Genomic DNA, 288,358 nt, shown 5'->3' with positions numbered 1-288,358 from the left:
CTTCACCCAGATTTCATTGTCTAAATACTCGTCATTATGACAGATGAATCATTTACAAATTCCTTAACATCTGGTAGTCATTTGCAGAGTTAGAAATCTCATATTTTTAAAAATCTTGTTAAAGACACACATGATCTCCCTCCCTTGCTCTTTCCCTCACTTTCTTTAAAAGCCTGTTCACAGATATTGCGTTTGGGAGTAGAATATAACAGTGAAGCTGTTGGAATTTAAGCTCTTTGACATGAAGGAAACCTGTAGTACAGCTTTCTTGTGTTGGTTTTACCATGTGCCTTGTGACTTCCAGAAGACAGAGTATGTTAACTCTGTCTTCAAGCACTGTCATTTCCAAGAAGGCTTACAAAATTGAAAAATATATAAAAATGAGCGACTAAAAAGCATAGTATACTACAGTGGGCCTAAGTATGTGCTGCTGTTTGGTTTCAGGACCCGCCCCCCCCCCCCCCGGAAGACTAAAATTGTTGAATCAGCAAGTCCAATTATATAATATGTAATGACATAGTAAAATATATAATATACCCAAACCAAAGTTTTCTTTTTGGAATTAATCCCCCTCCAGTGCCCTAGAACAGAGGTTCTCAAACTGTGCTCTGGGGAGCCCTTGGGACTCTGGGAGAGGTGCTCACCTTCTCTGGGGTTTCTGCTAGGGTTTTTCTACTGAAATATTGTTAAGTTTATGTTGGTTAAAATTGTTCTTTATTTTAAATATTGTATTTTTAAGGGTTTTTTTAACAATGTGAATTAGTTCACACAAACACACCCCATCTATCTGTCACTGGCCCGGCCCATTCCTGATCGATATACATATAATATATATGCACATTTTTTGAGGCTTCATAAGACACTTTTGCTTCAAAAAGAGTTCCATAGCTGAAAAGGTTTGCGAACCCCTGTCTTAGAATGCTTGAATCCATTGATATATAATTCATGAATGTGCAGGCCTAACTGTACTAAGTTATTTGATACATTTATATCCTCTTTTTCTTTCTGTGGGCTATATGAAACATCTCTTCTTTTCTGCTTCATCCTTAACAACAAACCTATGAGATGGGTCAATCTAGGGGAAAATGACTATCTCTGTAGTTATGCAGTGCATTATCTTACTCTTTAAGTGATATGTTTTAATCATGAGTCTATGATGGTGTTGACTAGTTACAGTTTAATGATTTTTATAAGCCATTTTTGGGGAAATGGCAGTGAGGTGATGGTCGTGTTTTGTTTTTTTTGCTCTGACTTTTATCTGAAGGGTTGGTTTCAAAATACTCCTCGTAGAGAAAAATGTCTAACACATTGACTGTCTGAATTTTTGGCATCTGTCATGTGTATGGAAATTGTATTTAAATTGGGTTGCTGTCATGTTCCTATGAATGGAAATTGGATGTGGCCCTCCAGCCATTCTTTGTTGCTATTAGCTATCCAGCTTTCTGTCCTTTCTTGCTCTTTGTTGTTGCTGTAATAAGCACTCATGATTGTTTTGAGAAGAGAGTGGAGCCATTGTCCATGTTTGGAGCTAAATCCTGTAAATCACATATAAATACAAAGTATATTTTCAGGGTTTAAGCTCTGTTATTTTTTCTGACCTTGTGCTTCATGTGCATGTTTGGCTAGCTGATCTGACGTAATCTCTCATTTCACGTCTCCAGATGTTTAACAGATCATGGCATTTTTCAAGGAATGGAAGAGGTTTGCACTGTAATTGTGCTTTGAAGGTCAGCAAGAAGTTCTAAGTGATGAAGCTGAAGGAAATGTGTGCTGAGTGGTGTGTGTATATTTGTCTGTGTGTGCATATGTGAGTTTTTGAAACAGATTGGGCTCAAAGGAGAATTTTATGGAATGCAGAGTTTCATCTGTTTCTATCAAAATTTGGTGTTCTGATCTCAGGCAGTGAAATTTTGGCTATCATGAGAACACAGGAAAATTGTTATCTAATTTATTATCAATGTTTTTATTGCCTAGCTGAGAAGGGAGAGTACTTTGTATTAGGTGCAAACATAGTTTTTCTCAGTTGGAGTGCTTTGACTTGAGACAGCACAATGTCTTTGACACCCTTAGTTTGGACCTTGAATGTCAAACATTTTAAATGATTGTCTTAACACAAATACTGCGAATTGGTTGGTTGCAGCAACTGTTGCTGTCAGAAGAGGAGGTCTAGATGGAATTTGTGTAAGATGCAAGCCCTGGTCAAGTGCAGGTTTAGGAGATTTTATGAGTACTGGATGCACATACACCCCTTCAGCAGCTTTTGGAATTTGTATATTATCATCAAGAACAATGATCAACAAATGTGTACTCTAGGGAACCATTAGTGGGATTACAATGGTATGTTGAGGTATGTTTGTATGTTTTGTGTGTGTTAATGCATTCTCATTAACTTGGAAAGTATATTTAAGTCCTTGACAGAAGACTGGTGTTTTACTTGATCTCTTGACTGTATAGGAAAGCTATGATTGGCTAATATTTGGAAAACAAGAGGGAAAATGCTTGTGGTTTAAACCTTCCCTGCTGAGATACAAATGGAAACAACACTTGGAATCTGAAATGGATGAAACCAGTTCTAAAATGAAATCTAGGAGGTCTTAGTTGTTTTTCCTTCCTTGCTACAAGGCTCCTTAGAGATCAGAAAGGAAGTGCTTCAGCTGGAGAGTGATGGTTGCTTTCAACAAAGGATGATGTGAGATGTGTGTGTATGTAACTGCACTCACACATGTACATAGGCAGGTTATTTCAAACAGACTAGAGTTAACTAAGTGTTAAACAATGAAACTTTAAAATGTGTTGATCTTTCATAGTTGTGATTTGAGCTATGGTCAAGTCTTTGCTATGCAGATGCTAGATGGCCCATTGCTCTCTTTTTCTGTAATATGGGAAGACTAGAAACTAGCCTACATTAGAAAGTCATTGGAGCATTGAGATTGTATGCATAGCAATTCAAAAAGTTTTTCACACTATATAAATGCCAACTGTTTATATTTTTGTTCCTAAGTGAATCAATATCTATCTTTGATGTATTTTAGAGAAAACAGGAAAATTTAATAATTCTATCCAGCTGATACTGTTTGGAAAAGCTGTTTCCACCAATAAAATGTGGGAAGTTCTGGGTATCTTTAAGTATTGTGCATTTCTGATTTTTTTTCTCCTTAAGAAAATGTGGAAATAAACTTGTTAATGTTTCTGATGCTGGCAGATATAAATACGTTGTTGTTGAATTCTATGTTTATGATTGCGAAATAAATTCTTTAGTGACCACTTTAAAATAGAAAATACCCTGAATGTTTTGTTGGATTTTTCTGGCCCAATAACTAAAAAATTCAGGCCTTGTTTCCTGAGGCCTAGTCACCAAGAGATCCATCAGTGGTTTTTGCCACCTTCTATCTGTTCAACTCCTTGAAGGAGCTGGGGGTGGTGACGGCCGACAGGGAGCTCTGGCGTGGGCTGGTCCTTGAGGTCACGAAAAGTCGGAGACAGTGTAATGATGTCACAGTATTGGCAGTGTAATGATGTCACAGTATTGTGTGGAGGCAATTGGTTTTAAAAGTAGGATTTCCTATAAAAGTCCATATACCACGGTGCCTACACTACAGCCAGTGCAGTAGCATATAAATCTTCGTTAAGGTAAGAGTTGGAGGCTTGGGGGTATCAGTGGGAGCATAGATTGAGATTTTTTTTATAAGGAGTTGTTTGAATTGTAAATGCACAAGTGTCTGTAATTTTATAATAGCTCGTAATAATAAAGCTGTAAAGTGTTCTTTGTTTCACACGGAACTCCATTAGGCGGGATAGAATGTTCATTTCAAAAAAAAATCCTGTCTAGAGACATGGAACAAGGTCTTTAATATACTGATTGCATATTAATGAACAGCCAAGCAGAGATGATGGTTGCCAAAAACCAGCAAGTAGGAGAGCCAACAATATCAGTGCTATGAACTTTGCACTCTGCAAAGTGTGAAGTGATGTTGGTGAAAGGAGTTTATTGCACAAGTGGAACGACACAGCTCTCTTTGATGCCTTGGCTTCTCATCTGTTGACCAAAAAGCTGAGCAAATCAACCAGGTCTTTCCCCTCTGCATTCTCGGACATCATCCAGTTGTAGTGCATTGTGCATGTGTGATTTCAACCTGTGTGAAGATCCTGACAGTTCTCCCATTGGGTGTAGAAAGCCATAGTGTCTTTTTAAAGTGCTCAGGACTCTAGCTGGTACATCTGGTTTGGATCACCTTGAAGTATTTATTATTATTATTATGCAGCTATAATATGCAGACAGGATTCTTTTCTGTCTTTAGAGGCTTGTCTCAAAATATCAGGTAGACCAGAATCAGTCTGAAATATCTACCAAATGGTTTAATATAAATCCACTTACGTAATATAAATGCAGTGTCTGTTGTTACCCAATATGGATATAATTTCCCCCCTTCAATACGAACTTTAATTTCACAACTCTGGGCTAGCAGATACAATGTTAACAAATATTCTTCTTGAGCTCTCAAGTAGTGATTTTTTAAAAAATAAAGGAATTGTTTTCAAACTTTTAAGTTAGGCTTTATTTGTTTTTCATCTTCCATGGGCATATTTTATTCAGGACTTTTTCAGTGTGTGACAAATAGAGTAGAGTATGTTGTAAAGATGTCTGTGTGCTCGAGTGGATTTTAGGGCTGAGATTTGTCTGCGGCTTTTTGTCAGGGATCTGGAATTTGGTTTTGTGTTTGATATGAAAGGTTTGATTATTTCCACCTGTTGAAGTGTATACCTTCTAACAATATAATACTTGAATCCACATATTGGAGATAATATTAAAAAAGTTAAAAAAGACAAAAGCATGTCAGATTCTATATCAGTTATGACTTAGTAAAGAAATTGATAATATTTTCAAGTAGAATGTTTGGCTACTGTGTCGATCTAGATGAGGGCAAACAAGCTGAAGATCAGTCCCGACAAGACAGAGGTCCTCCAGGTCAGTCATACACCTGACCAGGATATTGGGTGGCAACCTGTGCTGGACGGGGTTGCACTCCCCCTGAAGGCTCAGGTCCGCAGCTTGGGGGTCCTCCTGGTCTCAGCGCTGACATTTGATGCTTAGGTGTCGGCGGTGGCCGGGAGGGCTTTTGCACAATTAAAACTTGTGCGCCAGCTGTGACCATACCTCGCGAAGCCTGACCTGACCATGCTGGTCCATGCCTTAGTTACTTCTAGATTGGACTATTGCAATGTACTCTATGTGGGGCTTCCCTTGAAGATGGCCCGGAAACTTCAATTGGTCCAACGTTTGGCAGCCAGACTTCTAACTGGGGTGAATTACAGGGAGTGGTCAACCCCCCCCCCCTCTTTAAGGTGCTCTATTGGCTGCCGTTCATCTTCCGGTACCAATTCAAGGTGCAGGTCATCACCTATAAAGCCCTGGACGGTTTGGGACCCACCTACCTTTGTGACCGCAGCTCCTACCACAAACCTGCACAATCTCGTTGATTCTCTGGAGAGGCTCTTCTCTCGCCCCTTCCTCTATCACAGGCTCAATTTGTAGGAATGAGGGAGAGGGCCTTCTCTGCTCTGGCCCCCCTAGGGAGATCAGGCAAGCCCCTACTCTAGCTGCTTTCAAGAAATATCTAAAAACTTGGCTCTTCTGATGTGCATTTGGCGAGTGACCACTCAACCCATCTGGTTGTTTTCACCTACAGTTGCCCACAGAATAAAGCACCTCCCCCTGCCCCCTATAAAGGGCTCCTCTCTTATGAATGCACTTTTTATCCCTATCTCGCCCAGGATTTCAACTTTTTAACATTTTACCTCATACATCTGGCCTGCCTTCTGTGTCCAATTTTATTATGCTACTAGCTGTACCCTGCCACACGTTGCTTTGGCCCAGTCTGGTGATCTGGAAAATAAAGTAATGAGAAAGTATTGGTTTCTAATATATGTAATTTTTTTATGCTTGTGGGTAAACAGTATTTCTTGTTGTTTATTTGTCAGTGTTGATGTGGAGAGTGTCTGGTTTGCCTACTCTGGAATATGCAACATATCATAGTCCTTCTTTAGGGGTCCCTTTCAAATCTATGATACTATCTCTCTCCCTATGTGTCAAATCATATCTATCTATATCTATGGCTGGATGGCTCTTAGATTACATTTTCTTGCCCTGGTGAAGAGAGTTGGATTGGATGGCCTTAAATATTTTCTGTTGGTCATGGGGGTTCTGTGTGGGAAATTTGCCCCAATTTTGTCATTTGTGGGATTCAGAATGCTCTTTGATTGTAGGTGAACTATAAATCCCGGTAACTACAAATCCCAAATGTCAAGGTCTATTTTCCCCAAACTTCATCTGTGTTCATATTTGGGCATATGGAGTATTTGTGCCAAGTTTGGTCCAGATCCATCATTGTTTGAGTCCACAGTGCTCTCTGGATGTAAGTGAACTACAACTCCCAAACTCAAGGTCAATGCCCACCAAACCCTTCTAGTGTTTTCAGTTGGTCATGGGAGTTCTGTGTGCCAAGTTTGGTTCAATTCCATAATTGGTGGAGTTCGAAATGCTCTTTGATTGTAGGTGAACTATAAATACAACAACTACAACTCCCAAATGACAAAATCAAAATTGTTTGAGTGAAGGACATACATTGGGTTGTTAGGTGTATGCTATCCAAATTTGGTGTCAATTGGTCCACTGGTTTTTGAGTTCTGTTAATATAGATTTTATATTGTTTATTTTATTTGTTATTTCATATTTTTGTTATGATGCATTTTCTTGTTATTTTGTGTTTAATTATGTTGTATTATTTTGGGCTTGGCCTCGTTAGCTGCCCCAAGTCCCCTATGGGGAGATGGTGGCAGGTTATAAATAAAGATGATGATGATGATGATTATTATTATTATTTTACAACTAGCTTTGTCCCCATGATGGTGTAAACTAGGCATGGGCAAACTTCGGTCCTCCAGGTGTTTTGGATTTCAACTCCCAAAATTCCTAACAGTCTGGTGGCTCTTAGGAATTATGGAAGTTGAAGTCCAAAACACCTGGAGGGCTGAAGTTTGCCCATGCCTGGTGTAAACAGTGAATTTATGAGATACATAGATGGAAGGTTTTCTAGTGCCACTCAAATCTTAATTCATCGTGTGGTTGATCCCTCACAATAATCACATGCTGGATTAGAAAAAGCCTTTTTGTTGGAATTATTGAGAACATTTCTGAAATATCACCTTTAATTTATTTATCCTGAGACTATGGTACATTTGAAGAAATATGCTTACAATTACTAAGAACTGAAAGTTTTTCGCTCCAGATAGGTGACACTCCTACATGTAGGAAAACTGAGCTTTTTTACTAGTTGAGTAAGTGGCATGAACATGAATGTAAAATCCTTACTGAATTCACACATGCAGTGGTGGGTGCCTGAGCATAATCCAATAGAGACCTGCAGCCAGTATCTTCTTTGAAAATCTAAATATGTGATGCATCTCTAAGAGGGGAATGAAACCTACTGTATTGTCAGGAGATCAGCAGAGAGACAATAGCCTAAGACAAGACTGGACAAAATGCAGTCAGTGTTATTGGACCGTGACTCCCATCATTTCCCTTCCCTGGCTATTCTCATTCAAGTTGGCTGAAGGTTGCAGTTTGGTAGAAACTAGAGGCTTTATTTTACCCAGCTCTGTCACAAAGCGTGTTTTGAAATGGACACTAGAAAGTTAAAGTGACAAGGTTATTATGAACATAAGTCACAGTGCACGTGGGGAAAACTTTCTGCATATGGTAGCCTTTCCAGTTCAGCAAGCAAGCTGTACATATGCCTCCTTGAGTTCTTCATGGTGCCACACTTCTCCAGCAGTTTCAGGTCCAGCCCTCCCCACCACCTCTGCCCTTGGGGCCAGCTTGCTGTTGCTATTGTGGCTGCTTCACCTATAAATTAGACGGCTATGTTGTTCTCAGGCCTATCTAGCTGTAGTAAAGTAATTGCTCTGGACAGCTTTACAGTAGGGGAGGTGTGAAGGGCCTTCTGGCTCTCTGGGCTGCAAAGAAGCAAGGAGGGAAGCCAGAGGAGGAGGGCGGTGATGATGGATTTCCAAATGTCCGACAGTTGAGATACAGGTGGTGGACTAAGATAACTAATTGGAATTGGAAACCTGTTTGTTCCTGTCCTGACAGAATGAATTAGGGAAGGGAAGGTTGCCTTAGGATTTTTTTGAAGCTTTGAAATTATTCTGCAGTTTGCTGTAGTGAGCTGTGTGCTAGCCAGAAACCACACATTCTATGTTTGCCCCTCTAGAGGTATAGTAGAGGGAAGAAAACACCTATAGGTAACACATTACCAGAAAGATATAAGGCACCTGGAATAATTTCTGTAGCCAATGTATGAGCAGCAAAATTTATTTTTATCTACTAGAGATAAGGAGCTAGAGGTAAGTTGTTTTGTTGGTTAGAGATGTAAAGATTCTAGAAGGTTTGGATTCGGAGAGGGATGTGTTTTTTTGGGTTTTTTTTTAACACCACAGAGAACAACAGAAATTTAGTAGAAAATTGAAATACATACAGTACTTTTTATCCCATAAGATCTAAAATTATTTTAAATGCTTCGTCTGCTAGTATTTGTAATGACACTATTTGGCAAGTTGGATTCAATTCAAGTTGGGATTAAAAAATTGCATATAGGCTACAGTTTTAGGATCATGTAGCGGATTAAAAATATAAATGTTTACATATGCTCTATACTTGTTCTTGACTATCTGTATCCAATATAATTTCTGAAAAGTCCAGGAAATACACAAGTTTTATGTATAGAATGTATTTCCTGTTCCTGTTAGAACTTTTGGCTTCATTTATTATATTTATTGTGCAAACACATGAAACTTGATACAAACTACAGTACTTGTTGCAGTAGCTGGCTAGTTCCACTCACCTTTCTCCACATGTGTACACATAAACATCCATGTAAACTGAAAGAATACATACTGATTCATGTTTGTTTCGACTCATATTGTTCAGTTGGCTCTTCATATGCATGGGAGATTGGTTCTGGGAAGCATCACAGATACCAAAATCTGTGGATGCTCAAGTTCCATTATATACAATGGCACAATAATGTGTCCCTTATGTCAAAAAAATTGTAAACAAATGCCAAAGAGAGCTTGAGGATCTGTGAAAAGGCAGGAGGGTATAGCATGGACACCCATTAATCCGCATAGTATTGGCACAATCAAACTTTACAGTTTAGTTATTTTCCCCCTGAAAATTTTTTAGTTGCAGTTGATTGAACCTGCAGAGCCTATGGATACAGAGGGCTGACTGTACTATGACCTTTTTGCTCTTACGCAGGTGTTCAGCTAGTATGAAAGGGCCGAACAAAGTGCAGGACAAATATATAAACAGTGTCTGTATTATTTTTAAAAAAGTAGCCTTAATACCACACAAAAAGTTTAGGTAGAGAAACCTCCTCACAAACAATCCTTTGCAAATAATTTAGTATAGTGGCCTTTCCATTCAAATTCAAAAATAATAAATGAAAAATTCCAAAGAAACTATCAGAGCCAAATAAAAAGATGTGGCAGTAGTATAACAAAATACAGTAGTTCCTAATAAGTGGATCAGGGCTTTTTAAACCTTGTATTTAATTAGGTAATGTGTTTGAGGAAAACGTGTTGACATTTATAACTTGTAATGTATGGCACCAAATGAGTCATTTCCAAACCCTGCTGTCATAGAAAATAAACAGTACTTAAATGCTGAGGGAGCAAGGTCCCCCTTCCCTAAGAGGCTACTCAATGTGTATCAAATCATTAGGGTTGTGAGATTCAGGTAAACCACAATCTGTTTCGTTGTCCTGGTTTTTGGTGGAGGTCCCAATTTGTTTTTCAAATATGAGAGGACAGAAACCCATTTTCAATCCAGGAAGCTAAAAGGATTTTTAAAAAAATCTGGCCCATTGGCGGCAATGGGGGGAACGGGACTCCCCAGCCTCCCCATCCCATCATTTTAGGCATAATTGGTCCTTATATCCTTCATTAAGATACCACTCTTTCTGCCATGCTTTCCCTTCTGTTTTTCAAGAAGAACTGGGTTTAAGGCAAGGGCTTTCTGGGATCCTTTCCCTTCTGTCTTTCAAGGAGACCAGGGACCTCTTCACACAGGGCGTTTTGCCTCATTTTGGCGCTTTTAACTATGGCAAAAATGGGGCCTGCTGTGCACCATCATACGGCAGGCCCTGCCCACTTTCCTCCCAAAGTGGAGGAAAGTGTAGTTTGAGTAACTCTGACAGAGCTACCCACAATTAACCTTGAATTTCCCCTGTGATCGCCAAAAAAGTGGTAGGCCAAAGTGTGTTGCCATCGTTTCTGCCATCTGATGAGGGGAGGGAAAGGGTACCAAAGAACTCTCTCCCATCCCCTCCATGTTTTGCTGGCTATTGCAGCATGGCGAAAGGGCCACTTGAAGAGATCCCTGAATTTAAGGCAAGAGCTTAAGAAAACACCCCTTCTGGGGTCCTTTTCCTTCTAGCACTTTGCCCAATGTTATTTATTTATCATATCAGGAGCGAACCAAGGGCACAGTTGTAATGTATATTTATATTTAAAAACACAAAGTTTAGAAGCTTGGCATTATATTAAATGTTCTTTGACCAGCAGCTGACCAAAAGTGACTTGCAGCATTTGCCCAAGGTAATCCAGTGGGTTTCTAAGTGTGAATTTGAACTGTATTGTCCTAGAGTCCCAACTCAATCCACTGTACTATGCTGACCCTCCCTACTATGCTGGCCCACAGCATGCATATTGTTGTTGCGTGCCTTCAAGTTGTTTCCAATGTATGGCAACCCTAAGGCGAACTTATCATGGGGTTTCTTTGTCAAGATTTGTTGAAGACGGGGTTTCCTCAGAAACCGAGAGAATGAAAATCCAAGGTCAACCAATGGGTTTTCACAACTGAATGGCAGTTTGAACCCTGCTTCCCTACTGTCCTAGTCCAGTACTTAAACTGCCATGTCATACTGGCTTACCTATTTGAAATCATAAGCATATCCAAATTAAGATCAATAAATGAATGGGGTTCCTTAACTGAAATAATGACATAATTGTCCACTTGTGAATGAGTAGGATAATTTTGTAAGCCACCCCAAGTCCCTTTAGGGAGATGGGGCAGGATATAAATAAAGTTATTATTATTTATTACAATTTTCTACAAACAATTCTGTTTAGCAGGAGTGTCTTTGTGTTGATGTTAATAAGAAAGTGGGATGAGAAAAATGATTGTTGGAAACTGTACTCTTGTCAAATAAATATAGCTTTTCAGACTCAGAGATGAAGGTAGTTTGGTATTAAAATGAAGGTGAAACAGGAGTTCAGGAGTTCCAGTTCTTCAAAGTTAGATCAGCCTTCATTTTCTAAAGGAAGCCTATGAATTTTTCAACAACACTAGTATTCAACAAAATAATATATTGCCAAAATAATGTATTGAATTCCTGTGTAGGTTGTTTTTCCTTGCTCTGAGGTTTATGGTAAGTAATGTGTGAGGTTGTTTTGCACATAATGTTTGTTAGCCAAGTTACTATTGTGTATGTTTGCTTAATTAGTTGGTTGCATCAGTTTTGTCGCTTGAAGCACTTGTTTTTTCCTTGCGGATATGAATTTGAGAAGGCTTTGATGTTAAATGTGTTCTCTTTGCTTTAACTTGACAGCATAGCTCTCTAGAGAACTATTAAAATGAGCCACATACTCAGATAGTGTGTTGTATTCAGTGTGTGTGTTGAGGTCAGGGGGAATGTTGTTCATACTTGGACATGTGGTACAATTCTGGCCTACAGTACTTCGGATGCATTTTTTAAAAAAATCCTTCAGGTTAAAAAAAAAATCCCTGCTGAGATTTTGGAGTAGCACACTAGAGTTCTCTCATTGTGGTTTTGAAAAGGGCAAGGGTCTACAAGTGTTGGTTTGGCTTTGTGTGCAGTTGTTGTTTCTAGTTGCCACCAGTTCCTTGCCCTGCAACACATATCCAGTCAATATGAGATGGGCCTTCCATCTCCTCCCAGACTTTCTAAGGCCTTTCCTAAATGTTGACTAGATTTGACTTTTCAATTGTTGCTTTTCCTTTAGCAGGTGATGTTTTTATTATTCTTAGTCTTGGGAGTAATATGGGAGGCCGAGTTTCTTTGGCACTGAGATGAGGGACACAACACAAAAACATACCTCTCCCTAAAAGCCTCCAGACAGTATTTAAAAAGTCATTTGCTAGAGAACTTTAGCTCCAAATTGGCCAGCTTAGTTATAACTGATTTTGGAGGACAGTTTTCTTGTTTCCTGGAGGACTTGGTGACGGGGCTGGAGGTGCAGGGCTGGAAAAATGGGACTGAGAGGCCTCATGTGGTCTGCAGACTGCATTTTCTTGCATGCTTAGTTTTGAGTGAAGGGTTTTCAATAGTGTAATGTGCTGTTTTTATTTCTTGCTTTTTAATAGATAACTTTTAACTTTATCTTATTTAAAAATTATTCCTTGGACAAACTGCATTTTCACAGTAACTTTTTAATTTGTTTTATTCTCTGTAAGAGTGTTTGATTGTGTCCTTTTAAATTTTTGTTAAGCAACTTTGAGTCTGAGAACTAGGAATAAGTCAAGAGTATACTAAATACTGCTACTGCTACTAAAAGGGACTCTAAAATAGATCCAGATTAGAATTCCAAAATTATCTAACTACACTTTATTAAAATTATATGCCATGGGTATATTCCATGAAATCCAGGGAACTAACATCCTGCTGCTTTTTATTTCAAATTTCCCAGTCCTGATCAGATAGCAGAGAACAGCTGCAGTGACAAATGATCTGTTAACTAATTTATGCTTGTGATATTTACACCCACACACAGGTGTCTGCCTCCCTTAAGGTATATCTAGGTTTCTATATTGCTATCGATCAGGATTGAAGTTGTAATAAATAGATGACTCACTATCAAAATGGTTGCATTTAAAGTTTTCAGGTGATATTTAACTTCTTGTTTTAAGTTGATTTATCTAATCCTCATGTATTGTTGAAGGTTTTCATGGCCAGAATTATTTATTTATTTATTTACTTTGCTTATATACCGCTGTATCTCAAGCCCGAAGGCGACTCACAGCGGTTCACAAACAGTAAAAACAGTAGAAACAGCAGTGGTTCCATACAACATATAACAATTGACTTAACACATTATCCATAAATTACCAATAAGCAATTACAATGCACAATTATTACAAAAAACAACCGTACCCAATCTTCTCATCATCCAAGCGTAGTCCAGGTTCGTCGTCCATTGTTCCATTCCTATGTTCCATTACCAGATTGCACTAAATTACTCAAACACCTGCACAAACATCCAGGTCTTCACCTTTTTGCGGAATACCATTAGAGATGGTGCTAGTCTAATGTCCGTAGGAAGAGCGTTCCACAGCCGAGGAGCCACCACCGAGAAGGCCCTATCTCTCGTCCCCGCCAGCCGAGCTTGAGAAGCAGGTGGGATCGAGAGCAGGGTCTCCCCGGAAGATCTCAAAGTCCTGGTGGGTTCATAGGCAGAGATGCAGTCGGATAGGTAGCTTGGGCCCGAACCATTTAGGGCTTTAAAGGCCAACGCCAGCACTTTGAATTCAGCCCGGTAGCAGATCGGTAGCCAGTGGAGTTGGCGCAACAGGGGGGTTGTATGCTCCCTGCGCTCCGCTCCTGTTAAAATCATGGCTGCCGAGCGTTGGACTAGTTGGAGCTTCCGAGCTGTCTTCAAAGGCAACCCCACGTAGAGAGCGTTGCAGTAGTCTAAACGGGATGTAACCAGAGCGTGGACTACCGTGGCCAAGTCAGACTTCCCAAGGTACGGGCGCAGCTGGCGCACAAGCTTTAGCTGTGCAAATGCTCCCCTGGTCACCGCCGAAACCTGGGGTTCCAGGCTCAGCGATGAGTCCAGGGTCACACCCAAGCTGCGAACCTGCGTCTTCAGGGGGAGTGCGGCCCCATCCAACACAGGCTGTAACCCTATGCCCTGTTCGGCCTTGCGACTGACCAGGAGTACCTCTGTCTTGTCTGGATTCAATTTCAATTTGTTCGCCCTCATCCAGACCGTCACAGCGGCCAAGCACCGGTTCAGGACCTGGACAGCCTCCTTAGTAGCAGGTGGAAAGGAGTGACAGAGTTGGACATCATCTGCGTACAGATGACACCGTACCCCGAAACTCCGAATTACTGGGTTTTTTTTTTGTCATGTCAGGAGCGACTTGAGAAACTGCAAGTTGCTTCTGGTGTGAGAGAATTGGTCGTCTGCAAGGACGTTGCCCAGAGGACGCCTGGGTGATTAGATGTTTTTAGCATCCTTGTGGGAGGCTTCTCTCATGTCCCCGCATGAGGAGCTGGAGCTGATAGAGGGAGCTCATCCGCCTCTCCCCGGATTTGAACCTGCGGGGTTTAACTCACTGCGCCACCGGGGGCTCCTGTGGGTAATTCCCACTGGGTAATTCAAATGTGCTTCCAGAACCCAGTAATCCTAATGCGTTGCCAACTTTTTGGCATTGCTTTGAAAATTTCATATAGTTTCACACACTCCACACTTCTGCCCGTCGCAAGCTATTTACAAATTTGTTTGGGCTGCAATGAATCATTTAAAAATAATAAGTAAAGATTGTGATTTTGAAAAAGTTTAATATTTCAGAGTTGCAGGTTTGTTATGCTGATGTATTCTCCTGATGCTGAGTTGATCTCAGTTTTTTTCAGTGACTTATGCAGCTAATTTATGCTGTCACTTAGTTGATCACACAAAGACACTGTCCCTTGAAAATATAAAGCAACAGCTGAGAGAGTGAGTCCTGAGCAGTCATCCAGCAAAATGATTGATGAAGATATGAGTCAAAGATCATGTGAGATGAGAATTTCATTCAGGGGGATTGGTGCTCGGAATGCTAGATGCAGGTTGTTTGCTGTCTTCCTGAATAAATAATTTTATAAAGCTAATGATATATTAAAACAAATGGGAGGCTAAGTGTTATTACCTCGCCACTGCTGTCAACAATGTATGACAAAAGTTGGAACTACAGCACACATTTAGGTGCTATTTCTCCAGCGTAACACTATCTTTTCATGGACCCTTCTATTTGTAGCACTTTTATTCAAACTCTTCTGAAGGGGAGGTTGGGGGAGAGGCAAATAAAATTTCTAAGTTTCTTCCATTTGCCAATGTTGAAGAACCATTAAATTGCTTGGGGTTTTATTAGAAATAAAATCTGACAGTGAATTTGACTAAAGAATTGCCCATTGATTTTTTAAAGAAAGAGACAAGGCATGTAGTTATAGAAACTGGATACCTGCATTTTAAACAATCAAACAAATGAAAAACCACCAAAACTTTCTGATCCTAAAAGTTCTGTTGATTATTGTTGCTCCCATGCTTTCAAAAAGAAGGGAAAAGAAAACCAAAACAGCACTGTTTTGTGGTAGCAAAAATACAAGCCTTCTGTTTTACAATGTTGTTATCACATCATACAAAAGTTTAAAATATAATTAAACTATCAATAGAAGTAAAAGCGGCGAACATGGCTATTAAAAAGAATGAAGAAAAGGAAAGAAAAGAAACTCTAATGTACAACAGGTTACTACAAGTGATTTAGTACCTGCAAGTTTATGATACTCCCGGGCAGCATGAAGGTTTCTGCGGTCTAGGATATGACAAAGTCAGGCATATGCTCCAGACATCTACTATTCTTAGATTTTGACTTAAGATAAGTTAAATCACCCAAAGGAATTGTGTATGGAGGGTGGTGTATGTTCCAAGTTCATTTTGTAGTGATATCTTTATTATACTAACAAAAAAACCCACACAGAATACATAGTGCTGAATTTTAAAGGGCCCATGCTTCTTACAAGGTAACATGCAGGAAAATGTTACGTTGGAATTTTCTGTTGTGTCAAAAATTTTAGTTGAATTAGTAATGTTTAGCTCTTGACATTGCCAGGGTGGAGGGGGTGGGTTAGAACATTCTGAGCTCCTTTGTTGAGCTCATTTCTAGTACAGTCTTAACCTCCATCTCATGAAATGTTAAGCTAATACCTTTGGAGGTAAAGTATGTAGAAATCTGATAGTATTGATGATGGTACCCAGACGGAGGAATGCCGTCTACAATGAGGCTCCATTTTGAAGTTGTCCTTTGTCCATGCTTTCTAAAGATTGTTAAAATTATGGCTTTTATCTTTTTTGTTCCAAATTTTGGAAATGAGTTTTATAACAGTTTGGTTTTAATATACTTGCATTGGCATAAGCAAGCACGGTTTATTGGAACATTCCAGTAGGCTCATGAAAAGATTATTTTTACTGCAGGCCATCACAACCTGTGGCCCTCCAGGTGCTTTGGACTTCAGAATTCATGACCATTGGACAACCTGGCTAGGACTTCTGGGAGTTGGAGTCCCAAACACCTGGAGGGCAGCAGATTGTCCCAGCCTGCTCTAGTCCATAACTAATGACCCCAATCCAAATAAAGCTATGCCCACATTTTGAGTGATTAACCAAATGCTTGGGTAACCAGGACAGTCATTGGCTAGTACTGAAGTGCTAGAGATATCTCCAGTAGAAGAAATGTCTTCAGCCAGGATGCAATCACTTGCAAAGGGCTGCCTTCTTGGCAGCTGCCTACTCCAACATCACTCTGAAGATGGTCTCAGCTGTCACATATATTGAGAATGCATGCAATTCATAGCTATCAATTGAGAGCATGTTTCTCTCATAAATCTGTTAATGATGATGATAACAACAACAACAACTATATTTTTATACCCCGCCACCATCTCCCCGAAGGGACTCAAGATAGCTTACAAATGACAAGCCGGAAAATATGGATTAAGCACACACAATAAAATAAAAATGAAATCAACAACATAAAGAAACACATTACAATCTGTATTTTATCTGTTAAAGTAAAATTTCACAAATTTTCACCTAAACTGTCACTAAGATCATCACTTTTCTTCGCCTATGTGATGTTAACATCTTTGTCTGGTGAAGAAACCAGTGAAGCGTCAAAAGCTTGCATGGTGGGCTTTGTGCATTTTGGTTGACTGACAAAGTTATCATAGTTTTGTGAAATTTGTATTTTGTTGTATTTGGCTGCATGGCCAACACAACTGACCCTGAATAATTTTCACTTTGATAAGAGATACCGCGGATTCTGAGCTTTCCAAGGTCACTGTTTGTTTGGATGGCTCCTCATTTTATTAATTGTTAAGTAAGAATAGTTGGGGGGAGAGAAAGAAACAGAAGCTCGGAAAGATGAGTAAACACTCCTAGTAAGTACTGTGCCATAGGCATAATAATTCATTGTCTTGTGGTTTTGCTTTCACAGAAGTGAGCAGGATATGTTCACTTGGGACCTAAATAGAGCTTTTGGTGTTACACAGCACTCATTGAGGATAGTGGTTGACTTGCCAGAATTATTTCAAGAATAATAATACTCTTACTTATGAAGCAGGTGGTTTTGTCTCTCATTCTCTCTACTACCCTCTCTTTTTCCACTCTTTTTCAAATTTAAGAGTAAGAGGTCAGACTTAACTTTGGGAAGCTGGAGATATTCAACTGTTAATTCAAATATCACTCAGCTCCTATCTCTTTTTCCTCCTGATCTGCACCATTGCTGATTATGATGCAACAGTGTGCAATTTGGCATATTTGAGTTATTGTGGTCTGAAAATAAGAACCTTTGTGAAGTGAAACAATATTGTGCATGACCTCAGATCACTTAAAGCTTGTTCAACATAGCTTCCATAGAATCTCAACAGATTATTAGAACGGATTGTGCTTCTATTAATGCACTACTAGTGGACTTCATTTGGCTGGGATTGACCAATCACTCTGATTTCCAGCTACAGCTGCCACACCAAGGGAGTTCAGTTTGTAAGGGAGAGGGTAGTTATTTGTGAGATTTATAAAGGCATTTGAACCTACACCTTCCACCTCTTAGAAGGTTGTAGTAGGTGAGCCATAATGCAATGCTGTTGAAAATGGTATTCTGTGGACTAGTGCAAGCTAATGGAATCTGCAAATGATCTAAAAATAAAACATTGTAGCACAATGCACAAAGCACAATTACGCTGCTACTACTTAAAGTATTTGGAAGAAAACACCCTTTAGGTTTTCTACATCATTGTTATAATATTTTTCAAATGATCATTAATTTAGATATTTTTGTTACAACAAGTGATTCTAGAACAATATCACCCTCAAGGACTTGATCAAAGGCCAGTCTTTCCCCCACAAGTATCCCCAGATCATACAAATACTTTCTGGGTGGGTAGACATAATCCGAAGCAACTTTTGAGCTGAAGCCTCTTGTTGCATCCATGTGTTTTTAAGAATGCCTCTGGGGGAACTGTAAGTGTTCTTCAAAATAAAAAGCCCTCTAGTTATTAAATACACTGTCAAAGTGTATGCATGTGTATACATAGGCTGTGAACCGGATGGATACCAAATGTAGTTTTGTAGTAGCATTTGGAAGCATCATTTTGAGAATATTCTATAGTTAGTTATATATAAAGGAATCCCCACTGCTGTGCAAGGAACCTTTTATTTTATTGACCAGTGTGATAACAAGATACATTTCACCTTTTTATCAGCCAGTATCTTCCTTCATGGATCTAAACACATGCACACGTTTTCTTTCTATTGAATGCTCTTTTTGGTGGGACCTGTCTGGCTCCAACATTTTGGTATTTTCAATTTCTGGTTAAGAGGATTGTCTACTCTCATTGATTGTTAGAAAGTTTTACTGTGTACTTCCAAGTAATTTCTGACTTCTGGCAACCCCAATGTGGACGTATCATGGGGTTTCTTTGGCATGATTTGTTCAAGGGGAGGAGGTTGTCTTTGCCTTCCTGTTAGGCTGAGAGAATATAACTTGCCTTAGAGTACCCAGTGGTTTCCATGGCCAAGTGGGGATTCAAACCTTAGTCTCCTAGAGTCATAGTCCAACACCCAAAGCACTACTACACTACACTGGCTCTCTGATAGAAATTGGCTTTAGACTAATTACTTATCCCTGTAGTGCATTCAATGTAGTTTTATATTTCATTCTTTTACTTTTGTATATTTTGAGAGATGCCTTTATTCACTTTCTTTAGAATAGATGTTGAAGACTGAAAACAACTGCAAGAGGAATTAATAATATGTTTGTTGATATGTTCTCAAGAAATGTAGCAGGGAGATTTTGAAAATGGTATTTCTTTATTAGCTTTGTTAACAAAAAAGCTAAGAACAAATGCTTTACATCCACCTTGCCACTCATCAATGGGTGAATAGAAACAATTCCCTTTAGGCTGGCCAGATTTAATAGAAACAACCATTTTTTCACTTTAGTTTCAGCAATTATGCACTAGGACATTAAGCATGGTCAGTGTATGCCTTTTCTTGTTGCACAATGGAGCCTTTTGACTCTAAACTGGTTTCTGCAGCAGAGTGTGTGTCATAATAAAATATCATTTGTCTTGTGCAATTTAATGACAGCCTATTTGAAGTGAGTTAAATTGTTAGCAAAAAATTAGAGATCTGAGTTTGTTTGTTTGGCAGTATCTTCTCAACCCATTTGTTCTGATTTGCCATCAAGTCAGCTTCAACTTATGGTGACCCTGTGAATCAGAGCCCTGATCCAGTTCAGTTCTGCTCTGGTGCTCAATTGGATCAACGTATCAGTAATATGGTCTTCCTCTTTTCTACTGCCTTTGGCTTTACTGACATTTTCCCTACACAACCACAAGGATTTGATGATTATACCCAAAGTACAGTAACCTTTTTAGTCCTTTTGACTTCTTTTTGAAGATGGGCAGCCAAACCTAAAACCAGAGCACTACACAGTGTCATTTTCAAGGGTTTCAGCTCAGGTTGTGTAAAGCCAGACCATAATGCAGAGACTTGATCTAAAGATAGGTTTGGAGATCACTTAGAGATGCAGTAAATGTGGATCATGTCCCCCTCCCCCATCCATTCCCTTCCCCCTGCCCTTGTGGGCAGTTCCTAAGTTGCAGACACCTGACTTACAAAGACTCATAGTTACAAACTTGTCTAAGACAACAGGAAGTGAGAAAAATCTACTTCTTCGAAGGAAAATTCAGACCTGAAAGAGGTATCATGCGGAAAAGGTGTTTCTCCAACAAGCCAGATTTTTCAAAATCCAATTATCAAAAGGCAGAAAGTGAGGTGAAATCTTCTGAACAGGGATATAGACAGCAAAACAAACACTATAGGAGTCTTAACCCTTCCTTGTGCTATCCAAAGCTGTCATGACTTAAGAACAAATCTACAGAACTTATCTTGTTCATAACTTTGGGGACTCTCTCTCTCTCTTGCTTTCTGTGTGTGTATATATAATTCATTGCTGTTTTGTGTACCATAACATTGTTTCTTACTAAAGGTTACTCTAAGGTTAACCTGTCACTAGACTTTCTTCACAAGTTTTGAGTCTTTGCCTTCCACTGATGCTGAAAAAGTGTTATTTGGCCATGGTTACCTAATGGGTTTCCATGGCTGACAAGGATTTGAACTCTGATTTCCAGAGTCATAGTCTGTTGCTTAAACCACTATACCACATTGTCTCTTACGTAGATAAATATAACTTTCTATTTTTTTAAAATTACATTAAAATGGTAAATAGCTCAAATTCTCCAAAATTGACCTATTATATTTTAAAGTATCTTGCACACATTAGGTATTTCAGCCCCAAAATGTAATGGCTGCTGTTTGCTATACTTTTGCAAGTAATGGTGTATGATGTGATCTCCTGATTGCTCACATAAGTCGTGAACTAAAAGTGATGTTGTTGTTTGCACTATGTCAAATCTAATCTCTAACTTTCTGAATGGGTAATTAATGTAACATGTACATCCATCCCAGTCAGCAGGATTCTGTTCTCGGAATCCTGTTCATTGAATTTTATGAAAAAAATCTGTGGAAGCCTCTTGTCGCATCCATTTCCCCAAAGATGCACTCACTTTTGGAAATACTTTGGGGAAATTGATCCCAGAGTCCTATAGCTTCCTGTTTCAGCCTGTATCCTGCAGTGAAGTGGGGGAAGTAGATTCATCAAAGCCCCCTTAGACTGTGAACTGGTTGAAATTCAACTGTGGTCTATTGAAAATCTGTACTTTTTTTGTGAGAAAAGAGTCCTTGCTTGTTTTCCACTGCATACTGGCCCTTCATAAGCAACTCGGTGGCTTTCTTTTCCCTATTCAGGTCCAGTCATGTGTGCATGGTGCTCTGTTTTGCCATGCTAAAGCATCTGCAGAAATTTCTTGGTTTCGGGCGGGGTGCCTATTCAGTAGGCTGTAGACTAGGCAGCTATCTTTCGACAGATTAGCCAGAGGAATTTCTATTGCAAGATTTTGATTGTTCAAGGCTCTTGGTTCCTTTTGTGTATGCAACGGTGAAAAGTTGTGTTAGGACAAAAGCTGACAAAGTGTTTAATGAAAGCCGCATTTGGCATTAACAGGCATTCCTAGGCTTTCTTCCTCTCCTCTTTTGCTGTCACTCTTCTGCCTATTAGTAAAAGGTGCCAAAACGTTTTGCACACAGTGTGCTGAAATGTGCAGTGACAGGTAAATGTTTGCAGGCTAATAAAAACCTTCAGCATGGTGAATAAAACACTGATCATGCTTTGTGTTATGGATCCTTTTATTTGTAAGAAATGAACGTAGAGTTATCTGGGAGCACCTTGTATGTAATGCACTAGTTGCTTTTAAATGTGTGAAAAATCATACAGCTTCATGTAGGGTCAAGTCAATGGAGAATTGTACTGAAATACTTTGTAATTTACTCATTTTGTAAGAATTATTTTTAGTTGAGTTGGTATTATTTCCATTTTACCAATTGGATATGTTTACTGTCATAAATGAAGCATAAATCTGAGCCCATATTTCACAGTGTAATACAGTATAAGCCTAGCAATTCATCTTAGTAATTTCAACTGAGGTAGAGATAGAATTATTATCCCCATATTTCAAATGCAAGAGGAGAGCTGAAGCTTAGAGGATCATTTTCAAAGGTCCATATCTTGATGACAGAGCTTATACTTTCACATAGAAGGTTTCAGTTTTTCCCCATTTTGGAAGTAGGTCTGAGTTAAAATCTGTTTGATAAATGCTACAGTTTTATTGCCAATAATAGCAGAGCATACTGTGCTTAGAGATATGTAAAATGTTGAAAACTGTCTGCTAGAGAGTAATTATAGCCAAAATGTCCAAAATGTCCAGGAGCTCTTTGGAGCTCTGTGTCTGCTGCAGCAATCACATCCACTAAGGTAAGGGTGGCCAACTGGCCATCTATCAGGACTGAACAGATATGGGCCCTCTAGAAGGTCAGGACTTCATCCTTCCACTGCAATGGAATGGAAATGGACAATGAAGCTGCCCCTAGTGCTTGTGAAGTACCAACCCTGGACTTTCCTGTCTTTGTAGCTGTATCCATGGCTGCCATAAGCTGACTTGACAACAAATAGCAAAAGTCACAGTGCTAAGTAAGAGCAGCGAATTAGCTAATTTAAGCAGTTGTGTCTGTCAAAATAGTAAATAAAAAGTCTAACCTAAAAAATCACTATCCCTTCAAAATAAATGTAAATGCCAACTAGAAGTGAATTCTAGTCACTTTGGGATCACCGAGAGCACATCATTGTGGCCAAACTCAGTCCTGAAATCGGGCATTGTCCTAGCACAGATGTCTACTTTTTAGACGTCAGGGCTCTATTCATTATTGGCTGGAGAGCTAGAAGGTACAGACACAGGTATATGCACAATGTCTTATATGTACACACACTTCTGGAAAAACTCAGCATGTGTGTTCACAGACTACTTATGTGCCCCTTACATGCTTCACATATTTGTGCTCTTCCTAGAATAATAACAATAGTGTGCTCCAAAATCCAACATTCTCCTTTGAGATATTTGTTCATCAGTTATGGCAACATGGATCAAGCAGCAGTTTTGAAAGCCATAGGGCAGTGGGGCTGAAGGGGAGAAAGAGCAGCTTTACACTGGTCTTGGGGACCACAAAAAGGAGGAGCCAAAAGCCTCATGTTAGGCACCCGATTATAAGTCTAGCTTCTAAGGCAACTGATTAAAATGTCCTGGATGGTGTAGTGTATTTTTTATTGCAAATGGAGGCTCATTTTAGAAGGGAAATCTTGTTTGTGTACTTTCAAAACAACACTGCAGTGCATTTGAGATGTGTTTGTTTGTCATGTTTGATAAGATATATTTGTGAAGGCAGAAAGACAAAGTATAGCTGAGGTTGTAACTACTAGAGCTGATAAAATATATTACTTCGGCTTTCTTTGTATCATTATGTGGATCAACACGTTGGCAGTTTCTTAGTTGATAAGGTTCTGAGGGTAACTAGTTTCATTGTTTATCTCTAAATGTTTCTGTTGGCTTGTTTGTCTAATCCCCAGGTTCTTAGGAGTTTGACTTTTCAAAGCAGTGGTCACATTGGTCTGTTGCAGCAACACCAACAAACTGTTACGAAACCTTGGGAAAATAAGATGCCCAGATAATGGACAAAGTATAAAGTAAAAAAGCAAGGACTTCAGCTATTTCAGTTGGGTAGCTACTGTCAAAAAGAGTAGACCCATTGAATTAATGGAACTTACATAAGTATACACTTTCCCAACTTCCCATAATTCAACGAGTCTATTGAAGTTAGAATTAGCAATTTAATTTAGGCCTACATATTTTGACTTCTGAAAGTACAAATAGATGCTTAAGATACCCAATGTGTTTCTGCGCTATGCACTTAAATTTGTTTCATACCACTTTAATTGCCATGACTCTATTGTATAGAACCATGGGATTTAGAGTTTGGTGAAGTACTTAAAATGATCTGTGCATAAACACTAGAGCTCCCAAGCAGAGGATTTTAAATTACAAATCCCAGGATATATGATGGAGCCATGACAGTTGTGATAATATAAAATTGACACAACTGTGTGGTGCAGAAACACCCTAGGACATTTTAAAAACCTATATATAATTAATTATACTTGAATATTTAGATTATAAAATATGTAACAGTTGACTTCAGTTTCTCTAAGGACCAATATACGAACATCATGTGTCTGTATTAAACTTTGTGTTACATGTATTAATATATGTTTTTTATTTTCTTTTTGCACTCAAACTTATTATATAATTCTCCTTATAAAATGCTGATTATCTTGCAGTGCAGTCTCCTAATAATTAAGACTGCCAAATTCTGCTGAGTGCAGTGCCTGTCTCATGCTGATCCCACTGTCTCTTATTTTTAACAGAAACCTGAGCCACAACAAGTTGACAGAGATTGATCCTTCTGCATTTGCGAAGCTGCCAAACCTACGGGAGGTGTAAGTACTTCTCTCAAAAGGGTTTTAATCTCAGTTTCTCTCCATTTCACTTCCATTCTGGCTGGGATGGCTATAGGAAAATGTATTCAGTTTCCCATGGCGTGTTCCCATTTTATTGCTAACTTGCATTAGCACATTAAATCTGAGCAACTGTTTTTCTTTCATATGCTACCTGTGTGCTTTTCCTTAAAAAATTAAACACTCAATTAGTAGAACACAACATCTCAATTAAACTGCAGTACACTTATTGGAAATCATTGGTGTTTGACTGCTCCTTTGTTTCTGTCTCTCTGCCTCTGCACTTTGTATTTGGAATTAGAGCCAGAATAGTTCAGGTAAGCACACCTGCCACCATGGATACACTTTCTTCCAGTAATGAGGAGTTGATTCAGCTGTGACACCTGATGCCAGCCTTGCCTAATCTTGCAGGAAACAAAGGTGCAGTGTATTGTACTGAAAATACTTAACTTGTGCCCCTCCTATCTTTTTTTTTGCTAGCTGGACAGAGCTGATGGAGATTTTAGTTTGAACAGTTTGAGAAGTAATTGGTTTGCACTGGTTGTGATAGCTCGACAATTTTTTGTCACTGTCTAGCTGTGTTTTTGTGGAATTGTGCTGTGAATAAGCAATTTCTACTATTCTTCCATGATACTGACCCTAATGTTTTTATGGCATTTTCTTGAACTCAGTATTTTAATAATTTATGTTGAACAGAAGTGGCAAAGTACATGCTTGGGCAATTCCTTTCCCCATAGTGTTAACAGAGATGACAATATTGGTCTAAATGGACCAATCTTAAAAGGAATTTTTTATCTCCTTTAGAATTTTCAACTGTAGATTTTACACTGGCTTGCATGGCTTGATTCTTATTAATTCAAATGATTTTTCATCAGTACTCCCCATAATGACTCAAAAAATTGAAATCATTGCTCAAGATATACAAGTACACAGCTAAGAGTAAGACTAAAAACTTGGGTATAAGCACTGCAGTTGAAATGTCTGAATGAATAATAATATTTTTAAAACGGTTTTGATACTAAGGCAATATACATAGTGCCAAGAAAGGCCTTGGAAGACCAGAAGAAAAGCATCTCAATCTCTGGACAGGTACATGTAAGAGGAGGCTATAGCAGTGCCTAAATATAAAACTAAAATCAAAACCTGGCATAATGTAAATTAAGTTTGGGCTTGTGAGCTTGCTCCTCCCTATCCAGCTCCAGCCTGGAAGAGATTTGAACCGATTGCTAGGGTTTTCAGCTAACCATTATTTCTTATCAGATATGCACTTGCACAAAATGTGATTACCTTTAACTGTGGTTTGGAGAAACAAGGTTGCTTCAAACCATAGTATCTTATCCTGGCATGTTTTTCTGAATCATTGCCAAAACTGACCACATTCTGGCTTCTAATATAACAGAGAAGCATGGTCAGTTGAAAAAAAAATCCCGAAACCTTTACTTTTTTTTTTTTTTTTACTTTTCAGCTGTGTTAGAGTGAAGTGGGGCATTTTGCATGTATTGCTAAACTTAGTGCAAAGGTGTAAATTGTGTGGGTGCCGGGGCCTAGAGGTCAAGTCTTCTCCTCAGCCTCTCCCACAAGCTGCACTACTTCTACAAGAAGCAACATCTCTGTGTTCCTGTGCTGATCTCCAAACAGTCCCAAGAAGTAAATCTGCCACTCTTCTTGTGCCACATAGTGTAGGAAGATCTTGGATGTTTGTGCAAGTGGGATGAGACTATTTTTTGCGTGTTTTTGTGCATTTGGGGGTGCTCTCTGAGCAATTTTAGGACAAAAAATGCCTACACTCTGTGAAGGTTTGTTTTGTAGAATTCTTTTTATATGCATGGAGAAAAATAGCAAAGAGGTAGGAGGGAGGTCACAAAAGTTGGGTTCAGGGGACACATATGGCCTAGAGGGCACACTTTTTCCACTCCTGCATTAGCCCAAGGCTACTGGTATTAATAATATGAAAAGTTAAGATCAACAAGTTGTATTGATTTGGAAAAAGCCTGAGAACCAGTAAGTTTGGTTTATAATTGTTGTGATGTATATCGTATGTCTGCACAATCCCACTTAGTAAACTCAATATGGTATTTTGTTATCATTATAGTACTTTCTGAACCATCTTCAAAGGAAAGTCTTTGTAAAATCCATCATAGTAAACCAGATTAGACAGTATAAGCATACCCTAATTAACAAAGCATTTGACAAAGAAGCATCTTTTAACAAAAACTTTTAAAATTTTAAAGTCTTCTGATCCTGATCCTTCTTCTGTCTAGCTGGTAGTTTTTTACCTTGGGAGGATGGTGAAGGATATTTTGAATCAGGTTGTCTACAGTAAACAGTGTAATAGGCAAAACCTCTGGTGCTAAAAAGCAATATTCTCTTCTAGCCAATCATGGTGTATCTGTCAACAACAGGGAGATTAAAGATGAGATGCTTCTAGATTCCCTTATTGACCATACAAGGAACAGCAAAAGAGGAAAAATTGTGTGGGGGCGGGCATCGTTTCCTATGGATAGTATAGGAAAAGTGCAAGCTAATAAGAAGGAAAAAACCCCAATTCCTACATGTATTGTGAAAGAAGCCTTCACAATGGTCTCTAGAAGGTTTGCAATGTTGTTGTTTACTTACAAAGGTCGTCTAATATGGACAATTAGTTTTGAATAAATACTTTTTGGAAACATGCTGAACTGCCTCCGCATCTACAATCACCATGTTATAGGAACCTGCCTTTTTCTTTCCATGTTATTTCTGCCTCTTTTACAAAACGTTTTGTTAAATAAATCATGCCCAGGAACACATCTGAGGTGCACCTGTACTGTAGATGCCATGAGTCGAGTATTAGCCAAAGCTATAAAAGATGCTTTTTTGGCACTGAAGATTTAGGCCTCTAAAAATAGAATCACACCTCATAGCTCCAAATCTGAGTGGTAATTTAATGACAAAGCACTTTTCCCCTGTAGTGATTTAAAGGTCTAGAGCTCTGAAGAGTTTATCGCAATCTGGGGTGTGGGGAAGATCCTTCTCTCATGGCACACACTTCCTAACCTGTTTCTTATTCCAAAATATTGTACACTCTTAGATGCTTTTTCCACTGCCTTTCTTTTTTTTTTTTCAGATTCTTTTCTTTCCTCTTTCTATGTTGAAAATGATTCTCATCTTCATGGTTTGCTTTTTGGGTCAATTGAGCATGCATTGTTTTCATGGGGTGATTTGGCGGGGGGGGGGGGGTTCTGCATATCTGCGCGTTCTCCCAAACATGCAAAAACATTAGTAACAAATGTCTGTCCAAAAGAAAACAATGTGAAGAAGGGAAAAATAAATATTTAATTCTCACCTTGGTTTTAGTACTCCTGCTTTCAGACTTGATATGGGAGACTGCAAAGTTGTGAGAACAGATGGTGGTCACAGATCAGAGGCCTATGCCCACACTAGGCTCGCAATGGGAAACAAAGCAGTGTTCACATAGAGGCTTTCCACATAAAGGGTATCCTATTTGGCTTGACTGGGTTCATGTTCTTTTGTATGTGTACAGTTGTTACATTTTCTAGAGTAGAACAGAACATAAATGGAATTTCTGCATATGAGCCCTTGTTTAGTTAAGAAAAAAGGGAGAGAAATCCATAATTTTTGCAATAATAAAGCATAAGTTCTATTTCACATTCTCCAACTTTTGTATGTATGTGTGTGTGTGTGCGCGCGCGCACATATAGTTGGATAAATGAGTTAAAAGAGTAGTTTCCTTCTTTATTGATAGATTTTTCTGTCAATTTCCCAGACAAACTTTTTCTTCATTTTATGTGGTCTTCAAATATCAAAGGCAGATTTAGGTAAAAACGTGCTTAGATTTATTTGTGTTCTGTGTGAAGAAATGAAAAGTATGCCACTTGAAATAAATAATGTCATAAAATAGTGCATTTACATTTAATGTTAATGGTTCAAAGAATGTCTGGCCGAATGATAGGCCCCCATACATTTTCACCTCACCAAATCTGACCTCCTTTGCAAAACGTTTGGATACCCATGGCTTAATATGACCCCTTTTCTGCCATGCACACAGTGTTAATATAATTTATATCCCACCTCTCCGCATATACATGGCTCCTAAAAAGGATCACCTAATAATAATAATAAAATCAGCACAGGCTTGTTAAAAGTAATTCCTATGTTAAAATCTTTAAATATAGGAAGAATTTACTCTTTTAACTCATTTATCCAACTAAAATGTAATATATTTACAACAGTTGGAGTATGTGAAACAGTAGAACTTATGCTTTATTATTTCAAAAATTATGCATTTCTCTCAATTTTTTTTAACTGTACAAGGGCTCATATACAGAAATATTACCAGAATCACTCTGCCTTTCATATTTGAAGACCACATAAAATGAAGAAAACGTCTGTCTGGAAAAGAAGCTTTCTTGAAGAGGAAACATATTTAGGTTCATTTGAAACATTACATATTGTTCACTATTAAATGCTCACTGTAAACTTCTAAATTCAAAACCTGTGAACAGGAAAATAACGCTAACAGTTATCTTATTCAGAAGTGCAAAACATTGAGAGCCATATGAATCTGTGCATCACTCGTTCTTTCATTTTTCAATTTACCATCAAAAACTGATAATTTGTTATTTAATTTTGAAACTGATATCAAAAATGAAAAGACACTGTTTTTTCATTATTTCGTTATTTAGGCAGACACAGTTGTTTTATATTTCAGGGGAAAATACTCCAAATTCTACTTATCCTGTCACCTTAACTCCTAATATGATTTTAAGGATGTTTGTGATGTAATGTGATGTTGGTGCATGGGTGGTAAGCAACTCACACAATGTGATGATTTCATAATAAGGGTTTCATAACAACATAACAAGAGCTGTACTGTATCAGACTAAAGGCATATGCAGTCTAGCATTGTTTTCCCACCGTGGCCAGCTAGTTGTCACTGGGAAACCCACAAACATGACAGAGCTCAGTGGTGCCCAGGATTTGTTTTGTATAACTTCTCCAGGCCTGTTGCTGGCTAAGGACTCGGTACTAAAGGAAAAAAGTTAAAGATTGCACAGACACTTTTCTGAATCCCTTGATGTTTCTGTTATCATCAGCATTTTATGTGTTATTTGTGTAACTGGGTAAAATGCATGGATTAGACTGATCTCACTGAAGTTGCAGAGACTTACATATACGACTTGTGGGATGTTTGTACTTCGCATCTTGATTTCCATTTGTTCACATCATTTCTGTTCACCACTTCAAGAATACTTCACACCTGTACACAAAGGGCCCTCTGTTTTTGGAGCTATGCCCAGCCAATTTCTCCAACCATGGTAGCACCTGCCTGTGCTTGTTCCCTAGCTGCTATTCTCATACTGGAGATCAGTCATGACTAGTAGAGATTGTTTATTTGTTCTGTTAGGTGTAGGTGGGATATGCACATATTAATAAATAAATTGCTCCTCCCCCATTTATTTGTCAAATGTTCTTTTAAAGCCATTCAGATTTAAAGCGGCCTTGCTCTAACTTGTTGTAATGAATTCTAGTGCTTGAATGTTTTATGTCTCCTTATCTATTTTTCTGGTGTTTTTTCTGTCTTTAATTTCCAACTGTTTGTCTGCACTAAAGGAGGAGAAAACTACCTCCATGGTTTTTATAACATGACAGTTCTGTCATGTTCCTTGTTAATTCTTCTTTCTTCTAGTCTACAAATCTTCTAATGTAACCTTTCCTCATAGGGAAGTTGTTTTAGCCCTTCATTTATTTGTGATGTCCTTTTTTTGCATGTTGAGGATCACTAGATATGTCATAAAATTGGAGAATTAGTATGAGGATAGGGGTCTCACACAACAAAATTAAAGCTCTATGATTCCACTTCAACTGTCATATTTCCAATGTAGGGAATTCTGGGACTGGCCATTGAAGTGACATTCAGAATTCTCCATGAAGGGTTCCAAGATCTCAGCGAAATGAAAACCCCATAATTCCATAGTATGTTGAACCTAAATACCCAGAAGGCAGCAAATCTAATCTGATCTTCAAAGTTAGTACTTGGATGAGCCGATGAATACCAGTTCTAGGCTATATTTCATAGGAAGGAACTGGCAAAACTATTTCTTGAGCATTCCTTCCCTTTTCCAGGAATGTGTCTACACTGTAGAATTAATGCAGTTTGAAACCACTTTCATTGCCATGGCTCAGTGATATTGAATCCTAGAAGTTGTGGTTTGGTAGTTTGAATGTGACAAAGACAGCTAAAGACCTTGTAAAACTACAATTCCCATGGTTCTACAGCATTGAGCCATGGCAATTAAAGTGGTATCAAGCCGTATTAATTCTACAGTTTAGATTAGTGGTTCTCAACCTTCCTAATGCCATGACCACTTAATACAGTTCCTCATGTTGTGGTGATCCCCAACCGTAAAATTATTTTTGTTGCTACTTCATAGCTGTAATTTTGCTACTGTTGCAAATCATAATGTAAATATCTGATATGCAGGATGCATTTTCATTAACCTACAATCAAAAAGCATTCTGAACTCCACCAACTATGGAATTGAACCTAACATGGCACACAGAACTCCTATGACCAACAGAAAATACTGGAAGGGTTTGGTGGGCATTGACCTTGAGTTTTGGAGTTGTAGTTCACCTACATCCAGAGAGTACTATGCACTCAAACAATTATAGGTCTGAACCAAACTTGGCACGAATACTCAATATGCCCAAATGTGAACACTGGTGGAATTTGGGGGAAAATAGACCTTGACATTTGGGGTTGTAGTTGCTGGGATTTATAGTTCACCTACAATCAAAGAGCATTCTGAACCCCACCAATGATAGAATTAGGTCAAACCTCCCACACAGAACTCCCATGACCAACATAAAATGCTGTGTTTTCTGATGGTTTTTGGAGACCTCTCTAACACCCCCACCCAATCCCCCCAGGGGTCCCGACCCTCAGGTTGAGAAATGCTGGTTTAGATGCACCCTATGAAAACCCTGTGAAATTAATTGGGTCACCATAAATTGTCAGATGCATTGAGGGCATCCACACATACTCAGTGTTGTATACAGCACATCGTTGTCAGGCAAAGAACCCATGCCCCTAATGTCTTTTCAGGCATGGTATCTTGTTTTATAGGAAAAAAAATCTGATATATAAAGTGTATGGATCTAAATATATTATATTCTACTACCATTTTCATAAGAAATAAGTGGTAAGGTTTGTTTGCCAAACATCTCTTTTTTAAAAAATAAAATAAATTCCAAGTGCCTTTTAGTGAATCCCGAGAGAACTGAGCTATTTTTGAGCAGGATCCATTTCAACATGACATTAGCCTGGCAACTGGGCTGTAAATATTTTATATTGAGTGGCATTCTCCTCTCCTCACCACACAAAGTAGTATGATCAAAGGATAGAAAGGGAGCTTTCAACCAAAGAGTGCTCACCTTTGCTTGCTTTCAGGGGAAGTTCTAGATCAAATGCCGGAATACCTTACCCAACAGAAACGAGCAACTACCCATATTTACTGGAGTTTAATGTGCCATTGAATCTAATTCACACCTCAATTTTCAAAACCTTGAAACCGAAATACAGTATTTGCTGCCAAGTGTAATGTGCAGCAGCAAAAAGTGCACTCTCTGTAATTTGGCTAAAAAAAGGTGTGAATTGCAGTGCTGCATGCTTAGAATTCCTTCTTTAAAAACAAAAGTGTTATAGCACCAAAGCTTCCAGCAATGGAAAATAAAATCTTGGGATATATTTATGCTATAGAATGAATCTACTTTAATTGCCTTTGTTCAATGCTATGGCATCATGTGGGCTGTAGTTTTACAAAGTGTTGAACCTTCTCTGCCAAAGATTTCTGATGCCTCCCCAAACTACAAATCCCAGGATACCATAGCATTGAGTGCTAGCTATTAAATTAGAGATGATGTCCCTCAAAGAGGAGCTTCATTTGCAGCTCCTGAAGCAGCGTCCCCTTTTGCTTGGGCTCAGCTCTAAGATTACCATATTACTGAATCTTATGTGCACCATAATTTTGGCAAAGTAATTTTTTTGCTAAATTAAGCCAAAAAAGGTGAACATTAGATTTGAGGATATACATTTATACCTTTCAGAAAATTTTTTTATCAAGAACTAGTTGTTCAGATTTTTAGTTTTGATCGTGTTTTGGACTTTCTTTTTCAGATTGTTGTTGGAAAGTACCAGATGTTGATAATTAAAACAGGATTATTGGCTACAGATTCCTGTGATCTGTTACAGCTAAGCTTTCTTTTTCTACCATATTAAGGGGAAAACCTTTACAAATGAAAGCATTCATTACAATCAGAAATAAGTCATGCTCTGACATTTTATATGGAACTTCTCTACAAGTAGGTTTAGTTCTTCATATTGAATGCATTGTGTGTGGCTGCCTCCAATAATAATAATAATAATAATAATAATAATAATAATAATACACTTTATTTTCTGCTCTGTCTCCCCGAGGGGACTCAAGAGCGAATTACAACATACACAGATAGGCAAACATTCAATGCCTTTAATACAGTGGAATAATAATGACATACAAATACACAGAACAAAGGTAAAGGCTTCCCCTTTCATCTCTTTCTTTCCGGAGGCAATGCTCCACTCTGACCATGGGGAGGTGCTCTTGTTCCATTTCCAAGCTGAGGAGCCTGTTGTCCCTAGACACCTCCTGGTTGTGTTGCCAACATGGCTGCATGGGTGCCTTTTATTACCTTCTTGTCGACGTGGTACTTATTGATCTCACATTTGCATGCTTTCAAACTACTAGGTTGGCAGGAGCTAGAGCTAACGGTGGGACCTCACCCTGACCCTGCAGCTTTGAACTGCCAACCTTTAGGTCAAAAGTTCAATGGTTTAACCTGTTGTGCCACCTCTATGAGAAAGACTCCATAGACGAGAGGAACTTTATGTGCAAAATGTGTCAGGATAATAAATAATAATAACCCACAAGAGAGAGTTTAACTGGTGACAATCTATGCAGAATCTATGGTCTGCAAAATATTTTTCAGGTTTTTTTATAAAAAGTGGGTCTGCCATTCAAGCCCCTCATTACTTCTGACGTGCCAATGGTGATTCTCGAAGCACTTTGACTTAGAATATTTGCTAAAATTAGTCATGCCTCAAAATCCATGTTGCTCTTATGTGATGAATTTTAGAACGTGGTGAATCACCAAGAGTCATGGATGCCTCCATACACAGTGTTCCCTATATATATTTTCCATCAGAATTATTTCAGGAATCATTTTGTTTGTTTCTGTAAAAAGAAATTGAAACCTGAAATTCTTGTAGAATCCTTCCTGTTTTAGATTGATGTTTCTAAGTAGATAGGTATTATACTAGATAAATGTAATTATAAGTTATTGCATATACATTTCTCTTTTAAGAATTAATTTTGTGTTAGTTGTGTCCTAGGAGCAACTCATTGAAATAAAATAAATGGACTTAAATTCATTGTAACATCAAGATCTGTTCATTTCATTGGGTTGTCTCTACGTTTATTTATTTATTTACTTTATTTATATACCGCTTTTCTCAGGCGATATCAATACAAGTGCAATAAGTTGGACTTAAGCTAGATGTAGACAAAATAAATAAACAACCTGTGGGAATTGTAATTTGCTGTAATTTTAAAGAAATCAGGGGTAACTAGTTGCATTTTCCTTACACATTTTGTTGTTTTCCCCCCTCTTGTATGTTTTATTTAAATCTAAATAAATAACTAAAACTTAAATCCATCTAAATAAATAAATAGTTTTAAAAGTATGCTCTTCTGAAAACATCAAGAGTAAATAAATGACTTTTAAATTTCTGTATTTGAATTAGAATCACTTTCACATTCTGAAGCAGGAAGTAGCAGTCTTTGACCTGATTTCCTCTTTTCCCGCCCCCCATTTAATTGCTAGCGTTAGGGTGAAGGCCGAGCAAAAAGGCCAGGAAATTAGGCAGTTTCCAAGTTGCCAGACAAGCAACTGTTATTATGGTAATTAATTGACTAATTCAACATACAAACAAGGGCTCTTTAAACCAAGAAGGAAGCATGCTATGTGACCCAGATCAGTTTTCACTCAGAGCCAGAATTCAGACATTATGCAATAGAGAGAGTGTGCTCCTGAATCTGATAGCATAGCAGTGGGACAGAAAGTAGTAAAGCTTCCTTATTAACATCCCCTCCTTGTATTTTTCTCCTTAGAAAAGAATTGCCTGTTGAAATATCCACTCTTTTGCTGCTCACTTTAATCCTTGCTTGGCTTTCTTTGAATGCAGATTTTTTTTTTAGAGTTCTGTTTTCAGTAATGGAAATTAAATATTGGTAGCATGTGTTTTGATGTTGCAATGAGCCAGGGTTTTATGGAAATTCTGGCATATCGTAAATGAGGTAGCAGGCTGGTGCCTACTGCTCTGGTTGCTCATATGCAGGTTAGGAGCAGCTAAAGAAAGCACAGAGCTCATTTCCTTAATGTGATATCTGAACAAGAACCCTGTCTTCTTTCTGTACTCTGATAATCTGGAGTAATAACCTTCTATTTATTGTTCCTTTAGTTCCCTGGCTTGTTGAGGGAGAAACAAACCAGAATGATGTTTTCCTATTTATTTATTTGCCCTATTTATACCTGTCTTTCTCAACCCCGTAGGGGATTCAAGGCGGCTTACATATATAGGCAACAACTCAATGCCATGTAAACATACATACAAAATAAAATAAATATATTAAAACTATATTTAAAAACATATCAAACCTTAAAACACTTATTAAAATCACATTATCCAAAATCATAATCCATGGCCATTCCAAATTGTCATTGCACTATTCCATAATTCTCTAGTGGGTTACTAACAGAACGCTTGATCCCACATCCACATCTTTAGCCTTTTCCTGAAGGTCAAGAGGGAGGGGGCTGATCTGATTTCATTAGGGAGGAAGTTCCATAGCTAAGTGGGCACCACTGAGAAGGCCCTGTCTCTCAGCCCCACCAATCGCACCTGCAAAGGAGGCGGGATCGAGAGCAGGGCCTCCCTAGACAATCTTAACCTCCTAACTGGCTCATAGAGGGTGAAATGTTCGGACAGGTAAACCATGTTATGATAATCATTGCAGAGAGTGAGGATGGTTTGTTATATGCTTGTGTTTGCAGTCAGAACAGTCAGGCAAAGTTTATCTATATGCTGCAAATTAACAATAAAACAAGGTTCCCCATGACCCCATAATTCCCTCTCTCCTTTAGCTAAGATATGAAATATTTGATGCCCTTATTTCTCAGAAGTGTTGTTTCTGTTCTTTTTCTAAGTCAAAAATGGCAACTGCTGTGCAGTGGTTGCAGGGGCAATTTCCCACAAAACTGAGCTTTGAGGCTGTATCTGTCACACAGGCTGTTAGCACAGGGTTGAGAATGGTTCCTGTTAAGTCCTTTGCCACAATGTTGTGTGTCATTCTTGTATTGTCGCCAAAACAGCAACAGGACAACAGCTTGGAGTTAGGCCAGCCACTAATCAGCAACACTTGATCTCTTGACTTGAATGAGGTCAGAGATAAAGACACAGTAGTTCTATATAGATCCAGTTCTCTGTGAAGGGCTGTGGGCACGCACACACATAAACCTAAAGCGAAAAAATTCTATTTTAATCATGTTTTCAAAATAATACTATTATTTAATTATTTTAAAATGAATGTTTCAGCTAATTTTTAAAACAATATCATAAGCCACCTTGAATCTTATTTTGGGAGAAAGTCAAGATATAAATTCAATAAAAATAATAAATATTTCAATTATATCCCCTTCTTCCTTTTTGGAGAATAGGCTATACCTCAGTGGTAGAATACATACTTTGGCTAAAAAAGCCCTTACTGATTTCTTCTGCCTGAGATTCCAGAGAGCCATTTCCAGGTTGAGGAGCTAGTACTGCACTTGGTGGGTCATTAGTTTCAAGTGATATACTGTAGAGTGATATCTTGACTTTAATTCATTCCATGACTGAACTCTTAATTCAATATACTTTTATCTCAAAGTGAATTTTCCCATCAAAATCTGTTCTGGCCCCCCAACCTACCTCCTATTTTGTTATATGTTTTCATGTACTTTATAAATAACAAACAATGTATACATTCACATAAAACAATAAAATGAAAGATCAACTTTAAAATGGTAGAAGCACAAAGTTGTGGCAAGGAAGCACAACAAAATGTGTGTTGGCTAGTGTAATAGCAAAGCATGGAACAATAAAAAATAAAGATCAACTTTAAAATGGTAAAAGCACAAAGTTGTGGCACAATGGTAGAAGCCCAAAGCTCAAAGTGAAGACGCAAATGCATCATTTTCTTCATACTGTACTCACTCCAGCCTCCCTCCCTTTCTTACTCTCTCCCTTCCTCCCTATTCTCATGAAACCAAACAGTTCTTTCTCTCTCTTGGACATATTTTTTTACATCTCAGGGTTTGTGGTGCTGTGGAACTATGCAAAACTGTTGTGGAGCATCACACAAAAAGTGTGCTGTGGGGTACAGTTGGTCACAAAATGACTTACTTCTCAGGCTTTTTTGATGGTCATTCTATCCCTTTAGTCCTCCCTTTAGTCTAAGATCAGAACAGAATACGATGAAGAAGGGTAAAGGAAGGGGTTAAAGAGAATATGAAAATGATAGATGAATAAAGTGGTGGGTAAGGAAAGGATGTTATCCTTCAAGAATGGAGGTGGGAAGTATACAGTGTGCAAATTATCATATGGGGGTTCAGTACAACCCTGGGAGAACTACTCTTATTGGCCTCCCAAATGCTCAATGCTCTCTACATATTTTTCAGTCAAAGGACTTGCAACTGAATAAACACTTAATGTATGTTTCTGAATGCTAAATGTTGGCAAAAGAGTGTTGTACTGGAGTGGGAGCTACTAAAATGTAAAAATCTCTTCCCCATATGACTGGGTGTGACACAACATCACTTCCATTGATCTGAAATGGCAGTGACAATAGATAGATGTGGCTCTCCAGAGCTTTGCAGGAGCCCAAAATGCTGCAGTGCAGCCCTCTGTACTCTGGAATGTTCCCAGGGTTGTTTTGGACTCTTCCAGCCTACGGTACAGCTGAGCAGCAGCTGGTTTGGGGCAGGGAATGGAAAGCCTGTTACCCAGTAATTAATTCATTAAATGCAAGTCTTTCAAAAAACCAGTAGGAGGGAACAGATGCATGTTGTGAAATTCTGTGCATGCCTAGTCAGAAGTAACAAACATGTGCTTCTATCTCCCCTATATCCATGGGGCTTTCAAAAAGTGGGTTGTGAGGATTATATAGCCAGTGATGAGTACTTCAAATGTGAAAGCTCTGATTCTTTGGATGCTGAAGCCAGTGTCTGGGATCAAATTGCATATGTACAGGACACTGTAAGAGAGATACTGTATATAACTCTGCCAGCTTCTTTTTTTATTGAAATGAAGGCCGATTGTACAGTCCCATCCTTGTGCTCCCACCCAACCAGAATCAGTTCATGCTTTCATCTTTCCATGAACCTTGTGAGCCCTTTCCTTCCTCAAGGAAGCCTTGGGCCAGCCGTGCTATTTTCTTACTATTGCAGAAGTTAGACTATGTCTGTCATCTCTTTCACTAGCCCAACTGACCCTGGGACAGATCTTTAGTACAATAATCAAACCCAAGACTTAATTCTCTAAATAGAAATCCAATAGCATTTAGAGTTTTGTTTTAAAAGGTGTGTATTTTGAATAATCCCAATACTTGTCAGTCACTTGTCTGTGCATTGGCTGTAAGTACTGCTCTTACCAGTTCCTGCTTAGCATTTAAGCACACCAGTGAGCTGCCTTCAGCTATACAACTTGTCCAAAATAAAAGGGAGTGGGGAACAGGACATTGGCATGTGTAAGACTGGGTCAGGTGTTGTAGTGAGTCCTCTCTGGAAATTGAATGTGTGTCTGTAGTTTGACCACCCTTGATGATGATTTGGAGTTATTCTGCTGTTCCATAAATATGTGTTAGCAATAACTAAAGTAGGCATGGAATGTGCAGCTGTGTTTCTGTTACAAGTGTTCCTGGCAGAGACTTGGCTGGAAAGTTGTAGAGATACAGGAAGTACTGTACAGATACTTTCTCCCCCAATTATCAGACTTCTAGGCAAGTCAGGTTGTTAATAATGATGTTGTTCTTCTAACAAAACAATAGTAGACTTGTCGAATTTCTATACCTGTTTTTTAAGTTCACGATTTCTAAGGTGATTTTTGTTTTGTTTTTTGTTTCTTCCAGGAGACTGAATAACAATGAACTGACAGCTATTCCTTTTCTGGGAGCAGCTTCAGCCCACATAACTTCTCTGTACCTGTAAGTCTCAGTTTCAGCATGCCTACCAATATACAGTATTTTTCTTTTCAAAAACTTGTGTGCTCTGCATGTGTCTTTCATATTGTGGCTTTGGTGCAGTCCAACTGATATATTCAATCCCTCTAGGAAAGCTTGAACTTTCTAAAAAAGATCTTGACCTTCCCCCAGAATTTTTCATTGATGAGGTAGCTTAAATGGAAGAACCACTGCTTTCTAGTCAGTTCCTCAGACAAAGGCGTAACGTTCTTAAAATTGAAATATGCCTTTTAAAGTTAAGTCAGGTTTCTGTTTTTACGAAGGAGAAGTAGGGAAGTGTGCTAGAGACCAAAATAACCCAGGTGTAAGATTTCAGATGTAATACTATATAAAGGTTTCTGGGGTGAATTTTGGCCTTGCTTTCCTTGGTAAAGAAGATAGTTTAATCTAGTGTCTTTATGATACATCTGGTTTCTGAAGCAATATCATCAGTCTGGTCAGCTGCTTATCCAGGAAGACAAATCCATGCTGGCAGGATTCTTCTTTTAATAAGTAAAATAGTCAGCGTTTCATCTCCCCCAAATCTCCAAACAATGGTTTTAAATATCAAGAGCTATGGTGAGAGCTGTGTCTATGGGGGGAAAGTAATCATTACTAAGTCTGGCTGTGCCATCAACTATCTCTGATTTTTCCCTTCGGGTATCAGAATCTTTAGTATTGAAGACCAGAAAAGTTAAGACTACAGTACCACAGGATGACAGTATAACCATACCACCTCTTCAGCAAGGCTATTTTAGCAAATATGAAGAATTGGAATTTATAGTAACTCAGTACAAGCAGTCTCCAAATACCTCACTACCTCTGAGGATGCTTGCCATAGATGCAGGCGAAACATCAGGAGAGAATGCCTCTAGACCATGGCCATATAGCCCGAAAAAACCTACAATAACCCAGTGATTCCGGTCATGAAAGGCTTCGACAATACAGTCCCCAAATAGTGTTTGTTTTGCTGTCTGTGCCTCTGTTCAGAAGATTTCACTTCACTTTCTGTCCTTGAGATCATTGGATTTTGAACACTTTGAGTCCTTGGGGAAACAAGATTGGTGATAAAGCTTCAGCTGAAGTACCCTTTCCCCATGATAACTCTTCCAAGAGTGAATATCCCTTCCTAGGAGTAAATTTATCTCACTCTGTTGTTTCACTTCTATTCTTAACTATGAGTCAAGTTGGATGTTTGTAACTTGGAGACTGCCTATATTCATGTGCTTCTACAGGATTCATTGTGTTTCTTATGAGATTCATAAAAGCTCTTTGGGTGTTAGAACTGACATCCAGCCGTTTCTCATAGGTGCTACTGTCAGTGTTAAAATTAGTAGGAGGATGTGCCTGTTAAGCAACTAGAGCTTGGTTGTATGTTCTTAATATCAGAGCTTCAGCGTTTCACTGCTGGTGAAGTGGTAACGACGATGGAATCAGAAAGTGTTATCTATACTAAAAAGTTAAAACAGTTGGATACTATTAATGATTTCATCATCCAGAATCCTGGCATTTGTCATTTTGTGAGGAATTTACAATCCTCTGCTAGAGAACTTTAGTACGTGCCTCCTGCCCCCCCCCCCCCCCCATTACAAGATCACTTCTCTCTATAAGAGAATTCTGAGAAGTTTGCCAAATTCAACCTGCATTACACAATCAGCATGTCTATAAGGCCTGAGGATTGGTTCACAAACTTGACCAACGTGTTCACCCAACAGGCTGTGGAAAACATTTCTGTATTTGTATATGCTTCCTATTCCTGTGATCAATTACACAGACATATTTATTTCTCTCTATATAAATTTCTCCATAAAATAATTTTTTTTGATGGAATCAGGCCTTGTTTGTTTACGTGTTGTTATGCTGTGACTCTATCACTAGGCTTAACTATTGCTTTACTAATTGTGGGTTTATACATTTGTTTGTTTAAAATGCAGAGGTATTTTTTCTGAAACAAAATCAATAAGAAGGTGAAAGTTAACACGGTTATTAAAAGAGAAAAGCTCTTAATATGATAATAGCATCACAGTGAGGTTGTCTGCGTTGTGGCGTATTTCACTGCCCTCTCATTACTAGCTGCTACTTTCAACTTTAGTTTTGGTGAATACTTTATTTGCTGGAATGTCTTGTCTTATTGCTTCCTGCAGTCTGGGCAGTTTTAAAGTGACCTTGATATGTTTAATTCCCTCCTCCTTCCTTCTATGTGGAGTACATAAGTGAGCAAGACAAATTGGCTGCAATCCTATTTTTCCATTAAGATTGTGCTAAAATATGGAAAGCTGCAGAGCTCTGTCATTCAAATCAGAAATTGGCAGCTGTGACCACTTCTTTTTTCCTGCCCAACCCCCTCTTTCTGGTTCGTATTTCAAAGAAAACAAAGACAAATCTGAAGGGTCTGCCATTTTTTTAAAAGTGTTTTTCATCATTCATCCTTAATGCCACCATCAAAGGGTCAGGACCACTATTCAGCCTTGCCTATATTACAGTTGAAGAGGAGTTGAAGTAATCAGTTATCCCGCTTGTGGTCACAACTGCCTTTCCTACCAGTGGTTAAGGAACAATATGGTTGATATACAGAGCTGTTACTGTGATTGCATGATGACCTAAACTTCCTATACAAGGCCCATTTTCTACCATAGTAGGCAAGCAACTAGAGAGGTACTCGGATGTCTCCTGCTTTAGATACTCAGGTTTGTACAGTTTAAAGTACTGGTGTATCCAGAGTGGGGCACAAATCTACCGTTTCCCTTAGAGTTGTAGTGATCTTATTGTCTACATAAAGTGGAGTGGCAATTTCAGTGGATCCTCTAAGCATGTCTTCATCCTTACCCTGGCTGAAAACAACAGCAGTTTAGAATTAAAGAGGAGCTTACTTCTGGTATTAAAGGGGTGGTGATATTTCAATATTGCTAAAGCAAAGGTTATGTGGAAAAGAGTTCTCATTCACAGAATCTTCTAGAAATATGATTCTTTCCATTTTGAAGGGTTTTTTTTATTATTCAATGGTGGTGGTTATAATCAAGGTAGATCTGGATGTTTATAGGGAGGAGGGGCACAAAAAGAACTGAGCAGAGAAATATTAGATGTGGTCTGTGGGTTGTGGGCTGACCAGCTCTGGTTTGCATTGTGATTTAGACTTGCTGCTCTTATAAAAAAAATTAATCATTTTGTGCAAAGGGAAACTTGAATACAAGCTTCTGTCTGCTGGGAGCAATTTTTACCATCATTTCTAATGTTTAGTCCTTGTGCTTACTACTTATTAATATTATGGACATTTTATAAATGAAGACATAACACATAAACAAGTTTAATTCCTGAAAAAATTAACTTTTTTATTTATTTGCACTTTGCTGTCCCAAATATGAACAAACAAGAGTTTTAAGTCAAATCCCAGTGATAGACTCCACTAGATTAGGATCACTGAACTGAATCAGCTTTATGAGGACTATTTATGTCAAGTTGATTTCCCTGGGTCATCTATAGCTGGGACTGACACTGGATTTAGCTCTTTGAACAACCTATTCACTCTCTAGATGAGATTCCTCAATCAATTTCTGTAATTTATTTTGTATATAGATTTTATTTTCAAATTGTTGCTGAAGTACAGGTGTTATAGCTGTAATCATTGAGTCCATGTGCAAGAGATCATCAGTGCCACATTACAATATTAGTAGAGGTTAAGCCTGAAGCATATTTCATTTTAATTATTCATTGGGGAGCAAATTTTATTTTTATTCCTTTCCACTTTGAAAACATTGCCAAAGCAGTTCATCTGCGACACCAGCAAACATTTGGGAAAGATTTTGAATGGAACAGAAGAAATTAATTTGTGTATGAGTTAATCAAAAACAGACATGCAAAGACATCTACATGCTAACAATGGCTAAATGTAATTCAATGACTGTTCTTCCTCAGGAAATTTAAAAGTGTTGATCTGAGTTTTATATCTATTTATAGTGATTCTAAAGTTCTGCTGAGATACATTTTCACAGTGATTTATTTAACCAGAATGTGTGGCATAGAACTATGGGAGTTGTTTACAATTGTTTGTGAAAGAAACTTGACTTTGGGATTCTCTTCTTTTGCCAATGTGTGGGTGAGATCAATCAGAGGTTTGTTTTTTTTTTTACTGTAGGCTACATAAAACTTAGTTGTTTTCTGTAGCCTACAGCATCTGGTGTTCAGTAGCAGTCTCCCATCCAAGTACTATTCAGGGCCAGGCCTATTTAGCTTAGCAGCAGGTTGTTTAGCCCCTGTTCAGCGATAACAGTGAAGAGGCAAAACACAAAGGAGAAAAACAGTGAGAGGAACTTTATCCCAGATTTTTTTGTTATGAGCCCTTTGTGTTTCTAAAGACTTTTAAAAAATGAAAATGGCAGGAATTGAATTCATCCAATTGTGGGTTCTTTCCCCCCAGAAAACACTGGATAAGCATAAGGATTTGTTTCTTATATTTTCTGTGTATACCTTAAAATGATGGTTCCTGGGTGTGCTTTCCTATTCAGTAGAAAACTGTCAGATAAATCAGTTCCCCTCAGTTGTAGCGGTTAGGTTTAGTATAATTATGTATACCAGAAGTTGTTACACAGTTATAATAAAATAGCATTGACTCTCCATCTGTTTTTTTTTTTTTACTTTTTTTTAATGGATGATCTTGCCTGGCTACTATTGTAGCGACAAATTGAGGTCAGTGCATTGTTGCTTTCAGTGGTGCTGTAATGATGGTATGTGCTGCTCCTGTAAAAGCATGATCTGGGCACCTGGGGGGCTTGGTAGAGGAGGCAAGATGAACAGAGAGGGGAGCACTTGGTTTCTTACAAATTAGCAAGCAACCAGTCCAGAAGTCCACATGAGGGTCCATTTTCCACACATGTGCCTATTTGTTGTTGAACAAAGTACCGTTTTACTTCTTGAAGAATGTCTCCCACCGTGTATTCCTTCATTCCAGCTTTCTCAGCCAGCAGTGGCAGCTTAGAGAGTTCATTGTCATTATCGTTTATGAATGTCAGGTTGGGGACTTTGAGATGAGAAGCAACCATCCACTGGAGAATCGCCTGGAGCTCTTTATTCACTTGACTGTTATCAGCATTCTGGTTGCCCACTATGACTTCAGACTCAGTGAATTGTTCACCAACGTCTGGGGAAGCAGATATTTGCTCTTCGGAGAAGGAGTCACCGGAACCATTTTGTTTGTCCATTAAGTCATCAGTTGCTGTACTGGTTCCATTGTCATTAGCAGGGTTCAAGGACAGCTTTGTTACTGATATTGATAGCTGATTCTCGTTTGCATTATCATGTGCAACTGTAGTATCATTACTTTGTTCTTCTACATCACTGTCAGCCTGGGTCGAGCTCTCAGGAACAGGAGAGGGGGATATTTCTCTGGAGTTGTGAGGCATATTGGCAGTAGCTTCACTTTGTAACCTTACCCAGGTCTGTAGAGTTTCTCTCTCAGCTGAGCAGCTTTGATGACTCCACTGGACTTAATGTAGACTGCTCTCTCAGATGTCCATGCTCTTAATGCTGGCTTGCTAGGATTTTCACTTGTGTAGATACTTGGTTTCTATGCCAACAGTGACATCATAAAAGACTTATTATTATCCTAAACCAGTGATGTGTTGGGAATGCTATAGTTATATGTGTGTTAAACCAACCCCTGAGTAATTTGGGGCAAAACAACATTTAGTTGCATACTTTAAATAATAAAATATATTATTAAATTCAGTGAGGTATAGTGGTTGGTAGTGGACAAGGACTCCAGGAAACCCGTTCAGCTATGGAAACCTGCTGGGTGGCATTGATCAAGTCATACTCCTCAGGGGAAAGCAAAAATAAAACCACCCTGCCAAAAAATTCCATACAACAACAACAACAACAACTTTATATCTCCCCTAGGGGACACTGCAGTTTCCACAAGCAAACATAAAACATACAGAGTAGTCATTGAAATGTAAACAACTTATAAACACAATCTTAGGCATTTACACAACCGATTCCACATTATTCCATTGTGCAAATGAGGTACCAATGGCCCTACCTGCATGTGGGCTTGACAGTTTGAAGGGCTGGTCATGGCTCATGTAATAATATAGGCTGGGGAATAAATGAAGTGCAGGAAGTGGACCTAATTAATAGTCAGAATCGAACCTGGGGCTACTTATTTCCAGGACCTCCTGGCAGTTTTGGGTGTGAGCCAGGGCCAAAACCACAAAATGGAGGAGGAGTAGTGTCCACTGCTGGGGCCAGAATTACATCCCCTGGATCTCTGTGACTTAGATACTATATCACCGATATAGTATCTAAGTCGGAGCAGATCTGAGTTGTGGGAATAAGCTTTGTGCCCCACTGAAATGGCATGGAACATGTGCTAACCAATTTCAGGTAGTGACATCATCTAGAAGAGAGGGCCTGGTGACAGAGGACTTCCTGTGTATTTAATAATATTCAGGAAACACTTTGTTGACCAGTTGTTGTTGTCGTTGTTGTTGTTTTTTTTAAATAAGTCTGTATCTTAAGAGTGGAATGTACCTGGAGACAATCTTGCTACCAAACCTAATCCTAAAATTATCGGAAACTAAATAAAACCCAGTACAGAGAGCATAGATGACATGTGCTCTGTCCTTGACCTAGTTAACTGTTTAATGTGTCAATGTCTCTGGGAATAGACAAATGATGCCAATCTTGGTTTGGAATCTTTATTTTGTTGTACAACAAAGGTTGCATTGGCTATTTTGCCATAAAGAAAACTTTGCGCCAAATGAAGGGTTGATTAGCATTGCTTGCAACTCACAATATCTGATTGCAAAGCAGCCTCATGCTTGACTTGTAACAACATACAGGAATACATTCTACCTGCCAGAAGATTGTCTAATCTAATCTAAATATCAGCTAGGGCGAACACAACAAAGAGAATTCCTGTGCAACTTGCTCATACTCTGGGTGGATTTCTAATGTGTATTACTATTTGAATTATAATGAAGGTGTTCTTTGTTGTTGCTGCAGATTTTGGAAATGGGAATTCATTAGCAGCTCTATGATTTGATATCGCCATAGGCAAAAGAAATTTCTTTCCTAGGCAGAAGCTTACAATTCCATGGCCAATATTTTTTTCTGTCATAAAAGCACCAAGAATCTCTATATTAATAACAATTCAGTTTGGTTTATATCTAAACTTAGTTTATATCTAAAACTAAGTCACATATCTGCATTAAAATATAGATAGCAGAGACAAACTTACATAGCAAAAATGATTAAGATATCATTGATTGCCCACATAGCTGTCTTGTTCTAAGAAGCTACTATTAGTTCTGCAAAAAGGGATTTTGAGAAAGCATGTTTACACTGTTTACCCAGTATTTATTATGCAAATATGATTTTTAATGTTGGGGTCTATGGACTGTGAATATTTTTATTGGAAGAAACATGTGAAACTATTGGCCAAACTCGAGGGCTTTCCATGCTTTTATATAAACAGTTTCTTTTCAGGATTCTTGTAAAGAGAAATACAAGCAATAAATAGCAAACTGATTGAAAGGAATATGTTCTCTGTCACAATGATACTTAATATTGAATTGATTGTTAAGAAAGCTACTTCTTTCTTTGCTTCCAAAACCTTATTTCTGTTTCACCACTCGAGGATGCTTTGATTGTGTTTCCCCTCCGTGGCAGAAGGGGGTTGGACTGGATGGCCTCTGGGGTTTCTGTTGTTGTTACAATGGCTGGGTGTCCATCTGTTGGAGAGTCCTTGATTGTGTTCCTACATGACAGAAGAGGTTGGACTGGATGACCTCTTGAGGTTCTGCTATTATTATTCTTACTACTACTACTACTACAAGGGCTGGATGGCCATCTGTTGGGATGTTTTTCATGCATGGCAGAGGGAGTTGGACTGGATGGCCTCTGTGGTTTCAGCTGCTGCTATTATTATTATTATTATTATTATTATTATTATTACTACTACTACTACTACTACTGCTACTACTACTACTACTACTAAAATGGCTAGGTTGGACTGGATGACTCCTGGGGTCTTCCACCAAAATACTGTTTATGTTGGTTAAAATTGCTCTTCATTTTACATATTGTGTTGTTCTTTCTCTTCCCCCCCCCCCCACCCTATTTTTTTGCACTGTGTGAATTAGTTCACACAAACACTCTCAATCCATCTGCCACTGGCCCAGCCCATGCCTGGTACATATACATTATATATAATATAATATATAATTAATCTATAAACATTTCTTGGGGCTCCACAAGAAATTTTGTTTCAAAAAGAGCTCCACGGCTGAAAAAGGTTGAGAACCCCTGCCCTAGAGTAATACTAGTATCTCAATTCTGTGTGGACATATTCTGCATTACCATGTATGGATAGATTCCCAGAATGTGTAGGAATCTTTAAAACCAAAAAAACCTGGAAGCAGATGTACAGCCCTTTGTGCTGTAAACCAAAGTTATACTATTATTTTGCAAACCCATATCTTCTATTAGAACGGTTCTAGAAATTACAATATATACTTGTTTGCTTGAATACATGTAGAAAGTATCTCATATGATTGTGGGGAATAAACTGTGGTCTTACTCCAAGATATATGGCTTTATAGCAATTCCATTTCCTTTTTGGACTGGAGACAGATAAAGAAGTAATTGTTTGTAGCTGTTTCAGAAAGATTTTTCCATTGGATTAGGCTGCTTGTCCTTACCATCTGAAAAGGTCTTCATGGAGACTATTTGTTATAGATCTGGCTTTCTATAATTAGTTATTGTTCCTCTCATTCTTGACTTTCTTGGAAACCTTTCTGTGGTCTATTTTGTGCAATTGTTAAAAGGATGTTAATTTTTTTAAAAAGAAATGTACATTTGTCATTCAAGTGCCATTTAATCAATTGTCCTTCTTGTTCAAAGATTTTTGAGAGGTTTCCTTTGGAAGTCTGAATGGGTAATGGCAGAAGTGCAAAACAAAACAAAAACTCTGAAAAGGTGTCCTGCTTACTCTGTAAACTCTTTCTTTTAACATCACTCCAAGATAAGCCCTTTCAACAGCCTGTGAACAGGCTTCATGCTCTGACTGATCAGTCGACCACTCTTTATCTTGTATGCTTTGAAAGTGTGTTAACAGAAGTCTAAAGTGATCAAGAAGGTATTAACAAGGCATCAAACACAGAGGTAAATCTCTCGCCGCATCCACACCACTTCCTGCCCATCATAACATGTACTGTTACTCACAGAGGCGGTGATCTGTTTCTATAAAAATGGACAGTGTTGCTTGATTAATCTTTGAAATGAAGAATGTATTTTGGCCTTCCTATTTCTTTAAGGGAGTGATAGTAAAAAGTACTGCAATCCCAATTTTTTAAATAATCTAATTCAAAATACACATCCCTCCTATGTTCATGTTGTGCAATCAGTTTGGAAGATTAATTCAAATGGATCAACTATAGAATCAATAGCAAGAGATGACACAGTAGACCCATGGTTGTCTGATCTGTGAGTATCCGAATAATGTTGGCCTACAACTCTCAGAAACATTCAACATAAGCAATACTGTCTAAAGGAGTTGAGGTCTAACGAGGCTCAAGGTTGTTATACTTCTACAGCTTGCCATAATAGAGGCCTTGTCAATGAGGTACGTAACATGTAGTTGTACAAATCCAGAATGTAGAATGGTGCTCGGAAGCAGATATCTTTCTCTATCCTAGTCAACTCCCAGTAAGAGTTTTGTGAATCCTGATCTCATGATAGAGATACTCAAGGATTTTGGTTGGCCCACATTTTAAAGTGACCTCAAGGTCAAATGTGCAGGTAAGAACAACTTCCCCAGATTTTGAACTTTCCCAAATATTACAGCGTAGGTTTTGGTTCCAGACACATAACAAAAGGCACAGTATAGAAATGCAGTCTGAGATTATTCATATAAATCTGTGAATGCATATTTTCCAATAAGCCCATGCAAAATCATCTAAATATTTTTCTCTTTTATTAAAAAAGACTCTCAAAATTATTCAAAAGGACTAACAGCTGCCAAAGTTTACACACTTATGTACCGCTGCTTCTGTGCATATGGTTGGATTGAATATCCAGTGCAGTTTTTCAGCAAGTCCTTTTTTCAGCATAGCAGAACTACATTTCTCTTGAATTATCTTTTCGCTACGCCTGATCCTAGTAGGGTGTCAAAAATAAGATAAAGGTTCTCTAACCACTGTTCTTTTATTGAAATTCTGTGACCTGTAAGTCTAGCTATAGTTTTCAGGTGTAATAAATTGTGATAGTAAATATCGGAGTTTGCCTTTAATGAATCCTGAGATCAGAGGCCTATCTCTCTAGCACAGCAAATATATTTGGCTTCAAGAATGTCTGTCTTTTAAAATGTATCTTTTACTTACAAAGCAAGAAAACCCGCTTAAGTATTCACAATGGATTCTCTCTGTGGAACATTTCACACTCCCTGCCCCGAGTCCAGTTTTAGTATCTGTATAAGAGTATGCATGCCTGTCACAAGAACCCTGTCTTCATTATTTTGAGTGAGAAGAGCCAATATTTTGTTGAACGGAGTTGTATGTAATTGCTTTTTGAGCTTGCAGAATTCCAACTTTTAAAAGAAATGTAGATTCCTGTTCACTGGCATGCCTCTGCAATTTATGAAGATTTTTTAATACTAGTGTGCAAAAGTTGTCATTGGCCTTTTCTTATAAATTCACAAAACAATGCCTTTTATAGGAGCCAGGAGTAGAGCAAACTTTCCAAAAACATTAAACTTGGAGCTCCAATCTCTGATACAGAAGATGGTTAGGGGATAAGATTGGGGCCTTTGGGTTAAGCTTTTGCTTTTGATCAGTGCATTGTTGACATTTCTATGTAACCTCTAGCTTGGCGAAAGAAATGGTGATTGAGTAGTAAAGACACTTGATTAAATTCCTAGAGGGTTATGAGTTGCTTGCATAGAGATTTGTTTTCTTGAGAAAGGCTGCTTTCCAAAAGCCCCACCCTGTCCAGGGAGATACACAACAGGGTTGTCCTCAATAAGGTTGCTGTCATGAACATTTTTCAGGTGTGAATCCAACTGAACATAACAAAATGTAATGCCCAGGGATAAGTGCTTCAGATTGTGCTATAAGTATTCAGGATTGCAGCTTTAATGAAGAAGATCCAGTATAAGTGTACCAGAGTTTTCTATATCCTAACCTACTAGACACTGGATGCTTCTCATCTCTCCCCTAATCTACAGCATCCTCATGGTGAGAATGCAGCATTAGGTTTTCATTCTTTGGTTCCTTCTAGTGCATCTTTAATACTGAAGTTAGAGGGCACACGTGCAGTCAAGAACTAGTTACCAATTTTCAAACTGCTTCAATATATATATATTTAAAAATCCTGCCACTTATCTACTCCAAGATCCATCAGGTCCCCCCCCCCCTCGCCCTTGCATTAGAGCAATGGTTCTCAACCTATGGGTCCCCAGATGTTTTGGCGTACAACTCCTAGAAATCCCAGCCAGTTTGCCAGCTGTTAGGATTTCCGGGAGTTGAAGGACAAAATATCCAGGAACGCGCAGGTTGGGAAACACTGCTGTAGAGGTTATGGAAGATCCCGCACCATAAAATAAAAGGAAGTTCTAGTCTTCTTATGTGGTGAGTAAAAAGGTATCTTAAGAAAGACATGCGAGAAGCCTCCCACAGAATGGTAAAACATCTGTGCACCTCCTGGGCAACGTTCTTGCAGATGGCTAATTATCTCACACCAGAAGTGACTTGCAGTTTCTCAAGTCGCTCCTAACATGAAAAAGAAAGCCATGTTAGATTGAGGAACAATGACCCAAGAATGCAGAACTCTATATTTCATATGCTAGAACATGTGTCTATACAAATTGATATTTTTCCCAGCCATATATATTGGGATGTAAACAGAGGGCAGGTGAAGATACCTCATTTAGTCCTTCTGGAAAACATGTCAGATTCTTTTTTCTTTTTTTGTATCAAACACATAAATTACAGAAATTTCAGCAATTGTATCTTATTCTGGAAATAGGAGGTACTGGAAGAAGCAAGGGTTAGTGGGCAGTGCACTGTAGCTTAGATGCCCTTAATTTGATGCTCAATTCTTGTAACGGTGTACAGAAATCCACAATATATGCAGATTTTTTTCAGGATCTACACTATGTAGCATTATGTTCCTTTTTGAACAGAAGTAGATAATATGATCATTGCAGTAACAGAGGGCCATGCTTTCCAAGCTAATGTTGAGAATTAGCAATTAGTGTGCCAGGGACTAGTGGCATAGTTGTTCCAATGGGCTACAATTGTTTCATTTTTTTTCCTTCTTGGAAACTCATCATGGATCAACTGCCTATGACTTGCAAATTGTCATTGGTCCATGGACATCAATTCGACTAGTACTGATGTAGATTTAAGACATTAAGTAGGCCTCTGTATCAAGAACCTGTGTAATAACAGGGGATGTTGGTGACATGGGACAGATGGAGGGGCAAAAGGTTGCTCACAGCATATTTAAAAGGACAGTGTTGTTTCCACGGTGCTAGTCAGCTGTTGCAGCTGGTGTTTATCACAGGTCAAATGAGCAGGTGCACCTCTCCTGACACTGGCCTAATACAGAGAGACAAAATGTTCCTACATCGTTCATGGAGCCATAACCTCTGTTGAATGTAGTTGGATAAATTGAAGCGGGGAGGCTAGGAGCAGAGTTGCTCAGTTTTATTACCCAACAACCAATCTGTTGTTTTAAGACTTTAGGGCTCTATTAAGGCTGAATAAAACATCCTCAGCACCCGATTTGTCTTTTAGTTAACATTGATCCTGAAGGGAATCATATAATGGGACAAAGAAGACTGGGTTCAGAAAGACAAAGGAACATTTTGCCAATCCAGTGACAGAATTTATTCTCACTCAAAGTTTTAAGCCTCCTGCTGGAGCTCCTGATGAAAATCTCAAAAGATCATTCCAGTCAGTGCCTTGGAAAATAATGAAGCCATAGAGTTACTGTGACACAGGGGTGCTGAATGTCAAAGAGGGTGGCAAACTCCTCCCCTGTTCCTTCCTGTAGTTTTATTTTGAATGGTTTCACCTGTTAGAGCTATTGCATTCCCAAAGCGTCTGTCTCTTTCTTTCCCATCCCAAATATTGAAATTGTTTATGAAGAGATCATGAAAGCATAGTGCCTTATTATGTAATTAAGTGTGCATCCTTAGAACATCAGACCTCTGCAAATAACTTAGTTTGTAAAACTTAAGAGAAATAGAAATAAATAGCTCATGCTCCCCCCCCCCCCCCACACAAGTATAGTTTCTGCAATCTTGATTGTACATAAACTCTCTCCTAAATGGGCTGCTGGCTTGCGGGATTCTGGGAGTTACAGTAACCAGTGAACAGGGAGTAGTTAACTTTGCCATGCTTTAGAGTGAATTCAGACGAAAAGCAAATGGTTAGTAATGATTTGAGTCTCTTAGCTTCTTATTAACTACAAATGTATATAATAGCCCTAAGAACTAAACCTGACATTGAAATCTGCTATGAGAAGCAATAAAACTGATATGATAGGATCTAAACCCGACACCTGTTGGATGTGAAAAGAATCATGTCACGACTGCAGTCTCTGAAAATTAAGGTGTGTGTGTACGTGAATATATGTGCATGGGAATGTTTGGATTGAACATTGAAGAAATGTATAATTTTGAATGCCTCTTTTTTCTTTTGCAAAGAGTTGTATGAAAGATTAAAATGTATTGAGTGAAATCAGCCAATTAATTCAAATTTATTCTTTCAGTCTTGGCAGTGTTCCCCTCTTTTCTGTTTGGACTGTGAAACTGTCAATTTAATATGCATTCTGTTTTGCTGTAGTCTGTCGCAAGTAGTATAGTCAGATGTTATTATGAATTAGTTGTGGAAGAATAATTGCTGTTGGTACTCACTGATTCAATTTGTTAATCTTTAGCAATTATATGTCACCTTGTAAAAAGATAATTGCTCCATTCTTTATCGTACTTTATTCTTGCAACACTCTGTGAACTGGGGGTAGATTGACTTTTGTAAAGCTGTTCACAGTAGTTCATGACTTAAGCATGTTTCCTGTGTCCAAACAGAACATTCTGTCTACTCTATTGTATTACCATGAACTTTATGTGGATAAACATAGAAGTATATCACATTTATTGAAGATTCCAGCAGCCATTGTGGAATCATGAACATATATGTTCTATTTTTAAATTGACTTTAAGAACTCCACTCCAACTTGTTGGTGAGACAGAAAGTTTGTACTTTCGTACATTTTTTTTAACAATTTGACACAAAATTTGACACTAGCTGGGGTTCAGGTAGTGTTGTTATACAATAGACATTTGAAGCATTCTAAAGTATTAGGATTTTGGAAACTCTGGTTTTAATTCTACTGTTACTCCCACTTTAAGTTTACCCATTGGATCAGTGGGATTTATGTAGGTGTTATCACACCATGCGCCTGTTGTTTCAGTGGGTTTACTCTAGTTAAGACTGCCACAAGAATTCAGGCCATATATTTCTACTGATGCAATTGATGTTTTGAAGTTTTGTGTACATTTTAGATTTTATGATAAGAGCCTCATGCTAAAAGATTTCTTATGGAGACTGAAAGATGGTCTCTGGAATACATTGCTCTGAGAAGCCTGATGTCAGGCCAGACATACTGAAGGCCTATTAAACAGTTGCCCGTTGCACTTTGATCGATGGGCAAGGGATCGAGCCTTGCTTGCCCCCACTGTCACTTACATCATGTAGAAAGCAATGTATCTGAAGAGGAAAAACTTCTGTTTGGTCAGAGATTATCCATACAAACAATATTGCTAATCTTCTGGGTTGGTGTTCGTGCAGATAGCCTCCTTGTGAAAAGTGAAAATTGACCTCAATTTTTTGGTAAGCATTACCAGTAGAAGTCACATGTATTTGTGAACATGAGCAGAAAAAGAGGGTGCGTGTGCAGAGATTTTGTAGAATGTCTATGTCTTTCTCTCGGCATTATGTCTTCACCAGCTTTGAGTAACATTCACCAGAAGAGCAAAGTTGAACTTCAAAGCTTGTGAGCACCTGTTAAAACAGAGTTTATTTTGGTTGAGATGATGTTGACAAGTCAGTGGGATGTCAACAGTATTAATACAGATTCTTGCGTGATGGTTTGCCACATTGGTTCTGCTACAACATGTAGGTTGCAAGCCTCTGAGACAGATACCTGATGGTTACTGTGTTGGCTTGTGATGAAGGCTTAGGTGATGCAACCCCTAACTGATGAGCATAAACATATGCCCATATTACATACAGGAGTTCCATTATGGACTAAAGGAGATGAAATGGACTAGAAATAAGAATGAGCATTTGGTTACCATTAGCAAAGACAAGTGGGCAAATAGTGCAAAATCAATTCTTATTTATGGGCCAAGTAATTCTTATGCCATTACTGAAGAAGATAAATTGGAAAAGATACTGACATCTGGCAGTGTGCATTGGTATTCAGATCCGATGTCTAACTTGAGATGGATGGGTGGGCATTAGTGTGCTTGCAGGAGACATACAAAATGACAAGGAGGAAGTGAATTGTGTCGAAAAAGGATGTCTTGCATAAAGGACATGAGCTGTCTGAAATCCTAATGCCTAGAGAGTAGTAGAGATTTTCACCATTCTGAAAGAGATCCCTCAGTCATACAGTGTACACCTTTGATACTGACATTTAGTAACTGAACAGACAAAAGCCACTGTGTGCATGCATGTACATGTATTATGCATATAATCTTATCTTGAGATGGTTTGAAGGCCTTTGCATGCTTGGAAGCCTTTTGCAACCTTACACCATCAATCAACTTTAGATAAAACAAAGCTGTCAGATAGCTTCTTTACTCCATTTCCTAACTTTTGTATTAAATGACTAGTAATGATTTCTGCTGGCCTTTGCTCTGGCTGAAATACAGTATCTGCTCACTGACCACTGTTTTGTTGTAATGAACTAACCAACCAGTTTACAACTTTCCAGTTGCTGGTCCTGCAACATAAGTGATGGGGGATCTGAATTCTGTGCCATTTCTCTGTGTGATGCCCTTTAGCGTTTAATGTCATTCCACAAGGCACACTAGCAATGAGTTGCTTATTACAGTAGTATTCTCCTAAGGAAGGACTTGTCAGTTGGGATGATGCAACCTTCTGAAATCTTGCAAGAATTATCTCTTACTTATTTTGTTAGTGTGAATACTCCTGATGCAACAGGTGTGAGGAGGTATGAAATATCCTCAGCTATCAAATCACTGGCCTGAATTTCCATTTCCTGTTAGTTCTTGTCTTACTACTTGTTTCCAGCTCCAGTTTGTGTCCCTCCATGCTCATGATAGAAACTTTGTATAGCCCAAAAGATCCTTCATACAAAAATGGATTTTCCTATGCAGTTGGTGACATTTGTTCATGAAAATGATGTTTGTTTCAACATAAAATCAAAGGCTATTTGGTGAGGTGGCTATGTTGAAACAAATATTGCAACAGTTCTTGTGACACTCTGAGGCATGTTGGGTATTGTACAGCCCTCCATGTGTTATTGTACTACAACTTGTTTCTTGCCATTGGCCACACCTGTTAGTGCCACTTGGAATTTTTAATGACTATATATTCATGTATAAGTCTACTTCCTGTATAAGTCAAGGACAAGTTTGGGCGCTAATATTATGGATTTTGATATGACCCATGGATCATTCAGTACAGAAAGGAAAGCACTACTGCTGCTTCAGGGGTCAGCTGTGCCTTGCTGTCACTGCCATTTTTCTATTGAGGTATTCAAAAAAGCCATAAGCAGTATCATCTTGGTGAAAGTAGATGGGTTGCATGTGTCTTTTAGGTTCTCCTGGGATGGATTAAACTCTTGCGTTTTACTACTCTACTCAGAGAAGAGCAATGAGTCAACCAGGGTTTTTTTTGGTTGATTTTTGACTAGGATTTCTAGACTTATACACAAGTATATAGGATGTTTGCTCTGATCAGATTGTATGATTCTTTTGCTAAGAAAGGGTGAAAGTGTTTGTGACTTTCCCTTTTCATTCTAGAAAGAAATGTGTCTTTTAGATAGGATGTTGGTGTGGGAGCTGACATTCTTCTTTCTATTTTGTTGCAAAGCAAGCGTATAGCTCATCTTGCTCCAGGACCAGGACTGTAACTAATTAAGAAGTTGGTGTATACAGCTTATGTTGATTTTAACAGTGGCTGACCAACACATGTCAGGAGTACATATCTTACTCCTGGACTGTTCTTGCAATGCATTTGCTCTCCACCTGAACAAACAGTCTTTGCAAGAGAATTTGCCAGACATTATCTTGGGAACTAGTGCTTCAGTGGCCTCTGAAAAAAGCTGAGGGTGTTTTGATGGCCACTCACTTCCTGCTTGAAGAACTTAGTTACAATCATCACAGTTTGCTTTATGAAGCACAACATGATTCCAAAAATTGCCAAACACTCAGTTTACATCAAGAACCATTTTTAACAGGGATTTTTTAAACTAGAAAACCATGCTCAGATTAATATGAAGTAAAGCGTATGCTGATTTATTACAGCAGTTGCTAGGGTACACATTTATTTATTTATTTAAAACACTTCTACCCCGCATTTCTCAACCCCCTAGGGGGGACTCAGGGCGGCTTCCAGCCGGCACATATTTGATGCTACAATTCAATACAATAAATAACATAACAACAATAAACACCAATAGTTAAAACATTAAATTAATACAATAAAATCTCCTAAAATGGCAATTTGCATCCATAAGTTGACCAGTCCAGCTTGCTTCCTTTTTTCATTTTATGGCAGACTTAGGTGCAAAAGCATGGTGTAGAGGCAGAATTGGCTTCTCTCTGTCAAATAATATTGCATCATCTTACTTTCCTTTTGAAACATAATGAGCTGCTTTTATTTGGTCAGATTATCAGTCCATCTAAATTGATAGATACCATCTGTGACAAATATGGTGGCTATGAATACTGTCCCCCACCCTGGTGTTTGGAGATGCCAGTTACGCCACATGGGATACAATCACAGGTACATAGATTCTCACTGTGTGAGAGTTATACACACCGTGATGCATTGGGATCAGGTTTTATCTGTGCCCTTACAGATGATTCAAGGCATCTCTTGGGCATTTAGTGAAAGTAAAGATTTTAACTTTACCATAGTCCAACAGACTGATAATAAAGACAGAAGGTGGGAAGGCCCATGCTTAACAGCAAATGTGTATTTGTTTTATGCAACCATCTCTTTTTGATATAGCTCCATAGACAGGATCTGGAATGCATCCACGAAGACTTTGCAAGCTTTAAATGTTTAAATGTTGCTTTCTTTGTACATAAACATATTTGAATATTAATAGAATGAAAAGGGATGTGCAGAGATCCATTCCTGTTTGAAGCTTAGTTTTGTGTGTGATGCTTATAGCAGGTGGTGCCTTAATAGAGTTTTGCTGTATTAACGTTTCTTTTTCTCAATTAACAAAGTCTGGCCAGTACTGTAAGTTGATACTAGATGAAGGTCAACCGTGCAATTTCTCCCTCCTCCCCATTCTCATTTCAGGAAAACCAAAAATAACTTCTACCATTTGGAACAAACATCACCTCTTTAGCATCAGAAGGAGAGTCTCCCCCTCCTACATCTAGTTGTGAAAAAGCCTGCTGAAAAGACTTATCAATAAATATTCACAGAGAGACATTTAGCACTGGCCTACCCACTGGGATTAAGGTGTAACCTTACCTTCTAAAGCAAACTCTGGTATTCCTGGAAAAGCCATGATCTTTTGAAGTTGCACCACCTGTTTTATTCTATCATTTCTCACTAGTGCATAGAGGGGGAAAAAACAGTGTCTTGTTTTCTTCCTAACTGCATTCTTGGCTTAAATTGTGAGCAATGATTGACAGGTAGCAATCAAGACAAGATTTTTTTTCCCCAGATTGGCTGTGTTGTTTCTCTATGAAATAAAATTTAAGACTAAGGCCCTGGTTCTAGAGTGTTATCTGAGATTAGTAGAAACACTGTAGTGTTATGGTTTGAATGGTGGATTAGGACATAGGAGACCAGGGTTTGAATCCTCTCTCAGCCATGGAAACCGACTGGGTGACTTGGACAAAGCACACTCTTCTAGCTTCAGAATAAGGCAGGACAAACTCCCTTTGAACAATTCCCCAAGAAAACCCTGTGATAGGTTCTCCTTAGGGGTCGATATAACTCAGAAATGACTTAAAGGCACGCAACAACAACAAAGTGGAGTGTAGGAGCCAAACAATATATTTCATTATATGCATTATATGCATCCTTTCACTACTCAGGAAGAAATTTGTGTGGGTCTCGTTCTCTTCCCAAAATATCCCACCCCATGACAATTGAAGAAAGACCTCCATTATACCAATGAAAGCTGCTTCTATTTTTAAATGAGGGAGTTTTGGAAAGTATCAGGAGAAAGAAGGGTTAAACATTCACTCACTCTATGTAGTGACATTATCTGATGGAGATTTTGCATGCTTATTTTGGAGAAAAAGAAAAAGAAGAGGAAAAGTTATCTTTAGTTATATTGAACTCAGCGAGGCTCATTATTTCAAGTAACGTGTGCAGACAAGTTGGGCATTTTGAATACCAACAGGATATATCCCTCCTCCTAAGTTTGTATAATTAATACATTATATGTTCAAAGGAATTAGATAGGAAGTGGCAGAAATAAACACGAGCTTGTGATGACAATATCTTTGAGACCTTTAATGTATCTTTCAACTTATACCATTGGTCACTTTAAATAACATCACCTAAATCAATGTACTGTCCCAAATAAAATTCCATTTTTATGCAACATAGTCCAGCCCCCATCATTGTAATGTAATTTTTTTTTGTCGTGTCAGGAGCAACTTGAGAAACTGCAAGTCGCTTCTGTTGTGAGAGAATTGGCCGTCTGCAAGGACGTTGCTCAAGGGCCGACTGGATGATTTTGATGTTTTTATCATCCTTGTGGGAGGCTTCTCTCATGTCCCCACATGAGGACCTGGAGCTGATAGAGGGAGCTCATCTGCCTCTCCCTGGATTCGAACCTGTGACCTGTCGGTCTTCAGTCCTGCCGACACAGGGGTTTAACCCACTGCGCCACCAGGGGCTCCCTATTGTAATCTAATCATTGTAATGTAATGAGCTCAAAAATTACTAATAATATACATAGCTGCCAATATTTAATGGGCATACTAACATTACAAACACATCACATTGACATGTGAGCACGGAGGCAGGTTGCAGGTGGTGGATATATTGAAAAATCACTTTAGTTTTTATATACAGGCGGTCCCCAAGTTACAAATGACTCATAGTTACAAACAGGGCTGAGAAAAATCTACCCCTAGGAAAGGAAATTCACTCCTGAAAGAGTTATCATGGGGAAAAGATGTCTCCACAGAAGCTTTATCACCACTCCTTGTATCCACAACAAGCCACATTTTTGAAAATCCAATTATCACAGGTACAGATAGAGTGGTGAAATCTTCTGAACAGAGGCACAGACAGTGAAACAAATACCCCAGGGGTGTTAACTCTTTCCTATGTTATCAAAAGCTCTATCTATCTATCTATCTATCTATCTATCTATCTATCTATCTGGATGGCTGGGGTTACACTTAAAAATGTGCCTGTTCCGTCTTACAACAAATTCAACTTAAGAACAATCCACAGAATATATCTTGTTTCTATTTTGGAAATTGCCTGTATTGTGTCATTAGATGAATCCATTCTTAAAATCATTTGGCATCAAATCCAACACATTTCTGAATATGTGGAGGGAGGGGAAATGTTTACTAAACGATGTTGTCATAAATAAAGTTAGTATGGCCCCTTGATTTCAGAAATTAGCTTTGCTATACTTTAACTTTGCTATCGCTAGCAAGATACAATTAATGGAAAATAAAAAAATACTCCCCCCCCCCAAAGGACACCTGTTGGGAAGTTCAAGGGGAAAACTAGAGAACATGCTGGGTGATGTTCATATATACTGCTGGATTTCAGTCATCATTCCCCATCTTGTGTTGGGGTAAAGTGTCAGTCTTGCAATGTGAACAGATAACTGTAAAGCTTTCTTCCTATTCTATCCAGTGGATAGTTCTGTGTAACTTGTAAGTTTCTCTATTCCATTCTGTTGATGGATATTACTTCATCTCATTTTAAGAATTTCCAGTAATTTTATTCCCTCTCTCCTGAACATTAGCCCAGAGCCAAATCAAAGTGATGAGATACTGTTTCTGTTGTTTGTACTTGTTTTATTTTGCAACCTAAGGAGAGGAAAAAGTAGATCACGTCAGATTCTTCTCAATTTTGCATTATAGGAATCGCAACAAGATCCATAGCATTGAAGCGAGCCAACTGGAGCCTTATGTTGCCCTGGAAACATTGGATCTGAGCTCAAATAACATCACAGAAATCCGAAGTGGCTGTTTCCCAGTCGGGCTTCGTATTAAGGAACTGTAAGTGCGCTTTTTCTATAAAAAAATTATGGGAAAATATCCATTTGTACAGAAAGGACTGACATTAAGATACTTCGACTTGTGTTGCTCATGGGTTACAATAGACAATTGACGCCTCCCCTTGAGCTTCTGTTTCACATCTGTGTCCTCTGCCCCTCTTCCAGCTACTGTTTGGCCTTTCTTGGCCATCAGTGGGGTTTTGGATGACCTTGCGATCTTGAAGCCTGCCTATGGCTTTTTTTCACATCCCTATGAGTAGACTGAAAGTAATTCCTATTTAATAATTAGAAATTGTGGTAGAGAAAAGCTGCTTTAAACCCCAGTGTTCACAAGTTGTGCCTGTGGGGTTGCAGTGGGCTTTCCCCCTTGTTATTGTTATGGATTTTTGTCTAGAGACTGACATAGAACATATAAGCTGTTGATTCCTTTGGGATATTGAAGATTGAAAATAGGCTTTCCCTCTTCCTTTGGCACCATTTAGGCAGATCATAAGAGAACCCTTAAGATACTATTGGATTATAGAATCATAGAACCTTAAGAGTTCTCATATCATTGTGCTTTTGATTAGACAGTTCCCCAGATAACTCTGCGCCCCCCCCCCCTTGCCGGTATGACCCAAAACCTAGTCCTTGCACTTTACTACTGTTCCCCATCTATAGACGTAGTTCTCTACCTCATATTTCCCTCTATTCCTAATTTTGTCATCTGGCTTTTGCACTTTATCCATCAGCCCTGTCCTTACAACTGACTTGCACCATCCTGCCCACCTGACTCCAGAAACTGTTTACTATATCAGGCTATTGATTGTTTGATGGTTTTTTTTATACTGCATTATGATGTTGGTTGTTTTATGTTGTTTTATGATGTTGTTTTATGAAATTTATTGTGTTATATTTTAAACTATGTTAATCAAACTTGTCCCCATGTAAACCGTCCCAAGTCCCTTCAGGGAGATGGAGGCGAAATACAAAATAAAGTAGTTATGATTATTTTTTTATCAGCTGCCTAAAATGTTCTAAAGGAAGGAAAAAACTTTTTCTGATCAGCAGTGGAGGGGGGATGCAGATGTGTTGTGTCTATTATTGCTCAGCCACTCAAATCCAGAATGACTGACCTGAGACCTCTGACATAACCGTTTGGATGTTCTGTGATGAATTTTTTTGCAGCTCTCTGGGGAGCAACAGAATCAGCATCTTGGAGACCAAGGCTTTTGATAGCCTGTCGGAATCCCTGCTAACACTTCGCCTGAGTAAAAACAGGATCAGCCAGATTCCTGTTAAAGGATTCAAGCTGCACAGGCTAATGCAACTGTGAGTAGAAATGTGCACTTTAATTATGGCTAACCAAGGTTTATGGAGACAAACGTTCCCTAAGGACATACTCACCAAGTGCAATCATTCTTTCACCCTGCGCCTGTAAAACATTGAATAAACTATATTTTAATGGCCCAATGGCGGCACCTAATAAAACAAATCAGAAATAGGGAGGGGAGATTGGTGGTCCCACAGGCACATCACACTCTTTACAAAACAACAAAAATCCTTCAAAATTAATTATTGCATTAGTTATCTCAAAAAGTATCATTTCTGCCCCCATTGCACTCAAAGTGAATATTTTTCTCGCTTCTTTTTATTTTCCCCTTTGTTTTACAAAAAGACAGTGAATGCAAAGCAGGTCGGCAGGCTTTCTCAGACCCTGATTTCAGGACCACACATGTGTCTTTATGTAGTAATAAACTTTAACCAGGAAAGGCCATTAAAGTACACAGTTGACATGTAGATGGACAAAATGGTGCTTTTGATGAGTTTGCACACACTTTGTTTCTCTAGCTAGGATATAGCACCAGATTGCATTTGATCATAAATACACATTTGCATCTGTAAAGGTTCTTTATGTCTATATAATTGACCTTTGCCTTTGACATTTGCTTGTTGCTTTCTAGAACTTTGGAACCTGACTCAAAGTCTAGTTCACACAATTTGGAATAGAATTTTAAGAAAGAAGGAAAATATGAATTGGTAGGAAAAAATGAGTTGTTGAAATGTCTGGGTCCTGCTTCAATTTTTATTTAGATTTTAAAAAATCAGATCCATGGTTGTTATTTATCTCTAGCGTTTGAACTGATTCTTTGTGTAGTTGTAAGAGACATTTAAATTTTGTATCTGAAAACCTTTGTAGTCTTCCTCACTTAATAAATATAGTTATTTATTAAACATGTTTACTGTGTGAATGTCTTGAGCTACTATAGACAAATTTAAAAGTCAGAACAAAGGAAAGGCCTGGTTAGAATATAATGTCTGTGAATATGTTGGATCAAGATTGAATTTATTCAAAAAGCAGCCCCCAAGATTACTCTCCCCACTTTCGCAGGCAGATGTTGTGGGAATGTTCAATGCCTGGCTGTTGGCTGGTGTGTTTGTGAGACTGAGGGCACTGTAAAAGATTGGATTAACCAATATATGTGGATTTTTTTTCTTAAATTTTAGAGAACTAAACCGAAATCGCATTCGTCAGATAGATGGCCTGACATTTCAAGGCCTGGAGAGTTTAGAAGTTCTGAAGTTGCAGCGTAACAACATAAGCAAACTGACTGATGGAGCTTTCTGGGGTCTGGCCAAAATGCAAGTTCTGTAAGTTGAAACACGGTTATAGTGATCAAATATAATCAATCTTTTGGCCATTTCTTTTCCAGACATGAGTAATCCTACCATGTAGTAGCAAAGCTGTAAACAACCGAGATTTGTATCTGAAAGGTGTAAATATAGTAACATCTTTTTGGAACACTTTTGTACACATATATCTTAATATGGTGGGACTTAGTACTTGGTATGCATGCATAGGAAATATGCTGTTACTTTAGAAGTTAGGAGGAACAGTAAGAAATTGAGGGATAGTAGTCATAGAATCACGGAGTTGGAAGAGACCTCATGAGCCATCCATTCCAACCCCCTGCCAAGAAGCAGGAAAATCACATTCAAAGCACCCCGACAGATGGCCATCCAGCCTTTGTGTAAAAGCCTCCAAAAAAGTCCTCCCTGCAGGGGATTTTGTAGCATTCTAAGATGATGTACATTGGCTTTGATGGACAACAATTCAACAAACACACCAAGTTATATTGCAGAGTTAGAATACAAATTATGAATAGAAAGATCAACAATTTAATATATGCAGATTATCAACAATATCACATTAGAGTTCTAAAGCGCAGGTCTCCATTTCTCAATTGCCTGTTTTGCTCCTGCAGAATTCTGGGAAATGTAGTTTAGGGAAGCCAAGGACCTCTGGCTGAGAATTCCAAACACAGACTTGAACTTTAGAGCTCTAATGTGATAACATTGTGTCATATTACTTGCAAAAATAGCAAAGATTTAGAATGATTCTTGATGTAAGTTAAATAAATAAGTGCAAAAACTGGGTTTCATTTGAATATTAAGAACAACAATAATGAGATTATTTACATAACTTTGAAGTGGGTAATAAAGGCATTGAAATAGTTAATTTTTGTATATTATCTCATTCTTTGAACAAAACTGAGACTTCAGTCAAGAAATCAGAAGTCCAGGACTCAAAGCTACAACTATGAAGGAACTAGATAAGATTCTGAAGTCTAAAGATACACCACGGAATACCAATATATAGTTCTTCAGTGCCATAGTATTTACAATTTCTGTGTATAATAGTTGAAGTTGAAAAGTGAACAAATGTGATAGGAAGACAATTAACTGATTTGAAATATGGTGTTAGAGGAGAGTTCTAGAGATACCATTGACTACTGAAAGAAAAAAAATGGTTCTAAAGCAAATTATGTCTGACATCTCCCTGGATGACTAAACTATTGTACTTTGGACATATAATGAGGCAGAGTGAATCACAGGGAAAGAGGAAGACTGTATCATATACGGAAAGAACCAAGGAAGACACAGCTATGAGTTTGGAAGACCTGAGCAGACTCTTGAAGGTTTTTAATTCATAGGGTCACCATACTCCAGAGTTGTCTTGATGAGAACGAAGAACAAGAAACAAGACAAACAATAGCATGCTAAAACCAGTGGTAGGATGAGGAGAAAACGACAATAACATGTCCTTGATTTAAAATAAACTAATGAATAATAGAAGGAAGACACTGGATAGAATTGTTTTTATAAGAAATTTTTCATTGGATGAGTTGTTTTAAAAACCACTGTTAGCTTTGGGTTTATGTGTAACCATCATGGTCTTCTCCCTAGCCACCTGGAGTACAACGCTCTTGTAGAAGTGAACAGCGGCTCCCTGTATGGCCTTGCATCTCTACAACAGATTCATCTTAATAATAACTTGATATCACACATCAGCCCTGCTGGATGGAACTTCTGTCAGAAGCTGACTGAACTGTGAGTTGACTTACTTGAGTTCCTATATTGGGAGAGAGGTGGGATAAAAATTGAATATATAAATAAAATACTTTGGGGTTAACGGTCAAAGTATTCCTGCTATGGGCTATTCATCAGACTGTATCTGAAAATGTTTTGACTGGTACTGGTGACCCAAATTATATCTCACCAGTTTTCAGTTAACTTCGTAGATTGCCCCTTTGTTTTAGGACCCAATTCAGAGCTTACTTTTCCAGACACTAAATAGCATTGGAGTCACATATTTTAATGTGGACTTTGCTTCTGTATCAACCTACCAGTTACATGAAGGTCATTAGCAGATATCCGTCTCCAGATGTAGTTTGTTTCAATGTGAGAGAAAACTGTCTCACTACGAGGCTCTGCATAGGGAATGCTCCCCCTGCTCAGAAATTATGCATGGCACCAACTTTATGTTCTTCAGATGCCAGACAAAACCTTTTCTACTTTTCCAGGCAGTGTAAAAGGTTTTACTGTTTTAAATATTTAAATCTTTTATTTTTAATTGTGTGTTAGGGTATTATGTGTTCTTTCTGTTTAATTTTTGTTGAACTGCCTTCAGATATTGCCTAAAAGTGTGTGTGTGTGTGTGTGTGTGGAGAGAGAGAGAGAATAGATAGATAGATATAGATATAGATATAAATATAGATATAGATATAGATGGACTGGAAAATACTAGAGTGTGAACTCTTTTCCAGTGGTTGTTCTGTCTCAGATGTTGTATACAAAGTTACCCATTACTTGCATATGAAAACAGTTCCCTAACAATATTAATAGTTGGCATCCTCATTAGTTTACATGGGTGCATCTGCCTAAATGTGTGCAAGGTCATGCATCTTTCCAGTCACTTGCAGTCATATTGATGGATACTCTGAAATTGGCTTTTCCTGCCAATAGATGATGTCAGAAAAGAAACATGCCTCTGCCAGTTCTGACAGAAACCCCCATGCTGCGTATCAAAGGAAATATTTTTTCCAGCCAAGTTTAGCATTACCTGTTTGCATTTGATTTCTCCTTCTCTTGCAACCACCTTGAAAATTCTTTCATCACAGGTGAGGACATAATTTTGACTAGGTGCCAATTCTGCATAATTCAATGCTACAGCCTTTTTGAAACAAATGTGTGCTGCCCTATGCCTTCTTGAAAGCCATTAGTCTCTTATGAATTTTTTGCAATGCTTTTACTAGCACTATTATCACTTTTGTTCACATTTACAAAAGATATAGAGTATGTTTGCCAAAGAAACGACATTCAAAGTACTTGAAAATGTGTCCGTTTTGACTTGGACTCTAACATGTGCTATTAACTTCCATGTTTACCCTTGATGTTTTTCTCACTCATAGCACTAAAAACATTGGTTAGAGCAAAAACTTCAAGAGAAATATGGAAGTTTAGAAGGGAGAAAATTATATATAGTCTCTCCTGTTACATTATAACAGAAGCTGAATAATTCATGAAACTGTGGTGTCTGCTAGCGATGTTCTCTTCTTTATACATTTTTTATTGTCTCCCCACACTGAATTGCTCTGAAGAAACTAAGCCATAACTTTACGAACCACCACGAAGACTTAAGGTTTTCTGTGGAGGCCCTGCTCTTGGTCCCACCATGGTCACAGGCACGTTTGGCAGGGAAGAGAGACAAGGCCTTCTCAGTGATTGCCCCCTGGTTATGGAACTCCCTTCCTGGCAATATTAGATCAGCCCCCTTCCTCCTATCTTTCAGAAGGATGGTGAAGACCTGGCTGTGGGACCAAGCCTTTGGGGCAGTTCAATGAGGCAATAATGGAAATATGTCCTGAGATGGTTTTTAAGCAACTGATTTTAAAGTGGATATAAGTGATTTTAATGTTTGTGTATGATTATGATTTTATGTCCCTGCATTGAATGTTTGCCATATGTGTGTTGTGCTCCGCCCTGAGTCCCCTGCGGGGTGAGAAAGGCAGAATATAAATGCTTTAAATAAATAAATAAACTAATCAGTTGCAAGTTCCATAGTATAATAAAGTTTCAGAATGGTGGCTAATGTAAAATAACGTTTTACAAGACAAGTGTTATAGTACTTGAAAGAACCCCAAATTCGTAAGGTCTGGAATTAAACAAGAGCCCTTTTGTACCTCTGGGTCAATAGTGCTCTCACTGATGTTGTGCTGCTCAGAGGTTTCCGTGGAGAAGCACATTCCAAGATCAAAAGTGTGCTATCAAAAGTACACCTTCCCTGAAGGGAAAAAAGATTAGAAAACTGTAATTGCTTTCACCTCATAATTAGTAATTCGCTCCATAATTGGTGCTCCCCTTTGTTCTCTTGGGTAGAAGAAACAAGTGGAGACTACAAGCTGGCAGGACTGAGCAGTAGAATAGCATCAGAAAATATCTGCTTCATTTTTTTTCAATGACAAACCCCAAGAGAGCATTCTCTCAAGTGCCTTTGTTTAATAAGCTTATATGTATGCGGAAAATGACAGCTTCTATTATTCCATGTGCTTAGTATGAGGAGATGATGCTCAAAGGTCCCCAGAAAGCAAAGGAATCCACTGCAACCCTACCCCCCCCCCCCAAAAAAAAAAAAAACCCTGGAGGCATAAAAATGGTCAATTGTATTTTCATACCCTCTTGGAAAATGTGGTGATTAGTGATTTTAAAACAACCCACACTGTTTAATGGTTTGATGTGAGTTTTCTGGGCTATATGGCCATGGTCCAGAAGCATTCTCTCCTGATGTTTCGCCCACATCTGTGGCAGGCATCCTCAGAGGTTATGAGGTCTGTTGGAAACTAGGCAAGTGAGGTTTATATATCTGTGGAATGAATGTTGCAATTGTCCACCTTGATTATATTTAATGGCCTTGTAGCTTCAAAGCCTGGCTTAGTGCTGCCTGAGGTTCCTTTGTTGGGAGGTGTTAGCCGACCCTGATTGATTCTTGTCTGGAATTCTCCCCTTTTTTGAGTGTTGCTCTTTATTTACTATCCTGATTTTAGAGGTTTTTTTAAAATACTGGTAGCCAGATTTTCTTCATTTTCATGGTTTCCTCTTCTCTGTTGAAATTGTACACATGGATTTCAATGGCTTCTCTGTGTGCAAGGCCGTTATATGCTAATCAAGGTGTATGTGCGGGGATTAGAAACATTGCACATGAACAATCTGAGATTCCTAGAGGAACTGCTTGGGTTATAATATAAATATTACAGTAAAGTAATATTCTCTCTGGTTTGATGTCATTTGTAAACACATTCCTGCTTTGAGAATATGTATCCTCTCTATAGTGAAGATGACAGTGAGATTAGTTGTGTAACAAAGTGTTGCTGCTGGGAAGTGATAACGTAGAACTTGAGTTCCCAATCTCTGTATTTCTTTTTTTCCAGGTCGTTGTCTTATAACAACCTAACGAGACTGGATGAAGGGAGCTTAGCTGACCTGGGAGGACTACAGATACTCCAGCTCAGCCACAACTTCATCAGCCATATTGCAGAGGGAGTTTTCAAGGGACTCAAAAGCTTACGTGTTTTGTACGTGTTTCAGGTTTTCCTTTTTTTTTTTTTTTTGGCCAGGTTGGCCTCTAGAGTATTAACAATGATTGATTTTGATATTTATTTCTTAATAACACCAAAATTTAAACTTGTGGGTGAAATTTGAGAGATGACTTCCGCCCATTGAATGACTCTCCTCCCATCTTAGAAAAAATCCTGTGCCTGGTTTCCCATGCTTGATGTGACAAGGGAAAACCTCCCATTGTTATACTACTACTAAATTATTTGTCTTCAGTTTGGATGTAAAAGACTTCATGATGATGTAGTTTCTTCTTCTTCTTTTTCCCACAATTTATCTTGGCTTTTAATGCCTTCAGAGTATGCATGCACAATTACTAATCCCCCAATGCCTTGAAATTCTTAATGCTAGTTTTCCAGTGTGATTTTGCAGCTTAGACGGTGTACATGTGGAATTTTCTTTTTGAAAATAAATAAATTAAGGTAAATGAGCAACACTTAATACTTATATATATATAAATAAATAATTGATACAGCACTTTGTTTGGAGTTTGGGGCTTAATTGAAAGGAAACAAGAGTGTTGCTCCTTAGTTACCACACTGGGCAGTTATTTATTCTTCCCATTGAGCTGAGGGAGGAAGCGCTTTATGTTTCTTTGCCTTTCCCAGAACCACTTTTCAATCCCATGCATGCTTTCAGAAAAGCTCTTCTCCTAGGCAGCAGGCACAGAAAAGAACGAAAGGCTTTTCCAAACCAAAAAACTGTGTTTGGATTGCAGCTAATTCTGGGTCGCCTTTTGTATTCAAGGGCCCAAAGAGCAAAGGGAGGGTGGAGAGCAAGTTCTAATTGAATCAAGAGGAAGGCCCATCGGGTCCTGCACCTGGTGAAAAAGAGCTGGGCATGCTTTAATTATGCCCTATTGTTGAGGAGCCTTTGGTGGGTGTGAAACTGCTGAAATGCGAAGCTATTCAAATAGAGGTCAGGGCCAGGGACCTCGCAGCAGAATGATTAACAAGGCAGTATGCTTTCAGGGCCAGCCATCCAGAAAGAATAGGAAATTGGCAACAGGGGCTGGGAGAAAAGCAAAGAGAATGCAAAGAAAACTGGACTAGAATACTGAATCCCTATACTTTTTTGTGTGAAAGTATGCTTTGCCCCTTTTCCTTGGCATTAAAAGGCATCTCAGGCTCCTTTAGAAAGATTATCGTAGCAACCAACTATCCTTTCTCTTTTTCTCTTCCCCCCACTCATAGGAGATGTAGTACAAAGCTCAGTTGACAAAAATAGATACATAAATGGTATAATGCACTAATGTCACTCGCACATTATATTCCCATTTCCGGAAGCATATCATATCTTGGTCCTTCAAAGATTGATGTACAGGAGCAGAACTGGGCGGGAAACTGGTGAAAATTGCTGATTTAACACCAAAATACAAAATTATCAAAAGAGCGCATTAGCCAACCAAAATTCACAATTATATCATGCAAGCTTTTAAAGCTTCCCTGGCTTATTTCATCAGGCAAAAGATATTAAAAATTAAAAAGAAACGTGACAATAGTAGAGTTACAAGCCTACATTTTGCATTGGGTGATGTTTGTATTGTAGTTCAGTTGTTTTGGAGGGATCTCAGTGCAGGCAAACACCACATCCCTTCTTGACTGCGTTGGGTTTAGGGACAAAAGGCAATAAAAGGCAGGTAATAATATTTCAACTCCATTAGCAACAGAAAAGTAACTTTCCTTGAGATCCAGGTTGTCCCTGTCCAGTACAAAGCTAATTACTCATTTCTTAAGAAGAGAACTGTGCTGAGCAACAGCCTGTTGACTAGGTTGGCAGCTCCCAAGGTCCTTTCCAGTTATAGTTACAATGGCATAAATTGCTCTTTCTCTGATTTCCAAGTAATTGGAATAAAGCCCCCTTTCTTCTTTTGCTGTAACACCGGAAGGAGAATTTTTTTTTTTGGATCTAGCCAACAGAAGTGTCACTTTAGAAGTTTTCTTTGAAAGGAAACAAAACTGAGGAGTACAGGTCTAGTCAGCCAGAGTTAATTACCTTTGTTTTTCCTACAAGGACTGGGTAGTTCTGACAAACGCTTTATGTTGTAGAGACAAAAGAAGGAGGCCTTTGGTAAACTCTCCTTAAAGGTTACCCTTCCACTCTTTTGACTCACAAACTGGGAAACTGATTGGAAGCTTTCTTTTGTCTTCTTCTCTCCAGGGATCTGGATCATAACGAGATTTCAGGCACAATAGAAGACATCAGTGGAGCCTTTAAAGGCCTGGAAAACTTAAGCATGCTGTGAGTATCTCAAATGTTTTGTGTATTTGAAAGGGTTGTTAGTTTTTGTTAAAAAAAAAACCTTTCCTCTTTTTTTCTTTATGTACTTCATTCAACATGTCTTCTAGTTGTCGGATCATCAAGTTGAGAAATCTGTTGAAGCCATGCGTGTAGGTTTTTTCAATAAATGGAGTGTGTAACTACTTTTTATTAGCAGGGCATGTCTCTGTATCAAACACAGCATTATTTCAGAGACCATCATATAACTGCTGCCTCAGTCTTTTGAACTAAGTTTTTGATGTTAGAGCATAAAGTGAGATGAGTTTTGGGAGTCATCCTGGATTCCTTGGTGATTGTTTATTAGGGCTTTTGAGGAGGTATTTGTTTTGGGCCATGTCCTCGCTCAGATCACATGGTCTTTGGGGGCAGGGCTTCTGCTGAGTCACCAACTTGCTTGAGGATGGAGCCAACAGCTACTAACTCTGTAGCTGAATCTTTGATACTTTGGCTTTTCAGTTCAGTCTCTGATAGCCAGTGGTACACATCTTGCAGTTCTATCGGTTCATTGAACCAAGGCTGTCTTAACGGACAAGACCAGTACACATTTTGCATGAGTGTTTAGCGGGGGAGTTTTGAGTATTAAGTCTGGAGTTTTGCTCTGGTGCTTACTTAAGACTTCTGAATATGTAAGGCAAGGGAACTGCTGTAATCACCTACATCAGCTGATGCATGTGTATCTACTCTAGTGTATCAGGGAGCATAAGGTTTTCTTAGGCAGATTGGAGCAAGTTGCCTTAGATGAGGAACATGTGAGATACTCCTGAGGAGGAGTTCGCTGCCAAACACAGGAGATTGGAGGAATGTTATACACGGAAATAGAAGGACCAGGGATCATTCTCTACGTTTGGAGTTACAGAATTGTTTTGAAGCTCTCTCTCTCTCACCTAATAACAATGAAGAATGGCAACTAGAACAATAGTGTCCATCCTCAGAGAATGTGCAGGTGACCTTAGAAGATTCAGCACATGAAGTGACCCTTGCTAATCCTCAGAGAAGATGCGTGGTTGTGGTAGGGGCTCCCTGTTTAGGGGAACAGAAGCCGTGGTTTATGGGCCTGGCAGGATGGCCTGAAAAGCGTGCTGTCCCCTGGAGTAAAACATCTGTGATGTAACAGAGAGGCTGACAAGATTCATCAAGTCCACTGACAGTTATCCCTTCTTTTTATAAGTAACTATCATGAGTTGGATTAGAGAGAAAGAAGGGGCCAAGCCAGCCTGGTGATGCTATACAGAGGGAAGCTCATATTATGGGAGTTTGCAGATTGATATTGAAAAAACAAAAGAGAAAGCTCCCATTACTATCGTTTGGAATGTATTTTTTTTCTCATTAGGTCTTTGTATCCTTTTGCTGGCCTTTTGGGAAACAATACATCTTATTTTGCTCCATATTGAAAGGATGGAGCCAACAGCTATGATATTCTAAAGCAGTGGTTCTTAACCTGTGGGCCATGGACCACCAATGGGCCGCAAGGACAAAAATCTGGTCCCTGAGCCTCCTTCCTCTTTATTTTATTTTATTTCTTCTCCTTTCACCCCATCTGCCACTCCTTCCCTGTTACTGACCATGGCATATGTTCTGTATCAGAAACTAGAGCTGATGTGGTCTATCCAATGCAATTTTCTGAATCAGCATCCCAAACCGAATGTAAAGTTGACTAAAAACTGATTTGTAACCTTTTTGGGACTAATGTTGGAGACTGGTCACTGGTCAAAGTGGTCCCTGGTCAAAAAAAGGTTGAGAACCACTGTTCTAAAGCAATGACAAAAGGCTTTGACTTTTCTAACTACAGAGGTAATTTCACTTTCGCGGAATAGACTGATACTTAGTAATGCTAGAAAATGTGTAATGATCTTTCCTCACCCCCTGCTTTTGGTGTAGAAATCAGGAGCTGGGGAGGAGTTTAATATTTCACTTAAGTCACCAAAAGGTAAGTTGCTGTTAGTAGCAGCTCGCACTTTGGTGAAAGCTCTTTCTATTTAATTTTTAAATGCATCTGATGTAATTAGACACACCACACACACACACTTTTTCACTACTTACTTTAGACCATAATTGTATGATTATTGGTGTTTTATTGCTCAGTGCATACCACCTTTCATTAAAAAGTCATCAAAACCCAACTTCCACACTTTTTGTCAGGCAGGATTCTGTGTTTAAACTGTCAGCCCAGCAGGCATTTAACTGTATTAGCATAAGGAGGGAGGAGGGGTGTATGTGTGTGTGTGGGATAGACACTTAGGTGGAAACCTTCAAATGAATTAATAATTACCCCAGTGCTTTAGAGATTGCTTTAAAAGCTGTTCCCCTTTTGATCTGTTGTGGATAAGCTGCTGAAAGGGTTTCGCAAAGAGTACTGCAGTTCCTTGTTCAGCATATTGAAGGTGTTAAACTGGGAGAAAGGGGGCAGGCCAAGTCACTAGCCTTCTTTGAATTATAGATGAGGTTTTCCACAATAGAGAAAGCCGGCCTAAATTAAAACATTGCTTCTGAAGTGATAGGCGAACTACACTGGCACAAAACTGTATGAGTGGAATCACTGGGGAACCACAAGCCTCCCTCTCATCCCACCTCCATATTAGACATTTTGTTTATATATATAAAATATTAATATCTCTCTTGTTAGAGAATAAATTGACTACTACAAAGAGATTAAATACAATTCTATTTTTTACAGAAAATGAAGCGTGGACTAAAAACCACATTGAAATTACAGCTGAAAGCTGCCCTATGATTTAAATGTGTTTCAAATCAGAAAGTGAAATTACAGCCAGATTGAACAAAGTGGATTTCTCCCCCCCCCCTCAATTTTTAAATTAGGTTTTTAAAAAATACAACTTAAACCCCACTCCACAGAACCTCCCCCTCCCTTATAACCAACCTTTTAAAAATACAAATAAAATACAAATAAAAATACATTAAAATACATTAATAGCACACTTGACCTTTCCCTGCATCAAGCAAAAGCATCTATCAAAATTGTATAATGTCCTTCTATTCTAATCACTTTAGCTTACTAAATATAAAGAAATATAGTTAAGATTAATACCTATCACAAAGCGGATTTCAAGTGAATGCCCTCCTTTCCTCCTTCCTCGCCTTCTTTTTTGTCCTGAGCGACATTTATCAGTAAGATGGGAAGACCTGAAATGCATGGCGCACCAACCATTTAATTGCTTGAGGTAGAGTGGATTGGTGACAGCCATTTTTAATTAGTGCTTCCTGCAAATGCTTATTTGCAGAGAGTTCTGTGGCCATTTTTATTGGACCTTACTGGAGAAGCTGTCTGCCCCCATTAAAAACAGCCACTGTTAACGCATGAGGGTCAAATTATACACATGTATATAATAACTGTTTCTTTTTCATTTTACTTTTATCAGCATTATCTAACTTGCCTTTTCCCATTCAGTTGTGTAAGGGGTGCTACTCCTTTCCCCACTTTCTGGAAGTCCTCTTCTTTTAGGGAATCCTGAAAATAATCGACACAAATGCTGAGAATTCTCTTGTCAGAAATTCCTCTCTCCCACAGATTTGCAGTTCTCAATATTCCTGTGAGGAAAACTGTGATAATTAAATAGTTTTTAAAAGGACATACAGTATGTACAATGATGTCACTGAAGTTCAGCTTAGCTCTGGAGCAAATACAATCACCTCTTCTCCAGACATTATCTTTCTCAGAAATTGGGAATGGGACTGTACCTCCCAGGAACTACCAAGTGCCCACCAGAAGTAACTTTTCTGTGTTCGGATCTCTCTTAACAACAACAACAAAATTGTTAAAAGAATATAACACTGGACTGTACAGTTGATTTTGAAGGACAGAAAATTAATTTATTAAGCTTTTTCAAGTTGCTCCTTTTGGGATTAACCTGAGGAGCAGTTTGAAGCTCAAGCATAGCAAAAGTTTGGTTGGTTTGCCCAAAAGAGCTGATTAATTTAGCCAAGATACAGTTTTTTAAAGTATTGTTTGATAGCTCCTTCATCTGTTCCACTAGCTTTGCCTGGGTGTGACTGGCAACCAGTATGCGGTGAAAGACATTATCTCAAGGATAAAGGGCGTGATCTTATTGAAATTGGATAGATATGCAGAATACTTAATATAAACTGCTGAAACTATTTTTCAGCTTTCCTTACAAGCTGTTTCAACCGTTATTCACAGCTCTCTAAACTGTGTGGATCTCCAACAGCGCTGATATTATCAAGGCCACTGACAACCAGCAAGACATTTTTGGTTGTTGTTTGCCTTGGTAAGGGAGATTTCTATTACATTACTGGTATTTGTGCACCTTAAGATGACACAGAATCAAGAATGATTTGTCAGACAAATGTTGGAGAGACTGTAATAATTTTGGCACATTGGAACATATGTATTTGTTGTGCTGGAATAATTCCATTTTGGCTCAAGTGTTCTGAATGGATTAACAGTATAACTAATTCCCCCCTTCTCTCTCAAAGTACTTTATAGATTTTATCTATTTATGAAAAATATAATGAAAATTTCCTTTATAATTATCTTGTATTTAGAAATAGCAAGAATATGCAAGAATATATGAAGTTTTTATACATTCATTGCTGCTTAGCTAGAATTTGGTCTCTTGCATTGTTAGGGAAACTGACACTTAAATTTCACCTTGCCAGAAGCATAATAATTGGAGGCACTTTCAAAACTACTTGGCATCCATTTACTATCCGTCTTATTCAACAAATATGGCCTGTTTGACTATACAGTATATTTTGAAACTGTTATGATCAATACTCCTTTGATTTTGATTATTGTCTGTCGCTATCATTTTTGTATATAGGCCCCCTGGTGGTGCAGCAGGCTAAACCACTGAGCTATTGAACTTGCTGACTGAAAGGTTGGCAGTTCGAATCAGGGGAGCGTGGTGAGCTTCTGCTGTTAGGCTCAGCTTCTGCCAACCTAGCAGTTTGAAAACATGCATATTTGAGTAGATCAGTAGGTACCGCTTCTGCGGGAAGGTTGTGGCACTCCGTACAGTCATGCCAGCCACATGACCTTGGAGGTGTCTACAGACAACGCCGGCTCTTCGGCTTAGAAATGGAAATGAGCCCTACCCCCCAGAGTTGGACACAACTGGACTTAATGTCAGGCGAGACCTTGACCTTGACCTTTTATATCATTTTCCTAGAAATTGTATAATTATACAGTATTTTGAATCAGGAAATGTCTGTGTTGGGAAGAGTAGGAAAGGGATTATTATTCTTGTTATTGTGTTATGCATTTATACCTTACGTTTCACCCACAAAGGTGGCTAACATATTTTAAAGCAATACAATTTCACTCCTTTTTAAAAAGCACCACACATTGTTCACATTGTGTTATGATCCGGATGAAGCTGGTTTGACTTCTTTCTTTGAGTGGCTTGTTTATGGAGGTTGCACTGGGTTGAGCAGCAACACTCCATGGTGTATTATTTTCCATAAGAACAGATCTGATTGGTGGAGGCTAAATATTGCCAATCTGAAAGATATTGTGTAATGTGAATTTTCAAAGCTTCACAGGCTTCTTCATTAGGCAGACATGGCACAATAGCATGTGGTGAAAAGAAAGGTCCCTGTATCTACATTTACCTTGGTATTATTGGAAGTATTTGTATACTCAAGGTCAGGTCACTCCATGGCAACAAATAAAGAAGGAGCAAAGGCAATGTAATAGAGGCAATATAATTTAGCATTTCAACTTTGAAATATCCCCCCCCCCCCCAAAAAAAAAGTTTTTGCATCTATCCTCAGGCCACTATGATAGAAGAGCACACAGCTAGTTTCTTGAGAAAATATCTGTATTGCCAGATATGAAAACAAACCTAAGTATTGGAACAGGTAGAGTACATCAGTTGAAGCTGTATCAAGTTGCTTTCCCTGGTTCTGGAGGGATTAAACCCTCAGAAGAAGAAGGAAAAAACCAGCTCCTTATATATGAAGAAACATACTCCACTTCTTTATGTGTAGGATCCCACTGTTTGCTGCTAAATTAGGTATCTTCATACAAAAAAATCATTATAGACGTATTTGCTTTTAAACCAAGAAAAAACAAATCCAATATCCATCTTTGGGTAGTCCACTTTTTTTGAATCTACCGAAAGGGTGCACCATGCTACCTTTTGAAGCCTCACAGATTTCTTCATGAGTCAAAAATTGTAATAAATAGTGTAGTGGAGAGAAAGGTATACTGTAATCTTGGCATCTTAATGTGATTCATTCTATGGTTCTGTGAATCTCTGTGTTGTATGCTGTTTTCAGTACATTGCCTACTGTGCAGTTTTGTTTTGAAATAGTTACATTTGTAAGGTTTCCAGTCCATTGAGGCAACACTTTGAGATACTGCTGACCTTCCTAAAGCGCTGCCAAATACAAATGATTCCACAGATGAGTATCTTCGAATACTTGATGAGATCTATAGCAAAATAGAGCACTATACCAATAAAAGGCAGCTTTGCATTTTGTGAGGCAATAATTCACAAATATATTTCTGGACTGCTTACCTGTAGTCCCAGTCCTCCATTGTAGGTAGTCGTTCTTAAATCGGGGGGTTTTACTGACCCCAGGATATTCCACATTCTCAACACATAATTGTGATTTTTATACACTGAAAAGAACTCTTGAGATATTCCTCGTAATGAAAATTGAAATGCAAGAAGGTTTTGAGAACTCAGACATACCTTTCTAAATTAATTTATTTTGGAATTGGAATCTCTTCTGTCATCAGTACTCAGGAGGGACAACAGCACATTTAAAAACAAAATAAAACACCAAGGTAAGGACCAGAAATTAGAGATAAATAATACGATAAAGTCTTACAGGGCACCTTGAACAAAGGATCTTCTGTCCAGTTTAGCCAACATAGCAGGGAAAGCTTAGCACATTTTCAAATTGGTGAAAATCCTTGATTTGATTAGTCTAGATAAGTTTACATGACTAGGACATCCATACTGCATTTTTTTTATGTGCAGAGGGCAGAAAGAGGAACAAATACCGCAGGATAAATTTTCCCGTTCCTTAAGTACAAATTGGTTGACTTTAAAAAAGAAAAGTTGACCTCTTGCTGCAAATAATATTGAGGACATCGCAACAGTATATTTGAGAGGTGAGAAAAGCAAAAATAGAGGAGGAAGGCCCACACATAACCACTTTCCAAATCATGTGACTTTTGAGGACCTGTGATTCATGATGTTGAACTAGAGAAGCCAACAATACCTGGACTTGGTCATCGTGTCTCTCCAGTCTCTGATATAATAGGGCCAGAATTGTCATGCTTTCTGGTAATCCCAAAATGGCTTTCTAAACAAGTCACAGATTCCAATTTTGGCTCTGTTGTGGGTTCTATTGGGAAGTGATGTGTCATCTTCTAGTTGTAAGTGTGTTCATGGGCATATTGTGGAAAAATTCTCTTTCTAAAACCACTTCCCCATTATGTGCAGTGTGGCTACAGAAATATGCATTCAGCTGCCAAAACCGACTCATAATTAAGAATAGAGTAGGGTACCTACAAAACACAGAGTGTTACACTTTATTCAGTACTTTACTAACTTATTGGAGGGACAGGTGGAACATAAACGTATTAAGCAGCATGCATTGCTTTCAAGCACCTTTCATTGCTGTATGTTGGGTAGTTATTAAGTGCCTTAAATGACAATAATTTACAGTATAAGTAAAGATGTTTTGACCTTCTGATGCTTTTGGAAATTTCTTGAAAGAGTTCTCCTCTCTATCTCACCCTCTTGCTTCCATGGTTTGGAAATCTTATAGGGTTCCCTAGGTACTATTGGCCTGTGTTGTAAAACATTTATTACTAACTGTGAAAAGATTAGGAGTGAAATGTGTTGAGGCGAGTCCAGTGTCTCCTTTAAACTGCTTTCTGTCTGATAAGGGAAGGTCAACCCATATTCTGACTTCCATTTCCCAGCAACCAAAGCAAACCTGCCTTTTTTAATGCAGTACAGAGTGTCCTGTGTAAAGCTATCATCGCTATTAAGTTCTAATAAAGATAAACGTATTTAATTTCAGTGGAGGGGAGAGGGTATGCATACTTTGGCTTCCTTAATCTCCACAGATCGTATTCCCAGTGCCTTATTTGGGGATGTTTCATCAGATAGAGCCATGCTAATTGGGGTCTTTTCATTTTCTTTTATTTTCCTTCCCCACCCTCCCTCCATTGCTTATCTGACGCTGGGTGTTTGGAAACTGCAGAACTCTGTTTGGAAACAAGATCAAGTCTGTGGCCAAGGAGGCATTCTCAGGCTTGGAGGCCCTGGAACACCTGTGAGTAACCCACAATGCTTTGCAATTCTGAAGAAAAGTGGCTGGGTTGGGGGGGGGGGGGGTGAAGCTTGCCAGAAGTGGCTGCTGGAAAGGGCTGCAAGCAATTTAATAGCATCTTTGTAAGCTGAGAAGCCAGTCCATTTGTGAGAGCCAGCTGCTTCCTTCTCATTATAAGTCAGCTCCAACTTTGCCTTTTTCCCTCCTGCCTGGAAGAGAGTTATAGGACACATGGCCAATTTGCATGCTCTTAATTTTTTTAAAGAAATGTGTACTGTGCAGTGCATCTTATTTATTCAGATATTCTATCTTAGTGGGAAGTATATCCTATTTCCTTGCCCATGCATTCCATCCCTCCTCTTTCAGTGTCCATTTTCCCTCCCAAACTAAACTTGTTGTATATTCAGCAAAGGGTGAGAAAGCAGCGAGCACATTACTACTACAAAAGTGGGTCACTGATGTTCCTTCTCTGCCCCCCAACCCAAGTGGACTGCCTAAGTTGCTGTTTTTAGCAGTCCTCTTCTTCAACTGCTTGAAATGAACTCGCAGAAAGGCAAGCCAAATTAGGAGAACACGGGTGGCATATTTGGCCTGAATCCATTTGCCAGTCCCAATTGTAGACTCATTCAGTTATTTGAATTTGCCTCAGTGTTGACTTATCATTCCGGCAATTATTTCAATGGCTCTGTTCCAACTGGGCATAAAAATGGGGTTTAGGCCTTTGTCTTCATTCCCAGCAGATCACAGAGTGAATTGTTACGTTGCCATTTTCAGGCTAAAACTTTGACAAAGATGTTCCACTATGTAGCTTGCCCTTTGTTTGCCATCTTTAGCTGTGAAAGCAACATAGTTGAAAGCAAATTGATATAAAACACCCCAAAATAAAGTACTGGGATTATGGGGGAAACCCACAAGAAAGTTCTGGATGCCTAAAGTAGTTAATAAAGTAGGAGTTTTTTTTTTATTGCAAGTACATTCAAAATGTTCAGGTTATAATTGCAGCATCAGAAGGGCTTCCCATCCGTTCTGGAACACTGCTTGCATGAAACATGGAAATACCACCTAAAATGGCATCATGACTTCTGTAGTGTATATATTGCTTGCACAGCATTCCCATAGGCTGTTTTCTCCTTCCACTTGAGCTGTGCACATACAGCCAGTATAAAATACATTAGGAATTAAGGTCTGTAAGGGTCTCCTATCATATGCAAATGCTCCAGGGCATGTATAATGCATGTATCATGTTCCTGAGCCTATATAATATGCTTTGAAAAGACTGGGGGAATTGGATGGAGGCATAGATTGTATGCATAGCATCCCAGTTCATCCTAATAACCTGTTACATTGCTGTGAATGGGCAAGTGGTTTGAACAGGACTCTATAAAGAACACCCCAGGATATTTTGAGAAAAAGGACTAGGTGACGTCCTCTTTCCAGTCCACACATGAGCTTATTGGACTGGCAGTTTAATCTTATTTCAATACTCTACCACATTTGAGTCTGCATGCTAGTTTATGGGGCCTAGCACAGGTTTTTTGACACATATATCACTACTTTCTTCAGTAGAAAAGGAGCTACTAGAGTATTGATAAGTTTAGTGGTGAAACATTACCTTGGTTGCCTTAAGTTGTTTTTCCAAATGGTGGGGCCAGCACTGGCTCTGTAAATGTCCCTGAAGCAAACTGGTAGTGTTCAAAGCAAAAATGTGCCTTTTCTAGAAGAATTATTAAATGGCTGCAGAATTTTGTGTTGTGACATTGTCCATCAACATGTGTGCATTAAAAAAAGAAAATGCTTCTTTTTTATAGGAACCTTGGAGCTAATGCCATACGGTCTGTTCATGAGGATGCATTTGCCAAGCTGAAGAACCTGAAGGAACTGTAAGTAAGAGTGCTATTAGTCTATCTTGTATCTTTAAGCTATTGTTATGACACTTGCCCCTCCAGCAGCAGCCAATTCCCCCAAGCACACTCCTACCATTTCTGCTCCCCACTCACCACCCTTACAAGCTATTTTTACAGTAGAGCAGATGTCAGGGAATCATCTCGCAGTCCGTAATGAGTGAAATTGGATCTTCTCAGCATCTTCTTTCATTGGGCTGCATCTGTGCCCTTATTCATCTCTGTTGAGGAAATCTAGCCTCCTGCTCTCTAGTCTTACAGCGCATTCAATGACAGACTCAATTTCTGATGGTAAATTTGCCTTTCGTTTTCATACCTGCGTTTCCAGTGCCCTGACATTTAGAGTGATAAGCATGCTTTGAATTTGATCCTTCCACTGACTAAGTTTCAGGATGGAAAACTATGTGCATGCCAGACGGTTTGATACTTCAGCTATGTGAGTGGGCACACTAAATAATAGGCATCTGATCTTTAGATGCTTCCCACATTGCAAATGCTCCTTATGTTGTACTATAAAAATAAAATTGCTCATTCTAATTTTCTATTATAAAGAAATGTATCCATAATTCTGCACCCACCAGAAATCAGTTGTTTCCATTATGTCATACCATTTAAACATTGAAATTGAGCCTGAATCACTCTTAATGAAAACATTTGTAGTTATCGGAGGGTCATTTTCATGTAATTGCTGAAAAAGAGAGGTGAAGGGAGAGATAAGAAGATCAGTGAAACGAATTCAGAGAGACAATATTTTCGGAAATAGTTAAGTCTACAAAATACCTGAGGCAGGGGGATCAGTGGCGTCTTTTTTTCTCCCCGGCAGAAGAAGTGTCTTCCATTTTTTCTTGGAAAGTTACCTCCTCCTCTAGAGAGGGCCTTTAGAAATCGCTTTCCCAGTGGCACTAGCATAGAGTGACCATTGAAAGTTCCTCTTGGAGCATGATGGGAGTTGAAGTTTCATTCTGTGTGTGTCTCTCAGCCAGTAAAAAGCCTAGTGGTGTCCATGCTCTGATTGGCTGAGAATGGACACAACTGGCAACTACAATTCCCAGAACCCTTTCTTGCAGTTTGTCTTATTTTTAAAAAAATGTTATGTTTAAAACTTAAAATAATTTTTTAAAAATCTATAGATTTGTGAATTGTTTTGAAACTCGACAGGCCTGCAGTTGTAAATGAGGTCTAAAGCTGAGGCAGGTTTCATGCAGATAGGCCTTAAAATGGCTGAGGATTTAGCCTTTAAAGTTTCCCATTGTAGCCAATGGGCTGCATCTCTGCTGAATGAAACGGAAAACACTCCTCCCCTTCAGATAACTTTCTGGTAAACAAAATGAGGGGTCAGACGAAAACAAACCCGAAAACTGTATGCCTTTTGGCCTGAAGGCACATGACTATTAAATATAGCTTAAGATAATACCCATCATTCATGTGAACTGCATTTGGCCAGTACATGTGTAATCTTTATTAGAGATTATAGAAAGCATGTTCATTCTGTTCAATATACTGCAGAGACTACATTCCTGCATGTGATGGACATGAACTTTGAATGATTTGGTGGGGTGTTACATAAATTGAAATAAGATAGATTTATGAACATCTGTTAACTGTGGAGGTTGTGTGATACCTCAAAGTTCAAATACTTTTAGAAAAGTTCCTTTTAACAACAGCTCCCCAAATCTCCCAGCCTGTATGCCCTTTTGGAATTCTGTGAGTGACAGACCTGAATCCTATTAGTTCGCCCCACCTAGAATCAACTCATTGAATCAGTTGTTGAATGGTGAGTCAACACGTAGGTAAATCCCATGGATTTAGTGGATTTATTCCAGTTGGGTCTTACTGTAGTATTCAGGCCAGAGTCTCAGAAGGTAACTATTCCAAGCATTGTACTGAATAGCAATGGCTAGGGATCAATTGTGAGAAAGAGGTGTTGGCTGTCTGCCCTGCTTGGGAGGCGTCTTGTTGGCGCTGTTAGAAAGAGGATGCTGGACCTGATGAATTCTTGGCTGTACTTAGATTCTGATCTGTATGGTATTTGTGTAATCTCTACATCTTTTGAATAGCTATCTGGTATTTTTGATCCACACAATATTTAGCGAAAGATACACAATAGAGTTATGTTTTTCATCCGGCTTTGTTCAAAGCAAATCAAATTATTGCTTCAGAAATAATGTCTGTCTTGACTTTGCCATATTAGATTGGGGCTCTCCATCTTTGAGTTGCTGTATAAATATGTATTTACACATTTAAAGGAAGAAATGAACACCTGCTGGTATCACCTTGACCCATTTGAAGATGGATGTTAGACTCAACCCCCTCCCCCCCAGTAGTCTTTATACAAAATGTCCATGCAAGAAAGATATGAATGATTAGGAAACAAATCTTTTGTTTCCAGGTCCACTTATACTATTGTTTATCCTTTGTGATAAACAATTGACCTGAAAAAAAGAAAAAATAGCTATGTTTTAGGTTAGAAAAGATTTTCTAATTTTTCATCTAGAGATCATTCTTACTCATCCTTGGTGACTAGCCAAGTGCCTCTTTACAAACTTGCTATGTAAATCACTTCATAACATTACATAGCCACCTATTTTTTAAATTAACTGAAGCAATATCAGTTTTGAATCTCATTGTCGAGTAGACCCGTTGAATGAACTGTTGTACAGTGAGTCAACACATAGGTACTTGTTGATTCAGTAGGTCTACTGTAACCAGAATTAACAGCTGGATTAACCCTCTGCCTACAGTAGTGAACACAGAAACCTGGTTTGTTTTCCACTGTTCCCTTGTTTGCTGAGAGCTATGAAGTCTGCATTTTACTGAATCTTTACTGATACTGCTGCATTTTATTGAATCATTGTAAGCTGCCTTGAGTCCCCGTGCTGGGGTAGAGAAAGGCAGATATAACTATGGCAAATAATAAATGAATGAATAAATAAATCTTTTAAGTTGGCAAGGGATTGTTTATGATGTTGTATGTAATTTGTTTATTGGATTGTATTGTTTTTGTGTGAATTTGTTTATGTACTTGTTGTATTTTATATGTTTGCACTATTGAGTGCTTTTGTGAGCTGCCCCGAGTCCCTTTTGGAATGGTGGCGTGGTATAAATAAAGGATGTTGTTGTTGTTGTTGTTGTTGTTGTTGTTGTTGTTGTTGTTGTTGTTATTAAATATTACTTTGCATCACTGTATGTATGAAGATTCCCATTAAGGACTCCTTTATTTCTTTTCCCAGTATTTGGATTTCTCATTATCTTAGTGTAAAGCCAGTACGTAAATGTTTGTCGGATTCTTGTGCTTGGGTTTTATAGATGACTTTTTTTTTCATTTTGTTTTCTCCCCTCTAGCCACATAAATAGTGAGAGTTTCCTGTGTGATTGTCAGCTCAAATGGTTGCCGTCGTGGTTAACCAAGAAGGAGCTGCGACCATTTGTGGAAGCTACCTGTGCCCACCCAGAGTCATTAAAGGGCAAAAGCATTTTCGATGTGGTGCCAGAAAGCTTTGTGTGCGGTAAGTCTGGGCTGCAGCATGGTAATTTTGAGGTTGCTTTGGAGGGCAGCCCTCACTCAGGAATGTGTATGCGCCTTGTGGCCAGCTTATTTCTGTGTATGCAGTGGAGTGAAGTAGTTCCATTTGTATGCTCACATGCATTCATCCATTCCTTTATCTGTTTGTTTGACTAGGATGTAACAATGGCTTATGCTCTGACTCTTCCTTGCTTAAGAAAAGCTTATGAAAAATTCATGGGGGTCTCCATTAGTCCACAGGCGACTTGAAAGTGTGCATGCATTTACATGTTCTCACACATTCATATACTAAGATTTAAAAAAAGATGCGGAAATAAATACGATAAGTTATAGTTTTTTAAAAAGCATGTTCTTTCTTAAATGGTTATACGTTCACTCCTGAACAGCTAGCTAGTCATTGGACAGAGTTGATCAGGGCCTGAGTAACCATCAGAAATCACTGAAAATTATGGTTGTGCTAGAATGGCAATTCCAGATATTGCTGAACGGTATCCCTTACTTCAATATACCATAACCTGTTTTTTTCAACTTGAATGAGTTTGCCTGGCAGATTATTTTCAACTTGTCTCTTTAGCTTGTGTTTAGCTCATTAGTTTTGTGTGTTCTCATTGCTGCTATTCTTCCCTGTTTTTGTTGCCAGCTGAGCAGCTTTATTTATTTTAAGACTGAAAGGTAGCTAAAATTATTTCAACCCATCATTCAGGTGTGGGCAGATGCATGTCACAATTTTATTTTAGAACTTGTAGTGGCCATCTGTTGAAAGGCCAAACCCTTTTGAGATAGGCCAGTGGTTTCCAATCTGTGGTCCATAGACGACCAGTGGTCCACAAAAACTAAAATATGGTTTGCGGCCTCACCGTTACTGTTGCAACGGGAGCGACTGGTCTTGCGAAACCCTCTTATAGTGCTGAGGCTTTTTAAATATGGTTTTCTGTGGGTGAGCAGATGGCTACTACTGGATGGCATATATCAGAAACTAGAGCTGATGTGGTCCACCCAATGTAATTTTCTGAATCAGCACCCCAAATAACCAAACCAAATCTAAAGTTGACCAAAAATCGACGTGTAATCCTTTTGGTACTAATGTTGGCGAGTGGTCCCTGGTCAAAAAAGGTTGGGAATGACTGAGAAAGTCAAAGGGCTTGTGTCCTGTGTTGCCGGCCTTTTTTGCATGAGAACCATTCGCCATCTTTAGTTAACTGTAACATGATGGCAGTAGTTTAGTTAACTACTGCCATTTCTATGGCTGCTGTAATGCATAGGTGGCAATCGTTGACCCTCCAGAGGTTGGACGACAATTCCCACACACTATACTGACTGGACTTATGGATGAAGGACTCCAATAACATCTGGAGGCCTTCCTTCTTCTACTATAGCCCACACAGGTCTCGCTGTGAGATTTTTAAAAACGTGAAAGGATTGTTATGATGTGAGGATTAGCATTTTTCTTTTGAACAATCTATTCTTGGTACTTTTTAATGCTACCCATTCAGGGAGCCATTCTGAACCAACATAGTTAAGAGATGAACCAACACAGAACAGCTGCATAATGTTTTTGTTGTTGTTCTTTTAAAAAGGGATAGTTCAAAAGTTTAAAGCTACAGCCAAAGTTGCTCTTGTTCATACTCTCTTCCCCTTAAATGAAATGGGGACTGATTTCCAGGAACTTGCTTTCCCCTTTGTTCTGCTTGCTTGTTGATGTAGAATGGAAGCTGTCATAATTAATTAGGTGCTGCTAGTTTTGGGCAGAGAATGACAGGACTGGGAAGATCCCTCAACTGTGTTGAAGCATAATCTATCACTCTTAGTTGGAGTATGTCCACAGAACACACTGCAATCAGATAGGCACAGAAATCCAGATACTTGTTCAGAATACAGGAACACCTCCGTTGCATTGATGATCTCATTATCCAGCTGTGTGTGTGCCTTTGTCTGTATGTTTAAGCTTGTTAGGAAATCCATAGGCAACAACATAGGTAAAGCTATACTTCTGCCCAGCATAGCACAATTAGTGGTGGAAGCCACACCTTGTTTATAGTATGAAGCTGGTTGCATTATGTTGAGAAAAAGCAGCAGTGCTTGGGAAACCAAGTCATGTGTCACAACAGAAATAGGAGGAGTTGTGCTCCCCAAAAAAGGACTATAATACATTACTCCACTGTTCAGCAATGCAGGCACACCCTTTCGTTCTGAAAGATGAATTTACTCTGGGCAAGCACATTGAAAACTGCCTGTCAGAAGTGGGCACAACTATACTTCAGATTGGGTGAAAATCATATCATGGGGTTTTCCACATTATTATTTTTAATTATGCAATAATACAATTATGAAGAAAGGGAAACAAAACCAGAAAAAATAAAAGGGAAACATTAAAGATAGAAGTACAGTAATTGAATAAAATCCTATATATAACTTTCAATAAGACATATGTCAGGGTCCGAAAAGGCTATGTGAAATTATCTATCTGTTGCACATTTAAATGTTGAAAGTGTTGTACAGTTCTCTTAGTCTTACTGAGTAATAGAAAGTAAGTATTTATCATTCTAGTACTGGAGTATAGGTCATAGCCACAAAAAAGACATGAAGAATGCAGCTGATATCCTTCCAAGTCTAATGGTACAATCCTCTCATTGATTCTGTTTCCTCATACTATACATTAATGTGTATTTGAAAGCAGGGAATTAGAATCATAGAACTCAAAGAGACCTTGTGGGTCATCCAATCCAACCCCCTGCCAAGAAGCAGGAAAATTGCATTCAAAGCACCCCCAACAGATGGCCATCCAGCCTCTGTTTTAAAGCCTCCAAATAAGGAGCTTCCACCACACCCTGGGGCAGAGAGTTCCACTGCTGAACAGCTCTCACAGTTAGGAAGTCCTGCTAATGTTCAGATGGAAACTTCTTTCCTGTAGTTTGTTAAGAGTATGGCCAATTTATTCTCCTTCCTAGTCATCTCATTTTTTGGTGATGAGTATAGACGTAGATTTCTCATGTAGATAGTGCCTTTCTACAGAAAGGTTTTTTATTAAATCCCACCATTGAAGTGCTTGGAAAATATCCAGCTCATAGCAACATTTTTCTTTCTAATAATAGATCACCAGTTGCAGTTCCTCCTCTATGCACATACCAACGTTCCTCTCCTATAAAGAATGTTAGATACAAGCTTGTCAATGAAGCCTCGAAATAACTGCATATGTTTACTATCCCTCCTGAGCCAGCTCAATGTCATGGAAACATCAGCTCACTTAAGTCGTCTTTTGACTTTATAGTACCATACATGGGTCAAGGGGTCCTAACATGCACATAGCTGGGAAAAAGCTAAGAAGAAAACATTATACATGCTAGCTTTCCATCTGCCTGCTCCACATAGTAGATTCTGGCCACAAGTTTCCCTACTCAGGTGGAAGCAATGCTGTATATTTTATACTTGTGCCTTCTTTATGTCTTGACTTGGTTTTCCATCTGGCATTGAAAATACTTTGGCCAAGATACCACTACAACGATGCAGTCAGTCAGCGTTGTGCCTGGAAGATGTCTAGCAGCCATTATATTATATAGTTGGGAGAAAGGTGTTGAGCAAAGATAAGCCTTGTCCAACACCTCATTCTTGCATTTCACGATTCTTTAATTTCACAGTGCATCTTTTCAAGGGCAGATTTTATCAGATCTAGTGTGTTCTGATTTGGTTAGTAACCAAGAGGTTGGTATAACTGAGAGCTATGCCGTATTCATCACCAACAGATTTCTGATCTAAGTCTTGAAACCTACATGAGATTTGGCAGCAGCCTGGCCATTTTGAGTTTCTTCTTTCCATTACTATGGCTGTAATTTAAGGGGTGGGGTTTGGGAGCATGCAGACTGTTTAACATGAAAAGCAGAGATGCTTTTGGTGTGACTAATAAATTAAGCTGCCTGGAACTCGGCTAAACCAAATAGGCTTTGCTGTTGGGGCCCCAAGAGCAGAAGCCTTTGCTTTGGAAGAGTGACAAGCAGGTCCATCTGCCATTTCCTTTAGTGCCCTTGTGCCAGGATACTATCCCGCCTGTCAGCACTTGTCATTCGTGACATTAATTGCAACAGTTGCTATAACTCTTAACAAATTAACAATGTCAGTGTGTGGTAGCAACAGTTGGAGGCATCTCATAGTGACCAGCCAACATAAGGAGGTGGCAGTAAGGTATATGTAATTAATTCCGCATACCTTGGAATTCTTTTCCTCCCTAAAATAAACTGGCCAGATGGATCAGCTAATCAAGTCACTCAGAAGAGCTGGCATCTCCCTTTACCAAAGCATGTATATAGCATTCTATTTTGCCACAGGCATCTGTTTTCACATCATATCCAGTTAAACCTGATTATCTAACATCCTACCTGCACCAGGAAATCATGTGTTGAATTCTTCCTCATGTTGTGTGTGTATCCTATTGCAATTCAGATTCATTTAGTCAAATAATTTTGGGCAAAAGAGTTTCTGCCAACCCAGTTGTTTTCACAGTTGATAGTTATAGAAAAACACTGAGAATCATCAAGTTCTTTATGTGAGAAATTGTATTGCTGCATTGGAAGTTGGGGGTCCAGAATGAGGTGGGGTGCACCACTCATAGCTCTGGCCCCTGAAACTTCCTTAAATGAAAATGTTGGCATTGTGCTTTTTTCCAGAGGATTTCCCAAAGCCCAAGATCATTGTTGAACCAGAAACTACAATGGCTGTCCTCGGCAAGGACATCCGCTTCACCTGCTCTGCTGCCAGTAGCAGCAGTTCCCCCATGACCTTTGCCTGGAAGAAGGACAGTGAAATCCTACACCATGCAGAGATGGAGAACTTTGCCCATGTTCGGGCCAGTGATGGGGTGGTGATAGAGTACACCACCATCCTCCACTTGCGCCATGTCACTTTCTCCCATGAGGGCCGCTACCAATGCATCATTACCAATCATTTTGGTTCCACCTATTCTCACAAAGCTCAGCTTACTGTCAATGGTGAGTCTGGACAACTTCATAGTGTCATAAATTGCTGTGACAAAAAATGGAAAGAACCTCAAATAGGCAAGCGAAAATATTGCTCTTCCTCAAATGAATGTGCCAAAATACTCTGTTTATATTAACTATAGAAGAAAGGAGCCCCCAGTGGTACAGTGGATTAAACTTGTTGACCAAAAGGTAGGTGGTTCAAATCCAGGGAGCAGGGGTGAATTCCCACCGTTAGGCCCAGCTTCCAACCTAGCAGTTCAAAAACTTGCAGATGTGAGTGGAATGATAGGTACTGCTCTGGCGGGAAAATATCAGCTCTCCATGCAGTCATGCTGGTCACATGACCTTGGAGGCATCTATGGACAACACTGGTTCTTCAGCTTAGAAACAGAGATGAGTACCATCCCCCAGAGTTGGAAACGACTAGACTTAATGTCAGGGTAAAACCTTTATCTTTTACTACAGAAAAAATGTTGAGACCTGAAATTGATAGGTCACCATAAATCAGAGTTAGCTTGAATGTATATAATAAAAACAACAAAAAGCTTATATATTTATGACCCCAAGTATGTACATTATTCATAGAATTTTCTGAAAATTATATATTTTATAAAATATAAAATACTAATTATATACATAATTATGTGCTTGCATATATAAATATGTCCATAATTGTGCCACTTTCCACTCCCTTGTTAGTGTGTTTCTTTATTGGTGTCACTTTTCTATATTAACACAGTTAATTTAAACATTTCTTTTATGAAGCTTTGCATTTTAGTTATTTAATTTCACAAGGAAGACATTTCTGCAAGGGGAGGTTTTATAAGGCCTGGTGTACCTAACATACAATGCAATATGAAGTAGTAAAGCTCTGGGGAGATAGATTGCATCAGATTGCAGTTGTTGGGATGCACTCCTACTACTAAGAGTGAAAAGTGTCTGAGGGTCAGGGACCATACCACAACCTTTCGCTCTTTACAGTGTGGGTTGTACCATGCTCGCACAGTCTTGGAGTGGCAGTTCTTACTGAAATTTGACACTAGTTCTTGAAACAAGTGGTATATCCCTTATCCATAATTCCTAAATCCAAAGTCCTCCAGAAATGCCCCCATTGATATTTGAGATAGCAACACCTGTGCTTTCTGATGATGCAATGTATGCCAACTATGTTTCATGCACAACATTATTTAAACATTTCAAAATACCTTGAGTTGTGCTTCCAGTCTTAAAATCACAAGTATAGTGCTACCATTTGAGAATTTTAATGATTTTTTCTTCACATATGTAGAAGAAGCCTAAGTCAATGTCTCTTCATGTCCAGATAAATATGAGAGATACAGACATATATTGACATGTAAATGTGAATATTGACATAGTCCCATAACTGAAATGCAATTTTCAGACCAAAGTAGGCCTTTCCACATTTTGCAGGGGTTAGGGGCACAGGACCCCTGCAAAAGTAGAAAAACTATAAATATCCCTCTCACCTACTCTTTTTTCTACCATGGAGAGCACTTCTCAAGGAAAGTGATATGGTAAACTTTCCCTTCCTATTTGTTCAATAGTTCATTGTGTTGTCTCCAATCGGTGACAACAAATAAGCGGTGTCACAATGCAGTCCAAATTTTTGTAGTGGGATGGGAAGATATTGGGGATGCTACCCTTAGCATAGGGTCTTGTGGCAGCAAGGAATAGGGTCAGATGGTCGTTTACTTTGAAAGCATGACCAGTGTTCTTGACAAGTCCTCCTTTCAAGTCTCCTTTTTGTCTTTCCCAGTGTTGCCCTCCTTCCTGAAAACTCCTTACGACATTGCAGCCCGAACAGGGACAACAGCCAGGCTAGAGTGTGCCGCTGGTGGTCACCCCACTCCTCAAATTGCTTGGCAGAAGGATGGAGGCACTGATTTCCCTGCAGCTCGTGAGCGCCGGATGCACGTCATGCCCGAAGATAATGTTTTCTTTATCACAGATGTGAAGATAGAGGACATGGGCATTTACAGCTGCACGGCTCAGAATTCCGCTGGTTCTGTGTCAGCAAATGCTACTTTGACAGTGCTAGGTAAGGGAGTTTGCTGCCTTTGAGAAAGACCAGAGGCCCTTTCATGCTTTGCAGTTATAGTTCTAATATTCCACTTTAATCTTCCTGGCTGCATCCTATTGAGTCTTGGGATTGCCTTGTTTGGTGAGGCACAAGAAGAATTCTCTGGCTGAAGACTCTTAACTATTCCTACCTAAACTGCAAATCCTGAGATTTCATAGGATGGCCTGAAGGGTGCTTTAGCACACAAAGTGATTGCAATGTGATTCCATTTTAACTGATTCCATGTTAGCTTCATGGGGGTCATAGGATTTTTTAGTTTGTTGAGGTGACACACTACAGCTCTCCAGCTCAAATTTCTAAATATTCTTAAACTCCAAATCCCAGGATTCTATAGGTTGTTGTCATATATTGAATCAACTATTTTTCTAATTGTATAATGTAAAAGAGCCGTTGGTGTTGGTGGAGATGTTTAGCAAGTAAAATAATTGTGTATAACTCCACCTCCTCCTATAAAGCTCTCTAGCTCAAATTTCTAAATATTCTTAAACTCAGAAGTGGTGTATCGAGCTTGTATAGCATAAAGCTGTACATGTGGTTGTAATAACTATTATGACCAGCCTAAATTTTGTTGTCAGACCTGCATAAAGTAGACCCATTGAAACAATCTATGTGTTTACTTCAGATTGAACAATTAATTGCTAGTTGGAGTCAGCCAAAAATCTTCCAATCACCATTTATACATAATGAGTTACATATTGATTGCGCTATATGACCTTGGTGTTGCATGAATGGATCCACAACTGATATAGGTAGTGGCACTGAAGTAGGTGATGTTAGCAGAGGCATAAGTGGCCTATAGACTGAATTTCAGAACTTTATGGGCTATGATATCAAAAAGTTCAGGGTTTTTTAGCTTTATCAGTAAAATTCCTGTAGGCTAACCTACCTTTCTGTGTCCTCGCAGAGACTCCAAGCTTAGTTCATCCCCTGGAAGATCGAGTTGTATCTGTTGGGGAAACAGTGGTTCTACAGTGTAAAGCAACAGGAAGCCCACCTCCGCGCATCAACTGGCTAAAGGGCGATCAGTCTCTAATGCTCACTGAAAGGCATCACTTTACCCCTGGCAATCAGCTGCTTATTGTCCGGAATGTCATGATGGAAGATGCTGGAAAATACACTTGTGAAATCTCAAATACAGTTGGGACAGAACGGGCACATAGCAAAGTTAGTGTCTTGTCTTCACTGGAATGCCAAAATGATGGAACGACTGTTGGGATCATTACTATTGCTGTAGTATGTAGCATCGTGCTGACCTCTTTGGTTTGGGTGTGCATCATTTATCAAACCAGAAAGAAGAATGAAGAATACAGTGTCACAAATACAGGTAAGCCTAGTGTTGATCTGTCACTCATTCACTAACAATGAGATCCTGATTGGTAGTGGGAGTTACTAAAGTTTTACCCTGAGATGCTGTTGAAAAGCAAAGCAGCATAATGCTCCGCTACTATGGCCGAAATCACACTCTGCATATGCAGCTCCATACCACTCTATCCCTAAAACAGCTGCCTAACCCTTTCCCTGGACTCACTGGCTGTGAGGAGAACTGAGAGATTCAGGTGACAAGAAGAAGGACAAGTGTGAATAGACCTGATTTCTCTTGGCTGGAGTTACTGTTGAGTCAGGCAGCTTAATGGTTGCTTGACAGCTCCTCGAAGGGATAGGTTTTGGACAGTGTGTAAAGTTTTATATAATGCGAGTTACTCCTTCTATACCACATGTGTCAAGCGCAAGGCTCACAGGCTGAATCCATCCCACCACATATTACTGAACTTCAGCTCCCAGAATCCTTCACTGTTTGCCATGCTAGCTGGCACTTTGTGCCTCCATGTGTTTGGGACCCCAACTCCTAGAAGCCTTTGCCAGCTTGTTCAGTGATCAAGAATTCTGGGAGCTGAAGTCCAATACACTCGTAGCTCCCTGAAATGTCTATCCCACCTGATCCTGTAGCAAAAGCACACTTTGTGCCATGAATTGTGTTCTTTTTTTGGTTTCATCTTTAAGTGTTTTTCACCTTTCCCCTCCTTTCCTGGCTTTCCAGATGAGACCATTGTACCCCCTGATGTGCCAAGCTATCTATCCTCTCAGGGAACACTGTCGGAACGGCAAGAAGCAGTGGTCAGAGTGGAAAGTGGCCAACAGCCCAATGGGCACCTACAGAGCAATGGTATGGCTGAGAGAAAAACAGGCATCATTTTTGCTTCGGTTGAGGGATGTAGAATGCATTTGGCAAAAAATCACATGATATGGTCCTTTTTGAACTATAAAAGATTTTTTTAAATAATATTGTTCCATCACATAAACTTCACTGCACATAGAGAACTAGTTGCATGTCAAAGGTAGGCCTAGCCTTTGAATATCTCTTCCTAAATCTCTGGTTTCCTACATGCAGAATTTTTACTGCTTTTAAATGGAGGAACATATTACCAGAAAAAGAGAGTGCATGAGAGGTCTGAAATAGTATAAGTCTTGAGGGACTCTATCATGTACTTTTTCTGAATGTGTAAATCATCTTGAAGATATCAATAACTAAAACATGACTTCCTGAACAGATGTTGGCTCAGTACTCCAAATCTAACCATGTACGCATGGAGTCTTCACAGATATTCTAAGGCTAAAGATGTCATTGTTTCCAAAGCCTGAAATGGCCATTCTGGAACCCATCAGCCTTTGAAAATGCTAGTGGAATGCAGGGATGAAAAAGATTGAGTTCCACTGAAACATTTGGAGAGCAGACCAGACTGGCATGTCATCTCTAAGGGTTGTCTTTTAAAGTTTATTTGAGCTTGGAGCTCTCATAACTATGTACTTGAGGACTTTCTGGCACCTTAAAGACCAATAAATTCTATTTGGGGGTGTGTGTGGGGTGTGTGTGTATTTAGGGCAATGACAGCATTAAACAGTAAAAGATAAGTAAAACATAACTAGGTATTTGTGTATAGTCAGTCTCTATCCATTGTTTCTGCATTCATGGATTCAGTCATCCATAGATTTCAAATATATTTTAAAATTTCAAAAAAGCAAACCCTGATTTTGCCAGTTTATATAATTCATATAATTTGCAGTTGTATATAATAGGACTCAAACATCCATAGATTTTGGTATCAGTGGAAGGCCCTGATATCTCAAATGATATCAAGGGCACACTGTATAAAGCTTGTATGGTCTTCTGCCCACTTCATCTGATTGTAATAAATTAATTGTATTCAGTAGTTGTAATATGTATTCTGGAAAATATCTCAACCTAGGAAGAAATAGAAAGCATATGTTAAAAGCTTTGACATGTGCAGATGTGACTAGAAATAGGTATTGCATCTTCATTGCCCCACAGCAAAGTCACTCCACCAGTCTTCAAAGTTAAATATTTGTGCCTGGTGATGTCTGGCTCTGTTACTTAATGCTGTGGTCTGTCAACAAGTTTATTTGCAATTCTTTCTGTAATAATAATAAATAATAAACTTTATTTATATCCCACCCCCTCTCCACAAGGACTCGAGGTGGCTTTCTGTTATCTCTCCCTTGAATCTTCCAATCACCAGGACCCTTGCCTCACAATGTGTCCCTAGCTGTATTGCACATTTGTGCGAATTTTAATTCTTAACCTCCTCAGCAATCAATGTTAATTGAAAAGCATGCTACAAGAGGGTTGTTTTTAAATGTTTCTGGGCTTACAGATCAGATTTGTAGCTTGCTGCAAGAGACTCAAGAGAATAGTTTTCTTAAGAAACCAAATTTTCTCCTTGGCCCATGCAAAATAAATGCACAGTTCATACAGGAAAACAAATGATACTCTTACATCTATAGTTTTGTCACATCCATATTCACATTGTTTCCTATGTTCTTTCTGCCCTATAACAAAAGACATTATCCCAGAGCCTTCAAAAAGTTATCTCAGACTTGATGACCCTTGTGGCCTCTTACAACTCTATGATTTCATGGGTTTTTCTTTTACTAAAACTCTCCAAATTCCCCCAACTAGACCACTAATTACGTGGGAGTTGGAGTAAATAAAAAGATAACTTTTCCAAATTCTGGAAGTGTTTTGCTTTTATTCTGAGTCACTCCATGCATGGAAAAAAACAAACAAACTGGGAGATAGATCATGTGGTTAGCAAGGTCAACTATTAAGATGACCCAGTTTTATGCTTCTCTAGTTTACCTTTTCAATTGTAGTGTATCTGCTTATGTGGCATACCTGCTCAGATCAGCATGTTAGTACATGTTGCATGTTTGTGTTTCAGGAGTTTGCCAGACTGATAGAGGGAGGGATCCAGAGGCCGATCCTCACCCTGTTGTTTACCGGCAGCCAAAGCTATGCTTAGGATACAACAAAGAGTCTTGGAAAGGAGAAGATCTAGCTGACAGGATGCTTGTTGCAGACAAGACAGGTACAGAGCTTTTGGGGAGAATATTTTGCATTCGTTCATTCTAATACAAACTATCTGTGAATCAAGATAGCTTTATAAGGTTTTCAGGGATGTGTATAATTTTCTTGCCACTATTATTCAGAGATAGCATAAAGCAAATGGTTTTGGAAAGCAGCCGTTTTATCAGTGCAGATGAAATGTCTAAAGAACAAATCCTAAGGGGAATTCTGCTGTGGCAAGCCCATGAAAAATAAATGATGCCAGGGTATTCTCCATGCTTTTGTGTGAGTCCCAGTTAGTTTCTTTAGTGCATCTCTGAAATTACGTCCCAGAATAATGCCATGTGTAATTTGTTCTTATCTTTTAATATGCACCGGCATTCACTCATCACTACCCTTCCATTCTCCAGATGTGTTGAACTATCTCACTCCAGCATAACAATGGGCCATGCAGGCTGGGGATAATTAAATTTGTACTTCAGTACATATGGAAAGGGCATTGGGTTGGGAAAAATAGTCTTAGTCATAGAAAAATCAGACCAAGTTTATGGTTATCTGCTCAGCTAATAGCTTCACATTTTATTAATAACAAACTCAAGATGTAAACATTTACAATTTGCATAGTTGAGGTAAAACTAGTGCTGGTGGAAATTTGGGTCTCTGGCTACTTCAACACACTAGAGAATGAATCCACTTTAAATGCAGTTTCTGCATCCTGTAGAATTCTAGGGTTTGCAGTTTAGTGAAGCTGTTAAAGGCTCCTCCCTAAACTACAAACCCCAGAATTCTGCAGGAAGTAGCAACCAGATTGAAAGTGGATTCAATCTCTAGTGTGATGAGGTAGGGTTGCTGTGAGTTTTCTGGGCTGTATGGCCATGTTCCAGAAGCATTCTCTCCTGAAATCTCCCCACATTCATGGCAGGCATCCTCAGAGGTTGAGAGGCTCAGGGGTGGTGAGCCCGGAAAACACAGCAACCCATTGATTCTGGCTATGAAAGCCTTTGACAGAACATTGAACATCTCTACGGGGAGAAACTGTTCCAAGACACACCTCACAACCTCTGAGGATGCCTGCCATAGACGTGGGCAAAATGTCAGGAATGAATGCTTCTGGAACATGGCCATACAGCCCTAAAAACTCACAGCAATCCAGTGATTCTGGCCATGAACGCCTCCAACAACACAATTGAGTCTCAATCTGAGCTGTGGCAAATGGCAGAAGAGGGTGGTAGTTGAAATATATCAGCCGCAGGCAGGAGACACTGTTCTTTAAAAAAGTCTTCTGCATAACTTTCCTTCCTGTAGCTTACTCCCCTTTTATGTATGTTGAGCCAGATTTTACCTTGGGAAAGAGATCCTCCTCACTGCTGCATTTCTGATTCAAATGACACTCTTGCTATGCCATTTGCAGCCATCCAGCAGAGAAACAAGCCTCCAGATCTTAACTGAAGATCTCCCTGTTTGTTAATTGTCGTTGATATTTTTTATGTTGATGTGCTAAATATCCAAATCCTGTCTTGTGAAAAGCTGGATACTCCGGCCTGCACAATGCTTCATTTATTTTTCACAATTCATTCTTCCTTTGCTAGCTATATGGAACAGCATGGAGCTATTTCAGAATGCTGTAGCCTCAGCATTCTGAGAAATTGTGCAATAAAATTGATGAAGCTTGTGTTGCCTATTCTGCATGAATTTACTGTAGTTGCCCCAAATCTTAAGCCTTGTTTTCTTCCTGCTCCCCCTCTCCAGGCTACGGCCTTCCCGCTGTCTACACTAATTGCAGTGGCAGCACAGACAGTATGAGTGTCACCATTTTCCCCAAGGATCTGGATTATTACCCTTTGCCTGCAGAAACGATGCCTCCAAACGCTTCCAAGGAGTCCAGCAGGGCCTGCGACAGCATCCCTGGAACTAACTGTCCAAGTCCTCCAAAGTGTAATGGAAGTACGAATACCAGGAACAACTCCTATGTTGGTGACACTATCTATCCCAGTAATCATGACAGGATACCAGTCACAAGCCCCAGCATGTCACCTCACACAGACAGCAAAGGTGTGTTTGTGTTTTTATATTTCTTAAGAAGTCGACAGATTTGGCCGAGATCATGTGTGGGAGACGTAGTTCTGATTTGTCTTCCAGTCCAGCCAAACTTGCCTTAAAAGCCAGCCAGCTGCACCAATGGGAGGCACCGAGAATAACAGGTGCTGTGGTGCAGTGAGCAACCACAAAGAAATTTGTGGGTTCCTGTTGCACTGATGCACAAGAGCTCACTGGTGGGAGAGAGCTAGACAGGCTAGACCCCTCAGCACCAATTTGCCACCAGGTGGGCTTTACAGGCATTTGTGATTGTTGCATTGGGGCCACAATCATAAAGGCAAATAGCAAAATGTGCGTGATCAGAGGGGGGGGGGAGGTATGGCACCATAAATATTGAACAGGAGATTAGTTTTTATCTATTTATAGATAAGATATGATGCAAGTAATTTTCATTATTTTTAGAAAATATCTGTGGCGCTCACATCATTTTGCAGATAAACCACAAGTGCTGGTGGTTATTATGTATGATCTCTAAATTATCATGGAGAAAGTGTGGAGAAATAGGAGATTGGAGTCACATTTGGCTAACATGCCCCAAAGTAGAGAGATTCTGGGAGGAAGTTCGATCATGAATAAGCCAAATAGCAGGGGGAAATAGTGCATTTTAGGAGTGGTTGAGTACAGAAACTGATGGTTTCTGTACTCAAAAGTGAGAATAAGGATTTGGTAACTGTAAGTCTTAGGCTGTTCATGTTATGTGCCACAAGACTCGAAATAGTCAAAACTTGGGAAATAACTTAAGAGAATTTGACAGTAAATAATTGGTTGAATAGGACATGAGCTATAGAACTATTAGAAAAGCTAACTTAAAAGCAAAGATTATCTAAAGGAGAAATAGAAGATTTGTTTGATGAATCATGGAAGCCATTGTGTGTAAAACTAACGGTGATTTCAAATGCCCAATTGAACAAGAAAGATGAACATTTAGAGAATATATTGCAATAATGATATGTAATGGATGAAACTAGACTAAGTAGTCGTATAGAACTGACAGAGGGGGCAGGGGTGCAGGGAGTGTAGATCTGGGAATAGATGATGTAATAACACAACTATTATGAGAAATCTTTTGAAATTAGTAAATAAACCAAAATAAACTAAAAAATCAACACACAGTGAACACGATATGATTTCTCTCTGTATATTTACACACAGACCTGTATGAAGAGACAACTTAGGGGTTTTTTTAAAATGCTTTCCTTGAAACCCTTCTGTTTTACTGTCCTTTCAGGTTCTTCACCACCTTTAGGAAAACCTTCTGAGCCTCATGGCCTCTTGTTGCCTCCTGAGGGGTCACTTGAGCCCCTAAAAGGGAGACCTGAACTCTCTCAGACTTTAGCAGAAGAGGCAGAGGCGAAGCAAAGGCTCCTCCTTCTCTCCAATGGACACTTACCGAGGTCATGTGACTCCCTTCATGAGTCAAGCCACTGAAAAGATTGCCACGCTTGTGTGCAAGTGGAATATGGGACATTTCTAGCGAACCTGCAGGATCTCTTTGCACGGAACTGTCTAAGGCTACTTCTACCTCAAGTTCTGAACGAACGGCTTGTCAAAGTAAAAGAAAAAAAAGGAAGCGCCATGAGGTATCGGAAGCAAGCTTGCGCGGGGTTACAAAGCCTTGTCTAAATGGTGCCCACTTGTACATAAATAGTTTTTAAAACTTCGTTGAGAAGTATTTGTGGCTCACACGTTGGCTTGCCTATAAAGCACAGAAATGCAAATGGCTTTGGTGTAAAGTGAACAGAAAAAAGTATTTGATAACAAAGTTTGTACATAAGAGTTTTCATATATGTAAATCTATCTATCTATATTATATATGTATATCTTTTAACAGAGGCTATTTTATTCCCTTGGTGCATGACTGAACTGAGTGAAATGATGCAATGTGGACAGTAGACATTATTTTCTTGCTATAAGGTGGTTGCTGGGATTTTGTTTTAACACACACAACATACACACCAGGAACTATTGTGATGCCTTAGATGGAACTTTAAGGAAAGGCCCATCCTGTTTAAATAGGAAAGACTTTGTTGGTGATCCCTCCTTTCATTAGCAAGTACTGGATTGTTGTTAGCTAGGATTTCTCCTCAGAAATGCCACCTTTGGAGCACAGTCCTCTTAACAGGTCCACTCATCTAGTTCCATGATATTTATTCCCAATGTGCATCATTTTAGAAGTTTAGATGAATACATTATTTCAGCAGAGCTTGAGAATTCTATTTTTTGGGATGTGATAGCTTCCAGTAGTCGTAAGCTAACAGGGCTAGCCAAGCTGTTGTCTGGAAAAGTAACCTTTCCAAGCTCAGGGCCAAGCTTATGCAAAGTGCTCTTGGTTTCAGTAAAGTTGGATCCATACCAGGTAACTTAATTTCTTTTAAAGTAGTGTTTAAATGTTATAACTCCCAGTATGGACAATAAATAACAGCCATACGTAACTTCAAACCATATTTTAGATCACAACCTAGATCTATTTAAATGCTAACCATTATCTGAACTAGGCAATGATGTGTGCCTACCTGCAGAACACGATTAGTTGCTATATATACTTCAAAAAGAAGCAAGCAAAAGACTATTAATGATTGGCAAGCACTTCTTAATCTCTTGAAACCCCCCTATTTTCATTATGGCATCTGCCCCATTCTGTGGGGATATTAAATTATGTCACTAATATTTAGGTTTTCCTCTTGACACCATATTCACCCAGAGATATTTCTTTTAATTCTTAGAATCCAGAATGTTAGTGAGCTTTCTTTCTGGATTTGAAGAAACCTCTCTGAATTATGGAAAGACTTTTGATTTATGTTCCTCCAAGGAAATAGATTTGGGGGGGGGGGAGCTATTCAAAAGGTTAAAACAATAAAGGCTACTATTTTTATTTAATTTCTTTTTGATAAAAAAAAAGATATTGTTATCAGTCGCAGAGAGCTATCAGTTACCTAAGCACTATTACAATGCAAACAAACAAAATGCAATGTGAACACACACAGGAAAAAGCAAGTTTGATATGGAGCATTTTATTTATAAGTTCTGCTTCTTTTCTTAAATGTTTTTAACTGTGTAAAACAAACAATTATGAGGGAAATTGTTTTTTAGATCAGGCATTAGAAAACTTCAACCTTCAGGTGTTTTGGACTTCAACTCCCACAATTCCTAACAGCCAGGAATTGAAGTCCAAAACTCCTGAAGGGTTTGAAGTTAGCCCATGTCTGTTGTAGATCTAAACAGAAAACTGTTGAATTTAAGTTATGACTTGGGCCAAAATGGCATTTCATGTTTTCCCCTCCCATGATGTAAGAGTTAAGATACACCTGAAAGTTAAGAGAGCTAAAATGGTGCAGTGGTTTGAGTGTTGGATAAGGATAAAGGGAGACCCGGGTTCAAATATTCGCTCAGCCATGAAAACTTACTGGGCAAGCTGCATCCTCTCAGCCTCTGAGGAAGGCAAAGGCAGGTATCTTCTCAACCCAAAGCGTACCCAAGAAACCCTGTGATAGCATTGCCATAAATCAGGAATGATTTGAAGGCACATAACAACAAAGCCATGACTTAAAGGCCATTTTCAGAGATGTCAAACTAGGGTCATAAGAAATCTCAGTTCAGAGCAGTGTAAGGAAGAGCTTGCTTAGAGACTCGGGGTTGCCTATGGGACAGGCTCAGTCCCATTCTCAACACCGGTGGAAGCTTTTAGTGGGCCTGTATCATGCTTTTTCCACTTTTAAGTAAGGTGTGAGTATTGCTTTATATCACTTTGTCTCAATACCTCTTGTCACTAAATAGTGGCAGCATGAGGCCAGGGTAGGATGCATTTACACTGCAAAATGAATGCTGTTTGACATCACTTTAACTGTCATGGAATGCTGCCAAAGAGTGCTAGTGCCTCACTAAACTATATATCCTAAAATTCCATATAGCATTGAGCCATGGCAGTCAAAGCAGTGTCAAACTACTTTCATTCCACAGTGTAGATCAGTGGTTCTCAACCTGCTGGTAAACTGGCTGGGATTTCTGGGAATTGTATGCCAAAACACTTGGGGACCCACAGGTTGAGAACTACTGGTGTTGATGAACCCAAAGTCACTCTTTGACTCCGGAGTATATATTTTTCTTCTCATCGTTGGTACCACTGTACTACACTTGAATAGAAAGCAACCCATAGTTTGGGTAGACAGCCATCATCTATGAATGTTTCACCCTCTTGTTTTGAGTTCCTACCAAGTTTTCCTGGATCAAGAAAGTTGGCAGGTTTCACACATTTCCCCAACGTTGGGTAGAGCCTGTATTTTGCACCTCCATTAAAAGAACTCTAACGTCTCCCAGCTCTTTGATGGAGGTATGCAACTGTAAAGCAAAGACTCAGTGCAGCATTGTTGCTTCTTGACAGGAGATGCACTTGCACTTTCTGGTAGATGGCTAATTTTGTGAGGTGCCAATTCGTAGCTATTCACTCACATTAAGGCTAGTAATAAATGACTGGTCATTGGGGAAAAAACAAAAGGGTTCCGGGTGCCTTTCCATCAAGGTAATGTAAAAAAGGGAGAAGGGAGGTGTGGAATTAGGTAATAAGCTTTTTAAGAGTGGCGAAGTAGGAGTTTTAGGTTGGGGGTGGAACATCTACACAGAGAAACATAGGAAAAAGGTATCACCATTGGAAACATTAAGGATCAAGCACACTTGCCACCTAGACATTTTTTTTAAAAAAAATATTGTATTTTTGGATATGGTTAACTGTTCATTCTAATGTTACTTCCACTAAATATGTGAATCTGCTGCTTCTGAGAGGCAATGTGAAAGAGGAAGTATTACTTTTGTGTACAAAGTTATTTATTTATTAGAAAAAATTTGGTACAATGTTGTACATTGAGAAGTACATTGTAAAAATATTGAAAGTGTCTAACAAACGGCATTGAAGTGTCTTTAATAAAGGTTCATTTATAATATCATTAGTTCTGTTCTGGCTCAGAACTGGTTTTTTTTTTAGTGATTTTTGTGAAGGAGAAATACTGGAAGGCTGCAATCTCATCCTGAATTATCTAGCAGCAAATCCCACTGAATCTTTAGGACTTCTGCACAGTTGTACTGTAGATGGCCTATGAAATTCCTATTTTTGAAGTCATTCCATTATACCGTTAGGGACATAGTGTAAGCATGCTACACGGAGAATTAATATACAATACAATCTCCCATATATGCAGAGGAAAAGTTCCTGGAATTCACCTGGATACAAAAAACTGCAGGTAATAGTGGACCCTATTGAAATGAAGGACTTTTAGTCCAAGAACAGCCTTGCTGGAAGAACTAGAAAATGCCTTTTTGAGAGGATTAATGAAACCATGGATCGAGAGGTTGTACTGTATTGTAAGAGCCAAAGGATAGTCTGTTCCAACTCCCTTTCATCCCTCTCCCGAATCCTTTTCTTCTATCCCTTCTCCTTCTACCAGAGAGTGTTTGCTCTTTCCCTCTCCTTGATGTCCTCCCCAACGTTTCTCAGGGGGCATGGTTTAGTACAACTCTTTGAATGAAACCTCCAGGCTGTGTGAAAAAAACAAAATATCTAAAGTCTGATGATGAATCAATTGTTTTTTTAAAAGAGAAAATAACATGATATTACATCACTACAAAGTTTAGGCTCATCTTAGGCTGCAATATTTCCAAACACACTTCCCAGGGAGTATGTATCTAAATGTTCTATGAATGGCGATGATTATGGAAATTTATGCAGAAGGCTCTGGCACCCTGTTCCTGACAGAGCCGATCTCATTGGGTTCAACAGGTGCACCATAGGACAAGTGTATCATTTCCCCACTATGCAGACAACAATGAACTCAGATTAAATTCTTGTAGTTGAACGATACTGCCTCCAGTTTGCCTTCCAAATCATATAGTACCGCTCTACCATTAAAGAATTGTGATATTCATTCACTCTGGTTGTGACTCAGATTTCGTTTCCTTAGGAACAGATGGACTACTACAAAGCAGTTTGTTCCCATTGGCACCCAGACTAAATAACCCTGGGACCTAATGGGAAGTCAATTTAGGCCAATAATATTGATGCTGACTGACAGCACTTCTCTTGGGTTTAAGATTCTAACCCTAACCCTAGGAAAGGGACATGAGATCTTCCTGGTTGGAAAGCAGTTGCTTCATCACAAAGCAATGTCTTCTCAGCATTACATCCAGTACATACATTGCCACATAACAGCAGACAGCTAGAAGAACTACCAGACCAAAATATCTGGAGGATCAGATGTTTCCACCCCTAAAATGGAGGATTGGACCATAGAAGCATAGAATCATAGAGTTGGAAGAGATCTTGTGGGCCATCTAGTCCAACCCCCTGCCAAGAAGCAGGAAAATTGCAGTTCATTTTAGTTTTAACAACAACTGTAGAGAAAGGGCCCCTAAAATTAGGACTTGTGCACTGAAGCAGAGTACTTCTTTCCATCTTTCTAAAGCCAAAAATCATTGACACCCAGGGAAATTGCTTGGTTCAAGCCCAACAGTAGGAAATATTTTTCCAGTGCCTGTGAAATCCCATAAGTTACATATACACACCTTGCACACACAAAGACACTTTGCCCATGTCAAATATTTGTGGGAAGGCAAGAGTAAATTACTGGAGACAAAATGGACACCATTCATACTTTAGTGGAGAAAATGATGAGACATGGCAGACAAGCCATTAAACCAGCTTGAGATAATTGTAGGAATGGTTTTAGCCCTCCTTCTTGTCTCACTGGCATCCTATGTTTTCCAGCTTTGTTCCAAATGCTGCAAACTACAGCTGGGATTCATTGGGGACTCAGTTCTTTGTAAATGGACTTACATCTGCAGGAAATAGAATTGAAATTTTTTGCAAAGTTTGTTGTCAGCAAGGGGCTGATAGTAATGTTGCTATGGACAAGATATAACAAACCGACTCTTGCACATTAGGATGGTTGCACACTGGGACCCAGTAACTAACTATACACAGTTCGAATGATGTCCATCATTACAACTAGTTGGGAAGTCCTGATGCATAATGTCTCCACTAAATAAACCTTCATTCTGAAGAAATGTTGATAATGTAGAATGTTAATTGTACTTGTGTCTAAAGGAGGAGAAAACTTTGTCCTGCAACAGAGCAATCTCAACATTTAAATGATGTGATTTTCCAAGGGGTTGAACTGGATGGCCCATGAAGTCCCTTCCAACTCTATGATTCTATGTCCTCTCTGGCAGAACATTTTCTGCACATACATGTATATCTCAGTTAACAAAGTCTCTGACGAAAGAAGCTCCTTTTTTTTTTTTACAAAGCTTAACTATGCTTTCTTTTCCTCATCCTTTGTCTTCCTGAATGGTTTTTGAGCAGCATCACCATTTGAAATATAGTAAAAGACAGCTGGAGAAATACAGACTTTCAGTTACTAGGTTGCAAAACTATATCTCCAGTAATGGAATAATATAATGGAACTTAAAATGAGGAAAAAGGAAGTCTACCCAATTTTTGCTATATTTGTGTGCACCAGTCCACAACAGGCAAGATAAACAGTTTCCGCCAGAATCCAGTACTGACCATACATCAAAGGCAAAAAGAAAAAAACTGATAAACTTTCCCTACCAGCTCTATCTGGAGCATTAATCCCTAAGTTTGGCCACCAAAATGTAAATCATAAGAAAGGTGGAGGCTGGATATATTTTGGAAGAAGCTTTCAAGTGTTTTCCAAAAGGTTGAAAACGCTTTTGTTTACTTATGTAAGGCTTATTTGGCCAGGTTGTTTCATTTCACATGTGCTTGTTGTTAGTTCTCTATAAACAGTTTGCTGAACTTTATTAAACTGCTCTTCTTTTCTTCTCTCTTTTTTTGGGTGGTGTAGGATCCTATTCCTATTCCTTCCATCTTATTTCAGCCTCTAGTAACAAAGTTTCTTTCGAAGAACACATTGCCTTCATTAACTCAAGTATACCTCTACATCTGGATCAGTGGTGCAGCAGAACCATGGCTCATGAAGTCAAATGCTATCAGTAGAAACAAGGACATCATTCTTTATCCTACTCTTTCAAGACATCCTTGTTCCCTCATTCTAGCAGGGGAACAATATATTTGGTAAAATCAGACTATTTTCCTAACAGGGAATGTGAAAGGAGAGATTTGAGTGACCATGTTGTTCTGTCCAGGCTTTAATTTCTTATTCTCCTCTTTATTCTGTTCATGCTCATAATCTGTTGCTACCACCACTGTTGATGTGGCTTGAAATGGTCATGACTTATTGCATAAACGCATGTATAGGTCGACTTTGTGTATAAGACAAGAGCATGTTTTAGGGTGAAAATTATGGACTCCATGGATAAGATGAGAATCATTCTGCAGACAGGAGAAAGCAACAATGACATCTGGGGGGAGATCAGTGGGCCCTGGCCCACACCAGTTCACCAAGGAGAACACAGAAAAACAAACAAACAAACTTAAAATCCTAGAGTTGGAAGAGACCTCATGGGCCATCCAGTCCAACCCCCTGCCAAGAAGCAGGAAAATCGCATTCAAAGCACCCCTGACAGATGGCCATCCAGCCTCTGCTTAAAAGCCTCCAAAGAAGAAGCTTCCACTTACTCTATTACCCTGAAGATGACAGCAAGAAACAAAAAAAGCATACCACCACCCTTCAAGCACCCACCCACTCACTCACTCATTCAGGAACAATGCTATTGTGGTAAATGTTGCTATCCCAGAAGCAAGGCACTGTGATTCACAGCCTTTCCATTCAAGTGAGGAAAAACATCCTTCTCCGATCCATTCTTCATTCCCTCCACCCCCCAAATCTCCTCCCCCCCCCCCCTTGGTGTGTGAGGCCAGGCTGCTGTAGAAGCAAGGGGTGGGAAAGGGAGAGAGAAAAAAGGAAAACCGGGGTTTTGTTTCTTTTTCATAGGCAACATTGTCAGAGAGGAAAACAATACAACATTGTACTTTTACTGGGGAAATCTGAGTCTAATTAAAAAAGGCAGCCTTGCTTATCCAAGCAAGAATGCTTGCTATGCACCTGCAGGTATGAACAGTGGTCTAAACTTTCCAAATGGGTCTCAGACAAGAAACAAATGGCCTTTTCCCCTTACGTAGACATTTTTGAAAAAGAAACCTACACCGGAGCCTCTTCCGCCTGTCCCTTGGAGCATAGCAGGCCCGGCCTTTGGAAATGCAAACAGGGCAGATCTCCTCTTCTCCGCTTCCTCCTCGAGGCCATGATTCCGGTGCCACAGAACGAAGGAAGGCTCCTTTGACTCCTGCCATGCTGCGGGGCCCATGTTCTTCTCATTTGCACATCATTCCCCCTAAACGAGTCCTAATAACGATGCCTTTCAGGCACAAGGCTGGAGCCCATAAAAAGAGTCGCTTGCCCCCCAAAATGTGCCTTTCTTGGCAGGCTCTTTCCAATGAGCTCACCGCTAGAACAGGGGTTTCCATACATGGAAATTTTATATTAGGGAAACGGAATTAAGGGGTTTCTTTTTCTTGTTTAAGGAGCGGGAATAGAGTCCAGGCTGTCGAACAGCTGCGAAGCCACAGGAGGCAGGATGGAGGTGGGATAGTGGTGGGAAAGGGAGGGGGAGATTTGTGGGAAAGCAAATGAACAACTTTCTTTTCTTCCCCCTTTCAGGAACAGGGAGAGAGAGCAGAGCAGTTTCTCAGCTGTTTGCTTCAAGTCCCTAAAACATTTCACAAAAGCAATCTGCGGATCTTGTCATACATCCCAAGGAAGATAAAGCCTCCAAGGCTGATGGCAGACATTCGTGGGACAATGCCTGCAAATAACCTGGAAAGAAAAAAAGGGAAAAAATGGGGAAGAAAGGGCAGATTTATTTAAACTTACTAGCTTAAATGAATATATAAGATCCCATCCCCACTTTTTTTAGATGAGCTTGGAAAAGGGACTGTTTTGGATTACAACTCCTCAAATCCCACAGCACAAAGTCCAAAAACATAAGCTCTGGAAAATCTTTGCTTCTTCCTGAGACACTCTTGACATGCTTGACTTCTGGCACACCTATAATCCCTCTCTCTTTTGTAAGAGAAAGAAGACACCACTCCAGAGACTGGAAAAGTTACTTTTCTGGACTATGATGATCGTAATTTTCCTTGCTAGCATTGCCAGTTTATATAATGGACAGAGATTCAGGCGGCTGCAACACTAAAAAGTAACTAGGGGTGATAAATTGTTTTTAACAGCCTTTTAGCCCCCAGTGGTGCAATGGGTTAAACCTGCAGGCTGAGAAAGGCAGTATACAAGTATAATAAACAAACAAACAAACAAACAAACCCTTGCGCTGGCAGGACTGAAGACCAACAGGTCAGAGGTTAAAATCTGGGGATAGCACAGATAAGTTCCCTCTATCAGCTCCAGCTTCCCATGCGGGGACATGAGAGAAGCCTCTCACAAGGATGGTAAAACATCAAAACATCCAGGTGTCCCCTGGGCAACATCCTGGCAGATGCCCAATTCTCTCACACCAGAAGCAACTTGCAGTTTCTCAAATCGTTCCTGACAAAAAATCTTTTAAACTACAACCTAGTCTTTTAAGAGGCAGTTCCAATTAATGCTGTGCAGTAGTTTAATTCTCTTAATGTTCACCTTCCATTTGTATTTTACTGCATTTTTTAAAATTGCAAGCCACTTTTATTTCCAATTTTGGGAGACGGGCAAGATGCCAAATGGTCATTCAGGTGGAAAATAAAAGGTTTGCATCACAGGATGTCTCTCTGAAATATAGTCAAGGAAATCTCATTTTCATTGGAATGTGAGAGCGATCTGGCTGCGACATCTGTCACCCCATTGATCGCCAGGGTTGATTCAGAGGGCCTTTCCCTTCCAGCACATGTATTCTGGATAAAATGTGAGCCCTGCCATGCTTGTCCAAGAAACAGGTATCAACCATACCCTCGCCTCCCAAATTTCAAGTGACCCATGGGTTTAAGGGCTCTCTAGTGGCACAACGGGTTAAACCACTGAGCTGCTGAACTTGCTGACCAAAAGGTTGGTGGTTTAAATCTGGGGAGCAGGGGTTAGCCCCGGCTTCCACCAACCTAGCAGTTCAAAAACATGCAAATATGAGTAGATCAATAGGTACCACTTCAGCGGGAAGGTAACAATGCTCCATGCAGTCATGCCGGCCACATGACCTTGGAGGTGTCTATGGACAATGTTGGCTCTTTGGCTTAGAAATGAAGATAAGCCCATGCAGACTACAAATTGCTTCCTACTCCACAGGATACACAATGATAGTCACCCTTGTCCCCTTCTTCCCCAACTGAACTGGCTCAACTACAGATTCTCTTCAAATTTCACCTTCTGCTATTAGAGATAACAGGGAATAGGTCTGATCTATGACAAAAAATCAGATACATGGAGACTGTAATTATGTCTCCCCAAATCCTCTCTTTTTCAGGCTAATTATACTCCACTATTTCAACTACCCTTCACAGGATGTGGTGTCCACATAAATTGTCCTCCTAGTCAGTCTTTTTCATTGTGCATATGTGCCCTATGAATTTCATAGGGTCATCTTACTAACGAATACTGTGAAGAGGTTTTAGCAGTTCCCATCTCTGAAATATAGCCCACAGCACTTGATACTCTGATAGACACTCCTTAATTTGTCCAAGTCATTTTTAAAATATGGCACCCAGAACTAGGCAGAGTACCTCAAATGAAGTAGGCTTCAAGGAGAACAGAAGCATTACTTTCTTTAGTCCTGTGTACTAAGCTCTTTTGAAAGCTACCCAAATACTGCATTCATTTCCTCCTCTGCTACTTTACACTGCTGACTCATATTTAGTTTGTGGTCCACTTCAAGACAGAAAGGCTCATCTACTACTCTCAAGTGAGCTCGCCCCCATCCTGTCTCTTTGGCCTTGGGTTTCCTTAAAAAAAAACCCCACATTTATCTCTGCTGAATCTCGTATAGTTAGTTTCAGTGATAACAACTGGTGGTCCAGATGTCTTTAAGAGGAGATTACAAGGAAAGAAGACAATATTCATAAGGGAAAAGCCTATCAATAGCTATTTGTCACAATGGCTATATGGACCCACTGTGTTTAGAAGGAGTGTCAAGTAGATCTTGATAAAGAGAGAAGAATATTGCCCTCATGTCTTGTTGGAAGCCTTCCTAAGACATTTGGTTGTCTACTATGGGGAAACAGGATGCCAAGCCTGAGGATGCTTTGGTCTAATCCCATTGGACTCCTCCTATCTCCTTATGTTTGCTTTATGGCAGTAGTTCTCAACCTGGGAGTTCCCAGGTGTTTTGGCCTACAACTCCCAGAAATCCCAGCCAGTTTACCAGCTGTTACAATTTCAGGGAGTTGAAGGCCAAAACATCTGGTGACCCACAGGTTGAAAACCACTGCTTTATGGCCAATTTTAACAGTCAGATGCAGGATTACGTTAACATACCTAAGTAATGTTAACAATGGAAACACAAACCAACCTCAAAACAAATTCAAAATCCCGCTAAATTACAATTAAAATGATGTCCAATTCTTTATATGCTGTGTTTTTGTCCCCAGATGCCTGTGAATCAGGAACCACAGTTTCTGGGGTAGAAAGTATAAAAACGGAGTTTGAAAAAGTTACTTTTCTGAAATACAGTTTCTAGAATTATAGACTCTTAAGAGTTAGAAGGGGCTGCAAGTCCAGTTCCTTGCCATGTATACGAGTCCTCCAATAATCCTCAAAGATGACTGAAAGTAGATCTGAGTTACATCTGCAAGTGTCTTTAGTATACTTGGATGCAGTTCATTCAGCCTTGGGGCCTTGAGTTCATTTGCACTATGAGGAATCCCATTACTATCTATTCCTTTACTATTTATCTTAACTATTTAGCTATTATGTGCTGCCATATTCTTGTTGCATAATTTGTTTTATTTTTACCTGTCAGAAAACTTTTCCTTTTTGGAAGAAGGCTGAGAAAAAAGAAGATATTAAACTTCTCTTTGTCCCCTCTTAACATTTCACTGACTTCTCTACACAGTGGCCCTACTACTCCTTTAGTTTTCATCTTGCTTTCTTGCCAGTAGTTGTATTGGCTCATGAATTCTGGGAGTTGTGGTGAAAAATAATAACGTTTCCAAGCTCTGTTGTATTATCACATAGAGAAAATAGGAGAGCAAGCATAAGCCATCTGTCTAGCAACCAATTACTAATTTCCTTCATATTTTTGGCCAAATTCCAAATGCAGATGATTTTTACATTTCAGGACTGTTCCATTCCCTACACAAATGGGCTAGTCCCTGTCCCTTGACATACATAATGTTTCAATCTACACATTCACCAACTGAAACCAGGGTTTCATCATTCCAGCAGAAAACTACCATTCATCAAAAATCTGTATGGATTTTGCAGCCTGATGAAGTGTCTCATGTATTCCTCTACTGAGGAAAATAATACATATGGACTGGCTCTAGGTTTTTCCCCCTGCAATAAAGGAGTATTTCTGAAACCTGTCACATTTCTTGCTAAGGCCAAAGCCCCTGGATTAATCGGTAGGCCTTTGGCAGGCTGGTGCCAGCTCTGCAACAGATATTTATGGGTTCTCTCTCCCTTCCTCAAATCACTATTTACTTAGATTCAATGCTCCGTTAACCTCTTTGCTGCACTTGCTCTAGTCTGTGGTAATGAGCTTAGCTTCAGGGCTGCGGCAGGCAGATGGAAATGTTTTATGGTTTCGCTAGACAGCAATTCTCTCTATTACCATAATTACAGCTTTAAAGCCAAGTAATTTGTAACAAGGCAAGTACTGACAGAGCATTCCATGGATAGATCTGGCAGTGGAACATCATAGTTTGTGACACAAATGCTGTTGTCTTTATCGGATGCTGAGATACTTTCGTTGGAAGAGCCCAACATCTTCAATTGACACCTACTTATTGCCAAAGTTGCATTTGACAAATGAACCACGCACAAACACATTACCCACATGCTAAGCTACTTACAGTATCCTGTTCAATCTCAAATCACTCGAATATAGGTGATTCTCTCTTGGCTTGTATTCCTTTCAGTCATGGGTTCACAATAATAACCTTCCCCATAGGAAAAACAGGAAGCCCATCTTAAGATACTAAAAAGATGGTCTTTGCATTAATTGAAAATCCAGATGTGCTATGAGTACTCTTAAGACCTTATCCAAGTCTTAGCATCTTGAGATGTGTATCCTGTTTCTCCTATGGATTTCACCGGATAGTTTTGTTGGCTTCACCTTCCACGTAAGATAATTATATCAAGGACATGTCTTAATTTTAAGGACACCTGTGAATTCCCTCCAAAGCAATCTGAATTCTAATAGGATGTTCACATTTCCTCCAAAGCAACCTTATTTCCACGACTCAACTCAAATTTCCTCCAAAGTCAACAAGGGAGGAAACTCCAATCTATTTCATATTTTCCCTCATGCTACACAACTGTGTCTTCTTCCATAGGCCACAACAAATCTCTAAAAGAGTTAGTAGTTCATGTATTTAACACATTGATTCACCTGATACTAAAGCTTCAATGTTTGGGTATTGCTCTCCTGGAAACTAGAATGTGTTGACAGCTTCTCACCTGGACCACCAAGTTTAAGCTACAACATAACAGAAACACTGTCTTGCACTTCTTGGTCTGGGTGGTTCTCAGAATCTCAATAGAGAGATATGAAAAGATGCATTTGAATACCAGGTAGTCCTGACACTCTAGATGTCATCCACATGAATAGGGCTCCACAGTCACCTATGTATCCACTGCCAAAAGACTACACTTGAAAAGCTATCATACTCAGACAGCAAGGGATCTCCTAAGTAAGTAAGTGATCCACATGAGTCCTTTTCCCTCAAGATACAGTTCTGGTGATAATCCAAGGCAAACCTTAATCCATGAGTATTATTTGAAGGAGATTAGTCTGCAACCAATATGCAGATATGCAGTTTTGTTATGAATGTGTCTAGCAACTTCATTTTCTAGCACTAGCAATCTATAGTCTTAGCAAAACTGCAGCCGTGAATGCTATGGCTGCTAGGGTAAGTCAACTTAAGTCTCTATGTACAGATGCTCAAGATCCAGGGCAAAGCTTTACACATTATCTAAGAAATCAATTTGTTACAATAGCACTTATTTCCAAGTATGTTGGAAACTTCCAATATGAATCTAGCTCTCATTCAGCATCCTGTCTACAGTCATCATCCATTCTTTCGTGCTGAATGAAGTGCCTAATATCACACAAAATTTGCAAAGCCCAGTCATGTCTGATTAGCAAAAGGTTAAAAGGTGTTTTATGTGGATTTAAACACAGCTGCAATGGAGGACTGAGAAAAGCCAAGGTATACAAAATCAGGAAGATACCGATTTGAAAGGACAAAAGCATGCAAATATGTAATTCATGAATTAATCTCTCCTTAAAATCTCCCGTTATACCATTGCCAAAATTCCTACAGGGTGGGATGTTAATTGGTTCGCGTGTAAATCCATGGCTCAGGTGCCAAAAGAAACCAAAATGTGCCCTTTAGTTTTAATAAGGTAGCAATCTGCAACACAGATCTGTATTTGTTTTTGTCTTCTTTTGTTGTGAAGGAATGATTGATCAGACAAATCATTCATCACTCTCGATTTCAGGAAGCACAATGCCTGACACTTTTATTGTTCTGAGTAATAGATTTTTTTTTGGAACCAGCCCTGGCAGAACTCGTCTTGAGTATTTTCTAACCTTCCACTAAGACTTAGAATCATAGAATCATAGTTAGAAGAGACCTCGTGGGCCATCCAGTCCAACCACCTCCCAAGAAGTAGGAAAATTGCATTCACTTGCTGTGAATTTTCCTCAGCTTGCTATTCCTTTCTTTCTACAAAAAAAATCTTAATTCCCTTTGACTAATTTCAGTAGCTTTAAATAAATATATCCATCTAGCTACCCATCCATTCAAAACTAGGCACTGAACATTACTAAGTGGATTCATTGGTTTCCCTAAACAGAAAGCTGCTGTTCCTGCCCCTTGTAAATGTCTTTGCTTACACAAAACTGTGGATTTTTCTGCCACAAGATGCAGAGATAGCCACTAAATTCAGAAAGTTATGAGATTAGATAAATTTATGGAAGATGAGGCTCTCAGTTGCTAGTAGCATTGATTGCTATTTATTCTTCTTGCTCACAAAAAGAGGATTCCTCTCAACACAAACTGCTGGGAAGTATAAGGGAGAAGGAGATCCTTCATTCCTCAATGTTTTACTTATTTATCCTATTTACATCTTGCCTTTCTTTCTACATGGGAACCAAGGGACCACAATAGCTAAAGTTTTTTTTATCATGTCAGAAGTGACTTGAGAAATGACTTCTGGTGTGAGAGAATTGGCCATCTGCAAGGATGTTGCCCAGGGGATGCCCGGATGTTTTACCATCTTATGGGAGACTTTTCTCATGTCCCTGCAAGGGAAGTTGGAGCTGACAGATGGGAGCTCACCCCATCTCGTGGATTTGAACAGCCAACCTTCAGTTGAGCAGTCCAACTGGTGCAAGAGCTTAACCCATTGTGCCACCACTGCTCCTTAACTAAAGTCAAAGCAAAACACAACACTGGCCAACACACATTTTGGTGCCTCAAATGTTAAACCTGTTACTGGGTATATTTGACCCGCTGATTCCAAAAATGACACCACTTTTCTCCCATCAGCTCCAGTTTTTGAGATACAGAACATATGCCATCTACCATTGCTTTTGTGATGTCTTATACTGTTTAATGTTTTTGTCTATTATGTTTTATGTATACTGATTTGTTGGAAACCACCTTAAGTCGCCAATTGACTGAGAAAGACAGTATACAAATACAGTAAGTAAGTAAGTAAGTAAGTAAGTAAATAAATACCAGTTTTCATCTGCTCACCCATAGAAAACCATGATAACCATATCAAAGAAACTAGAGTGGTCTATCCAATGTAATTTTCTGAATCAGTGTCCCAAATAACCCCAGGAACAGGCCAAAAAGCCAAGACACCAAAAACCTTTTTGTTGGCCTGTGTAATTGATACACACCAATTGTAAACAAAATGTTTCTTAAAAAAACCAAAACACAATTACATAAACAATTCCATTAAATTTTCCACAAATTCAAAATATTTTATAAGCATTTCAAAAATATCTATGAAAATAGAGGTACGGCATACCCACCCTTATTAAAAGATACTTCTGCAGTACCCAAAACCTGGTTCAAATAAAAGGGCCAGTTTGTTGGAAGAAGGACTGACTTCCACAGCCTGGGAGCTACCACAAAGAAAGTATTCTCATGTACTTTCATATAGGCAGAACCCAAGCCATAGAACAGTGGTTCTCAACCTGTGGGTCCCCAGATGTTTTGGCCTTCAACTTCGAGAAATCCTAACAGCTGGGAAATTGGCTGGGATTTCTGGGAGTTGTTGGCCAAAACACCTGGGAACCCACAGGTTGAGAACCTCTGATCTAGAAGATATATGTTTTCTGTAGCTATTTGAATTGTGCCCAGAAAGTCTTGTAGTGATGATCCACTAAGCAGGAAGAAAAAAAAATGGGACTATGGATACTTTTTCAGTCTGATCTGAAACATAGCTTAACTTTGTATCTAACGAAGTCCTAGTGTGTGCTGAATTATCAAATACTATTGGTGAGTGAATGTCACTTTAAATTTCATAAATTCTTAGCATAAATAACCAGCAGGCATTCATCACATTAATCTCAGGAAATACACATGACAAATGCCATTTGAATTGGGTGTAAAGAGTAAAATCCATTGTTTCTAACATGCCATGGTGACATGTTTTCACTACTAATCTGCCCTCTGAGCCTTACCCTGATATCCCTTCTGCCTTCCACACTCCATGCAAAGCTGATAATACATCCCCACTTGCAGTTCTGGAGCCAGTCTGTACAGAAAGAGAAAGAGAGACATAAACCTATGGAGTTATTGTAAAAGTCAACTGCTGGGCCATCTTGTTTAGTACTGTTTCTATTCCAAATAGTCATGCACAAGGAGTGCATGATGGTGCAATGGGTTAAACCCTTGTGCTGGCAGGACTGAAGACTGACAGGTTGGAGGTTTGAATCTGGGGAGAGCTCGGATGAGCTCCCTCTGTCAGCTCCAGCTCCCCATGTGGGGACGTGTGAGAAGCCTCCCACAAAGACGGGCATCCCCTGGGCAGCGTCCTTGCAGATGGCCTATTCTCTCACACCAGAAGCAACTTGCAGTTTTTCAAGTCGCTCCTGATACGGAAAATTGCACAAGTTTTATAAAAGTATTAAAAACAAAGATGTCAGGGGAGGGATCTCAGAAATTATGCCTGAAGTAAATCAACAGACTTGGAGGAGGAGGAGGAGGAGGAGGAGGAGGAGGAGGAGGAGGATTTTATTTACCTTCCCCTATGAATTGAGGCAGGGAACAATAGATTAAAATACAGCAACAAAAGGACGCATGATATAATTAAAAACATGAAAATCGATTAAAAGGAATACAATCAGCCAAAAGAACATCACCACCAGCATACATGTCAAAAACAATCAATTCAGAATTTAAAATGAATTCATAATCTGAAGACCATTTGGATGGGTCTGCCAGAAGAGATTGGGCTTTAATGCTCCTTTAAACACAGACAATGTATCTAGCTGTTCAATTCGGGTAGATCATTCTACAATTTGGGGGTGGCTGAAGAAAAAGTTCTCTGGTTAACAGTTGCCAACCTAGTCTTGGTTGATGAAATTAATGTTCCTTAGAAAGCCTGACTGTATGGGACAGATTATATAGGAGAAGACAATCCTATAACTACCCTGGACTCAAACCATATAGTTCAGGGGTATGAAACTCATTTTCATTGAGGGCCACATCAGCCTTATGCTTGCCTTCAAAGGGCCATGGATGGAGAATCCGTGGATACAGAGAGCCATCTTTCTCTCTACGCACACACACACACATACACACACACACACAGAGTGGTCAGTGCTCTTTAGTTTTCACCCAATTTGGGTCCCCAGATGTTATTGAACGGCAGCCCACATAATATTGCATTATCCCCACATGGACTTAAGATCATGGGAATTGAAACTCATCAGAACTTCCGGCTCTGAAGTTGGGGAAAGGTTAAAGGACATTTTAGAGTCAGACATCATATCCACAAGTCTTGTATCTCAATGCAAATGCCACTATCCCGACTTAACAGAACAAACTGCAGCCTTCCATATGTTACTGTTTCACAACTTTCATTAGCTCTAGTTGTGATGACTAATGATGAGTAATATAGGAGTTGTAATTCAACATCTGAAGGGCCACATAAGATGACGTGGTGGGCCCAGTTTTGCCCACAGGCCTTGAGAATGGCATATGTAATAAAGGGTTTCAAATACTTTATATCTTTCCTGGAACCTAAATGGCAGAATGATTTTTCTCATGTCAGAAGCAACTTGAGAAATTGCAAGTCGTTTCTCGTGTGAGAGAATTGGTCATCTGCAAGGACGTTGCCTAGGGGATGCCCGGATGTTTTACCAGCCTGTAGGAGGCTTCTCCCATGTCTCCGCAAGGGAAGTTGGAGCTGACAGGCAGGAGATCACCCCATCTCGTGGATTCAAACCACCAACCTTCAGGTCAGCAATTCAGCCAGCACAAGGGTTTTATCCCATTGCACCACCACAGCTCCTTGGCAAAATGATGATTGTTTACTTTTTAAACTCTACCAAAATTGTCAACTGTTATCTGTGGTATTCAGAAAAAACGTATCACAAAACAATGTAGCATTGAATTAGAACTGGTAGTTATGGCATATTTTCAAGACAATCCTGGGATTGTTCCCACGATTTGTCAAAGTCGTTTATGGGTGAAAGAAACAAGATATATGTCTGGTGGCTCTATCCTTCACTAAAGTGCAAGTTTCTTATTTTCATGAAGGTTTTTGTAATAAAGCATTTTGGCACTATGATTATTTCTCCATAAACTCTTAAAAAAGATGGATCCACTAGACACGGGAATCCTGTTGCTGCATTACACATTATACTGGTAAAACTATGCTAGAAACAGGCTGCTCAGAGCAATTTTGATTTACTTTCCTTTCTATTATGTCAGGAATGACTTGAGAAAATGCAAGTCGCTTTCCTATGCCTCCACTGTACAACTGAGAAAAGCGCAACTGCATATATAGTACTACAACAGGATTCCAGAAATAGAACACATTTTGGGGGCATTGCTTTGCAGTGGCTCTGCTCCTTCCTGGAGGATGATATCCAGTTGGTGAAGCTGGGGCACATCTGTTCGGACCCCTGGACATTAACCTGTGGAGTCCCGCAAGGTACCATGCTATTTCCCTGCTTTTTAACATCTACATGAAACCGTTGGGGGAGGTCATCTGGAGTTTTGGACTTTGGTGCCATCTGTATGCAGATGACTTTCAACTCTACTACTCTCTTCCACCTAACTCCAAGGAAGCCTCCTGGATCTGGGACCAGTGCCTGGCAACCGGGATGGACTGGATGAGAGATAACATGCTGAAGCTTAATCCAGACAAGACAAGCATCCTCCTGGTCAGTTGTGAGGCCGATTGGGGTATATTGTGGCAACCTGTGCTTGACAAGGTTGCACTCCCCCTGAGGACACAGGTCTGCAGTCTGGGAGTCCTCCTGGATTCAGCATTGACACTTGATGCCCAGGTGTCAGCGGTGGTTGGGAGGGCCTTCACACAGTTAAAGCTTGTGCGCTAACTGCAACTGTACCTCAAGAAGCCTGATTTGGCCACAGTGCTCCATGTCTTGGTTACATCCAGATTGGATTATTGCAATGCACTCTACATGGGGCTGCCTTTGAAGATGGCCCGAAAACTGCAACTGGTGCAAAGGTTGGCAGCCAGACTTCCAACTGAAGCTAATTATAGGAAGCACATGACACCCCTATTAAAGCAGCTCCACTGGCTGCTGATAATTTTCCGGGCTCAATTCAAGGTGCAGGTTATAACCTACAAAGCCCTAAACCAGGGGTCCTCAAACTTTTTAAACAGAAGGCCAGGTCACAGTCCTTCAAACTGTTGGAGGGCCGGATTATAATTTGAAAAAAACATGAATGAATTCCTATGCATATTGCACATATCTTATTTGTAGTGCAAAAACACTTAAAAACAATACAATAATTAAAATGAAGAACAATTTTAACAAATATAAACTTATTCGTATTTCAATGGGAAGTGTGGACCTGCTTTTGGTTGATGAGATAAGAGCGTTGTTGTTGCTGTGTGCTTTCAAGTTGTTTCAGACTTAGGTTGACCCTGAGCGAGGGCCGGATAAATGATCTCAGAGGGCCGTATCTGGCCCCTGGGCCTTAGTTTGAGGACCCCTGCCCTAAACAGTTAAGGCCCTGCCTATCTTAGTGATCACATCTTCCCCTACGAGCCAGCACGGGCTCTAAGATCTGCTGGGGATGACCTCCTCTCGCTTCCACAATCGTCACAAGCATGGTTGGTGAGGACAAGAGAGGGGGCCTTCTTGGCGGTAGCCCCCCAACTTTGTAATACCCTCTCCAGGGAGATTAGGCAAGTCCCCACACTGTCCACCTTTCATAGGGATTTGAAAACCTGGATGTTCCAGCAAGCATTCGAGATTGATTAGTCACTAGTTATATCTGCCCCATCCCTAAGTCGCCAAACAGTACTCTGTTTTGCACTTTATCCACTTCCCTGGCCCTATAGTATGCTATCTGCACTATTCCTTGCCAGCCCTTTTATAGCTTGACCATCCCCATTTTAGAAATCTTGGTTATTTTGTTGAATCTAGTCTGATGGAGCTCCAATATAATCTGTTCTACTCAGTTGTTCAGTCTGTTTTATCTAGGTTATTATATTTTATGATGCTCCTATTTTATTATGTTTTGTTTTATGGATTATGCTTTTATGACATGTAGACACCTTGTTCCATTTGTAAGCCGCCTCGAGTTCCTTTGGGGAGATGGGGGTATAAGAATAAAGTTGTTGTTGTTGACCAAGATAGTTTTAAATGGTGTAGTTTAATATTGCGATAAATGTTTTTAATGTTTATGTATGCATGTATGAATTTTTGTTTGCACTGAATGTTTGCCGTATATATGCCTTGAGTCCCCTTCGGGGTGAGAAGGGCAGAATATAAATGTTTTAAATAAATAATAAATAAATTGTTGTTGTTGTTGTTGTTGTTATTATTATTATTATTGCAATACAATGTTACAGCAGTTTTATACCACTGTAATTGCTATAGCTCCTTCTTACAGATTCAAAGCAGTACACTAGGGTTCTCTAGTACAAATGGTAGGATTCTGTAGGTTGCAGGCATTGCTGATAAACTGGTATCAAACTGCTTTAACTGTGCAGTGCAAATACACTTATAGGGGTGTGATTTGTCCTGGTGGATTTGAATTTCTAATCCAGCTTTAGAGAAATTCCCATTCCAACTTTTTAGTTTCATTCATACATATATATACACACATAAACACGCACACACATGTGCCAGTAAGTGCACAGACATCTATATCTATACATGCAAACATACACAAAAAGAGGCTTGTTTCCTTCAGTGTACTGATAAATATTGATTTGGCTAAAGTGGTTGTTAGCCCTGAATTATAAAAATGAGGCAAACTCATTAGTAGATGAAACTAGGCATTACTTGAGCAACTTGATAGAAGCAACTTAGTGGAACAAGAACCTTAAGGTGATAAGGAACACCAGGAGTAATGGCACTAGAAGGATGGATACAGATACCACAAGCATAAAATGCAAGAAAGGAAACCATTAGAGGTGCTGGATTCAATTTTGCATCTACTAAGCAAAATCCTAGAGTTATTAACCTGCAAACTTGTCAGTCTGTTCCACACTGTTCTTCCAGCTCTTACCTTTGCCAGCATAATTCTTGTCTTGGCTACATCCAGAGGGGTGGTGACTGCAGCTGCAAATCCACCTGAGCGTATAAAAATGCCAAACACAAGCAAGACTTTGTTTGTTAAATATGTATGCTGCATAGCCCCAGAGTTCCCACAGCTTCTGCCAAAACTACTTCATTATTAATACCTACAACTTGTCTCTCAATGAAGGATCTAGGTAGATCTGTTTGAAACTAGTGTGACTTTGGTTTGTGGCAATCAGTGCAAAAAACCCCACACTTAATTCAAATAATAATAAGAATAATAGTAGTGGTCAAAAGAGATGCATCCTTTGCCTCAATCCTGAGATTGGAGCACAATATCAGATTTCCCTCTCCTTCATCAACATAATTTCATATTAGCAATTTCTGGGATCCCAAAGATATTGAAATCTGGAACCCTCATTTAATAATATCACAAGTGACGTTCTCTTGGCCTAGACACGTTGCATCTGTCCATCTTCTTCTCACTATATACTCTTTGCTTTACTCTTGCAGTAGTTCACCAGGATTTCCCGTCATTTCCATTACATGCTGCCTCTTTTAAACTTGGGGATGGGTTATCTTTATCCTTACTAATGTTGTTCATCATCTATATGTTTCCATATGAACATTTGGGATAACAAGATCTGTGCTCTGTATCCATCTGGTCAGTTATTCAGTCCACCTTTTGCAGACCTTTGCTACCTGTACCTATGTTTTTACACCTATGAATCCTTGGTATCATTTCTTGTTTCCAAAATGGCCACCACCCTTTATTCTTCATTTATAGCTGGGGGGGGGGGGGTCTTGTTCTTTAACAAAGGCAGCAGCGGATACTTACTTACTTACTTACTTACTTAGGCGATCCCTCGTTGGACGAGTAAGATGGTCTTCCATCATGGGTTTCCTTGTGGGTCCGTAGGTGGCTGTGGAGCCGTATTCTTGCTCTGCATCTTCTTCCGCAGTAGGGCATTGGTTTCCAGGTGGAAGGCGGTCCCGGTCGGGGTTGGCTTGACGCGTCTTCCTCCTGGCACGTTTCTCTCTTTCACCCTCCACTCGTGCCTCCTCGAATTCTGCAGCACTGCTGGTCACAGCTGACCTCCAGCTGGAGCGCTCGAGGGCCAGGGCCTCCCAGTTCTCAGTGTCTATGCCAGAGTTTTTAAGGTTGGCTTTGAGCCCATCTTTGAATCTCTTTTCCTGCCCACCAACATTCCGTTTTCCGTTCTTGAGTTCGGAGTAGAGCAACTGCTTTGGGAGACGGTGGTCAGGCATCCGGACAATGTGGCCTGTCCAGCGGAGTTGATGTTGGAGGACCATCGCTTCGATGCTGGTGGTCTTTGCTTCTTCCAGCACGCTGACGTTTGTCCGCTTGTCTTCCCAGGAGATTTGCAGGATTTTCCGGAGGCAGCGCTGATGGAATCGTTCCAGGAGCTGCATGTGACGTCTGTAGACAGTCCACGTCTCACAGGCATATAGCAGGGTTGGGAGGACAATAGCTTTATAGACAAGCACCTTAGTATCCCTACGGATGTCCCGGTCCTCAAACACTCTCTGCTTCATTCGGGAAAATGCTGCACTTGCAGAGCTCAGGCGGTGTTGTATTTCGGCGTCGATGTTGGCTTTGGTGGAGAGGTGGCTGCCAAGGTAGCGGAAATGGTCGACATTTTCTAATGTTACACCATTAAGCTGTATCTCTGGCATTGGAGAGGGGACGGCTGGTGACTGCTGGAACAGCACTTTGGTTTTCTCGATGTTCAGTGACAGGCCAAGCTTTGTGTATGCTTCTGCAAAGGTGTTGAGAGTGGCTTGTAGATCTTCTTCTGTATGCGCACAGACGACATTGTCATCAGCATACTGGAGTTCTATAACAGAACTGCAGCAGCGGATGGGGCAAGGCAGGGAAGCAGGAACCCACAAGCAGAGCACTCCTGACAGATGGCCATCCAACATCTGTTAACATTTTTCCAAAGAAGGAGATTCCCCCATGCTCCAAGGCAGCATATTCCACTGTTGAACAGCTCTTACCATTGGGAAGTTCTTTCTAAAGTTTAGGTAGAATATTTTTTTCTATACTTTGAATCCTTTGCTCCATTTTCTACCTCCTAAATAGCCTTGCAAATATTTACACATGGCTATCATGTCCACTCTTAACCTTTGCTTCAAGCTAAAAAATCCCCAGTTCCCTAATAATAATAATAATAATCATCATCATAATCATAATCATCATCATCATCATCTTTATTTATACCCTGCCACCATCTTCCCTGAGAGACTTGGGATGGCTCACAAAATCACTCTAGGGTGCCACACATAAAATAGAAATACAGAAGCATAAAAACAGTACAACATACATTTAATGAAATACAAGCCAATGGACAACATCACCAAATGATACAAATTTAGATTTAAACAAAGTAATACCTGCAAATAATCTGAGTATCTTTAAAACAACTAAAGTGCCAAAGTAACATTTAGTCCTCACATGTAACCAATGCCATAGAGAACTACTCAGGGCCAAACACTTGTTTAAAAAGTCAAGTTTTAGGCTACACCAAAAGGTTTGTAGAGTGGGGGCTAATGTAATCTCTCTAGGGAGGGCATTCCAGAGCCGGGGAGCCATGACCGAGAAGGCCCTAGATCGCGTCCCCACCAACCGTATCTGAGACAGTGGCAGGACTGAGAGAAAGGTCTCCCTGGAAGATCTCAGATCCTGCACTGATTCCAGAACTTTGACCATTTTGTTCACACTTCTTTGAATACATTCTAACTTGTTCATATCCTTCTTGAACTATGGGGCCCAGAACTGGATGCAGAGTTATGCCAGGTGAGGTTTGACCAAAGCAGAATAGGGAGGGAAAATGATTTCCCTTAATCTCAAAGCACACTCCTATTGATGCAGCCTAGAGTTGAATTGTCTTTTTTAAAAAACTCATGTTCAGCTTGTGATCTACTATGACTCCTAGACCTCTTTCACTCACAGCTATTGTTGTCATGTATCACTCCTTCTGTATCTGTGCATTTCGTTTTTTCTGTCTTAGCATAGTACTAAGCTGCGGTAGTACAGCGGGTTAAATTGCTAGCTGCAGAAAATCTGCTGACTAGAGGGTTAGCAGTTTGAAGCCATGAGTTGAGATGAGCTCCTGCTGTCAGCCCTAGCTTCTGCCAACCTAGCATATCAAAAGCATGTGATGCAAGTAGATCAAGAGGTACCACCTCAGTGGTAAGGTAAAACAGCAACCCATGCAGACATGCCGGTAAAACACAATCGGAGATGTCTACGATCAACAGGCACCTTGGCATGGAAAAATGGAACAAGAGCATTGCCTCCAGACACCAAAGATGGAAGGAAAAAGCTTTTACTGTGTCTGTGTATTGTATGTCATTGTTGCTCACTGTGTAAAAGGCACTGAATGTTTCCCTTATATGTGTACATACTGTAATCTGCTCTGAGCCCCTCCGGGGAGAAAAAGCAGAATATAAATAAAGTGTTGTTGTTGTTGTTGTTGTTGTTATGTAAGCACATTTCTCCCTGTTGAAATTTATTTTGTTACTTTTGACCCAACTTTTTAATCTCTTAAGATCCTTTTCGATTCTGATTCCGTCTTCAAGGGTATTTACTATCCCTCCCAATTTCATGTCATCTGCAAATTTGATAAGCATGCCTTCTATTCCAAATCATTGATAAAGATGTTGGATAGGACTAGGCCCAGAGCAGACTCCAATGGCACCCTGCTAGTCCCTCCTTTCCAGGATGAAGAGGAGTCATTATTGATCACTCTATGGGATAAGTCAGTGAGCCAATTATAATTAGTAAAACCAAAACGTGCCACACTGTAATGCAGGTTTGACAGAGCTCAGATTGTACCAAACTAAAAGAATTCCAGTGCTGCATAAAAAGAAAGGAGAGAAAAAGCAATTAGAGGTTAAAAAAGCACAATCCATTCTAAGGAGTGTGTAACAAATCCGGAGCCAAGTTCAGAGTACATGTTCCAAAAGGTCCAGCCCAGTGCATTGTCTTGGGAAGTATCTATAAATAGTTGACTTTTCCTCCCAGCTTTCTGGAATATAGAAAGCTTGTTCTTCTCCAAAGTGTAGGCAGGAGACAGATATTTAAATCTGGAAATGATTGAAAATCATCTTTTAAAAAAAGCTGGCTTTGACTTAACCTGGAATAGTCCCTTGATTGTGTTAGCTTTTCAAAATGGAGTTCTAGTATCTACAGTCAGGCAAAGTTAATGCAGTTTATACAGCCAATGTACATGAAGCGAAGCTGAGAGCAGAGTTTGGATTTCCTTGATGCTACAAATTATCCAGTTGACAAATGTCAGAGAACCAGGAAAAGGACAACGTACTACATGTGCACTACATGACCACTCAGTATCATAAAACAAAATTGACGATTTCCTAGTAATTCAGGAAATACGACCCTTCTACCTAACTACCTTTTGTTGGGGATCCATCAACATTCTCAACCAATGACAATTGGGGCATTTTGCCAAAAAAAGAGGGGACTAAAATGGGAGTATCTAGTTTTGGGCTATTCAATGGCAGTAACAAGACCAATCATGTTACTTTGACTGCCTAGTGGTGGGTCTGATTTCCACCCAGGAGTGAACACTGCAGAAGAACAGCCTAAATCATCTCAAGGAGAACAGAAGAAGACAATCCATGATTATGTAGTCTAGATACTGATCTGTGATAACTAAATTGGGAAGCATGGGAAGAATAAATAAGAATGGTCTCAGTTTGGCTCTGAAAGAGGAATGGATAAATACAGCCTTCACTGGGTTGTTGTAGGTTTTTTCAGGCTATATGGCCATGTTCTAGAGTCATTCTCTCCTGACGTTTCGCCTGCATCTATGACAAGCATCCTCAGAGGTAGTGAGGTCTGTTGGAACTAGGAAAATGGTTTTATATATCTGTGGAATGACCAGGGTGGGACAAAGGACTCTTGTCTGCTGGAGCTAGGTGTGAATGTTTCAACTGACCACCTTGATTAGCATTTGATGGCCTGGCAGTGCCTGGGGCAATCTTTTGTTGAGAGGTGATTAGATGTCCCTGATTGTTTTTCCTCTGTTGTGTTGCTGTTGTAGCCTTCACTACCCATCAGATGTATTGGCCTACAACTCCCATCATCCCAATCAGCATGCTATCTGTCTCACTTTGTTCTCACTGAAAGTGTGTGTGTGTGGGTGGTGGTGGTGGTGGTGGGGGGGGGGGGGGTTGGATGAATGGAAATGGAGAAGGGAAGTTGTGTAAATTCCCCCAAAAGGGAGCAGAGTGAGTGAAAATACCACCCATTTGCTCTGTTAACTAGCAATGTCACATGCTACTGTCAATATCCTAATAAATTTATTTATTTAGTTATGTATTTACTGTATTTGTACACCGCCCTTCTCAGCCCGGGGGCAACTCACGGCAGTTTACAGAGGCAACAATTCAATGCCCAACAACACCATAAAAGACATTCAAAAACAGTAACATACAATGTAAAACCATAACAAGATCAAGATCTTGACTTTTTTCCAGAATGTTAAAAGGGAGGAGGCCAATCTAATGTCCCTAGTAAGGGTGTTCCATAGCCGAGGGGCCACCACTGAGAAGGCCCTGTCTCTAATCCCCACCAAACGTACTTGTGACAAAGGCGGGATTGAGAGCAGGGCCTCATCAGACAATCTTAAAGTCCTAGATGGTTCATAAGGGGAGATGCATTCAGACAGGTAAGTTCAATTAATATGTCACATGTCCCCCATAGATCATAAGTGAAAATTCAGAAAAGTTAAATTCAATCTAGTCATGCCATCATAAAATACCATAGCCCCTGGTAACACAATGAGTTAAACCCATGAGCTGGCATGACTGCTTACCTGAAGATTGGGTTGCTGACCTGAAGGTTGCTTGTCTGAATGCAGGGAGAGTGCAGATGAGCTCCCTCTGTCAACTCCACCTCTCCATGCAGGGACATGAGAGAAGCCTCCTACAAGGATGGTAAAACATCAAAACATCTGGGCATCCCCTAGGCAACATCCTTGCAGATGGCCAATTCTCTCACACCAGAAGCAACTTGCAATTTCTCAAGTCGCTCCTGGCATGAAAAGAAAATCTAAAATAGGATTACATAGCCAAAGGGTGGGAATGTGTATGGATCTGTAGATGCTGTACTGCAACTCTCAATGGCCCTCGATGATACAGTCAATGATAAAAGGTTGATGGAAGTTGCCATCCAGCAATATCTAGATGACAACACATTTCTCAGCCTTCATACGGCCCTATTTCCTGCAACACTTCTGACAGTAAAGGGGGGGGGGGGAATCACTTCTCTACAATAAATGACAATTACAGCTAAAAGCGTCCCAGAAAGTAACTTTCCTATATTTTTGGCTGCCCTCTGGCATCTGCCCATTGCCTAGCTTGTATTTCACATTTGGAAAATTCTGGAACAACAACATTGGGATTTAAAACTAAAAGTTCATTTACTAGACAGATCATCTAGTATTCACCAAGCAGTCTGAAGATTTGACCAGTCTATAAAAGGAAGATTCAACTTCCACGGAGAGGAATAAATATCAGGACTGGACATTTCATCTGTAATTATTTAACCAATTTAGGTTTGGAAGAGCTGTCTGAAGCAACTGTAAAGAATCAGTTCTAAGAGGAGATTTCATCATTGCCTTTCTACCTTGTATGGGCAAGGAGACTCTGAAAAAGCAGCACTGTAAACTTGTCAGAGCTCATTAGAGCTGAAGAGAAACCACGGCGGCTGTCCAGGTTTATTGTGCGGAAAGCCATCGCTGGCATTTCATTGTTTGCAATCTTCACTTCCAATACATTTCTGCCCCTGAAACAGGCCCGTGATTAACAAAGGCACATGTTTTATAGGTACAATAGAAAAGAAAAGACAACTGCTTTCAACGAGGCAGTTTCTTTAAATGCAGTAAAAGTAAATGAGAGGCTGAGTGCACTCTACAAAATGCCAGCATGGATTAGATTGGCCAACCACTCACTTCAACATCTTGTGCCAGACAGAGAGACTAAGAAAACAAAACCCTATTAATAGACGGGCCTTTTAAAGCATCTTTACTCCCTTCAGTTATGAAAAAAAAAATAGGATCAATCTACTCCAATATCCTGTTATCAACAAAAGGCAAAGATTTGTCCCTGAAGATTCACAAGTGGAGTACAAAAGTCACATCTGTATCAAGCATCTGGAATGTATGCTGCCTTTGGATAGGGACATTCCCTTTTGACTGATCGCATCTCCTCTTAGAAACCAGCCTGGGCACTGCGGTAATCAGAGGAGGCCTTGCTCTTGGTCCCATCCCTATCCCAAGCACAGTTGGTGGGAACGAGAGAGAGGGTCTTCTCCGTGGTCACCCCCCCCCCACCTCTGGTACTGCCTCCTCCCTAAAGAAATAAAGATGGCCTCCTCCTTACTCTCCTTTAAAAAACAACTGAAAACCTACTTTTTCTCAGTAGCATATGGAGATAAGGAGGATCAGATGGTCAAGAGATCACTGCCAGGTCTCTGGTTGAGAACTATTTGTATTTGGGCTTTCCTGGTCCATGCCAGCCTAATGACCTCATTTGACTACATAACCAACCCCAACCATCTTGTGAACCCTTGCTGCCTGTTGAACACTAATGTGGAAGTTTTGTTTAGATTTATGTTATTAGAGAATTTTGTCTGACTACATGCACTTTAATTTATTGGTGTAAGGTTGAATTTACTGGTGTTAGGTTTTAATTTAATGTTAGGTTTTAAAGTTACTTTCATATGTGGGTTTTTTTCTGGGATTTTATGTTATTATTGTGTGTTTTATGTAGGCATTGAATGTTTGCCATTGTTATGTTGGAAGATGGATTGTCGAAGGCTTTCATGGCTGGAATCACTGGGTTGTTGTAGGTTTTTTGGGGCTATATGGCCATGTTCTAGAGGCATTCTCTCCTGACGTTTTGCCTGCATCTATGGCAAGCATCCTCAGAGGTAGTGAGGTCACCTCACTACCTCTGAGGATGCTTGTCATAGATGCAGGTGAAACATCAGGAGAGAATGCCTCTAGAACATGGCCATATAGCCCCAAAAAACCTACAACAACCCAGTTATGTTGGAATTCACCCTGAGTCCCCTTGGGGAGATAGGGCGGAAATACAAATAAAGTTTTATTATTATTGCTATTATTATTATTATTATTATTATTATTATTATTATTATTATTATTTTGCTATCCAAGAAAATACTAGGATTGAGATTGTAGAAACAAGGGACACAACTAAATTCAGGCCTCACTGAGTGGCCAGGAAACCAAAGGCCATAAAGTTACAAGCTTTTCAAAAGTGTTTAAACAACTGATGTTCAAGTTTATTTTCTCCCGCCTCCTCTGTCTCCTTTCCACTTTGGTTTGCGTTGTTTGGATTGGAAACTTAGAGCAAGGACTGCCTTGTGGTTTATCTTTGTAAACAGCTCTAGGAGCATTTTGTGGCTATAAAGCAGGTTGAAAGTATTTCAGACAAACAAGTTTTAAAGCCCTAAATGGCGGTTCAAAATTTTCTTCCTCCAGGTGTTCTGGACTTCAATGTACAGAGGCCCCATCAAGTTTGTCCAAGGGTCAGGAATTCTGGGAGCTGGATTCTGAAAGATCTGGAAGTCTAAAGTTAAGGACTAGCTCCACTTATACAATCCTATTCATACATGTTGATCTATTTCAGGAGTCCTTCTTGAGTGTTTGCCACTAAAGATCAGTTTGGTCGTAATGCATGGGAAACAAGGACTTCACAATGGTGGGCTCAACATTATAGAGCTTTCTTCTTCTAATGGTTTTATGACCAGATCTGGTTTCTGCATATGAACTCAAATGAGGCACTAAAATGCTACTGTTTTTTTGTTTCTCATTTTTATTAGTGAGTTATGTGTACAGTAATATAGGTAGAAAAGAAAAGAAAAAAAACTACATGGGGGAAACAGGGTTAACTTGGTTGGGGAGGCATCAAGGTAGGTAGGGGCAGGCATGTAGCGGGGGGGGGGGAGCTTGAGGGGCTTCAGCCCCCCCCCCCCCCCCGAAATTCTCATGGTGGTCCACGAGAAGGCCTTACTGGTGCATTATTTAAACTGTTATGTTTATTCATATCATCATCAGATCACCATACTCAATATATCCCATATGCATGGGGGTATTGGGGTAACAATACAAAGGTTTGCTAGGATAGACCCTCTTTTACTCTGACTCAGCCCCCCCCCGAATCAAACTCAGCCCCCCCCCCCCCCGAATCAAAATCCTGGCTACAGGCCTGGTGGGGGGTGTATCTAGAGGTGTCCCCTTGGAGACTACAACTAGAGGGGAATCTACAGGTGAACTATGGAGGAATTATTTGGGGGGAAATTTGGGTGTGTAACTTGGGGAGGGGAGGGGGGTTGAAGAATTCGACTTTCCATCTTCTCTACTGTGGTCATCTTCCTCCTTTGTTTCCCAATATTTTAGCTTTACTCTGCTTTCTCCTTTTCTTGTCTCACCTGCTGTGACATTACTTGTTTATTAAATCTTCTTACATGTTCAATAGCAATGTAATATTTTCTTGAGTCATATATTCTTTAATTAGTGACCAGTCCATTATTTTCGTCTTTTTTTCTTGATTGATACTCATTAACTGTGTAAAAATGTCCATATCCATTATGCCCATAGTTTTAATAATCCACTGTTTCTTTAAATGCCATCATTTTTTGAGAGGAAAAGAAAAGTTGAATTATCAGTTTCAAGGAGGAGCTGGATATCAGCAATGTTTCAAAATTTTAGTCGTTACTCCCTAATGTTCCACCCTCTACAGCAGCGGTTCTCAACCTGTTGGGTCCCCAGGTGTTTTGGCCTATAACTCCCAGAAATCCCAGCCAGTTTATTGGCTGTTTCTGGGAGATGAAGGCCAAAACATCTGGGGACCCATAGGTTGAGAAACACCGCTCTACACTATGCTGGATTATACAAACCAAATCTACTTCCAATGTTTATCCATTCAGAAAATGACTGGCACTTGCCATCTCTTTCTCTCAGGAACTCTTATCATTCCTTTTGAAAATTATTTCCATTATGCTACCATTATAAGAAGCACCCAAAGGCCTTTAATGGCTGCAGTGATGTGAAAAAACAAACGAACTGTGGAAACTCCATTACTTACAGTAGTTTTTACCATTCCATTGCAACTCTATTTGCTGTATTTATGGAGGGAAATTTATAAACCTATGGGTTCAAGACGGTGGAATCGAGCACATCAGATTTTTTTTTTTTACATACAAACAAAACTCCTGCAGGAAATATTTGTGACATGGCAGTTATACATTTCACATAAGTCTCTTAACTCATCATTTCTTTAGGGGATCAGGACAGGCAGAAGTATATTTAGAATGCCTTTATATGTAGCACTGAAAGAAACCTTTACTCGTTCCTGTCCACACATATTATCTGATGAGATCGGGAGGACAGATAAATCCTGATGTTGAAGTCCACAATGGAAAATACTGGGGAAAAGACATAATGAGTGGTTGTATATGGCAAAGAGGACATGGAGGACTGCAACTATAATCTTGCTAGAGCATCGGTAACACATAATCATTTGTTGGAGTTATCACCAAAGCTTGGAAATAACCAGATTACAATTCATTTATTGCCCCTAATTTATTAAAACATGCAGCAATGATGTCAAAATTCACCATTTTATTGCTAGGCATCAATTAAATGGCTTTTAAGAAGTAGCTAACATTTATTGTTGACTGCTACATTATCTTTATTTGTTTTAATTTATGATATATATTTTAAAAAAGTACTGAATTGACTGATCACTTCACAAATCAATTTTATAAGCCTTTCTTTTAAAAATTAACATTGGCAAATTAACCTTCCTTAGCTGTTGTATGTACCAAGTATCAGGGTGTGGCTTAAATGGCAGGAAACTCTTGCTTGAATCAAGCAAAGGTTTCCTGCAGTCTCATGACCAAGAGAAGATGATCTCCCATTGCTCATGTTTCTGACAATCCTATTTCAGTTTATTTTATAACAAGGGAGAGCTTGTCTTTTCTATCACTGGCTCCAAGCCTCCTCCCCCAAGCAGGTCGCCTTAGCTCCAGCTCTCACCTGCGTCTCACTCTTGTTTGTAATGAATGGGCTTACCACCTCCAAACAGCTGTCCCGCCACCTTGAGAATGATCATCAGAAAGTCAGTTCACCATTGCATCATTTTTGGACAACAGTTGAAGCAATATCCTGGGAAAACAATACTTAGAGCTGCCAACTTTTGCTCCTTGCCTTTAACAGCTGCATGACAGTCCATTATGTAATGGCTGCAGCTTCTCCCACTAAGACCAGGGCTTCTCAAAACAAAACAAAAAAAATCCACTCATAACCACTTTCCATCCAAGAAATTTTTGCATGACTCCAGGTATATAGATAGATAAAATAGAAATAAAAACCAAATATTTACTGATAATAAATCAGCACTTGCAGGGCTTGCTAAACAGACTGACTTTCCTTTTGGTGGAGTACAACTGAAGCATTTTCTGCAGAATTGACTGTAAATGCTGCACGTTCTTTCAAACAGATTTGTGTAAATGTCTAGGTGATATTCAGAAACCTTTTACTGTTGCCAACTTTTCAGGAAGGTGTGGGAATAAAGGCACATTTGAATGACATCAAAAAGAGGGATTTCCCAGGAGTGTGTGTTGAATTTTACATGTAAGTGAGGCCTTCATTAAAGTTCATGAAGAAGCTGTTTATTATTATTATTATTATTATTATTATTATTATTATTATTATTATTTTATTGACACAAAAACACAGTGTGTTATAGCAAATGAGATCTATATGCTGGATTTCGTATCACAAAATCACAAGATGAACACTTCCTAAGTAAGGTGGCCTTTTGCAGTTGACAGATTATGACTCTGTCAATGTTTATTCTTTCCAAATGCCAGCTGAGATCTTTTGGCACGGCACCCAGTGTGCCGATGGCCACTGGGACCACCTGTACTGGTTTATGTCACAGCCTCTTTTGAGGTCCTGATAACAGCTGAATTTTTCCTGTTGCTTTTCTTCAATGCGACTGTCACCTGGTATGGAGACATCAATAATTCAAACTTTTTTCTTTTCCCCAATCATGATGTCTGGTGTATTGTGTTCCAAAACGTTGTTGTTGCTGCTGTTGTTGTTGTTGTTGTTGTTATTATTATTATTATTATTATTGTTATTATTGTTATTATTATTATGTTTTGAACAGGCGAACTGTTTTTAATTGAATGTTTATAATTGTTTTAATTGTGTTAATTGTAACTGTGTGTTTTAATGTATTGTTTTTGGCATCTAATGACTGCCTGCGGTAAGCCGTCCTGAGACCCTCTTCAGAGGTGAGAAGGACGAGATAGAAATGTCCGAAATAAATAAATAAATAAATAAATAAATAAATAAATAAATTTTTGTGCCCTGTCTCCATCTCCCCGAAGGAACTTGGGATGTCTTACACATGGCACAAAGTGCCTAAAACAATGCATAAAATAAAATAAACACACAATACAGTACAAGATAAACCAGTAGTATAGAAAACAGCAATTTGACTCAAAATGGTGCCCAATAACATGTAGTGTCAACTATTGTAAAAACATGGTCAACTGTAGGGAAGGTTTTGGGATAGTGCAAGTTGTAGCTAAGGAACAAGAGCATGTGATGAAAGTGTTGTGCTATACCATAATTGTGGAAAAAACTAACCATATTCTAATAGAGACAGAGAAAAGAAAATGAAGACTTGAGTTGAAATTACAACAACTCCAATGATTCCATAGTATTGAGTCATAGCAATTAAAGTGGTATCAAACTGCATTAATTCTACAGTAGAGAATTAATATGACAGTAGACTCTAGTCATATTAACCTAGAGTTTTTTAGGAGTTGTCCACAACACACACACACACACACACAAAGCCTGGAAAGCAGTAGAAGCAAAATGACTGAAATATATTAAAAAGATAATGGATTTTACCCAAGGGAACTATAGGTAAAGGGGAGGTGATTATTGGGGAAATGAATCACAATTTCATATGTTCATTTCTGTCAACCAGGCATTTCTTTGACTACAGGCTTCTAGGGCTTTTTTCCAAGTTTCAGGGATGGAGGCCTTAAGTGATCAATATATTATTCTTTATAGGTACGTAGATAGAGGTAATAGACTGGAACCAAGCAATGTAATTGTGAATTGCTTAAAGCCTCAGAGAGAGTAGATGCCAACAATTGCAATTTTACAGGCACTTCAGAAAAAGGACAGCGTTGGCCATTTCACTTCCCAGTAATGTTTGTTTTCCTTCTGCCAAGTATACAACATTATGATTAAGAAACAGAGGAGCCAGTAATTTTTCTTGGTTAACATGGGAACTCAAAACACGAGGGTGTGTTTAACTTGTTTAATGTTTTTTTCTCCTCTGACCTCTAAAAGGCTTTAAGTAAATTTTGTGGTAAAGCAAAGCACATGAGCAGCTAGGGAGTCTCAGACAGTTATAGTGTCTGAATACACTCTTTGTGGTATTGGCAAAGAGGTGGTGATTAAGAATTGGCAAGCCAGTTGGACTGATAAACTTTTATTTCCCTTCCAAGAGACCTGCAGCAGGGTGATGCACGTACATAGCTCTCATAAGAAACTGTTTTGTTTATTTATGCTTATATATTGTTATATTTATACATGGTTTTGTCTTGGTGTGTAATTTGTCCTTTACCCTAATCCCTATGCTACATGGTTAGCCATCCACGTTTGTGGGTTTACTTTTTGTGAATTAGATTATTCATAGATTTGGTTAATATGTTCTCTGTAGGAATCTCAAAGTCCTCCGGATTTAATGGTCAACTTCTAGTGCACTCCTAGAATGCCCTATATAAAAGGAACAATCCCCTTCTCTGAGCAGACTGATGAAAGGCAAGACCTTAATCCATCTCTGGAGAACCTAAAGAAGCACTGAGCCCCCTCTACTCCCTCTGCGACAGTACCGCTTTATGTATGCCTTGATGGGGAAATTATAGTGATGGCCGTGGCCTGCTGGCCCCTTGAGATGGCATTGGTGCTATCTCCTCTTTGTGGAAAAACTCTCAATTTATCCTTGGGTCATATCAAAAGCCACAATTTTGGCCACCAAAACTACCTTCAACTTATACACGAGACTAACTTATACATGAGTATATACCAGGCCCTCCTGATCGGCTGTATCATCAACTTCCACCTACTAATGTCCAAAAAAATATTACTGTATATAGCAGACATGGGCAAATGTTGGCCCTCTAGGTGTTTTGGAGTTCAACTCCCAGAAATCCTAGCCAGCTAACCAACTATTAGGAATTGTGGGAGATGAAGTCCAAAACACCTGGAAGGCTGAAGTTTGCCCATGTCTGCTATATATATAGTAATACTTTTCTGGACATTTGTAGGTCTTCAAGCAAGACCTCCAGTGGAAATTGTCGATACAGCCTAGGAAGGCCTAGAAATTCCTAAAAAAAAAGGGGGTTCTCTCCAATTTAAAAAGAGTGTTTTTATTCACATTTTTTCACAGGGGCCCTGTGCACCTAACCCTAATGAATTTGGAGGGCTGATTGTATAGCATTTGATGAAGTGGAACATATCTAAGCAGAAGTGAACAAGCAGACACGGAAGAATCTTACCACTCTCTGGAACTCTTCTCTTTTAGACACTGTTCCCACCCATGCCTTCATCACCACCACTACCATAGATACATGAAAGGTTTGGGCAGCAGGAAAGGGTGAACATGTTGAGTAGAGAGAGATGAAGAAGCTGTTGCTAAGCAAATAATCATACACACCCCAAGTGCTTCAAAAGTCCCCTTAAAGCACTGTTTTTGCTAAGGACTAGAAAGAGTTGGTGTTCTACAGCCCTCCATGTAGTCCAGTCCTGCCCCATGTTAACAGGGTAGGTCTATAAAGGAGCTGTGACCACAATTTGGCTGAACAGCATTACAGACCTTCATGTGATCACCGGTGACCATTTTCTTTATACATGTGCATGTCATGGACTAGAGTGTATCCACAATACACAGCTCCATATTGCTTGAATTGACATGGCTCTATCCTAATCAATATTGGGTTTTGTAGTTCGGTGAAAGAAAACTGTAAGGGGGGGGGGGGGGGATGACTGTTCCAGACTAACCAGATGCTGTTCAACTGCTACTCCCAGAATGCCTCTTGTGAAGCTGTGAGAGTTGCAAGGGGTTGCCAACCTATTGTGTCTGGTGAGACACATGACTCCCACCACTGTTGTAGTCCACTTCCTCGAATGGTTCACATGGTTCCCACATTCCTTACACTATGTCCTCTTTTACTCTCTTTCATAGATAACTTGCCACTTTCTAAGAATCCCCCAAACTACAGCTCCCAAGAGTCATTAACAGTATATATTTATCATGTCAGGAGTGAACCAAACAGTTGTATTGTATCAAAAAAACCACAAAGTCTGCAAACATGGCACTTCAGCAAGCGAGAGTCCAAAAGTGGCAGGCTAACACCCTGTACCTCAATCAGTGCTAACAGGATGAGAAACTCCCTTCTGGGCATATGGAAGAGTGGGAAACAAGAGTGGGAAACTGAACAGGCTGCGCTTTGGCACCACAAGATGCAGAGCTAATCTTAAGAAAAGGGGCTATAAAGTGGAGTCCACAACATGAGAGTGCGGAGAAGAGCAAACCACAGATAACCTACTACAATGCAACCTGAGCCCTGCCACATGCACAATGGAGGGCCTTCTCACAGCGACATCAGAGGCACTCCAAGTAGCCGGCTTCTGGTCAACAAACATTTAGCTTAATGTTGAGTTTTTAAAACTTTGTGTTTTTTAATGCATTTTAACTGTACCCTCAACTTGCTTCAGACACGATAAATATAACTACATATGGTGGAGAAAACTCTTTTTTGTATCTCATTTTAAAAAGTAGACTAAACAGGATGAATTTTTTTTCTTGGGGGAGAAGTGATCCAAAAACTACCCTTGTTACTCTTATTCACAAATCGTTTTTCTCCATGATCACCCCTGAACCTCACACTGTACATTCCGACTTCCTTCTGGAAAAAAGATTTTGCCACTCCATCCTTTGCAGCCACTAACCTGAGATTTTTATCAGACCATTAAGTTTTGCAACCCCCCCCCCCCTTTCGTTCCTTGTCAAACGTGTGGGATGAGCCACTTGTGACATCTTAAAGGAAATTATTTTAAAGCCGGCTGTTATAATAAGGCAAGGTGGCTCTTTAAGAATTCAATTAACTTCCAGCTTGTTTTGCCATAAATCGTCCGAGAGCACGTCCTGCCACTCTTGATTCCAGGGAGAGTGTCCGGAGACTGCCCAGATGTTTCAGCCTCCGGTTCTCCTCCATGGAAAGTTTCCGCCTGGAGGCTGCTGCATTTAGACATTCTGTTCTCCTGACTCTACTTAATCTAGAGTGCTGTCAGAGCTGTCACATGAACGGTGAATCATGGCCCCTTATTGAAAGCCCTCAAGAGGAGCCCAGGGCAGACAGCTGCACAAACCCGCACCCAAAAACTGGTCCCTCTCTCTCTTCTCGCAGAGGGTTTTTACAACTGAACCTCGGGATAATCCCAGCCCTTGACTGACAGGGCCTGTTTGTTCAATAACACAAATTTGTCAAAAACAAATTGGCTGTCTTTCAAACAGACACCCTTGCCGAGGTTCCCTTCTCTTCCCTTTTATTTTCTTCCCCTTTTCTTGCTCTCCCCCGCCCCACTTCCACAAAGCAAGATCCGTTTTCTCCACTCTAAACAAACTGGAATTATAAAAGAATGCTGCCCGGCTCCTAGCTTTAATAGATTTGCACATTTCCCCCCTCCTCCCCTCCTTTCTTCTTTAGTATTTCCCAGGATAACATATAATCCTTTGCACCTGCAAAAGCGCCACAGACTGCAGACTGCCAAGAATCGACCACGTGTCCTTGCTTCCACGACCAGAAATCCTGTGTTTAAAGAGATAGAAGGGGAAGAGGAGTTAGTATCTGCCCCATTTCCAACTTGCTAGTTAGTAACTGGGAGGATAGAAACAAAAGTTTGAGAATTGCTAATTTTGTGGCATATTGAAAAAGTAATCCTGTTGCCTCTCCTTCCCGCCCTCGAGTAAAGGACTGCAATTCATAAAAGTAGATGCAAAGAAAAAAAGGTACCAAAAGAGTATAGACTTATTTGTAAGTTTCAAGTCTTCATTCCAGGCTGGAGAAATGCAGCTTTGCAGATACTGCCTAGATTTTAATTCCTCTTGGGAAGATAAAGAATTAAAAATGACAAAGAACATTGGAAAAATATCAGCGGTGCTTTCCAATCCAATTGTACATGCCAAACAAAACCATTTCCAAAGGACTGCCTCCACATGACTCCAGAACCAGAAACTTTGTCCAAAGGCTATGATGAGTAACACTGAAAATATATTCAACACTCAAATGGCCCGTCTAAAACCCAAAGAGATCACACAGTTATGATTAAAAAGGACCTTCATAACAATTGCTTAAAATCATAGAATCATTGAGTTGGAAGTGACCTTCTGGGTCATCCAGTCCAACCCCCTCCCAAGAAACAGGAAATTTGCATTCATAGCACCCCTGACAGAAGGCCATCCAGTTTCTGTGTAAAAGCCTCCAAAGAAGGAGCCTCCACCACACTCCGGAGCAGAGAATTCCAATGCTGAACAGCTCTCACAGTCAGGAAGCTCTTCCTAATGTTCAGGTGGAATCTCCTTTCCTGTAGTTTGACGCCATCATTCCACATCCTAGTCTCCAAGGCAGCAGAAAACAAGCTTGCTCCCTCCTCCCTATGACTTCCCCTTACATACTTCCCCATACATGGCCACCATGTCTCCTCTCAGCCTTCTCTTCTGAAGGCTAAACATGCCCAGGTCTTTAAGCTGCTCCTCACAGGGCTTGCTCTCCAGACCCTTGTTTATTTGAGTCACCCTCCTCTGGACAATTGCGGTTCCCAGAATTGTATGTGGTATGATCAAGGCAGAATAGAGCATGACTTCCCAGGATCTAGACACTATACTCCTATTTATGCAGGACAAAATCCCATTAGCTTTTTTTTTTTTTTTTTTTTTTTTTTGCTGCTGCTGCTGCATGACATTGTTGGCTCATGTTTCACTTGTTGTCCATGGGGACTCCAATATCTTTTTACACGTACTGCTGTCAAGCTAGGCGTATCTTTGCATTTCATTTTTTTCTGCCTAAGTGGAGTATCTTGCATTTATCCCTGTTGAACTTCATTTTGTTAGTTTTGGCCTAACTCTCTAATCAGTTAAGATCTTTTTGAATTCTGCTCTTCTCTTCTGGGGTATTGACTATCCTTTCCAATTTGGTTTCGTCTGCAAATTTGATGATCATGTCTTCTAACCCTTCTAACTTAAGTCACTAACAATCCCATTTTGCTTTCATGATACTATGGTCAGGAATTCATTCACCTCTCCACAGTTGCTGGAGAGGACTGGTGTAATGTTTTGGCTAAGCTGTGATTTCAACCCATCTTAGGCAGTGTAGAAATGCACACAGATGTCTTGAGCAGTGAGCCCACCATCAATCTGTGTTCTTTACATCATTCACATTTTGGATAGAAGCACATGTGATGGAAGTTATTTGGAGAGTTTACGGTCTATTCAATCTGATAATCAGGAAAACGTTTCACCCTTCCCATTGTCCTGACACTTGCACAGAGAGCTGATCAACCAAGATTTGTGAAGATCACAAATGTTTTATAGAGGCAATGGAATACTTCGGTTTGTTTGGTTTTTTTAAAAAAATGCTGAGTAAATATTAATCATGCCAGATGTCTTTTAAAGATTTTGAAGCCAAAAGCATGCTCACAAAAAAGGTGGAGAGGCAAAAAGAAACTGTACTGGAGCTTCATGTCAGTAGAAAAGGCAAAAAACAGGGTGAAGCAGAGTTCACAGCCCAAAGCGAAGTATGTTCACTTTCAACTGGCGTAGTGGGTTAAACCTTTGTCCTGGCAGAACTGAAGACTAACAGGTTGTAGGTTTGAATTTGGGGAGAGCATGGATGAGCTCCCTCTGTCTGCTCCTGCTCTCTATGCGGGGACATGAAAGAAGCTTCCCACAACAATGGTAAAACATCAAAACATCCGGGCGTCCCTTGGGCAGTGTCCTTGCAGACAGCCAATTCTCTTACACCAGAAGCGACTTGCAGTTTCTCAAGTCACTACTGAGACGGAAAAACAAAACAAAACAAAACAAAAACCCTTTCAACTCTAAAACCCACAACCCAGATATTGCATTCATTAGATCAGGTTTCCACCCTGTGATACAGACAAGATCATTTTGACCACATTTCGCATTACTCCAGCTAGCATGATCAATGACCAAGTGATGATGGGAACTGGAGTACACCAGGAGAGTGCTCCATGTTGGAGAAGGCTGTACCCGTCTTGATTGATTCGCTTATAGCACTTTCTGCCCTGATCAAGAAGAATGTTCTATCTTTGTATGAGAGACACAAAACCCCAAAACGACAGACAACTGTCTTGTACAGCAGAACATAACTCAGAAGACCAAGGCCAAAGCAAAGTTCAAGCTGGCCAACAGGAAATTATAAAATCCCCCAGCAATGAGTCCAAATTAATTCTGGTGCAGCCTTCCCCAGGGGAGCAGGGAAAGCCCTACTAACGGGATCATTTAAAAATAGACTGGAGAAGCCAGCACTTGAGAACATACCAGAGGGAATAATCCTACGTTGGCAAAGACTGAACAAGGATGACCTAATATGTTCCCCTCCATCCCTCTGTTTCAACAGGAGGTCCAAACTGTAATGTGCAAGGCAGAAGGGATAAACACATCAGCTAAAGCAGGGGGAGGATCATATGTCCCTCGCAGTATCTGCCAGACTTCAACTCCCAACTGCTCTAGCTAGCACAGCAGGTGATAAAGAATGATGGGAGTTATCGTTCGACAACTTTTGAATCTCTCTTAAGAAGGAAAACACATGATATAAACAACAAAACAATAACAACATTAGAGACTCTCAGTTTCTATTTATGACTTCGAGCCCCCAGTAGCACAATCGGTTAGATCCTTGTGCTGGCTTGCCTGCTGACCAAAAGGTTGGCAGTTCGGATCTGGGGAGCAGGATGAGCTCCCATCTCTCAGCTCCAGCTTCTCATACAGCAACATGAGAGAAGCCTCCCACAGGATGGTAAAACATCTGAGCGTCTCCTGGGCAATATCCTTGCAGACGGCCAATTCTCTCACACCGTAAATGATTTGCAGTTTCTCAAGCCGCCCCTGACACACACACACACACAAAATTCAAGGAAATGAGAATATTACCTAACCATCATTCTATGCCTACAAAGCAAACTTTAACCTTAATCTACAGAACACAGATGGGGACTTTTTTCTCTTGAGGAACACATTCCCTCTCGGGTAGTGCTTCTTATCTATCTAATGTAGGAAACTGGCTGGGATTCTTTTAATATGCCAAGGACAGGTATCATATTGATTACTACTATAGCCAAAGGTTAAAGACTAGCAATGTTCCAGACTGGGGGGGGGGGGCTATACTGGTGAGGGCCACCTCTTTTTCTCTGTCTTTTTCTATCACCCTGTTTCTATTTCTGTTGCACTCCAAGGCTGGGAATCACCACTGTACTTAACACACACTCCAGCAGTCCAAGGTAAAATAGCAAAGCAGTTTATTGAAGAATATATGAAAAGCAATTCAGCAAAATAGTATAAAATGAAGTCCAAGTGTCAGGATAAATCCACAGAAATCAAAGTACATAAGTAGTATCAAAAAACAGGAATACAAAAGCAGAATAAATCCAAAATATGAGACTCGGGAACAGTCCCCAAAAACTTGGTAGCATGAAACATGAACAAAAAGGAAACATGGACTATGCAATTAGAAATCTTTTGACTTGACAGAAGTTCTAAACCCAAACATCAACATTGCCTCGACTGGCGGAAAAGTCTGCTGGTCTAGCTAAGATAACCTTCTCCCCTGGAAAACTGATAAGGAATTCTTGGCTAATAGGTGTCTTCAGTTTTGTAAATCTCCCATCTAACTGCTCATTAGTCTGTCTACCTGGACTTTCATTTTCAACCTCTGAGCTCAGTTCTGTTTCTGACCTTGCTTCCTTAGCAAGCTGCCTTTCTGGAATGTGGCCTTCTGACAGAGACTGCTCATTTTCATGGCTTGACATCTCTTGCTGGCTCTCCTGCTGCTCTTGCTAATTTGCAGACCCAGAATCCCTAGTGTCATAAGACTGACTAACAGGCCCAGAATCCCCAGGTGTAGGCAATTTCAAAGACTGAACTGCAACAATTTCCCAATTTCTTCCATTTTCTTTTCTCTCACTGTCATTACCACCTATCACCTCTCTCCCCCCTGCATCTTTTGTCAATGTACCCCCTTCTCTTGCACCTTCTCCACTCAGTTCTTCTCAATGGAATAGTCTGCTGGTAGAGGGTGAAGACTGCTTTATGTTAGAGGCATGAGCTGATCATTTACACATGGCATTCTTCCCCAACCCCATTCCAACTATTTTGTCCTTTACCCCTCTTTTATTTCTTTCTCTACGTGCCTAACCTCTCTCCTCCTTGGTTCCTAACTATATGAACACTCCAGGGCTGCAAGTTGTTCCTCCATGCTATGGATTTCCAGTATTATTTATTTAATTAATTAATTAATTATTTCTGGTATTTCTATCCCGTCTCTTCTCTACTCCCGAAGTGGGGACTCTTGTTGTTGTTCATTCGTTCAGTCGTCTCCGACTCTTCGTGACCTCATGGACCAGTCCACGCCAGAGCTCCCTGTCGGCCGTCACCACCCCCAGCTCCTTCAAGGTCAGTCCAGTCACTTCAAGGATGCCATCCATCCATCTTGCCCTTGGTTGGCCCCTCTTCCTTTTGCCTTCCACTTTCCCCAGCATCATTGTCTTCTCTAGGCTTTGCTGTCTCCTCATGATGTGGCCAAAGTACTTCAACTTTGTCTCTAGTATCCTTCCCTCCAGTGAGCAGCCGGGCTTTATTTCCTGGAGGATGGACTGGTTGGATCTTCTCGCAGTCCAAGGCACTCTCAGAACTTTCCTCCAACACCACAGCTCAAAAGCATCGATCTTCCTTCGCTCAGCCTTCCCTAAGGTCCAGCTCTCACATCCGTAGGTTACTACAGGGAATACCATGGCTTTGATTAGGCGGATCTTTGTTGCCAGTCTGATGTCTCTCCTCTTTACTATTTTATCGAGAATGGACATTGCTCTCCTCCCAAGAAGTAAGCGTCTTCTGATTTCCTGGTCACAGTCTGCATCTGCAGTAATCTTTGCGCCTAGAAATACAAAGTCTGTAACGGCCTCCACGTTTTCTCCCTCTATTTCCCAGTTGTCAATCATTCTTGTTGCCATAATCTTGGTTTTTTTTATGTTTAGCTGCAACCCAGCTTTTGCGCTTTCCTCTTTCACCTTGATTAGAAAGCTCCTCAGCTCCTCCTCGCTTTCGGCCATCAGAGTGGTGTCATCTGCATATCTGAGGTTGTTAATGTTTCTTCCAGCAATTTTCACCCCAGCTTTAAGCCGTCCTGAGTCCTGAGCTGGGGACTCAGGACGGCTTAAATTTGGCAACAATTTGAATGGATTCCTTTATAAGCATAGAGGACAACTGGGAATGTGTGGCAACAGTGAAGGTTTGTGAGGAAGGAAACCCACATAACAGAAGGAAGATTTTAAGGCAAATTTAAATTCTCAGGACTATGCTGCTTCTGGTGATTTTAACTCAATGTATGATATTTAGGAAAACATTCATCAGTTTAGTCATCCAAGTAGTTCCTTTGTAGCCTAGACATTTTAGACATTTGACAAGCAAGAAGCCACTCAATCTCCCAGTATGGAAATGTTACTAAACAACCACAGATGGCAAAGGCATCTGCTCTATAAGTAGCTTTAATGCCTTTTAGGAGAGCCAGGGTGGTGTCATAGTTTTGAGTGTTGGTGTTGGACTCTGAAAAATCAGACTTTAAAATCCTGCTCAGCCACAGAAACCCATTGGTTGACCTTGTATAAGCTACACTCTCTCTGCCTAAGAGGAAGGCAGTGCCAAACCTTTTTGGACAAAGCTTGACAATAAATCCCATGAGATGTTCACTTTGGGTTCGTCATAAGAAAGAAATGACCTAAAGACACACAACTATTACTACCATAATATCATTTAATATTAAAATATTGAATGTTTAATAAAATGTTAAGTGCCAAGGGAAGGAGTAGTCTAAGGCTGACTCAACAGCACAGAAGGAAAGCAGTTTGACACCATTTTAACTGCAATGACTCAATGCTGTGGAATCCTGGGATTTGTAAGGGTGTCAAACAGCATTAATTCTACAGTGTAGATGTATGTCTTTTCTGGAAATCAGATGCATTTATTGATATAGAAATGAAAAATTGGAACATGAGGCAGTCAACTAACTGTACAAATATTATGGTACCTCAAAAAATGACATACACACAGACACAGTAAAGTACCATATATACTCGAGTATAAGCCGGCCCAAATATACCACCCAATTTTACCACAAAAAACTGGGAAAACGTATTGAGTTGAGTATAAGCAAAGGGTGGAAAATGGAGCAGCTACTGGTAAATTTCAATAACAACAACAAAAAACAGATAACAATAAAATTACATTAATTGAGGCATCAGTAGATTAAATGTTTCTGAATATTTACATAAAATTGTAATTTAGGATGAGACTGTCCAACTTGGATTAAACCATTATTCTAACCTTCTTCAATGTAAAGGTGCTTCCAATAATAATAGAGTAAAATCATAAATGTAATAAAAATAATAATAGAGTAAAACAATAAATGGAATAATAACAATAGAGTAAAACAATACATGGAATACAAATAATAATAAAGTAAAATAATGTAAATGTAATAGTAATAATAAAGGCTGTAAATTAATAAATGCAATAATAACAACAACAACAACAACAACAACAACAGAGTAAAATAATAAATAACTTTGACTTGAGTATAAGCAGAGAGGGGCTTTTTCAGCCTAAAAAAGGGCTGAAAACTCGGCTTATACTCGATAAATACAGCAATAATTTACTGTATTTCTTATTATTATTATTATTATTATTATTATTACATTTACATTATTTTACTTTATTATTACTATAGGGTAGTTAGTATAGCAATGAAGAACCTATGGATTATCAGGTGTTATTGGGTTCTAACTCCCATCAGCTTTGCTAATGGTATGAGATGATGGGAACTGTAGTCCAACAACAGAAGAAGGCCCACTGCTTCTCCAACCTCTGAGTTGAAAGATAAGGGATTGGCAATTAATGCAATTTTTGTCCCCACTCACATAAAATTGCAACTCGGCTAACTAGGTATCACTATGAACACACACACATTTGGTCATCCTGTTTCTTCCTAATGATTCCCTGATTGCTCCAGGCATATACTATTAAAGACAGCAGGAAATAATTAGCCCTGTTTTTCTTTCAGGGCAATACCCATTCCCACTAGCATTCCCATGTTGGAGAGCAACAGATGACAAGAGTTGTGCTTTTCAAGCAGGCGGTGATGCCAAGGCTGTGTCATGTGTATTCTATTAGACCCAAGACTGAATAGAAGACTTTGTTTTCCACTTCAAAGGACCCATCCCAATCTCGCACTCTTCCCTTATGAATAACAAATTGGAAATAAATCTTTTGGCTAAAACACATGGAAACTCATACAATCTGGGCCTTCCGTAGCTTCCCAGGTCACTTGTATGCTAAGTTGTATTTATTTTTTAAAAAATAAGGTGCTTTTTTGTTGGGAAGAGTCAAAAGCAGGGCTTAGGAGAACATATAAGCATATTTCTGCATTCCATGACTGATATTTTGTGCACATTCAGAAAACATACATTTTAAAACTTTTTTTCTACCAAAGATAATGGCTTACTTATCTGCTTGATTGTACCTAATTTTACTCCTCCGTGGCATTTTGCAGCGCCTGCCTTAAGATCTTTTTCATCCACCTGCCATAATTACTCATGTTACAATAGCTATCAATACAATCTCCATTTGACCGTGCCTTATTTCAAAACAAATGCAATCCCACATTATTTTAGAAAGGGAAGGAAGGAGGATATCACTGAAAATGTTTGACTGATCTTTTTTCTTTCTTTCTTTCTTTTGGGGGGGGGGGGGGGAGAGAAGGGAGAAAAAAAATGTATACCCTGCCCATTTTAATCATGAATTTTAAACTTGTGTCTTTTGTTTAATCTTTGCCCTGTGTATTTTAAAATGTATTGTAGAAATATGTTTTAATATGTGTTATAGAATGCTTTAGACGATTATGTGTTTTAGTGATGTTGTAAACCACCTTGAACCATGAGGAGAGGCAGATGAGAAATAAAATTATTATTATTATTATTATTATTATTATTATTATTATTATTTTACTGACGCAAAAACACAGCGTGTTACAGCAAATGAGATATATATGCTGAATTTTGTATTACAAAATCACAAGTTGAATACTTCCCAAGCGTTTAGAACTGTGTGATGCATTTTCGAAGGATGCATGCAGATCCAAGTAAGGTGGATTTTTGTAGTTGACAGGTCATGATTTTGTCGATGTTTATTGTTTCCAAATGCCGGCTGAGATCTTTTGGCACAGCACCCAATGCGCCGATGACCACTGGGACCACCTGTACTGGTTTATGCTAGAGCCTTTGTAGTTTGATTTTGAGGTCCTGATAACAGCTGGGTTTTTCCTGTTGTTTTTCGTCAATTCGACTGTCATCTGGTATGGCGACATCAATAATCCAAACTTTTTTCTTTTCTGGAATCATGAGATCTGGTGTATTGTGTTCCAAAACTTTGTCAGTCTGGATTCGAAAGTCCCACAGTATTTTTGCATGTTCATTTTCCACTACCTTTGCAGGTTTATGATCCCACCAGTTCTTTACTACTGCCAGGTGGTCCTTGTGACATAAGTTCCAAAAAATCATTTGGGCTACATAGTTATTATTATTATTATTATTATTATTATTATTATTATTATACATAGAATTCGGGGGGAGGAGGAGGAGAAAGAGTAATGTCAAGTATATCCTCTTGTATAAGATGACCTCATATATAAGTGAAAGGCAGTTTTGGGTCCAATTGACAAGTTGAGGGTCATTCCATAGAGTGGAGAAAGCACCAGCACTCCTTCAGGGAGCCAGCTGCCCAATGGCCATCTCCATGTTCCTCTATAGCAATGGTTCCTAACCTGTGGTACATGGACCACCAGTAGTCCACATGAACTAAAATATGATCCTCAGCTTCACCATTACTACACCATTGCAACGAGAGCGACCGGTCTCTCAAAACCCTCTTATAGTGCCGAGGCTTATTAAATATGGTTTTCTGTGGGCGAGCAGATTGTGACTACTGGATTGCTTATGTTCTGTATCAGAAACTAGAGCTGATGTGGTCTATCCAATGCAATTTTCTGAATCACCACCCCAAATAACCAAACCCAATCTAAAGTTGACCAAAACCTGATTCATAACCCTTTCGGTACTAATGTTGGAGTGTGGTCCCTGGCCAAAGTGGTCCCTGGTCAAAAGCAGGGTGGAAACCACTGCTCTACAGGAATTCAAAAAGGCCAGAAGAGGTGCCATAATGGAGAGAGAAGAAGAGTGATGCTTTTTAAAGGTTATCTCAGGATCAACTAAGTTCTTGCCTTTTACTACACTTCATTTAGGCATTAAATATTATTTAACTTTTCTATTCAAATCAGTTCAAAGTTTGTGAAGACTACTTGTCATTTTGGATCTTACTTTGAGAGAAAGGCAGGATATAAATTTAATAATTAATTAATTAATAATAAATGGCTTGAACTTTTATTGAATTGTTTGTTTAAATTTAAGGAGTAAAAGCAGAGCAAACTCATCAAACTGTACATGATGATAATTCATCCACTTCCATGAGAATCACTTGCAATATTTAGTTCAATTTGAGAATGAATCCAATCTGATCACTTCAAGCAATGACTAAAAAGCCTTCTGTCTGAACAGAAACATGCCACACTCCAAAGTCTTCACCAATTATGCTGATTAATGAATTTTACGAAATAGCAAATCTTTTTTTATAGAAATAGGAAATTTTCCATGGAAAAAATGAGCATTGGAAAATGTTTCTATTCTGGGAAATGTTCCACCCTACAGCTCCATTTAGGAAAATCATGCTCTTGGAGACAAGCATCCAGTGGGATGAAGCAACAGTCTGATTCAACAACTTCACATACTGAAAGAATTCATGAAGAGTCAGAGATCTGAGAAATTATTGTTTTGGACTACAGCCTCCCGAGTCACTACAGCCACATGCCCTATGACGGTGCTGCATTCATCAATCATGTGAAGGTTTCCACAATTCGGACCAGGCAAAATCCCTCATCTTGTGGGAGAACTTCATGCAGTCAATTGCCATTTTGCTATTATTGTGAACCTTCACATGTTGAATGCAGATGAGGGTTGGGCTATGGGATGTCTACTATGGACTTCATTCATGTCAAGGCCTTGGCTAAGTCAAGTTGCAGGGATGTAGGGACCAAAATTAGGACAGTATTGCTGAGTTTGAATGGGGCTGGAGAAGGCTAAAGACCTTACCAAGCTACAACTCCCATGATTTCATACAATATAGATTCAACTTAGACCGTAAGCTGGCTAAAACTTTCTTCTAATATGGAAGTGGCTTACAGTACAAGTTCATACTTAGTGTAGTGCAAACAATTAATTCAACAACCCACTCACAACATTAATTTAAAACAGTTTAAATCAAACTGAAAATGTAGTGAAAAGATAAAACAACATCACACCCAGTTAAAAAACCGCTATAAGTAAACATCACGAAGAGTCGGAAGCGACTGAATGAATAAACGACAAATAAGTAAAGAAACAAAAACCCACATAGATGAAATGATCAAAGGAAGATGAATTGCCCCTCATCTGATATGCCAAGGCCTTCAAACACAGTTGTGGAAATGGTGAGCAGACACTGCCAATTCTCATTCAACTACTCGTATTTGCAGGGATGAACTTTACTACTTGCACAGGGGTTGTTGCACTTAATACCTCCATCCACGTGCGAATCTATGAGCCTTCAAGTTGCCTGTCATTTATGGAAATCTGTGGATTTTATAGGATTTTCTTAGGCAAGATATCCCCAGAGGTGATTTTCTTAGTTCCTTAGCCTATGGCTTCTGGTATCCAGCAGCACTTTCCAATCAAAGTGCTAACCAAGGCTGATCCTGCCTAGCTCCCAAAATCAGATACGATCTGGTGCCCTTAGGGTCCTTCAATAATACACACAAAATACTGCCCTCAAAATTACATGTGATGGAATAACTCTAAATTACTCCAGCGTAACACAACAAGAGGCATGCAAACAATCAGAGCCAACTGTCAGGCTTTATAATGGACAAAGAGGCCTGCCACCTACTGACTGAGGATTGTATTGCAGGCTTCAAGTACAAGTGTGTATGTGCCTTCAAGTCACCTGTCAACTTGCGATGATTCCTTGAATTTCACAGGGTTTTCTTGGGTAAGGAATACTCAAAAAGTATTTTTACAAGTTCCTTCCTCTGAAATAAAGCCTACTGCATCTGGGATTGATTGGCAGTCTCCAACCTAAGCACTAACTCTGTTTAGATCATTTGAGATCTGGCGTCTTTAGAGTATTTAAGTCCTCTCAAGCACATGAGCACATTTCACTTTAAATAGCTTCGAGGTGCACACCACTAGGTACTGAATGAGCCTTTACCGAGGATCATTTAAATAGGATTAATCCTGCTGTCACAGAGGGTGAGATTGAATTCCTCATGAGATCTTCTCCAACTTCTGCTTACGTTTTGTCTTAATTATAATGTGTACCAGAAAACTATCCAAAAGCACATTATTCTTTGGGAGGAGGTGGTTCAAAGGGGAAAAATAATTAAACAAGCATAGCTGCTCACAAGGAAAGCAGCGATCTATGTTGCAATACTATCCAAACTGTTGTTCCGAGTACAGAAGCACTCCAGGGACTTCAACATGCTTTGGAGCCCAGAATGCTTTGGTACATATTTAGAAGGAAACATGTACAAAAATTTCTAGAAATAGGATTGCTTAAAAGAAAAGGGGGGATCCATGTGTAGTTGCTTTCTGGGCGCCTGTTTCCAAGGCAGTGCCTCTTTCCAAGCTCTTGAACATTTTCAAAGGGTGTTTAAGCACAGCCAGTGATGCATTTCCTTTCCCCTTCTCTGTTCCAAGTGTACAGCAACTTACAGATGGTGCACAAGAATGTCCGACAGATTTTTTTTTAAGCCACTGTGAATAACAGTTATTGTGACACTAATAAAGTGAGGTTTTGTTTGCTGAACAGCTGTGGCTATATTGTTCTTCAGGAGGAGGGGGTGTGGTGGCGGTCGTCAAACAGCCATTAAGCAACTGGAATGTGCATTCTCTGCTGGATGGAAGTGACATCAGATGCCCTAAAATGCAGCACTAAGAAATCTGGTTTCCATGAAGGAGCACCTAAGTAAATTGTAGCTATTCCTGAGTTACACTGAGGAGGAAGGGATTGGTAAAACACTTACTTGCACAGTGTAAAGAAATGTTTATATAATCCCAAACGTTGCTCACCAAAAAGGTAAAGGATTGGGGATTTGTTCAAACAATCCCAACACTGAACCACCACTAGTAAAGGGATTATTAAATACATTCAATTAAGTGTTTGGAGGCTGCTGAGCCTTTGCCACCAACACACTATTTTCTGAGGTAATTTTAGTATGAACACTGGCTACCACCACACTTAAAGGAATGTTAGGCTTCTGGTTTGGCAAGAGGTTTTAAGTAAGATGTGTTGTGCTGGATTCGCACTCAGGACTCCAAACTCTGAGGTAAGTAACACTGAGATTGTTTTAGATAAACGCTGCCACCATTCTTAAAACTCTGTTTCACTAAACTGCTATGGAACTGTTTCACATAGAGGCACTCTTGAGACAGTTGTCCAATTCTGGGCAACGCAACTGAAGGGAGATGTTGACAAGTTGGAATGTCTCCAGAGGAGGGTGACTAAAATGATCAAGGATTTGGAGAACAAACCCCATGAGGAGTGGCTTAAAGAGCTGGGCATGTTTAGCCTTCAAAAGAGAAGGCTGGGAGGAGACATGATGGCCATGTATGAATATGTGAGGGGAAGTCATAGGGAGGAGGGAGCAAGCTTGTTTTCTGCTGCCCTGGAGATTAGGATGCAGAACAATGGCTTCAAAATACAAGAAAGGAGATTCCAACTGAACATGAGGAAGTGGAACTCTCTGCCTTGGAGTGTGGTGGAGGCTCTTTCTTTGGGGGCTTTGAAACAGAGGCTGAATGGCCATCTGTTGAAGGTGCTTTGAATGTGATTTTCCTGCTTCTTGGCAGAGGGTTGGACTGGATGGCCCACAAGATCTCTTCCAACTCTATGATTCTACTTTTTTAAAACAAAACACAAAAAAAAACAGGTGCTACTCACCTACACATAATCCCATCTTCTAAAAAACTTGAGCTTCAGTTTTATTATTTATTTATTTATTTATTTCTTGCACTTATTGACCGCCACTCTCAGCCCTAGGGCGACTCGTGGCGGTGAACAACAACATAGAAAAGACAGTTTACAATAAATCAAGACAGTACACAACAATCTACTACTACATAACATATACTTATGCTAAAAATCCGCTTCGTCATATCCTGGGGTCATAGTCGATTTCATAGTCATAGTCCATTCCGGTCATCATTTCCAGTGATATGGCACTCAGTTGAAGGCCAGCTCGAAGAGCCATGTTTTCAGGCTCCTACGAAAGGCCATAAGGGAGGGCGCCTGTCTAACTTCAGCAGGGAGGGTGTTCCACAGCCGGGGGGCCACCACCGAGAAGGCCCGCTCTCTCGTCCCCGCCAGGCGTGCCTGTGAGGCAGGCGGGACCGAGAGAAGGGCCTCCCCGGATGATCTCAAGGTCCTCGTGGGCTCGTAGGCCGAGATGCGGTCTGCAAGGTATTTTGGGCCGGAACCGTTTAGGGCTTTGTAGGATAACACCAGCACCTTAAATTGGGCCCGGTAGCAAATCGGCAGCCAGTGGAGCTGGGACAGCAGGGGCGTTGTATGCTCCCTGCGCCCTGCTCCTGTTAACAACATGGCTGCCGCGCGCTGGACTAGCTGAAGCTTCCGGGCCGTCTTCAAGGGCAGCCCCACGTAGAGAGCGTTGCAGTAGTCGAGGCGGGATGTGACCAAAGCGTAGGCCTTGGAGGCAAGTAATATTAAAACCCTTGCTAGGTACCATGATTAAAGCCACTGGTTTAATCCGTGATGAATCTTAGACCCTAATACAAGTGAAGCAGCACTTACAATGGATTTATTACCGAGGTGACTCTGCATTTTCCGGGAAATATGCAGAACCATATTTTGATTACCCCCAATTGCCTATTTATTTTGTGATCCAAATTCCATCTGCGTTTATAATACATTTCATTTCCAGTGTCTTGAGTGTCTGCTGAAAAGGTCTTAAATTCTGGGAATAACTACACCATGTTCCAGTTTTTAAATTTGTTTTTGGAGAGTGCCCTGTCTTTTACTCGCCTTGCCTTAATCCTACCACTTGAATTGTCCAAGACCAAATTCTAATTAGATAGCAATTACCCTTCAAGTGTCCTCTTCTCTGAACAAGGCTTTCAGACTATTTGTTATATATCAACAGTACAGAAGACAGCTAGAACATACGGGAAGTAAAACATGTTAAGTCCAAAAGAATATACGTGAGAGTCCATAATTAAACTTAGCTCATGGCTTGATGGTGGCTGTAATAGTAAAAAAAGAATTCTTAACCATTACGACAGAAGTATTTTAACAGTGCTGTCTAGGTAGCTTCTGAATACATGGTAATTTTTTTGCAAAGCTATTTATTCCACCTTAAATTTCGTTTTATTGGAGATTTTGGTTTTATGCATTTAAAAATGTATTTTCACTGATTCCTTTATAGACATAAATATCCATTTACCATTATTTTAAACCCTTGTGCCGGCAGGACTGAAGACCAACAGGTCAGAGGTTCGAATCTGGGGAGAGCACGGATGAGCTCTCTCTGTCAGCTCCAGTTCCCCATGTGGGGACATAAGAGAAGCCTCCCACAAGGATGTTAAAACATCAAAACATCCGGGCATCCCCTGGGCAACATCCTTGCAGACAACAAATTCTCTCACACAAGAAGCGACTTGCAGTTTCTCAAGTCCCTCCTAACACGAAAAACAAAATTAAATATGACAAAATCACAGTTTGTCTTTTAGATCCATTTTAAATATTTTCATACTATGCAGAATCCATGGATATAGTGGACCAACTATATACAAACTAGAACTTGCTTGTCTTTAAGGTGCCAGAAGATCCTCAAGTAAGTGAACATTGTTATGAAAACTCCAAACCCAAGTAAACTTTAAAAGACAACCCTGCAACTTACATATCAGACTGGTCAGGTCTCCAAAAGTTTCAGTGGAACTCATTTTTTAATCCCTACATACATTCCACATTTATTTTTCAAAGGCTGAAAACTAAGCATTTATGCTTCATGTACACTTTATACCAGGCATGAGCAAACTTGGGGGCTGCATGCTAGCACTCCCGGCTAGGAGCACTGACTGTCAGGTGATAGAAGGAAGGAAGAGAAGGAGGAAGGAAAAAGAGAAGGAAGGAAGAATGAAAGGGAAAAATGGAAGGAAGGAAGGAAGGAAGGAAGGAAGGAAGGAAGGAAGGAAGGAGAAAGAGGGAGAGAGGGAAGGAGGAAGGAAAGAGAAGGAAGGAAAGACAAAAGGGAAGGGAAGACAAAAGGGGAAAAAAGGAGAAAGAGAGTGGGAAGGAGGGAGAAAAGAGAGAAGGAAGAAAAGACAAAGAGGAAGGAAGGAGAAAGAAGGAGAGAGGGAGGAAAGGGGGAGAGAAGGAAGGATTAAACAGTGGAAGAGAATGGAGGAAGAGAGAAAGAGGAAGAGAGGGAGGAAAGAGAAAAGGAAAGATAAAGGGGAAGGAAGGAAGGAAGGAAGGAAGGAAGGAAGGAAGGAAGGAAGGAGAAGGAAGGCGAGAGGGAGGAAAGGGGGAAGGAAGGACGAAATGGTGGAAGGGAATGGAGGGAGAAAGAAGGAAGGGAGGGAGGAAAGAGAGAAGGAAAACAGGAAGGGAGAAGGAAAGGGAGGAAGGGAGGAAGGAGAAAGAGGGAGGAAAGCAGGATGGAAGGATGGAAGGGAATGGAGGGAGACAGAAGGAGGGGAGAGAGGACAGAGAGAGAGAGAGAGAGAGAAGGAAGGAAGAAGGGAAAGAAGGGAGAAGAAAGAGGGAGAGAGGGAGGAAAGAGAGAAGGAAGGAGCGATGGAAGAGTGGATGGGAAGGATGGATAGAAGGAAGGGAGGGAGGGAGGGAGGAAGGAAAGAGAGAAGGATGAAAGAGTGGAAGGGAAGGAAGGAGGAAGGGGAAAAAGAGGGAGGTAAAGAAGTGAGGGAAGGAGGAAAGAAAGAGAGAAAGGAAGGAGGGAGGGATGAAAGGATGGAAGGGAAGGAGAAAGAAGGAGGAAAGGAGAAAGACAAGAGAGTAGGAAGGAAGGATAGGATGGTGTGTGAGAAGAGGGCCTGAGAAAAGAGCCCAAGGGTTCACATCTGGCCCCCAGGTCCGGGTTTGCCCATAGCTACTTTATACACATAACCTGACGGTAATGGGTGTCACTATCCCTGCAGATAGTTTTGAAATACATTAAGATTCAGATTTCTGAATACAGGATATTCAATCTAAATATATCTCAGTATTTCCTGAATACTGGTGATTGTTTGTAAAATGCAGATTGACTTCTCTTATCTTTTTTGTTCATTGGCTTGGGACAGTGGCTATATAATACACAGACTTTTCTATGTGAACCAATAATGTCAGTGCATCCTCTCCAGCAGCCTTCCTTGTATATCCTAGGGTTCTTGTTGTCCTGTAGCCCATTAACAAATTAGGTTGCTGTTAGAATGCAACAGGTAATTTCAATCAACCCAAATGAGAGATTCAAGCGAGGATAATGTAAACATGATTAATAACAGGCTTCTCTTGATGTCACGCTATGGGAGGCTACATATTGGGGCTTCTTCCAGCAGCCTAATTTTAAATGGAAAATCCAACTCAGGTTTCTTTTTATGTCAGTCAAGCAAGGCCTGGCAAGGCCTGAAATCTACTAGCATCTGACAGCAGTTTTGTGGTTTATGCAAAATTATTTTGTGGTCTCCATCAAGTTCCAAGTGGGCAAATGGTTTGGAGCCCAAAACCACTACTATAATTTACGTTAACTGCATGCCTCAGAAGATAGCCGAAAGGGTGATTTAAAAGGGGAACCAGTTTGCAGAACTGCCCTAAACAAGAAGTTGCCGCACGACCACAGCTAATAATCAATGGAGTAATCTGCAGGTCCCACGGCCTCTAAAACTAATTGAAGATCTCCCACCCATGTAGTGACTGTTGCCTTCAATGTTAGTGTTAGAACAAATTAAGTCTAAACTATTCTTTGGGGTGAACCTTTCTAGGGGGGAGTCCAGCAACTTGGAAATCCTGAACAGACTGACCACCCCACTTATATTCAAGCCACCACTGCTTCTATTCCTTGAAAAGAAAAATCCGAAGACCCCTAAGATAATTACCTTCCCTATTTATATTTTCCCTTAAATTGGGCCTCAAGAGGGATATCTGATCTCCATAATTCCACAACAGTAGCTAAGTAGATAGAATCACAGAAAATTCTTAAGCGGGAAGAGACCACAAAGACCACCAAGTCTGATCACCGACCACATAGGAAGACACAACCTAAGCATTCCTGACAGATGGCCACCTAGCCTCTGTTTAAAATCTTTAGAGAAGGTGATTCCACCACACCCTGAGGCAGAGACTTCCACTGCAAAGTGGAATCTCCTTCCTGTTGTTTGAATCATAGTCTCTGGAGAAGCAGAAAACAAACTTGTTCCATCTTCAATTTTGACATCCTTGAAATAAATTATTTATTTATTTATTTACTGCATTTATATCTCGCTCTTCTCACCCTGAAGGGAACCAAGGCTGGCTCACAAAAAAGGCACAATTTGATGCCATATATACATAAAGATAAAGGTAAAGGTTTCCCCTGACATGAAGCTTAGATGTGTCCCGTCTCGGGGGATGGTGCTCATCTCCATTTCTAAGTTGAGCAGGGCCTCTCCAGAAGATCTTAAATTCCTAGGTGGGACGTAGAAGGAGATACGTTCAGACAGGTATGCTGGGCTGGAGCCGTATAGGGTTTTATAGGTCAAGACCAGCACTTTGAAGTAGGCAGACTATGTAAAAAGTTATTCTGGGGAGTAAGTCAACTGGACACCTACTCTTAGCTGAAAGATTCTGAAAGTTAAAGTCTAGTAAATTAACTCTTTCACATACTGAAGGCTGAGGCATGGCTCCAGGCATGGTGGGATCTATTATGCCAGGCGTCCTCAAACTTTTTAAACAGAGGGCCAGGTCACAGTCCCGCAAACTTTTGGAGGGCTGGATTATAATTTGAAAAAAATATAATTTGAATTCCTATGCACACTGCACATATCTTATTTGTAGTGCAAAAAAACACTTAAAGCAATACAATAATTAAAATTAAGAACAATTTTAACTTGTGTGTATTTCTATGGGAAGTGTGGGCCTGCTTTTGGCTGATGAGATAGGATTGTTGTTGTGCTTTCAAGTAGTTTCAGACTTAGGTTGACCCTGAGGGAGGGCCAGGTAAATAAGCTTGGAGGGCCGTATCTGGACCCCGGGCCTTAATTTGAGGACCCCTGTATTTTGCTATCAATTGGTTTGGGTTGTTTTATACCAAAACTGCAACATCTCTTCACTAAAGTCAAGTATAAAAGACATACCTTGGAGTTAAATAGCAAAGTTATTTTCTTGCTCATTTTCTAATGACAATTCTGATGTTCTAAATTTTGCATAACATTAGCCAACAGCAGGGAGGAACAAACCTCACTACCTCTGAGGATGCTTGCCATAGATGCAGGCGAAACGCCAGGAGAAAATGCCTCTAGAACATGGCCATATAGCCTGGAAAAAACTACAACAACCCAGTGATTCCGGCCATGAAAGCCTTCAAAAATACTTTGGATGACATTTTTTGCAAGTGAACCTTAACATTTCTAGTTTGCGCTTGTAATAATTTTAGTATTCATTTTTTAAAGGGACTTACCTTTAAGAACTCCCACAGAGGAAACTGTACAAGAGAGAAAGGGATCTGGAGAGGGAGAGAAAGGGAAAACACCTGTCACATAAGCAAAAATGGTCCATTGGCTTACTAAATTAGGAAAAGTTATTGTTCATTCAATGCATTGTAGCTTATTAAAATTATAAATCTTGGAGGATTATATTATGAACACAGCTGCTAGAGAGCTGGTTTTGCTACAGAAACCTTTGACTTTGTTTATTTCATTCCCTGCTATGAGGTTAATGTATTGTAACCTGGGTGAGCTTAAAAAGTACAAACTGGCACCAACAAGTATGGCAAATTTGACTTAAAAGTCTGGAAAAGTCATAGAGACGATGATTTAGAAGCTACGCGCAATAACCCAGCTTGCCAAAGAACTGCTAGCTCAGGTTTAGTGCTCAGCTGTCACGAAGGATTAACTAAAGGCTTAGACACTTTCTAAGGAAAATCATATAATACCTGACTGTTCTCGGGTCAGTACTGACCTGTGAAAGAGAGCAAAATTATTAACCCAAGTTGTTTCTGCAAGAAAATGTACCCTTGAAGACTACCTATTCCTCCTTTCATCAGAACTCACACCTAAACACTGAAACATGCACCTATTATTTTAATCCTCTGACTTTTTAAATATTCAGGCCATTTGACCAATCGCATCTTCTCTTACAAATCCGCTCGGAAACTGCAGTTTTCGAAGAGGCCCTGTTCTCGGTCTCACTCCCATCTCAGGTATGGCTGGTGGGAAGGAGAGAAAGAGCCTTCTCTGTGATCGCCCTGCTGTCACCTGGGATTGCAACATCGACAATCCATTCTTTTAACACAATCGTGTGGTCAGTATTATTATTATTATTATTATTATTATTATTATTATTATTAGGTATATCATTGCGGCTGGGCTCGCATCCTGGCAAGAGATCCAACGACCACTCTTTTCCATCACACAATGAGCTTCCGTAGTCCATTTATCGAAGAGATCTGGCATTGGATTACCTGCCAGCTCTGCAACCTGCCATTCTTCTAGCTATTCTCAAAAAGCAAAGCATCCTCATCAAGTGGTAAAAAGCAATCAGGGTAAATGTGCATGGAATCCTTTCACAGAACAAGATGGCACCACCAAATGATTGCAAAACCACATGGTGGTGAGACATATTTATTTACTGATGTATTAACATATGGCATCAAATTGGCATCAAATTGTTGCCTTTGTAAGGCTGCCCTGAGTCCCCTTTGGGGTTGAGAAGGGTGGGATATAAATGTGGTAAATAATATATAGATAAATAAATATTTTTGTATGAATTCATTACTAATCGGTGAGTCTACACTGGGCAGCTGTTTACTGCCTCTTGAGGTTTATTTATTTATTTACGATATTTCTACCCTGCCTTTCCCAAACTCGAAGGTGACTCAAGGCGGCTTTACAACATAGGCAGCTACTCGATGCCATTAAAACAATGTAAACATTACAATAAACATTTAAACCAGAATTATAAAATACATACATTAAAACCTTTAAAAACATAAAACCACTACCTTCACTATTAGCCTCGTCATCCAAAATCATTGTCTAAGCCATTCCAGCATTCAATTTCACATAGTTCTGTGTTTATCTATTGCGCTAGTTTCCGAAAGGGTTGTTCAACAAGCCATTTACCCCATTCCCAAAGGGTTGTTCAACAAGCCTTAGAGTCTTTATTGCCAGGGTTTGGAGATAAAGGCTCTGTGGCAACAGCCCAAGGCTCACAAGTGCACAGCCAACCAATGTTTTAGCCTTTGCATCTTAGTTCGGTAAGTGGCTTTTCAGTGACAACATGCAATGACAGAGCCTTTTTCTGGCGATGCTTTTGGTCCTGCGAACTGTGTCTTTGTTATTTTGCATCATGTCAATTATAAACAACCAAATTCTCATAAGGTCATTATAGGATATTCATCTCTTTTCCACACTATTCCTTCCATTTCAATCTGGAAAGACTGTCCTGAGCTTCTTGTAGAAATGTGAGCAAAGAATTTGCACTGGTATGAAGCATGTAACAGAAACCATGCAACAGGTAGAGGGGATGGAGAGGTGGGAAGGCACTTGAGCCCATGTCTTCCTTGTGCTTCTCAAATATGATCCAGGTAGTATGGGAAGGTAGGAAGCCTCCTGTTAAGGGCTAATCCCAGTGAGGGCAGAACCACTAAAATGAATAGGATTTATAAATCATCATTAATGTAATATTTAATGGGGTCTATTCTAGCTGAGACTCACACTAGATTTAACTCTAAGTCAAAGGTAAAGGTAAAGGTTTTCTCCTGGCATTAAGCCCAGTCGTGTCCGACTTTGAAGGTTGGTGCTCATCTCCATTTCTAAGCTGAAGAGCCAGCATTGTCCGTAGACACCCCCAAGGTCATGTGGCCAGCATGACTGCATGGAGCAACGTTACCTTCCAGCTGGAGTGGTATCTAGTGGTATCTGCTCACATTTATATGCTTTTGAATTGCTAGGTTGGCAGAAGTTGGGCCAAACAGCGGGAGCTCACCCTGCTCCCCGGATTTGAACCTGCGACCTTTTGGTTAGCAAGTTTACCAGCTCAGCAGTTTAACCCACTGCACCACTGGGGGCTCTACCCAAAGTCTATGGAGGGTCAAAATAGTAGGAATCTCCTGATTGAGAATGTTTGGTAGTGGCCAACTATTTCTCATGATATACATTTTAAAAAGGCATAAATTTAGCACATTTGTTAGTGAAAGAACATTCTTGGTTTATTTTATTACTCTTCTGCATAAGCATTGCAGCCGTTTCCACTGGATGAAAACATTCACACTAGGAATTTCTGCTTATGTCTCCTCTGAAACCAATAGGAATTAAGTGTGTGCAATGTATACTGGACTATAGCCATTGTTATTTTAGCATGTTCGTTGTTTTATCTTGTTATTTTATCTTGTCCATAAAGAACAGTGTTCTATAAAAGCGCTATAAACTTTAGACGTAAAACAATATTATACCATGACTGTCAACATGGCAGGCTTCAGCTCGATCAGGTTTACATCACAGATCAGAGCTGCCCTATGAAATCTATACAGACATCTAATAAAGAAAAGTGAATCAGAGAGACAGCCATTCATTGTGACATTTAATTTAACGTGATGCTGAAATGCACTCAAGAGCCCTGGCATGAATTGTTTATGCTTTTTAAAAAAAAATGTCATTGTGAAAATGACTAATTTAATGCATACATTTATGAAAAAAAACAACAGTACAGGAACAGATGTAACTGTTTAACATTAATCTAATATATTCCCTAAGAAAAACAAAAACACTTGCATTTGGCTATTGGTCCATATCACCATCTGTCTATGTCTCAATTTCAACTTCCAAAAATGGCAAAACAGCAGAACAAAAAGCATGTTTGTTGTAATGTAAAGTCTTCTTCATCTTCATGGCTATGCCTTTATCTCCTAACTGATGTAGGTGGGTTGAAGGGCATAGCTGCATTAGTCTGGATCAGTGTACAAAAGGGATCCTTTTGTATCAGCTTTGAGAGTAATTGAGAGAAAGAAGGTATGTAACAAAAGCTTTCGTTGACTTCAGCTACATGAAGGACTGGAATATTATATATACTCATGTACAAGTCAACCTCATGCATAAGTCAAGGGCAGGTTTGGGGGCCAAAATTATTTATTTTGATATGAGCCATGAATAACTCAAGGTTCATTCTGTTGGGAGCATGCAAGGACTGTTAATATGTGTGTCAACTGTAAAATAAGATGCATGAAACTGAGTGGTTGGGCAATGCCTGGGGAGCAAGTGTGAGTAGATCAATAGGTACCCTTCTGGCAGGAAGGTAACAGTGCTCCAGAAGTGATGCTGGCCACATGACCTATGGACAATGTCGGCTCTTCAGCTTAGAAATGGAGATGAGCACCACCCCCCCAGAGTCGGACACAACTAGACTTAATGTCAAGGGGAAAACTTTACCTTTACTTATACAGCACCATATATTTCAGGTCCTCCTATATCACAGAAATGAAATGAAAAGGACTGTTCTGTTTATCTCTTATTGTTTGAAAATAGCATTTTCAAAAAAACATGTAGCCACATAAAGCTTGCATATGAAGATGAAATTAAACATATTGTATACATGGAGCTGTAAGCCCTGTATAATAATGCTCTGCCACCTTCACTCGGTTCCTACTGTCTAGTAGCATATAGACAAAAAGGTCTCTATCACTCTGCATCCTCCCCTATGTTTTCCAACACCACAAGAGTTAAAGATTATTGTCTGGTTCTTCAGGTTGCAGCTAATGATTAATACATGAGTCTACACCATTCCTCTGCCAGGCAAAACTAAGCTTGACAGACACCTGCCATGGGAAATTTGTTATCTAGTCAGGCAGGAAGTGGCACTGAGAAGAAATCAATGCCACTGCTGTACATTGAGCTGACAAACTGAAATCTCATAGGAAGCTTCTCATCACAAACAAGGAAGATTTTCCCTTGTGGCATCTCAAAGCCCCACAGTAAAGGTCAAACATGGTTCTTATTTATCAGGGCCATGAAACCCAAGTGCCGTGATTAAATTTCTTCCTGTCCCCAATTTCAGGTGCCAAATCCCTGTTCATTTTACAGCAGAAGCTCTAATACATTTACAAGGAGAGATACAGACTCGTGAAAAGATGCTTCATTTTCAAATGGAGCTAACGGGATGATCACTATGCCCAGTATGATCAAATGCAATGTTACTTTATATAAGAGCTACCCAGCTTAGGACTAAAAAAACAAATAGCAGTGCCCTTGAACTGACCCAGAGAGAAATCAACCCAAATTCTATAATTACACACACAAAGAGATGAAAAATTCAATGATCTGAAAATCTGGGTTGGTATTTTATTACATTATTATATAATAGCCATCCCCTGCGACGCATTGCCAGTCTGTGGATATGTGTGTTGTGTGTGTTTATATTGTATATGTGTACATATGTGGTTTTGCACATGCGTTGTAATGTAATTTTTTGGGGGCTTTTTAAGTTTCTTCTGCTGTGTTTTTCAGTGTTTTTATGAGTGATGGTCACTTGTTGGTGTTGGGTTACCTGAGTGTGAACCTGTGTGAACCTGAGTCTGAATCTCTGATTGTATTGCCTAATGTTGATGCTGATGCTAATGTTGTTGGGCCTAGTTTGAATAGTGAGGCTGAAGAGATCAATAAGGACGAGACTCAAGTTGGAGACACTTTGGGCAGTAAAAGTCCTACAGGCTTTGATTTAGAGGTTTCAAGGGAAAACCCAAGTTCTCATGGGAAAGTTTCTGTCAGACTGAGAAAAGAAAATTAACTCCCTTTTCCTCCTGGCCAGAGCTTGCAAGATAACTTGACACCTGGTCGGGTCAATGATAATAGCCACAGCTTGGAGATAAGTCAGAGCTGCAGGGAGGTGCAATTTTTATGTAGGTCTGAGAGAATTCAACAACTGAAACCAAAGGTTAGAGTTAGCCAGAATCAGTTTTTGGGATTTAAGAGTGCCCACAAGGGTGATTTCCTCAGACCAAGCATCGTTTGGTATCAAGTACAAACCTCCTGGGTTTTCCAGTTTCCAATGGTCTAGTCTCTAAGGGAATTTCTGGCTTCAAGTGAGATTAGCTGAGGGCTAATCTGTTCATGGATTTCTATTGAGAGTTGTTTGTCTGGAGTGCAACAGTTGGCCTGATAGGTGTATTGTGTCCAAATTTGGTGTCAATTCGCCCAGTGGTTTTTTGAGTTATGTTAATCCCACAAAAGAACTTTACACTTTTATTTATATAGATTACATATAATAGTACTAATAATATTGCAGAATAGTGGTATAGTATAATATAGTAATATATAATACTAATAGTGTGTTATACTAATAATTATAATATATTGTATGTACATATAATATTGATCATAATATTGTAATATCATATATTACTACTAATAATACAATATAATGATATAATAACCATATATTTTTATTATATGTAATATTACTAATAATACTGCACTATAGTGGTATAGTACAATATAGTAATATTTAATAATAATATTGTGCTATGCTAATAATATAATATATTGTATGTACACATAACTTGTAAGCCATTCTGAGTCCCCTTCGGGGTGAGAACGGGGGGATATAAATACTGTAAGTAATTTTTTAACAGAAAAAACATCGAATAATTTTGCTGTGACTGCCAAGATACAATATAAAAATATAATAGTAATTGATTCATAACTTGAGCAGTATTTCAAATGATGGAATAGTGTGGCATCAATTCTACACAGAGCTTCTTAAAAGTTCTCCATGGCACACGGAAGCAAAATATGTTAAGAATGAATATTATATAATATAGTAAAGGTAAAGGTAAAGGTTTTCCCCTGACATTAAGTCCAGTCGTGTCCGACTCTAGGCATGGTGCTCATTTCCATTTCTAAGCTGAAGAGCTGGCGTTGTCCATAGACGCCTCCAAGGTAATGTGGCAGGCATGACTGCATAGAGTGCCATTACCTTCCTATTGATCTACTCACATTTGCATGTTTTCAAACTGATAGGTTAGCAGAAGCTGGGCTAACAGCAGGAGTTTATGCTGCTCCTCGGATTCAAACCTGCAATCTTCCAGTCTGCAAGTTCAGCAGCTCAGTGCTTTAACCCACTGCACCACTGGGCACTCCATTATATAATGTATATAATAATATTTGGTATTATCTAGGAACAATACATGTTTAAACTTCAATTCATATTTTGCACATCAAAGTTCTACTTAAAAATTGACACGAAAGACATGAGGGACTTCTGTTCAGTTGAGTGAGAGGGTGGGTGAAACATTCAATCTCTACTCAGTCTACGTATATATTTCATTCTATGCCCTACTTCTGTGACAACCACAGAAATCCAAAGAGGCGGCCTCACCAAGGCGTGGAATTGTCCCTGGTTCCTCAAAAGCAAAGGGTAAGTTCTGGGAAGCTCTACCAAGGGGAAATGGTTTCCAATATGGCCCAAGGGGCAGATGTGTGTCTGCAGCCCATGAGCCTAGCTCAGTACAAAGAGGCTTATGACCAGGAGGTTGGTCACTATATGATGAATTGGCCACATTCAGCTATGAATACAACAACAGTGTGAAATAGCTGCAGCTGCATCAGTGGAGGAATCCATGAAATCATCCATTTTCAGGGTCTGTATGCGTTTCTATGAATAAGTGGGGGGAACGCATGGAGAGACAGAATATAGCTATCTCTTATATGACTTAATATTAATAGTCTTTGCATACAATAATGCCAAGCATAACAAAAATGCTCACTGCCTCAACATGAAATACAGATGCTTGCTTATTATTACTACGTAAAGACAGTACTATGCATTTTGAGAGGCAGAAATCCTTTACAATTATAGGCATAGGACATTTCCACTCCATCCATCCAAAATCCATTATTGAAGACACTAGGAATTTAGTCCCAGATCTTACACCCTCAGTATGCATTCTAACATTAAACTGTGGCTCTTCTCCAGCTTCGATTAATGTCGTAATAGATCTTCAGTGTTCCATCCTAAACAGCAAATACATTTACACATTCTGATGACTATTGTATAGAATCTAATTTTGTTATTTTGGGAGTCAGAAATATATTTAGCTTATCGTATTGCTAAGGAGTGGTTAGGGTTCTGTGAAAACAATGGCCGGGGACATTTGAAACCAAACAGTGCTAAAAATAAGCAAGAGCTGATGATCATAGCAAACGTTCGTGGTTCCAGTAAGCTGCATGACCCCATTACATTTTAATGGTTGCTGATGATGATGGTTACCAAATCTAATTCAATTGTTTGTTTGTTTTCATTCTTATGGTTCCAAAATGTTAGTAGTTCTCATTATTCTTCCTATGGATGAAGATGTTGGGGGGGGGGGGGGGATAGTATTTAGTCAGATACCAATTGTACAAGTTCTCCCACTTAAAAAGATGAGAGAGACCTGTAAATGACATCATAGGTAGACCTCAACTATGAGAGACAACATGAGAAAACACATCCAGAAAATCACATAGTGTGATTTTTAACAAATTTATTTGCAAATTATGGTGGAAAGTAAGTATTTGGTCCATAACAAAAGTTCATCTCGATACTTTTGCTATATATCCTTTATTGGCAATGACAGAGGCCAAGCGTTTTCTGTAAGTCCTCACAAGGTTGGCACACACTGTTGCTGGTATGTTGGCCCATTCCTCCATGTGGATCTCCTCAAGAGCAGTGATGTTTTGGGGCTGTCGCTGGGCAACACGGACTTTCAACTCCCTCCAAAGGTTTTCTATAGGGTTGAGATCTGGAGACTGGCTAGGCCACTCCTGGACCTTGAAATGCTTCTTACGAATCCACTCCTTCATTGACCTGGCAGTGTGCTTGGGATCACTGTCATGCTGAAAGACCCAGCCACGTTTCATCTTCAGTGCCCTTGCTGAGGGAAGGAGGTTTGTACTCAAAATCTCATGATACACGGCCCCATTCATTCTTTCATGTATATGGATCAGTCACCCTGGTCCCTTTGCAAAGAATCAGCCCCAAAGCTTGATGTTGCCACCCCCCATGCTACACAGAAGGTATGGTGTTCTTTGAATGCAACTCAGCATTCTTTCTCCTCCAAACATGACAGAGTTGTGTTTCTGCCAAACAGTTCTACTTTGGTTTCATCTGACCATATGACATTTTCCTAATACTCTTCTGGATCATCCAAATGCTCTCTAACAAACTTCAGTCAGCCCCAGACATGTACTGGCTTAAGCAGGGGGACACGTCTGGCAATGCAGGATCTGAGTCCCTGGCAGTGTAGTGTGTTACTGATGGTAGCCTTTGTTACATTGCCTCCAGCTCCCTGCAGGTCATTCACTAGGTCCCTCCATGTGGTTCTGGGATTTTTGCTCACCATTCTTGTGATCATTTGGACCCCACAGGGTGAGATCTTGCATGGAGCCTCAGATTGAGGAAGATTATCAGTGGTCTTGTATCTCTTCTATTTTCTAATTATTGCTCCCACAGTTGATTTCTTCACAACAAGCTGCTTGCCTATTGCACATTCAGTCTTCCCAGTCTGGTGCAAGGCAATAATTTTGTTTCTGGTGTCCTTCGACAGCCTTTACCATAGTGAAGTTTGGAGTATGACTGCTTGAGGTTGTGGACAAGTGTCTTTTATACTGATAACAAGTTCAAATAGGTGCCATTACTACAGTTAATGAGTGCAAGGCAGAGGGGCCTCTTCAAGAAGTAGTTACAGGTCTGTGAGACCCAGAAATCTTGCTTGTTTGTAGGTGACCAAATACTTATTTTCCACCATAATTTGCAAATAAATTTGTTAATAATCAGGCAATGTGATATTCCTGATGTGTTTTCTCATGTTATCTCTCATAGTTGATGTCTTCCTATGATGTCAATTACAGGTATCTCTCATCTTTTTAAGTGGGAGAACTTGAGAACTTGTACAATTGTTATCTGACTAAATACCCCCCCCCCCCCCCAACTGTAAAAGAAACAGTAAGGATCTCTTCACATGGGCTTCTTCTCAGTGTTCAGCCACCGAGACTGATGGCTCCCATCTCACCCATTACAAGTAGTTCTGGCACCATGGTCAAACTGGAAAAAAAATCCCTGCTGCCTCCAAAAAGATGCTGGCAGTGCACAACAGGAGGCTTTCCATCTTTCCATAAGGAAAGAAAGGTTAAGGCAGCTTATTCCTGTCTGATGGGGTAGGGGAAAGCCAGGATGGTGTGGAGCGCAGGATGACGGGTTCCCACGCCCCCTGGGTGGGCTTATGGTCCCAGAGATTGCTTTGAATGGTGTATTATTTTGATAATATGCAATTTTATGTGTGGCTCCTTGAGTGCTTTGTTAGCCGCCCCAAGTCCCTTCGGGGAGAGGGTGCTAGGGTATTATTATTATTATTACTATTATTACTTACTTACTTACTTACTTAATTAGGCGATCCTTCATAGTCTGAGGATGATGGTCCTCTAAGTGTAGTATCCTGGCGGTGGGTCCGTAGGTGACTGTGGAGCCCTATTCTTTATCTGCAGCTTCTCCCACAGTGAGGGCATCGGTTTCCAGGTGTAAGGGGTTGGGGTCAGGGTTGGCTTGATGCGCCTTCCTCTTGGCACATTTCTCTCTTTTGCCCTCCATTCGTGCCTCTTCAAATTCTGCAGCACTGCTGATCACAGCTGACGTCTAACTGGAGCGCTCAAGGGCCAGGGCTTTCCAGTTCTCAGTGTTTATGCCAGAGTTTTTAAGGTTGGCTTTGAGCCCGTCTTTAAATCTCTTTTCCTGTACTCCAACATTCCGAAAGCCACCAAGGTCATTACTATTATTATTTAAATGCGAAAGGGCCGTCTCCCTGATTCTGCACTCTGTTTGCAGATCAAAAAAACATGTCTCCTTGTGCGTGTGAGGAGGTGGTAAGTGAATGGCAGTATAGCTCCCAATGCCTATGCATATAAATTATTGCCTGCTTCTGGAAACTATATCTTTGGAGAAGCATGGATCCAGTTTGGGCTTCCTTTGGGCATCGCTGTCCAGAAATGGCAGGGGTCTGGAGTGGAGCATGTGACTCAGGGAAGACCCCTGAGGGAGGAGGAGGAGGGAGGAGGAGGAGGAAGGACGAGAGAGAGCAAGCAAAGAAGAGGCATCACCTTCTCCGCCTTCTCCTCCTCTGTCACTCTTGCCTTGTCCTGAGGGTCTGCCAGGTGAGGATATGGTGGTGGGATGGTGAAGCTCTTCCAGCAGCACCTGCCACCCATGCTGACCTACTGGAGCATCTTCTTCAGCTTTGGCCTCTGCCTCGCCTTCCTAGGGAATATTCAGTTTGCCTTGGCTTTATCTGTCAACTGGTGTATGTGTGTGAATGAATGGTGTATTGTACTAACCATAGGCCATGACATAAAATATGCAACCTTTAAAAGTACAATAAGCACTTTCCAATATAAATATTAAAACTTGTTCAATATTGGCTCTTTAAAATTAAAATTATAAATTATCACAATTACAAATGTCTGGTTTGTGTCATCCCAAACTATCTCCATTTCCATCTTTCCATAAGGAAAGAGAGGTTAAGGCAGTGTGTCTGTCTGTGCGGTGAGGAGTGTGTTCTCTCTCACCGGAGACAAGGGGCTGTCATCCCCCTAGGGCTCCAAGGCCAAGCCAGCAGTCTACATGGTGGAGTGTGAGGGAGCAGGCAAGGTACCTCTGCGGCTCTCCTTCCTTCTCCCCATGTAATAAGGGGAAGTCGCAACAGAGTGGGGCATGGGTGACAAGTCCCCATGCCCCCCGCGTGGGGGCCGCTGAGACGGGAGAGACAGCCGTATTCCAGCAGCACATGTAATGAGGTGGTTAGAAAGCCATCGTGGTGTAGTAGCTTAAGAACTGAATTAAGACTCTAGTTAAGTACTCAAGATTAATAAGATTGACATTTTTCAAAGTTTCTACACAGGCATATAAGAAAAACAGCATATGATGCCAAACACTCAACATGGAACCAGAAAAGGCCCAGCTTCTAATTTCAATTTCATAACAGAAATCGAGAAAATCAGGGCTTCACTACTAAACCTTATTGGTCTTTATTTACATTCATTAAAAGCTAATACTATCACCTGTTTTATCCATCAGATTGGTAGGTAAAGCACATAAAGTTTGTATCAAGGTAGTTTGAATGGTGAGGGATGGTCTACAAAGACCCGAACATAGGCCACACAACAACCCTACTTCTCCCATATATTCGTGGTGCAGCCTTGGTCTCGTAAGATAACAACCCTCTTAAGTCTTGCTTAACAGTATTCAGCTCTACTATTGTCTTCTTGCACCATTCATTTTCCTGAGTAATGAAAGGACTCATGCATAGACAGCCCTTGAAGCCACTGTTTCCTGGGGCAGCCATTTCATGTCATCAATAGTAAACCCATCTTTGTTCAAAAGGGGAAAACAGTAAAAAAAAAGGAATCCTTTAGTAACCCCAATAAACCACTACTGATTAACCACTGTTCATTAAATTAACCATTCATCCTATTCTATGCATCCCAAACAATAAGGAAAAGCAAGTTGTGAGAAAAAGCTGGAGTTGGTTGTCATGGAACGTGAACATTAGCATTACTACTGGTGACCTGACCACAAAACAGTAGGAATGCCTAAATTCTCCAGCACGGTTTATTGTCTTGTTATTGCAGAGACAGAGTTTTTGAACAACCAGCTGGATAACCTCGTCACGATCACAATGGACTGGAACTCCACACTGAGAGATCCTTCCCTAGGATGGAGTCTATGGAAGACTACCTCTCAATCAAAATCAGAGATGCTCAAGGATTCCTTCATTATTCAGGACTAAATAAAGTAATCTCATCTGAAAATTATTTATTTTCTACAATTATCCTTCCTTTGTTATGCCCTTCTCACAAAAAACTACCAGTATTTGTGTATCTAGATTTAGATAAAACCCAGTTAGAAGTGAAATTTTGAAATAAAATATTGTCAAATAGGCATTTAAACTGAATTCTCTTGTGTATTTTTTTTAAAAAAAAGTTTTGAAGATGCCTGTGTAAACAGGATAGAACAGATCTACAAATCAGTACACGTGTAACCAACATAGGCAGAATGAGACCAACCTAAACATCTATATAGCAAATGGTTGACATTATATTCAATTGCTTTCCCATACTGCTTCTCAACATACACATAGATCCTCTCCTGCTGGTGCAAACATGGTTCAAGAGGAAGAGGCGGGGGGAGGGGGGACAGAAAAATTGCAGAGAATACTGTATTGTCGAAGGCTTTCATGGCCGAAATCACTGGGTTGTTGTAGATTTTTCGGGCTGTATGGCCATGTTCTAGAAGCAGTTTTTCCAAGGAACATGAAAGGCACTGCAAAGTACTTCAACCAGAGATGTCAGCCATAGCAGATCACCTGATGAAGCAACCTGGACACAGCATATTATTTGAGAACACAGAAATGCTGGACCACTCAAACAACTACCATGTTAGGCTAAACAGAGAAGCCATTGAAATCCACAAGCATGTGGACAACTTCAACAGAAAGGAAGAAACCATGAAAATGAACAAGATCTGGCTATCAGTATTTAAAAAAAACTCTAAAATTATAACAGTAAATAAAAAGCAAAACTCAAACATAGAGGAACTCCAGACAATAAACAATCAGGAACAGCTAATCACCTCAAATCTCTATAGAATAGTGAAGAGTAGAGGCATCATACTGGCAACGAAGATCTGCATAGTCAAAGCAATGATATTCCCCGTAGTAACCTATGGATGTGACAGCTGGACCATAAGGAAGGCTGAGCAACGGAAGATAAACACTTTTGAACTTTGGTGCTGGAGGGAAATTCTGAGAGTGCCTTGGACCGTGAGAAGATCCAACCAGTCCATACTTCAGGAAATAAAGCCCAACTGCTCATTTGAGGGAAGGATATTAGAGGCAAAGATGAAAATGGAAAGAAAAAGAAAGAGGGGCCGATCAAGGGCAAGATGGATGGATGGTATCCTTGAAGTGACTGGCTTGACTCTGAAGGAGATGGGGGTGGTGATGGCCGACAGGGAGCTCTGGCACAGGCTGGTCCATGAGGTCACGAAGAGTCAGAAGCAACTGAACGAATAAACAACAACAATCTCTCAATAAAGGATTCCCCCAGGCAGGATCAAGCACACCAAAAAATTGTCAGGCCATCAAATGCTAATCAAAGTGGCCAATTGAAACATTCACACCTAACTCCAGCAGACAAGAGTTCTTTATCTCACCTTGGACTTTCCACAGATATATAAACCAAATATTCCTAGTTTCCAACAGATCTCACAACCTCTGAGCATGTCTGCCATAGATGCAGGTGAAACGTCAGGAGAGAATACTTCTAGTACTCTACCATACAGCCCAAAAAACTTACTCTCAAAGAGTTCTGGGACATGTATGTAGAAGCTAATGCTTAGTATTCATGCAGTGCTTCTCCTAATTACTCAAAAAGGTCCACCCTGGGTGAGAGGAAACTAATTAACAATCAAGTTGTAGTTTCTTGCAAATTATGAAGAATAAGAAAAGATGCATTTTTCCAAATCTCTTTTTGGGAGACTTTTTGAGAGCATCTTAGCAGAACCCCTTTTGAAAAGGGGTGGGAGAAGGCGGCCCTAACAGTGAGTCACAGATACAAAGAGTGCTTTCTTTACGAGGTCATTCCAAGAGTGACAAAAACTGATTGGATTCACCACAAGCCTTTTTTTTTTTACAGCTACACCACAATCAGGGTGATTAAAACATCTTGCTCCAGAATGGGCTTCTTCTCTTTTTTGGCTGTTTGTTGATAGATTGCATTTTGTGATTATTTGCCTAAAGAAATCACCGAAACAGAAGATCATCACGCCCTGCCAAGCATTGATATTTACACCTGAAATATGTTAAAACAACAGTGAAAATGTGTTCCGCACATGTGGGAACTTTCTGCCAGCAAAATTCTGGCTGGCTCCGTCAACTCTCCTACAATGTTCACAGAAAACAGACACCAGGGTACCAGCCCTCTCTGCCTGTCTGGCTTGATGTTATATAGCCGGACTGATTATTCAGCAGAGTTGACTAACATCTGAATTGCTTCCAGACGGAGAGCAATTATTTCAGAATGTTTTACAGATTAGCATGGCCCGTTTTCTTTTGGACCAATCTACGTCAGCTCAGTAACATCAACAACAATAATAAATAACATTATCAAATTTATGGGAGCCAATGTTGCAAGCTGGCGTTGCTCAAAATTAACCCAACCATGCTTTATATGGTACAGGCTGTTAAATACGGTGTATGTTATACACCATACCTCTTTTCAGAGACACAGTACTTGTTTTGTGTTCCATACTAATGGTTGTATGTGTTACCAGATTAACACGTAATGGTGAACATGCTCTTCAGCTACATCAGTTGGACCGGGCCAACTGTTCCTGGGACTGTGCCTCGGAGCATTACTCAACTTCAAAAAAGACTTATTTCTGAAAAACAACGTATATACAAAAATTGTCTCCCCTTGTGAAAAATTCCAGAGGAGTAGTTGCGCCAAAAAAAAAAGTGTTTGTTTATGCTCTTGCATTTGCTATGGCAATTTATTCCCACTACAGTCTAGATAGGAACTGGTTCCGCCCGGTTTGATTGTACAGTCAGCCTCTACATTGAAAGGTTTGACTCTTGCAGATTTGACACTGGATAAAACACATTTTGTTGCCTCAAATGTTAGACCTGTTTCTGGGTATATTTAACCTGCTGATTCCAAAAATGGCACAAATTTTTCCACATCATCTCTAGTTTTGGAGACACAGAACATATCCCATCTACCAATGGCCATCTGCTCGCCTATAGAAAGTCATGATAACTGTAACTAAGAAACTAGAGCTGATGTGGTCTATCCAATGCAATTTGCTGAATCAGTGACCCAAAATAACCCCAGGAGCAGATCTAAAAACCAAAACACCAAAAATATTGTTTTTGTTGGGTGGTGTTATGAACTGATTTCATTACAATGTATTGCCAAAGGCTTTCATGGCCGGAATCACTGCATTGTTGTAAGTTTTTTGGGCTGTATGGCCATATTCCAGAAGCATTCTCTCCTGACATTTCTCCTGCATCGATGGCAGGCATCCTCAGAGGTTATGAGGACCTCACAACCTCTGAGGATGCCTGCCATAGATGCAGGCGAAACCTCGAGAGAGAATGCTTTTGGAACTTGGCCATATAGCCCGAAAAACTTACAACAACCTTTTACAATTTTCTCTCTAGGAATCTCTAGGTCCTCCAGTGCAACTCTACAGTCAATTTCCACTGCAAGTTTGCCATACAGTTATACTGGAGAACCCAGATCTTCTTAGAAAGAATACCACTATAGGAATGTCTAGGTCCTCCAGCTGAAGTTTTGGGAAAACCAACCATTTTTACAGAGATGTATTTTCAGGATTTTTCTTTTATTATTTGCAGTTTTCCTACATTCATGGGCAGTCCTGAGCCCCTAGACCAAGCTAATATGGAGGACTGATTGCACTTGGTGTTTGTTTCCTTGGATATTTGAATGCATTTCTACTTCAAGCAGGTACATAATATTTTACGTCTTGCATTATTTAGCTTGTAATTCACACTTGATAAAAAGTATTTTCCTATCCTCCTTTTGATACTAAACCATTTCACATACAGTCTCAGTTTTTTTTAACATGTATGAAATATTCAATAATGAATCCAATTTTCACCAGAACAATAATAAAAAGTCAATTATTTCTTTCACATCCATATATATATATATATGCATGCATTCTTGTTTAGGAAAGCCATTTCGTAGGACGGAAAACAAAAGCAAGATAGTTAATGAGCCAAGACAATGAAAACCAAAGCACGGCTTAAACATCTTCCGCTTGCAACTTGAGGGTTCCTCACTCAAATCTCTTTCAATAAGTTTTAATAATTTTTAAAACCATGTCTAAGAAAAGTCAATATATTATATTTTAAAAATATTTCTTCTTCCAATTCTAACATGCATATCATCCTTTTTACAGGTTAATAGACTGAATGTAGTCATCTAATATAGATGGATAAGGAACCCCAGAGTTCAGGATTACTATTAACCAAGACTTCCCACCAACTCAATGGATTGTAGCTGGTCAGCAGAATGAAACAAAGCCTCCCCACCAGTTTAAAACCTAGAGATTGCCTCTTTCCATTCAGTCCAGCTCTTGGTTTTGTTTTTTTTTGTTTGTTTTTTTGGGAATGTCCATTGTGTAGATAACAGGGGGTGGTAGGTGGGAATCAGCAGGCCTGGGAAGAAGAAAATTCACAAAAACCATCCGGCTTTTCTCTAGCACGACATAGTGAAGCAGGGGGAGGATCCACCATTCAAGATACAAAAAGGTTATTATGCTTTACAACAGGGATAGAGAATGTGATGCCCTGCAGGTGCTGGACTCCAACACTCATAAAGTCCCGGGAGCAGATTTGCCAATGGCAAGTGATAGTGAGAATTGTAGTTAAACAGCACCAGAAATCCAACACATCCCTCATCTCTATTTTAAAGTAAAGGTCTCAGGAGCCACAAATAGGTACAGTTTAACTACACCAGTGCTTCCCAAAGTGGGTAATGACCAAGGAGGAGGGTGATGGAATGATTGGGGAAGGGGCATAGTAGCTTGGGATGCAACTGGGAGGCACTGAATAAAAATATGGGGGCAGTGGAAGCATAAAGAATAAGAGAAGAAACTTTGAAAAAAACGTTCAAAAATGTTTCATCTGTTGTGTAACAGAGTTAAAGTCGTAGTGACTCCATCAGCATTGCCTTCAAAAAAAATCCTGCAAATCTCTTTGGAAGATAGGCAGACAAATATCAGCATTCTGGAAGAAGCAAGGGATACCAGCACTGATGTGATGTTTCTTCACCATCAACTTCTATGGACTGGCCACGTTGCCAAATGCCTGATCACTATCTCCCAAAAGTTTTGTTACTCTTAACTCAAGAATGGAAATTGGAATGTCGGTGGAGAGAGAAAGAGATTTAAAGATGGGCTTAAAGCTAACCTTCAAAGAATAGTTCAGTTACTGATCAAGTTCTGTGTAGCCCTCTTCTTTTAGTAGGATCTCCAGCACTTTATTCCCAGCCCCCGGCCAAACAGCCTGCGTTTGCACTAGCCCTTGTCCTGCCCTGTTAGCCCCAAATCTGCATATGCCCACTTTTCCCGACTATTGGTTGATTGTTGCTTGGTTTATATTTTATGATGTTTTATATTTATTTTTTTAGCTGTTTGTTATATGTTTTTAACTGTCTACTTTGTAACCTTGTTTATATTGTGCTTGGTCCCCATGTTAACCGCCCCGATTACCTTTGAGGAGATGGAGGTGGGATGTAAGAATAAAGTTGTTGTTGTTGTTGTTTGAAACACAACAAGATTAGTACACAGCAAACAAGATCATTTTGCTGGTTGTTGTATTGGATCACACACTGGACACTTCCCAAGTGTCTAGGACTATGTGATGTATTGGCGAATAATGCGTGCAGATCCCAGTAGTGTGACCTTTTGCAGCTGACAGATGGTAATTTTGTCAGCAGCGATTGTGTTTAAGTGCAGGCCACGGTCTTTAGGCACTGCACCCAGTGTGCCGATCACCATTGGGACCACCTTGACTGGCTTGTGCCAGAGTCTTTGCAGTTTGATTATGGTTATTATTGTTGTCGTTATTATTAAACTACTCTTAAGGATTTAAAAAAATTATAAGACAAAATTCCAAAACATGAAAAATACTGGAGGGTGCTGCTGTTAATTTCTACAAGTAAGAAAATAAGCAGGAATACAACTGGTAATCTAATATATAAAACGGATGGAGGAACAACAGTCTTCATGACGAAGCAACAGGCTTGATGGAGTGCAGAACCAGGTTCGAGAGGAAGGCAACAGGCAAAGCCCATTGAAGAGTGGCAAAATATGAGAAGGGCAGACTCCTTAAGAACTGAAATAGCCTTCAAAATGCTAGAATTCTTCTACATCAAGAGGAAACAGATGTCCATGGCTGGAATTTGCATGTGGCTTTATTCTCTTCTGCGATACAATAAAACCACTCTTCTGCTAGGGCTTTAAAACTTGAAATTACAACAGTGGCATGTCATGCCTAGTGCAGCTGTGTCTTCTTTGCCCTGCCTTTTGTTGCCATTTTTAATATGAAGGAGAGGGGGAAGAAAAAAAGAAAAAAAGAGGGTAAAGAGGGAAAAAAAGTTCCTAAAATGAAAAAAAAGTATGTACTTTCAAAACAATCGAAAAACTACAGATGTTTTTACTAATCTGCAGCAAGCATTTGTTTATTCAGGTTCTGTCTGTTTCTGAAGCAAGACGACTCTGCCCTCCAAATTATCTCCCTTTAGAAAACTCTAAAATAAATACTGGAAGAGGAGCTCTGTGTAAACAGCCTCAGGAGAGAACTAGCTCACCTCCTAGGACTGAAGGCCTTTGTTTGGTTCAACAGGTGTAGCTTTGTTTTGAACCTCAGCACATCGCCCCAGCAGTTAAAACACATGGTTAAACTTAAACAAATGAACTGTCTCAATTAAAAGCAGTGGTTTAGGGACAGTTATGCACACCAGTTGCCCCATGTGGCCAAGAGGTTTTTCTCCCCCTTTCCCCAATGGACAGCAAGGAAAGGGGGAAAAAATTAAAAGGGAAAAAATCTTTTAAAAGAAATGTAATGACAATAATAAACACTGCCAAGACAGACAGAAAATTCTTTTCCTGAAAAACACATCTAGAGCCAGTTACAGAGTTCCAAAAGAATTTTGCCAGAGATTAGGAAACTAGATTTTTTTTATTCCATCCTCCTATTTGCTCCTGATTTTGCAAAATCTGAAACACACATTATTATTATGGGTTGTTGTAGGTTTTCAGGCTATATGGCCATGTTCTAGAAGCATTCTTTCCTGACATCAGAAGAGAATGCTTCTAGAACATGGCCATTGTGATGAATCTAACCTTTTGCCAGGAAGGCCGAAGCCTGGAAAGTCAGTAGCTGACATGTTGAGAGATAGGCAGGAGAGTTAAGAGGCAAGAGGGAGGAGTCAGCCAACTCCTGATTGGCTAGAGCAGTCAGGGGAGGAGTTAGCTTTTAGAGGGAAAAAAGCTGTGTCTTTTTGACAAGCTGGGGGAGAAGAGCTTTAAACATCGAAAAGTGTAGAAGGATAGTTAGGAAGAGGGAGCTGTGAAGAATTTAGACAGGGAGAGGAAACTTTTGAAGTGAGCCTTGAGGGTTAGAGCATAGGAAAGGCAAAGGTCCCTGGAGCACTGTACATGTTAGGGTCAGTGAAGGAATGCCTGTTTGCTCTGTGAGGCTGTCAGTGGGCTGTTCTCAGGGACACACTGTGTCAGTGTAGTGAACAGTGTGAAGCAAGGAACTCACAGGGGACAAAAGTTAAAGTCTTAAGAAAAGACTGCCTGTCTAACCAGCTAAGCCTCAGAAACCGCATCAAGCTTATGTACCACTCACATTAAGAGTTGATTTGTTTACTAAGTTTAAATAAACCTGTTTCTAATTCCATCTTCAACTGGTGTCTGCCTCGGTCTGTCACTCTCAATAGACATCAGCTAGCCTAAAGACAATTTAAGTCCAGTCAGCGAAGGAAGTAGTCATTACAGAAGAACCAAGGGCTTGAACAAACTTTACCTATTTTCACATTCACACTTATGTTTTCCTCAGACATTAATTGAGGTGGTGGCGGCGAAACTACCAATTACATCGGTAATTAACATCGTTAAATCAGTTGGTCACTTAACAACATTACTGAGGTGGGATAAGAGAGTCTTTCCCCCTTTGTCACAGTCATTTATCCTTGTTAAAGTGGTGTCCAGCTGAACGTTAACCCTTTACACTGGTGGGCAGTGGTGGGATTGCTTTGTCCCCTCTGCCCAACATGTCGTTGATCTTCGTTATAGCCATATAACCCGAAAAACCTACAATCCAGTGATTCCAGCCATGAAAGCCTTCGACAATACCATGATTATTATGTCTTGAAACTTTTGATAGTCTTCTCACACTATATCAGCAGTTCCCAACTTTTTTTTTGACCAGGGACCACTTTGACCAGGGACCACTTGATCAGGGACCATTTAGATCAGGGACCACTCTCCAACATTAGTACCTAAAAGGTTACGAATCAGTTTTTGGTCAACTTTAGATTCGGTTTGATTATTTGGGGTGCTGCTGCAGAAAATTGCATTGAATAGACCACATCAGCTTCTGATACAGAACATATGCCATCCAGTAGTCGCCATCTGCTCACTCACAGAAAAACATATTTAATAATCTAGAGCGAATGTGGTAGTAGTAACCTTTTGTGGATACTCAGTCTCTCCCCTCCCGATATCCCCATTGCCTCAGCACTTTAAGAGGGTTTCGTAAGACCAGTCACTCTCATTGCCACATGGTTTCGAGGCAACAGTGTAGTAATGGTGAGGCCACTGACCATATTTGCGTTCTTGTAGACTTCTGATGGTCCACGGACCATAGCTTGGGAACCACTGCGCTATATATTAATTCACACACATATGCGTCCTCTATGGTCAACACTTCTACAGGGTACATGCCCGTCCAGCTAGTCCAAGAAAGTGAATTTCCCTCTATAGTCCTTCTCAAAATGGTGACTGTAGGCAGAAGCGAGTTTGCTCAGATGTTGCAGATTCAGAAGTAAAGTCGGAAGTTTTGGGGCTTCCAAAGGGACTTCCAATGCATATCTGTGAGTCGGAAGTCCCCCATAGTTTTGAATCGCCTTGGGCCATTGAATGCATTGGTTCGGAAGTCGAGTCAAAAGTATGATTAATATTTTTGATGCAAGTAAGCATGCTGGGAGGCACAGACTGTGCTGCTGCTGTTGGGGGTGGGTGGACTGGAAAGGGATTGTTTGGAACCAAAGGAAAGGAGGTTTGGAGAAGGGAGGAAGGCAGAAGGCAGAAGGAAGGGATGTTTTTGGGAGAGGGAGGGAGAGAGAAGAGAAAGAAATAAGAAGGAAAAGTTTGTTTGGTTGGGAGGGAGGTAGGGAGGGGGAGGGAGAAATTAATGAAGTTATTTGAAACTACTTTTTTGGTCATTAAAGCTTAGCTATTTTTTATTGGAGTGTTTCCCTTCTTTCTGGGTTGTGCTTTTTAAACATTTCTGAACACTCCTGAACATCAGTAGCCTGGTGTCTTTCCAAAGCAGGGGAAGAGTCACCCAAGTTAATATATTTTATTGGGGTTGGTCTGCCTTCTTTCTGGGTTCTGCTTTTTGAACATACATCTCCCAACAATGCCGAACCTGGGCTGAATAACTGGTGAGCTTCCCAAGCTGGGGAAGTCCCTTATAACCTTATGTCATTTCCTTGAAAATTCAGTGAGGTAGCTCTTTATTTATTTTTAATCTGAAATTCTTTTTAAAAATTCTGAAAAATCGGTGGATCTTCTGAACATGTTGAAATTTGGAAAGCTAACAGAGGAAGGTGTGCTCTAGCACTTTCTCAAGTTTCATCAGGATTGGTCAAAAATGAGGGAGGAAGAAGCCCATGAAGTTTCCCCAGTGTTAGTACTGTTTTTTTGCATATTGTGCAATTGTGTCCACCATTAACAAATCGATTTGGAAAGTTTCAGAAAGTTCTGAATTTTTTTGGGAAAAATTCAGAAGTGACTTTTGAATTGAACTACCAGCTTCTCCTACTTTTGTATACAGTTTAGAATTATTTTTTAATCAACCAAGCCTAGGTGATTGTATGTATTGTCCTATCACCATTTTGGGAGGGACTACAAAGGAGAATAGATATTTGGGGGTTCAAGAGGATGTGTAAATTACTTGTTTGCCATTGTTTGTAGGATCTTCTGTTCACTGTTCATGGTTCAAAAAAACTGAAAAATTACACAACTACTTTTTAATTGGGGAGTGTTTTATGGAACTGAAAAAGCAATGAGCTACCAAAAGCTATAAAGAATCCGAGCTTGCCAATACATAGGCAGCACCAATTTATTTCCTAAGGCATAAGAAAGCTTTTGTAGAACCAGTTCTGCTACTGGTTAAACTCAGATAGTTGTATCAGGCAGTAGAAGCTGAGAGGCTCTCTTTTTATTTTATGCAAGCTCTCTTTTTATCTATTCACCGTTTCAGCATGCAGCAAAGCTTTCTTGTTGTTTTGATCACTTGGTGTCTCTTCCCAACACAACTTAGGCGAACCGTCATTGTCCAAGTATGATAGCCTTCCAAGTGTAGTGTCTTGGCAGTGGATACGTAGGTGACTGGGGGCCCCTATTCTTTTTAAAAACATCCTTGATACCTTTATTAAATACAGTTGTATAAAAGCAACTATTTATTCATTTTCTTCACTGTGCAGTTTGGCATTTGGATTGGTGACTTTGATAGCAAGCTGAGTTCTCTCTCCACAATTACGTTCCGATTCTTGTGTGCAATCTCTGTACAATAGGACTTGTTGCTCATCATTAGCACCTCGAGTTCTTTGACACTGTGTACCAGAAACTTCTTGAATCCTGAAGGCAGCATATGTTTTGTCTTCTTATTGCTACTATACCCAATGTTGGGCATCAAGATTTGGCCCCTGAATCTTCTGCTAACTCTGTTGTCAATACCTCTTGGCTTGCGCCAGTTATGCTTGTTTTTGACATAGTGGTCAGACTGGTGATGAATGAACTTATTGGTCCTCTTCTTGACGACCTTAGGTTTTATTAGAGGTCTGAGGGCAGACATGATGTCAGCTGGGAAATGGAGGCACCCTCTGTATAGCCCTATTCTTGATCCGCATGTTCTTCCACAGTGAGGGCATCAGTTTCCAGGTGGAAGGCGGTCCCGGTCGGGTTGGCTTGACACGCCTTCCTCTTGGCACGTTTCTCCCATTTGCCCTCCACTCATGCCTCTGAATTCTGCAGCACTGCTAGTCACAAGGGACTTCCCAGTTCTCAGTCTCTATGCCACCATTTATAAGTTTAGCTTTAAGCCCATCATTAAACCTCTTTTCCTGTCCACCAAAATTCAATTTTCCATTTTTGAGTTGGGAGTATAGTAACTGCTTTGGGTGACGGTGATTAGACATTCAGAAAAAGTGGTCAGTCCAGCGAAGTTGATGCTGTAGGAGAATCGCTTCAATCCTGGTGGTCTTTGCTTCTTCCAGCACATTGATATTTCTCCGCCTATTTTCCCAAGAGATTTGCAGGATTTTTTGGAGGCAATCTGATGGAATTATTCCAGGAGGTGTTCTACTCAACACTCCCAACACAACACACTTTCCAAGACATCACTGTCTCCATTAAGTATTATGATCACCTTCCTGAACATTCAGGTTAATAAGACAATAATTGTTGTTGTTTTGTGACTTCAACTCATTGCTGACATATGAAGATGTAAGTTGAACCTATCTGTTTTCTTGGCAAGATTTATGCAAGGGGCTGTGAGAATGTGACTTGCCTAAGGCCAACCACTGGACTTCAAGTGGGAATTCAAACCTTGATCTTCCATGGTCCTAGACCAAGACTTAAACAACCACACCACACTTATTCTCTGGCCAGTGATTATATATACTAAAAATTCATATTTGGAACTTGTTCATACATATACTTTCTGTCAATACAATGCTAGCTAAAACGTAATCCAAGGAACAGAAGTATAACTAGAAGCATGCAAAGTTACTGCAAGTTAATTCACATTACAGCTAAAAGTCAATGCCCTTCTCCCTTCACAGACTTACTCCATTGCACCTGGATTCTTGTTTCCCTGTGACATCTATGAAATGGAAATAGAAGAAGCCACCCAATTCTTAAATAAAGAAGAAATATTTTTCTAAGTGGCAACCTTACACTGCCTGGATCACTTCACAAGGAGTCCCTAGGTCCCAAATTTCCTTTCTCTTCTGCTTTCTATTTGCCAATAGCAAATACTTGCATCTAAAAGCTTTGAGCAGATTTCCCGAAAGCCCACCTTTTGTCAATTCCACACCTCCACTAAACACTGTATGGTCTCATTCTTGTCCTGTCTCAATTTCACCTTCCCCAAATTGCTTCCTTCCAGATGGAGTTGTAAGCAGCACATCTGGAGCATGCCAGGTTGAGCCAAGACTGTTTGTTTCACCTCCTTTGTCAGCCTATTTTCAGTCAATTCCTCATAAACTCACAACTGTGAGTACATACAGCATATGAGATGCAATGGGATGTCTCTCTCATATCTCTCCCCCTACAACCACCGTCATCATGGTTGCTCCAGCCCATTTCTGCCAATAGCTTACACTTTCTGGCCTTCAACTCTGAGATATTACCAGGTTTCAGACATGCCCAATTAGCATACCTAACACACCAAATTCCCTCCATCTGGAAATATTCTAGCTCAATGAATACCAGGGGAGTCCAGGGCTTCAGTTCAATTCTACTGAAAGCTCAAGGATACAAAAACCTTAGTATCCAGGTCTGAAGGTGTCACTGAAAACACCCAGGCAATCATTTGTCCATTTTTGTTCATCTATTCCTTTATTCCTTGCATGCTATCATTTCTTTAACTACTTTGTACAGAACAACATCTCACTTCAATCAATTAAGTCACAGTAAATGAAATGTGGATGTGTGTTTTGTCTTCTGACTCTACCTCTGAACAATAATGAATAGATGTCTTTCATTCCTCATAATCAAGATGCTAAAATGAACATGAGAGGGAAAGGTCAAAGCAAATCTCTACTGTTATCACAGAAAATTAAAATAACATTGTAGAGCATGAGTGGGCAAAGAGCAATTCCTCTTGGACATTTTTTCTAGACCACCATGCCCCCAGCTGAAAAAAAAACCTAGTAAAACTATGGGATTTTCTACATCTGGGTGCCTCCAAGAGTGGCAGTTCTGTAATAAAACAGGACATAGCCTTTAGCCCTATTCCCCTCCAGATCTAAAATTCTGAAAGGACTTACATACACTTACATACAATTTTACTTTTCTGTCATCTTCATAGACTTTCAAGAGCTGATGGGACCCACAATGGGCCCTGGAAGCAAAGTTTGGCCCTAATCCTCTATCCAATTCCAATCTAGTCTAGAGAAATCTACCTCTTCTACACATACTGAACATCTCCTGACAAGCAGGACTATCAGGATGCCATCATGGGCAGTCTTTTTGCATGTTCATGGAGTAAAACAAACATGTTGCATTGTTCCAAAAGTGGTAGCACCTGTGTCATAAACCAAATTAGCATTATGAGATGATATACTCAATTAACATATATCAATGGCATGCACACATCAAGGATAATAATGTTGCCACAGCTCTTTCCCCATACAATTTTACTAAAAATCCAAATTTTTAACCAACAAAGGTAACAGGCTTTTTAAAGAAAGCATTGGATGGGTTTTCAATGGGAAGGCACTTTACCTTCACATGTTTGAGGTTTGGAGTCCAGCCTAATGTGTCTAGATGTAAGCACACAGCTAGATATGACCTTCTGCTATATTCAAGACAACAGTTCCTCCAACTCGATAGATAGTCCACATTGTTTGTCACATGCGGTGCCCTTGTGAGACTGGATCAAACTACTGATACAAATAGGATCTTCTCTCACAAGATATGACTCCTCTAACCTCAAGAAACCCATTACAGAGGGAAATATCAAAAACAGAATCCAACACAAAAGAGCCAAGTAAGATTTCACCAAGAGGTTCAGTTCTATGTTCTGGGGTTTGAAGGGACACCACGGTTTTGTTTATTTGTTTGTTTTGCAAACTATATGTGTTAACTAGTTCACATTTCTATTGCCAACCAACTTCTGTTTCATTAACAGCCATCATTCCGATAAATGGGTTATCATCCATTAAAATGTATGCCATAATAAGAAAGGGTGTCATAAATACATGGCTGTTTCGGCTAATATCACAATTCATAATTTTCATATTTTGGTTTCCAAATGGTCTTCCACCAATTCAGTAGTGCTAGATTTATACACAAAGTACAGTATCACCTCAGAACCTGCAGAATCAGCATGTTTCCTGTTTTGTGATAGTATGGCTAAAAGCAAAAAAGCAAATGAACAACCTCTGTTGAAAGTTACCATGGTATCAGTCTGGAGGACGTAGAAAGTTCCTCCAGAGGACATATTTTGTTGGATGTGGGTAGATGAAACTGGTCCCCCTGGTATGAGGGTTGTACTACACTGTACTCAAGACCTCAGACTCTGAGGGGGACTTTAATGTGAAAATGAGAAAATAAAGGTCTATGGAACTTCTTAAACTGATATAGCTTAGGAGAGGTCCAGGAGACATTTTTCAGCCAGCATAACCCCAAGAAAATTGGGGAGTGGAGGAAACAAACTAGAACTGACCAAAAATCCACTTATGGTTCTGTAAAATCCTTTTGAGAAAGAGAAACAAATTGTGGGGTCAGATGAACCTTGTATTGCGACAGAATCATCATTCCTAAGACCAGTAATATATTGTCTTTGTCTGTTTTTTTCCAGAAAGAGTGGCTCCAGGGGAAACAGGAGAAGCCCAAGGCCTGCAAAAATCCCTTGGCACCATAGGATTCCCACTTCTGGCTTACCTTAATCTGAATCTGTCACCCGCTCAAATTTATGTATAATAATCTGCCACTAGAGGTAATACCTTATGTGATGGATAAAGTGGGCTGTCATCCATAAAAGCTTGTGTCATAACAACATTTGTTAGTCTTTAAGGTGCCGCAAGAGTCTTGGTTGTTATGAATACAATAACAACCTTCCAAACCGAATTCTGCAATTTTCATAAACTGTGTGCAAAGCCAAAGAAAAACATAGTATAAAAGAAGTCTGCAAATGGAGATGACAGAGGTATAGCCATAGCCACTGAAGTAAATAATACTATTCAAACTTTTACTTCTTATCTACAACCCCCAATGTCAGAGAAAGAGTGAAAGAAAATATGGGACTGCTGAATGTCAGAAAACACATGTTTTGATTTAATTAGTTTTATTTTAACACACAAAAGATAGCCAATGGAATATGTAACAGCTTTATTAAGATATTTTGAATCTTTCTATAACAATTCAAGATATTGACATATACTCCTAGTCATAACTTACATCTGTACGTTTTCCATGGACTGGTACAAAATTATTAAAATTTGGAATGGGCTGTTATGGAATCTGTACAAGATGTCCTTCTGTCATGGACTAAGAACTATCAATACCTCAAACAGCAAATAAAATCATACATGGGACATATATCAAAAAATAAATATTAATTGCACTCTTCCAGACATATACCAGCCCCCAGCATGTTCCCATGGTCACTCACCGCAGTGTGACATTACGCAAAAACAATACCAAAAGAAAGCGTAATAGGGAAATGGAATATACAGCAATCGACTTGTACTTGCTGTTTTCAAGGCAAAGATACAAATCTCATAGGATAACAGATGAGTTTAGCAGCTCTGGAAGAATGAAGGTATTGTTTAACAGGAAGCAGATGTATGTCAGATGGCAAACTCATTAGAGTGTCCCATCGTTAAAGGAAACAGGATAACAATGAGCCATCTGAAAAAATATGAAACGATCAGGAAATATACAAGCCGCAGCTAATCTCCTATTTATTGGTAGGTAATGCCTTTAAGTCATGCACATGCATTGAGTTTAGGACCATGAAGGAAGAAACTTTGTTCACAATCAAGGAAAAAAAGCCATAACAGCCAACCCCTTAAGCATGGAACATAGCATTTCTGGGGGGAGAGGGGGCATGACGGCTGACTTCTAAAGCACAGATGTACGAGACGAAGGCAGAGGCCTGGTCCTTGAAGAAGTGATCCTCTGTTGTTCAGAATCATCAGAACAACTCAACCAAGAAACTCTATCTGTACTTATGCAATATGACCCCATATCAATGGGACAATTATACCAAAATTCATTTATCCAGGTCCAAAAATACCTCCTTCATTTCTAGGTCCATGGTACTCTCAGGCCAGGTGTCCTTCACTAAGGTTCACTATTATCTATGACTTCATGTGTCCACACCAAGCCCAAAACTGTTTCTCCCATCAGGAGTTATACTGTACAATTCTTGTCAAAATAAGCATCCTGAAGGTTGCCCATTGTTGCATTTGCCAACAATTAAACTAAAGCTTATCATTAGGTATTAGACACAATCAAAGTAAATGGGAGATCTCGGGGCATCATCACTACCATCATCATTATCACCATCATACCAGCACTGTTGGCGGTGGCAGAAGCAATGAGGATACCCTATTCTTGACAGAGGACAACAACAGTGAAATCCAGATCTGGCCAAGTCTAAATGTATGGGATTCTCAACATGAAGTCAATGATTTGGTTTGCTGGAAAGCATTCCATTTAAACTAAAATAACAGAGGCAGCTGCATTATTTTTCTTGTAAATGTTATATTTTAATGATGCTAACTAGAATCATGGCAATAATTTTAAAAATAAAACAATAACAAGCAAGAATGTGACAGAGTTGACATATATCTGAGGCTCAATCCAAAAAGTTCAACTGAATTTTATGGAGCTTACTTCCAAACAGGTTGGACTATATGTTCTATAAGATTGGACTATATGTTCTATAATTTTAATATTAATCACTTTGACTAGATTGTACCAAAGGCATGTAAAACTCCGGTAAACATAGAACTCTGTCCGTGGTTTTACTTATGCACCTTTTGGGAAATATAGACAATTGCTAGGTCCTCCATTATGATTCTGTAGCAGGCTTCCTTCAAAAGTTACCCCGGAGTTAACTGGGAGACCTGGCAAATATCTAGAGAGGATTCCTCTCGATGACTCCCTTGGTCCTTCAGCACAACTTAAAATAAATGGTGTTCCAAAATATCAACACATTCCAGTAATGGCAGTACAATTGGGAATGCACATATCCCTTGTGGATACAGGAGTCAAAATTTTATTAACTATTTACAGAAGCCAAAGAATTGGCTTTACAATTAGAAATTTCACATTTTAAATTTAAGTGATTTTTTATAGGACAGTGGGGAGGACTGTTGAAATAATGCTGACCAAGGTTACAAAACCAAGAGTCATGAGTGAGTTAAGAAAGAAAAGAAATTATAGGGACAAACTAAAAGTATGATGTATTCACCAATTTTATACGTAAAGGAAGCACTTCACTTTGCCCATACATGTACTGACAGAAGACATTGCAATGACTATAATAAAAACATTGATACAGTTTTGGAAGATATTAATAGATACTATCTATGAGTGGTAGAAAACAACCACAATGTTTGCAGAAATTTCAGATAAAGAAAATTATATCTGAAAGGCTTATAGATTCATAATACAGTAAATAAAGGATCAAACTATGAATAAATGTCAGGAACGAATACAGGATTATTAAGTTAGGATTTATAAATTGAACACATATAATTACAACTCATAAGAATGGTTGATCCAAAGCAATCTCTTCAATGGCTTAATATGGCCCGGAAACTCCTTTTAAAATGTTGAAACTGAAAACACAAGAATGTCATCATAATTGGCGATCCCTCATGTCTGAGTTTGATTGCCTTCATAGTGTAGGTTTTTGGAGTGTGTGTGTGTATGTATGTGTATGTATGTATGTATGTATGTATGAGTGTGTGTGTATGTGTGTGTGTGTATCTATATATATATATATATCTATATATATACACACACACATAGGTAAAGGTTTTCCCCTGACATTAAGTCTAGTTGTGTCTGACTCTGGGGGTTGGTGCTCATCTCTATTTCTAAGCCAAAGAGCCAGTGTTGTCCGTAGACACCAAGGTCATGTGGCCAGCAAGATTGCATGGACTGCCGTTACCTTCCCTCTGGAGTGGTACCTATTGATCTACTCACATTTGCATGTTTTTGAGCTGCTAGGTTGGCAGTTATATATGCTACATTCTCGATCTGTCATAATAATCAGTGATCCTTCAGGTCCGAGAATGATCAACTTCCAAGTGTAGGGTCTTGGAGAATGTGTGTGTGTGTGCGCTACATTCTCGTGTAAGTCCCTGCATGAGAATGTGTGTGCGTATTCTTCTATTGGTCTTTAAGTGATGGGAAAAGCCACTTCTGCCCACGTTCTTCCTGCCCTACACAAAAGAGTCTTTATATCCATTCAATGAAAATTGTAATGACAACTACATTCAAAATTATGCATCCTACTAAAAAAATGCTCATTGAATTGGAAATTGGTCTTCATCTTCATCTTAGCTGGAAGAGGATTAAACAACTGAGGAGCATCTTGAAGACCACAATCTATTTAAGGGACTGATAAATCAAGAAACCTTATGAACGGGAATAAAATGTTGTTTTCCTTAAATATTAAAATGTTGATTTCATTCTAGAATATAAATGGTTCAGAATTATTATTATAATAATTATTATTATTTGTAATTTATTTTTAGGTATTAAAATTGGAAACAGGTATTTTTATTTGTCACTTTAACCTCCAAATCCCGGTTTTTGTCACAAAATCAACAGACAAAAATGCAAAAATGCTATGGTTCTGAATCTTAGAACTGTTGAGAAAGTGCAGCCAAAGTTGTATAATAAGAAGCACTGGCTAAAAATACCATATTTATTGTTTTTTGGTGTACATATTATCTGTGCTTATGTAAACTCAGTTCTTTACTATGGGGTGGAGGGAAGTAAAATTATTATGACCATTACACAAGAACACTCATGAACAAATACTAATTCCCTCTCAATAGACATTTCTAGCTAGTGAAAGCATGCCGATTGTATTTTGCACCATCGTCTCCATCGTGTGGCAGAGAAATTCATCGCATACATTTTTTCAAGTATTGGAAGCCCAAATACACTGCAAAGCCATTATTTATGAATCTTAAACTTGTCACTCTTTAATTTTTTCAAAATTAAATACAAAGGCAACAAAACAAATAGGAAATAATCTTGGTATAATAACTCACATTTTCTGACTACTGTCAGAGCTAGTTTTAAAAAGCACCTAGAAACATTTTGGAAGCATTCTAAGCACCTTTTTAAGGTTCCAACCCAGTCTTTAGGTTTTACTCTAAAAACAATTCCAAGATAAAAAGGAGCACATGAATTATTTAAAAATGCATTAATGATAACGAATTACTTCAGCTGCAGCAAGTTAACTAATTATGTAATTACTTATGAAAAGTAATTTCAAATCACAGCCTCTGTCATGTTGCATACTAGAATTTTCCAAGAGCACATTCCCAATGCTGATAATGTTTTTATTCCAATTTTTAATTTATTTGTTTATTTATTTTATTTAATCTCATTTCTATCTTGCCCTTCTCACCCTGAAGGGGACTCAGGGCATCTTACAACAAAGGCACAGGCACAATTCGATGCCTTCAATACATATAAAAATAAAACAACAGATCTTGGGGGTTTTTTTTAAAAAAAGCAATGGACCCTTTGTATCCACTGGGATTTGGTTTTAGGAGACACACATATACATATCCCATAAATACCAAAAACTGTGGATGCTAAAGTCCTATTATATACAATGGTATAGTAAAATAAATCAGGGCTCATGGTGGCACAGTGGGTTAACCACTAAGCTGCAGAACTTGCTGACCGGAAGGTCAGCGGTTCAAATCCGAAAGACAGGGTGAGCTCCCACGGTTAGCCCCAGCTTCTGTCAACCTAGCAGTTGACAGAAAACATGCAAATGTGAGTTGATCAATAGGTACTGCTTCATTTTTGATCTCCAAGCATGTTGGATAAAGAATGCTCAAACTCTACATATTTATTATTATTATTTACCTTATTTATACCCCGCCTTTCCCCAGGGGGGCTCAAGGCGGCTTACAAATGGCACCTACGCAGTGCCTCAAACATACAAAATTCAACTAAAATCGTTTGGATTAAAATTCCAACATAATAAACATGATTAAAATATATTCAAGGTTAAAACACGCCATCCAGACTTCAAGGTCTAAAGCCATTCCATGAACAATTGTACATAATTCCACATTAAGATTACTGCACTGCTTTATTTTTCAAAAGCCTGCTTCCAGAGCCAGGTTTTGACTCTCCTCCTGAAGGCTAATAGAGAGGGGCCTGATCTGATGGCACTAGGGAAGGAGTTCCACAACCAAGGGGCCACCACTGAGAAGGCTCTGTCTCTCGTCTCCACTAGCCACACTTGTGAGGCAGATGGGACCAAGAGCAGGGCCTCCCCGGATGATCTTAGTCTCTGAGCTGGTTCGTAGGAGAAGAAATGTTCGGACAGGTAGACTGGGCCAGAACAGGGGAGGGTTGTGTGCTCCCTGAACGCCACGCCGGTGAGCAACCTGACTGCCACTTACTGGACCAGTTGAAGCTTCCAAACAGTCTTCAAAGGCAACCTTACGTAGAACGCATTAGAATCATAGAATCATAGAATCATAGAATCAAAGAGTTGGAAGAGACCTCAAGGGCCATCCAGTCCAACCCCCTGCCAAGAAGCAGGAATATTGCATTCAAATCACCCCTGACAGATGGCCATCCAGCCTCTGCTTAAAAGCTTCCAAAGAAGGAGCCTCCACCACACTCCGGGGCAGAGAGTTCCACTGCTGAACGGCTCTCACAGTCAGGAAGTTCTTCCTAATGTTCAGATGGAATCTCCTCTCTTGTAGCTTGAAGCCATTGTTCCGCGTCCTAGTCTCCAAGGAAGCAGAAAACAAGCTTGCTCCCTCCTCCCTGTGGCTTCCTCTCACATATTTATACATGGCTATCATATCTCCTCTCAGCCTTCTCTTCTTCAGGCTAAACATGCCCAGTTCCCTAAGCCGCTCCTCATAGGGCTTGTTCTCCAGACCCTTGATCATTTTAGTCGCCCTCCTCTGGACACATTCCAGCTTGTCAATATCTCTCTTCAATTGTGGTGCCCAGAATTGGACACAATATTCCAGATGTGGTCTAACCAAAGCAGAATAGAGGGGTAGCATTACTTCCTTAGATCTAGACACTATGCTCCTATTGATGCAGGCCAAAATCCCATTGGCTTTTTTTGCCGCCACATCACATTGTTGGCTCATGTTTAACTTGTTGTCCACGAGGACTCCAAGATCTTTTTCACACGTACTGCTCTCGAGCCAGGCGTCCCCCATTCTGTATCTTTGCATTTCATTTTTTCTGCCAAAGTGGAGTATCTTGCATTTGTCACTGTTGAACTTCATTTTGTTAGTTTTGGCCCATCTCTCTAATCTGTCAAGATCGTTTTGAATTCTGCTCCTGTCCTCTGGACTATTGGCTATCCCTCCCAATTTGGTGTCGTCTGCAAACTTGATGATCATGCCTTCTAGCCCTTCATCTAAGTCATTAATAAAGATGTTGAACAGGACCGGGCCCAGGACGGAACCCTGCGGCACTCCGCTCGTCACTTCTTTCCAAGATGAAGAGGAAGCATTAGTGAGCACTCTCTGTGTTCGTCCACTTAACCAATTACAGATCCACCTCACTGTAGTTTTGCCTAGCCCACATTGGACTAGTTTCCTTGCCAGAAGGTCATGGGGGACCTTGTCGAAGGCTTTACTGAAATCCAGGTACGCTACATCCACGGCATTCCCCGCATCTACCCAGCTTGTAGCTCTATCGAAGAAAGAGATCAGATTAGTCTGGCATGACTTGTTTTTGATAAATCCATGTTGACTATTAGCGATGACTGCATTTGTTTCTAAGTGTTTGCAGACCGCTTCCTTAACAATCTTTTCCAGAATTTTGCCCGGTATCGACGTGAGGCTGACCGGACGGTAGTTGTTTGGGTCGTCCTTTTTTCCCTTCTTGAAGATTGGGACCACATTGGCTCTCCTCCAATCTGCTGGAACTTCTCCCGTTCTCCAAGAACTCTCAAAGATGGTTGCCAATGGTTCCGAAATGACTTCCGCTAGTTCCTTCAATACTCTTGGGTGTAGTTGATCTGGCCCTGGGGACTTGAACTCATTAAGAGCGGCCAGGTATTCCTGGACGACTTCTTTCCCAATTAGGGGTTGGATGTCCTCCAATCCCTCATCCACTCCATCTTGCTGAGGTTGAAGACTCTCTTTTTGTGAGAAGACCGAGGCAAAGAAGGCATTAAGTAGTTCTGCCTTTTCCCTATCCCCTGTCAGCATTGCCCCATCTTCTCCTCGAAGAGGTCCTATCGCCTCCTTGTTTTTCCTTTTTCTACTGACATAAGAATAGAAGCCCTTTTTATTGTTTTTAATGTCCCTGGCAAGTCTGAGCTCGTTTTTTGCTTTAGCCTTGCGGACCTTTTCCCTACAGGTGTTGGCTATTTGTTTGAATTCTTCTTTAGTGATTTCTCCCTTTTTCCACTTCTTGTGCATGTCTCTTTTGTGCCTTAGCACAGTTAGAAGTTCTTTGGACATCCATTCTGGCTTCTTTGCACTTGTCCTATTTTTTCTCTTTGTTGGCACGGTTTGTAATTGCGCCTTGAGTATTTCACTCTTGAGAAATTCCCATCCATCCGTAGCTCCCTTGTCTTTTAGTATCTGTGTCCACGGAATGCTGCTCAGCGTTTCCTTCATTTTTTGGAAATCAGCTCTCCTAAAGTCCAAAATGTGGGTTTGACTTGTCTTAGTTTCGGCCTTCCTTTGTACCTCAAATTGCAGGAGCACATGGTCACTTGCCCCTAAGGATCCTACCACTTCGACCGCATCGATCAGGTCCTCCGCATTTGTTAGGATGAGATCAAGAGTAGCCAATCCCCTTGTTGCCTCTTCTACCTTCTGGACCATGAAATTGTCTGCAAGGCAAGCGAGGAATTTGTTGGACCTTGTACTCTTGGCCGAGTTTGTTTTCCAGCAAATATCGGGATAGTTGAAATCGCCCATGACTACTACATCTCTTTTCTGTGCCTGTTTGGTCAACTGTTGGCAGAAGACTTCATCAAGATCTTCCTCCTGGCTTGGGGGTCTGTAGTAGACGCCTACAACGACATCTTTTTGAGTCCCAGTTCCCTTGATTCTTATCCAGATGATTTCAAGCTGGTTTCCCAGATTGCTGTCTTGAATTTCTTCTGCAGCATAAGAGTTTTTGACATATAAGGCTACTCCACCTCCTCTCCCCTTTGTTCGGTTTCTGTGAAAGAGGTTATAGCCCTCGATGTCTACATTCCAGCGATAGGAGTCATCCCACCAGGTTTCAGTGATGGCTATGATATCATATTTGTGGTGTTGTGCTAGAAGTTGGAGTTCGTCTTGTTTATTTCCCATGCTCTGTGCATTAGTGTAAAGACATGTGAGCCCCTGGGATCTTCCCTTGAGCTGTTTAATTGGGATTATTGTGCTTTTGGCACTTGGTCCTTGTTGTGTTTGTGCAGCCCTCCGTTTAGCCTTCTGGCGATTCCCAGACATTATGGGTAAAGTAGTGTTCGCAAGGCTGTTGTCCCCCTCCCCCGGTGGACCTAGTTTAAAGTGCGTCTAATGAGGTTTGCGAGTCTGTGAGCAAAAAGGTGTTTTCCTACTTGTGTGAGATGCACCCCATCCCTTGCCAGTAGGCCATCCTCCTGGAAAAGCAGGCCATGGTCGAGGAAGCCAAAGCGTTCCTCCTGGCACCATTTTCTAAGCCAGTCATTGACCTGTACTATTTTTCTGGCTCTTGTGGGTCCGTGTCTTACAACAGGGAGGAGGGATGAAAAGACCACCTGTACATTACATTCTTTTAGCATTGCTCCTAGAGCTCGAAAATCATTTGTGATCTTTTGAAACGTATGCCTTGCAGTATCATTGGTTCCTACATGAATCAACATGAGGGGAGGACGGTGATAGGGCTTGAGGAGCCTGGTGAGCCTCTGAGTGATATGGTGTATTTTTGCCCCCGGTAGGCAGCATATTTCTCGAGCCATCCCATCTGGTCTGGAAATGACAGCTTCCGTTCCTCTAAGGAGGGAGTCGCCTACTACCAATACCTGTTTACTTTCAGGAATGACAGGGCCCCTTTTGTGCAATGTTGTGTGTAGGTCTCCAGAAAAGTGATCCTGTTGGTGTGAATTGTGTAGGTGAAAAGTGTTGTCCTCCTCCTCGACATCCCCGGTGCATTCGTCAAGGACAATCCATTGAGATTCGTCCAAGAGCCTATGGTTCTCCTGTATGTGTTCCTGTTGCTCCTGGTCTATGGTTGGGGATGGTACACCTGCAGGATTGTGCAAGTGTGAATGTTGTGAAGTGTTGTCCCAGTCAGGGCTATCCCCCGCACACTGATCAAGGATGAGCCACTGATCAGTATCTAAGCCATTCTGGTCTTCCCCAATATGTTGTGTTTCTTGGTCAGGTGCTAGTTGTGTGAGAATTTGGAATCTATTGTGTAACTGCAGCTGAGCGGAAGTATTCTGAGGAGGCTTCCGGGTCCTATGTGTCCTTCTAAGGGTGACATTTCTCCAAGCCTGAGGGTTGTCGACATCTGAGGTGCTGTTCTGTTGAGCCTCCCCGTAATGTTGGTGTGATATGGGCTGCGTGTCTAGGCCAGTGTGGTGTGTGGTGTCTAAGAACAGCTCAAGTTCCTGAATGTCCTTAAGGGTCTTAATACGGTCCTCGAGTTGTCGTATCCTGTGTTCCATGCGAGTGATCTGTGTACACTTGGGGCAGATGTAATTGAGTAACTGTAATGTGAAAAAGCTGAACATGCCACAGCTTGTGCATGAGACGGGAAGTTTTCGTGTTTGTTCCATCTGGAGGTTGCTAATGACCTCCCCTTGGTGTGTGTTTGATGTTGTTGTCTGTATGCAGGGGTGAAAGTATAGGTTCTGAGTGTACGAGTATAAACACTGGTTTATATAGGATAACCAGGAAGCTCCGCCTCTCAGACAAGGCAGTTAATTTTCAAACTCAGGAAGCCCCTCCCCTGAAGCAGGAAGCCCCTCCCCTCAAAGAAAGCAGCACTGAAAGCTGTTAAATTTAAAGAAGCTTACCCTGAAGCAGAAGGAAACAAAATGGGTTCCTGCTTCCTCAACTTCTGTGGAAAGCCCAGCTGCCCCTTGGGTTCAGACACTGGTTTATATAGGATAACCAGGAAGCTCCGCCTCTCAGACAAGGCAGTTAATTTTCAAACTCAGGAAGCCCCTCCCCTGAAGCAGGAAGCCCCTCCCCTCAAAGAAAGCAGCACTGAAAGCTGTTAAATTTAAAGAAGCTTACCCTGAAGCAGAAGGAAACAAAATGGGTTCCTGCTTCCTCAACTTCTGTGGAAAGCCCATTACAGTAATCTATATGGGATGTAACCAGAGTGTGGACCACTGTGGCCAAGCCAGACTTCCCAAGGTATGGCACACAAGTTTTAATTGTGAGAATGCTCCTATCTGTCTTTCATATAGCTGTTATACACATAGGTTGAAAGTAATTTTACACAAAATATTTTAATAATGTGCATAAAATAAAGAATGTGTGGTCTGAACTATCAGAAAGCAAACTTTTCAATATCTCATTTTGGATTTTGAAGCATTTCAGAATTCTGTATATAGTCTGGCCAACCTTTGTATGGAATTTTATAAGTTAACCATTTTATTCAGCATTCTAAAGATCTCTAATTATGTAAGGATATGCAAATACAGATATCCCAAACCCCCAAAAATCTAAAATCCAAAACACATCTGATCCCAAGCATTTCAGATAAGGAATACTTAACCCATAATGCAGGAAGACATCCATCCATGTTCAGCTGAAGGTTCTGACTCGATTCATTAAGGTCTAAAATTGAAATGTGGAATAAGGCTGCCTCATGTGAACATCCCTTTTCTTCCTCCTCCATTTTATACTTTACTTAGCTGGCTCTTTAAGGCCTACAGAAATGCTTCATTTCTGTGAATGATTGTTTTTGCAGTGATGTATCCATAATTACAGTGCTTTGATGGGGGGGGGGAGGGGGGAGTTTGGAGAGAAATTTGCTAGAGCACTTTGGACCTTTTTGGTTTAGACAAAACAAATATTTCTGCCAGGCCCGTGAAGTCAATGGGATTTAGTCTCAAATTTATAATCTTGATTGGAAAGCAATCCGAAGATAGTACTTTCAGGATATTTCTTTTCAAGGTCAGTCCTAGACACGTGCTCAAAAGTGCTACTAAAGGAGGAATATTTAAAAAATATTTCTTTTGACACTGTCATTATGGAAACTCTGGACCTTAGTTTATGGGAGCTGACAAAATGCAGACAATTTATGGCAGCCAAAATGTGTTTGCGGCTCCTGCTTATCCTTAACATGCTCAGGTTTGGATAGTGGTGTATAAAAATCTTCTCTATATAAACGGAAAGTCTTTGCTGCCGTGAAGCTCTACCCTGTCTTATTTTTACTGGATTATAGAATATTTAGCAGTGCCCTGGAAACACTGCCCAAAACATAGGAGGCCGGATTCAAACAGCCTGGAACGCAGCTGAGATTCAGGAGATGTCCATCTACCCATTGCGTGCCCTGGCTTTCCTGAGATGCTGTTACCCTTTTGCAGGCAGTCGTTTCATCCACAAACCATTTTAACAGTACACACTACAGAAATGACTAAATGTTATGACATGCCCTGAAATAACTTCAGTTCAACTTGTATAAATTCTACATGTGCGGTGCTTTTGGAGCTTGACAGGTGGAATGTTATTGTGATATTATTTAGCTCTCTTGACATAGTAAAGACGTTTGCCATTTATCTTACGGCAATATATATAATCCAGAGCAAACAAGGAAGAGTTTATATTTGATTTTTTAAAAATCAGCCCCTTAAAGAAAAGACCGTTGTGGGACACGTGTGTGTGTGTGGGATGCTTAAAAGTGCTTGGATAAGCAAAATGAATGTACTTTTATAGGCAGCTTTCAAAGTGTGAAGCATAACTGGTTTGTCAGGGGACTCTGTAAGGATCTTCTCAATTTCAATGGTTGAACAAAGTTGGATCAGGCAGAAATGAAGTCAAATGTTTCAAGGATGTTGAATCCAAAAGGCACTGGACTAGGATCATGGAGACTTGAGGTCAGATGGTCACCTGACACCGAAGTCTACTGAATATCTTTGGGACAGTCACTGTCTCTCAGTGCAATCTAGTATCACACAGGATGGGTGGGAGATAAGACGAAGGACAAGGGAAACACATATAGGCAGAAGTGAGGCACATCACTGTTTGTTTGGTGAGTGCTACTGGTATCATTGAAACATTCCTATTTTTTGGATTTTTTTTTCTCAAATCTCATAAAAGAATGTTAAAGCAGGCTGGACAATCATAATCCTATCTTTGTATATTCATCTGCTTTGTGTGGTCTTGAACTGTGTTACTTCTCTATCCATAAAGTCTCTGTAGAGAAGGAAGAGGCTGATAAGGTAGGCAAAGGCCAGAGATGGCTCAACCTTGATGTTTAGTTTGTTGTTCCAAACTTCTTGTTCCAAAGGTCCATGGACTTGGAAATAAAAATGTGAAATGGGAGGGGGAACAGAAAAGAAGGAGAGGAAAGGACCTCACCCTTTCTTTCCTAAAGCTTATCCCCAAAGAAAAATTGATAAAAAAAAATAAATGATTGAATATTTTACTTTAGAATGCTGAATAAAATGGTTAACTTACTTACATCTGTGTCCACCTCCAGATGGGGCCACATGGTGTGGCTAACTAACTATATACAATTCTATGCCTAGAACAAGTATCTAGCAATCTGCAAATTTTCACAACATCCTTATGACCTATTAGATAAGAATCATGGCATGCCCAAACTGGATTACGATTAGAAAAAGGATGCCAAGGAGAACGTTTAAATCACCTTTTGCTCATTATTCTTTCCAAGGTCTGAGAGGGACACCACATGCACAGCTGCTTGAATTTTCAAAGAAGGCAGCACAAAAAAAGCCAATTCCAGGATAAATCACATGTATTAAATAAATGTATTTAAATTATATGTTAAATTATACATTTATTTATGTGACCTCTACTTCATTAAGTCTCAGTGGAAAGTAATATATGTGAAAATAAAATCTCACAGACAGGAGAGAGGCAGCAGAAAACGAACCTATTCTACTCATGGGAAAAAAACTAGAACACTTCATTGACCTTTTGTCTTTAAAGCATCAATTAAACAGTTATAAGGAGACATGTATTTGGCAATTAAATGATGTACTCCCACCAATACCAGCTTTCTTTTTCACCACTATCCTTTTGTAGGGTAATGAAAAAAGAGGAAAGTCATATTACAGGTGAACAGACTAAATCAAGGAAGCCACAGCCCTGGGTTTGCAAGATGTCAACAAAGCTGTTTCTAACAGGAAGACTTGGTCTTCCCTCATTCACAGGCTTGCATAAAACTCAACATAACATAAAAGTGAAAATAAAAGTGGAAAGCAAGTGGAAAGCTCCTCTCTCATGACTGGCAAACCAAAGGCTAGCTTCAGCTTTATCTAAAAATTTCAAATCTGACTCAAAAATATATATCAGTATTTCAAGATATACTATCTGTCTCTAAGTCATGCCTACAGTCCACCGGACAGCTTCTAAAGAGCTCACTACACACTTTGCACTCAAGAACATTTGGGTGACTACTAAACTTTTAAAAAATACAATTCTGACCTCATTTTTCTCTGTGAATAGCCACCCACCACTAGTGGTGTTATTATTATTTTCCCCTGATGCCCTATCATGAAAATCGTATTAGTTGTTCACTACAATGTTGTGGGACATTTTTACTTAATAGAACTAGTAAGGTATCCGCATATATAATTAAGAGTTATGTAGTAATGTATTCAAAAGGGGAGGGGGAGGGCAGGCAGATAAGATATGATGGAGATAAAGGGGATTTGGGGGGTGGAATCTGGACAATTTTGTTTAGATTTTGAAATTTCAGATAAGAGACGGTCAACCTGTATATAGGTTTCCATTCAGAAGAAAGAGTCAAACGTATGGACCAGGGCCTGATGTAGAGCCAGGGAATGCACCTCAACGTGAAATGTGTTATCAATGACTTTTATAAAGAGTAACATGTGATGACATAATAATTCATGTAAACCTTGTTTAGGTGGGATTTATGTGTGTGTGTGTATTTAATGGGAAAAGTGGAATCATAATCATAGGGCCTTCTTTTTTGTGTGCCCTCCCTTTGTATCCTCATTAAGGATATGCCTGGTGTCTGACCAGTGAGCAGCTCTATTATATATACATTGGAAAAATGGCTATGCATATCACATCCTTATAGGGAAGCAGGAGGGTCTCCATTTTCATGTTATTGTTGCTGTGGATCTTCAAGTCATTTTTCACAAGGCAACTCTGAGATGATCCTATCACAAAGGTTTTTAACAAGATTTGTTCACTGGGAAGAATGCCTTTGCCTTCTTCTGAGCATGATAGAGTATAATGTGCAGACAGTGAATTACCTGACCAAGCAGGGGTTCAAATCCTTGTGTCCAGAACCATAGTGCAGCATGCAAACTATTATCACCACTCTGGATCTCTTGAAATATACCCCTGATACACAGACTGGGAAATGGCAGACAAGCAGGAGAGAGTGAGGAAGCAGAACAGGAGTACTGCTTCCACTGCTTCTTCTCAATATATTGTGTTCCTCCCTCTGTATCCTTCCTCCCCACTGCTGTAACACCATCTCTTCCTTTCATCCAGACCAGTAGGAAGAGGGGAAACAGTACATGTGCAGAACATGAGAGAAAGAAGGGCAAGCACCAGGAGAACCAGAAAAAAGGACAATAGGACACATTGATGGCCATAGGTGCCCAAATAGTCTGCTAGTGTAGGTTACCCTCCAAACCCACCACATGAGCACCTTAGTAAAGAGCCAATCGCTGACCAATCGGCAGCACATTGTGAGGAATTTGTGCAGCACTTTGCAGATAAAGTTGCTTGGATCTACTCCAAGCTGGATGCCAGTTTTAACAGTGTCTATGGATGTAACTCAGGCACCTGCTTGTCCAGTTTTAATGGATTCCTTTCAATTGGTTCAATTCGAGGATGTGGACAGGATCCTACGAGAGGTAAGGGCTACCATATGCATCCTAGACCATTGCCATTCATAGCTGATTAAGCAAACCAAAGAGGGACTGGCTGAGTGGATAAAAATGGTGGCTAACATCTCTTCGACCCAAGGCACATTACCAACGAGCCTGAAAGAAGCTACAGTTAGACCAATCTTGAAAAGGCCATCCCTAGACCACTTGTTGATGAATTGGCCAGTGTCAATCTTCCCCTTTTTGGACAAGGTTCTGGAGCGCATGGTGGCCTCACAAATCCAGGGGTTCCTGGATAAATTGGGTTATCTAGGCCCATCCCAGTCTGGTTTCATGCCTGGCTACGGGACTGAGATGACGTTGGTTGCCTTGATGGATGATCTATGCAGAGAGCTAGATAGGGGGAGTGTGTTCCTACTGGTTCTCGTGGACCTCTCAACGGCTTTCGATACCATCAGTAATCGTAACCTCTTAGTATTCTCTTGGACCACTGGGAGATACTGTTCTGCAGTGCCTCTGGTCCTTTCCTGTGTTCCTTCCAGCCTTACTTAAAATTTTAAAAACTTCTAATTTGATCCAGGTTTGTCTATGTATTTTTCCTGCATATGTCTTTTCAACCAATGGACTGCTGTCCAGACTGGAATTTAACAATAACTTTTGATTTGCGAGACTTCTTTAAATCCTGTACCATGGTCAAAACTCTTTCCTTGGATTCAGGGATTATTGTTTTAGACTTTCTGACCCACTCTTACAAGGTTGTTCATGCTACCGACACATCATCTCAAATGATAGGGGCTCAAAATAAGAGGAAAACACAGAGTACAACGTTTTAGCAGTCCTGCTAAATCTGTACAGCTGCAAGCAGACAGGAAAGACAATGCTGTTTTGGAAAAGTTTATGGCATGTTAATCACTTGAACACCAGGAGATTCATTGCTTCCCACAAGATAATTGCAGCTTTTAGGAGTCTGCAATTGAAAAGGGGTTGCAAATGAATTCACTAAAACCATCCTTCTGTCAGAATGGCTATTTATTGGGCAATTCAGTAGTTTCAGCAAGAGTTCAGCTATTTATAGACAACAGATAATTTTTCAAGCTTGAGGTGTCTATACTACAACACCTGTCCTTCGTTACATCTTTTTTTGTCTTGTGCACTTACTAATGGTGCACTAGAAAGTTATTTCCTTATATCCCAGGCAAAACATGACTCTTGATTCAAGAATTGAATTAAAACCTGGATTGTTTTAAAATTAATGTTTGATACCGTTTTAATATTTGTATATTTGTAAATTTTAAGTTGTAGTGAAATGCTTTTAGTTGTGAGCCACTTTGAGTCTCTGCATCGAGATAAAAAGTGAGATATAAATAAACGGAAGAGGAGGAGGAGGAAGAGGAAGAAGTTTTTTTTTTCCTCAGGGAAGATTGAAGGGAGGTAGAATTTATAATCCATAAACTGTGTTTTGTTCAAACTAAAGATACAAAGGAGTTTTGAGAAGAGTATTAATCCCTAGATCAGGTTCTTCCTTCAAACAAGAAAAGGTCCTACAGAGATGTAAAAAGGCCTTTCCTCTTCCCATCTGAACAAGCAAAATATGAAAACCTTCTGTCCACAAAACATGGGTACACATTTAACAGATTCACTACAAAACAAGTCTAACCCCTTACTGAAAATAACCAAACCACCAAGACAGCATTCATTTCCCAACATTAATTATTAAATACAAGATACTTTGCCATCAATTCTGCAATTTTACTTCATTGCATTCTGGAACCCACCATGGCTCAAGGAAAATTAAAAAGCTACTCAAAGAGCAGCAAAATGAATAGAATCAATTGTTGTTTCTGTTGTTATATATCTTCAAGTCAACACTGATTTAATGTTGGCATTATTATTGGGTTTTCTTGGCTAGATTTATTCGGAAGAGGTTTGTTATTACCTTCCTCTAAATACTGTTGTTCCTCCATATCCACAGATTCTACAACCACAGATCCAACAATTCACAAAACCACAGATCCAAACAATTCACTGCTACTCCCTGCTTGTAATCTCTGCTTCTACTCTAAATCTTAGTCAGGGATGACATAAGACTTAAGGCAGAGGCCCATCCTCTTTGAAACTAGCTTTTAAATACATATTTTCCTTAGTTGGATGTCAGCAGAATGGGGACAATTTTCACAATGCTGTTACACACCAGAGAAAGGAATATGACCAAGAGAGTAATGTGACCCCCAGGATCCCTTTACCACCACTGATTTTGGCATAAATGTTCTTTGATGTTTAGCAAACAAACACAAACTTGAAAAAGTATCCAGCGAAGGGAGGACAATGGCACAAGCACACACTTTGAGATTTGTGCCCATGCTGTAGGGAAAACTGAAGGAGCAACTTGTATGCTTTTTGACCGCAGACCCCACATTGAGTTGATGGACAGAATTGGAGACAAATATTTAAACTAAAAATGTATTACATCTCCTCTGCCACCCTTTCAAGAAGCCTGGAATTTGAATTGCAAGCAATTTCTTTTCAGAAAAGCAAAACGAGTAATATTTAAATCAATACAACCTTCCCACAGCAGCCGACTGACAAACTTAATTTTCTCTCTGGACCTCAAATAAAAATCACATAAACCTTGGTGTCTTCCAAAAAAAAGTTTATACACACAATTTAAATACAAGCTATACATTTTAACTATTATAGGTCTACTTGAAGTGAATATAAACATTACATGAAATTTTCAAACAAATATATTTGTAAGGCAGCAGCTGCTTTAGCACTTGTGAAACTAAATAAAACGGTTCCATTTTTCTCCATTTATGGAGCCAGTTTGTGGTATAGCGGGAACAGACTCAGTTCAGTACAACTAAGTGAAGAGCATAAGAAGTAGCTCTTTGGCACTACAGACATATTAGTCATACATCATGTATATTGGATTTTTCAAAGGTAAGCAGCGTAGTGTTTATCCTTCCAGCCTGTTATTTGAATTGCAACCCAAAAGGTCTCAGACACTGGCACTAATTTTATACATTACACAGGAACACACGACATTGCTGAACACGACGCAGAAGGAAAAATGAGTAGATTCCAAAATCTTTGGAGCATGAACTAATTATTTAATTAATGCCTTCATTTTCTTAAATGAGAATCTTTAACAAATAGAATTCAACAACTCTTGACAGTTATGAAAAGAGAGTTGGTAGTTGAAATCCGACATACTGGCACAGAGCTACATACACGCTCGTATCCACATATTCTAGAACCTAGTCATGTAGTTTCACATGTGAATATTGATAGCGTTCAATAAAAAGTGTACACAAAAATGTTCCTTTGGGGGGTGCAAGAAACATGTTTTTTCATGGTACCGATATTTCTGTCAGCAAAGTCATGGGCATGAACAAATCAACTTTTTACTTTGGGCCCAATATTTGGTGTATGTCGAGTAATATGTGCATGGAGTAAAAAACAACATGAAGAAGTGCTTAACTATATCAAGGGCTTTGCAAGGGATTCTAGATGCACCTAATAAGTCAGAGCAAGATTGCCAAAGATACTGACCCATCAAATTGTGGAAACTGCAGCCTGTTGGTTCACAGTAATCAACCCCTTTAATGAATCCACAGTATTTTCTATCATTGCACATACTATCATCCTATTCTAAACTATGACAAAGTAGGATTCTAAAGTATGATTAGGGGCCGTGGCTAGCACAGCGGATTAAACCTCCAGCTTCAGAAGATCTTGCCAACCAGAAGGTTAGCAGTTCAAGCCATGGGTCAGAGCGAGCTCCCACCATCAGCCCTAGATAAATAGGTATTGCTTTGGCAAGGAGGTAAAAACATGCTGGTAACTTGATCAGGAAGACATCCATGGATAACAGGTTCCTTGGCATGGAAAAATGAAACAACAGCACCTCCCCATGACAGAGTCGGGCACAGATTCCAGATGCCAGAGATGAAAAAAGAGGGAAGTTCGTATGAAACTGTGGCTTTTATTTCCTGTGCTGGTCTATGACCAAAAAAATGATTTGATTTGGTTTGAGGGAAGCCTTGCCTCTGTTTATGTACTGTCTTTGTTGTAATTTGTATAACGGCACTGAATGTTTGCCATATATGTACCCTGTAATCCACTCTGCATCTCCTCAAGGAGATGGAGCGGAAAATAAATAAAGCATATTATTATTATTATTATTTGTAAACTAACAGAACATATATGAGGAGATCTGAGATTTTTCACAAGACAAAAAAATAATGTTTATTTATGTAACATTGTAGATCTTTAGGAACCCATACAGAGAATTTGAAAAGTTGAGGATGATGATGTTATTTCTCTATAGTTTTTTTTAATATTTAGCAAAATTCCTTTTTAACATTCATTTATAGCAACCCTGATTTTAACCCTTTGAAAGCCTGATGAAAATTACAGATGGCTCATGAAAGATATTACATAATCCTAAAATAATTAAGCATCCTTAGCCAAGAGTGGCCCTGAAAAATCCGTAGAGAATTTTAACCCATATTATGCACTATGAACATCAAACTGTACATTCCTTATCCTTCCATATGCCCACATTCCCTGGTTATTGAAAACACATGCTGGCACCAGTTCATTTCACGGTTCATTTCAGACAAACATGCAGAAAACTGTGGGAAACCAATATGTAGCCCCATGAATCAGTAAAAAACAAAAAGGGGAGCTCGCAGCCAACAAAAACTCAGACAAGTTGCTGCCTGAACCATAAGGAGACACAGAAAGAGTGCTAAGTGTGCAGTGAGAAGAGGTGAAGTGTGTCCGCAGGGTAAGGAGAATTTTTAAAAAGGTAACCATCCTAATAGGCCCACCATTTCAGAAGAAGACAGTTGATTATTGAGCACCAGTTTAAAACATATAAAGAGACCTTGAAAAGTTACTTTATGAACTTATCAGCAGACTTAATCACTGCAGTTTCAATTATAGTGTTGTTTTCACAACAGGAAGTAAGCCTCTACAAAATCCATGCATATTAAAAGTAATTCACTATTTTCACCCCAACTCATGGTTTTCTTGGTGAGTTTTATTTAGAAGTGGTTTGCTTTTTCCTTGTTCTTGGAATGAAAGAGTGTAACTTATGGCATTGAATGTTTGCCGATATTTGTTGTAAACCGCCCTGAGTCTCCTTGGGGGTACAAGGCAGGATATAAATAATGATGATGATGATGACTATTATTATTATTATTATTATTATTATTTGAAACACAAGATGACTCCACAGCAGACACTCTGCTGGCTGTTGTATTGGATCACACGTTGGACACTTCCCAACTGTTCAGTGGTTGCCTGCTGATACCTAACATGGGAAAACAGTCAAGGAAAGCTCCATTTGCCAAGGAAGTAAACACTAGGGCCCTTGTTAAGTTACTATCCATATTTGTGAAATTTGCAAAATTTACACTTCTCATGAATACTGCATAAGTATATATTTATTCTTGAGGATTTAGTTTGTTTCAGCTTCTACAAGTTGGGCATCCCTTATCCAGGTTCGTGAAATCCAAAATACTCCAAAATCTGGATTTGTCCACAAGAGTCGCTGGGGTAGTGGGTGGCATCTTTGCTTTCTGATGATTCAATGCACAAAAACTTTGTTTTATGAACAAAATTATTTTAAATATTATATTAAATTATCTTCAGACTATGTACAGAAGATTTTATATGAAATTTCATGTTTAGATTTGAGTCCCATCTTCAAGATATAGGGGTCCCCTGGTGGCACAACGGGTTAAACCACTGAGCTGCTGAACTTGCTGACGGAAAGGTCGGTGGTTCGTATCCAGGGAGCGGGGTGAGCTCCCACTGTTAGCCCCAGCTTCTGCCAATCTGTCAGTTCGAAAACATGCAAATGTGAGTAGATCAATAGGTACCGTCATGGCGGGAAGGTAATGGCACTCTATGCAGTCAAGCTGGTCACCTGACCTTGGAAGTGTCTACGGACAACACCAGCTCTTCGGCTTAGAAACTGAGAAACAGAGTCGGACGTGACTAGACTTAATGTCAGGGGAAACCTTTACCTTTACCTTACTTCACGATATCTCATTAAGTACATATGCAAGTATTCTAAAGTATTTAAAAATGAAATCTAGAACACTTATGGTTCCGGGCATTTCATATGAGGGATATTCAATCTACACTTCTTAAGGCAAACCTGGCTTTCTTCCTGTCTGCAGCTACCCAGATTGTAATGCTTAAACATCATTTTTAATCACGATGGCATGGTTTTGGATTTGATTATGTTTCTTCTTATCTGGAGTATGTGTTTCATATGTGACTCTATATAATAGGTTTTAAAATGTTTTTAACTACCAAGGCTCCTGAAGACTTCCAGTCCACTATATCTTTTATCTTTAAGTGATTAAAGTGATATATTTAACTAACTTGTGGTTACAAGAAAGCCACATAAGACCTGCTTTAAAGGAATCTTAGGGTTGAGGGAATGGGAGGAGTTGCTCAAATTCAGGACATCTTTGTTTATAAAATAATGCAACTACTTTTATCTGGGGAAAAGCCCACATAATGAGAAAACCTCACTCTCTCAAAATGTAACTAGCGGACCTCAACTTGCAAAATTCACACGATTATCAATTATATAAATGTATTCTCAATATATAGTCTTTGATGGAGATGTGTGAGTTATCATTCTTTCTCATACTCACACATCCATGACTAATTCTCATAATCACAAACACCATCCAACAGATTTTCTTTGATTAATGTCTTTGACCATATTTTATAACACTGGCAAGGAATGAAGGGAGATGTGTCCTTTCCTGTTCTACTTTTAAAAACAATTATTTAGACACACAGAAAGATAAAGCAAACATATTTGAATGGTTTGGCTTTACTAGACAGGCATTCACCAACCAAGGCTTTGAGTTGCCATCAGGCAAAACAAATGTTTTCCTCCCAGCCTGAATGGCAAAATGGCTGAGAAAATAACTAAGTCAATTGGAAGGAAGGGCAGACATATTTCTTTTGGCATGTAGAATGAACTTTTCCCCTGTTTGCCCTTTACCTTATGGCGTATTTGCTTTGCTTTCCTGGAAACATCACTGTGGGGTCAAAATGAATCAACTGCACACGTAAACTGGCAACGCCTCTGAAAAGAGATAAGTAAATGAACCTCAAAACTGCCAAATTAAAGAAATCCAAAGCCAATTTGCAGCCAATTTGGGCAGCTGTCACAGAAGACTGAGAAAAGGGACGCAGATGAGGCCATCTAAAAACATGCGCCACAGTGCGAACCATTCACATCCCACATCATACAAGATGCACAGTGGCAAGGAGGAAAAAGTGTTGCTCCCTCTTCTTCCATTGCGTGAATTAGGGCATTGGCCAAATGAATTCAGGACTGGCCTAGAGTCATATAATTCAACCTTATACTGTTCTTCAGAAAAGCCAATGCCTTTCTTGGCACTGCTTAGTGGCATGATCTGTGTGTGCCAAGAAAGAAATTCTCTCCATTTGATGATTCAAGGCATTGATTTATTTAGGTCGGAGACCAAACTAGACTCACCTGAACTCCTCTCTCATGAAATGTTCCCAGAAAATCTATTTATCAAAACTAGTTAGTATGGACTAAGAGATTAACATACAGGGACCCCAACAGTTAGTTTGTTTATTACATTTACACCTCGTCCTTGAGCCAACAAAGAGTGACATTCAAAGTGACTGCCAACAGAGACATTCAAATAAAAACAAGTACTATTCAAAACACAAAAACACATTTGAAACACAATTCAAAATATTTCAGTAAAAAGAAGGAACTCAGCTACATTGTAATTGAGATGGAAAAGCCTGGCAGAAGAAAGAAGAAGAATGGGAAGAGACAGAATAAAAGAGAGAGGGAAAGACAAAAATACAGGGTGCAGCAGCATAACTTCCTTTTTTCAAAACTTAATAAAACCCATTGTATGAATCAGAATTTTTTTATAATGTAGGCGCATACCTAAAGTTTTATTTTATGTAGTTTTGAAGATCAAATTAGGTAGGTGATGTCCCCCATTCTCCATACACTGAGTAAACCAATTTCTAGTGCTTGTCATGACTCTTGCCAGCATAGCAGGCATTATGTTGGCAATTTCTTCCTGGATGTTGGTCTTCAAATCTTGTAGGGTCCTTGGAAGGTTCACATAAACACGAGATTTCAAAAAACCCCATAGAAAAAAATCACAAGGGGCCAAATCTGGAGAGCGGGCCGGCCACTCCAAATCTCCAATTGAGATGAGGCGCTCTGGGAAGTGTTCCCTCGAAACAGCCATCAATGCTCTTGAAGTGTGTGCAGTCACTAAAAAAAAAAACAATAGCATCCTCAGGGACGACTTCAAGAAGAACCTCACACACATTCCTCCGAGAATTGAAGTCATGTTCAGAAAGTTCCTGCACAATCGCCATCTTGTAAGGATGGAAATGAAGATCATCATGAAGAATTCTCACAGAACGATCGGAAAGTCCAAGGGCAGATGCATGTTTGCACGCAGAACGTCGTGGTGATCATAACATTGAAGCTCTCACTGCCTCAATGTTCTCGGATGATCTGATGGGCCGAGGGACTCAAGTTCTTCGTCTTGTCGCACCTGCAGTTTGTCTGAATGTAGTGACCGACGTCACAATTTATTTCTGGTCCAGGACAGGGGCTAATAGGGCTAAATGAAAGTGATTCCGAAAGGCGCGCTGGGTTGCAATCACAGAACATCCACTTGAAAGACACATTCTCATCTTCATAGCAATGGCCAACCTGCTCTGAACAAATCTTGCCGAGAAATTCTCATGTCAGGGCCACTTTATGTCAGAAACAACTTGAAAACACACAACTTCAGTAACATGCCATTTCATTTCACCCACATTTCCAACTTGACTGGCTCAGAGTAAACTTAGCACATCTAGTTTAGAGAATGCTGTGGGTAAAAATGGAAAGAAAAATACCTAGTAACACATATTATCAAAATGAATACATCCGATTGGGACTTAGACCTTCCAGTTGCTTTACAATGGGAAATTGTTGAATAAAGCCAAAGATGGTTGATGGCTCTGGTGAGTAGTGTATCTGCTTTCTTCAAACAGAGTACATAAACTTCCCAAAACATGGCCACATTCTACTACTTCACAATGACAATGTATACTTCAACGATGACTCACAGATGGGCACCAGCTGGCAGATCTCAGCCAGTTGTTCCATAGCATGAGAACAGATCAGTGGCCCTTGCTGGAGGTGGGAAGCTTTCTTCAAGCATCAAGCAGATGTTCAGCTTCCTAGACAGGAAGCAGCTGAAGGATTCAGCACACATAAGAAGAGACTCAATTTCATATGAAAGGGAAGCAGAAGATTTAATTTGGTGCTGTGCTAATGCAGGTTTAAGACTACTAATCTAAATCCTATTGGCAACTGCAGCTACAGTAGATCCATTGAATCAATGGATCCTGACGTCTTAAGTGTGGACTTAGCAAGTTCCCAATTTAAGCAACTGACCATGCCAGGTGGGACTGTTGGGCTTACATCAGACATTTTAATGGAGAATGTTTAACTCAAGTGTTGGATTTGGATTGTGCTCTCCCTGAACAGTAGATGCAGTTATTAGCCAAAGATCAAAGAGATGAGTGCACAGTATTTCCAGATAGTTAGGCTTAACTTATTCTTCTTAAATGCCATTTTCAGTTTACCAGTATCATTATTCATTTGCCTTCACTTTGAAATGACACTCTTAAAAATCAGACAAACACTGCAAAGAAGAGAGCTTGAATAATTACTTTTTGAACTACAGCTCCACAAATCTCCCAGCCAACATAGGCACTCTTTGCAAAGACAAAAATGAAACTGTATCCCTGACTTAAGAGCCAGGGATAAACATGTGAGTTGGCATACATTTGTTTGCAAATAAAATAGCTAATGCTTTGTCATTTCCTAGCCCCTTTGGCTCGCACAACTGTTCAAATTTGCTCACTTCTGAATTGTTGGTTTTGAGTAATCAAAGTATTAGTCATTCAGCACAAACTGAAGGAAGCAATGACTTTGTTCTTAGTGTTTGATCAGTATGCAATCTATGTTTCTCTGATTCTAAGGCAGAGATTCACTCATGATTCTAAGATTCATCCCATTTTTAGAGATGTTTATATGGGGGGAAACGGCATCTTAGAATCAAAGAATGCAGCAGTGAATATATCTATGTCACAAACATTGTGGATGAAATTTACATAACTTATAGCTCTGCGTGTTCCATTTCTCTCATCCTCCCATCACCTGCCAGCTGTCAAGCTCTTGGAAGGTCTCCTGATGCTGTGATGTAACACTGGAGAAGGAGGGAGGGCAGGGGAGGTAGCAGCTGGTGTCAGCTTGGTCTGTAAGAGGGTGGGAAGAAATGAGACTGTGCTCTCAAAGGAAGTTTACCTGTCTTTTGCTTCCTCCAGGAACTCATTGCAGCTGGATCTACATGCTCTGAATCACTTCCTACATCCTTCCCCTCTCTCTGGTAAGAAAGAGCAGCCCCTCCTGGAACATGATACTGCCAAGTGTGGGAAGACAAGAGGATAGCATTCTAAACCCCATCCATAAATGGAACTATAAGAATGATTTCCAGGAATTGATGTTGGGGTTGAGATGGTAAGTCCAGAAGTGTGCTGAAACCAGAATCTATTGTGCAAGATCCAACCAATCTGGTTTAGGCAGCAGTAGGATAGACCAGGCATTAAGGAAAATCCACCAACTACTCCAAAACACTGGAGACCAAAATGAAACCTGCCCAAGAAGGGGAGGGAGGAGAGGAAAGCCCAATGTAGAATAATCGCACGGATAGAATGGGATGGGGGTGGGGAGGCCAGAAGAAGCTTCTTGAAAGATCACCAACAGTGTGAGATCTCACATGATTCTCAATTCGAAAGATTTCACAACAGTCGTGAATTATGGTTACTGCAAGATTTCTATTTTTCAGAGCATTGCTGAACTGCATACGGTGGGCTGGGAGATACTGTCAATCCCTTGAAGGTCTCCTGATGCTGTGATGTAACACTGGAAAAAGAGGGAGGGCAGGGGAGGTAGCAGCTGATCTCAGCTTGGTCTGTAAGAGGGTGGGAAGAAATAAGACTGTGCTCTCAAAGGAAGTTCACCTGTCTTTTGCTTCCCCCAGGAACTCGGTGCAGCTGGATCTACATGCTCTGGATCATTTCCTGCTCTTTCTGGTAAGAAAGAGCAGCCCCTCCTGAAACTTGATGCAGCCAGGTGTGGGAAGACAAGAGGATAGCATTCTAAACCTCATCTATAAATGGAACTATAAGAATGATTTCTAGGAATTGATGTTGGGGGTGATATAGGAAGTCCAGAAGTGTGCTAAAACCAGAATCTACCATGCAAGATCCAACCAATCTATTTCAGGCAGCAGTAGGATAGACCAGACATTAAGGAAAATTCACCCAACTACTCCAAAAGGCTGGAGACCAAAGTGCAACCTGCCCAAGAAGGGGGAGGTAGGAGAGGAAAATCCAATGTAGGATAATGGCATGGAAGGAATGAGATGGGGGTGGGGAGGCCAGAAGAAGGCCTGCAAGCTTCTTGCAACAGTGTGAGATCTCACAGGATGTTCCATTCAAAAGATTCCACAATAACCGTCAATCATGGCTACTGCAAGATTTTTATTTCTCAGAGTATTGCTGAACGGCTGGGCTGCGAGATACTGTCAGCTCTCTCCTAGCATAAACAGCTCTGGTCTGAGGTGGACCTTAAAAATTATGGGGAGGGGGACTATCAGAAATTGGCTTGCACTCCACAAAGACAGGAGATTGGAAGCCGGGGCCGATACTTTTCACAGACATTGTAACCCATGAGCAATAACAATAATATAAACAATGCTTGATTATAGCTTATCCTCTCTACTCCACACATTCAGATCCAAATCCAGATGTGAAGAAAGGGGGCATTAAGGCAGCAAAGAAGCCTCACTACAGCTTTATTGTAGTGGTAGAAAGAGTAGTTGCTGGTGGGTTTCAACTCATCGACCTGGTGAATCTAATCCAGATTTTAATATGAATCTTAAAGAAGCTATCCAAGGTCCAGGAATTTATGCTTAACATTAGAACAGCTCTTTTAAAACCTGGGGCAAAACTCTGAGTGGACTCATCTCCACACTAACATGGAAGTCACCTGTTGCTGCTGGCTAAATGAATTCTCCTGTGAGCTGACCTGTGCTTTTTGTTGCTTAGGCAATACATTTTTGAAGCACATAATGGCTGAACCCCCTTTTTATTTTGCCACCGCCTTACTTAAAAGAACACCACTATGCCTCTTTAATTAAAAAGTATATCTTTATCTGAGAGATGGAATTGGTTGTTAAGACTATTCAAAACCCGATTGTTCAGAAGAGTTCAGTCACTAATTTCTACCAAAGGAATCAATAACAACCTCCTGTCAAAATGATTTATGTATGTTTAGGTTAGGTCAGAATTCTTTGAAGGACTCATCTACAGCAAGTGTCCCACAGCCCAAATTACAGGAAGAGAATGGTTAAATTCTTGAATGCTGAAGTTCAAATGAATTATCAGCATGAATGAATGAAAAGAGCCTCTACACAGCTGCACTGTAAACACCGGGAGGAAAACAGCTGATATAGCAAGCATCAAAGCCTTGTACAGCCAGTGACCCTCCTCTAGCCAAAGGCAGAGTGATCCTAGCTGAAGCCCCAGTGCTGAATGCAAAGAAAATAAAGGCCCTGATGACTAAATTAACAGGCTTGCACATTTTTAATCCTTTGAGAAACAGACCATAAAAGCTGGCATTGAGTCTGTGAACTTGCATAACTCCCAAGAACTGAAGCAAGGCCTTTTGTAAAGCCTCTCTGCCATTGCTTTAATAGGAAAATGGCACCACTGAGTAACATTTCCCTGAAATTCTTCTGTTAGTCCCTTTATATGTATTTCATCTGATATCCTCTCCAATTCCCAATGAAATTTAAAGAAAACGGCTAGAAATACACAACATTAGCATAACCATGCAATTTCTGTCATTCATCCATTTTTATATTTTTTTGTATATAAATATAAATACGTCTTTTCCACAAGTTAGTTTTATATTTCGCAAAACATTTTTGAAAACTGTTAATTTTAACACGCACAACAATTCTATGTGCCCACACTCCTTTTTTTTCACAAGAACTATACATGTTTTCTTTTGTCTGTTTCAGGTGTAAGCCTTCTGAGGATGCTTGCCACAGATGTAGGTGAAACGTCAGGAGAGAATGCTTCTAGAACATGGCCATACAGCCTGAAAAACTTACAACATACACACACACATATATATATAATCTGCAAAATATTTGTTGTAAAAGACAAATTTATGATTACATATAGATAGTCTCAAATGCGTATAAAGATTAGTATCACTACCGAAAATATTATTTAACAGAATAAATGGATCCAACTGAGAAAGATGGAAAAAAATGGAGAAACATTTGAAAGGATCTGTCCAAAGCTAGAGCAAAACCAGCTAACTCAGGACTGTAACTCTGTGTAGGTCAATGGTTCTCAACCTTTTTTTAACTAGGGACCATTTGACCAGGGACCACTCTCCAACATTAGGACGAAAAGGGTTACGAAGAAGTTTAGATTGAGTTTGGTTATTTGGAGTGCTGATTTAGAAAATTACATTGGATAGACCACATGAGCTCAAGTTTCTGATACAGTTGCCATCTGCTCACCCCCAGAAAATCATATTTAATAATCTAAAGCTGATGTGGTCTACCCAATGAAATTTTCTGAATCAGCACCCCAAATAACCACAGGAAGGGGACTAAAAGCAATGACACCAAGAAATGTTTTTGATTGGACTAGTTATTATCCATGGACGTTGTTAACACTCATGTAAAAATAAAGAAGGGGAGGAAGCTGTGGTTGAAAAAAAACCCCAAAAAGCGGAGTGCGAGACCCAAGAAACTATCCCTAACAGCTTTCTCTCACCTACTTGCTACGGGCGCATGCCCACAAGGAAGGGGTGTGGTCCATGGGGCATTGCAATGGTGAAGTAATGGGGAGGCTATGGGCTATATTTTAGTTCTTGCGGACCATTGGTGGGTCTCAGACCACAGGTTGGAAACCACTGGTATAGATTCTACACAGGGTGACCTATTAAAGTCACCCACATCGATGTTGGCTTCTGATGGACATTATCACTGAAAGTAGCTAAATTTGGAAAAGTAGATCATCTGTCATATACTTTCAGGAGAAAAAGACATGGACAAGATCTCACAAAAAGATAATGCCAAACCTTCTCTGTTGTCTTGTATTCCAAGATCTTACATCCAGCCTTTGGGAGGCATATGTGAAACATACACAGCATTTAAGCTTTCCATAATCTGTATCTATCCATATGAAATCAATTGCTGGCCACATGTCAGACTGCATCGCTCCATACAAAATTCAAGAGAGTCAAAACTGTTAAGTACAAATTTTTATGTCTACTCATAAGTATTCTATTTAATTCGGGGTGGGATTACCTCCAGGCAAAACAGTGTAAGATTTCAGTCTTCTCTTAAAATTCAATCTGGTGTCTGACATCCTAACCTCAGCAATTCAGAAAGAAGATATACAAATTAGAAGAATAAGACATTTTGCACTTCATTCAGTTGTTGAAATGATTAGCCACAAAAGCTAAAGTTCTTTACTCGTTAAAATTTCTTTGTCGCATATGGGGGAAAGGACAAAAATAATTTTAGCTATCAAATATTTGCAAGTATCACCACTGTGTCACCACTAGAGCTGTTGAAAACCAACCATAGCTCATGAAACATTGTGTTTTTTTTGGGGGGGGGGGTTGTGATTTTGTATGCCTTTGGTCACCAGAATCAAACCAATTTGCATTTCACAGTCTTTAATAGTTCATTATTTTGTAGGACTCACTACCCTTTTATATGGTTTTATACCGTGACACAGACTCTTATTGCATCATTATACATCTTTTTTTGTCCTGTAACAACATTGTGAGAGTAGTAGGAGGCCACTGGTGTTGTTGTTGTTGCTATAAGCTGTTGGGCAAGTTGTACTATCTCAGCCTCAGAGGAGAGCAAATGAAAACCTACGCCGAACAAATCTTGCCAATAATATTTGGGAAAGCATTCTGAAACAGTGAATTCTGTCTTTTCAATCCCAGGTCATGCTACAGGTACATATAAAACCTAGCAAAGAACTTGATAAATATATGCATTCATACTTTTCTAAGTTTAATTTAATAATTAATGCTTTTATGAACTGGTGTTGCATTACGTCAGCTGGGGTTTCTTCCAGCCAGTGAGCACATGCTTCTGGAGAAGAATTCTCAACTGAGGCATGGGGGACTGGGTTTTGTGACAGCAGATATAAAATGATCAATTGATGCCTTTAGAAACTAACAGGTGTGGATGAGACAAAGAATGTGGGGTGGGAGGCTGCAGCTTGCTCTGGAAAAGATTTGAAGAAATCCATGGAAGACCCTGGAGGGGACTAAATCCGAGCCCATTGACATGAGGAGCTGGTCTGCTTATATATCTGATCCATCTCAAGAAACATTCACCCTGAAGAAGATTTTATGCCTGGGGGAGACATAAAGCAACCAGCACCACTTTGCATAAGGACAGTCCTGATGATATTTTCTCATGTTCATTTCCCTCTCTGAATACGTACACATGCACCTCTAGGTCTTTTTCAAATGTCTATCCCTTCTTCCTCTCCTTCCCCCAACTCCATGCAAACTCATATCTCATGAGACAGAAACGAAGGCAGCTGCCAAATCGCAGCAGATGCACAATGAATTTGTTCCAAAGTGGGAATGAATTTTCACCAAATGACATCATTTCAAAATGTTCTTGCTACTTGCACAGTTCCCACACCCTCCTCCTAGCTGTCCACCTGGTTACAACTTCAGAGATATGTGCTACAACGGTTTGCCATGAAGAACAGTGACAATGAACTTGGTGCAAGTTGTATATACACATATTGAATCATGTTTTGGCATGGGAGTTAGTTGGCAAAGCAGTTTTTTTTTCCTCCCAAATTCTGCACCAAGCTTCATAAAGAAAAAAAAAAGATATTTATTTTACACACCAAAACCAAAAAAAAAAAAAATAGTCATGGGCTCAACATGGACAAATGAATGTTGGCTTCTACACAAGCTCCATGAAGATGCACGCAAACCCTTTTGTGGTAGCTTTGAATTTTCATGCAAGCGGGACTTCCGGTGGACATGGCGACGGGATAGCCTCGTCGAGAGGGAGCTCCCGACGAGGACCAGCGTTGGGTGGTCAGGTAGAGCTAAAAAAGCTCCCCCCTTTGCCGGATTGAGTGCAAAGGTGTCGTGAACCCCAAGGACGCTTGAGACCCCAAAGATCTCCCCTCCCTCAAGGAGGAGAGGTCGAGAGGGTCCGAGCGGGAAGGGGAAGCGAACCACCCCGCAAGGATCAAGCCGCGAGGCTTGTCTAACCGTCGCCAACCCACTCCAAAATAGAAGAAAAGGAAGACAGAAGAAACCCCCGGTGGGGGAAAGGGAAAAAGAAAGACCTCAACCCCAGGTAACGGGAGAGTGTTCCCAAACTAATAATATTCGAAAGAAGGGAGAAACGGAGGGAAGAGGAAGATAAGGAAGGCTGGAGAAGTAATAAATAATAAGAACAGAGAATAAAGAAACAGAGAATAAGGATAATCAAGGAAGTATAAATTAGACTTAGGTGAATTGATAAATTGGACAACGGATTAAATTGTTAAATTGGACAAATGGAAATCTGGTGAAAATCGATCAAATTAATGGAAAATAAGCCGATCTATGGAAATTAATTTTCACATATACAATAATTTATCACAAAAGAAGTAAGGAGGATAAGGAGCCCCCCACGCAATCCTAGTTGAGGCTCCTTTTGGAATCAGAGACGGAAGAAATAAAGATAAACAATACCGACCTTGACGCCATTATTGTTGAGTCTATCCCAGCCTTCTCTATAAACAATCTGGCTGCATGAAGGAAAGGAAGTGATGGAACAGGAAGGCGGGAGATAGTGGCGGACTAAGAAATAGAGAGGAATCAAGAGGGGTCGGAAAGGAGCGAAAGGAGGAAGTGACGGGGCGGAAGGAGAGCCGGCGCCATCTTGGACCATAGAGAAAAGACGCTATAGACCGGCAGAGAAGGAATTGATGTATTTGGAAGATAGCGAGACCCAGAGGAGCAAAGGAGTGGCGACGCAAAGGCAAGAGTCTTAAGCAGAAGCAGAAGTAACGGAGAGGAGATACGAGGACGAGAAGAAGACGACGACGGACAAGGAAGAGAAGAAGACGGCGACGGACTAGGAAGAGAAGAAGACGACGACGGACCAGGAAGAGAAGAAGACGACATCGGACCAGGAAGAGAAGTAGACGAAAGTTATTATAACGAGGAGGAGAATTAGAAGATAAATAACCTTTGGAGGAACAAATATAAAGAGAGACAGATAAGTAAAGGATTAATGTAATATTTTGGCGCTCCCAAGTGGAGGAAAAGAAGAAGAAACTTGTGGTTCCCAGCAGAAATTTCATATTTTTGACAAACTGATAATCTATAGTAAACAATATATTATTATACGAAACTGATTTTATACAATATAGTGTCATATCATTAAGTAGATTTGTTTTTTACATTCTCTTAAGTAAGGGGGGAAATTAGAATTAAATAAATAAAATTAATTAAAATTAATTAAAGCATTAGTTTTTCAAATCTTAGAGGGTGGAAATATTATAAGTAAATGAACTAGTTTTATAACTTGTTAATAATTGAATTGAAGATCTTTAAGAAATGGGAAATTGAGTTATATCACTATTGGCTACGAAATCAAATAATTAATTAATGGACTTTTGCTTTGAAAACCAATATTATAATTGATAATAGATGTAATTAGAATAAAGGGTTTTGGGAAATAAGAAGCAATTGGGAAATGACAACCCCAGGTAAAGCAGAGTCGCGAAGAGGATCAATGGATATAAATCCTAAAATGGATAACCTTTTAAAAGAGATCAAAAAGATATCAGAAAAACAAGATGCGTTGAAAACAGAACTGAAGGAAGAAGTGAAGACTAAACATGAAGAGTATTATAAGAAACAAGAAGGAATAATTACAAAAATGACAGAAGAATTTAAAGTAATGAAAACAGAAATAAAAGAGGAATTCGGACAGATAAGGAAAGAAATAACACAGTTGGATGGAGAAGTAAAAGAGTTGAAAGCCTCCAAAGAGAAAATTGAAGGAACGCAAAAGGAGATGACACAGAAAATAAAAGGACTGGATAGACAAAGGGAAAAAATGGAACTGGAACAAGAAAGATTACTGCAAATGCAAATGGATTTTCAACTGAGACTCAGAAATATAATGGAAGATGATAAAGAAGACATAAGATTATTGATAATCAAAATTCTGGCAGACTGTTTGGAATGTGAGGGAGATGAATTAGAACAGGAAGTGGATCAAGTTTATAGGATATCATCATTTTATTCCAGAAGAAACAAGACAGACAGAGACGTGATAGTGAAATTTACAAGAAAGAAGGTACGAGATGATGTGCTCTATAATAATAATAAAAAACCAATCTTTTATAAAGGAAAGAAGATTGCGGTTCTGAAGGAATTCCCACAGGCGACCTTAGCAAGAAGAAGAAAATACTTTTTCCTGACAGAAGAATTGAAGAAAAGAATGATAAGGTTCAGGTGGGAAAGAAAAGAAGGGATAATGGTGACATACAAGGAAGAAAGATATTGGTTGACAACGGAACAAAAGGCCAAGATTTTTTACGAAAAGCTCATGAAAGAGAAGGAAGGAGAGCAAGAGCAAGGAGAAGAGGAAGAAGAAGAGGAGTCAGGAGAAGAACAAGAAGAAGAGGATGCAGAGGTAGAGGAAGGTGAAGAAAGAAGACTATCTACACCAAGGAAAGGAGTAAAGGCAAAAAAGGCAAGATATAAATCACCAAAGGATTATGGCTTTCTAGTAAAAGAACCAAAACCTCAGAGAATGACACCACGGAAAAAGGAAGAAAAAGGAGGCCAGAGTTTGGAACAATCGACAACTGCAACAGCGGAATTGGCTTTTGGCGACACAGGATTGGGACTAGATAAGGAAAAATAAAATGATGGAGAGACAAATAAAATGTTTTTCGAACAACATCAATGGTATGAACTCCCCTCAGAAGCGGAAGAAAGTATGGAGAAGTCTGAAGAAACAGAATTTTGATGTAATAATGTTACAGGAAACGCATATCTGTGATAAACATGTGGCGCACCTTCCGAATAAAAAATTAGGAAAGGAATACTATTCGGCCTATGAAAAAAAGAAAAGAGGAGTGGTTACGTATATAAAGGACTCAATAGATTCAGAATTGGCATTCAGAGATACAGAAGGAAGATGTGTGGCAGTGAAAATAATAATTGGAGATTCCAAAATATTGGTATGTAATATATATGCCCCCAATGGACCGAAGAGAAAGTTTGCTGAATATTTAAATACCAAGCTAAAAGAAACAGAGTTTGATGAGCTGATCTTGGCAGGAGACTTCAATGGGGTCGTCGATTGTCATATGGATAAAAGTATGAAGAAAAAGAAGCTTAAGGGAGGGAAACTCCCTCAGAAATTTATGGACCTGCAAAAAGATTTTGACTTTGAAGATGTATGGAGAAGTAGAAACAAAGATAAAAGAGACTATACCTTTTTCTCGAATAGACACCAATCCTGGTCTAGAATTGATATGGTTTGGACTACTAGGAATCTCTCTACTAAATTGAAAGAGATTAACATTTTGCCACGAGACCTATCAGATCACTGCCCTCTGGAAATGGTTGTAAACCAAAAAAACTATCATAGAAAATGGAGATTAAATGAGAATTTAATAAAGACGGAAGAGGATAAAGAATATTTTAAGAAATTAATCCAGGACTATTTACAAATAAACAAATTAGACTCAATGGAGCCACGAGTGGTTTGGGATGCCTTTAAGGCAGTTTTGAGAGGGCACTTTATTCAACAAGGGGCAAGAAGGAACAGAGAAAGAAATAAAAGAATAAATGAGCTGCGGGCAGAAATAGCAGTAAAAGAATCGGAATTAAAGAAAAAGCCATCTAAAAGAATAGAGAAACAATTGGTGACATTGAAACAGGAAAAAAATTATGTGGAGTTGGAACTTCAATCAAGACAGATGAAATTTTTAAAGCAACAGGCTTTTGAGAATGCTAACAAACCGGGCAAATGGTTGGCGAACCAGGTTAGAAAAAAGAGGCAAACTAACCACATTGCTAAAATAAGTACCAAGGACAAGGACCTGAAAACGGACAAAGAAATTCTGGAGGAGTTTCGGACTTTTTATACACAATTATATACAAAGGAGGATATAAAGAAAGAGGATATTATGGAATATATTGGACAAATGAAGCTAGATAAAATAACAGATGAAGATAGAGAAGAATTGAATAAGGAAATAACAGAAGAGGAAATCGAGAAAGCAATAAGCAAAATGAATGCAGATAAAGCTCCGGGACCGGATGGGTTCACGGCAGGATTCTATAAAACGTTCAAACAGCAGTTGATACCTATTTTTAAAGTTATATCGAATGAAGCTCTGAAACATCGAAAGGTACCAGACTCCTGGAAAGAGGCAGAAATAACTGTGATACATAAAGAAGGCTCAGCGGAGAACGATATTAAAAATTATAGACCGATCTCCTTGTTAAATACGGATTATAAATTGTTTGCAAACATCATGGCCACAAGATTAAAATCTTTTTTAAGCAAATGGATTGGAGAAGAACAAACAGGTTTTCTCCCAAACAGACACATGAAAGAAAACATACGCAATGTATTAGATCTTTTGGAATACTATGAGACTAATCATCAGAAAGAATTTGCCCTTTTGTCAATAGACGCTGAGAAAGCATTCGATAATTTGAATTGGGATTTCTTCAAGATTTTGATACAAGAGTTGGACATGGGAGAGAAATTTAACAATGCAATTAATGCTATTTATGAATTTCAAAAGGCCAAAGTGAAAGTGAATGGTCAAGTGACTCAAGAATTTGAAATTACAAAAGGCACGAGACAAGGCTGTCCACTTTCTCCATTGATTTTTGTTATGGCAGTGGAGATCCTGATGAAGAAGATTAGAGAAGATGAAAAGATTAAAGGAGCAAAAGTTGGTAAATTTGAATATAAAATACGAGCGTTTGCAGATGATTTAATAGGTACAATTGAAAACCCGGAGAAAAATTTACAAAGTTGGATAAATAAAATAGAAGATTTTGGAAAGGTGGCAGGTTTTAAGATGAATATGAAGAAAACTAAACTTTTATTTAAGAATGTGAATAAGGAGAAACAAATAAGGATCCAACAACAGGTTGGAATAGAAGGGGTTAAGAAAATTAGATATCTAGGAGTCTGGATTACAGCTAGAAATGGACAACTCTTAAAGAATAATTATGAATCAGTTTGGAAGAAGGTTCAAAAGGATTTACAGAATTGGGACCGGTTGAAATTATCTCTTCTGGGAAGAATAGCTTTGATAAAAATGAATGTATTACCAAAACTCATGTTCTTGTTCCAGAATATACCGGTGATAAGAAGTCAAACTCTGTTTAAACAGTGGAAGAAAGATTTAATGAAATTCGTCTGGAAAGGAAAAAGACCAAGAATTAATTATACAAATTTAATAGATAAGAAAACAAGAGGAGGATTGGGATTTCCCGACCTGAAGACTTATCATGAGGCTTGTGCATTGTCCTGGATTAGGGATTGGATGACTCTAGATAAAGAAAAGTGCCTAAACTTAGAAGGCTATGATCTAAGAGTGGGATGGCACGCGTATGTATGGTATAACAGAGAGATGAAGGAGAAAAATTTTGGCAACCATTTCGTGCGAGCCTCCCTATTACGGACATGGATTAGATACAAAGCTCTTGGATAGAATATTAAAAACACAAAAGAAAACGGTTGCAATATTATACAATAAATTGCTCCAGTGGATGACAGAAACAGAACAGGTGAAAACCTCTATGATTAAATGGGCGGAAAATATAAGAAGGCCCATCCACTTTGGGGAATGGGAAATGATATGGAATAAAAAATTAAAATATACATATGCTATGGATTTAAAAGAAAACTGGTATAAAATGTTTTATAGGTGGTATTTGACCCCGAGCAGACTTAGTCATATGTATCAAAATGTATCAGATAAGTGCTGGAAATGTAGTGAGCAAGTAGGCACTTTTTACCACATGTGGTGGACATGTAAGGAGACAACAAAGTTCTGGTCTATTATTCATGAGGAGATGCAAAAAATATTAAAGAAAAGTTTTAAGAAGAAACCTGAATACTATCTTCTGGGATTTACAGACGTCGATTTTAAACCGGATGAGAACGAAGACAAATTATTTACTTATTGTACAACGGCGGCCAGGATGGTTTTTGCCAAATACTGGAAGAATGGAGAGGTTCCGAGTATTGAAGAATGGTGGAAGAAAATTAAAGAAATAAGAGACATGGACGAACTAACTTTTTTGTTGAGAAGAAACAATGGAAAAGTTTTAAGGAGGACAGATTGGTCCCCTATATATGACTATGAAAAGAAAGATGAAAAAACAATGGGATGAGAATAGACATTAAGGCGAAGAAATGTACTGAAAAGATCCTGAGGTTGGAGTGGAAGTCATTTTAGAATAGTTTGGGTAGTTTTAGTGTTTGTATTAGATGTTAGTTAGGTATTGTTGGTTTTTGTTTTCTTTTTGTGTGTACCTCTCCCTTTCCTACTGTTCTATTTCCTTGCTATTGTTCCCCCTCTTTCCTTGTGTGGATTTGTGAAAAATTTAATAAAAATCATTTAAAAAAAAAAAAGAATTTTCATGCAAGCAAGAGACTCTGGGAAACCACAATTGACCACAGCTTCCCATTATAAACCAACAGAAACAAAATTAACCATATCCAAATAAGCTGTGGTTACAGGAATACAAAAAATAAATGTGGATTTGGGTTCATTTTAAAAAATGAAATGATGTGGAAATTATATGAAAATGAATTTATATGAAATTGACACATTAAAAATGCACTTATTTAGCCATCCTTCCTGGGATGTAATATATCTGGTCTCTGGCAGATATCTGGACTGGATACTAAGAAAACTTCCTCTGACAAACAAACTAAGTTCCATTAGACTTGCCATTAGAACATTGGTTGGAAACATGTAGCATCTAGATGTTGTTGTATGCCAGTTCCCACCAGTCCACCCAGCATAGTCAACTATCAGGAATGAAAGTGTCCAATAACATCTAATTTCTACTTTAGAAGACCATCAAATAAAGAGTGCTGGGTCTCTTGTTACAGAAGCTCTGGAAACAAAGGACTCAGCTATAGGACTCAGCCAATTGACATAAATAATGTCAACTGAAGAAACATATGTCTCCTTTAAGATAAAACAACTTAAGGTTTAAATATTGTGAGAAATGCTCCTTTACTATTTTCATGAAAAAAAAACAAGATTTTATAGGGAATTTCAGGAAAACGATCAGCTAGAAATTCTGTAAACAGCTCTTGAGACTAGATTACTACAGTTTGAACAACCTGCCTATGAATACCCAGAAAACTTAAGAGCACAATGTGGGAGTGCCTGTTTCTTAAACCACAATGATCCTTCATGTTTTTCCTTCTGCTGTAGTAACTACTGACACAGCATATCAGAGGAAAATTGGAGAAAGCAATAACAAAAGGAATACGTCATAACAGTTAGGATACTAGATTAATCCAATATTGTGATTGGGGATGGCATTTAATTTAATTGTATGATGTACAATGACAATAGAGTTATTCTATTCTATTCAAATGAGAACCAGTCCAGATATTTTCAATAACAACACTCATAATCAATGTTTGGCTAATAGTTGGGGGTTATGGTGATTGTAGACCAAAATACTTGGGAGGATGCCAGGATGAGAAAGGTCAGAGTAGTCCTATTACAACTGACCACATGTGCGGCAGTGATCATACAGGGTTTTCAACTGTGTGGAAGGGCTTGTCCACAAACAGTTGTATGTGTGTAGGACCTTATTCACACCTTCAGATGATCAAATATTTAAAAACATATTTTTGAACTACTGGAATCCCTAAGCTTTTATGGCTATTACCCATGGTAGCTTGGAGATACTGAGAGCTATATCTTTAAAAAGTTATTTTTACAGGGTCTGTGCTGAACGTACTAAGGGCGGGACCAGGGAGAGACCATCCAACTTCTTACAATTCAGTGAACACAGAAGATGAGAATAGGGGAAGTGTGAATAAGCTTTATGATTGAGCTCAAGTCCCTTCTCAGCCTTGTTCCTCACAGAGTTAGGCCCTCTCTCAGTCTCACTTATCCCACAAAAGGCTGGAGGAGATAAACATGAGCTCCACCCCAAGTTGCTTGGAAAACAGGTCATGTTAAAATATAATCAGCTATTAAGTAAATAAATACTCTGCTAAATTGACTACCTGGTTTCTCATATCACCTCAAACATACAAATACACACATATACCATAACCCAGAAACACTTGCCTGCATGTGTTAGTCCTCGTATAAAAACAAAGACTAAAAGGCTTCTTAATTTTTAAAGATGTACTCCTTGAAATCACAAAAACATGAATAATTTCATTAACATGGTTCAAAGCTGTGACAGAAAATTAGTTCTAAGACTAGAAACAAAACTTTGCAAAACGTTTTTGAAGTATTTTGAGCTAGGCATTAAAACCCATCAGTTATTTACAGATCAAAGAAGCTCCAAGTGTCCTGGAACAATCAGAGTGAGAAATGCCAAAATCTGATTTCATCCATGTCCACATGTTTCTTTGAACTTGTAATTCAGAGAATTGGTCAGTGTATTGAACTAATTATCATGCTTAACGCTTGCCAATTCTGATGGCTGTGATCCTTTCCTAAGAGAAAGGGAACCAAGAGAGAGAGAGAGACAAGAGGAAAGAGGTATGGCCATCTGTGATGGGGATCTGGGAGAAGGGCACATGCTAACACTTGATGACGTCACAACCACACAAACACAGATAATTCCTTTGAGAGAAGGAACTTATTTCTGTACAGATTATGTAACATTGGCAAACTACACTTCCTTCTAGTCCTTCTTGAAGAAATTCTCACACTCCACACTCTGTGATTAGAAGGGAAACATTAAGCATGAGCCAAGGAAGAGTCAAGTGTTCCCATAATCGCAGACATCAGACTTAGTACTTATTTTACTATTAGCAACTATAGAGGTTGCAATCGCATTGAATTTTCTCTCTCTGTCACTTAAATTACTAGAACTGGAGGGGTGGTCAATACTGAGCCCTTCAGGTGTGATTGAATTACAAAGCCCAGCATTCTTCATCACTGACTGTGCTAGCTTGGACTGATGGGAGTTGGGAGCCAACTCCTCTTGTTTCTCACTCATCTGCTTTCAGTTGAACTTCCCATCTTAATTCAGCAAAATTAGAAGTGTTGAAAGGTAAATCAGGAAGCAACAGCTCAAGCTGTGATAGATGGCTGTCATACTCCCTTTGAAAACTCAAGTTTGTAATTTGCTGTTGATGCCAAAACTTCAGAAGTAACTGCTTACTCGGCAAACACTAAAATACCAATTATATCCATGTCTAATCTGGCTGCAGTTATGCAGGCCTTGGCCAAACCCTGTTTGAGCTACTGTAATTATATGCTATACATTTTACTGCCTTTGAACAGTGGTTAGCAAACTCAGTTAGTCTACTATGTTGTGGCTAGACTGCTGACCAGAACTGGTTACAGGGAAGCGCACAACATCCCTATTAGGATAGCCAAGGCATGGGCAAATTTTGGCCCTCCAGGTGTTTTGGACTTTCAACTCCCACAATTCCTAACAGCCCATCGGCTATTAGGAATTGTGGGAGCTGAAGTCCAAAACACCTGGAGGGCCAAAGTTTGCCCATGCCTGGGATAGCCTCTGGTCTGTTTCCAGGCACAATTCAAAGGCCGGTTATGACACCTGGCCAGGTTAAGCGATCTCGCGGGTTCTCAATTCATTTCTGAGCTTGGAACCCCAGGTTTCAAGCCTCTGCACCACTAAATCTTGTGTGCCAATTGCACTCATACCAGTGGTCCATTCTGGGTTACATCCTGTATAGATTACTGCAACATGCTCTATGTGGGTCTGTCTTGAAGACTGGTCAGAAACTCCAAGTGGTGCAATGGGCGGCAGCCAGGTTGCTCACTGGCATGGCGTACAAGTAGCATACAAACCCTCTCTCACATCAGCCCCACTGGCTGCCAGTCTGCTACCGAGCACAATTCAAAGTTCTGACTTAAGCCTATAAAGCCATAAATGGTTCCAAGCCCAGTTTACCTATCTGAATGTATCTCTCCCTATGAACCACCTCAGAGATTAAGATCTTCTGTGGATTAAGATCTGTGGCCCTATTCTCGGTCCCACCTTCTTTGCAAGTGTGAGAGACAGAGACTTCTCAGTAGTGGACTCTCGGCTGTGGAACTCTCTCCCTAGCGAAATTAGATTAGCCCCCTCTCTCCTAGCCTTCAGAAGGAGAGTAAAAACCTGGGTCTGGGACCGGGCCTTCGGAGAAGCAGTGCAATAATATAATATAATTGGAATATGTGCAATGACTATGGAATGGCCTTAGACTACAATTTTTGGATGGTGTGATTTTAATATTGAAGATAATTTAAAATTTTTAATATGTATTAATTTTAATTTTATGTATTTAAGGTTAATGTTGTATGTGTTTAAGGCATTGAATAATTGCCATATGTAAGCTGCCTTGAGGACCCTTGGGATAGAGAAAGACGGGGTATAAATAGGGTAAATAAATAATGTTCGAGAAAGGCCTTTCTACAGGTGTACTATTGTCCAAGTCACGATTGATAAAGCTTTGTTGATGGCTGCACCTAAACTGTGGAATTTTGTACTAAGAAAAATTCAGCTGCCATCTTCCCTGTCTTTACAGACAATCATTTGCATTGAAATTTGGTTGATGTCTGAAATTATTTTGGTTTATATTTCATTCATTTTATTGTTAGCCACTAAGAATCTCTTATTTCAAGAAGGAAGGTAGAACACAAATACATACATAACTACTTGCTCGAAGCCATTACCAATTAAGGACCTTAGGAATGTGACAAAAACAACTGTCAGGATGAATTTTATTGTATAAAAACCTTGCTAAATCCAATTGTCTGTCCTGACAACATAAGTGAAGTCTTTAGATCAATGAACATCTAGGCTGAGAATCCTAGGCTGAATCTACAGTTTGAAAAGCATTATATGATCAGTGTAGATCCATATAATGCAGTTTTAACTGCATTGAACTATAGTATCTGGGTCTATACTGACCATATAATGAAGTTCAAACTGCCTTATTTGGCGATGTAGACATTAACCACCTAGAGAGTCTTAGGAGGCTGTTGGATGGATCCATCACCAGGAGGGGAAAAAGGAAAAGAGTTCTTCAGATCTCATCTGAATAACTAAAGATTCTGAACCCTAACAGCCTACTGACATCCCAAGAAAATTCTCTTGTTTGGCAATCAAACAGATACATTATAGTAATTCAGATAAAAATCTCTCTTGGTTTTCTCACTTGATTTTCCCCCTAAGCGCTCACACAAGCGAGCCATTGTGTGATATGATTTCTTTTCTATTAAAGCGGGGCTAATAAGAGCCTTGTTTGAACAGATTTTTCCAAAGAGAAGATAAGATCTGCTCCGATTAAAGATTTGCTCCAGGTGCCTCCAAGCTACTAGAATCACAAGCTTTAGGCACCCTCTAGTGTACTGTTGTGGCACCAACAACTGTATTGCTCAATCTATGTTTTAAGAGGAATCCAAGAACCCACTTAAAGAACACTCAGAGCAACGTGCCACTTCTTGCCTCACTTTTTAAAAACACAAAAGAAATGCACTTCCTTATTTCCACATTCCTAATCCAGCCACATTTTCCATGCCTCCAGATGTTGGAAGAAGTGGAAACAGCAAAGCCATTTCATAAGGAGAGTCATAATAACTTATTTAGGAATAACAGGCTGAAGACAGAGCCCAAGAGTTGGGACACAAGACACTTTCTTTGGCATAGGGCCACTGAATAATTGCGCAACCTGCTTAGACCATAAGAACGCTAAATAATCTCATCCGAAGGGAGAAGACAAAGAACTCTTCAAGAATTTAAGAGAGCCATTTCTAGTTGAGAGAGACTGTACAGACCAGATGAAGATCCTGGTAGCAAAGCTTCACAAATAAAGATATATCTATGTATTATTTGAGGGGTAATAATGCCACCAAAAGTGCCACTTTTGAAAGTAAACATAACTAGAAATGTCATTAAATGTGTAGTGCAATGTGTAGTGTTTCTTTGTTACACCTAAAACTTTACTTTAGGTGGGTTAAATTCCAGGATTTCTGTATGTGTATGGGTGTGTGTGTGTGTATATATATATATATATATTGTTTGTCCTTATGTTGCTTGTTACTAGAAAGTAACAAGCAACATAATTACAAACAAAACAGCAACAAGCAGACTTTTTTTGTCAAACTATTATGTTTAAAAGTAATTGAAAACAGTTTTAAAGGGCAGCTAAAATGATAATAATGCAATAAAAATATAAATGCAATGAATTAAATGGCTTCAAAACAGTTAACACTGAAAGGCATGAAAAAACAATAATCATATGTTTAAGTACAGTATTTAAAAATAATGTTCTTTGTGAAATTGATCTATTATTTGATTCCTCTATGTGTGTGCGTGTGCATACACACATTGGCACAGGACTACCATGAAAGTGAAAAACTGTAAATAAAAATGCTTATTTTTCCCTGAGAGATCACCTTTCTAAGAATGTCTAGGTCTTTCAGCATGACCTCTGTAGGAGGCTGACCACAGAATTGCTTTGGAATAATTAGAGATTCCTAGAGAGGTGTTCTCTCTAGAAATCCCTAGGTCCCTTATGACCAGAGGAAGCTAGCAATAGAGTCACACTGGATGATCTAAAGATGCCTAAAGGGAATACTTTAATAAAATCCTTGAATAATCATGCCCACAGGAGTCAAAGTCATGAATGTGGAAGGATTACTATGAGTACATCCATGTACTCATGTACTTTAGCACATGGCTAAAGACAAAATTAGTCGGAAACAGAGTTCATTCAATTAGTCATCATTATAACAATCCCTTGTGGTCAAGTAGAACTGTCCTTCAGAAGTAGAGTCTTAGCGATAGGTCCTTAAGTGACTGTAGAGACCTATTCTTGATCCACATGGTCTTTTGCAGTAAGGACATACATTTCCAGATGGAAGGCGATTCCAGCAAGGGTTGGCTTGACGCACCTTCCTCTTGGCACGTTTCTCCCTTTTGATTTCTATTCATGCCTCACTTAATAATAAAATAAAGAAGCAATAACTTGCTTAATAAAAATAATAATATACCTTTTAGAAAAATATGTAGACGTATACAATTTGATAATGACTGTTCTTGCTAACCTAGAAAGCCCATACTATGAGCAATTCAGCAATAGAACCAAATTGCCTAGAAAGTTAGCAAGTTCTCCTTCTTTGGTCATCTTATTTATTTATTTATTTATTTATTTAATTCCGGTATTTCTATCCTGTTCCTTCTCAGCCCCCAAAGGGGGACTCAGGACGTTTTACATTTGGCAGCAATTCAATCAAAACTAGTGATGTTCCAGGTAGAAATCTTGCATTGAGGGTTGGATTCAATGGTCGATTAGGCCCTTTCCAATTGTATGGTTCTATGATCCCATTACTAAGAACGTTAACACAGATGATGAAGGGAAAGGGAAGCAGTTGAGAAGTCCACGGGGTACCACACACTGTCACATCATACTTTAATTATCATGAAGTGTAGTGTTCAAACCAGGCCAACATCTCATTCAGAAACGTTCACCACAATCGGACTGTACACTTCTATCACTATCAATCAGAATCTGTGAAAGGTTCAATGTAAACTTAGTACAGTACCAAAATCATGCTGTCAGGAAGGATATCAAATTTGTTTTAAGGAAAGTTTATCACAAATGTTTCACTGTCAGTCATTTCAGGTAGATCTCAATCTGCACATATGAACTGCCTTTTTCAATCCATCCTTCGCCTCCTCCTTATCTCAGCATTGTTACAGATGGTCTATATTAGTTAGAAACAACAACAACAGATTGATTGCTCAACAAAAATCTTAAGATCCAATTCTGAAAAAACTGTGCATGGAACAAATAAATACTCCATTAGAGATCATTTTAAACCTCAACAGAAGGAGGAAAACTGGAAATGTGCCACTGACTTAAATCAAGGGCAAACATTACTCCAGGAGAGAACATTCCTTTACAAATCCTGCACATTAAAAGCTTCTTGCAAATATGAAAACCATTGTGCAGAACAGAGATGAGTCCATAGAAAACAAAGACCTGGCTGCTTATGGGTTTTTTTTTGTGGAATTGACAGAGTTATGCAGTTATTTAAAATATGGCCTGCATGTTTGCTGCTCAAAGAAGAGGACAAAGATCGTCCTTGTGCAGTTGCAAGGCAGACATGTTATCACACAACAGTCCCACCACAGAACCAGGATTGAAATGGAAGGAAATCTGGGTCAGTTTTAATTTTCCAACGATGTCTATTGTAATTTTTGAAATAAGCCTACAACCAAGTAATACAACCACGGCACTGTTTGTCTTTTATCATTTGTTGTGTGCACGATATGTCAAATAGACTTAGTATGGTCAGATGATGAAATGTAGAAACCGCCATACAAACTCATAATTTAAATTTAGTATATTCATTTATTTTAGGATAATAAGTTTCAGACTCCATGGTTGGAGACCAAATGCTGATATATGTCACTTTTTCAACATCAAAAGAGATATTTTAAACTATAATAGGAGCTACATCTAATGATCACTCCACATGTGTTTAACATAAAATTATGTTACGATTATAGTACCTGCAAAAGAGACACACAAATCATAATATACTGCAGTCCAGAGAAGGATACATTTGGTGGATTGTGGGGCCAATCCCACCTCCCTTCCCAAGACATGTTGCAGCCTTTATCACACACCAAGAACAAAATCATGAATGACTAGATGTTCATTACTAGTTTCACTGAAAACTGCTTTGTGAATAAAAACAAGGCATGCAGGCATGTTAACAGTTTTCAATTCAACCCTAAAATAGGTTTTACTTGAATAAAATTTATTCAAAAGAGGTTTGCCAATGTCCCCTACCCCCACCTCGAGGCTGGAAGAGTATGGCTTTCCCAGTGGGTTTCCATGGCTGAGCAGGGATTCAAAGACAAGTCCCTCCAAGACCTACTCCAACACTAAAAGTACTACAATACACTGGCAATCCCATCCACTGCAAAAAAAAAAATGTGACTCTGAGGGCCATTAAACATTGACTATGTATTGTCTTCCTTTGCGGCCATCACTGTCAATGATTCCTACTTGCCTGACCCTTCTAACTCATTGGTTCCCAGTTTTAGGTTCTCCAGGTGATTGGGACTCCAACTCCCAGAAGCCCCAAACCAGTTTGGCAATCTGTCAGAAATTCTGGGAACTGAAGTCCAAAATCCTTGGAGGACCAAAGGGCCTGATTCCAACACAGCGAAACTAGTCAAGAATAAAATATCAGTGATCACATTACCCCACATATATATTATTATTATTATTATTATTATTATTATTATTATTATTATTATTATGTTTATTTATATCCTGCTTTTTCTCTCCACAAGGAGACTCAAGGTGTGTATGTGTGTGTGTATGAGTGTCTATATATATATATATATATATATATATATATATATATATTTGTGCGTGTGTATAACAGAGAGAGAGAGCTTTATACATGTGATTCATAAATTTGTGCATTAACAAAATTTAACTTGTTTATTCTTTTTTAAAACTGTGTATGTCTATTCCTATTAAGTTTTGATTGAGAGTCTGGTCACACTTGCCACTTACTTACTTACTTACTTAGGCGATCCCTCGTTGGACGAGTAAGATGGTCTTCCATTATGGATTTCCTTGTGGGTCCGTATGTGGCTGTGGAGCCCTATTCTTGCTCTGCATCTTCTTCCGCAGTGAGGGCATTGGTTTCCAGGTGGAAGGTGGTCCCGGTCGGGGTTGGCTTGACGCGCCTTCCTCCTGGCACGTTTCACTCTTTCACCCTCCACTCGTGCCTCCTCAAATTCTGCAGCACTGCTGGTCACAGCTGACCTCCAGCTGGAGCGCTCAAGGGCCAGGGCTTCCCAGTTCTCAGTGTCTATGCCAGAGTTTTTAAGGTTGGCTTTGAGCCCATCTTTAAATCTCTTTTCCTGTCCACCAACGTTCCGTTTTCCGTTCTTAAGTTCGGAGTACAGCAACTGCTTTGGGAGACGGTGGTCAGGCATCCGGACAACGTGGCCGGCCCAGCGGAGTTGATGTTGGAGGACCATCGCTTCAATGCTGGTGGTCTTTGCTTCTTCCAGCACACTGACGTTTGTCCGCTTGTCTTCCCAGGAGATTTGCAGGATTTTCCGGAGGCAGCGCTGATGGAAACGTTCTAGGAGCTGCATGTGACGTCTGTAGACAGTCCACGTCTCACAGGCATATAGCAGGGTTGGGAGGACAATAGCTTTATAAACAAGCACCTTGGTATCCCTACGGATGTCCCGGTCCTCAAACACTCTCTGCTTCATTCTGGAAAATGCTGCACTTGCAGAGCTCAGGCGGTGTTGTATTTCGGCGTCGATGTTGACTTTGGTGGAGAGGTGGCTGCCAAGGTAGCGGAAATGATCAACATTTTCTAATGTTACATCATTAAGCTGTATCACTGGCATTGGAAAGGGATTGGCTGGTGCCTGCTGGAACAGCACCTTGGTTTTCTCAATGTTCAATGACAGGCCGAGCTTCTCGTATGCTTCTGCAAAGGTGTTTAGAGTGGATTGTAGAAGACACTTGCCACAATGAATCCACCAAACAACACCTCCACTAGTCCAAATAGGGATCACATCGAGACCCATATACTCACTCTAGGAAGGAATTTTATTGGGAAGAGGCCACAGTGGGTGACAGGATCCAAAAAGGTTTGGAACAATGAGGCCAGCCTGAAGACATCAATCTTAGACCTGTCAGAGAGAGTGGTTTCCTCTCCCAGTTCCAATGCACCATTTTCATAGGATTTTGGCATCTGAATTGAGAGAGTGGCTTGTTGAGCTTGAAGAACAAAATGTCAGCAATGTGGCGAAGTATTCAGCCAACTAATAATTATGACATTACAAAACTCCTAATGGTGATCATAATGTATAAAATGTTCAGGTATTAATTTTGATTCATAAAAAATGCTTCTTCTCACAGACACAAAAACGAGATAGGCCATCCAGCTGCAAATCCTGTAAAACCTAGAACCTAGTTATCCTACCACTTCCTTTAGGAAGACAGGGACTTGATTGACTCCAATGTTAAAGGCTGTTTCGACTCAAAATGCCAAAACCACATCATCTAGTTGTTCACCTAAATCTAGACTGATTTGTGTAAGCCATTTCCAGCTGGCCTGGCAATCTGGGGGTATGATTCACTCCAGCTACAAAGCATGAAATCCTGCTAGATATATATGCAGGTGTAACTTCCGGCTGTGTCAATCCCTTTTAGATCACAGTGCAAGGAGTATTTAGTAACTCCTTTTGAGCAATAATTTTCTCAAGCAAAACTGACCTTCTCCATTATGGAGTGAATTCCATAGCCAATTACTGGCCAGAAGAAGAGAGACCTCATCTACCCCCCCCCCCAAATATTTAGAAGTAGTCACTGGAGCTCTAAGAGGATAATGCCTGAAAGACACAGCAGCCATCTACACATGCCATAAATCCCAAACCTGATTATGAAAGGGATATGACAAATCAGCGCTGCTGATGTCCGCATGGCTAGCTGCCAAACTGGCTTAGGGACTGGCTGGTGCCTGAACTACACAGGACTGTGCTGGTCTAACAGCTGGATGGTGTCCCTATGGCACCACTGGATCACCACCCTTACCTTCCCCCTTGGTGATCGGGCCTTTGTGGCAACTAAGTGGCATGAAACTGGTGGTGGGAAATGCTTGCCACCTGTTGTCATGTTAGCCAGAGTGACTAAGAGATAGGAAAGAGGGAGAGGACAAATAGCTCCCTTCTTTCCCTCTCCATTCTCCAATCCCTTTGTCACTCCAGCTAGGTCACTACAGGAAGAATGATGACCATCACCAAGTCAAACCTTGGTGGTCACTGCTAAGGCTAAATCCACAGGTGATACATAAACATCCTCACCTGTTCCGGGGCTGTCCAATTCCAGGGAAAACAGGATGTTGGAATGAACAGCCATGTCTGCTTCTGAATAGGTTCACACTGGAACAAAGGTCATGTGAGATCCACAGTTTCCCACAAGGCCATGCTATGCAGCTGTTTCCTACATTGTGAATGGAAACAGTATGTCATGTGGATGTTGCAGAGTCTATTCACCCCTGCACCAGTTCATCTGCCCCAAGTAGATGGGCCCCTTAACTCCTGGGACACAACTTTTCATTGCAAGCAGATCAAATCCACACTTATAATGGGTTTTACTGGATCCCAGACATACACAGACAGCACATGCATCAGCATTTCCTATTCACAAAAAAACTTAATTGGTTTGAATGTTAACACATCTGTTTATAATTTATTTAAGGTTCATGAAAAGGATTATAGTAAGATCCTCAAGCAGGTATTCACTGATAAATATTGCCAAGAAACGTTACATAGATAATGCATTTCTAACGAAACTTTCCAAAATGCACACATGATCTTATAGAATCACACCAAATACTTTACTATAATCAAAGATAATGCTGTGTTGGAATCAGGCCTTGTATCTGGCAAAATTCAAGCTCTGATCAGCGGAGGTCTGTGGCTCAATCCCCTGTATCAGCCAAAATGGTAAAATGACACAGGTGTCAGATTATAACGAGTCCAAAGAAATGCAGAACTTCTCTTGGGCAAAGAAGGCATTTGGGAGGATTACAACTCCCAGAATCCTCAAGCCAACATGGTCAGTAGCCAATGGCCATGCAGACAAAGGGATCAATGGAAAACTGTAGTTCAAAAATATAACATTTCCAGGCTCTCCTCTTGAATTACTTGTACTAAAAAGACTGACTGAAACAAGGCTTCCTGTTGAAGGAAGGAGGTAGTTCCCTTCTTTTCTTTTTGTATTTCTGACTAAATAAAAAATCTTTTGAGCCACAGGATTTATTTTAAACTGAGAAAGGCTAACTTTACAAATTTGCAGCACTGTAGGAAACAATGAGTATGCCTGCCAGAATGCTATCACAGCCACACAGAGTAAATCATTTCGCATTAGACTACAGAAAAAAGTTGCAATGCAGAAATTGTTGCTGGGGAAGATCGACTTTTTTAATGCTACCTCCTCATTCATTATTATGTCCACTTCAGACATCTGTTAAAAGATTGTTCTTTGGGGGGTTTTTTAAGCCTAAAGAGAATTGAGAATCAGGGGAGGGATTCCCCCTTTTTTCCCATGAACTAAATGCAATGGAATTTTAACAGATGTTCTCCTTGGTCATAGTTAATAAAACGAGTTCTACAGAAATTGAAAAGCCTGGCTCAGCTTACAAGGATACGCTTTCAGCAGAGGAGCTATAGATGTCACCAGCTCATCAGCAAGCTGTGAGACCAAGAATGCACAATTCCCTACACAACTGGCCTTATCGGCATAATCACACTTGCAAAAAATGGTGCACAAAGACCATCTTTCTCCCTGCTGTGAGACTATTTACCCCACACATTCTCTTGTTTTCCCAGTCCTGGAAAGTAGCACACACTGCATCAATATGCCCTAACTCTCTTTCACACAACTTGGTTCCCAATGTCACACAACAACATCCCTTCCTATGCTCCCCTATTTATTGTGTCAGAAATTAATTGAGGGTACAGTTGTAATGCTATGAACCCCAAAAGGTTCCTGATCCACAGCAACGAGAACATCCACACCTTCTTGGAAGAAAGTTGATCATCTTTGTCCGAAGAAGGCCTGTGTGTGTGTATGTATGTGTGAATGTTTGGAATGTGTGTACGAGAGCTCTCTCTTTATGTGATTATGATGTGATTCTATGGTGATTGTATTTCAATAAATGTTACATGAATAGTGTAACATTTATTGGTCTCTAAAGTGTCTCATTGATATAAACTGCCTTCCTTGAGCACTCTGCATTAAAAGAACAGGAACCTTTTGCGGTTCGTAACAGTAACATATTTAAAAACACAAACAAAGTTAAAACTTGGCATTATACTAAATGACCTTTGTCCAGTAGCTGGCCACTTGAAGTGCCTCTAGTGTTATTATAAGAAGGTCCCCCGTTGGGGGACATGAGAGAAGCCTTCTCGCAAGATGGTAACACATCCGGGCATCCCCTGAACAACATCTTTATAGACAGCTGATTCTCTCACACCAGAAACGACTTGAAGAATGCAACCACACATGCACAATGCTTAATAAATGGGATAATGCTGGGAACAGTAGGGCATAATTTAGGGTGCCTAAGTGAAATTTGCTTGACTAATCATCTTACATGTTTTGATTGTGCTACTACAGATGGGAGCTTGAAAGGATCATAATTTTGGGCTAAACTTCCCAAAATTCAAAATCTGGTGCACATGCATAGGTGAGGGAGAGTGCGGGAAGCTAAAGGGAGGCTCATGCCAGTGAGTCCCTTCAAGGCAGGAGGAAAAGCGGTGAGAGTTACAGGATTATATGGATGTAGAGAGAACTACAATTACCATCATGTTTAGTCACACCCCTCCCCCAACCCCCAAGTATTCAAAGTTGATCATATTGGGTATCTGTATCAAGTTTGGTATAGATCCATCTGTTGGATGCACATTGCTCTGTTAGTGTGGGTGAACTAGAACTCCCAATCTCTGAGGTCAGTCCCCTCAAAACCCCACCAGTATTCAAAGGTTGCATGTTGTGTATGTGTGGCAAGTTCACTAGTTCCATCACGAGTTTGGTTCAGAATGCTCTTTGAGTGTTGATGAACTATAACTATCAGAATTCAAAAAAACAGCTCCCTCAACCCCACGAGTATTCAATGTTCACCATGTAGGTAGTGTGCCAAGTTTGGTGCAGATCCATTGTGGGCTGGGTTCAGAGTACTCTTTGATTGTAGGTTAACTATAAATCCCAGAAACTACAACTCCCAAATGGCAAAATCCTTCCCCCCACAACCCCACCAGTATTCAAATTTGGGCGTATTGGATATTTGTGCCAAGTTTGGTCCAGTGAATGAAAATACATCCTGCATATCAGATATGTATATTAGGATTCATAACAGTAGCAAACTTAGTTATGAAGTAGCAACAAAAATAATTTTATGGTTGAGAATCATCAAAACATCAGGAACTGCATTAAGGGGTCACGGCATTAGGAATGTTGAAAACCACGGACTTAGAGAATACTGAGAACATTCAATTACTAATTTGGTGTCTCTTATCCAATACAGAAACACCTCTTGCTCAAAAGAGCAAAAGGTTTTGTGCTCTCCTTTCTCATGAATGTGTGTGCCTTCAACTCAACCCCTGACTTACCGCAATCCCTTGATTTTTATAGGTTTTTCCTAGGCAAACAACACTCAGAAGTGGTTTTGTCAGTTCCTTGCTATAAAATACAGCCTACAATACATGATATTCATTGGTGGTCTCCTATCCATTTACAAGATGCCCAATATAAGCTTACAATTTCACAGCAGCCCAGTGGATGTCTGCCTGGGGAGAAGTGACCAATTAAACAACTTAACAGGCACTTTATCTCAAAGCAGCAATATCTAGTGTCAAAATACAGGAGCCTTTCAGCACAGAGCTAAAAACAAGACACCTAAGGTGTATGTATGTGTGTGTAGTGGAGGATCTGCAATGTACAACCGATCATTTGCAATTTGTTTCATTCTGAAGCAAGCTGCATTACACATTTCAACTATAATTTGTTGCTCATTCTATCACGGCAGATGCACCAAGGAAGAAAAGGAGGGGGAAACCACCGTATTTCAACTAAAATTGGATTTGAAAGAACTTTTATGTATGCACATAATGGAAAAGCCCACAATTAAATTTCCAACCAAGTGTTCCCATTTGGAGTAAACTAAAGTTCTCTCCGTAAGGTCAGATATGATGCTATGAGAGGGGCTTAGAAATTAATCATCAACCTGAGACATGTCAAAACACATTTCTGAGGCAGAATAGCATCCAATCACAACTGTTTTATCTATCTGTTAGTGGGCACCAAGAAAAAAAAGCTATTCATTTATTCATAAACCCTCAGAGAAATCAAAACACTGTGTTGCCCTTTTTTTGTTGCGGCTTGCAGACAGATGAAATCTCAACAAGCAACATGTGTTTAGTGAGGCAGAAAATAAGTACAGGACGGAATGGGGTTATGTGTGAGAGAAGCAGGTGTCATCTCTTCACACAAATAACTAATTTTGTGCCACAAGAAAGCAAGCTTTGTTTCCCTTTCCCAAATGCCTTAAGCATGGAATTTTGTATTGCTAAACTACAGTTTACACAAGACATTAAAAATGCTGTCACTTCTTTGCATCTAATTGTTAATATCTGATCCAAATGCACAGAGGAAGAAGTAAGCGTTTGGAGGAGTTATTTGCAGCAGGTAGTTTAATCAATATAAACTTTCCATTTCTTTCCATGTATGTTCCCAGCTTCTAATATGTTATTGTACGATATACAATAATATATTTGTAGTACGATAACATATTTGAAATTTCAACAACAATGCAGTCGATTTTCCCACATTTGGGGAAACCCTACAAGTATCCAAAAGTATACTCTGGCCTGGCCAGCCGCCGGAATTAATCCAGTCTCTGCCTGATTTCGATGGGGAAGCTCTGGTTCCGTCTGCCACTGTTAAAAGCCTTGGGGTTGTGTTGGACTCATCGCTGACGATGGAGGCCCAGATCACTGCCATAAGTAAGCAGGCCTTTTTTCATCTTTGCCAGGCAAGGAGATTGGCATCCTCCCTTTCGGTAGAAGCAGTGGCAACAGTAATCCACGCAACAGTCACCACGAGGTTGGACTATTGCAACGCCTTATATGCCGGCCTTCCGAAGTCAACAACCCAGAAGATTCGGATGGTCCAAAATGCAGCGGCCAGGCTGCTAGCGGGATCATCTATAAGATCCCATATTACACAGATTCTGCAACAAATGCATTGGCTACCAATAGAACATCGGATCTCTTACAAGATACTGATCTTGACATTTAGAGCTCAAAATGGCCAAGGACCTTTATATCTTAGGGACCGCCTCATTCCTTTTCCCCATCAGTGGTCACCTCTATCCACCCAGGAAAATCTCCTATATATACCAGGTCCTAGGGAGGTGCACCTGGAAGCTACAAGGCATAGAGCTTTTTCGACCTATGCTCCAATTCTGTGGAACTCATTGCCTCCATACATTAGAGCAATGTCGGAGTTGCGACGTTTTGTAAAGGCACTCAAGACTTGGCTGTTTGGTTGTGCATTTAAGGAATCAGATCTAATTTGCCAAATAGTCACTGTTTTTCTGTTGAATGTTTTTATATTGTGTAAATGCTATTTTAGACTGTAAGTCACTCGGAGCACCTTGGTGGAGAGCGACTAATTAAGAAATAAAGTGAAGTGAAGTGAAGTGAAAAGTATCATGTAAAGAATCAGAGTTCTACACGTATCAAAGCGAATACATACTCAAAAGATGAACCAAGATCCACAGGGGTAAATTGCCCAGTTGTCTCTTACAATCAAACTTAATTATGTCCAAAGCAGACTTACTGAAACCAGAAAGATTTCAGTAAGTTTGGACTTACAAGACCCACTCCCCAAGGTAGGATTAATGTTGGACTAAACTCTAAGGTACGGCAAGGCATGGGACTGGGTGGCCCTTGTGTTCTCTTCCAAATCTATAATTTTATTACTCCAATGAGAACTGCAAAGCAAAGCATGCAAGAGATTCAGCACATTAACTGCTGTTGTTCAAAGGCATTGAGTAATTGCCATATGTAAAGCCGCCTTGAGTCCCCTTCAGGGTAGAAACATGTGGGATACAAATAGAGCAAATAAGTAAATAACTAACTAAATAAATAAAAGACACATTAATATAAAGGTTTTTGCCCAGTACCAAGAAAATAAGCAAAGCTGATTCCTGAATGAACACATGTTGTGCGGGTGCTGTGGGCAAATTTACAAAGATGGTCACACAAATTCCTTGACTATTCAAGGTCAATATTAATCCTTTCTTTTGTCACAACTAAGGCAAGCAATGCATTACAGAAAGGAGGGAACCAAGCAATTCTTACAGGCACAATCATGTTTGACATGGAAAAGTAGCCATCTCCTTGGTAGACTGCAAAAAACAGAGGCTTCATCGCATCCTATTGGCCCTTCTTTTCCAACCCGAACCAAGCATGTATTTGAGGTTGAAAAACAGCCAGCACAATAATGTCAACATCTTAAATATGATGGTAAAGCGGCAGAAAAAAAGAAATCAAATCAGATGCAATTCTGATGCTAATTCTGACCCACCCTCTCTTCCACTATGTTAAATGTTTGAACTGCTGTCAACATTTTTCATATTACTATTATTTTGTATTTGGTAGATCCATAAATCAGCCAACTTTTAAAATGTTCTGTGTGATCTTTTGATTTGGCTTCGCGGTACATCTGTGCAGCAACATTGTCAAGAGCACTTATACAACTTATTGTTGATTTTTATTTCTGTGTCTTGTGTTGAGTTCATAGTCAAAGAAATTTAAATGCAGCAAAAACAGCAAACTAGAAAGTGTGCTCTGTTATCACTCTTGCTTCCCTGTTAGACATGGTTTAAAGGGGGTTTCAACCTGGTGGGCTGGAGAAAAGGAAACTCTTTATCATTTTTCATTTGTCTGTTATCATGATTGCATATTTGGAGGACAGTAAGTCAAACCCAAAGATGGACATCGATCAAAAAAGAACAGAAAGCTTACCTCTCTTAATACTGTGCTTTTATAGCCTCGGTAGAGTCCTAGAATGCCCTGAAAATCAACCAGAGAAAACATCAGCTATAGGGAATTATATTAACCAAAAATGCAATTTACAGATGATTACATGGTTGGCACAACAGCTTTACTGAGAGCAGGCTTCCAGCAAATCAACAATACTGATTATAAACATACTATATTTATTGTATTTGCCAGAGTAGAAGAGGTTTGTCCCCACTTATAAAACTTGTTTAACGGCTACTAAAAATAATCAGTTACAGTTGCACATTGAAGGGATAATATATCACATTACATTACTAAGTTAGAAGGATAGGAAAGCCCAGAAATCCATGAATTCATTTTGGCCATGCATAACCTGCATCTAAATTCTGCCAACTCTTCCAAAGGCACATAAGGAGAGCTGGAAGCTTTCCAAAGTGCAAAGGATAACTCAATTCTTAATGCACCCGTAGGCCTGCCCTTCAACTGCTTTCAAAATAGGAGCAGAACCTTTAAAAAGGAAATTGTATGTACATCCAGTGGTCTGGATTGATTTGTTTTGGTGTCATATAGCAGTAAAGGTTCAAGTCCTGGCATGCACAATGCCAGTACACCTAGTCAACATCTCATAATACATTTCTAAAACTTCAGATAAATCTGCTAGTTCACATCAACCAACCAATTCCTGGCCATTGTCATTGCTACAAAATGTCTTGTAGTTGGGAAAAATCGATTTTTCCTGCTAACTATTGTGAAGAATATAGCAAAATAAAACCTGACTTGGCCATGGTAGTCCATACCTTAGTTACATCTAGAATGGACTACTGCAATGCGCTCTATGTGGGGCTGCCTTTGAATGCAGCTCGGAAAGTGCAATTAGTGCAAAGGTCAGCAGCCAGATTACTAACTGGGGCTGCTCATAGGGAGCATACCACACTCCTATTAAAACAGCTCCACTGGCTGCCAAGAAGTTTCGGGTCACAATTCAAAGTGCAGGTTATTACCTACAATGCCCTGTACAGATCGGGTCCAGCCTATCTTTGTGACTGCATCTCCCCCTATGAACCGGCGTTGGCTCTAATATCTTCTAGGGAGGCTCTACTCTAAGTCCCACCTCTGTCCTAAGTGTGGCTGGTGGGTACGAGAGACAGGGCCTTCTTGGTGATGGCCCCTCGGATTTGGAATGCCCTCTCTAGGGATATTAGGCTTGCCCTCAAACTACAATGTTTTCGCAAGTAGTTGAAAACATGGCTCTTCAGGCAGGCTTTTGGAAATGATTAAGATATCTGCTAATCTAAGGACCAAACAATATAATATTGATACTGGCACTGGCACTTTAATGGTCAAATCTGGCCTGTGGCTGGGATGCTGTACTACTCATTTTAATACCAATTAGAAATATATTTTATTGATTTTGATTGGGATTGGGTTCTTTATTTTTGTAATGTGCTGTTTTTATGTGAACTGGTAATGTGTTGATGTGATTTTACATGTATTTTATGTGTTTATGGCACTTGTATGTGCTTCTGTAAGTTGCCCTGAGTCCTTTTTGGGAGATGGTGGTGGGGTACAAATCTATTATTATTATTATTATTATTATTATTATTATTATTATTATTAAATTTAAAGCGGGAAATGGAGCCCGAGGGAGTGGCAAATAAAGTTATCATTCTTGCTCATCAAAAACTCTTGGTGCTCCAACCCTACACCATGAAGTAAAGCACAACTTCTCCTTTTCATATAAAGCATCAATTTTGGCAGGAGGTTGAATGCAAAGGGAGATCCAAGGCAAAACAGGGAGTCTTGGTGACAAGGACAGATCAATAGACAATGGCATGCTGGCTGATATCCAAACAGGGGATGGGATGGAGATGTCACTGCCTTGGTCCTTTCATTGTTGGCTGCTACTTCCCAGCTGATATCAGGTGTTGCAATACCGGCTAAACAGTAAAATTTCTCCAGTGGTGTATGGTGTAGACATCATTTGATAATGTGGCATGTCTCATTAAGAGCCACATCCACTGTTTTAGCATGGTATGTGTTCCACACTGGCATGTGTACTCAGCAGCAGACTAGCAAAGCACAAGGGCAGGTGTCTTTGCTGTATCTGTTTGTGATCCCCAGGTTGTGCCAGTCAGCTTTCACGTGGTATTGTTTATACACACTAAGGACAGCATAAGATCACTGGAGCATGTTTTGTTTACCTATTGAGCATTAGCATTCCAAAGCACTACCATGCCAAAGCTCAGATACATTACAGGTTTAGTAATGTGAGTGATTTCCAGAAACACTATTACAGCTCCACATTGCAATATCTGACAAGCGCCATTTTTAGCTACTCCATCAAGTTCTGCTAAAATGCCAGCTCCATTGGGTTCCTCCTCTTCCTGAGTTTCCATTTCAGCTGCTATTTGATTTTAAGAATTGATGGTCCAAATTTGCTCCATTTCCTCTCCTTACTGCTATTTCCTTTCATGTTTGCGGTTTTTAGACTGTAAGCCAGCAGACAGGGAGTGTCTTGTTTGTTCTTGGACTGTATGTAAACAGTTCTTGGGTGGAGACAGGGCAAAAATGCTTGAAATAAATAGTTGGAATAAACATGGAAGTCTTTAGTTCATGGTGCCTTGACAAATGACCTCCACCACCATTGTATTTGATAATCTACATCCAGGCACCTCAAAGGTACAGATCCTGTGAGATAGGGGAAAACTGTGTTTTGTTGCAATCTCACACGCCCAGAAGAGTTAGCTAGAACCAGCGAGTTGGAAGAGATCACAAGTGCCATCCAGTCCAACCCCATTGTGCCATGCAAGAACACATAATCAAAGCATTCCCAACAGATGACCATACAGACTGTTTAGAAATCTCAAGGGAAGGAGATTTCACTGTGAAACAGTTCTAGCTATCATTCATTTTGTCCTAATATTGAGGTGGAACCTTTTTTCCTGCAATTTGAGTCTATTGCTCTGGATTCCAATCTTTAGAGCAGCAGAAACAAGCCTGCCACCTCTTCAATATGCCAACCTTTCCAATGTTTAACTATGACTATCATGTCTCCTCTTAACCTTGTCTTCTCTGAGCTAAACATACCCAGCTCCCCAAACTATTCCTCATAGGGCTTGGCTTCCACCAGACCAATGACCATGTTGACACATTCCAGTTTGTCAATAACCTTCCTGAATTTTGGGGACCAGAACTGGACATAGTATTCTAGGTGAGGTCTGATCAAAGCATAGTGCGGTGGAACAATTACTTCCATTAATTCTAAAAAAATAATCCTATTGACTCGGACTGGAATCACATTCACTTTTTTAGCTGCCACATCATACTGTTAACTCATGTTCAGCTTGTGGCCTACTAAGACTCTCAGATCGCTTTCACATGTTCTGTTGTCAAGCCAGAAAGATACCTTGAGATTTACGTTTTATTATGTCAAACCTTCGATACTCCTTGGTTTGACTGACTTGTAGGATACTAGAATTAGGTTCACAGAGTCAAGATCATGATAGTTCTGAAAACGGATGAATATTTCTGTTTTCAAGGAACATGAAAGGCACTGCAGACTAATTCAACCAGAGAAGTCAGCCATAGCAGAGCACTTGATGAACCAACCTGGACAAAGCATATTCTTTGAGAACACAGAAATGCTGGGCCACTCTCACAACCACCATGTCAGACTACACAGAGAAGCCATTGACATCCCACAAGCAGGTGGACAATTTCAACAGAAAAGAGGAAACAATGAAAAGGAACAAAATTGGGCTACCAGTATTTTTAAAAACCCTCTAAAATGGGGACAGTAAATAAAGAACCACATTCAGAAAACAGAGGTATTCCAGACAGGAAAAAAATCAGGGCCCTCTTAACACATCACAACAAAGGATTCCCCAGGCAGGAAGCAGTCAGGATTTGAAGCTGCGTGGCCATTCAATGTTAATCAAGGTGACCATTTGCAACATTCACACTTGTCTCAAGCAGACAAGATTTCTTTCTCCCACCCTGGACATTCCACAGATATATAAACCTCACTTGTTTAGTTTCCAACAGACTTCACAATCTCTGAAGATGCCTGCAACATATGTGGGCAAAACGTCAGGAGAGAATGTTTCTGGAAGATAGCCATAAAGCCCGGAAAACTCACAGCAACCCAGTAGCACAGTAAATTCCTGTTCCAATTCACTGCTATAGTTCCACCAATGAGCATGAAGACCAAATTTCTGCCCAGTGAGCTCACAAACCAGACCATAACATAAAGGAAAACAGACATAGAGGTAGAAATAGACATGGAAATAATACTTTCTCCTTTCAATTTTGCTTCATACCTCTTCATACAAAGTGTTGGAAAGGATCCGAAGGGTACTGGAGGAAGGAGAAACTTGTGCTCTCTGTTTCACAACTTCGGAGGGAACCCGTATTAGACAAGCCACCTGTAAAAGTCACAAAACAAAAACTTGAGTAAGTAACTCATAAAATTCAAGATGCTATTCCTCTAAGTGTTGAGTATTTCTTGTTAGGAAGCCAAGGTTTGATGTATCTCTCCTGGAGTGCTCTTAAGGGGGATCTGTATTTGTAACTCTCAAGCCATCCTCTTATAAAGCATCATTGATTTGGATAAAAGAATTGTTATTATTTCTTTTCTTTTTTTACTTTTAAAAAGAGAGATTAAAAAATTGCACCAATACTAATGCATGCTTGGAAAGCTCAACAACAATGTGCACTTTCACATCTCTTCTCAAAAAAGCAGATGTACACTGCCATCTAGCGACAAAGGCCAAGTAGTTGTAGTCCACTGTAGGAAATGCTATATATCAAAGGAAGGAATTGTCAAAACACTTCTGAGTATTCCTGGCCTAGGGAAACCCTGTGAAATTCATGGGGTTGCCACTTGAAGGCACAAATACACAGGGGTATTCAAAACATGAGAATATATAGGAATGAATTGTGCATAAACCTATCTTCCTAAAAAGCCAGGTTAACTTGAATGCTGTTAAATAATTAAGTAACTGTAAGCTAAATATCCACAAAAGGTATTGAAGGCTAAACCACAATGGATACCTAGGGCCTGCTGTACTCACATGATTACACTGGATGGTAATACGTGTAATGTTGGTGGACAGGAAAAGATGGGCGTAAAGCCCATATCTCTTATAAGGGGTCAGTTTAACCATTTGTTTGCTGGTAAAACTGAATTACTATGTCATGAAATGTTGCATGCTAAGAGGTGTCATCAATATGACATGTTTGTAAAGCTCTGGTTTAGAAATACATGGCAGTATACATACATATAATGAAGAGGTTATAGATAGAGTACCACATATCAACAAACAGCAGTCATTTTCATATGTAGCTCTCTGTTATTGCATCTATTGGTTTCCCTGTTGTTTTAAAATATATGGTTAGCTGCTTTGAATTCCACTATTGGGAGAAAGGTGGGACATAAAGGAAGGGGAGGAGTAGGAGAAGGAGGAAGATCTCACATAATCTGAGCATTTGAAGCGGATACTAACATTTTGAAGACTGCCTGGAAGTTACAACAAGTCCAACAGTTGGCAGCCAGGTTACTCACCAGAGCAGCATACAGAGAGCATACAACCCCTGCTGCCGATCTGCTACCAAGAGCAATTCAAAGTACTGGTCTTAATGTTTAAAGCCCTGAACGGTTCTGGCCCAGATTACATGTCCGAACGTATCTCCCATAACAAAGTATCGCAAAGTTTAAAATCAGCTGGAGAGGCCCTGCTCTTGATCCCACCACTATTGCAAACGTGACTTAATGGGGATGAGAAACAGGGCCTTCTTAGAGCTCTCTCCCCAGTGACATCAGATTGGCTACCTCCCTCCTGCCCTTTAGGAAAAAAAACTCAAAACCAGGTTATGGGATCAAGCATTTGAACAGCAGCAACAGCAATCAGGAATAAGACTCAATGTGATATGTATGACAATGGACTGTCCCAGACACTGATTTTAAACCAGCGTGATTTTAATCAAATGTTTCTTAATATAATGTATTTTAATGAATTGTTTTAAAATGTATTTTATGATTGTGGTTAGCACTTGAATGAGTGCATGTTGTGAAGCCACCCTGAGTCTCCCCCCCCCCCCCCGGGGGAGCGAGTAGGATGGGGTACAAATATACAAAATAAATAACACCTATGCTGGCCAATTGCAGCCCAATGACACTGATGGTACATTTATCCTATACAATCAATGCAGATTGACACCACCATGGCATCCAGGGAGTTGCAGTTTTACAAGGTCTTCAGCCTTCTCTACCTAAGAATGCTGGTGCCTCACCAAACCACAAATCCCAGGATTCCACCACATTGTATCATGTCAATTAAAGTAGTGTCAAACTAAATTAATTCTACACCGTAGATGCACCCTAAGAGTTCAAGTTTCCACTCATTTGCAATCATTCAACTAGAACCAAAGATAAACTATATCCAGAATCCAAGCATGATACGTGTCTACTTAAAACTATATCCCACTCATTCCTGTTTTGCTCTAGAGATGATTTCACAGCCACAAAAATTGAAAAATCCCAACTAAGAAGCAAATATCACATTGTGGCCATCAAGGTACTAAGGATGTTATTGGTTAGTTCCAATACCTTGCTGAAAGTTTTGAAAGTGCCTGTGAAGTGAAGTCAATTTACAAACTCATCAAGAGTGCAAGGGGGGAGGAATAGCGATGTGCCCATATCCAAATGTCATGCTGAAAAGGTATAGACTCATGGGCACTCTTCAATCCTGTGGTCAAACACAATGAAATGACCCCAATACAGCTGAGAAAAATAGGAACTGACAACTTTTTTTGTAGTTGGGCATAAATATTTATGGAACTTCATGCTTCATAACACACAATGTCCTTACATTAAGGCTTCCCTTAATATTATTCCGTAATACGGGAGGAAAAAGACTTGAGAAATAAAACAGATGAAAAACAATCTAACCTACCAAGGGGATCCAAAGCACCCACTGTGGCTTCCTGACTTCTGTGGCATTGCAATTTTGGCATAAGAGAGGCAGCTACAAAGTGATGCGTCTCTCTCGCTCTATTTTCTCCCAGACACTTGCGGTGCCTTCCATTTTGTTTCATATTAAGGCTTTGATGTCTTTCAGATTTGAATTTAAGCTGCAAGGGAATATTTCACTGCACAGGAACAAAACCAAAAAAAGAAGAGCCTCGCATTGTAGTCGACTGAAAGTTAATGTCATCCTGAAGGTCTGCAGTCAGGTTGGTTCAGGAGGGCGCTTTCTCTCCTCGCAGGTGTGTGTCCAGGTGAGGGGGCTCCATCCCAGATGGAAAGGTGACATTTTCATTTACTATATAAACTATGGACGTGCTATAATTATTTTCTGCATGCCTCTCCAAAAATCAATAGGAGAAAAAAGACCTCTTTTTGGTTCCCAAAAATGTGAAGTCTGAAAAACTGTCATACTTCCCATTTGTACAAATGTATATAAAATTAAGTTCACTAAGTCCAGAAACAAAAGCTAACAGAGAGCTGAGAACAATTGGATGCCACACTAAAGACAGTCTTCAGTAAATTTTCAGGACCTGAAAATCCCTTTTCATGTTATTTATGAAGGTGGGTTCTGCATTCATGACTTCAACCAACTATGGCTTGAAAATATTCATGGGGGAAAAAATCTTTTTAAAAACCCCTTAATTTTGCAATGTGCTGAACACAGATCTTTGGGCTCTATTTGGCACTGCTTAGTACCATTTTATATAAGCGATGTCATTTTATGCCATTGTATATAATGGACATTCAGCATCTATGGATTTCCTGAAAACAAAGTCCAGTGGGTATTGAGGGGCCACTTGTACAGGGAATGGAAAAATATATGGTAGGAAAATGTGGATAATGTGGGAAGACTCAACTGTTTGGCAAACGAGTACTTTATTTAGGAGGAATCTTTTTTTAATAGGCAGAAATTGCTACCTATATGTGGTCGTTTGGTGGGTGTTTCTCCTATGAACACATGCAAATTCCAGCAAATTATGCAATCATCATCATCATTCATAATAAACATTGACAAAATCACAATCTGTCAACTGCAAAAGGCCACCTTTCTTGGATCTGCACACATCACTTGAAAATACATCACACAGTCCTAGATGCTTGGGAAGTGTTCGACTTGTGATTTTGTGATACGAAATCCATATATATCTCTCGTTTGCTGTGACATATTGTATTTTTGTGTCAGTTAAAATAATAATGATAATAATAATAATAATAATAATAATAATGCAAACAGAGGCACAACTATGTGGCCCAAATTATTCATTGGAACTTATGTCACAAGTACCACCTGCCAACACTAAAAAACTGGTGGGATCAAAAATTTGCAAAGGTAGTGGAAAATGAACGCACACAAATACTGTGGGACTTTCAAATCCAGATTTACAAAGTTTAGGAATACAATGCAGCAGACATCATGATTGTGGAAAATAAAAAAGTTTGGATTATTGATGTTGCCATACCAGGGGACAGTCGAATTGATGAAAAACAACAGGTAAAACTCAGCCATTATCAAGACCTCAAAATCAAATTGCAAAGGCTCTGGCATAAACCAGTACAGTAGGTTCCAGTGGTAATTGGCACACTGGGTGCCGTGCCAAAAGATCTCAGCCGGCATTTGGAAACAATAAGCATTGACAAAATCATGATCTGTCAACTGCAAAAGGCCACCTGCGTGGATCTGCATGCATCATTCAAAAATATATCGCACAGTCCTAAACACTTGGGAAGTGTTCGACTTGTGATTTTGTGATACGAAATCCAGCATATATATCTCGTTTGCTGTGTCATACTGTGTTTTTGTGTCAGTAATATAATAATAATAATTTATATATTCCACCCTATCTCCCCAAGGGGACTGAGGGGAGATTACAACACACTTAAAAAACCACATGGAGGCAAAGATTCAATGCCTCACCACAACAGCAGACAAGCATAGGTAAAGGCAAAGATTTTCCCCGACATTAAGTACAGTCATGTCCGACTCTGGGGGTTGGTGCTCATCGCCATTTCTAAGACGAAGAGCCAGCATTGTCCGTAGACACCTCCAAGGTCGGCATGACTGCATGGAGCGCTGTTATCTTCGCACCAGAGTGGTACCTATTGATCTACTCACATTTGTATGTTTTCGAAGCTGGCAGAAGTTGGAGTTAACAACGGGAGCTCACCCTGCTCCTGGATTCGAACCACCGACCTTTTGGTCAGCAAGTTCAGCAGCTCAGCGGTTTAACCCACTCTGCCACCGGGGGCTCCACAGACAAGGATGCAAGGATACAATTACTGCTAAATTAATGTAAGAAGCCGAAGTACAGACTGTGAGTCCTTCAGTAGATGAACTCTATGCTGATTATATGCTCTGCACTCATGTTGCCAAACACAATCACGCACAAAAAGAAGAGGATAAAGATTTTCCTGTCACACTTCCAAGTTCATGTTTGAATGCTGACACAGTAAAACAAGTAACAGCATTCAGCTGCCAGTATTGGGCATCCTGAATATTTTAAGAATCTTTCCAAATGCTGCCCTCTTTAGTCTTGCAAAAACGACTTCAATCAGTGAAAAGCCTCTCGGAAACCATTTTCCACTGAACAGGAAGATGGACCCAATCTATGTTCTGGGCACTATTTGCAGATCAAATTACTGTTTCTAACACATTTCTGCCAAGCAGCTATATTTCATTTCTAGCTTTCCCCCCACTTCCAAATATAAATATGTGCAGCTTGCACTTGTGATACAGAAAGCTGTACTGATTTGCTTTTTGATGGTTCAGTGGCAGACACCGGGCACACAAACTGAAATCCTTCATTCTCAAGAAAAGATAATTTGCAATTCCAACCACTTTAGTAGTGCATGAAACGTTGTCTCTCTTTTATTTAGCAAGGCAGGTCGCCTTCTGCCGTGTTCATTTTTTGCAGGGTCAATCAATAGGCAGCACATATATAAATAATCAAAGAGCACCTATAATATAATAATGAATGTCCCCGCTCTTTTTGGCCTTGTTGAAATATAAGGTTACTTTATTCACAATTTTGAAATTCACTATGTCAGGACCAAAAACAAAAAACCTGGTTACTTTCACCAAAGTTAGACAACTGCATATAGATGGGTTCCTCTTCATCCTGGACAGCAATGTTGTTGTGAATTGCTAGGATAGTGAAGGTGAGGAGGTGCTGTTTAAAGGGCCAGCGTTGGAGCCGGAGCCCAGCAGTGCCCAGGAGCTTCCTCAGCTGAGCTTGGACGAAGGGCCTTTGGAGGAAGCTATCACTTCTCAGCTTGCAGAGCAAGCACAAGCAAGTTCATCTGAGCAGACAGAGGAAGGGTTAAGTGTTCCAGCTCTTTTAGACTTGCAAAGGGAGAAAGCTCAACTTTGCAAGTCCTCCATGTTAGCAGAGAAATGAGGTAGCAATAGACAACACCTGAGAATGCCTCAAAAGTGGCACCTTGTTACTAGTAGCAACTTCAGTGTTTGGAGCTGTGACCTCAAAATATTAGTGATCTCTGTTTTGTGAACTTTGGACTATCTCTTGGACTCTGTTTGGCATTTGGGTTTTTGGATTAACCTTGAACTCTAGACTCCGTTGAAATTGGCTTTGGATTTTGGAATAGACTATCAACTTCCCTGGTGTTATTCCCTGCAGTTGGTGCCTCTTAACTGGATGTGTGGTTTGGACTTGAACTGTTGGCTAACCTCCTATTTGGAAATGGGGTCTTAAGTGATGGAATAGAGTGCATGCAATTTCAACAGAGATAAATTAAGATACTACACTTTGGCAGAAAAAAATAAATAAACAGATATAGGATGGGGGACACCTGGCTGGAAAACAGTACATGTGAAAGGGACCTAGGAATCTTAGTAGACCAAAAGTCGCTTCTGGTCAACTGGTCGACTTAGAAGGCACTGAACAGACTGCTCCCTGGGACCAAAAGATGCAGAGCCAACCTTAAGAAATGGGGCCACAAAGTGGAGTCCATGACATGCGAGTGTGGAGAAGAGCAAACCAAAGACCATCTATTACCATGCAGTCTGAGCCCTGCCACATGCACAATGGAGGACCTTCTTATAGCAATAACAGAGGTACTCCAAGTGGCCAGTTTCTGGTCAAAGGAGATTTAATAGAATGTCAAGTTTTCAAACTTTGTAAGGTTTTTTTGTTTGTTTTTTAAATACATTGCAACTGTACCCTTGGTTCGCTCCTGATACGATAAATAAATAAAGTAGATCAAAAGCATATCAACTCAATAGTGTGATGCAATAGTTTAAGAAGCCAATGTGATTATAGGCTGCATAGATCAAGGGATCAAGGGAAGTAATAGTACCACTCTATTCTGCTTTAGTCACCTGCCCAATTCTAGGCACTATTCAAGAAGGATATTGACAAGCTGGAATGTGTTCAGAGAAGGGAGATCAAAATGGTCAAAGGTCTAGAAGCCAAACCCTGTATGGCCTGGCCTAGGGAGATGGGTATGTTTAGTTTGGAGATGAGAAGGTTTAGAGGGACATGACAATGGTGCTAATAGGTCTTCACTGTCTATTAAAGACTAAACCACACCCAAATATATGACATTGTAACAAGGATAGTTCAAAACAATATACTATCACTAGAAAAATCACTCACTGTGGGAATCACCCATCACTTATTGTGAGGATTGCAGGTAAGTTCAGAGGGAACAGAGAACACTGGAGGGGTAACAGAAAATGTAATCATACCTATTTATCTAAAAACCCAAGAGTTTAGGCTCTGTGAGCCTTTTTATACTATTCAAGTGTTTCTCAAACTGTTGTTTCCCAAGCATTTCCTGCTGAGTCCAAAGAACACACATCAAACTCAAGGCAGAAAATGGCCCACCATGTCATTCCTCTATTCCTCATTATTAGGCATCATGACTAGAGCTGATGGGATACAGTAACATCTCGAAGGCTGCAATTTGTTCTGTTTAGTCAGGATAGTGAATCTACATGCAAGGCTTGACATGATGTTTGACTTTAAAATGTCTTTTAACTTTCCCCCAACCTCAAAGTTACAAGTACTGTTGGGTTGAAATTCCCATTGTACCCAGTCTGCACAGCAGATAATCAAAAGTGACAGGAGTTGGTATGTAAAAAAATATATATAGTTGGCCTCTGTATCCAGGGATTCTCAACCCATAGATTCAATGGCCCTTTGAAGGCAACTGTAAGGCTGATGTGGTCCTCAGTGAAAATGAGTTTGACACCCCTGGTCTAAAGGAAAGAAAGGAGGAATTGGAATCAATGGGAACAAATGTGATAACTGCTATATTGAGAACAAGAAATGGCCCCACATACGAGATAGCTTATAGCCACTCCATTGCTTATAGCTTCCCACACTACATTTCTTCCTTCCTTGGGAGCACCCTAGGAGAAGAGAATCCCGTTACAGTGATCTTGAGAGTTATCCCAAGACAATGTTTTCCCTACCCAGGAATTTTTGCATTTGCACTCAAAGAAGACAATAAGAAAAGAGAAATAGGTATTATAATGGATAAACTCAATCAAGGAAGCCATAACCACAAATTTGCAAGACCTGAGCATAAGTTGATGGCAGTTAAAAACAACAACAAACTCACAAGAGTTGTAAAGACCCCAAACTATTTAAATAACCAATTTACTCAAATCTAATGCTCATCTTTTTTGGCTGAATGAGTTTGCCAAAATAAGGGTTCATGTCAGATACAGTAATCTTGAGCCCAAGTAAAAGAGGGAGCTGCTTCAGGAGCATCTGGAGCTCCTATTTGAGAAATCTCATCTCTAATTTAAATGGCCATGGCTCAGTGCTATGCAATCCTGGGCTTTGTAGTTTGGTGAGGCATCAGCATTCTTTGGCAGAGAAGACTAAGGGCTTTGTAAAACTACAGCCTCCATGACTCCATAGTATTGAACCAAGGCAATTACAGTGGATTCATTCTACAGCACAGATGCACTCAAATGTTTTCCTTTCCGCTGCTGGAAGCTTTGCAGTTGTAACACTTTCATTTTTAAAGAAGGAATTCTAAGCAGGAAGCAGCTGTAAAGCGCACCTTTACCCTCTAAATTACAAAGAGTGCAATTTTTGCCACTGCACATTACATTTGGCAGCAAATACTTTTTTTTTTTGTTTCAAGGTTTTGAAAATGGAGGTGTGTATTAGATTCAATGGTACATTAGACTCAAGTAAATACGGTATTACAAGCACATCATACATGTAATCTTACTTAAATTTAACTAGTTGGAACACTGGAGGTGAAACAATGCGTATTTGCTTTCTGGATCCAAACGTTTCCACAGGGTAAAAAGCTGTTAATTAGACACTACCTTCGAATAAAATCAAAATATGCCTCCCAAACTGTACTGTTCAATAAATGTATAAATACTGCCATCTTGTGCTCATGACTGGACTACAATTTGCAAATAAACAGGTTACAAAAGGCAATAATGCCAGAAAAAATGATCTGGCAAACAGCTTCTTCAATTATTTGACTGGATCAATCCTCTGTCTATAACATGAACAGCAACAACACCAATCTACTTAAGAAAGCTGTTATAATGATTACAGACAGAAAAGTGAGGTATTTTGAAAGTCTGCTTTATGTTAAATTGTTCTGCTACACTATCTAAGCTTGTATTTCTAATATGAATATTTATTTTTTTCAACATGAATCATCAAAGATTAATAAAAAAAATATTTAGAACAGTATATGCAGTGCCTACATATTACACATTTTAAAACCAACTACCTCAATCAAGTCGGGGAAAATTAAATGTTTGCCATTCATGTTACTCCAGTTCTCAAGGGAGGGAAAATGTAATAGTCAATTTTAAAAAATGCCAATCTACAAAGCAGAGCACAGAAAGTTATTATAAGGAAAGCAGGTTGAAACTGTCATGCAAATCATATATGGCGTCTCTTGGATGACTGATTCTAGAAAGCCAAGATACAACTTGACCAAAGATATTTATGCTAGAATGCTAACTGAGAGTTACATGGAGCTTTTGGTTTCCACTGGGATTTGCTTCCAAGATCCTCAGTGAATGCCAATATCTGTGGATGCTCAAGTCCCATTACATACTATGTTGTAGTAAAATTGCTCTCTTACATAAAAATGGTAACACCAAGATTTTTTTTTTTTGGCATTAAAAATATATATTTTCAAGCTGTAGATGGCTGAATCCGTAAATAAAGAGCCAACTGTACATTACAGTTAATTGCAAGTGACATTTGCAGAATATTCTTTCCAATATTCTAAAAGAGCCACTGCTCCCATTTAATGCTCCTTCAAAAGAACCTACTAGATTGACCTTTTTATCAAGAGCAGTGATTCTCAACCTGTGAGTCCCCAGATGTTTTGGCCTTCAACTCCCAGAAATTCTAACAGCTGGTAAACTGGCTGGGATTTCTAGGTGTTGTGAAACAGGACTAAAATCAACACAGAGATTAAACTTCTTAAACCAGAGGTTCTCAAAGTGTGCTCTGCAAAGCCCAGTCAGAGGGTGCCGCATTTCCCCCCTTCCAAAACATGTGGCAGCAGGGAAGGAGGCATCGGTTGACTGGTGAAGCCACGGCTGAAGCACTGGTGCCACGGCTGAAGCACCGGAAGGATGCACCGCTGGAAGAGCCCACTGCCCAAGCAGCAATTGCCAAAGTGTGTGACACCAGAAGCGAGGCGGCAAAGAAGGATGGGGGGCCCATTGTCAACAGTAGCAGAAAGGGGTGTGGGGGCAGGCCCACGAGGGCGTGGGCACCAATAGGGCTCTTTGTGAAGAGCAGCTTGGCTGAAGCAGCAGCAGTGTGTATGAGATAGATAGATAGATAGATAGATGATAGATAGATAGATAGATAGATAGATAGTGTACACACACACAAAGTTCAGCAAAATGAATGAAAACTTACCTTTAAATATTTTGATTCTTGCTTACATGGACAAATGTATACAAAATTTATTGAAAAAAAGTAAGAAGATATCTGACCCATCTGAACCTTCTCGTTTTTCCCCAGAAGGGAACTTCAGGGGATATCTTACAGGGGTTACACTGACATCCCTGCACCCAAAAGTGTAGGAGTGACTGGAAATGATTCCTGAAGGGTTGTCATGAAGTTCACGACACTGATATATTTCACTCTTCTTTCAGAAGTAGAAAACTCAAACACAGGGGAACTCCAGAGAAGAAATGAACAGTAACAGCTAATCACTTCTCAACAAAGAATTCCCCCCAGGTAGTAACAGGGCACACCTAAAACTGTCAGGCCATTAAATGCTAATCAAGGTGGCCAATTGAAACATTCACACCTAGCTCAAACAGACAAGAATTCTTTCTCCTACCCTGGACTTTCCACATATATATAAATCTGATTTTCCTAGTTTCCAACAGACCTCACAAACTCTGAGGATGCCTGCCATAGATGTGGGTGAAACGACAGGAGAGAATGCTTCTAGAACATGGTCACATAGCCTGAAAAACCTACAACAAGCCAGTGGTTCTGGCCATGAAGGCCTTCAACAATATATCTGTAATGTGCTATAGGCATCTATTTACTTTCAAAATTAGGATCAACCATTTCCCAAAATGCAGATGATTCTCCTATTTTGGCAACTCTGTTTTCTAATTCTTTAGTAGTCAGTACCTTAGCTAAGGAAGAATTTCTCTGAACAGCTTTCCCTATTCTTCAAGTAACAGAAGATCAGTTAGATTCTTCTGCGGGTCATGCAATTCAGTGACATCTTCAGGCTGAACTTCCAGTTCCAATTCTCTTACCCTGATGAAAACATTTTAAGTCATTTTTTCCCACCGGATCCTTAAAATATTCAAAATAGTCTAAGAATGAGGAAATCAATTTCTTCGAAATACATTTTCAAAGGCATTACTTTGACTTCTTCTTGTGCATCTCTAATTGTTTTAATACTGTCCAAAACAGTGAAGCCTTTCCAAAGAGCTTTGGTCCTTCAGAAAGATGTTCATCTAATCCTGTTGCACCCTTAGCAAAAGTCATCCTTAGGTTAGAATGCTGAAATCACACGTTGATCCACTGGTTGCAGCAATGAAGCTGTATTTTCAGGAATGAAGGCAGCTTGAATTTCTTTGAAGGACTCAGGTAGAGCTCTAGAGTGGTTTGGAGCATTATCAACAAGCAGAAGAATCTAAAATGGAATTATCTGCTTCCTGCAATAAGGCTCAATTGTAGGCTTACGGTAATCTGAGAAGCAAATTGCAAATAAACCAGCAATCATTCTGGCTTTTGCATTACTCTTCTGATAAACAGGAAGACTAGATTTAAAGGGCCCTAGGATTCTCTGAATGGCATATAATCATAGGCTTCAGTTTGCAGTTACCAACTGTATTAGCCCCTAGGTTTGAAGCGAGCACATATTTCTCTTTTTGGGGGAATAAAAATTCTAATTAGCATTTCCTTCCAATATAGGGCCATTTTCACTCCCATTGAAAATTTGTTGCTTTCTATTCCACCATCTTCTAATATTCCCAATTACTACAGGGTACATCTCTGTAGCTGCATTTGCTGCTCTCTCTGCACTTTTATATTATGCAAATTTGGTCTTGTCTTAAATCTCTCTTCTTTCAGCCTTCATTTTATTAAATAGACTTAGGGCTTTGGCCCAGATAATACCTGTGCTTAGAGGAATATGATTCCTGATTTGGCCTAAATCCACACATTTAAATGTTTTTCCATGTCAGGAATTAGGTTGCCTCATTTTCCAACAACTTTAGTATACACTAGCATAGCACTTTTAGTTTCATCTAACATTTTGACCTTATTCATAATAACTGTACTAACTTTTGAGCGAGGTACTCCTAGCCTGGAGCCTATATGAGCTGTGAACATGCCTTTTTCACTAAATATGATTAGCTCTAGCTGTTCTTGTAAAGGTTCTTTCAGCTTTATCACTATACTCAGGTGCCATTATGAATTGCAAGTGCAGATAATCAAGCCATTTCAATCTGGCTTCAGGCCTCGTTATGCAACGGAGACAGTTTTGGTTGCCTTATTGGATAACTGTAATGCATCTGGTGATTCTGCTTGACATCTCAGCAGCTTTAGATACCATCAACCATGGTGTCCTCCTTGGCCAACTAGCTAGGATGGAAGTTGAGGGCACTGATTCTGGTCTCTCTTGGAGGAGCATACTCTAAAGATGGCACTGGTGATTCTTTGTGGATGCCCTGCCATTGGCCTGTTGGGTCCCTTGGGGTTCTGTTTTGTGCCCCATTATGTTTAACATTCAGAGTCATCCCGCCACACTTGTGGTTTTGACTTTTGTGCTTTAAAATCTAAACTTTCACTACCCTTAAATTTTAATAACCTTATTTTGATTTCTGCTTTAAAAACAATGGTGGAGAAACTAGAGTTGGTAAATATTTATTTCAAAAACCATACATTATTTCAGAAAAACTAATGATATCATTTGGAGGAAGAGATGTCATGATGGAAAAGCAAACACATCCAACTGGATGCCCAACCCACTTAAAATAGGATTCCATGCAAGCAATGTGTGGCCTACAGTCCCCACAAACATAATCTGCTTCAATGGCAGCTGCTTCCTTTCCCTTCTAAAACATGGGAGCTTACTTTTGATTAAATCCCATTTTAATCTAGAGTTCAGTCCAATATCCTCCATACCGGAGTCACACATCTGGAAGGAAGACTTGTTCATTTTGAGAGAATTGTGATGTGAGGCTAGAACCCAAAGTGGAAGAAATTACTCCACAGTGAGCAGAGTGCTCTTTGCCTGCTTTTTCCTGAGCAAGTTTCCTTCAAAAGAAGGATGGTATTCCTACGACTTGAAGAGGGCCTTCTTCAGAGCTAACAAAAGATTACATTTCTATAACAATGACTCTCCCACTCATTCCAGGTCACTCAATTATGTCCAAATTGAGTTGAAGTACGTAATAACATTTGCACCTCTTCCCTCAGTGTAAATCCCAGTATTTTGTTGGGTTTTCATTTGGAAACGAGCAGAGAGGGTGGCCTCCTTCACTTGTCAAAGTGTAAACAACCAAGAGCTTTAAATGAAAGCTTGGAACACCTCTTCAAACCTTCACAGATCTTCTGTGCGGACATTGCCATCCCTGGGTCTGCAGATCACAGGTTAAGAAGAGCTCTTCTAAATAAAAGGCAGGAAACTCAAGATGATGCTGAATACTGAGATCAATTATACTAACACAATATAGCTGGCAAGGGGGTGTGCTCTCTGAAGCAAGACCATGGCAAAACAAAAATCTAAGAACACACGGCCAATATATAAGTTTTTTCCTCCAGAATTTTCCCATTGGTATTTGAACAATATCTTTATGGACTACTTTTCATTTCTACTGCTGGCTAAGAATGGAAATACTGGATGATATTGTTCCTGGATGCAACCATAACAGCAATCTTAGTGTGCGCCAAGCAAATTACTATTCCACATGGCAGTAAGGGGAGTACATTGCAGATTGCCAATGCTTTCCTCAAAGCACCATTTGCATAATAGCTTACACTTTGTAATAATATTATTAATAAAAAAAGCTTCCTAAGTACTTTTTAATGAAAGGAGAATAAAATGGATTACATACTTTAAATTAAACCTTGCAGCATCCTGAGCAAAATAAGTACCTGCATGAGGAGTGAATGCTAAAGTGCCATCCAGCAGTAAGCCAAAATATTTAGGTCTTGGAAGAAAGAGGATAAGAAAAGCAGAAATGGCCCCTAAAGACTATCAATATCAACAGGACTCTCTAAAATGATTGAGAGGAGTTGTTGATGTGACACATAAGACAAGATGAAGCAATACATTGCATGCATGCCATCTTCTGCACTGGGAAGAAAAAATTCTAAACCACTTCAATCAGAGAAAAAGTAGTACCAACAGTAGAACAGTAACATCAACGTCTCCAACATCTGCCAACCTATCAACTAAATAGTCCCCTGTCTGTTTTAAGGAAAACCACAGGCAACAGCCAAGGAAAGATTTTGAATCAATGAAAATAAAATGGGCTTTGAATGTACAAGGACCGTGATTAAATTCCTGGCATCTCCAGACAGAGCTAACGTATCATCTATCTGAAACACTGAACCTCTAAGGCCAATCAAGTCTTAAATGGCCATGGCTCTAATGGGCCAGAAAAACCTTTTGTACTGATATCAAAGACCTCCAGTAAAAAAAAAAAAATCATTGTGTCAGGAGCTACTTGAGAAACTGCAAGTCGCTTCTGGTGTGAGAGAATTGGCCATCTACAAGGTCGTTGCCCAAGGAACGCCCAGATGTTTTTTTGATGTTTTATCATCCTTGTGGGAGGCTTCTCTCATGTCCCCACATGAGGAGCTGGAGGTGATAGAAGGAGCTCATCCGCACTCTCCCTGGATTCGAACCTGTGACCTGTTGGTCTTCAGTCCTGCTGGCACAAGGGTTTAACCCACTGAGCCACCGGGGGCTCCAGTAAATGACACTCAGGAAGATGAACCTTTTATTTTGAGAACCAGGTTACTAAGTGAACTTTCCAATTAACACCAAACAAGAGGATGTGTATAGTGGTTCAAACTATCCAGCTCTGTGTGTTGTCAAAGGCTATCCAGCTCTGGTTCTCATTTCTATCTCTCTCTACACTTTCTAAATTCTCTGCAATGGCCTTGGGTGGCCAAAAGTGTACTAGTTGCCTATTTTACTAGGTGGTAGGGAAGAACGAGAGGCAGTAATCGGAATCTGTTCACTGTCATGAAAAACACACCTTAACACAAGGGAACAAAGTGTGGTCCTTCAGATGATGCTGGACCCATGCTCTATGTTAGTTAGAGCTATAATCCACAACCTTATGGAGGAGTACACTTGTACTTTAGCACTGCAGCCTGTCTGATCATGATCCCAAGCACCTTTCTAATCCAGTACACTTTGAAAACATCTCCCCACCCCCTTCATCATTGTTGCACATGAACTTTCAATCACAGACTGATACCATCAATCACTCTTTTTTTAAATCACATCTGCTCATCGCCTAATCAGGTGAAGCAGGCTGGGATGTGATCAGAAATAATAATCTGAAAGATCAACTTTGTTACAGCAGTGGTTTGTATACATATACATATATACAACATTCAATATGTTCTCTCTCTGTTGAAAGAAACTCCTGGAGTAAATCTTTTTAAGAATTTGGGGATTCGAGATATTCCCACTTGAAAAACACCTGTGGTATTCTGGGAGGTGGTTCGTTTTTTTAGTGGCTACTATGCATTGCAATAATATGACATACTGTTTTGAATGTTGAACTAGGACTGCCTTGTCTCAATGCCATGGAATCAAGGGAGTTATAGTTTTAAAAGATTTTTAGCCTTCTCTACTGAAGAGACCTAGTGCCTTACCAAACTATAACTGTCAGGATTCCATAGTATCGCCCTATCAAGTGCTGTCAAACTGCATCAATTCTACACTGTAGATCAGAGTATGACTCCTGGTTCATCCTTAGAAACCCACTGGATGACTTTGGCAAATCTCCTCTGCTAATTCTCCTATAAATAAATCTTGCCAGAAAAACCCAATTAAAGGATCTCCATGAAGGAGAATGACAAAGGCACATGACAACTAATTTGCAAGATATCTCTTAATATGTATCACATAAAGTGCTTACTCTTCACGCTGGGATTAGGAGAGGATACCTTGCAGGAGTCGTCACGAATGTTTGCTTAGTTCTGATCTGTGCATCCTTCGATTCTCTTTCTCATTAGAAACTGCCTAACAAAGTTATTCTGCTGTTTGCCAAAAAGCAAAAAGAAAATCTTGTTGTGTAGCATTTGAATGCTGGAAGAGAACAGAAATTCACAGACAGACAGTTTGCCGTAGAAACTGAAAGATTAACAGGGAAAAAACATCCGGAAGGGGGTTACAATAATGTATGAGAATGTATGCATGCAAGACTGTATGGGCAGCTGGTTAGGTATCTGACAGTTCCTAATTTGCTGGTTTAAAGCCTTTAATTGTGTGATGAATCTGCTGGCAGAGTTTGCAGTTCTCTACTTCCATTCATCTTTATTTACAGGCAATTTCCAGCTGTAGCCTTAATTTGAGTTTTCTTCCAACATAAGCATCCTCCTTCTGTGTACTCTCTGCACAGGTCCTAATGGCAGCAAATGGCAGCAAGTCCCTACAACCTCTCTAACAATGTGTTCAACTGCATGGAGCTTGGCAGAATATCTGCCATCTGTATATCACGAACTATCTCAATTAGATTCTGAAATATTAAAAAATGAACAGGATTTATTCAGAACACAGCACTCATTTCCTACTAAAGTCCAGGATAGGTCTCATTGCTGGGGACATGAAGAGTAGAATTATAGAATCATAGAGTTGGAACCCTTCCTCCTTTGTATCATTTCTATATAATAGATCCAGTGGTTGGCCATAGAGTGGGCACAAAATAGCACCTTTCTTTTCCCACCCCATACAGCCCCTTATAATGTCCTCCTATTTGAAATTGTGCAGAAAAGGCTGAAAGTTCTAATTATAGTTTTATTGATTAATCATTAGTTTTTAATTAAGGGAAAAAATCCTAGTTTGAAAATAAGCCTCAGCTTTCAGCATGCTTCTCCTTAACCCCTTCCCCCATTACTAAAGACAAGATAAATATCTATTTAATAATAATAAATGTTATTATTTTTGTTTACTTACAACTTCTCCAAATGAGGCAGCCAGCATGTGTGTTATCGGACTTAAGTATGGAGATCCACCTGTATGGAGCAAGGCTTTCGTATATTCATAAGTGACAAAAAAGGCAGCCGCTGAAAGACAAAAAAGAGTGTCTGCTGAGATACCCAAAGGCTCCCAGTGCACATGCAGTTGCTATTCTGGTGCAGAGTGAATTTCAAGTGCTAAAAATTAAAGATCCTCTTGCCCAAGATGTCCTCTCTAAACTGTTATGAACTGCAGTATAACAAACAGATGGGAGATGGTGATCTGATAAGGCAGAAAAACCTTGACTCGCAATGTTCGTAAGGAAACCAGATCCCAGCCAAATCAACACAGAAAAAGATCATTTCTATACACTTTGTTTCAGGTAAAGTAAGGTAAAGGTTTTCCTCTGACATTAAGTCTATCATGTTCGACTATGGGGGGTAGCGCTCATCTCCATTTTTAAGCCAAAGAGCTGGTATTGTCCGTAGACACCTCCAAGGTCATGTGGCTGGCGTGACTGAATGGACTGTAGTAGTAGAGAGAGAAATTCCAAGCAACAGGAACCCTTTCCTTAAAAGAAGGTTGAATGATGCCATATGCAGAGATAGTAAAAAAGCTGGCCTTGTAATATTATATTTAATGTCAAAAAATCTGCGTTTTTAGGATTTTCTAAAATTACAGAACTGAAAAGTACAAGGATATTTAAATAAACATTGCTACTTTCCAAAGCTTTTAAACATTAACTTTCCTTCTTTTTTTAGTCAGAACTAAACTTGCAATAGACTGTTTATTTCCCTCCACCAAAAACAATACTCTATGGTACTGTTATTCCAAAGTTAAAAGGTATACATAATACTTAACTTCTGCTTTGAGGTAAGAATGGTCTTTGCCTCTGATAAAGGAAAGTAAAGCATGCCTGTACAGCTTGAATTTACTCACTAACCAAATGAAGCCTGTGATTTCCCAAAGGCATACAATTATAAAAGGTACTTCAATCATTGAAACATTCAAAACTTCTCTGAATTAAAAATGCAATTTAATGATTTGGGATGAGGATTTCACTATTGACAGGTAAAGCACACCATGGAAGAGGAAGATTAATACATACACAAAAAGCAGGTTTTGTTTCTGTATTTATTGCAGCTGACCAAGCTCTTTCAAACTCAAGTAAGTTTTTACTCCTCGGAAGGGAAATTCACTCCTGAAAGAGTTATCATGGGGAAGGGGTGTCTCCACTGAAGTGTTATGACTAATCCTTGTTTCCACAATAATACAACTTTTTCAAAATCCAATTATCACTGGGGGAGAAAGTGAGGCGAACATTACAGGGGTGTTAAACCTTCCCTATGCTATCCATAAATAGATAGATAGATAGATAGATAGATAGATAGATAAGATAGATGGATGGACTTACACTTAAAAGATATACCTGTTCTGATTTACATACAAATTCACCTTAAGAACAAACCTACAGAACCTACCTTGTTTGTAACTTGGGGACTGCCTGTAAGAGATCACTTTCAATTTAAGACACTGCTGTAGCTCAGCAGCCAGGGCTGATGAGTTCACTGATGATTCAGAAGACATTGTGGGATTTCCTGGGCTTGAAAGTATTGAAGATTCAGGCCAGGAAATGAAATTAGCCCAGACAGTGCCGAGCTTAAAGTTCAGTCACAGGAGCCAGAAGCAACATCATTAAATAAGGGGTCGAGTAAAAACGAATTAAGTAAAATGGAAAATTCTCAAGGGAAAGCACCTGGCATTAAGGAAATAAGCAAAAGTCTCTATTTAAAGATCAGAGCTGAGAATCATCTCCGTAGGTCCATGAGATTACATGGGAAAGAGATAGAGAAAATCTGTGGGAAAAGACATGATTTCATAACTGCCTATTAACAGCCAGTGTTTACATTTTAAGTTAGTTCAGCCACGTTGGCTTTCAAGTAAGAAGTCTGCCGTGAATTTCCTAGTCGTTGTGTCAAGTCAAGTCTTGGTTTTGAATTCAAGTATTTCAGAAGTTTTCTATGTTCTTGTTTTATTATTCCTGCTCAGGTTTTATTATGTGTATATTTTGCTTATGGATTTCTTCTGTGCTTGTAGGGTTTTTATAATCCTGGACTGGTTTACCTTTGGATTTTTATGAAACATTTGAATTCTTGTGTGGCTGTCATCTATTGCTAAACCTTGTTTGGATTATACCTCTCTTTTCCTGCTTTCTTTATATATGTTTATGTGTTTTTACAATAATACTCTGGACTCTTGTGTGGTGCTATGATCCTAAGTGGCTCCAGGTCTGGGGTGCAGCAGACACTAGGAAACTATGCAGACAATTTTCCACTTCAAATTCCTTGAGAAAAACAAAAATATTAGTTGCAGACTGGACATTACATGAACAAATCAGGGTGCAAACAAGGTTGCCGCATGTTAATCAACTCTTGAGAATTTTAATTGTAAACATTCTTCCATCTTCCTCATTTTAAAAACTCAGTAAAATTCCAATGTCCTGAAGCACCAATATAAAAGGAAACTCAAAGTTCGATACTGTGATGGCAACAATATGTTGTGCAGAAAAGAACTCTAAAACTAGAACATTTGCCTTCTATTATATTAAATATTGCTCTTTTTGTGAAATTACTTAAAAATTTCTAACCCTTTTGCAACCTTATAAAGAGGACACAGTTCCAAATTTCAAAATGCAAATGGTACAAAAGAAAGCGGAACTTTGCCAAGAGGAAGAGTTTTTTAATTTGTTACAGGGCTGTATCTGTTGTCCTCTGTCACTAATCAAAAGATGCTTATCTTCTCCTGAAGGAGATAAGAGAACAGAAGATAAAGAACAAAAAAAAATTCATATCATCTTTGGAAGGGCTTAGATGAGCTGAAGGTGCCCGAGGATGCTGCTGCAAACTTTCATGGACATCCGCTAAAAGAAGTCAGAATGAAAGAATGGAGAAAGAGGAAGGTCATTTTTGACACATTAACACTTCCTTTCTATATTTTAAGCCTAAATTAAGGGTGCGACCATTTTCAGACCTAATGCACAAACCATATTTTGATGTAGCATATCTTGTTCGTAACTTGGGGACTGCCTGCACTGTAGTGTAATACAAAATTACCAGTTCTCTTTAGGTATGTAATCCGCATACTTAACATTACATGTGCACTGCAGCTTTGCTCACACTTTGCACTATGTATCGACTTTTGTCTTGATTGTTTTTACTTGTTACTGATTGAGAAGTAAGAGATTTTGTGTAGCAGGAACCATTTTTACAGTCTGTTTAGTTGTTAACCAATTCCTCTGAACACTATATTCCAGAAGAATATAGATAGGAATAGAACTTCCTATCTTATTTATCTATAGCTATATCTATAAAGTCAGTGTATGTATGTTTGTATGTGGCTATGTTTCTCCCTGCTTTCCAGTTGGCTCCTACTTCAACAGGCCAATGCGACCCCCAAGAATGATGGACCTGGACCAAACTTGGACCTGGACCAAACAATGACCCACTTTACACCCTGGGGCAGTTTGAGGGAGGACTGACCACAGATGATGGGATTTGCAATACCTTCACCCAATTTGACTCCACAGACCACTGCAACTCTCACAAATAACGGGCAAACAATGCCTTTTTCATATAACCCTGGCATTGCCGGGTCCCCAAGCTAGTACTTAATACAAGTAACATGATTGGTGATAAGGAAAAGCCCAGACAAATATAGGTAAAAACACACATAATTATATGGATAATCTTCTACCAGAATATATAGCAGTAAAATATTTTCTAGGCTGTACTGTCGAAGGCTTTCATGGCCAGAATCACTGGGTTATTGCAAGGTTTTTTGGGCTGTATGGCCATGTTCCAGAAGCACTCTCTCCTGACGTTCCGCCTCCATCTATGGAGGAATCCTCAGAGGTTGAGAGGTCTCTGAGGATGCCTGCCACAGATGCAGGCAAAATGTCAGAAGAGAATATTTCTGGAACATAGCGATACAGCCCAAAAAACTTACAACTCATTTTCTAGACTGATTTTTCATTCCACATTACTGTTTTTGGGAGAACTACTTAAAATTCTCAGCCAGGGAGTTCTAAAGTCTGATCACAATAAAAGCTTTTGGATTCCACAGGATGAAGTCATACCAATTAAAGTAGAATCGTAATGCTACAATTGTGTAATGTGAAAGAGCTCAATATCGTGCAACCTAATACAAACCAAAGTTTGGAAGAGAAACAGATATGATTGGGGGAAAGCAACACAATCGAGGCTAGTTTCTCACATGTCTAGACAGCAACGACTGCAAATACGCAAAATACAAAAGAGCAATTTACCATTTGGGAAAGACCCTACAGCAGCAGAGGGAACACCAGCATAGATGCCACGGAAACCACCAGCCTTCTTAAACCCTTGAGGGCTCTGTAGTCTTGTCTTGACTGTATCCAAAGGGAACAATATCAAGTCAACGGACACTCCAGCCAGCCCACCAGCCTTAAAAAAAATACAGATAGATAAAAAGACAATCAAAACAAGAAAGACAATTAGAATGAACTGAACAGTAAGAATAGGTAATTTTGAGGTCTCGAGGCAGTACAGAACATTGGCATTTACCATCTCCTGCAAACAGTATAAAATTCCTTGAAAGACTGAACCAAAAAAAATGAGCACCAACCTCCAACGAATCCCTTCTTTTTGACAAAATACCTCTGGCTTTAGCATGCATGCATGCTTAGGAAAAGGTCAGAACTGCTGGGAAAAGTTAAAGGGAAAGGAGGACTCTTCTGATTTCCATTACCTTTGGTGAGCTGAGGACTGACAGGAAAAACCTCCTTTGGTGTTATCTCTATAGGTTTCTGGTTTTGTATGTGTTTTTGATCTTTGTAATCAATATACAGTATACATATTTTCCTCAATTGATTTGTCAGATCATCAGTTTCTCAATTAAGAAATGGACACACTTTGTTGGCCATTGGGTATTGGAAATGAACCCCCCCAAAAAGGGAAAGGTCTAGCAATAGTTAATATACTTGAAGATAGGTAGATCAAAGTCTATGAATTCTCCAAATCCCTCAACTGCCATGGCTAACCAAAGACCTCATCTACACTGCCATATAATGCAGTTTAACAACACCGAGTTACATTATATGAATCTACACTGACCACGGAACGCAATTTCAAACCACAGTATATGACAGTGTAGATGGGGCCAAAGTTACAGCAACAATAGTAACTGGGAGATATCATCCAGCAGCTGCAAACAAAAACAAAAAAAGAGGAACTTTTACAACTCTGATTTTTGCTTAGACATGAAACCACTAAGTACCCTTGGCAAAGACACTATTTACAGAATGAAAACCAAACAATCATTCTTTTAATGTAAGAGGAAGACATTAACAATTAAATTTTCAATCGAACAATCAATCAAAGATGCCACAATGACGACATATAGGAACTCCAAACAATATTTTCAGCAAAGAATAGAATTTTACTTAATCACGCAGCTTAGAAAACATTATCTTATGAAACATTATCTATTTTGTGGATTTTGGAGTTTCATGTTCAAGTAGTTAAAGTAAAAGTAAAGGTTTTCTCTTGACACTGTCTAGTCGTGTCTGACTCTGGGGAGTGGTGCTCATCTCCATTTCTAAGCCAAAGACCCGGTGTTGTCCGTAGACACCTCCTAGGTCATGTGGCGAGCATGACTGCATGGAGCGCCATTACCTTCCCACAGGAGCAGTGCCTATTGATCTACTCATATTTGCAAGTTTTTTAACTGCTAGGTTGGCAGAAGCTGTGGTTAACAATAGGAGCTCACCCTGTTTGTGGATTCGAATTGCCAACCTTCAGATCAGGAAGTTCTGCAGCTTAGCAGTTTAACCCACTGTGCCACAACGGCCCCTGTTCAAGTAGTTACATTATCTTATTTGTCATGAGTTATTTATGATCCAATGCAGGCTAGCAATCAGTAGCTTTTCAGAAGTATTCCAATCAAAGGTCTTATCTCTGTTGTACGGAGAATTCACCTCCATAAAATGTAGGTGAAATGTTAAGTATTTTAGATCATTAATTACGAAGCAATAAAGCTGAATTTGCTGTTACATGCATAGCAACATCGGAGCTATTTAAGTGGCTTCTTGCCTACAACTTTAATGCATTTTAGACAATCAGATAGTGGAGGTTTAGACCAAAGGCTATTTAAGAAGATGGTCGAATGAGATTCTTTGTAATCTTTGAAGATTTCCTCACTTATTTACAGGGTTTTGCTCCCATATAGAAAATTCATATGCCACTGTCTCATGATAAGCTAACAAGCAAGTCCTTTCGGTAAAGGACCCAAAGATTCGAGTGTTAATTTACTTTGAAAAATTAAGCAAACTGTAGTTAATTTCAGATCTCTCAGTACTTCTGAACACTTTGATAACAGAAGCCAAGGAAACCTATACTTGGATCTGATATTCTTCTCCAACTCATTCAAGAGGTGCTCAGTGGCTACAGTTAACATTTTAGTCAATAAGTTAATTACTCTTTTAATCTGCTTGGCTATTTTGCATGCATTGATTTGGTCACCCTCATCCCATATCCTTCTAGTGCCTTCTCCATCTGAATTCTTATCTGTACCAAGTGATTAAAAGAAGAAAAAAGAAAATTGATCTCATTTTAATCTAGCCATCTGGCGAAAGCATGAATCAAAAGTTGTTAATTGCTTCTCTGGATTTCAAACTTCTGTGTCTTAAATGTAATTTAAATTCATGAAGTGGCTAATGGAGCATCTGCAGGAGAGTGCAGATACCTGGTTTCTTGTTTCATCTGTGGAAAAAGAGTAATGAATTTTTGAAGAGGAGAAAGGGACTTTGCTCACTTCAGCTCTACACTGTAGCTCTTAAAGCTGAAACACAGAAACCTTCGCAGAGAGCAGTTATGCCTGTCTTGTGTAACTTCATTCAATTATACAGTAGGCCTTCCACTTTAACGGGACTTCGAAGTGCAGGACAACCAAAAAAGTGGGCCAATTGGATGGTCCCCCCACATGGGTCTTCCTCCAGGGGCAAACCAAGACTGTATTTGGAACACAGATATCTATAACTAAGATACACAAAGTATTGTGTTATTGTTTTTGAAACATCAGATGTGTTATCGGACGATAGGTTTATTACTTATATACACAATATAAAGATACAACTTGTCCCTATTGTGAATAAATGTCCATATTCATATAAATGTCTCCCATTTGAAATCTATATGAATACAGACATTTATTCAGGAGACAAGTTGTACCTTTATATTGTGTATATAAGTAATAAACTTGTTGTATGCTAACACATCTGATGTTTCAAAAACAACAACAACATAATACTTAGTGCAAACCAAGAATGAGCAACTTGGAAGTTCCTGAACAGACTCAGAAGTGGAGTGGGCAGATCAAAACACAACCTGGCAAAATTGCACTACCTAAAAAAAAAAAAAAAATCCTCCACTTTGTGCGACTGTGGAACAGAACAGACAACTCTGCATCTGTATGCTTGCCCACAATGCCCTGCCACATGTACAGAGGAGGAATTGTTGAAAGCTACAGACAATGTGGTCGCAGTTGCCTGGTTTTGGTCAAAAATTATTTAGCCGCTTGAGCTCCTTCTATTTTTATCACTTTTATACTTACACATACAATGCTTTTGATACAAAATAAATAAATAACTCAAGAAAGGTGCAAATGAAAGCAAACCTACTGGGTTTTTTTAAAATGAGAGAACATTTTTCTGCAAATCTCTTGGTCTGATCAACAGCCACAAAATCACTTTGAAGAAATCTACAAATGACAAGAGAAGTGTTATTTCCAAGAATTTCTAGGTCCTTTATTTATCGTATCAGGAGCAAACCAAGGGTACAGTTGTATTGTATTAAAACACACACACAGTTTGAAAACTTGGCATTATATTAAATGTCCTTTGACCAGTAACTGGTCACTTGGAGTGCCTCTGGTGTTGATATAAGGAGGTCCTCCATTGTGCATGTGGCAGGGCTCAGGTTGCATTGTAATAGGTGGTCTGGTGGTTTGCTCTTCTCCACACTCGCATGTCATGGACTCCACTTAGTGGCTCCATTTCTTAAGGTTATCTCTACATCTTGTGGTGCCAGAGCGCAGTCTGTTCAGCGCCTTCCAAGTCACCCTGTTTTCTGTGTGGGGGAGGGCGCCTCATTCTAGCCATGGATTGAGGTTCTGAGTTTTAGCCTGCCACTTTTGGACTCTCGCTTGCTGAGGTGTTCCAGCAAGCGTCTCTGTAGATCTTAGAAAGCTATATCTTGGTTTAAGTCATTGGCGTGCTGGCTGATATCTGAACAGAGGATGGGCCAGAGATGTCACTGCCTTGGTCCTTTCACTATTGGTTGCTACTTCCCAGCAGATGTCAGGTGTTGTAATATCAGCAAAATAGTATAATTTCTCCAGTGGATTATTTGGCAGTGTATACTCATATAATACAGTTCAAAGCAGATGTGGATTATCTGCTTTGATAATCTGGATTATATGACAGTACAGAAAAGGCCGAAGGCTACATGGGCATACAATTAGTCTCAGTATATGGCCGTTTCATCAGTTCCTCAGCCCAGGGCTTCTTAAACTTACTTTTGACCCCTTTCAGCCAGAGAAATGTGTATATGACTCCAGGTATATAAAAAGCAAACATTTGCTGATAACAAATCAGCATTTGAAAAACTTGTTAACCAGGCTAGTTTTCCTTTTTATGAACTACATATTCTGCAGAGTCCTCTGTAAACACTGCACAACAGATTCATGTAAAGGCCTAAAACAACCACTAGGTGACATTCAGAAAATCTTTACTGTTGCCAAATTTTTCAGGGCCTCAATATTAAGCTAAGGGGTCAAGAGTTGGGGCCCACAGTTTAGGAAGAAGTGCAACTGAAGGCCTAAATCCTGTTGCTAATCGCAATGGGAAGAGACACATTGAATTTAACTAAATGTTAGATCTTCAGTCAATGACTGATTTAGTGGTTTTACTCTAGTTGAAACTAGCCAACAATATTTCAGTCATCATTCCCCCCCCCCTCTCTAAATATCTATCTTAAGTGTATAGGGATCATAGAATCATGGAATCATAGTTAGAAGAGACCACACTGGACATCCAGTCCAACCCCTGCCATAGAGGAAAAGCACAATCAAAGTACCCCCAACAGATGGCCATCCAGTCTCTGTTTAAAAACCTCCAAAGATGGAGGTTTCACCACCTGAGGCAGAGAGTTCCATTGTTGAACAGCTTTTACAGTCAGGAAGTTCTTCCTAGGCCCCTTCTACACTGCCATATAATCCAGATTATCAAAGCAGATAATCCACATTATCTGCTTTGAACTGGATTATCTGAGTCTACACTGCCATATAATCCAGTTCAAAGCAGATAATCTGGGTTTTATACAGCTGTGTAGAAGGGGCCCTAATGTTCAGATGGATGTTGCTTATGGTTTGCATATTGCTAGCAAATCTGCCCTGAGTGTCATAGAACTATAAGACAGCACATTCCACTGAATTTACAGGGACATTTTGGAGTGAATAAGCTTAGGGCTATGCTGTTAATCTTTCCATATGTTCAACAATTAATTTTGGTGTTGACAAATCTGATTCATTATGGTGGTATCCATCATATTTTATAAAATCTGGCCTTAAAATAAAATACCACATCAAAATAACATCCCACCACCAAATTAGCATTTCAAAAAACTACGTTTTCACAGAAACTCAGATACTGATAGACTACTTTAAGGAATAACAAAGACATCTAAGGGTGCATATCCACCGGATAATCAATGCAGTTTGACACCACTTTTAATGCCATGGCTCAATGCTATGGAATGTTTGGATTTGTAGTTTGATAAGGTAGCAGCACTCTTTGGCAGAAAAGACTGAAGACCTTATAACACTACAACTCCCATAACACCATAGCATCAAACATGGTAGTTGAAGTGGTATCAAATTGTATTAATTCAACAGTGTAGATGCACCCTGTGAGTACTTTCACAACCAAGGTATAAATAAACCACATAATACTGAGACTAACCAGCAACGCTTATTTTTTATTATTATTTTATTATTATTATTATTTATTTTATTTGATATTTGATATTGCTGTTTTAAAATTGTTTTTAATTGTTTTTAAATTGTTGTTCAATTTTAGCCTGTTCTTGTAAGCCGCTCCGAGCCCCAGGGGAGTGGCAGCATATAGGTTCGAATAATAAATAAATAAATAAATATTATTATTACATGGATGGGAGGCCACCAATGTATACCAGATGTTGCTGCTCATATTTCAGCGGAAGAAATGTGGGGAAACCCAGTATTCTATGTCTAAGAAAAACCCAAAAAACATACGACTGAGAGCCCTTCCAGACAGGCCCTATATTCCAGGATCTGATCCCAGGTTTTCTGTTTCTCCCAGATTATCTGGCAGTGTGATCTCATAAAATCATGTTTAAAGCAGAAAACCTGGGGTCAGATCCTGGGATTTTGGGCCTGTCTGGATAGGTCCTAGATCTGTAGGCCCTTTCAATCAAAAACCAACTCCTAACTCATCCACAAGCTTTCTTTCAGATTTAAAGGCCTTGTAGGACCAAAAGCATCACAGCAAACCGAAACAAATATTTGCTTTCCCTTTGTTTCCAGACTATTTTGCAACAATTTATAGGTGCAGCAATACTTTAGAATGAATGCAATTTGACACAATGTTTGCAGTTGTTTAGCCTGAAGAAGAGAAGGCTGAAAGAAGAAATGATAGCCATGTATAAATATGTGAGAGGAACTCATAGGGAGGAGGGAGCTTGTTTTCTGCTGCCCTGGAGACTAGGACGCGGAACAATGGTTTCAAACTATAGGAAAGAAGATTCTACATTGGAAAGAACTAATGTGAGAGTTGTTCAACTGTGGAACTCTTGTTCCATGTCCTAGAGACTAGGACATGGAACAATGGCTTCAAACTACAAGAAAGGAGATTCCATCTGAACATTTGGAAGAACTTCCTAATTGTGAGAGCTGTTCAGCAGTGGAACTCTCTGCCCCGGAGTGTGGTGGAGGCTCCTTCTTTGGAAGCCTTTGAACAGAGCCTGTATGGCCATCTGTCGGGGGTGCTTTGAATGTGATTTTCCTGCTTCTTGACAGGGGGTTGGACTGGATGGCCCACGAGGTCTCTTCCAACTCTATGATTCTGTGACACCACTTAAACTCCCGTGGGTCAATGCTATGGAATAATGGGATCAGTAGTTTAACAAGGTCTGTTAGAAATTTAATATATTTGACTGGTTGCCCTGACACGACAAAATAAAGTTTAACAAGGTCTTTACAACCTTCTCTGCCGAACTATAAATCCCAGGATTCAATTGCCTTGAACCATGGCAGTTAAAGTGGTGTCGAACTGCGTTCATTCTACAGATGCACCTTATGCTCTTTAAAAAAGCGAAATTCTTCATTCTTTTATTACAAACTGCAAAGCTTCACAATTTGAATGTTTAATTTTTTTTCTCTCTCTAGCTATAATCATATCTAGCAACATAGTTCTCGCCTCCAGGATCTCCTTCACTCACCGTCAAGGAGACCAAGAAATCTCCCCGGTCCATGTGTAGGCAGGTCTCAGCTCCACGCCGCAAAGACAGCAAGCGAGGACTAGCAGCAGCTCATGGGCGCAGCCATATTGAAACCTCGGGGTGTCACGTGATTAGCGCGTCCACCAGGCTGTCCGGCGCGCATGCGCAATGCGAGTAAGCGAAGCCAAAGCCATGTTGTTTCCCGTTCTCTGTGCCCTTACTGTATTGCTGGCTTGTCTCAAGACCCAGCCTAGAAGAGACATAGAAAGCAAATGGGACAAAAGAAATACCTTTTAGCTGAAACGTTTTTTGGGGTTTATTTATATTACATTAGAGATAGGAGATCTTTACCCCTTTTGGCCGGAATCACTGGGTTGCTGTGAGTATACTGGGCTGTATGGCCATGTTCCAGAAGCATTCTCTCCTGACGTTTCACCCACAACTGTAGCAGGCATCCTCAGAGGTTGTGAGGTCTGGTGGAAGCTAGGAAAATTAGGAAAATTGGATTTATATATAATTTTACTAATTTTTCTAGTTTCTAAAAGACCTCACAACCTCTGAGGACGCCTGCCACAGATGCAGGCAAAACGTCAGGAGAGAATGCTTCTGGAACATGGCCATACAGCCCAAAAAACCTACAACAACCCAGTGATTCTGGCCATGAAAGCCTTCGACAATACAATTACTGGGTTGCTGTAATTTGTTCGGGCTCATGATTTAAATGCATTATTATTATTATTATCGCTTTGCTTAACTTTTAACTCGGTATCTAATAGATCAGAGCTTTCCATTCATTTCATGTTGGCGACACACTTTTGAGACATTCATCATTTAGGAAAACACAACCAAAGCACTCCTAACAAATGACCTTCCACCCTCTGCTTTTAAATCCTCCTGCAAAGGAGACTCCACCAGATTCCATGTTCCACTGCTGAACAACTTTAATTCAATGTACCAAAATGATCAAGAGTCTTGAGAATAAGCTGTATGAGGAGCGGCTTAAAGAGCTGGGCATGTTTAGCCTGCAAAAGAGAAGGCTGAGAGGAGACATGATGGCCGTGTATAAATATGTGAGGGGAAATCATAGGGAGGAGGGAGCAAGCTTGTTTTCTGCTGCTCTGGAGACTAGGACGTGGAACAATGGTTTCAAACTACAGGAAACGAGATTCCACCTGAACATTAGGAAGAATTCATATGAGTAGGCACGTAGCAAGGATTCTGATTCCGGGGGGGGGGGGGGGGCTGAGTCTGAGTGAAAGAGGGTCTACCCTAGCAAACCTTTTGTATTGTTACCCCAATACCCCCATGCATATGAGATATATTGAGCATGGTGATCAGATCATGATATGAATAAACATAACAGTTTAAATAATGTACCAGTAAGGCCTTTTTGCATACCACCATGAGAATTTGGGGGGGGGGGGGTAAGCCCCCCAAGCCCCCCCCCCCCCCCCGGCTACATGCCTGTATATGAGAGTTGTTCAACAGTGGAACTCTCTGCCCCGGAGTATGATGGAGGCTCCTTTGGAGGCTTTTAAGCAGACCCTGGATGGCCATCCGTCAGGGATGCTTTGAATGTGATTTTCCTGCTTCTTGGCAGGGGATTGGACTGGATGGTGCATGAGGTCTCTTCCAATTCCATGATTCTATTGGCGAAGGCTTTCATGGCCGGAATCACTGGTTGAATCAGTCTGCAGGCCTTTCATGTGCTTTGATTCATGTCTGGGCAATGCTGTGTTTGGTGGTTCCTATGTAGACAGCCAGAGAGGTCAGTTGATGAACCAACTCGGAGACAGAATATTATCTGAGAACACAGAAATGATGGACCATTCTTGACAACCATCATGTCAGACAACACAAAGAAGCCATTGAACTCAACAAGCACGTGAATCATTTCAACAGAAAGGAGGAAACAGTGAAAATGAACAAAATCTGGCCACCAGTATTTTAAAAAAACACCAGAATCAAAACAGTAAATTATGAACATCACTCAGTAACACCGGGATTCTAGACAACAAACAACAAACAAAGGATCCCCCCAGGCAGGAAGCAACCAGGCTTTGAAGCTACAAGGCTATTCAATGCTAATCAAGGTGACCAACTGCAACATTCGATGCAACAGCCCCCTCGATGGACTGTCACCTTGTCGTGGTGAGGGGGCTTGCGTGTTCCGATGAACCTGTGGGCACAACAACTGGAGTCGTGCACTCCCAGGAGTGGCCGCGGGGGAGGTCCCAGACCAAGCACAGTCCGAAGACCCAAAGACCTCAACGGCGGAGCAGGCGGAGGATAACATGGCACATGTTACAACGGCTGCGAAGGCGGAAGAAGGCTGCAACAGACTGAGAAGCCATGGTCATTGTGTTAAACTACATCACCAGTGGAACCTCATCTGTGAAGACTGTGTGTTGTTCAGTTGTGCACTGACCTCCACACATTAAAAAAACCCACGCACAGGCGTCTTCCAAGAAAATAAAAACAAACCAACCAAAGCCCCATGGCGATCAGCGAGTGGCGACGGGGGCAGGACTGTGAAATCTGGAAGCCCCTAGTCACAGACTGGCACATGGGCGGTGGGTACGGACTCAGTCGTTCTACCTCAAGGTCCGAGGCAGTTGAGTAGTTCGGCAGCTGTATCCGCGACTGAGCAGCCCTATTGAGGACCCACTCTGCTCACCCCACACGGGGAGGGGGCTAGAAAAGGTGCCCTAAACATAGTCTGCCTCACTTATCCCTGACTGGACTGCCGCATCCAGTGGGGTCACCATCCTGCGGCCAAAAAAGAAAAATGAACTTCGGTACGTGGAACGTACGGACTCTGATGGACAACAGTGACAGTGAACGCCCCGAACGCAGAACTGCCATCATCGCAAGGGAGCTGGGACGCTTCAACATCGACATAGCAGCCCTTCAGGAGACCCGGAGAGCAGGAGAGGGATAGCTGAAGGAAGAAAAAGGAGGCTACACCTTCTTCTGGAAGGGACTGCCCGAAAAAGACCAAAGAATGCACGGAGTTGGCTTTGCCATCAGGAATGATCTGGTGAAACATCTGTCCGAAGCACCCACTGGCATCAACGAACGACTCTCAACCCTCCGAATTGATCTTGCCAAAAACCAACGGGCAACCATCATAAGTGCCTATGCACCAACACTAGACGCTGATGAAGACATCAAGGAGAAATTCTACTGTCAGCTGGACAGCGTCCTATCGGGGATACCTAAGGAGGACAAAATCATTCTCCTGGGGGACTTCAATGCAAGAGTCGGGCGAGACTTCGACCTGTGGCCAGGCACCATAGGAAAAGACGGGGTTGGAAACAGCAACTCGAATGGCATCCTGCTTCTCACCAAATGTGCGGAGCACAACCTTGTCATCACCAACACGCTCTTCCGCCAGAAAAACAAGTTCAAGACATCATGGAAGCACCCACGGTCAAAGCATTGGCACCTCTTAGACTATGTAATCACACGTGCCAGAGACCGCCGTGACGTACTCCTCACAAGAGCCATGACAGGTGCTGACGACTGCTGGACCGACCACAGGCTAATCCGATCCACGATGGCTATCAAGATTGCCCCCAAGCGCAGACTCCAAGGAAGAAAGACAAGGCGCAAAATGAACACCCAAGCCCTTCAAGAGCCCTCCAGGCGAGCCCATCTCCAAACAGCACTCAAGGACCATCTACCCACAGTACACCCCGAAAATGTTGAGGAACACTGGAACAAACTGAAGACCTCCATCATCCAAGCCTGCGAAGAATCTATTGGATACCAAGCCAAGAAACATCAAGACTGGTTTGACGAAAATGACATCGAGATCCAACAGCTAATCGACAAGAAAAGGAAAGCCTTCCAAACATGGCAGAGAGACATCAACTGTGCTGCTAAGAAAAAGATCTACGCCAGTGCAAAAGCTGAGGTCCAAAGAAGGACAAGAGAACTCAAGAACATCTGGTGGACAAAGAAGGCTGAAGAAATCCAACACCTGGCAGATACCCATAATGCTCAAGGATTTTTCAAAGCCACAAAGGTCATCTATGGGCCAAGAAACCATGGCATACAGCCTCTACGCTCATCAGACGGAACCAAACTCCTGAAGGACCAAAAGTCAATTGCACTACGTTGGAAAGAACACTACCAAAGCCTCCTAAACCGCAGCTCCAGTGTGGCCGAAGAGGTCCTCTCACAAATCCCGCAACAACAAACCAGGGATGAGCTTGCAGCACTGCCTAGTTTGGAAGAAGTCAGCAATGCCATCAGCCAACAAAAGAACAACAAAGCCAGCGGACCGGATGGGATCCCTGCTGAAATCTTTAAAGAGGGAGGACCTGCGCTGACACACCAACTCCACCAGCTCATAGAAAAAGTGTGGGTGACCGAGAAAATCCCAGCAGACTTCAAGGATGCCACCATCATCACCCTCTTCAAAAAAGGGGAAAGAACAGACTGCGGAAACTATCGAGGTATCTCCCTTCTAACCTCCGCTGGGAAAATCCTCGCAAGAATCCTTGCAAACCGCCTTCTGCCCCTCTCAGAAGACACCCTCCCAGAATCCCAGAACGGCTTCCGCCCCTCCAGAGGAACTGTGGACATGATCTTCACTGCACGACAACTCCAAGAAAAATGCAGGGAACAAAACCAACCTCTGTACATGGCATTCATCGACCTTGCAAAGGCATTCGACACAGTGAATCGCAGCGCTCTCTGGACCATCCTCCAAAAAATCGGGTGCCCAAGCAAATTTGTGAACATCCTGCAGCTCCTCCACGATGACATGATGGCAACAGTCTTGGATAGCAATGGCTCCCAAAGTGACCCATTTAAGGTGGAATCGGGTGTCAAACAGGGATGTGTTATTGCCCCAACTTTATTCTCCATCTTCATCGCCATGATACTTCACCTTGTTGATGGGAAGCTTCCCACCGGAGTGGAAATCATCTATCGGACAGACGGCAAGCTATTTAACCTCAGCAGACTGAAAGCCAAAACCAAGGTCACAACAACATCTGTTATAGAACTCCAGTATGCTGATGACAATGTCGTCTGTGCGCATACAGAAGAAGATCTACAAGCCACTCTCAACACCTTTGCAGAAGCATACACAAAGCTTGGCCTGTCACTGAACATCGAGAAAACCAAAGTGCTGTTCCAGCAGTCACCAGCCGCCCCCACTCCAATGCCAGAGATACAGCTTAATGGCGTAACATTAGAAAATGTTGACCATTTCCGCTACCTTGGCAGCCACCTCTCCACCAAAGTCAACATCGACGCCGAAATACAACACCGCCTGAGCTCTGCCAGTGCAGCATTTTCCAGAATGAAGCAGAGAGTGTTTGAGGACCGGGACATCCGTAGGGAGACCAAGGTGCTTGTCTATAAAGCTATTGTCCTCCCAACCCTGCTATATGCCTGTGAGACGTGGACTGTCTACAGACGTCACATGCAGCTCCTGGAACGATTCCATCAGCGCTGCCTCCGGAAAATCCTGCAAATCTCCTGGGAAGACAAGCGGACAAACGTCAGCGTGCTGGAGGAAGCAAAGACCACCAGCATTGAAGCAATGGTCCTCCAACATCAACTCCGCTGGACAGGCCACGTTATCCGGATGCCTGACCACCGTCTCCCAAAGCAGTTGCTCTACTCCGAACTCAAGAACGGAAAACGGAATGTTGGTGGACAGGAAAAGAGATTTAAAGATGGGCTCAAAGCCAACCTTAAAAACTCTGGCATAGACACTGAGAACTGGGAGGCCCTGGCCCTTGAGCGCTCCAGCTGGAGGTCAGCTGTGACCAGCAGTGCTGCAGAATTCGAGGAGGCACGAGTGGAGGGTGAAAGAGAGAAACGTGCCAGGAGGAAGGCGCGTCAAGCCAACCCCGACCGGGACCGCCTTCCACCTGGAAACCAATGCCCTCACTGCGGAAGAAGATGCAGAGCAAGAATAGGGCTCCACAGCCACATGCGGACCCACAAGGAAACCCATGATGGAAGACCATCTTACTCGTCCAACGAGGGATCGCCTAAGTAAGTAAGTAAGTAAGTAAGTAAGTACTGCAACATTCACACTTGCCTCAAATAGACGAGTTCTTTCTCCCACCTTGGACACTCCACAGATATATAAACCTCATATAACTAGTTTCCAACACATCTGAAAACCTCTGAGCATGCCTGCCATAGTTGTGGGCCAAATGTCAGGAGAGAGTGCTTCTGGGACATGGCCATATAACCTGAAAAACTCACAGCAACCCAATCCAAGGCCAGTTAACACCTCCTAAACAGAGGATGCTTCCATGGAAAAAAGGCCAGGCTACCTCTAGGCAGATACCCTCAATAATTATGCAGCTTCATACTATTCAAGCTTGCTAAATTAAACATTCACAATTGCTTTAAACTGACAAAGGCCCTTTCTCCTACCCTGGACATTATTCCATAAGTATATGTACATTCTACTTGCTTCACTGCCAATGGAACGTCTGAAGATGCCGGCCATAGCTGCAGATGAAACATCAGGAGAGAATGCTTCTGGAACATGGCCATACAGTCCAAAAAACAACCCAAAATTAATTCAGCTTTCCTAGCAAACTAGTGATTAAACAAACCCCTTATAAGTGATACAGTCACATAAATAGATTGTGATAATGAAATGTATGAGGACACAACGTATCTTGTGAAACCATTAATATGTTGCAACAACACAGTTTAGAATTGTCTGCAACAGAGTATTTCAAATAACTAGACATAGTTGTAAACCAATGGCTTTTCTTTATCTTCCATACCAGCCAACCTTTATACAGTACGCAACTAGTGGCATATGAAGCTGTTTCCTGCAGACTAGTCAGGGAATTGCATGGTCCAGTGTCCTAATCGGTTCATCTGTCATTTTGCTGAACAACCCTTTCTAGCTGAGGTTGATGGACAGCTGAAATCTGGCCAGGATTCATTGCCTCAACTCCAAAATTACCAAACTCCGTGATATTTGATTTGGCTGAGTTATAAAAGGCTTATTCATAGTATGTACTTCATTAAGGGAAATGAAGTTTGCCATTTTTGTTGGCACGGAGTGCAAATGCATACACAAACTAAACAGATATTTCCATAGAGGAGGCGATCTTTCGTCAGTCTTATGGACACACAAAGAAGGCTCCATTTTTTCCCCCTGTGTGCTATACAGAAATCAAGCCCTTGTGGAACTTGATTTGTAAATGGACTTTCTGGGATAATTTGCTCTGGAATGTTTTAACAGAGTCTATACATTTATTGTGTGTAATTTTTTTCTTCCTGGTCATTGAGCCAATCAACTAACACCAAGGCAGGTGGCAAACAACCCATCAGATAGTAACATGCTGTTAGCTAGAAAGCTTTTTAAAAAGCTTGTAAATTAGTAGATGGTGTGCTTGCATTGCAAATGATTGCCAAGCACCCCTTTTTGTGCAGGCTGTGAATAAAGGCTTGTTTTTGGAGGGGACAAAATAATCATAGCACCATAATTGTGTAGCATGAAATGGACCTAACAAACTGAGTAAAGCATATGTGTCGCCTAAAGCAGCATTTCTCAATCTGGGGGTCATGAGGGAGGTTTCGGACTGGTCACCAATGATCATCAGAAAACACATATTTCTGATTGTCTTAGGAATCCCATTGGTAGAGAAGTCTGAAAATCTCTGCACCTTCTCTTCCTTTTTGGAAACTGTTGAATCCAAAAGCCCTGCTCCTGCTGTGATTGGTCTGCCTCTCAGCCAAGGGGAGGGCTGTTTCTGAGACTCCAAGCGAGGAGAGGAGAGCAGGCGTGCTCCATGCATGGCAGCATGGTATCAGATTTGGTCCAGATCCATAGTCATTTGTGTTCACAGTGCTCTCCAGAGGTAGGTGAACTACATCTCCCCTAAATCACTGTCAATTCCTCCCAAATCCCTCCAGTATTTTCTGTTGGTCATGGGGACTCTGTGTAGGATGTTTTGCCCAATTGTATCATTGGTGAGGTTCAATGAGCTCTTTGATTTTAGGTGAACTATAAATCCCAGCAACTACAATTTCCAAATGTCTAGGTCTGTTTTCCCTAAACTCCACCAGGGTTCACATTTGGGCATATTGAGCATTTGTGCCAAATTTGGTCCAGATCTATCAATGTTTGAGTCCGCAGTGCTCTCTGGATGTAGGTGAACTACAACTCCAAAACTGAAGGTCAATGTCCACCAAACCCTTCCAGTATTTTCTGTTGGTCATGGGAGTTCTGTGTGCCAAGTTTGGTTCAATTCCATCATTGGTGGTTGTTCAGAATGCTCTTTGATTGTAAATCCCAGCAACTACAGCTCACAAATGACAACGTCAACCCCCCCCCCCACCCCAATATTTACATTACAATTCCTAACAGTTGCAAAATGACAGTTATGAAGATGCAGGCGAAACATCAGGAGAGAATGTTTCTGGAACATGGCCATACAGCCCGAAAAACTTACAGCAACCCAGTTATGAAGTAGCGACGAAAATAATGTTATAGTCAGGGGTCACCACAACATGAGGAACTGTATTAAGAGGTCGCAGCATTAGGAAAGTTGAGAAGCACTGGCCTAAAGCAAGGTTGACTTCCATAAAACCTTGCTCCCTTCTAATACATATGTACACACACACAACAGATTAAACTTTGCAAGAGCAGTGATAGAAGAAACAACCGCTACTATCAGGAATGGTAGGAGTTTTTACAGTACTGTAGCTATGAAGTGTACAGTTGTTTCCTTCCTGCCATCCCAAACCATACAATCATGAAACTGAGGAGACCAAGGTAACTGTGGACTGGTATGTTGTAGTAATAGTTCTTAGAATCAGAAGAGTTGAAGGAGACCACAAGGGCCATCCAATCCAATTCCCTGCCATGCATAAGACTTCAGCATCTGTCCTTTAGTCTTTCCAAACAAGAGGACAAATGCTGAAGTCCTATGTCTTATCAATACCTGTAATGCCCACTGAATTCCCCTCTACATTTTATACAGTGAACCCTTTATACTTCCTGGAGTTTGGTTCCAGGACCACCACTCTTGTGGACATCAAAACCCATGAATGCTCAAGTCCCATTCAATGCAATATTCTAGTAAAATGGTGTCCCATATATAAAATGGCAAGATCAAGCTTTCCTTTTGGGATTATCAAAACAGTATTTTCAAGTCATGGATGGTTGAATCCATGGATACAGAATCTGTGGATACAAAGGACTTCTGTTTCCAAAAGTCAATGAGGACCAGTGAAGAGAGAGCTGAATATAATTGCTTCAGATCTAAGTTCAAGTCAGGTGTGGAATACATCTAGCCTTTGGAATAGTATCCCAATTCCTTCACATCTAGGAATCAATCCTGTTAACAAAATCTCCTTGCAAAAAAAAAAAATCTAGGGTATTATTAATTTTGTGAGATGGTGAGAGGAAGGAAGAGGGGGAGAATGATTTGGCTGAAATGCTAATTGCAGGACATCTAATCCAAACAGATGGAGAGAAAACAGCCAGCCAGCAAGCTAATGTCTCCTCTGAGTATTTAACATTAGAAACACCTGTTTCAGAACTCATTAAGAAAAAGTGATTAATGAAGATGTCAGGGTTTTCCTTTTTGCACTTATACCACACCTCAACTTGAGTGGTGTAAATTATTCTTATCTTGGTTTGCTTTGAGATTCAAACCATTATTAGATGCCCACATGCCCCTCGGGTATCATAGTGATCTCAAAAGTGTATGTCATTATGCTTGCTTAAAAAATGAGTGTAACTCACAAATATTTTGTGTTGTACAATTCAGCATACCTGAAAGGATACTATACCTGACTATAATATAGTTAGTTGGGGAGCAGACTTCCTAAAAGGAATTTTCACAATTCAAAGTTTTTATGATAATTAGGATCAGAAGAAGTGGTGTTTTTTCCTCGAAAGGATCAGAAGAAGTTGTGTTATTCCACCAAATGCTAGTGGCTTCTCACATACATATTTCCCAGCCTAGCCTAGCGAAGTTGGGAAGTTACACATGAGTCCTTCTGCATTCAAACTTTGTGCTTGACCATTACTCTCGGGGCTTTGAATCATAGACTAATAGAGTTGGAATGTACCATAAGGATGTACAAGAAGGAAGGATTGTTACATATGTATTGAACACCCCAGACTTTCTGCACCCCCATCCACTTTTCACTGTCCACATACAAAACCCAGTTGGGGGGTAGTTGAATCTTACTCTCTTATACATATATGTATATATTTATGATATTTCTTTCTTGTATTTAGGATGACCCTTTGGATGGTAACTTCCAAAAACCAAAAAACATGCCTCAAAGAACAAAAGATTTTTTTAAAAGAACACCCTGAAACGTAGTGATGAAATATACGAATCTAGTATTTAGACAGTCCCTGATTTACAAACATCCAACTACACATGACTCATAGTTAAGAACAGGGTGAGGCAACAGGAAATGAGAGAAATCTATCCATGGAAGGGAAATTCACTCCTAGAAGAGTTATCATGGGGCAAAGGTGTCTCCACTGAAGATTTCTCCTTGTTTCCACAACAAGCCAATTTTTTCAAAATCCAGTGATCACAGGGACAGAAAGTGAGGTGAAATCTTTTGAACAGGGGCACAGACTGCAAAACAAATGCCACAGGTGCTATCTCTTCCCTATGCTATCCACAGAAAGATCAATATATAGATATAGATTTGGTTGGAGTTACACTTAAACAATGTACCACTTACAAACAAATTCAATTTAAGAACTAAGCTACAGAAACTACATTGTTCATAACTTGGGAACTGCTTGCATATTTAAACAGCAGGAGCTAAAACTGTGCCAGTCAAACTTTTGTAATTAATATGTTCCATCAATTCACTTTTGCCTTGTGGCTCTATGAATGAGAGATCTTGAAGAAACTATGTATTAACAGTCTTGCTCATGTCTTGCAAACTCAAGGATGAGGCTTCTTTGATTGAGCCAATCCACCTATAATGGAGACTTCCACTTTTCTGGCTACCTCTGACTTTGCTGAGCATTATCTTTTCTAGTAAGCTGTGTTATGTTCTGATATGTTTAATTACCATATATTCTGGGGTACAACACGACTGGGGCTATAAGACGACCCTCTAACTTTAACAAACAAAATAGAGAGTTGGGGATATACTCGCTATTTAAGATGACTCCCCAAACCAGGCACTTCTCACGAGGCCTGGACAGGAAGGAGAGCGGCCTGATCAGAAGGGCCTCTGGCACTACTCAGGCTGTTCTCCTTCTTCCTGGCCAGGCCTTGCGTGAAGTGCCTCTTCTCCCGCGAGACAAAGTTGTCTTGCGGGAGAAGAGGCGCTTCTCACGAGGCCTGGACAGAAAGGAGAGTGGCCTGAGCAGCACAGGAAGCAGCCCAGGGGCCTGGCCGCCAACAAAGGAGAGGCCTGGGCCTGAGCAAGGAAGGCAGCCAGGAAGGGAGGAAGGACAGGGAGCCTGCCCAGGAGGCTGCCATGAGCCAAGGTGGAGGAGGAGGAGGGGAAGGGAACCCGAGGCCAAGGCAGCCATAGTATGTAATTTTATTATTATTTTAATTTGAAACCCGGCGTACTAGATGACCCCCAAAATTTTATAAGGTTTTGCATGCCTAAAATGCCGTCTAGTACCCCGGAATATACGGTAAGTCTTTTTGGCTTCTCGGAAAAGTCGAGGCTCAAACTGTTCTTGGACCCATTTTTGTCTTTTTAAAAACCCATCATATTGTTCCAACTCTTTTCCAGCACCGCATTTCAAATGAGATTACCTTTCTTTCATTTGGTTTTTTTTTTACTGTCTAGACTTCACCATCATACAAAGAAATCCAAAATACTATATTATGGATGATCCTGATATTAGTAGTCAACAATATATCTTTATACTTGAGGATCTTGTCTTGTTTCTTGCTGGGTTGCTCTTCCAAGTTCTAATTCTTAACTACAGTCTACATTCTTCTGTATGGTTGAGCAAAGGCATAGAAAATGATAAATATTTAAGTATCTTGATCACCCACCTTTACTCATGATATTGTTTACCTTCAAGTCATTTCCAACTGATGGCAACCCTAATGTGAACCTACCATGGATTTTTCTTAGGGAGATATGCCCAGAGGAAGTTTGCCATGAGTTTCCTCTGGAACTGAGAGAGTGTGACTTGCCTAAGGTAACCCAGTGGGTTTCCATAGCTGAGAGGGAATGATGGGGCATGATGCATCCCATTGAACTTCAGCAATGGGAATTTGGGAAGCAGATACCTGGAACATAGTGTTTTACCACTCGTCAATCATTGGTCCACCAGCTTCCAGTCACCAGAACTAATGCTGGAGTGTTAAGGTAGTTGTTTCTTGTCATTCACAGAAGTATAGCAATGCTTGCACAGATGAGATGCCTATTGGAACATGTGTCCTCTGCTGGTTCCAACCTTGCATTTCAATCCATTTCTAGATGATGCTGGCTATGAAGCATAATGTGAAGATGACTTGCCAAGATAGCTTGCTAGTCCAGGCCAACAAAACAAGCAAACACTGGCACTTTGCAAATTGGCTTAGGAGGATAAGAACAACTGGATGTCAATTTGGCAGAATGAGGCTTCAGTGTTGCAACTCCTGAGCCCAGAATCCCCTTCGAGAGGCACTCTGGTGAATGATAAGGCCAACCCAACTGGAGTTTTTGCAGTTAGAGCAGAGTGCTGAAGTAAACAGCTGTGTGTTCTCCTACAATCACATCAAACCTTTTACTGTTTACGGGTTTTTTAATGCATCCATAGAACTCAGGGAGAGCATTGTACTAAAGCAACATAGGACCCCCTTAATTAATGAGTTCAAACCACACACAAGCCCCTTGTGTATCCCCCCTACACCAAATTAGTAGGCTGAAGTTAGATATAGTATTTACAATGATTTAGATGTAATCTATAACACACAGCTCTTCTCCCCATCTAATTAATTCCTCTAATAGAATTAATCAGCACCCTAAATACAAGATTTGCTAGCAATTAAAAAAAAATAAAAACCCGCTATCTATCCCAAAACACAATTACCCTGACAAACTCAATTACATGCTTCAGTTGCTTCTTAAATTGTGTTGCGCAGTAGCTTCTTAAAAGCAACCTGTACCCTATTCAAGTTTTGATTGTTCAGAGAAATCATGGCTCTCTCAATCAGATGGTGTTTACAAAAATATACAGCCATGATGTTTTATTACCCCCACAGGTGAAATTAATTTGACACATGCAAACCAAATGAACAGAGCCAGTCCAGGGAGGGGGTATTGTTAGCGCTTTCTCTCCCATTCCATTGATTCCATTTATATTGCAAGAATACTCAGTATACCCACTTTATTCAAAATTGTATAAAGGTGAAAGCCATTTCAAAAATTAGAGACCAAACAGAATTTTGATTTAACCAACAGTTACCATTTGCTCCATTATGAATGCAAAATAGATGCTAAAATATTTTATTCTGTCCTGGAAGATGAATTGCCAAGGCACCATGTCAGGATATGCTTCACTTAATCTTTATTTTAAATTTTGATTTCTGTTTCTTTTTTACTTCTGCATTGGTTTAGGTTCTGTTGCAATTTCTCATATTGTACCATGTCACATTCCCCTGCTTTAGTCTGAAGCAGAGCCAAATCTCTTTCTTCTGAAAGAGAAAATGACACAGAAAGTGTATATTCAGAAAAGCTGCAGTGTTTTTGTAATTTACATGAAGAGACAAAATGTGCTGAAACAGCTCAAATTCAAATGTTGTCTAATAATAAACTCAATACAAGTCCCAATATCTACAAGGCCCCAGATAGGTACTTTTCAAAAGCAACAATAAAGTTTCAGTTCTGTTAAGCCCTAATACTCACTAAGGTGGCAAACCTACAACTTCTTCCTCCTCCTCCTCCACATCTTGACTTATACCCTCCCTTTTTCTTGTCATAGAGGTTCAAGGTGACTCACACATTAAAACATTACAATTAAAAAACTTACAAAAAGTCAACATTAAAAGAAGCTGCGGTGGCGCAATGGGTTAAACCCAGATAGAAGGTTGGCAGTTTGATCTGTGAGACAGGGTGAGCGCCCATGTGTCAGCTCCAGTTCCTGCCAACCTAGCAGTTCAAATACATGTAATGTGTGAGGAGATAAATAGGTACTACTTCGGTGGGAAAAGGCAAGAAGATGCTCCAAGCAATCTTACCAGCCACACAATCAGGAGATGACAGCGCAGGCTCCTCGGCTTGAAAATGGAGGAAAGCACTTCCTTGAGTCAGAGCTGAGCACAACCTCCAGAAGCCGGAAATGAAAAATAAGCCTCTGCCTTTGTTTGTGTTTGTGTGTCCCATTGTTTATAATTGTAAACAATGGTTTGCCTATGTGTGTAAAATGCTGTAATTTGCTCCCCTAGGGGAGAAGGCCACAATATATATGAAGTTTATTATTATTATTATTATTATTATTATTATTATTATTATTATTATTGTGGAGCCCCCAGTGGTGCAATGGGTTAAACCCTTGTGCCGGCGGGACTGAAGACTGACTGGTCAGAAGTTTGAATCTGGGGAGAGCGCGGATGAGTTCCCCAAGTCAGCTCCAGCTCCCCATGCGGGGACATGTAAGAAGCCTCCTACAAGGATCTTAAAACATCAAAACATCTGGGCATCCGCTGGGCAATGTCCTTGAAGACGGCCAATTCTCTCATACCAGAAGCAACTTGCAGTTTCCCAAGTCGCTTCTGACATGAAGAAAAAAGTATTATTATTAAAAATGAAATCTGGTACATTTTAAAACAATAAAGCACTTACTGCCCTTTGTCCGAAGTCTTCAATTCTAAAATCATGCCTGAATAAAAAAGGTTTTGCCTGCTGATGGAAAGTTAGCAAGGCCCATTTTGACCTCCCTAGCAACCTCTGAAAATACTCTCTTTTATGTTCTTGCCAGCTGTCATTGTTAAGGTGGCAACAA

At 39.9% G+C, this 288,358-nt stretch overlaps 2 protein-coding genes and 2 pseudogenes across 3 annotated transcripts in view; 1 reads left to right on the top strand and 3 right to left on the bottom strand.

Annotated features, from left to right (window-relative positions):
- The window catches only part of LRIG1 (leucine rich repeats and immunoglobulin like domains 1), a 131,028-nt gene extending 28,455 nt beyond the window's left edge, over window positions 1-102,573 (top strand). The window contains exons 2-19 of the mRNA XM_060766402.2: window positions 24,275-24,346; window positions 38,626-38,700; window positions 60,056-60,193; window positions 61,360-61,503; window positions 62,680-62,823; window positions 64,420-64,563; window positions 67,941-68,084; window positions 70,285-70,365; window positions 78,610-78,681; window positions 80,487-80,558; window positions 83,922-84,085; window positions 88,761-89,081; window positions 90,850-91,131; window positions 92,078-92,497; window positions 93,212-93,337; window positions 95,412-95,558; window positions 97,286-97,588; window positions 98,862-102,573. Coding sequence (XP_060622385.2) covers window positions 24,275-24,346; window positions 38,626-38,700; window positions 60,056-60,193; window positions 61,360-61,503; window positions 62,680-62,823; window positions 64,420-64,563; window positions 67,941-68,084; window positions 70,285-70,365; window positions 78,610-78,681; window positions 80,487-80,558; window positions 83,922-84,085; window positions 88,761-89,081; window positions 90,850-91,131; window positions 92,078-92,497; window positions 93,212-93,337; window positions 95,412-95,558; window positions 97,286-97,588; window positions 98,862-99,061 — 3,049 coding nt within the window. The 3' untranslated portion in view covers window positions 99,062-102,573. The remainder of the gene's footprint in view (window positions 1-24,274; window positions 24,347-38,625; window positions 38,701-60,055; window positions 60,194-61,359; window positions 61,504-62,679; window positions 62,824-64,419; window positions 64,564-67,940; window positions 68,085-70,284; window positions 70,366-78,609; window positions 78,682-80,486; window positions 80,559-83,921; window positions 84,086-88,760; window positions 89,082-90,849; window positions 91,132-92,077; window positions 92,498-93,211; window positions 93,338-95,411; window positions 95,559-97,285; window positions 97,589-98,861) is intronic.
- A 3,201-nt stretch (window positions 102,574-105,774) lies between these two features.
- On the bottom strand, window positions 105,775-273,540 carry SLC25A26 (solute carrier family 25 member 26). Of its 2 annotated transcripts, XM_060766403.2 has the most exons (10): window positions 273,418-273,539; window positions 266,172-266,328; window positions 261,845-261,954; window positions 244,497-244,601; window positions 240,181-240,228; window positions 156,774-156,818; window positions 137,408-137,477; window positions 120,486-120,550; window positions 115,445-115,518; window positions 105,775-107,418 (listed from the first exon to the last, which is right to left on the bottom strand). In XM_060766403.2, the coding sequence occupies exons 1-10, from the start codon at window positions 273,448-273,450 to the stop codon at window positions 107,322-107,324; spliced, it is 804 nt and encodes a 267-aa protein (XP_060622386.1). In that variant the 5' UTR covers window positions 273,451-273,539; the 3' UTR covers window positions 105,775-107,321. The 2 variants fall into 2 exon arrangements, with proteins under 2 accessions (XP_060622386.1, XP_060622387.1); XM_060766404.2 differs by lacking the exon at window positions 156,774-156,818 and having other exon boundaries at window positions 273,418-273,540.
- LOC132766707 (large ribosomal subunit protein eL32-like) lies at window positions 179,577-180,035 on the bottom strand (annotated as a pseudogene).
- On the bottom strand, window positions 255,724-257,863 carry LOC137096456 (tigger transposable element-derived protein 1-like; annotated as a pseudogene).
- Window positions 273,541-288,358: the final 14,818 nt, after the last annotated feature.

This window comes from Anolis sagrei, chromosome 2 (genome assembly GCF_037176765.1).
Source record: "Anolis sagrei isolate rAnoSag1 chromosome 2, rAnoSag1.mat, whole genome shotgun sequence".
NCBI classification, from domain to species: domain Eukaryota; kingdom Metazoa; phylum Chordata; class Lepidosauria; order Squamata; family Dactyloidae; genus Anolis; species Anolis sagrei.
This window is presented reverse-complemented; position numbering and strand designations above follow the sequence as displayed.

Excerpts from the sequence above, each read along its gene's own strand:
- SLC25A26 (XM_060766403.2), bottom strand. The coding sequence starts at position 273,450 with ATGGACCGGGGAGATTTCTTGGTCTCCTTGACG. Across the intron at positions 240,229-244,496 it reads CCAACACTTTGTATGAAGAG|GGCATTCTAGGACTCTACCG; the intron begins GTATGAAGCAAA and ends GTTGATTTTCAG. Across the intron at positions 156,819-240,180 it reads AAAGCACAGTATTAAGAGAG|ATCCCTTTCTCTCTTGTACA; the intron begins GTAAGCTTTCTG and ends CTCCCTCTCCAG.